Source organism: Accipiter gentilis, chromosome 24, assembly GCF_929443795.1.
Source record: "Accipiter gentilis chromosome 24, bAccGen1.1, whole genome shotgun sequence".
NCBI lineage: Eukaryota > Metazoa > Chordata > Aves > Accipitriformes > Accipitridae > Astur > Astur gentilis.
Genome location: NC_064903.1, coordinates 7,790,379 through 8,034,474, shown reverse-complemented (window position 1 = coordinate 8,034,474; position 244,096 = coordinate 7,790,379). Strand labels below are relative to the sequence as shown.

Genomic DNA, 244,096 nt, shown 5'->3' with positions numbered 1-244,096 from the left:
TTGGCTCTCTAATCAACCTGCTTAGTGAACATGTTTCTCCGCGCCTCAGTTTCCCTCTCTGCACAGCGCAGGTAATACTACTGGGACTTACTTGAGATGTATGAATAAGGAGATGTGACTTGTGAGCGTATTGGGGAGGAATGGATTTCTAAAGAGTGCCCTTACCTTGTCCAAACATACCTGTATGTTTTTTACTAATGTTGTATTTCTAAATAGATTTTAAAGATTGAATGATGGGTGCATATGAATGTCTGATCAGCTCTTCAAACCTGCTAAGACTCAAGTGAGGCAAAAAGTTACCTCTAACTTGTTTCTGATATGCTACTAACACCTTTGTATTGTAATGTACTCCTACGATCCATAAATCACTCACTAACCTTTTATCAGCCGAGCCTCTACTTTGCGTAATCACATCTATGCATGAGAACTCCCCCAAAAGGTAACACCAAAATACTTAAGACGGGACTGAAACGAAGGCGCTTCAGAAGCGGATCGCTGTAAGACGGTGTATGATCACGAAGAACCGGTTAATAGAAAGGCTAAATGGTAGAGACAGCTCTTAGGTAGGTGAACTGTAACTCGGGTGACGTTTGGAGGCCGCCGTGCAGTGGAGGTGGTGGGTGGGTGGTGGGTGGGTGGTGGGTGCCGGGGTACGTGTCTGTCCGAGCATCTCGGCCCCGCTGAGCTCTGCGTGCGACTGATGTCGGGAATCCATACGGTACTTGCGGCTCTGCGACTCCCGGAGCAGGGGGATCATAGGGGGAGACGTCTCGGAGTGGGGGGGCTCCGCTGAGGTTCCGCGAGCTCGGGCCCTCATACTGCGCCCTGTCCCCGGCCTGAAGATGGAGGAGGCTCCGCAGCCCCCCCCCCCCCCCCCCCAAACCTGGCCTAAACCCCCAGCTCCGCTGTCCGCCCGGCCTCCTGCGCTGTTGCCTTCGTGATGGCACCCGGATTGAGGGGCTGGGGCGGGGGAGGGAAACACACACGACACACGACGCGGACACGCGTGTGCCCCCCGCTGCTGCGCCGCGGCTGCCCCCCCCCCCCCCCCCCCCCGTCCCGCCCCGCACTGCCCCTGCGGCGGCCACGCCCTCCCTCCCGCAGCCAATGGGCGAGCGGGACGCGGCGGCGCGGCGCGCCCCCGCCCACGTGCCCGCCGCCGCCCCTATATAAGGGCGGCCATTTCAGGCGCCCGCCCCCCTCCCCTCAGCACCACCACCCCCCGGCTCCGCCGCCTCACGCCTCGCCCGGCCTCGCCTCGCCTCACCCGCCGCCTCCCGCCATGACCGATGCGGCCGTGTCCTTCGCCAAGGATTTCCTCGCCGGGGGGGTGGCGGCCGCCATCTCCAAGACCGCCGTCGCCCCCATCGAGAGGGTCAAGCTGCTGCTGCAGGTGAGCACCGGGGAGGGAAGGAGGGAGGAGGGGGCCCACCGGGGCAAGGTCGCCGCAAGGAGATGGGGCGGGGGGGGGGGGGGGATCGCGGAGCTGACGGCGACGTCTCGGCCCCCGCAGGTGCAGCACGCCAGCAAGCAGATCGCCGCCGACAAGCAGTACAAGGGCATCATCGACTGCGTGGTGCGCATCCCCCGGGAGCAGGGCGTCCTCTCCTTCTGGCGCGGCAACCTGGCCAATGTGATCCGGTACTTCCCCACCCAGGCCCTCAACTTCGCCTTCAAGGACAAGTACAAGCAGATCTTCCTGGGCGGCGTGGACAAACGGACCCAGTTCTGGCGGTACTTCGCCGGTAACCTGGCGTCCGGGGGTGCCGCCGGCGCTACCTCCCTCTGCTTCGTCTACCCCCTTGATTTTGCCCGAACCCGCTTGGCAGCGGATGTGGGTAAAGCCGGGGCCGACCGGGAGTTCAGCGGGCTCGGTGACTGCCTGGTCAAAATCTTCCGGTCCGATGGCCTCAGGGGCCTCTACCAAGGCTTCAGCGTCTCTGTCCAGGGCATCATCATCTACAGAGCCGCCTACTTCGGCATCTACGACACCGCGAAGGGTAGGTTGACCAAAATGGCGCTAGAAGGGAGACGCTGGGCTGTGGCAGGCCTGTGGCGCGTTTGGGCAGGTGCTGGTGGCTCGCCTGCCGTTCTCACCAAAACCTCTCTCCCGCAGGCATGCTTCCAGACCCAAAGAACACCCACATCGTTGTCAGCTGGATGATCGCTCAGACCGTCACCGCTGTTGCCGGCTTGACCTCCTACCCTTTTGATACGGTTCGTCGTCGCATGATGATGCAGTCTGGCCGTAAAGGAGGTAAGTTTCTGTCTCCTTGCGTAGGAAGCATCGGGCATCCCTGAATCAACAGGTGGTGGTGGAGCTGAGGTGAAGGCAGAGTGGCTTGGCTTTCACCAAGCCGTGTGGATATCCTCATCTCTTGTAAGCGGCAGGGCGCGAGAGGGGCTGCAGAAGTGGATGGCAGGCTGGGGGCACGGACGGGTCAGTCTCTGCAGCATGCCCGTAAGGTGGCCTGTACCGGTCAGATATCTGTCAGTAGGTAGCAACAGCAGAACTTGCCCAAGGATGTTGCAAACTAGTGTCTCTGGGCCAAGAAGAGAGACAGCCCTGGTAGCAGGCACGGCCTGGCTGACTGTGCAATAGCTTTTGGGTCTGGAAGTGTTGGTGTCAAAGCAAACAGTAGCTGCCTTCTGCTCGAACCGGTCCTTCCAGTGTCTCCCAGGGGTAATGCAGCAGCAGCAGCGTATCTCCTGGGTGATCTTGTCCTCTGATGCGCTAATACTGGAGAAAGTCAGTCAAGAAATGGGATGCACTTGAGATTATGAAGCTGGCACATACGTTAGGCCATTTCTGACCTGGATGTTGGGGGTCACGGGCATCAGATTCCTAACGCTGTCTGTCTCCCGCAGCTGACATAATGTACAGTGGCACTATTGACTGCTGGCGGAAGATTGCCCGGGACGAGGGCTCCAAGGCATTTTTCAAAGGTGCATGGTCAAATGTACTCCGAGGAATGGGTGGTGCTTTTGTCTTAGTCCTGTATGACGAAATCAAGAAGTACACATAAGTTGTTTCCTGTTGTGAACTGGCATGTTGTTCTATGTAGTCTATGACCGTTCATGGACTGGTTTGAAAACCGTCTAGATACTAAACAGTGACGGCGGATGTTTATACAGGTTGGCGTGGGGCAGGAGCGACTGCCTGCCCTGTCTTTATCAAGTTATTCCTCCCTGAACGGGACTTACCATGGTTTCTATTTCAGTCACTCCTGCTTAAAGAGTACAAAGAAATAAAAATCTGAAACCAGCTTTCCTAGTCTCATGTTTGTTCTTGCAGCAGCTGCAGCATGAGGGGCTGGGGGTCTCTGCAGTGATTGTAGAGAAGGAGGAAGGCAAACCACCTCCATGCTGCACGCCTCGCTGCCTGCTAACTACCTGTGGCCTCCAGCAGGTAAACACGGTGCAGGCTGCCGAGGAAGCTGTGTAGTGTTTCCTCCCCAGTGGAGGCCAGTGGTGTGGGCTGGAATAGGGACTGGCAGCTCGGAAGGAATCACCCAGCTGATCTCCCCTGAGACCCTGGTAACCAGAGATGATGCACTGGCTGTGTGCCACCAGTCCTGCCTCTGGCCCGTCTGCTCCCTGGAGCTGGTGAAACCTTGTTTTGAGAGTGCCAAGTGCCTAAGCCTTCTGCAAAGCACAGTTCTCACCACGGTGCTGAATGCCTGGGAGGCTGGAGAAATGTGTAAAGGGTATTTGCTGCTGTCCAGAGGAGCAGAGCTGGCACTGTGTACTCTGGCTTACAAACTGAGCTACCTACTCGGGCATGTTAAAACCCAGCCAGAGAACATAAGTGCAGGTAATTGCTGCTCTTCTCTAGAGCCCCTGGCTAGCCTTGCCCTCGCACGAGGTGGTGTGCTGTGGGGATGTAGTAGCTGAGCAGAGACAGACAGCTCCTGCGCCAGGGCTGTGCTTGTCAGGCAGGGAGCCGCATCCCCAGGTTCATCCCTTACCCCTGGAAGTTAAGCTTGTCCCAGACCCAAATTCTGGGGGAATGGGGAAATTCCTTCATGCTGCTGGGGCAATTTGGGAAAAACTGCAAGACTGGGCAATGTGTGTGGCTTGGCCTTTACTCAGACATCTCTGTGGGTCTGTGAGCTGCCCCAGCGAAGCTGCCTGGTTTCTGCCTGGGGAGCTGGGGCGGTGAGTGGATGCTCTCCTGGTCCTCTGCCCTTCAGATCAGCGAGTCTTTCCTCACTGCCCCCACGCCTTTGGTCCTTTCTTGCTGCCCAGGCCTGCTGGAAGCAGTTGATCTCAATCACTGAAACCAATCTCAACCACTGTCCGAGGCAGCTAAACAAGCCCTTGTGTAGCAAAGGGTGGTAGTTGTTTTTATTGCTCAAATCTAAGTGGGGCAGCTGGGTGTGAGAGCGCAGCATGGTCCCGCCACAGACAGCATCGGCATGCTTGGGTCCCGGTGAATGGGTGTGTGTGTTCGTGATGGTAGATGGTCTCGTTGCCACGCTGTTGAGCAAAGAGCCTTTGCTGGTGCTTTTCAACTGCCCCGGGCTCCTGTGATGTCAGATCCCCCACTGCAGAAACAAAATGGGCTGAAAGTTTCCCCATGAGAGGTGGAGCAATGCCACAAGCAGTAGGCAGTGTGCTGGGGGAGCAGGCAGCAGCCTTACCAGGGAGCCCTCACCTGCTGCACAAATGCAAGCTAATTAATTAAGGGCTCTTGGCTCTTACAGCCTCCTGCTGCTAAGCTCTCCTGGATTTCAAGGGCTGTTCTGAAATGCTGCTGGTTGCTGAGCATGGGGCATCCTTTCCTTCCCTCCGCAGGGGATGCGTGGCTGGGCCGTTAGCACAGGGAGGTAAGTGCATCGTTTCTTTCTCCGCATGGTGGTGGGTGACCGAGGCGCTGAGCCGGGCTGTTCTGCCAGGCTGCATTGGAGCTGAGCTGGGGGAACCTGTAAGTCCTTAGACCTACAGCATTTCGCATTGGGCTTGGGGTGCAAGGCTGGCACTGAGCGAAATGGGTTGTAGCTACTCATGCTAGTTACTGCCTTTGGGTCTCAGGAAGAAGCACGTGTTTCACAGGTTTCTTTAGCTCTGGTGGACAGGAGACGCAGGGCAGAGCCTGCAACGGGTTTTCCCTGCGCTCTGCTGGGGGAAGTACCCCCCGCTCCTGGCAGCTCTCCTGGGAGCAGCTTTATCTGCAGAAGCAGGTTGGGGGGGGTTCAGCTGCTGCTTTTGCCACCACAGGAGCACGTTGCGGAGGAATTAAGGGCTTTGTTCTTGTGGGGAAATTGAGGCACAGGAAAGGGACTGGGGCCAGCCAGTGGTAAGGCAGAGAGCTGAGTGCAGTCCTTCAACACAAGCATTCTGTCTACCAGGCTGTGCTGCCCCAAGGATGGCAAGGATGGATTTTCCTTTTAAGCACGCTTGTCTTATGGGGAGTACTGAACGTCTCGTACGTTATGATTTCCTCCACGGGAGCTGTGCCCGGCCCAGCGTATCAGCCCTTTTGCTGGCAGGGAGGGGTGGGCGAGCGCCTGTAACGCCAGTTTAATCTCGGCCCCTCGCCCGGTGGCCGTAAATCCGAGGCTGTTGACACAACACGGCTGCGCACGGGATCATAGGAAACACTTGTCAGTGGCTGGGGCAGGTGGGTAGTGGTCCTGGAGGTTTGGAATGGCTCGGTGCACGCCAGCCCCCCCGGGCTGGGCTGGCTGTGGTGCCGGGGGGCTGTGGGATGGGGCTGCCTTTGCCCCCTCGCCGGCTGGGCTGGATGCTGCGGGGACCACCCTTGGCCTGGAGGTTTGGGTGGCAGGCAAGGTGAGGCAGGGGCAGCTGTCCTCTTCCTAGGGCAATTTGGGAGATGCTAATGGTGGCAGAGATGGGAGCAGGGCTCTGGGGCTCGCCCCGGGGTGGCAGGAGGGAGGTGTGATGGCTGAGTTTTCCTGCTGTCTCCTCTGCTGGAGATGGGTGCAGGGCCAAGCAGTGACCAGGGGAGAACAGCAATGTCCCCCAGCCCCCATCTCGCCCCACATCCAGGCTGAGCTGTGGAGACTACAGGGGAGCATCACGGCCAGGGTGTCCCAGGGGTGGCGGGGGATCAGGGGCGAGCAGGCACGCACGGGCAGGAGGGATCTTCATCCAACTGGCGCAAGCAGGGAACAGAAGCTCGGGGTATGCCTCGGCAGGGAGGTGGGCAGCCCCAGGCTCGCTCTGCCTGCGTGAGGCCACGTTTCTACCTCATATTTCCACATTCTCATCTCTGCCTTCAAAGTGTCACTGAAGCCTGACCTCCTCCAAGCCGTGCCCAGCGCTCGGGGCGGTTCAGCGTAGAGTCTGAGCATGGCAAAGCTGAGCCCCAGGGCCCAGACGCCGTGGCTGGAGGAGAAGCAGCAGAAACCAGTTGTGTTGCATGGAGTTAACCTGCTCCTGAGGAAACAGGGGCTTGTCTGAAAGCTTTCTCCAATGCACACCCTGCTGGGGGCAGGGGGCTGGTGCCTGGATCTCACCAGGCCTTGCAATGGAGAGTATCTCACCTCAGGGACCTGACTTGCACAAGGCCAGCACGGTGCCAGCTCATCCCTCCCGTCATCCCCTCCAGCAGTTGTTGAGCTGCCCCAGGCTGTGTCTCTGGGCTCTGGATGGAGCCAGGAGTCCCCCTGCCCCCATGTCCTTGTCACTGTGGGCCGGGCATGGCCACAGCATCCTCCATGTGCTGCCTGCGCCCATCCGGCAGTGGCTGGCACGGAGGGGCAGGGGAAGGTGCGATGCTTTGTGTCGCTCAGGGTAAAATCGGTTGTTCCCATCAGGGCGGATGTGTTGGAACCACCTGTGGGACTGATCCTGCCACTGTCCAGCCACGCGAGGTGTCCGCATCGGCTGCCCAAAGCAGGTGGGTTGGGCTGCAGGGCAGGAGCTAGAGCTCGTGTGCCCGTGGGGACACAGCCCCGTTTCTGCACACCCTGGTGCCATACCGAGCTGCTGGGGGACGGGGGGGGACGGAGACGGGGACGGTTTTGGGCACGCTGAGCTCTCAGGAGCTGCCAAAACCCACACCAAGACCCGCAGCATCAGGGAGGTTCTGGACGGTGTTGTCCTACCAGGGGGTTGCTGGTTGTCACTGTCTGAAATTTTTATTTTAGATTTTAGCCTGTAATTTTTATTTTAGATTTTTAAATGCCTGGATGTGGCAGTGCCCCACGGACCTGTGGGGCTCTTTAGGGTAACACCAGCAAAAGCTGGGTCTAGTTTGATTTAGGCTGATCAGGCAGTGCTGTTCCCAAGAGGATCGCATTGTCATACACCCCAAAAAAGTTAGTATGCATTTATTAATATTCATTGCAATAGTCTAGGGAGTCAGAGTGAGCCATCTATATGCCAGTCTAGCAGGTGAAATAGCAGAAACACAGAGCACAGTGAAAGGAGAGCTGTAATAGTTACCAGAAATATTTGCCTTCAGGTTTCGAGGCTGAGCTCTGCACATGGTCCAGCCACCTGGTCACATACCAGCTTCTGAACAAGCCTTAGTGTTATCCAGCACCCTGGAGCCTCTGTGATGGCACCAACTGCGTGCAGGGAGGCAGGTGGGGAGGACACTGTGTTGCTCCCCAGGTACAGGTGCAATTAACACCGACGAGGTCAGATGCACCATTCTTTTTCTTTTCAGTGTTTGCAAACTGCATGGGTTTGGGTTTTTTACAGGTTATGAGGAACAAGGCAGCATTGCTACACATGGAGCGATTCTGACATGGTAATTAAGGCTAGGTTCTTGCAAACACGCTTGGAAATTGGACTGGTCTAAGCCATGAAACACACTAAGGTAAGTCTGGCCATGTGTGGCAGCATTTCTGGAACAGATCCTCTCCTCCGCTTTTATTTCACATGCTACTTTGCTTTGCAATACCTTTGCATCTGGACAAGTTCTTATGTACAACATAGTGCTCAGTTAAACAAACAAACAAATCTATCACCTACCTATATTTACAGATTTATAAAAACTAATGTTGGCTTTTACGGTTACACAAAATCTGACTTTTCTTTGGTCTGAACACTGCTGCAGGTTACCCAGTCGCTACCAGGGTGTGGGAAACTACAGAACGGCTAGTTTTATCTATTATAATAGGCCATTTAATCAAGCATTTGAACTAGGTGCCTCTGCTTCCTGTTGCTGTAGTCAGCTAACATATTTTAATTCATTTAGATCTAGAAATGAAAAACCCAACTTGATTTAAATTGTTGTGACCTAGATCTAGTTAGGGTAGTAAATACATACTTAGTAATGTATTGGATCAGATTCTCCGTGTTGGAGTTGTTACTGACCGCCTAACTAGAGTGTATTAGAAGTATCTCAGGGACTGCTCGCGTGACAAAATACATACTCCCCTTTCCAACTGGGTCCATGAGCAAGTCCTGAGCCGAACTAGGCAGATCTCTGACAACAAGAATGAAAAACATTGACCGAACATGGGCTGGTCTTCTAAAAGCCAGAAAGGAGGAGTGCTTGTGCTGTGAACGCTGCCTCAGTGCTCGAGGTGCACAGCTGAGGAAGTTGATGGCAGTTGGTAACTGCTGCTTTAGACAACTTGTGCTGAGCTGTGCACTCACTGAATTTTCTTTGTGCCTCGGTGAACTGCAAAGTTGGTCCTAGTCCCACCTGGCAGCCCCACATCAGCTGAAACCCTGCGTTTTGTCACTCCCAACTTTAACCGTAACTGTAACTCACACTGTCCCCGAGTCAGCTTTTGTTCCGGGTGTCGCTTGAAGCACGACCGTACTTCATCCTTTATTACAACTGGAGACGAAGCAGTCCGCATCCCAGCAGACCTCACATGGTTCACAACCTCTTTTCAAATTCCAAAGTCTTTGACTCCGGCTTGGAAAAAACTTACTCATTTTTATAGAGACCAACCTGCCAGGTTCTTTGGGGCCTGGCTCCCTCCCGGAGGCACCCTGGGGCCCTCACCTGGCTGCACTGTGCTACCACACTTGGAAAAGGGGTTTGTGTAACGGAGTTGCAGCCACTCATCCCTCCTGCCCTTCCCAAGTATTACACACCACCTTATAATTGCTTAAGTGAAGAGCCACTGGGCGTAGGCTTCTGGAAATAGGCCTCAGATTAGCAGATGATCAGCAGGGGACAAGATCAGTGCTGCTTGAGTTAACCTGAACACTGCTTACCCAGCCTGGCTTTAAATTGTCACAGGACTTAGGGACACATCCCAGTCTGCCAGCTCTGGGACAGAGTTCACTCCCTCCCTTACACCTTATTTTCCCAAAGAAAGGAAGGATACATCCTTAGGCTAAGCAGACCCGAGGTTTCCCAGCCAGGGTTACAAAGCCAGATAGAAAATCTTTATTGATTATAGAAAGTCTTCCATGATAATCGTGGGAGGTGAAGCATCTTCTTCATTGCTCATGTTATCTTACGATACTTGGTAGAGTAAGAACACCCTAGGAAAAGTATTTTAGTTGAAATCCATAACACGGTATTTAATCCTAGCAGAGCAACAAAGACATGGGCCATAGAGCACTATGACTATGTCACGTAAGAGATACAAAATATTACTTCCCAAACAAGGTACTTTACACACCAATTCTTAATGTTGTCTTTATCCAAGTCAGTGGTCAGTGCATTCAAAACAATTTTTCCCTCTCCTTCATATCTTAGAGCTCCAGATACTGACAACGTTTTGCAGAACAGGTTAGTTCAGACGTGCAGTTGTATTCTACATTAAATGATCACCAATCATATCAGTAGCTTACAACTGTATATTTGTACTTGTTAGTGGTGTAACATGCAGGCAGTTTTTGTTTTCAGTAGTTTAAAACCGGGTTGGATTTCATGTTCTTGTATCAGACAGTATCCGTTGGACAGTGTAATTCTGTACAACTGCGCCTTTCCGATGGTCAACAGGAGCTGAGACTTAGAGCTGCAGCCAAGCCTGTGCATGTTTTGGACACATTTAAAATAACAAAATGAACAACAGGCAGAGCTTACTTTTATAACGATTTCTTTGTTGTACAGTTGACCTACTCTTCTAATACATTTATGGAAATCTTATACATTTGAAAACTACCAAAATAAAAAGACAGGTATCTAAAGGTGCACTGAACTCAGGAAGGCACCCAGCGAAGATTCTCCCAGAAGTAAATATTCTGGCTGGAACAGCTTGCTCATAACACTGGGTCCATAGAGAACTGCAGTTTCAGCAAAGTCTCCAGTACCGCTGGAGTAATTACAATTGGTACCAGATCATCAGTTAGGACAGAGAGGTACTCATCCTCCAAGCCGGCTGCAGCACATTGCCCTTGAACGTTGTCTTACTTCTGCTTTGTTGACAGATCTGCAATAGCTCCTGGTAGCTTTCTCCTGTCTCTGAATACCCAGCAGATGTGCAGCGTTTCATTTGAACTGGTTATCAATCAGAGTTCCTTTCATCTTGGCTTTCTTGGCCTCCAACTCAGCCTGATTAAGAAAATTAAGACAGAATGAAATAATGTCTGGATACGTTTCCCTTCAGTGCTCCAATAAGGTTTGGTCTTGTCTGACCACTGCAAGATTTTCACACCAGGAGCAAGAGTAGCTCAGGTTCTTTGCTGACTCCCTCCTCCCCTGAGGTACAAAATGAGGATCACCTTTAAAATCATAAAAGGTCCAAGACTAACTGCACAGGAGACAATTTCATACTTTCTATCCTCAGGTGGAAGCTACACATTCCCCCCTACCCCCATCTACTCCTCTCCTGTCACAGCAGGTAAGATCAGCTGTGATGTTCTTGCCATTAATTCTTCAAGTGACCCTTCCGGTAGCAGCTGAGCTGGCAGGTCCTCTACAAGGGCCTTAGCTTGCTCTGACACCTCATGGCAAATCCCTGCTCTGCCAAGCAGGCTTGAGAGCACAGCATTAGGGGTGCTCTGGTTGGCAAAGCCATGGCCTGGTTTCCCCTTCCCTCATTCCTCGTCCAACAGGTCACAGAAATTCTCCCTGCAAAAGCTCTGCTGCTGCTCTTCAGTTAGCTCTATAGGTAATTGCAAATGATTTTAAGTTCAGGAGGACTAGAAGAACATCTCTATAAAACCTGTAAAGGAAAAAGTCATCCTCACAGAACTACAAGTTCCCCATGACTGTACCAGGACTCCTCTGTACTTGTAGTCCGATCTGCAAGATAGCTTTTGCGTACAACGCCAACAAATCTCAGGGATTCGCATTCAACACCGATGAAAACACTCACCAACTCCTGTAGCCTTCTTTTGCTCATGCCTTTGCGTTCCAGCTGTTTCTCAATCACTTTTGCATTCTGGGCATAGGAGTCTGCAATCTCCCTCTGAAACACATACAGTGTCATTTGCAACAGCAAACCCCAAAGTAACACCTTATCCAAATGGTGAGACGATCACTGGTTCTGATCAGTGTCTGAGACAGCTGCCCAGTTCAGGTGTGACTGCCACTAAGGGCAGACAAAACTCACCGCTTCAATCTCCTCCTCCTCTTCATCAATTGTGGAGACTGTGACAGAACTGAACTTGCCCATGTCTTTGGTCCGTTTGGTCATCATCACCTGGGTAAGAAGCAGAGTATTTTGTTAAACCTTGGCAACAGTTGTGCTGCTAGCTAGGGATCACTTCCCCCTCCAAAGCTTTTAAGTCTCCTCTTGCAAGTCATTAAGATTACCTGAACTCTGTGGGTGGCAAAGGAGAATTATCCCCAGTGATTTCTGGGCTTAGAGCTGTCAATAATCAGAAGTAAACTCACTGATATACAACAGATGAGCCAGATTTTGAGAATCACTGTGCAGACTACCAACGTGACCTACTTGCAAATGGAAACTTTCTGGTAACTAAGCCTAAGCATCAGGCACAGTCTAGATTTTCAAGTTTATTTTGCTTTCCCTTAGTGCTAGGACTCCAAGGTGCTCTGTAAAGGAAAACTGAAGGCAGCTGGGGAGAAGACACCAAACTGAGTCATTGTTTAGAGGTCCTTTTCTTTCTTTTTTTTTTTTTTTTTTCTCTGCTCTGCCCCTGCCATTAAGTGATTTTACTCACCACACCCTTCTGAAAAGCAGAGACAGCCTTTTTACTTCTCTAAAGCCAATTACCTTTTTGGGAGGTTCTTGTTTCTGAGTATATATGTTTGTTTTCCCAAAACCCTGGCCAAATTTGACCACAGCGCCATCAACAATAAACGTCACGGGAGCATTTTTCTGTTGGTGTTGATAAAAGAGCAGCAGTCCACACCTGGAAACAGAAACACACTGTAACTGTGGGGTGGGGGAAAACCCAGGCTCTGCATCCCTACAGTTACCTCGCAAACGGATTCTAGAAGTCACTCGCGAGCCACGGCGGCCACTCACTTGCCACACTTCTTCCTGAACTGCCGCTCTATGCCTTCGGGCCTGGGGGAGAGAGAGGAAGAGCTTGAGGGGAGCGCGAAGGCGCTGGTGGCTGGTTGATGGGCCCCGGCCGGGTGAGGAGCCAAGGCCAGACCAGGGTAACCTCTTCCCCGGGGCCGCGAAGGGGGTCTCAGAGGGACCGGGGAGGGGGTCGGTGGAGGCCTGAGACCCCCTCCTCGTCCCACCTGCGCAAGAAGACGCTCTCCTCCTCCTCGGCGTTGCAGAACTTGTGGGCGTGCTTGGCAGCGTCCATCACCCGAGCGCGGTCCCGCGGCCTCATCGGCAGCTTCTCCAGCTGACAGTCTGCGGGACAGCGGCGGCCACAGGATGGCGGCGGCACCGGCACCCGCACCCGCCGCGCCGGCGGCCTGTGTCCCCGTCCACCCCCCAAACAGCTCCCTTCACGGCGGCTCACCCAGCACCAGCACCATCTGCCCGCACAGGCAGTAGTAAACGTGAAGCGGCTTCTCCCCGTCGTCGTACTCCTCACGGTCCCGGGTGTCGGAGCAGACGACGGAGCGGGACACCACCTTCGGCATGGCGGCGGCGGGGCCCGGCCTCCTCCCTCTCCTCAGGCCCGGCCTCTCCTCAGGCCCGGCCCCCGCAGCAGCTCGGCTCCGCCCGCGAAGGTTTTTGAAGGCGCTATGCCCCCCGCTGGGGTGTTTTTGGGTTGGTTTGGGGTTTTATTTGGCGGGGGTTTTTTTGGACGTTGTCAAGGGGAAGCGGGCGGGATGTTGGTGCGCAGCGGAGGGGGTACAGGCACCCCGCTTCTGAGCGCGGGATGGCACGGCGTGGTCGCGCGTTAAACGCGAATGACAGCGGCAAAATTCGGGCCTTGGCGTCGTTCCTCTTAACGAAGAAGCGAGGCTGAACTCGGCACGGAGGCGCTCCGAACCGTAGGGAGCGGGGAGCCGGTCACAGCGTTTCCCTTTGCACCCCGTTTCGGACTCTGCCCGCACCTCCACCACCGGCTGGGCGATGGGAACATCTGTCTGTCTGTCTTGTACGGGCAAGGGGCGCATCTGTCTGTCTTGCCTGGGCAATGGACACATCTTTCTGTCTTGTCTGGGCGACAGGCACATCTGTCTTGCCTGGGGAACGGGCATGTCTGTCTGTCTTGTCTGGGTAAGCGGCACGTCTGTCTGTCTTGTCTGGGTAACAGGCACGTCTGTCTGTCTTGTCTGGGCAAGGGGCACATCTGTCTTGCCTGTGTAATGGGCACATCTGTCTGTCTTGCCAACGAACGGGCACCTCTGGCGAACCGAAAGGCAAGGCGCAGAACAGAGTCTCTTCCTGAGAAGCGCCATGAGCTCATCCGTTCCTTATTGCGCAGGCAAGAGCGGGAAGGGTCAAGGACAGGAGCTTTGCAGTGCGGCCACGAAAAGCAGTGTTTTTGTTATTTTCTTTCAGCTTCTGTGAAAGGCGGTGGGTCTTCCTCCCCGTGTCTTTTGCTGAAGCTGGTCTTGGCTGGGGCAGAATTAATTTTCTTCGCAGTCCCGGGTACTGAGCGATGTTTTGGATTTCTGGCCTCCCTCCGTGACGTCACAGGCCACGTTCCACACACCACCATCCCCCCCCCCCTCCACGGCCGTTGGTACAGCCCCCCCCGGCCTTAGGCACCGCCTCCTCGCCCCCGCGCCGCGGTGGTAGAGGCTGCTCCGGGGGCTCAGCGACATCCGGCTCCGCCCCCTCTCCCCGCTCCGTTGGTACGTCCCGGGATCGCCCGGCAGCCGGCGCAGGAGTCGGTGGAGCCCAGGCCCCCCCCTCCCCTCCCGTTCCCCCCCCTCCGCACCAGCCTGAGTGGTAGAGGCCGCGATCGCTCCTGTTCGTCAGCGCTGCCGTTGCCTCAGTCGGAGCTCGCTGCTGCCGCCGCCGCCGTCTCTGGGCGCCCCGTGCTCCCTCTGATAGTGTATGAGTGATCTATAACCCCGAGCCCGCCATGTCCACTCCGGCCCGTAGGCGCCTCATGCGGGACTTCAAGAGGTACCGAGGCCGCCGGCTGAGGGGAAAGGGGAGCGCGGGCGGGAGGAGGGCGACGGGCCCGGCTGCTACCGGGGGAGGAGGGGGAGGAGGTGGGGGGGGGCAGCACAACATGGCGGCGGGGTAGGGCGCGCTCCGCTGATTGCGTAGCGCCGGTCGACGGCGTCCGCCTGCGGGTTACGCTGTTTGCGCAGGGGCGGGTAGCTACCTGCCTGGGTTACGCTGTTTGCGCAGGGGCGGCCGCCGGCCGCGCGGGGGGCGGCGGTGGGCCGGCGCCTCAGCCCTCCCTGTGCCCCGCAGGCTGCAGGAGGATCCCCCGGCCGGGGTGAGCGGGGCCCCCTCCGAGAACAACATCATGGTGTGGAACGCCGTCATCTTCGGGTGAGTCGGGCGGGGGCGGGGGGCCGGGGGCGGCAGGCGGCGGGGGTCCGCCGGCGCCGTTCCGCCTCCCGGGGCGGGTTGGGGGGTGTGAGAGCCGGGCTGCCCGCGGGGTAACGCTGTGCTCTGCTTCTTCCCTCCTCTAGGCCCGAGGGGACCCCTTTCGAGGACGGTAAGTGCGGGGCTGCGTACGGGCCCGGTGTTTGGCTTTCTCGGGGTGAACTGCTGCGGCTTGACACGGCCCTGGTGTGTCCCTGCCGTGGGCTTTGCAACAGGTGTGGGCCTGGGGACGGAGAAGGGGCACGGGTGCATATTCGCCTGACCACGCGTCCGTATGCTGGACTTAAGTAAATTTTTTTTTTTTTTTTTTTTTTTAATCCTACTCCAAGAAGGGCTTGTGGGTTGCTACGTTGATTTACAGAAACATACAAATTGGCTTGGAGGGGCTTGCTTGCAATAGCTAAATCTGACTGTCCTAAGCCTAATTTAATGTACCATTTTAAGGATCTCCAAGCTTTTTTGTTGAACCCTGGATCATGGTTTTAGGGACACTTGTATTTGGAGAACTGTCAAAAAGCTGGTATAGGACCATTGTCGTTTGGTTTGAGTTCTGGGTTTTTTTGATGCTGGAAGTGCTGTGCGAGTTAAGTCCTGACGTGAGTCAGCTGAAGTAGGAAATGGGCTGAATGTCTGAGGAAGTTCAGAATAGATTTTTTGAGTTTTGTGTTTTTTTTTTTTTCTTGGCATCTACTTCACTCTGCTACAGTCGGTATCATTCAGGGTTAAAGATTGAAAGGACTTTCTAACTTCAAAAGCTGACTAAATAGGTCGTTGTAACATACTGGTGTCCTAGTAGTTTCTGTCTGGCCTTACTGTGTTTTATAGCTTTACTGATGCTGTATGAATACTTCAGCATCTTTGTGAAAACTTGTTAGACATGAAATACTGTCTAACTGAAATCAGTGATGCATTTTTTTAAGATACTTTTAGTGCAGGCTATAATTAATCCTAGATCTCCATGACTCATGACAAAAGCATAGGAAAAATTCCTTAACTCTTATGTTGTTCTTGGCTAACTCCTTTGTCTCTGTTTATCCTTGGAGGTAGCACCTGTGGGCATGCCTGTAAATTGCAGATTTTTTTTTTTTTTGGTGAAGATTTTGAGGATTTTAAGTATTTCAGGACGAAGAAAACTCCAGAGACTCCAGTTACTTCTTTTAACGTATTAGATCAGTTAAGAAACTTGCTATAGTGGCTCCTTCAGAAGTCTAATGTTTAGAACTTGAGTATTCCATAACATCGCATAATAGAAGAGATAGACTAAATGTATTCTGTTATCTCATCTTGTAAAGTCTAAGGGGTCCCTTAAACTTCTGTGAGGGTTGCTAGAGCTGCTTAGCTTCTGCCTAAGCACTGCCCCTAATAGAATGATTCTCTGTTTGGAGGAGAAAGCCATCTCCTTGCAGTGTGCTAAAATGGAGATTGTTTCCACGTTCAGGCTCTTTAGCTCAGTGTGGGGTTAACAGATGCTATAAAGGCTTTTTTTCATACATTTTCATTTAGTTGCAGAAGGTTGGAGACTGCTTTTGAGAGCCCCGACATCCTGATTTCCTCTGTGCTTTCCACTGTGGCAGCACTGTGTCTTTATCTCCTATACTTTGGACATGTTGCACTCACAGCAGTTTGAAGTTCAAACAGATGCTTGAGTCTGCTACTGCTGTCCTGCTGCTTTGGTTGATCTAATAATATAATCTTAGTGTGTGATGGATTGCTCTTTTCATAGCAAAGTGTGCGTTTTCACAGTATGCGCTCAGGAAAACAGATATATCTTGTGTGGCAGGATATGCTTATCTCCTTTTCTCTGGGACATATCTTGCATTGTGCTAGATAACAAAATACTAAGTGGTGCCTAGAGATATGGGTGTATTGGTGCCTCGGCTGTGCTTTTCCTTTAAGTGAGTAGAGTAGCACAGTTCAGATGCAGTTTAGCTTAATGTAGGTGAAATTAAGGGAATTCTTATTTAACAGTATTGAGCTGTTAGTTTGGGCTTGCTTTGTAACTGTGCAGGCCCTTATGAGTCAGAGGTACGCTGGAGCTCTGTAATCCTTTTCAGGAAGCCTTTGCAGGGCAGAAGTTGCTTTGTACTTTCGTTTTTAGGCTCTGTCACTTCCTGGTGATACTGTAAGACTTCAGATACCTTGGTTCTTGTGAAAGTAGCCTGTGAATTTTTTTGTGGTTGTTGTTGAACTAGAGGTGTACTAATTTCAATAATTTTGTGAGAATTACTGTTCTTCATCCTCATTCGGGTGAGGCCCCTCTCCAATTGCAGCTTCTGAGGTTTCTTAGCTTTGTCTGAACTGAAAACCTTAAGTTCAAACATGTTTGTTTACTTGCTGTGCAGCATAATGCAGCTAACAACGCTCCCTCCCCTCCACCCCCAGACTTTACAGGGTGTTTTCACAACTCGGCACACAGGCTGACTCGGCCTAGGAGCAACTACTAATTTAGATCAGCAGCATAACTTCCATCTTCTGGTTTAAGAGGATTCGATTGCAGGTGTCTGCAGTAGGACCCCGGGGCTATTTATCCTGCCCTTCACTATATTTCTATGAATCTATATGTGTGTGGCATCTAAAGTGGTAGTGCTGTCACAGTGATGGAAACCCAGGCTCTCCCAGTCCTTCAGACCTGTTTCTCTGAAACTGGATGATATTGGGTTAGTACAGGATTCCTGGCTTGGACGGAGTTAAGTAACAGGGCTATTGTAGTATCCTGCCTTTCTGTGATGGTGGAGGAGGCTTGAACTGAGAAAGCAAGGCATTTACCTTATGTATGGTTGGCTTGTTGCTTATGGAATATGGATTCTGTACTCTCACATGGGAGAGGAAGAAATCATCCATGCTTTATGGACAGCGGAACAGAGGGGGCTGCTCTCCTTCCTTGCTGCGAGAAGGGCCTGGCAAGAACGTGGGTGCTGCTCTGGCGGGGGTTACTCAGGCCAGCGTACAGGTCATGGATAAGACTCCCTGTTAGCCACGTGAGAGTCTCATGTCCCGAGGTAGGAGGAAACAGATCAACAAGGTAAGTAAGTACAAGAGAGAAAAGTGAATGTTCTACTAAGATCAGTGATGATCTTAATATCAATAATGGCAGTGAATATGGTAATTTCTGTTTTAAAATTGGCTGTCTAGGGTAAGTTGCAAGGAGTACCAGTTGAAAGCTTTAAAATTAGTGACAGAAGAGACTGGACGCTGAAGGCAGTGTGTATTGTGATACCTCTTTCACTCGTGTGGACTTTTAAGTGTGAGTGACCCTTGGACTTTGGTTCATTGAATCTCTGGATTTGTCCTTTCATAGAAAGTTCAGCAATGAGGTGCTGTGTACTGTGGAGCTCTTTCAAAGAGCCATTGCCACTTTGGGTCTTGACTTGGAAATTTGAGTAGGTAGATGCTCCAGCTGGAAGCCGTCTAACCACTCGCTCAGATTTGTGTTAAAAGTAATGCTGTCCTGTCCCTGGTGGGACAGATAGCTTCAGTAGTTTTAAATGGATTCTAGGACCAAACTGCCCTTGTTAACGCTTTTTGGCCATCATATCTGTCCCCTCTGCTCCCACTTCAGTCAGTGTTCTAGAATAGCATTCATTTTCTCAAGTATGCTTGTTGAACTCTGCTATTTGATGGTTTGTGCTCAGTTTTCAGCCTACTGCTTGCTTAGTCACTCTTCCACAGCACAAAGCGCCTGCTTTCCTACTTCATAAGAAGGCTACTGAGAACCAGAAATGGGGCAGGGAGAGCTGTGAGAATCTTTATGATTTAGAATCAAATCTCTTAAGTGTTTGATTCTAAAGGGCCAATATTGCTTGGGATCATCACTGTGTAGGGAGGGAAGGGTAGTCCTGAGCTGATGTTCACAGCTGGTAGAAGTTGTTACTAACTTTTCAGTGCTGGCTTTCAAACTCATCTCAGATCTGGCTCTGTGCCTCTGGATTAGCTGGAGTAAAGCTCTGAAGCCCCACTGCAGACTTGGGCTAATTTGAACAATCTTTACTACTCTTGTTCCTTTTGTTTTACAGCAAGATAGCATGCTGTTGGCTCTCTGCTCTTACGTTCTTAGGCTGCTAATAATTAACAAACATGCAAAAACTTATTTTTAGGATGTCGAGACTTCCCATTGCTGTACAGAAAAGCTCTGAAGCATCTGTACTGTATGCAAACTGGAATGTCAAAGCAATGACCTTCACTTCTTGTAACTCAATGTTATAGTTTATCTCCTTATAAAGGAAGGAGTCCCTGGGAAATACTGCAGGTCATTGCTGATCTGAAAAAAAAGAAGGGGTTGAAAAATCTGTTCTCTGGCCACCAGCTGTTGGCACATGTTTGCCAGCCACACAAAGGATTACATTAATTATAGTAGTGCTGGAAAACTCCCTCACAGTAGGAAACAAGGATGAACTTCATATCGGCCACTGAGTTTTAATTTGGGCACTGAGTGTTGGGAGGGGGGGGAAACTTGTCACTGATACGTAAGAATGCCTTTTCAAAAAAGGTAGTATGTCTGCCCTGCCAGCTTGTTACAGCTATTACTGTAAGGTACATTCCTTTTATAGGAAAGCTCTATATTTATAGGAAGGTGCTGCAGATATTTCTCTCTGGGCATACCCAGGAACTTCATGAACTACCTCCCAGACTGGTTGGTCTGAGGTGATAGCATGGTAAAGAGAAGCTTGCATGTTTTGAAGTGGAGTATGTAGAGTTCCTTAGTTACTGATCTGAATCACTAGCAGTGCTTAGTCCCTTGGACCCATATTTATGCAATTTAGTTGACAGACTTCTTACTCTCAGATTGTCATAGCCTGAGGAGAAGGGCTAAAATAACTTATGTTGGTGCAGGCTGTCAAAATGATTGGATTGGGACTTAACTACACAGTTTTCTGTTTCTGCTTAATCAGTCTTTCTCAAAGAAAGACTAGTTAGTGTGAAGTAAATGATCAGATTTTTATTTTAAAGTGTCTGATTTGGATGCTGCTTTCAATATTACAATAAGACCTGATTACCTTACAGTTGCTGATAGAAATGTATTTTCTTGAAATTTAAACAGGAAATAAATAAGAAGGTCCTGGTCATGATAGCATGTTCCAGTCTCTAGGACTTATTAAATCATGGCCTGTTACACAGCTGGTTATACACCCGCTTGGGTTGTTTTTTGCAGTGCCCTGGGATTAGGCTTTGTGGAAGGGCAGATTTATTTCCTTACACAAACCTTTTGACTGGGGTGGTGGTTTTGGCAGTAAAGGTAAAGTCATAGGAGAAACCCTCGCACCAGTACTGTCTAGGACTTCAGAGTTAATGATTAACTCCAAAGAGAGTAGAAGAATCATTGTAGGACTGAGCAATCCGTATTCCATATCTAACATGCATGTATGAGCACAATAGTATCAGTTTGTGCTTGTGGAGGGATGCTACTTACTCATCCCTTGTGTAAATTCATTCTGAATAAAGGTTACTTGTCTCTCTTTTAACTCCAGGAACTTTCAAACTCACAATAGAATTCACAGAAGAATATCCGAATAAGCCACCTACTGTTCGATTTGTCTCTAAAATGTTTCATCCCAATGGTAAGTACTTAGACAATGTTTTTTTTTGTTTGCTTGGGTTGGTTGTAGTGGTGGTGGTGTTTTTATAGCTTGCTACAGTGCTGTAGAAAAAGGTCTATTTATTATAAAAGTTTCACTATCTAATAAGCTAGCAAAATTCCACTGAGGTTGGTAAGGATGAATATGTGAGCAGTGCTCAGGCTTGAAGTGAAAGGGGCAATAAAAGGACCCTCTTACCTTTCAGGTGTTACAGCACAGTATTGATGAGACACTCTTCTCTCTCGTACTGCCTGTTGTTAAACCTTACAGAAGAATATTTTGTACTTAAATAGCAGTGCCTTGCACTTTGGTCTATACATACTACTTACATAGCATAATGACACTGCTGAACGTGGTTGTCTTTTATCACTTCCCAGAGATGCCTGTAAGAATGATATACCTTGAAATGTAGTGCTAGTTTCCAACTATAACCAGTGATAGTAAGATCATTTAATTAAATCCCCTTCCTTGGCAAGTAGAGGTTGGAGACGTATTCCTTGCCTCCAAACAAGTAATAAGCTTTGTGAAGAAATACTGGAAACTTTAAAATGTAGCAAGAAAACATGTGTGGGTAAAGTGCACTGAGGGAAGGTTCTTCTAAAGCTGCCCTGAAAAGGGTGACTAGACACTGTTGTAGATACTTTCTGGCAAAATCTTAACGTGTAAACAGCTTTTTAGTTGTGTTCTTCATTTGGTTCACTTGTGGGTAGTTTAATTTTTTTTTTGCCTTAAAATCTATTCATGGTTTTCCATAGTGGTAGTTACAACGTCACAGAGAAGCTTGATGTTGAAGAATAAGCAGGGGTCCAGTTTAAACACCTCAGGCAGCTGTTGGTGACAAGCTTCACCTCTTCATAGCTCCAGGCTTGTTTGCTGGATTTAAGTATGTCAGACACTACCGATTTTGGTAGTGTTTGTCAGTAGCTCTACAACTTCTGTTTTAAGCCATTCTTCTTGAACCTTTTCTAGTCTATGCAGATGGTAGTATATGTCTGGATATTCTTCAGAATCGTTGGAGTCCTACTTATGATGTCTCCTCCATCTTAACATCCATACAGGTAAAAAGAACTTTGCATGAAAAAGCAGAATGAAATTAGGATGCTTTGACAAAAACAGCTCAGGAAACATGTTTGGGTTTTTTGTTTTGTTTTGTTTTTCTTCCAATAGCCAGTATAGCAGCTATACCTTGATATTTGCTAAAGTATGAATACTTCCCACATGGAAATTGACCGGACAGTGACAGGAGGTGGTCACTGAAAGGACCCATCCAGCCATTGCACTGCTTGGGTGTTGCTGCTTGGCTGTCAATTAAAGAGTCAGCTGCACTGCTAAGATAGCGAAAGCTTCCAGTAACATTATTCCAGTAACACCTGGAATAATGCAGTGTACCTTACCTGTATCTAGATGAACTTCTGCACTCTCACTAGGAGGGATAGTTTAAGGATTATGTTGGAAAACTATGCTTACTTTCAAGTGCCTAAGAATCTTTTTCTCTTCGTGCAGTCTCTATTGGATGAGCCAAATCCTAACAGTCCAGCAAACAGCCAGGCAGCTCAGCTATACCAAGAGAATAAGCGGGAATATGAAAAACGGGTTTCTGCAATAGTAGAACAGAGCTGGCGTGACTGTTGACCCAGGATGATGCAAATGAACACTCTGTTGATGAGGAAAATAAACAAAGTGTCCGAGTCATCTTTTTCCTCCTAGCATTTACTTTGAAAGCAGAATAGCTGTTGTGCTGTTGCCACCCTCCCTTGCTGAAGCTTCTTCTCCTTGGACATCAGAAAGCACCCACTTTGAAGTCAAGTGTTCTGTACTTGGGTTACTTGCAAAAGAGTTACTGATGCTGAATTCATTTTCTGTGGTCCCTCTCCAGTCTTAGGGCAGTATTGTGCATTTCTGTAGTGTACACTAAGCTTTTAATTGTAATTGTGTTATACACAGTGATGCTTATGTGTAGCTTGATAAAAGGGATGTTTATATACATACACATTTTTTAACTGATATTAACTAAAGTGCTGATGTGTCCAGGCTGGTCATTTACCTCTTGGTTTAGACCCCACTGCATTTGTAAGTACTGAGTGAAGAAATAACCTCTCGTTTCCCTTTTGTATTGGTTTATCAACTCCTTACTCATGGAAAAAAACCAACTCTTAAATTGATTCCTATTCAAATATTTAGTAAGACTGTGGAATGCTAGTTACTTCTGCACTTCACATGCAAGATTTATGTACAGATATACATAAATCTCTACAGTTGTGGTATTTTGATCTTGCTGAGGGTGAGAAACAACCCCTCCCCCCCCTTTTTTTTTGTTATTTTAAAGGATGTGCCTACAGCGACTGCTTCAATAAGTTTCTATAGTCCTGTCACTGAGGCATTACTGGACAAAACCAGGTAGAGCTGTGGTACTCTGAGCAAAGGTCCTTCCACAATAAGGAAGAGGTAAAACCTGAAGTGTTCCAGTGGTGGAATTACTCTCCTTCAGCGTCTTTTTCCTGCCCCTTATCTTTAGCTGAGAAAGATAAGTTCTTTGGAATCCAACTTAGCCTTGTGGAAAGTTTGAATAAAGTACGGGGTAGGCACTTGAGTCTCTGCAGTTTCTGCTCTTTGTAGATGACTGTGTGGTTTGTGTGAGCTACTGCTGCATGCTTGGGTTAGTTTCCCTTCAGTTTTATGAAAGTATTTTTTCAACTGAAAAAAAACATTTGTAAGTCCAGACTCACTTTTTTTGTAAGGCTAAGTTTGTACATTTGGATACAGTACCTTAAGCAGCAGTGTGGGATGAAACCTACAATTGTGTTGTCCACTGTTCCAGTGTCTTTTGTGTGCACATTGGTCTGTTAGTTGAGAAGTTTAACTTTGCACAAGTAACCCATGTAAGAAACTGTACATTTTTCAAAAGTTGTAAATAAAGTGTAACCTTAGTGCTTATTGTATAAATAGGCAAGAGGTGTATAACTGTGGTTATTTTAACTGGGAGGGTAGGAGTCTGCTGTGGGATCCAAGCTCCAGGTAGACTCTATTACAGCAGGATGGTGAAATACTTCCTAACCTTCTGGGCAGGAGTTGTTATGCTTGGGCAGAAGCTCTGCCAGGTGTAGTGCAGGGAGAATAAACTCGGCCCTTCTAGCCAGAAGGAGACAGCAAAGGAAGAAAGACAGGCCAGGATCAACTAACTAGCAAAGTGGAGAAACAGACACAAGTCTTGGCAAAAAAAAGCACTTGCAGGAAGCTCAGGGCCACGTCATGCCTATGAGTGAACCATTGACAAAATTGGAGCCTGTGATAACGTGTTAGTTACAGCAACTTAAGAGGTGTAGTAATGAATTGATAGAGGAATCACATTTAGGTTTTCTGTCTTATAAGGAGGAGAACAGGATTTAAAATGACTGACACATAACAAAAGCTGGTACTGCTGCTTAGCAATTTAGAAGCTGCCAGGCTCTTTCAAAAAATTAAATCGGGATTTATACCTGCTGCAGTAACAGCTCATAACCTTGAACGGGCCTTTCATCTTACATGGAGCAGCCTTTTACCCCTGAAGTGTTACACTTGCTCATTTTCTTAAAGGACAGAGTGTCTTATCTGGACCCTGATATGGGCCAGATGTGGCAATCTCTTGCGTGTGCGTGGAGAAGGCAGGACAGAGTGAGTCTGCCTCAAGTAATGGTCTTTTTGTTTCTTAAGCATTCCCTGTGCAAGACTTCCCCAAGTCAGAGCCAGTCGAGCAATGAGCACCTTAGCTGTGCCCACTGTTATAGACCAGTGCAAATAAGCAAAATCTAGCCCCACCACCTGTGTTGATAGGGATGACTGAAGCCAACCAAGAGTATCATCTCAACCATTGCCCCTGTACTAGCCAAGCTATTGCAAGCAGAACCTCCAAGTCACTCTAACGTCACTGAACCTCTCCTCAGTCACTCCATTTTTTTTGTATTTGTCCTGCTAGTCAGTAAAAAGAAAAAGGATGGAGTAGGCTCTTAAGGCAGCCAGAAACAAACTGCAAAAACCCCACCTCACCTTTGCACCCCTCTTAGGTAAGGCCTTCATCCACAAATGTAATTTTAAACCACGTACTGGCTCTCCAGAAACCTTATGGCTACATAACCACAGCGGAGGTGGCGAGGCTGGCAATTCTTTAGCTCAAACAGGTAACGCCCAGTCCTCCAACCCTACAGCCACTCACCAAACAGGAAGGCAACAGACGGGTCCTGCACAGAGGTACTGCCCTCGGCAGAAACGGGCACCCTGGAGAGGAAAAGCAGCGCCCTGCACAGGCTCAAGCCAGACATCTAGCCCTGTTGAGACACCGTTATGTTTAGCCAGCCATCCCCCTGCCACCAAGAGGCATTTTTTTCATCCCAAATACTGCAGTGGTGCTCTCGCTGCTTTTCTCAGCACCACCACACTTTGAAGACTTGCTGCATATCCAAGTTAGGGAGGGGGCAGCTGCAACTCCTTCTTGCAGGAGTATCTGCCTAGAAAGGACCAGGCTTCTTCCACACCTACATCACCATCTGCTAGCGCCCAGCATTCAGAAGTTGAGAGAGGGAATAGCGCACACACAAAAAAAACCAAACAACAAAACCAACATACTTCCAGAATTAACTGCCAGATTATTTTTCTACAGAGACAGCAGCAGCATGCTTTTATTTTGGAAGGCCAGGCTAAGCAGAAGCTGTGCTGCAGCCAGCCAGGCAAAGAGAGGAGGGAATGCTCCTTCTCTTCTTCCTGAGCAAGTCTTACCTGCCAGGCAGCCTCCTCCTTTTCACACTGTGGGGATGGAAATGCCTCTGACTGCACATCACCAGGATATTCTGCTTCATCAGTAGAGGTCAGTCACCCCCTCCTCAGTGCTGAGAGCATTTAGAAAGAGAGCAGGAGGTGGGAAAAAAAGCTAGAGGACAACATAAAAAGATGGAGAGGCACATACAGGCAGCAGAAAACCAAAAGCAATAACCAAGACACAAGGCAACAGAACAGACAAAAAAAAGAAATACTTCATTAGGACCAGCTTTGTGCTAGAGTCATCACCCTACTGGTGACAGAAAAACCCAGCGCCTCTAGGCACATCTCACTCTTGGCTCTTCCAAGGTCAATTCCAAACCTCTATGTTTTCCAAGCACGAAGAGAGCGTTCCTCCAAGGCTCACAAAGCACCGTGTCCTGCGGTACTGCCGGCGGAACAGGGCGGAGGTCGGACTCTGCTTCCCCAGCGAGAAGCGCTCCGGCCTCCCGGCAGCGCGTGCCAGTCCTGGAGAGATGTCGCACTCGCATCACACATTGGAGCAACACCAGGAAGTTTACCTGCGAATCGCCCTCAACGTACACAAGCACAGGTACAGTAATGGAGCAGAGAAATAATTAGGCACAGATTTGACTTTGCTCAGGATTAAAGAGCTTATATTCAAAGTAAAAAAAATAAGTTATATAACAGTCCCCACAAGCTACATGAGCATCTTTGAGCGTGGGCTCCGCGTTTACCTCCAGTTTTTATATTTCACACTTCACCATGGTATCTGCACATGTCAAGCAGTGCTGCAAGGTAAAAACGCACTGAAATTATCTCAGTCGGATACAGTGATGATTAAGGTGCATTCAGGAATTCTCGGTATGGGAGACCCAAGGTAGAAATCTATGAATCAAACTGTACTGTTAAACTGGTCAAGGACATCTCTCTACATACGTACACAGCAGAGACAAGACCTCACTATGCATATTTCTCAAGAATAAACGCATTTTCACACTTAAAAAGTGTGACAAATCCTGTGGGTTTTTTTCCAGAAATAAAACTTTATTTTTATTGTCATTAATACCAACTTTACATACAGGTTTATTTCCCCACACTGCATTTCCTTTGCTTTTTATTATTTTATTTAAAAAAAAAAAAAAAAGGCATTTTTTTTTTCCTTCCTTGGTCAAGAAGAATAAGGGAACTATGATTTTAAATGATGTCAAATTCCTTCTTGTTGGACATGTGTTTTTGCTATTACAAAACTATTAAAATGTGAAGGAACAAGTAATATCAAAGACACATACAGTAACAGCACTACTGCTTTTGGGTTGTGCTAATATACTTGAACAGAACCTGGTCAGTTCTAAACGTCTAACAACATTTTAGAAATTATATTAACGAAGTGAAAGACTTGAACGTTAATATAACCCACAACAAGAAAAATGCAGCATCTCTTTCTTTAATCGAGTATCTAGGAAGCTCAGTCTCTGGTAAAATGGGACGCCTAACCTCAGTTTGCTTGAGGCATAATAAGCTCGTAATGCCCAACCTGGCCTTCCTGCTTCAGCTGGTCTAACAGATCCTCCTTGCGCCGCTTCCTGCTTACCACCAAGTATCTGTTGTGCCCCTGCCCGTGAGATTTACTTTTAAGACCATATTTTTGGGCAATCTGATGTATCTGCTTCCGCTCATCCATGGTCAGTTCTCTAGAGAAAGTCAAGTCAATGTGACTTTCTGAGCGTGCATAGTTTCGAATGATCTCTTCAATATCTCTTTTAGCGATTTTGTTCACCCTTTCTACATCAAGCCCAAGTCCTTCCCTTTTAAACTGCTCCTTCACTGAAATAGGCTCTCTAATTCCTTCACCATCTTTCCCCAGGCCACCACCTGTCCAGCCCATCTTTCTTAAAATTTGATTCCCAATATTGTCTTCTTTGATCTTCTGTTTGAAAGCCTCTTCCGCTGATCGACCCCGAATCTCATTTCTGGAGATGACGTCTTCGACGGTGCCTTTCTTCAGGTTATTAACAACAGTTGGCTGAGTCTTTTTGAGGATTTTCACAGCTTCCTCTGCTGCCTCATGCTTGACAGATTTCTTCACTCCAACTGCTTCTGCGATGAATTCATCTTCAAGCAGCACCTTGCATTTCCATCGCATGCCAGTCATCCTTTCAAAGACATACTCCACCGTCATCTTGTTGAACTGGGCGGTGTCATTCAGCGTGCACACTGGATTATTGGAGTTCTCATAAACCACGAGGTCCTTCAGGTCCTTCTTCCTTCCGGAGCCCCGCGACGAGCAGCCCACTTTCTGAACCTGGGTCACTTTGATGGCTGCTATATTTGACTGCATCTTCTGCAGAATTTTCAATGCCTCCTCAGCTGCTGCGTGCTTGCTGGTCTTTTTAGTGCCAAATCCCTCGGCTAGGCAGTGATCTTGCAGATACACTTGACAACGCCACGAGCGGTTGGGCATTAATTCATATTTGTATTCAACAGACATTTTGTTATATGAGGCAGAATTGTTAAGTATTCCTATTGCGTCACTGGCATTCTCTGTGAGGACGAAACTAGTCCAGTGTTTGTTGGTATTAGTGGAACCTTTTACAGATTCAGTACCAGGCTGCATTGGGACACAGTCCCTGTTGGCAACTACGAACTCCTCATGAGGTTTGAGAGCAGGAGGGAAATCTGGGCGACTCACGCCTGCCTCGCACACCACCAAGTCTTCGTGATAGGTATGTTTGAACTTCCGCTGAACAACTCTAACTTCCACAGACTTCTTCAGCAGCTTGACTGCCAGCTCCGCGGCTCGATCCCTGGATCCGTTTTTGCTGCCGGCGTAACCGGTGGTCAGGTAGACATTCTGACATCGCACCTCACAAGCAAAGCCATCTGTTAAGAGCTTCTTGCTCTTGGGGAGGTCAGCAGGGGCAATTTCTTTCAGAGGAACATAAATATATTCAGGATTTGTCTTGCATGCCTGAATTGAACGTGTCAAAAGATACGTATAGTTAATTTTATCGGTCCCAGTGTTTGCATCTGGGTTTGCAAGATTTTTCCAGATAGCTGCTGACAGTTTCTCGATAAAACTCTGCTTCAGCATTATAGCCGACGGAGGGAAAGTCTCTGATGCAGACTGGACAGCTGCAGGAGAAACTGCCACCTGCAACACGCTGCTTGTGGTAGAGTCCATACTACTGACAGCCTTCTTGGCTGCTGCTGCCTGGCCTGCAAAGCCAAACCCAGCTGAGTTGGAGAGCTGGGGGTCTGCCTCCCGTGCACTCACAAAAGAATTTGTACAATTTTCAGCTGGCTGCGCTATGCTGTTTGTATTTGCCTCCTGGTTCACCTCCTGCATTTGGTTATCCAGAGAATCTTCCTTCTTGTCATCCTTCTCAGCACTGGTGACAAAGTGTATGGGTTCAAAACGTGGTCGCACCCGGAACCTGGGGACCATCTTTTTGGGTGGCTCGGGAATCTCTTCCAGCTCTGGACCTACAGAGTGAAAGAAAATGACAAAATTACCAATATATGCTATGACAGGGAGACAAATGTTTTCACAGAGTAATCTCCAGGAGGAACCTGCAGGCTCTGAACATAAGATTTCCACTTCTTTGCCACAAACCAGAAGGTTTCTTTCCAAAGATACTCAGAATTGATCAAATAAGACCACTCATTCTTGCACAGGTCACTACAATGGTATTTCCAGCTCCACAATTACCACACAAAAATCTCTACGTATTTAGTTATGTGGATTCTAGGTCCAAATTGCTTGCTCTGCCCCCCAACACTGCCCACTGAACCCATCCAGTCATTTCTGAAGTTAATCCATTCAAAGCTACCAACACAAGTAAATACTATGGCCAATAAGACAGAACTCCAGAGCGGGACTAGAGCCTCAGCTCTGACTCTGCCGCAGGCTTGCAGGCTGATCTCAGATAAACTACTTTACCTTCAGGTCTTCTCATTTGATGGAGGAACGCAGTGATACTGAACCCTCCTTTCCAAAACACAAAGGGCTGTTAATGGCAGCATTAATAGAAGCATATTTTCTGTAAATGTAACTATGCTTGGCTAAAGGACACCAAACATGGAGAAATCTGCCCAAACCTCAGGCGACAGCTGCAGTGGCTGGGGGGGCCCATTACACATCACTGGTAGACCTCTTGTTTCCTAGCCAGAAGAAATGCAAATGAGGCAGAATATTCTGATATGCACAGCTGCTGCAGAAATTGAGAATCAAATAGCTGATAAGCAAATATGTTACATCTAAAAGATGGTTATACAAGACTTCTCCTGTGAAAGATGTAGCCCCCTGAAGTAGTACATGTGTGTAATTCCATCAGGGAGCAAAAGGCCACCTCAGTGCCTTGGAATGAGCTGTCTAATCCAATGCCAATATATGCAACCGTAATATAGGTCAGGCAACACATCTGTCTAGACATCACACTACCATACTATATTTATCATAGCCTAGTTCATTGCAGATGAAAAAACCACTTCGCATACAGCATAAACATATTTAAATCAGGTGACAAAGCTCATACGCATGCGTTAAATCCTTTGGCTGTCAGTTTTCATGAATTATGGCAAGGTTTACATTTCTTGCTCCGTTTGGTATTTTGATGATTGCACTGCAGCAGCATCTAAAGGCTCTCACCAGCAAAACAACTCTTTATGCTGTCTGTGTAATGTGCAATAGAGAACGCCACCCCTCAGAGCTGCTGCCTGAGAGACAGACAAAACATGAGAGAAAAGCAGCATTTTCCTCAATTTTGCAGCTGGCCCACGGAAGCACAGAAAAATTGCTGGGTGTCAAAGTAAGGGAAGAAACTTTGGCAGAGCTAGGGATATATCCAAGCCTAGAGGAGTCCTGCGCTGTCTGACTATTTGTGCTTTAAACAGCCAAACTACTGACTGACGCTGCCTCACAAAGCAAGGGCCTGCCTGCTCGCATCCACAACCTGCAGCTGCACACCTCCGGAGAGAGGGCAGGGAGCTCTGAAGGTGCTGGAGGAGAGGAGCCAGCGGATGGAGCCACTGAACTGCCAGCCCTCTCTTCCTGCTGCATTTCCTCCACTGGAAAAAGCTACAGCTGGAACATCAGCCCCTGAGACCATGGGAGTGGGCTGACATATGCGGGACTCTTCCAGGCCCAGTAGGGAGGGGGGGGCAAAAGAAAAAAAAAAGAAAATAAACCTCTCCCCCACAATGCTCCCGGCAGGTCATAACTCAAAGTCAGTAAGCTGAACTCCACATCTCCATGCACATGTAAAATCCCTTCTCAGGTCAGAATATCGCCCCTCACTACAGTGAAGAAGGGCAGACAGATATTTCATTACATAGATTCAATTCCTACCACTATCAGTGTCGAAAATCAATTACTTGGTAATTTCAATGAAAAATGATATTTTCTTAAGCATAAAGGGAACTCTGAATGAATTATGCACACCCCACAACATGGCAGAGGAGGGGAAACAGCTGCAGTCTAGCAGATTACATCACGGTTGCTTCTCTTCAGTTTGCCATGCTGGCTCTCTCGGAGGCAGCTCCGTGGCAAACTGTTGTCCCCATGCTCCCAATAATGCCCACCAAACAGTGACAGGGAAGCATCTCCTTTGACACACAGGCAGGTATACTCACTGTCAGATGGAGAGTGGTATCTTTTTAGCTTCCTGCTAGGGACCAACTCGTATGTCCTCACTTCCCCGATATCGATGCCTTCAGCCATCTTGAGAACCTTCTCCATGACCTGCAAGCCATATCTGTGTAGATTCAACAGCAAACCACTTTAGAGCTGGTCCCACAGGGGCAACACACACACATGCACACACAAGCTTTATGCAAAACAAGAACTAAAGCTGCCCGAGACATAGTACCTGGTGCAAGGGAGATGCTCCCCCTGATTTTTCTGGCGTATTAACACGGGACCTGACCGCCGGCCTCATGCCGTAGCTAGTTCAGTGCTAGCAGACAGCTTGCACACCAGCTAACAAGCTACCTGGCTCTAAGTGAACCCATTTGTGAATAACAAACCATGCAGCCACCAAACTGACAGTGTTTTAAACTTAAATACATTATCTGTCAAAATATAACATTTGGCAGAGCTACTAGGAACACAGAGGCATGGAGAAGGAGGACTCTCCATGGGCATCACAGCTTCAGTGAACTAAGCGCAGGAGAGACTGACTGACACCCAAGTCTTGTCTGGGTCAGCAATCGCAGACTGCACGTCACCAATACTGAAATCGCAGATGTCAGATGACAAAGGCACTGCTCAGCCTTTATCGACCACTCTTTAAAAAGCCATACTAATTTCTAGCTTGATAGCTGTAACTGAAACGTTTTAAATCCCTGATTCAGGACAGAGGTGAGGTGGCTGTAACCAGCTCTGTGCAATCCCTGACCCTGCTGCAGCACACTCGCAGTTCCACAGAGGCAGGACACACACTGTACAACCCCATCCCTCTTGGCCTTACATCCCTAACCATCTAAGTTTTCCATTGCTCTGGGGATCTCTCACACGTTTTCAAGCCATTGGCATGCTGAAGCTGAACAAGAAAAAAAAACCCAAATCTTTCTAACCAAGGAGAAGGTACAAACATGGCCTGAAACTAGCCTCTGACAGCTTTGCACTATGGTTCAGGAAGAAGAAAAAGCAATCTTGTACCTGTTCCATGGTGCGCTCACCTTCAAAAGTCAAAAGCATCAGGTCACTGCCCACAGACAGGAGTCCAGAACCGTCCCAACAGCTAGGGCTGCAATAACTTGCACCAGCTGTTGAATACTACTGTTCCGAGGGCTCTGGAAATCTACTCACTCTCCACTCAAGAAATGCCCTTCTTGTTCCTGATTCAGAGGGCCAGGCAGAAATTAGATCTATTTGAACTACTAGGTGAGAACCCTGAACACACACTACTGCAGTCCCTGCTTCACCTGCAGGTACCGAGCACAGCTCAGCCCCCAGCAGAGAGGCAGTTGAACCCTGCATGGGAAGAAAATGCCAAGAGGGATCAAATGGAGGCGGACAGTGGTGATCCCCTCATCCTCCTGCAGCCAGATGGGAGAAGGGTAGGAATCTCTATTCCTCTCTCTGGCTTACAGGGAGAAGAGTACATTACCTGTGATGGGAACATGAAGGACGATGCCCTTTTCCAGCAGGGTGCAAGAACAGCGTTAGATTTGACATGTGTCACTCTTCTTCACAAAGGATGGAGACGTTTTGGGGCTCAGATTTCTGCCTGGGGGGAAGATCAACCAGTCCCAACATGTGTTTGTCTAACCTGGTCTTAGAAGTCTCAAGGTGTGGAGACTGCACATGGAGGCAGAGGAATCCCATGCCTCCAATGCATAATTAAAGTCTCCCTGGTGTGACTTAAACACGTTACCTCTTATCCCGATCCCAGTAGCTCTGGAGCATAATGCTTTCCCCCCATTTTGCAGCCACCTTTAACACATCTGAGAACACGTGCATCTTCTCTCATCCACCCCTAAACTAAATGAATCCTGTTACTTAACTCCTTCCTCATAGGCCATGCTTTCTAAGCCTTCTGGGCATTCTCCCCAGAAGAACACTCCCTCAGATTACATCAGCAAAGACTCTTGATTTCTATTTACTCTGACAAACAGGTTGTCTTTCGCTAGCAAGTGATCAACATTAAAAAAAAAAAAAACAAAACAAAAAAACCCCCACCAAACCAAAACCCAACCAACTTAAAACAACAAAAATCCCCCCAAATCTGAAGTTATTCACTTGACACAGCAACAACAGCTCTTCCCAAGCAGCAAAAGGCAGTTCCAGAGAAAGCTGTTACTTCCCCAGACAACTCTAAGTAAAGCTGCCGACTGCTCTTTAACAGCACAGCGTGTTCACCATGCCTGTGCAGTGTGTTCACATTTGTGCGCAACACAAGCTTTGGGGAAACATCCTCACTGATAACCGCTCTGCACTGCATCATGCCTAAATCTATTGCTTGTGTCTCCCTTGAGAGTTGGAGGCAGAGATGTTCATCAGGGAAAGTATATGCACTTACAGGCTTAAATTGCATAATTTTTTTAGGATTTGAGATCTTGCCACATAGTTCTTCACTTCTGCTATCAGCACCCTCTAACCATATTATTGCATTGATTCCCAAAAGCACTATCACAAAGAAGATGCTCCATTAAGACAGTGCCTAAACACATTAAGATGAGCTAATGGACCAAAGAGACTATATCTTAAGAAGAAGATATGCTCAATTTCAGTATACTACTCGAGCTTTGGAACTTGAAGCTGTTTTAAAACTACATTCAATTTTGGTGCTTGCAGAGCAGAGTAGTTTAGTACTTGGACCAGAAAGAAATAAGAAAACGTGCAGTTCTACATTTAAAGACGTTGACTTGGCTCTGTACAAATGACACAAAATAGTCCCCAACGAGGCTGTGGGATAGCCACTTTAATAAAGCCGAACTATACCTCTTTCAGTGTTTACAAGCTCCTCTGTCACTGCACAATTTGCTGAAGTTAGTCGTTAAGCAGTTGCTTCTGTCTTTAAAGCCTTATGTCCAGTTAAAAATAATCACAACAGCAAAAGCGTCTGTCAGGCCACGGGTGACGGTTTCTGCAGATCTCCACAACCTTGCCAGTTACGGTACGGCAGTTTCTGCACGTTAGGAGTAATCCTAGTGAAGGGAAACCTCTTCCATTCACCAGGCCTATTTCTCTCAGAAAGACCGAGCTTCGAGGCGATTGTATCGGCTGCTTTACGCTCAGAGGGATACCTTCTTCTCGCTTAAATTACGAAAAGCTTACCACCACGTGCTGAAGGCGTCCTCGGGGGTGGGACATCAAGAACTACTTTCAAAACACACGTACACTACACTTTTTCAGCAGCTCGCTCCCCGCCGCGAACAAATCCACGCGTATCCGAGCAACGAAAACCGCCCAGGAACCCGGACTTCTCCCGCACCGGCCCCTTCCGAAGCCCCAGCTCCCCTGAGCGTTACTTTTTAAAAGGATCCAGCCCAGCACCACCGGGCCACGCCGGGACACCCACGCCTGACAGCCAGCGCCAGGCCCCGGCAGACAGCGGGGCCGAGAGGCCGGGGACCGCCACGGCCACCCCGGGCGGCCGCCTCAGGGCCCGGGGCCTCCCTCAGGGCCGCCCCCCCGGCCCCGGGCCCACCTCACGGCCGGCACCGGGCCCACCTCACGGCCTCCCCCCCCCCCCCCCCGGCCCCGGCAAGCCCACCCCGTCTCGGCCCGGTGCCGGGGGACGCCCCGGCGGGCCTCACCTGCAGCCCATGAAGACGTGGTTGGTCCAGAGGACGGAGAGCGAGAGGAGCTGGTCGATGGCGGCGCCGGGGTAGCCGTGGAGGTGGCGGAGGATGAAGCGGCGGCGCAGCCCCCATTGCCGCTCGGTCTCGTTGTACTGCCGCCACTGCTCCAGCACCGACTCCGGCACCCGCTCCGCCTCCGGCTCCGGCGGCGGCATGGCGGGCGGCTCGGCGGAACTAAGCCGCGGGGCCGTCCCCGCCGGTGTTCGCCGAGCCGCCGGGGCACAGAACGGGCGGCGGCGGTAAGCGGCCCGGGCGTGACCGGAGGGGAGCAGGCCCCACGTGCGGGAACTAGGCCGCGGCTCGGCCGCCGGGGACCGCGGCGCACCGGACTCAGAACCCGCCCAGGCCCCGGGCCCGGGCCCGGGCCCCGGCCCCGTCCGCGCCGCTCCCCGCTGCCGGGAGCGCTGTGAGGGGAGCGCTCCCCTCACCCGCGCGGAGAGGAGAGGAGAGGAGGGAAGCGGAGCGGAGCGGCCCGGCCGGCGCCGCGTCACGTGGCCGCGCGTCACGAGCGCGCGAGACGCCGCGAGACGGCCCGCCCGCCTCAGCTCCGCGCGCCCTCTGGCGGCCGCCGCGGGGCAAAGCCCGCCAAGAGGAGGCGGCGGCGGCGGCACCGGCGGCCCGTAGGACCGGCTCTGGGCGCCGCTCCTGCGGGTCCCCCCCGACCGGCACCGGGTTGGAGGAGCCCGAGGCCTTTCCTCGCCCCTCACCGAAGGCCCGGGGGTGGCGTGGGGGTGTCTCTCGGCGGGGCTCGCCACAGCCCAAGCCCCCCACCCCCCCCCCCGGTCGCGTAACGCTGGGTGCGGAGCTGCCGTTACCGGGACCGCGGGGATGATTCTGCCCGGGAGGTGAGGAAAACCGCCCTCAAAACCGCACACCCGCCCCAAAACGCGCCTTTTTTTGGGTTTTGGGTTTTTTTCTCCTCAGCGACCACCCAACGGTCTTCTGAGAGAGCAGGCCCAGCCGCTGGCTGACCCCCAGCAGGGCTCGCCTTGGGGCGCGAGTTCCCTCAGCCGCGGGCCCGAGCCGCCAACACGACAGCACGCAGGCAGGCTTTCGTATTTTTTTTATTTAAAATTTACATTAAAGTTAGAAAGGTATCAAGCTAAACAGCGCCGGTTCTTCAACGTTCAGTCGCGCAAATACGTAACTCGGTGCAGTTCTCGCGCGCTTCCATGTGTAAAAAGGAAACAAAACCAGGAATGGGGAGAGAAGATCGGAGCTCGGAAAAGCATGCAGTGAGCAGACCAGGGCAGGACGGACGAGCGAGAAGTGCGAGGGCTGGCTCCAGCACGCTCTAAGGACACTGCACCCTACTCACGGAGAATCTGCGTGGATCACTGTTGTTATTGTTACACCAGCTGTCAGCATCACCTCCCCCTCCTGACACCGCTGGCTTTTTTCTAACTTTAAAGAACAAGAGGAGGTTTAGTTGGGAAGAAAAAAAAAAAGTACCACTCGACCCACATCCACCAGCTGATGGAGCTTGTTTAATAAGCTGGGGGGACACAGGAGGACACCAGTGAAAACACACAGTTCTTCTTACTTTATTTCTTTGTTAAATATTTCGTGGCTGCCAACAGAGCAAATTGCACCATGTTTGTATTTCCTTTGACTCTGAATGCACGGTTTCCAAAACCAACCAAACAACAGCATACTGAAAATATTCCTTAGGCTTCACACCTCATGGAAGCCCATGACATTTATATTATTAAAGACAAAATTAGAAAAAAAATATGCCCATAACAATGTTTGAAAATGTATTCGCTACATCGTTAGTCCAAACATCACTTGTCTGTTGCTCTTCAAAATTCCAGGTAAACAATCAGTTCCCCCGTATTACCCTGTCTTGTCACACAAATCACAAGACACTTCAATTTTAGGTACCATGCAAGTCAGTAAAAGAGCTTCTTTCCAAGACACTAACACTGAAGATTTGTCCCCCCCCCCCTCCCCAGACATAAGACCCTTAAACTCTTCTAGAAGTGGCAGTCTTCTCCCTCAGACCCAGTGCAGCTGGCGAAGACAGATTAAAAAAAGCTACAGAGAGAGAAAAGGGAAAAAAAGAGAAAAAAACAGAAGATTAGCAAAAAAGAGAAAGACATTCAAAAAGCAGGAAAAAGAGATGCAACGTGAAAACAGCTGACAGGAGAGATGGAACCTTGGGGTACCTCAAGTACTTCAAGGAAATCACACAAGTAAAAAAAACCCTTTTTTCTTTAGTCTTTAAAAAGACTCTACATAATTTTAAATGACATTCTAATAAGGCAAATGGTCAGGAAGAACAGCCAGTGACCTGCAGTATAGTTAAAAAAAAAAAAAAAAAGCCACATTAAATAAGTTCTTTTAGCAGATAATCTGGAAATCACTGACAGACCGATACTGACTGGTTTGAGGAGCAGGCCGACATTCGACAGTAGAGGAAGAGGTAAATACTCAAATTATTTTAACTTGCTTAAAAAATAACAAACAACAAAACAAACCACAAAACAGTCAAAGACTTTTATGGGAAATAAAATTGTATTTATGGTGAAACAGAATACCTGAGAAAATACATTGCAATCAAGAGTTTTAACTGCTTTGATTGCCGGAAATGGAGGCCAGACTATCGTTTGATCTGAGTTACTGCATAAGGTTTGCTGCTGCTGTGAGCAGCGAGCCAGACCAACACGTTGTATGCAGAAACTGTTCATGAGGCTTTAGCATCATGCAGGCTACCTTTCTATTAAATTCTCAGCAGCAGCTCGCACTAAAACCAGCATTACCTAGCATGGCTAGGTCTGAGGCATGCTTATCTTCCAGAAACCCAGGACTGGAAGGGTTTTTGTTGAAACTATTTGGCAGCATGCATCCTGACCTTTCAGCAGGGTCAGGACGTGTGGATTCACCCACCTACAGAGAACTTAGCCTGCACACAGTGCGACTGAAGGATCAGGGTCACAACAAGCAAGTCTGAAATGGAAATGAGGATTACATGCTAGTCTTCAGGCAGCATGAATTAGCAAAAGAAAAAATAAAAGCAAATAAAAAAAGATAGATGATGCCACAAAAATGACACCAAGAATAAAGAGAAAAGAGTTTTTTATCTCTCAACTATGCGATAATTAAACTAAGGTGGTGTTGTCATTTTAACGTCACCAATAAATACATTTAAACTGCGTTGTTACTTTGCCAGCAAAAATAACTCACAGAACTTATTTCCACATCCCTTATTCATCTGGGTGGAGAGGGACCAGGAGAAAGGGGAATCCATTAATTGTAGAGAAAAAAATTATTGTAGTATTTAAAGTTGCAGCATCCAAAACCTTGTTAGGACTAATTTTACATTGTTTAATAAAAGCAATAACCACCAGTACATAGCAAAGACAGAATCACAGTGAGGATATAGGAGAGAGCAAGGGTAACACCATGGAAAGGTCACAGCTGAAATGCTGTCACGTTTTATTAGACCCTCCGATTTAACAAGTAAATGAAGGTCCATTCCAGCTCATTGTATTCAGGGGTAATTACTCAGTACAGAGCCATGGGTTACTGTAAAAGAAGGGCAAGAGAAAACAAAAAAAACAAAAGTAGTAAATGTTAACCAGAATTCACTGTCTGATGAAGTCTTTATTTAAAAACAAAAGTCATCCAGAAATACACAGAGAAGACACCTGCAGGCAAACCACAGTTGCACCTGGCCAGAGTGAACTCCTGGGCCCAGTGAGCAAAACACCCTCCTTTTTAGTGCAAATCTTGCAGTAAAACAAGCCTTTTGCTGAATAGAAAATATAAGAAGCAACCTGCCAGCACCTGTACACTTCTTAACAGATGCCAAATTAAAAAAAATAAAAGTAATACTTTTTGCATTAAAACCAGAAATTGTTGGAATCACTGAGAAGAAAGTCAAAGAAACATCATCGTCTTTCTTCACAAACACTGATATGTACAGCAAGGTGACCAGCTTTCCCTGAGATTGGATCCAGGATGTGCATCCAGGCCAGCACACTGAGAGGGAGACAAGGCAAGAGATCCTTCGTGACCCCTGCAGCATTCAGAGAACACTTAGTTGCAAACCGTGGATCCAAGTTTGAGAATCCCCCAAGCCTGGGGACTAGAGGTCTGGAGTCAGGCCCATGCCTGTGAGGGTGTCAAGTTTTGCAAAAAGTCCTTTAAAATTATTTGAGTCACACACGGCAGCACAGAAGGGGGTAATGAAGGGTTAGATACAGCCAATTAAAAAGGGGAGAGGGCAGCCGGTCTCTTGAGACAGCACGTCCCACCTCACGGCAGCCTCGGGTTGCATTCACAGCAGTCCCAGGACAGGAGCTAGATGCACACCACCAAGCAGCCGCGCTCTCTTACCATGCAGCCCTCGCACAAAACGGAGGGAGAGGCAAAAAGCCAAGCAACTGAGAAGAGGGGACGCTAGCCCTACGAGCACTCGGCAGCTGCTATTGCCCAGAGGGGAAGAGGTATCAGCAATGAGCATCTCTTGCCAGTTCCACGTAGGCTATTGCCGAGTTCTTCACAAGAACAATCATAACCCAGAACAGCCAAGGGTGCGGACTCTTGCTTAAAACAAAATGGTGAGCGCAGGAAGGGAGCAATGAGTAAAGGTGAGCAAACAGGCACAATGGCATAGCCGCGTGTTAACTGAATGTGGGGGCATTGGCTTCTGGTGTGAAGGGAAAGGTTCTACAGGAAACCCGAACTGAAAATGAAAGAAAAAGGCAGATTAATGGTTTTATGGATTAATAACAAAAAACAAAATAAGAATATAAATGTTTCCTAGCACACACACACACAAAAGAAATGTTGCTAAGTGTTAATAAGGTTTAATTTGATTACAAAACGTGCTTTATGCAGACACACACATGCATACACACGCACGCACACTCAGCAGTGGGATGAATCAAATTTATTTTCTAAAACAATCCTTTCACAGTTTTGCAAGCTACAGGACTCATCAACTGTGACTTGTCTGTGTCCGTGCAAAACAGTGGAGCCGTGCAATACTTTATGGATCAATATGGAGAGTATTTTTTTGAATTCTGGAAAAGTACCATATATACATATTTAATTTAGCAAGGACAAATGCCCATTGAAAAAGGCACTGTCTGCGTTTGTATAGTGGGAATAAAGAGCTTCATTTGATTCAAAGCTCAGCACACAACAGCGTACAGTTATGAGGACTGCCAAAAGCAATCCAAAACCAACAAAAATCAGTAATGTTCACTCAAACTGCACTTTAGCCGTGCCTTCGTGCTCAGCACCAGAATGAACACTGTTATTCTTTGAGCTTATTTTTCCACATTCAGAGCCTGATAAGCAGAGAATTGTTCTTTTTATTGTTTTACAGTTACCGTTGGCAGCAGAGACATTCATTCAACCAGACTGCTCAAGACGACTGCAAGCTCCAGTTCGAGTCAGTGCAAGACCCTTCTGAAGCTCTTCTGTTAAGTGGAATGTCCCATTGAAATTAAATTCAAATGCCTCTCACTGACAGCGTAATGTTTACTTGCTTTTCCATTTCCCTTGGTGGAGCTAAGAGGGAAGGAATCCTGGAATCAGCTTTTCCTCATTTAAGGGCAGACTGTTAAGTTAGTTTGGACTGTATCCTGGAGAGAATGGAAATCCTAGCTTTGTCTGCAGGGAAGTGTGGACTCGAGGCTGAGTTTTTTAGGGTGTTTTATAGTTAAGTGGTGCTGTACCAACAGGTCGCTTCTCTGAGAGACCTGCCCACCTTAGCCTGGGGTGCTGTCACTCTTGCCTTGGGTAATAAGTATCACTGCTCTGTCAAGAAGCAAGACATTCCTGTGTGAGCTTTCTTTTTCCTCTCACCAGAGAATCAACAGCAAATTAAAAAGGCTCAATTAAACACACTCAACCTAGCTATGAGTAGACCATTGTCATGAGCAGTTTAACCAATAACCCTAATGAGGATGCTGCTCTCCTGCCAGGCAGGTGCATTTCTTACACATCTTTGTTTAAATGAGCCTTCATTTTACAATACCTCCTGGCATTTTGCACTGCAGACACTTGCTTATGGCCAGGTTTGTTAACCTTTTCAGGCAACCTTATCTGTTCCACAAGCCTGCCCGTGACTATGTGGCCACCTTACATCCCTGCTCACATGAAGGCAGAGACACTCTGGACAGAGCCACAGCAACTGGAGCAGAGCAGACTCACAGCATAACACCACTGACAGGTCCCTGCCCCAGTGGGAACTCTCCACGCCTTGGCAAAACTCCTCAGAAGCTCGGACGCTGGGCTTATTCAGGGTCAAAGTGCACGGGTTGGCTTTCGGGACACACCTGGAATACAGCTCTCTTCTACCACTAGCCTTACCCTAACCATGGGCGCACTTGGCACGGCTCCCAGGCGTGTGGGTCTGTGTCTGTCTGCTACACCTGAACCTCCAATCCATGGGTGACCCATCTAACTTAAAAATGTCGTAAAGTCTCTCAGTTTATCTTCAGAGCCTTATCTGCTAAATGCTCAGCCCATCACTTCTTGCAGTTTTGGGCAATCAACTATAATCGGTCAGCAGGTGAATATTGGTTTGGTTACTTGCCAGTAGCTTCTTTAATGCCCCCTCATACATACACACACACACACACACACACACGCAGTTTGGTGATTCTCTGGTGCTTTGGGAAAGGGAAAGCTCTAGGTCTGGCAGATTTTACCATCTGTTAGTATGTGAAGAGAGGGATAGAAACTAGTCTTGCATCTACCTTCACCTGCAAGTTAACACTACAACTTGGGGGGACGGTGCGGGGGTGGGAGGGAAGGAGGACAAGGGGAAAAGACATTCTCATGGCTAGCTAGTTCTATCATCAGCGCATCTCCATAGCAATTGTTGCCATAGTATCAACATGGCCTACGTTAATTTATTTCTAAGGGCGACAGAATAAAGAAAATGGAGCCACCAAAGTGCTGGGAAGGTCTAAAAGGCAGAGAACCTAATCCCTATTTCTCTACATTTCATGTCCTAATACTGAGTCTCTCTGCATTTTACTTTGCAGAATCTTTAGACAAACTTCATTGCATCCTTTTTCTACAACTGCATATGTAGGGAGAGACTGGTAGAGCATGTATAGTAAGGGTGAAAGCAGAGAAAGGCAGAGATAACACTTAGAGGCTTCTCGACTTGCACAGGATCTGCTTTTTTAGGAACTGTAACTGATCCCACTGTGAGGTCTGTATTAGTTAATGACGCTTACCAGGACAATGTGCCTCATGCACCATGCAGCCAAACAGCAGCTAACTGTAAAACAGCATACACGTAAGAGCTAATAATGATGATAATGATGTAACAACAACAACAACAAAGAAACCAAGTCAATGATTAGTGCAAATTACAGAGCTTGGGTTTAAAAGAGTGACCTGTGAAAGAAAAAGGCTAGTGTACTACCAGCCACTAGTAAACAAGATACAATTAAGCTACAGCTTGTGAAATTCATGGATTGTTAAGAGATATTTATAATCTAAGTACTGAAATGAATTATTAAGGACAATTGGAGAAGTTACAGAGTAAAAAAAGCAGCACTATTTCTAACACAGCTATTTTCCTGGAGGAGAGAGAAGCCTCCTAATATCTTCCCAAGCCTTACTCAAGCACTGACCTATCTCTTTCATGGAGTTTTCTGTGCCTTTCTGTGTCCTTAACTGACAGAGGTACCAATGCTTTTCCATATGAATGCGCTTGGTGTCAAGGAGCTCTTCTGAGATCAGAACTGCTTCTAGGAACAAGAGTGTGACTTGGGCCACAGTGACTAATTGCTCATACTATAGGCATGTCATCTCCCTTTTCTGCGTTCCTGACCCTGACTGATCTCAGGGCTGAAGTCTGCAGTCCTCAGTGTGCAGGTGTCTGAGGGCTCTAGGCACAAAAGAACTCAGTTGTGTAGTCCTCACACAGTCCAGGCTGGGGAGAGATGTCTGTCCCCAGTCAGTCTCAGGTTCCTCAGTATAAAAAGATATTAAAAGCCCCTGAAGGTAATTCAAAAGAGCAAATCAAAATATACAGTAGAAAAAGGAACGGACAAGCGAGAAAAGGGCAGCACTAATTGCTCATCGCAAAAGAATGTTGACATTGAAGCAGCTCCAGCTCAAAACTAAAAAGACTGAACCAGGATCTCATTCTGGTTATTGGGTTTTTCCTCTCTTGTCTCACTTGATTCCAAGCTTAACAGTCAAGGGCTATTCTCCCTGACAAACAGACCTGTCAGCTCTTCGGGCGTGTGCCATATTGTTTGTATTAACAACATTTCTCCATGTATTTAAGATTGCATAGTGCAGGCAAGATTTACTCTGGATTTGCCCCAGGGATGTGCAAAGAGGAGATTATGGCAGTGGCATAGAAACCGGACCCTTGTTTATCTGTGCACCGCTCTTTGTACACACGCTAAGGTGGCACAGCACTCCATTTCAGGCAACGTACCACAATGAGAAGAAAAGGAACTGCTCATTGCTAGGTTAACCAGGAGAACTGTTTCAGCTGTACAGCTGGTTGCTCCTGAGCAACGGCAGAGCATTAGGAGCCTGGCATGGGCACTGCCAACGGCCCTGCCAACGGCCCAGATCATAGGACCCTGACGAGGGGCTGGATACAGTCACACCAGTCCCTGGCATCAGGAACTCCTGCTAAAGCCATGCAGTATCTCTCACTGTTTCTGTGGAGGGCAAAAAGCTGATTTAGGGCTGGACAAGAGTGCTAGCACTAACAAAGAGCTATGACCTGTCCCCTCATTTTGCAGCCTTACATTTTGCAGACTCCAGAATTCAAGACTATTAGTCTCCCTGAATAATTTCGACACTATAAGCTTTTTCCCAACCTAAACAAATAAGAACCTGAGACAGGACATGCTCCTCTCTGCGGGTAGTGGGACATCCCTGCTACCCACAGCCTAGCCTTGGCAGCCAGTATTTTTCCACTTCATTACAAGCACTGACAGACCAAGGGAGGAACTGGGAATCTCTCCATCCTCTCCCATGCTGTCAGCAAGCAATGAGGGAGGTTAGCACTGCTCCCTGCTCTTCAGGATGACAGCTAAAGGTAAAATGCTTCCAGCTACTGCTCAGCCTTACTAGAGATTAAATCTGGCTGCAAACCTTCCCCTGATAAGAACTGGCTAGGTTGGGAGAGAGAGAAGAACACCCAGAAAAATAGTAAAGAAGAACCATTACCAAAAAGCAAATACCACCGGGTCAGCAACTTACTTTTTTCTTTCCTTATCTCTTTTAAGAGTTTGCGATCCTCCAGCCTGCTGAGCCTGAGATTGGAGCAATTCAGCTGCTGTCTTCCTTTGTTTAAATGCATTTACTTCATCATCCAGAGACTTCTTCTTATCCTCTAGCTTCTTTTTTTCATCCTGATGTAACTTCTTCAGGCGATCAAACTTTTCGTGCAGCTAGAGGGAAAGGAGAGAGGTGAGCAGGACCCAGTGCTACCAGATATTCTGTTCACAGGAAAAAAACGAAGATGGAAGGATCCCATGAGATCTGATCCTGCAAGTCTCCGTTGGTCTCTACATCATTTTTAGCCCCCTGAGCTGACACTGCATAGACAAAGGGCAGGGAACAGTCTCCTTCCACAACAACTTACAAACCAGGCACTGTTCCAGTGAGGCACCACTGCACAGACTAACAGTAGGGGATTGAAAGAGTATAATCATAAAAATATTTTAATCCATTTCCAGGGGTCTCTGCCTTTTTTTTCTCTAAAGGTCAGTAAATAAATGGATTTTTCACAATCCTAAGGAAGTTGTAAGGACATATTTTTTATATAACAAGCTTATATCAGGGGCTGTTTCTCTCCTCGAGTTTTGCTACACTGCAACTCTCCATCAGAATCAAGACTACGGGACTTTCATGATGCAGTAGGTTGTACAGTACAAGCGCTATGATCTAGTTTTGTCCTACAGGATGAACACCTTAATGTCCCCATGACCCCAGGTTAAACTTTAGGCTTCTTGATAAGAAAGTCCTCAACCACACTCTGCAGAAAGTGCTTTGGCAGCAGCTACCTACTTGGAAGTGGATCTATCAAGAGACACAACCATGAAGAGACAAGTACTGCAGTCTTCACCTCTTTTTCAGCCTCCTTCAGCTCCGCTTCTTTCTCCTTGACCCTCTGGACAAACATTTGCCTCATTGCCTCTTCCTTTTTCTGCAATTCCCCCAGAAACTCATTTCTTTTGGCTTCATAAGTTTCTTGTAAGCTAAAAAGAAAGTCCAGTGATATGACTTGGGACAGTCTGCTTCCCCTGAGCCTCTGAAATCAGGCCCTCACCAGGAATATTGCTTTCCCACAGCACATTTGCTACTCACCCACCCATGTGTGCCCAAGATTGTCTTCATCCAACCATTTTTGAGGTCTGTAACCTATTGCACTTTCATGTACATTGAATGCTGGGCAATTCAAAGAGCCCAGCTGGCAACAAAAACTAGTTCAGAGGGACACTGCTGTATCCCTGCAGCACACACATTTCTACTCCTATACTTGCAGTTTCACAGTCAATTCTGCACACGGTCTCTGTGTTTTCACCTTCTCTCACTCAGCCAGCACCTTTGCTGAAGTCTGGATTTATCTGACCTGGCAGGTTTTCTTGCAGCATTGGCTCTTTACATGCTCTCTCAAGGACACACACATACACACACAAGCGCAGCGCATCCAACAATGCCTCTCTTGAGCTCTCCTGTCTCCTCCAGGGTTCCCACCTGAAGGGTTTGCTGTCTGGATCGGTGTCCTTGAAACCCATCTCTTCCAGTTTACATCGCCGGTACAACTCATAGTGGCGCGTGTGGGTCTGTTCGCGAAGGTCTTCCATGTTCACGCGGATCAGCATCTCCCGCAGCTTCACAAAGTCGCAGTGAGCTTCATTCTCCACTGTAAGAAGACATGATAAGGAGTAAGATGGGGGCAGAAACAAAGGTGTCTTCCCACATTCCCTACCTGTCTACTCCTCCAATAGGTTTAACAGCCCTTCCGAGCAGAGAAAACTGTCACTATAAGCCTGACACAAGGATTTAAAAAAGGACAATTCCCAGTGAGATGTAAGTCCAGCAGGCCCTTGCTCCTCTTATGAGAGCCCTCTGCCTGCTGGCAGAAGTGTCACCATTCGTGCCACGAAAATCCCAGGGCTTAACTCACCCTGCACTGTGCCCCAGGGGTACTGACGAGCTTTCATCATTTTGTTTCCTATTTTCAGTTCCTCCGTGCTTCCGATCACTGCAAACGGCAAGTGGGCCTGGAACACATTTAATGATAGCCATGTTAGTCCCTCTCATCTCTGGCTGACTTGTCAGCACACAGATATTAGCACAGCCACTGAGCAAGACAGTCATTATGCACACGCTAATCTCGGGGAGTCTAGTCACTGGCCACTAGCCCAAGACAAGGGGGGAAAAAGGAAAGGTCCTTTTTCAAAACCTTGTTAGTGCTACCACTCTACATCCTCTACCTGGCTGATCCTCCCAGCCACAAGGTCTCAGGTGAGATGAGCCAGTGCAAGACTAGCATCAGAACGACAGCTCGAACAATGCGCTGCGCGGCTGTGACTGCGGTGCTGTCCTGGGGGCTTGCCGTGGCTGAGGAGAGAACATCTGCACAAGCACAGAAGCAATAAAAGAGGTCTTGGAGCCTTCTTGATTTTATCCCCCCACCACTCCCTCAGCTCATACTGGAGCACAAGACAACTCGCCCTATCGGATCATGAGACCGAAGTCCCTCCTTCACAACCAGAGTAACAGCTCTTTCCCCCCTGCTTGCTTCGGCCCTGGTGAGGAAGGGCTGAACAGGTCCCTGCACTGAGTCAGCCTCCGCATCCATGTGTGCCCTGGGGTCTGCCCCAGGCTGAGCTGGGAAGGACTCTGCATTCCCTGGGGCTGTGCCGAGCCTGCCCCCTGCTAACACTCCATAGTGCCTCACGCTTCCTGCGGCTGTGTTGGGGCTCATCCTCAGCTTCCCCCCTTCCCAAATTCCACAGCACGTCTTTATCAAAACTGGTTCTGAGAAACCCAAAGGAGTGCCAATGGCTTTATAAAATCCTCATGATGTTGATGCTACATGCAGCCACTGCTAGATGGCTGCATAGCTAGAGGACAAAGGAGGCCAAATCCAGGGATCACACCCATGAGGAGGGATCCTGGGCACAGCACAGCAGAGCTGTACCGCTAGCTCAGCTGTGCCTTGTTATGCTCTTAAAGCTCAGACACACACTCCACAGAGTACAGTTGTTACAAGTACCTGAAGGCTGACTAAGAACAAGAGGGATTTGCTTTTCAAAAATTCAGAAATAAAAAATAGTCACTTCTTAGTAAAGAAGGTACTTTTTGTCTTCTGCGGAGAGACTAAGAGACTCACCCAGTGCAAGCTCAGCAGAGTTGGAACAGAAACAACTCCCAACACCTCTCTAGGCTCAGAAGACTTCACCTTACACTCCCCTCATTCCTCAGACTCAAGCAGCCAAGCAAACCCCCCCAGACACTGCTATCATACTTTGCTGCATTTATCTGTTGTGCAATAAGCAAGATCCCTCCCCACCTCTGCTTGCTCCTGGTAACTGTACTACATTCTGCCAAGCTGCAAAGAAGTCAAGCACAAGGTTTCAGCACTTAAAAATAAAGTTGCCAGCTCCCTGCACCCACCCCTTCTGCTGAGTTTTGTGCAGTGACGTTTGTTAGCTAGAGCTTCTGAAGTGCACTGAGTTCTGGCCAATTAAAAGGGCCCCACGAAGCCAACTATATGGAAGATCAGCGACCCTGGATTGCTCTCAAGAGCAGGTTGTGAAGTTTTAATACCACAGGTTATCTGAAAACTTGGACAAGTTCATGACAGCTGGTACAAGCGAAGTATTTCAGAGATGATGTTTTCTGCTTTCAGAGTGTGGCTTATACAGTCAAACTGCAAATACAGCAAAACTGCCTGCAAGCACTCACAAAGATGGGCTCTTCAGCCTTTATTCCTTGGCCTCCCAGCTCTCGCATGGGACACGCAGAGTAAGTGGGGCTGGTGGTCAGTCTGATGGGGCCACCCTGGGCCATGCAGAGGCTCTGTGCACTGGGGCCTCCTGGGTCACTCTCCACGCCAAGTTACCTTTGCAATCATACTGACATGCCAGCGCCTGGAAGGACACAGGCCAGCATGGAGCTGTGCCTGCTCTGCGCCCAGTAAGTTCCCTGTGGGAGAGGCCAAGCAGCAGAAAGAGGAAAGGCGTCTCCCAGGTTGAAGGATTCTGATTTTCAGCAGAAGACCGTCTAATCGCAAAGGACAGAGGATACAAAACACTGGAGGGGAAGGAAACAAAGCTGCCTCAGCTGAACAGCCTCCATACCGCAACATGAGGGAAACTCCCCTAGCCAGCTTTCAAGGGAATAATTTGCTGCCTCGTTTCTACAAGCTGTTGTTTTTCTGACTTCAAGACAGGCCACGCACTATCCACAAATGCTTCTGCAAACAGAGCCAAGAAGACTCATCAATGGTCCCTGTGGAGCAGGTCACTGCCTCTCCACTGGCTGCAAACAGGCCTTGCACGTCCCGTGGCATCCCGTTGTGCAGCCACTGTCAGGCAGCCTGACAGGAGAGAGGGCAAGCAGAGACCCCAGGGCTGAGCAAGGGCCACATGCCACCTTCGGCTGCTCTGGGAGGAACCGGAGACATCACACCACAGGGATATGCTGGCTAGTGCCGGGCACTGGGTGGGCTCTTCACCTACTGCAGGTCAGGCTCCTCACTATGGGATGTACTGGAACTGGTCTGTACCTGTGGCCAACTGCTGGAAACTCTGGAACGCCCCAGGTACTAAACCCCACAGAAGCTACAGCCTCCTCTGCAGGTCTACACAGTGCTATTTCCAGAGGAAAAGCCACCACAGTTCTGTGGCACTTGAGGTTTCAGGCCAGCCACTCCCCCTCCAGGACAGAGGATCAAGCGAATGTTCGCTAGTGGCAATGTGCTTCCCACTGGTGACCCTCTCCTCCACAGCCCACCAGAGCTGCTCACTTGTCTCCTCTTCCCATCCTGCCACTTCTGGGTGAGAGCTTCCAGACCTCCCTGTTGGCTTCTTGAGACTGTCCGTGAGGAACATCCCATGGTCAGCTTCTCTGACAGCTGTTAAAGCTTTTTGTTTGCTTCCTATCCAGATCTCCGGGAGAGTGAAGTAAGGGGATTTCCAAGGGACAAAGCAAGCGATGGGAGCTAGAGGAACAACCTGAGACAGTGGGAGAAACACCATGCTATGGCCACACAGGCACAGCCTGAACCTCAGCCGTCCTCAAGCCCAGTTACCCTCAACAGCAGAGTCACTTCCTCCACTGGTACCAACTGTTTGGCTGCTGTCTTTGACAGGGAAAAAGTGCTGGTGATTTCCTTCTTCCATCAGCAAGGAAGTTCCAGCTCCTACCATGTGGGACAGCTCATGTAGCTGCATGTAGTTTCATTTAACTAGCAGGTGCAGGGAGAATATTTTCTTCAGTAATTAGACTAATTCATTCAAATTGGAAAAGCCAATAGGGAGTTGAAAGAATAGGAGAGCTTGTTTTTCTTATTTGATTTAAGAATAAAATCCAGATGGGAAGAGACCTAAAGGATTTTAGACAGTGTCTTCTCTGAAATTGTAAATATATGCTTGGTGGGATTCTCAAAAGACCAAATCAGTTTCAACGAAAATCAAGCATCTTGTTCTGAAGATGTGTTTAATCTGATTATTTTCTAAATACTTCACTTGACGCTTTTGTTCATGGTTAAATACTTTTGTTTCTGATCATGATGGCACAGATTTTAAGTCCTTCAGTTAACCAATTCCCGCCAGATCAGGCAATATTTTCTCTGTTTAGTAAGCCAATTGGGAATGCAAAATACTCTGGAAAAAGATGCCTAATGCATCCAACACAAGTGGATATAATAAAGTAAAATGCATATGAAATAGTGAGTTTGCATATTTTAAAGCCTAATTTTTACTTTTCATGCAAAAGACAACTAATGGAGGTAATAAGCAAAACGCTAAGTAATCAAAAGACCAGTCTCAATTTTCTCTGTAATTAAAAAAGAAAAGTAACCAATCCAGAGAAGCTGCTGGTCAGCAAGAAGCACTACTTAAGCACGAAGACTGCATTTATAACCTTTCAAAGATGTTGATCTGTAACAGGCAAAGACAATGAAGCTTTCTGTAGAGAAGTACAAACACAAAGGTTAAAGCAACTGATTTAAATCAAAGGTTCCCATTCCTCAATTTTAAACATGACTAAAATGGCACTTTAAGTCACAAACCTAAATCAACCCATCCTGGCTCTTTTACTGGTCTCAATCCCTCCACAAGCTCATCTCCTGACCCGAAGCGCAAGATATCTGTCTTACATTGCTAATAAAATCAGTATTTGGATGCAAGTTTTCCAGGTCTGCAAAATTGCCTTGATCAGATTCAGATTCTGGCCTGCTTAGTCCCCATAAAGCTGGTAATTACGATTTATATCAGTTTAATGGAGGATTTAAAGAGTTGATCTCTCTGTGCAGCAGCTGACACAACCTAGAATGTCTATGACCCGAGACAGCAATTCCCTCCCAGGAGACATGTAAATGGCTGAAAGGAAAGATGACCAGAGGTTTACCTCCACCCTCAGAATGGCCAAGGGGGGAGGACTTCTCCCCTTGTCATCACACCTCTGGTTCCTTGAGGACGGAGTGATGTTGTATCTTCATTTCCAGGAGTAACTGTAATCCTACACAGAGCACTAAGAACTGAGAACGATGCCATCACAAAACTACTCTGACCAGGAAACCACCACTGACAGCTCTTACGTTAGGACAAACTTCATGTTTCTTTCAGGCCTCTCCACAACACTCTACAACTGTTAATGTTAGATCAAGAGATGACACAAAAGCATGTCAGCTAGACCTGTACTTCATCAACAGCCGTTAAGCAAGCAGCTTCCCCTAGTTGCTTTCCTGTAAAAAGCCTTCTGGAAAACAGGAGCATGGTCAGGATGCGCTGCCAGAGGGGCCAAGGGGCAGCTTGCTCTGTCTTCAGGGAGCCACAGACAGGCACCCACAATGCTGGAAATGCCAGAGCGCGTGCCTGCAGGCACCTCAAGACATGTTTGGCCCAAGTTGTGTACTGTTTTTCACACGTTGCTGGTTAAGCTGTGTAACTCCTTGCCACAGGATCCTGGAAGTTCGCTGATGGGGGGCGTATCAGGTGATGCGAGGGACAGAAATCTAGAGAAATCCTTGAGCTGAACGGGGTTAAATGCTGAGGAAGTATCTGGGGGAAGTGAAGCATCATATACATTCCCCCTCTTCTTGTATACTCCAAAAGTGACCAAAAGCAGATGTTTAGGGAAGAGAAGGGCTGGATGGGCCTCTGGTCCCACTCTTGTGTTTTATTTCTCACATCAGCACTTGGCTGGATGTAGCTCATGGGAAGTCACTGCTTTAACCAGCCTCGTTGTATCCCCTTGTGCATCCATTCTGGCCAACAGCACCAGAGCCAAAAGGCCAAACCAGACCAAGAACCTAGCTAAGTAACCTGATCAATAATAAAACAGCACCTCAGCGCAGACAGGAGTCCCAGAGCCAGCCAGGTGAAGGGGCAATGCTGCAAGGACAGCCAGAGGCAAGAGGAGACACCCATGGGGGCAGGGCTTTCCAGAAAACATCAGCCCAGGAGAGCAAAACTGTTTGGTGCAAAAAACACAGGGCAAGGAGCAGAGAGGTGCATGTCTGTAGGCAGCCTGCCCGTCACACCAGATGGGTAATACCCATCTGATTAATTCATAACCCAGGACTGTCCTTGCCCTGCACAGACAGGCATCTGTCCAATTTTCCACATGTCCCTCAACAGATACGCATTAGGACAAGGAAGGGGTTAAAAGTCTGTTTTCTGACTAAAAAAGCCCACCAGAGAGGCAGTAGCCTACCACAAGGTTCTGCTAGCCTAGGATGACGCTGCAAGCATGGGATCCATGTGAAATCCTCTGGTTTTAAGACACAAAATAAAAAGGAAAGTGGATTAAGAAGCACCCCAATATGGGCCACCAACCCCTACAGTGACAGCACTGGGAGAGGAGGAACCACTTACATTCATTGTCCCATTTATCTCCGCCACAGATTCATCGTCTGTTGGGAACTGGTAGATCTGAACCCCGTTACTGACCAGTTCACTTGTGATTTTAATTTTAAATTTGGTCAGCTCACTCTTGGAAATGGCATCAGATTTGGCAATTATGGGAATGATGTTCACCTAGAAAGGAACAGAGTGTTAAGAAGCTCTCAGCTTTGCGCCGGGGAGTTTTCCCAAGTCTGCAATACAACTTACAAAAACTTAAAAGTGCTCAATAAATCTACAGGATTTATCTGGCAACCTAGTCATCTGCACTAGCGTAAGGGCTATTCAAGGTGGGGAGATGTGCTCTGGAAAAGCAGCAGCCTTTCCACCATGCACATGGCGAACCTGCCCAGTAAGAGTTAAACACGCCTACCTTGCTGTCAAGCTTCTTCATTGTTACCAAGTCCAGGGATTTCAGCGAGTGGCCTGTTGGAGCAATGAAGTACAAGCAAGCGTGGATCCGGGTGTCATGGTAATTGTGCAAGACCCTTTTTATCTTCAGTTCTTCTTGCAGGTAGGCTTCAAACTGAGCATCAATGAACTCAACGATGGGCTTATAGCTTTGGTGAAAGGAAAAAAAAAAAAGAATTACGCAATAAGAGAGGTAAACAGACAGTGCTCCTTTGCTTGCTTCTAAGAAACAAGCTGCTTGTTAGATTCACTTCCCAAGACCAATCCACCCCTAAGAAATTTTAAAGTTGCACTGCTGTCAAGGAGATGTGGTCCTACATCAGACTGTAGCAGCCTGTTTGACAAACACAGTACTGGAGATTCAGCAGAGGACAGGAGACACACCATCCTCTTGAGGGAAAGCAGACTCTCATACTTTGAAACGTGAAGGTGAGAGACTTTTAAAAGCAATGATAATGTAGGCTCGTTTGCAGCAGTGCATAACTGCTTGCTGCTCTCACAGCCCCGAGTCCTGCAGATGGAAGACACATCTCCATTCAGTGCTACCTTAGCCCAGCGCTCTGGGGCAGGAAATCCCTGCAATTCCCTTGCAAGGCCATCTGAAATACAGAGCCTGTCAGACTCACAATGTAAAGGACATCAGTGCATCTCAAACAAAACTAAAAAGAAAATCTAACAGATTTACAACAAAGCAAAACTCATCAGCAATGACTCTGGGAAGATGCACCTTGGAGATGGTCTGGTGGAATCGCACACCCCTTAACTGCCATGCTTCAGCCACGCTGGGGTGTGAGCTGCCAGAGATGCTTCCCCAGGGTATCTCACTGCACATTTATCGTGCCTCCTTTGGCAACGTGGAAGAGCCCTGCCAGAAGTGGCTGTTAAGCCTAGTGGTCACTAACCCACGCTAGTGGTTTGGTCAGTAGCTTGCGTTCAGCACAGCACAAGGAAACAAGCACAGGTGCCTTGGAGCTCTCCGCTCTCCCCACCAGATGAATTTGGGCAGAAGGCTGCCAGCAGGCCAGATATCGCTCTGACAGCATGAAAAAAGCTGCTTTGATAGCTGGAGCAGTGCTGACGCACCACAGCCTCTGTCCTCTCATCTACCTGTCGCATCCCAAAGAGATGACACAGACAACCAGTAAGAAGGAAGGAGGAAAACTTTACAGCACAGTCTGGCCCAACTAGGGCACAGGGAGAGACCTTGGATGAGAAAAACAGGTCATGATACAGCCTCTCTACCCCTTCACTCACCTGTCCTCTTTGTTGATCTGATCCCCAAAGCCTACTGTGCTCACAATAGTCAGTTTGAGGTTGACGTTGCTCTCCTGCAGGTCGTAGGTATTGGATTTCAGCTGGACCCCAGGCTGTGAGTGAGATGCTGGGTCACCTTCAAACTTGGTGTTGAAAAGTGTGTCCATGAGGGTGGATTTACCAAGGCCAGTTTCCCCTATTGGAGAAAAAGAGAGTTTAAATGTTCTGTTGAATATTAATATGGCTTGGCCTTTCAGCTTCCAAACATTAACAGGGGTGAAATTGTAGCAGATGAAAGCAGATCTCATGCTCCAAAGGGATCGTCTGGCAAGCAGAAAGCCATGTACAATGGGAGGTCTGTATTCCAGGCAAATTACATTTCACAGTCTAATGGCCATTAATATCGTTAGAAAATAGAGATGAAAAGGAAGAGTTGAAAAGGCAAAGCGGAAAGCATCATTCAGATCCTGCGTAAACCCACAAATACACTACAGAAGATGCTGTTTTCATTAAAAAGTGGGAAGGGGAATTGGTCTCATTGCCATTTCCAAAAAAAGATGCTCCAGATCAATACGTGTCTAATAAGCAGCCACTGAAATAGCCTTCTTCCATGCAGAAACACTGTGAGTTGGTTCCAGTCCTACAGCAAGTTGTGTGGCTGGTTTCTTGTACCCACAACAGACTGAGTTGAGACATCAGCCTTCTAGACTGGAAGGGGACATTTTCTGTAATATCTGGTTACCATACCTTAGAGGCTACACAAGCTATACAATAGTCCAAAATCTGCTTCAGAAAGTTCTGCAGCATTGAACTGCTATTTGGATTCCATCTATCAACAGGGAACTATTTCCTTGACTGGAAGGAAGAGACAAATCCCAGAGGCCAGTCTTAAATTTGGTTTAGATACATCCCAGGAAGAACAAAACAAATCCCTCCACACACTCATTCCATAGGGCAGCCTGCCTTACCATGCTCTGACAATGGAGCCAGCTTTCCAAGCTCAAAGACTTTGTGCTACACCCGTAAGCAGTCTGGTTTGTTGCCCTGTGAGGGCTGTTGTGTTTTGGGGAAACAGCGATTTCTGAGCTGCCCAGCTGGCTTTTGCTGAAACTTGAGGAGCTGGCCGAAACCCACCCACTGCGAAGGCTGCTCCTCCAGCCTGCTGTGGGACCACAGGGAGACTGTCTGGTTGAAGCAGCCTTCCCTTCCCTCCCCGAGCCCTCAGCTCCCAAGCAAGACAACTTCATCATTTTCCTACTCTGCTCAGAAGAAAAGAGCTTCTTATTTTTGTAGGTTTAGAGCTCTGCAACAGATCCAAACTTGCATGAAATGCCCAATTCAACAAGGGGAAACTCCTCCCCATCCTCCCCCATCCAAATGTCAGAGCCTCACCCCTGCAAGCAGCCAAATTCCTCTCTTGGCCCTAGAAAGGACTTCTCTCACTCCAGGCTGAAGTACATGGCAGGCAGGGCAAACATCCACTGCTGTGGGAACTGAGCGGTCTCTGATTGCCAGGATCGTGTATCAAGTATCTTTCCAGAGGCAGCAAGATTCATTAACATTTGAAAGTCAATGTACACCTTGAGCTGCAGAGCTGCCTGGGAGCCAGCTAAGAGCTTGCGCTCCATCACTGACTGATGCCAATTATAGCCAGAACAGCCACAAGTCCAGTTGCTCTTTGCTCCAATCTCATTTGCAATCCGAAGGGGAGAAGTCAGCACCAGGAGCTGGCACTGCTGCAGCCCCTTGTGCTACATCATTGCATCAGCTGTATCTACAACGCTGCTGACCAGAGCGCACCGGCAGAAAGGAGGGAGGGGGACCAGCAAAGCACAAGGTTCTCTCTGTGGCTGTAAGAATGAGCTGGACCATCCAGAAGACTCATGGCTGATCACAGCAAGCCCTGCATTGACTTGGAATCAAAACAGTCTGGGCTTTTGGGGTATTGTTTGCCCCAAATGGGGAGCAGGTGCACAAAGCACAGCAGACCAGAGCATTGGCACGGTTTGGACGGGGATTTTTAGAGTTAACAGCAGACAGCCTACACAACCTGCCAGGCCTTTCTCAGGGATTCCAGGAAAACAGCAGTGTAAAAAAAAAAAAACCAAAATCTAAACAGCCTGAGAAGGCTGCAGCATTTCCAGAGCCCCTGCCAAGGGATGGGTGGGACAGAGCAGGGAGTTGGCTGCTTGCCTGCAAATGCCAGGATCCCCAACGGGATGTCTCGGAACAGGGGAGCTTGTCAGCCCTGGGGTGCAAGAGCATCACCCACACACCAGCCTGGCAAAGTCTCCTCCTGTGCCGCTGCCCCACGTTCTCTGTCCCACAGCCTGGCGGGCCCCGGAGCAGGCTTGGATCCAGCACTCTGTCCCTCAAGCTTCCAGCGCTGCAGGACAGGGTGACAGGGGAGCAGCAGCAGTGACCAGGGCAGGGAGCTGTGGATACACAAGGTCGTGTGTAAATCACATTGGCTTTGGGCAGACAGAACACCCTGTAAGCCACCTCTCATTTCTGCCTCCCTGCAAAAGGTGTTCATGTGAGGCCAAGATTACTGTTTAAACACATCCTGAACCTGCTAATCATTGTCTACTTTTAATCAGTCTAATGTGTTGTTTTCAGCAGGAGTGACTTTAACTGTCAGAGGGGCCAGGAGAAGTGCATAATTGACGCAGGCAAATATTTAAGACAGAACATGGTTTTATACTCCATCTCATGCCAGCTACACAGGGCCAGCAAAGGCAACTTCAAATTTACACGCTGAGGTTTTCCTTCTGGAAGGGGAATATTTGAACTGGTACTGCATTTTTCCATAGGTGGGAGTTGCCCATCCAAACACCTACAACTTCATGTTTAAAACACAAAACACCCAGCCACTAACACAGCACATTAAATGTGAAGTCTGCACATCAGAAATGACATTCAGCCAGCAGATACACCCATCCCCACACTGTGTAACCCCACTTACATGGCATGGCATTAAAGCCTGCCAGGGAAAAGGAGGATGGAGGAGAGAGGAATGACCACCTCAGCTAAAAGAAACACGACGTTAACACTGGTGGAGCGACATGAGATGGCAAAAGATTGAAGATGCTAATAATGTGCTTTGCTGTGTTAAATATGAACAGAGCTAGGGAGCAGTGCTACTTTGAAGGGCAAAATGACAGAAGGGAGGATTTCTGAATCTCCTGGGAGTTTCTGCCTCACACAGAGGCAACTTTCTGCTGGCTGGAAGATGTAAATGGTGCCAACTGCTTCTTGTAAGGACAGGAGTCCAGATGGAACAGATGGTCTGATGAAAAGGACAAGTAGTCTGTGCTTGTTCCAGCCGACAGCGCTGGAATCTTCTCCAAAAAGCAGAAACGATGAATGGGGATTAAGGGAGGCAGAATTACTGTGGAAAAAGCAGCGGTGTATGCAAACTAAGAGGAGTCCTTGGCAGGGAGATTATTTCCTGATGTCAGGCTTATAGGCACACATGTGATTTCATCTCCAAAACCGTACTTAAGGATTACGCAACTCGGCAGTGGTCTGCTCTCCTGAAGCAGGACTGACAAAGCGCTGTGGGGAGGACAGGGCAGGGAGGGTGACCTTTACTGTTAGACTTCTGCATCAGAAGCTCTGACAGCTACTGAAAAGGTGTAGCATTGTGCCTTTCATCATGGGATGGATTTTAGCTGTTAAGTCTGTCGATTTTCAGATGTGAAAAAAAAAAAAAATGGCAAGAGACACCACATCGGTCAGGCTCTGGACATGCAGCAACCTTACACCAGCGCCCAGAAGGCAGCATCCACAGTTAACACCCAACAGCCTGCCAGGCTAGAGACGCTGTGCCGGGCTCCCCACACCTCCTTGCCGTCTCCTGAGACACGCTCCCTGCTCCAACTGCACATGCACGCAGCGTCTTCAGCGGTCTACGGAAACGGTTCATCAAATCCATCATTGACAGAGCAGTGGCACCACTTGCAAAAACACAGCTGGGACAAGACCCACTCACCTCCCTTCAGCTACTCCACAGAAATCCTCTGCTCTGGAACCAGACTGCCCTTCCAGTGTTGCCTGGGCAGGACGTTGCTCACACTCTCTGGGGCTCTCCAGCTGGTGACCAGGCAGAGCCCATGCCAAAAGACAGCAAGCACCAGTGCCGCAAGGAGCGAGTGATCCAGACATCGGTACTGCAAATGACATGTCATACTGTGCAGGCAAGCAACACAAGGGCTACCCAACACCAGCTACTCTGGGCAAGATGGAGATGAGGTGAGAGGTGGAGGTGAGGTGCTACCATATCCATTTCTGACACTAGCCAGCAACTAAGGTGGAGGAACAGAAGAAGCTGCGCCCACAGCAAATGCTTCTTCCTTAGGAAGCTCCCAGCTTCCCAAACCAAAATTGGTATCTTTGTGCTGAGTTCATCTTCGTGGCTTCATCCTTGCACAGAAATTTTGGCATCCTAAGCACCTCGCAGCAGTAAGCTGAATTATACACCACAAAAGTTGTACCTCCTTTTTTGTGGCTGACAATTTAATTTGCTTTTCCCTAGTACATGTTAAGTGAAACAACAAACAACTGCTCACTGGCCCCTTTCTCCACATCACTCAGGATTTAAGAGGCCCCAGTCCTATCATCCTCAATCAACTCTGTGGGAGGACAGAGGAGCCCTTGGAATATTTCTCTGTTCAAAGGCATGGAGCAGCTTTCACAAGAGCACCCTTTCATGAGAGAGCAACACCTGTCCTTCATGAGATTAACAACCGTGGCTCCAGATATCAAATAATTCAATCCTAAAGAAAACGTATACACATGCACAGCCCTTTCATGTGAAGAAATGGGAGCTAATCCAATGTAGCAGGTTTGTTGAGACAAGCCCTGAGGCAGATCAGCCTGATAAGGCCATCTCTCATGGAGAGAGGAAAAAATAGTTCTTTTCATCCGACAGAGGTTCAGAGACACCACACAATTCACCCGTCACAAGGCAAAGGCTGGGCTGCAGGAGCAAAAGGAGCAACACGGGCTCACAAAAGATGCTGAAGCACCTCAGAGGACTACCTGGCTCCCGCCACTGCCGTCCGCCCCAGGGTGTCAGTGGTGAGCAGGCAGAAGAGGGCTGAGGAGATCGACGGCTTTTTGGTTGAGGAAACCCTGTTCTCTCCTCAGCTGGTTGCACCAGTGACCACAAAAACAACCACTGGGCATCTTCCAGGCTGTACAGCTCATCACCCCAGAGAAAGCTGCCTGCTGGAAAGCAGACGGCAGCCCTGCACGAGGAAACCTGTGCACAACCCTTCCCTCCCCAGCCAGCGAGAGCTCACACACTCCAAGGGGCTCATTCGTTTGGAGACCTCAAGCAGTTGGGGTACAGCCCCTGGGAAAAGAGAAGGTATTCCTGCCACAATATAGCTGTTTCACATTGCACTGAATAGGCTGGTTAGAACATATCCCCTGCAAATCCTAGGAGAGAGGAAGAGGGAAACTCCTGCTTATAAGGGGATACTAGTCTAATGCAACTATAATCTACCCTGGACAAAACTGAGGAAGTTTACATTAAAAAATATCCGCCTATTCTTCCTCTTTCTTTCCCCCATCTCACTGAGAAATACAGTCAGCACAGAAGGTCTCAGCTGTTAAATACTTCTCCAGCCTTTGCACTGAATTAAGAGGGAACTAACATTTTAACATGGAAGCTTTAGGAAGAAAGTGGTTGTGCTGAGGAACAAAATACCAGAGAAACCATCCGCAACCCCTACCTTCTTATGAGAGGTTTGCTCATTTATTCTATCTTTGGCTCTAGTCTCAAAGGGGAGATAGCTTTCAGCATGAGAAGAGCTAAAAATTGCTCCACTCTGGACGTGCTGCTGAGAGCAATTTCTGAAGCTTTCCTTGGCTCCTCCACCAGGAGCTGGAGGAATCGGTGGCTCAGATCCAGTATGGTGCAGAGCAAAATTGTCATTGGATTTTTCCTCCAACAGACGACACACACAGCTGAAAAATGGAGGCAATGAAGTGCCTTTCCATCACGCTTAGTGGCCTGACTATGGGATCAGTTCATCTATTTGTTGTTTTATTGGCTCCAATCCTCATTTTCTCCCTGTTCTTTCAATTTTTCACCCCAAACTCCTGCTGTACAAGTGAGACCCAACAGAATAAGTTACAGATGGACTCTGGGACTTTTTGTTTTCTTTCTCTGGGATGTTTAAAAGTTTAACTTTGTTACCACAAGTTAACAGAGGCACCAGACAACTCTCAAAAGACATTTTAAAGCCTGACCTCCTCAACTCAAGATTTGTAGATCTTTTTCTAATGAAACTTACTGATTTTTTCTACAAAGTTTCTTTATTTCAAGACTGACTATGTCTGTGTTATTACTATTCATAAAAGACTGACATTAATAATTAATGCATACTGATCTGGGCAAGTCCTTGTTATTCAGATCAACACGCGATTAATGCATTCCATTCCTGTCCTGCAAAGAGGAAAGCAGAAGCATTCAACTCCTCTCCACACATCAAAGTGAACATATAACCACAGGAGGCATCCACTGCTACACCTATAACTCGTAGAAGAAAAACACAGCAGCTCGGTAAGTGCAAAAGGAAATACTTCAAGGCTTCAGTCTTTGGGACAAGAGTTTCACCAGGTCATATCACATTCACGTACTGTGGAATCACCTAGCCACTCAGCCTGACAGTGACCTCCACTTGTCAGCAAAGTTTATCATCTCACACGAATGCCACTGTCAGGGAAAGTTTTCCTCTCAGCTCCATTTAGCAGGGCTCAGCTCCCCTCTCCTTGACCTACTACTCTTGTCTCAGATTTAACCCTGTCCTGGGCAAACACCAGGTCCATACCACAAGCTGGATCTCTCATGGGAGGGGACAGACAACCTTTGTGCAGGTGCAGATCTGGCCACCAGCTGAGTCCCCAGGAGGTATCCACAGCTGCAGCTCTCCCCTCTGTCATGCCAGGCACGGCTGGGAGCATCTGCAGACAGGGCTTATTCCGAGCAGCCATGGCCACACAATAACCTCTTGCTCCCAGCGGCAGGGCACTGGCATCAGTAAAACAAACTAATTGTCCTATCAGACAACTATTAATTCCCTATTATTAATTTTCTTATCCACCTTACCAAACTACTGTACCAAAGCCATACAAGACTTCACTTCTGTTACCTAGGAGCGCCGAGGAGGAGGGACCATTTGGGATCCTAACCCTGGGGAAGACCTGTGAGACGGGCAGACGCTGCAGGGACAGACACCAAGTCCTACTACAGCGCCAGACCCCAGCTGAGATCCTTACCACATGGCAGCTTGGATGATTGTCTGATCAGCTAAGGCTTGGCCAGACACTATTTTAATTCAAGTATGCACAGAAGGGAGGAGAAAAAAAATAGCTTTTAGTGATTTAAGAGGAGCATGACTGGTATTTTGTTAAAATAATTATAATAATTCAATACCTAACCAAACAAGACCTCAGAACAAAGTTTTCTGGCATGAGTACCTATTTTCTTTTAAAAACATTTAATTCAAACATACTAGGAAAATAAAGATCATCATAAAAGCCTGGGATTTTAGGCGTTTTATTTCTATGGTTCACTGCTTGGTAGAAAGCCATACTGCATAACCCCAGCAGGGATTTCCCAGGGCACCAGTAAATCTTGTTCCTGAAAACAGACAGAGCAGTTGGGGAAATTTAAATCAAAGCTACCTTGTTAACGCTGTCACCTACAAGCTACATCCAGCTGCAGAGAAACCCTTTTCAGCAAGAGAACTTCCCAAAATGGAAATACTCACCCACACACAGGATGTTGAAACAAAACCCATGATTAACTGATTTATTAACCAGCTGGTCAGGCAAACTGTCAAATCCTACGTGTCCAGAAAGCGGGACAGTACGACAGCCTTCACCCTGAAATACAATGAAATAGTTGTGTCATTTTCAAGCAAAATACACTTTTCTGTATAAACCCTTAAGACCTCCCAAGCAGAATCAACTGCACAGCCCAAGCAGAGATTTGCACGTATACTGTAAATCATATACTGTAAATCGTGTCAGTGTGCTTCCCTCTTCTCCAAAACAAATCCAGACGGCACAAATAGAACATTTCATATGCTGCACATTAGATGGTAGCCCTGTCAGAAAAATATTAAACTGTGCAAAACACGTACCCAAACACAGCTGCTGAAATAAAGAGGTGGCAAAACATTTGTTTCTTCAGAAATTATGTAGACACTCAAGTCTCACCTTACACTGAACACAAAAATAATCCTCTGTGCAAAGGAATGTATTAATGATGCCTCCTCCTATAAGCCTATTACGATTCACTTACTGTGAATTGTAACTTGCACATAACTCACATTCACAGCTGCAATTATAGAAACTAGCTAGAAACAGTTTGGAAATCTGTACCTACATCTAGTAATTGAACAACCCAAACACACTGCCTCTGCAAAGCTCAAGTGCTGTAGCACAGAAACAGCAGAGAATAGTCTTCAAGCTATCAAACACAGCAGTATCTTCCATATTGTTGCGAAGATGAAAATCTCAGACTGCAAACAGGAGTCTGTCCAAATCTATAAAATGCACATTAGCACCAGAAAATCAGGGATCACTGACGGAAGCTGCAAGGAAGATGCTTGCATGGGCAGGAGGCCAGACCACACAAGGTAGCAGGTCTTCTCCAGCTCTGAGCGTTGCTCTCCGAGCTTCGGAGCATATCTTTCAAAGCTAGGAGCTAAACAGGAAAAAAAAAGCTGAGAAAAAGTGTCCAGAACTGAGCTGCTCATAACCACACAGCCCCATCAGAAGGGAGCCTGCACAGGGGTTTGGGAGTGGAGGTACCCAAACCCGCCTGCTGGGGGGCATGGGCTTCTCCTGCCCAGCCACCCAAACGACTTCAGGAAAAGTTGCTCCCATGCCCTGCTCCCTCCTGTGCCCGACACCACTAACCCAGTCTCCCCAGCCACGTGTCCCCTTTCTGTCCTGGGAAGCAGAACGGCCGAGCTCCAACTCCTGCTCACGCTGTGCTCCACACCCAGCACGGCCGCTTGCTTCTGGAGGTGGGGGGGTCAGAAATTTTCGCCTGGCCATTGCACAAAGGCCTGTGTACGACAAGGCACTCTGGGTTCCAAACCTGCACAGCAGACAGTAATGAACTACATGCAGAGGCTCAACCTCAGAAATGGCATCATGCAAAATGGAGAGTCAGTGCCAACCCCACATATTTGTGCATACTGGAAAGTTCCCCTCCTGCAGCCCCCCAAAAAGGTATTTCCCTCTCTGGAGCAAAGGCTTTTCTTAACAATGTATTTTAGTGTCAAATACAGAAAAGTCCCCTCTGGCCTTTCAGGGACATCATCAGTTCACAAGAAATACTACAGCCAAAAGGCAAGAGTTTATAGGGTGCAATTTTTAACTTACTCTTTCAGAACCGTGTTTTCACATATCTTGAAAGCCTGTTTATAGGGACGGCATACTGGTTTTCCCTCTTCTGTTAATGGCACTGGGATTTTAGGCTAGGAAAAAACCCCCACGGACTGCATTTACTACAGTAGCCTCAGACTACGATTACTTGCCTTGTTACTGTTTTGCTGGTGTGGGTTTTTTTCCAAATATGAGACTCCAAATACACTTCAGCCATTAACCATATTTACCACCCTGTGATGTGTAAATATGTTTCCCCTTAGCCATATTTTGTGTATTAATCTGACTCTTCCTGCCAAGATGTTCACCAAATATGGCGTTTTATTAATTCCCGAGCACCTTGCCTCCAAACAACATGTTCATCAGGAAGGCGCTCGAGTTCCCCGGCAGATTCTGGTTTTGCCTTCTGAGGATGCAGCTCTGAGGCTCAATAATTCACAAACAAACAGCTAAAGCAGAAGAAAGGGAGACCGTCAGGCATGCAGATTTTGTGACAACACACCTAAACTCTCCTAAACTGCTTTCACCAAAACAAAACCCCAGCACTGGGGTATCTCATGATCTGCAGCTAGACAATCGTGGCACCGGTGCAGAACAGATGGGTGGACAGAGTCCACAAAGGCGCGCGAGAGAACCGCAAGCAGACTCCTCCTGGGGAAGGAGAAATATCAAGTGTATTTTTAATACTCAGCCTTAAAACTGCACCGTTGGAAGGCTGTTTGAACACTACCGTCCCCAGGAAACGTGGGAGGGAGTGTAGGCTCTCATTAAGAACAAACCTTCTCCTCATCCCTAAATATAAGTGTGACCCAGATGGAACAAAATAAATGGTAGAAGTTAAGCCGCTCTCGGCTGAGAGGAGGCATTTACCATTGCACAGAATTCAGCCTGCAAGTCATTTCCTGTAGCCTCTTTTTCTAGTCACCTGTGGTTTCATAATGCAGTTAAACCATACTTCACATCTGCTACAGGCCAGGAAACAAGTACTGCAAAATCTGATTTCCAGTCACAGCAGCTGAGCCGTCATGTTAAGTACGCAGCCATGAGGTATACTGTGCTACTCTGGCTAAAAATCCAAAGCCTGCTTGGCCAACGCATCAAGGAATCAGATGCGGTGAAAAAAAAATAAGAAATAATGTTTTAAGGTCAGACTGGTTTTGACACACATCAGAAAGTTGTCAGCAATTACCAGACCTGCAGAGAGAAAAGGAACATTTTCTATCTGATCCACCAAGAAACAGTGCAAGTCAGTAGACTTCACGCACCAAGTGGTGTCTCTGTATCCCAAATACTGCTATATATAAACAGCACCATCATAAACAACATCTGAACACAGCAATTAGTCATCCTGCCCGTACATTAAATGTAGATTTGTATTACCTTGTTCAAAACTGAAGGAAAATATGCTAATCTTATAAGCTTTTTGCTGAAAAACTGTTCAAGAGCTATCTTCCATGATTTATCTTCAAAAACAATCCTTCAGGGCAAATTTAAAACGTATAAAGAGTACCAACAAGGTAAGCAAGGTTTAACTATTGTCCACGTGAAGGCTTTTTCCACCAGCATCAGCGAGCACTGGATGGCAGAGAGTCCTTCCATACTCTCTATTTTAAGTTAGCATCTTCTTGGAACGAAGACAAAGACGGGATCTCTGGGAAGCCAGTGTGAACACTGGCACCACACCAAGACACCAGATGCCTTTTTTTTCCCCCACATACACAGAGTGACCCCTTAGGATAGAATGGGCTGTTGTTGCTCGGGAGGAAGCAAAGCGTGTTTGCCACAAACAAGATTAAAAGAACAAAAAGAGCAACACGCTCTCTTGCTGCATTACCAGGCGGAGCTATTGTGGAGTGAAAGTAAAGAGTAGCCACTTGGAGAGGTTATTTTATTTTTCCCGTCTTTGGAAGAATTACACACCTTTTGTTAGGGCTTTTCCTTGCCACAGAAACCACCCCCACCTACTCTGATTCTTACCAAGAACTATCAGAAATGTATGGAAAATACAAAGATGTTATAATAAATGACCCCAAGCCTGAAAGCACTCCACATTATATATCGGTTTACACAAAATGGGCAAGATTTAGACTCCAGGTGTTTGAATCACTCCAGGGTCCTCAGGATGAAAAAATGATTAGAGGAAAATCTTGCTGAATGTGCGTCTCTGCCTTGATCTGCCTTACACAACTAGGTACAGTGCTGTCACCTCCCAACGTCCTCGGAGCGCCAAGAGGCTATTACTGCTTTGTGGAGATAAAGCAGAGCATCCTCCCCAAGACACGCAACAGTGCTGTTCATTGCAAATGTCAACACTCCATATTCAGGATAATTTCTGGTGGCCTGGACTAAAGGAACAATGAAAAAGGACACCAGGGCAAAGGAAAAGCCTCCACTTGTCAATATTCGGACAGAGCACAGCAAATAAAGAATGCTACAGCTCTGAATCCAAGGGACCCCATGTCCAAACGAGGCCTGTGCAACAAGAAAACGCTCCCAAAGACTGCAGTACAATACTTCTTCTGCATCTAATTGAAAAGAGTGTTTCTGTTTAGGACGCTGACAGCTGACATTTAGTACTTCCGATGCAATTTCCCACCTCTCCCCAGATGAGAATCACTTCGGACGCCGAGGCTGTGGAGACTTTCTTCAGAGGATTTCCAAACGGCTGCAACAAACACAACAGCACCATCCCTCAACAAAAACAAATTAAGCAATGCTCACAGGGTTCCACGACCACTGCCGATGCTCACAGCACCCACTCCACTGCCCCTCTACCACCCCATAAAGCTGAGACCTGGGGGGTTAACCCCTATACCCGAGACAACTCTTGCACAAGAAGTCAAATGACAAATCACAAAGCAAGGCAGAACCTCAATTCAGGTTTCCACACCACAGTTTTTCACATCATCTTTAAGCCAGAACAACATCAGATCCCTTCTCATGACCTCGGTGTTATGGCATCCACTTCCCCAGACTGCATTTGGCTCTGATTAAACAGCAAATTAGAACAACACTTCTACCAATTACTTCTCACTTGTACAAGTGTGCAATTCTCTTATGCAATGAGAGAATTATCCAGCAGACAGTATAAACATCCTTCATGAGACAAATGCAAAGCAGGAATGTAAAGTGTGGATCAAGACCGTGTATTTCTTTTCCTTGCTTGGCTGATAACAAATTGTCAGGACACATATAAAAGAAAAATAACAGGAAAGTGGGAGAGAAAGAATTCTGAATCGGCCACCATGGAAAGCAAGAAACGTCTCACCAAAGCTCCTGACCACTGACCACCCTCTTCAGGCGCATTGCATCATTCAGCCATTCAACATTCACAAACAGTCAAGTGCTTCTGAAATCTCAAATTCTGACAGCTCTTAAGATTGCATTTCTTTATGCCCCTGCCAAAGGGCTGCAGAAATGCCATGCTGTTTGGATACGTTCCCAGAAGTCTCCTCCAGCAATTAAAAAAATACGTATCTATATCAGCAGTCTTAATGATTTTTCTGACCTGTACTACAGAGATTGAGAGTTAGACAGTGCCCGGCAAGCCGGTCCTCTGCACCTGTCTACCACCCACAGGGAGCAGAGTGGACACATCCCCCATGGGTCTCAGCGTTTAAATCCTGCACCTGACCATCTCCACAATAAATGCCAATTTAGATCAAGGGTTTGCTGGGACAGAGGTAGGGTGGTGACCCCAACTCCCCTACATACCCAACCCCATCACGCACGTGTTTAACCCCATCAACACAAACGCGGCAGCCCTCTGCATCACCAGGATGCTACGGCTGACTGTTCCACCAACCCCAGCCGCGACCGGATGCCGAAGACCTGGGCTGACAAGTCGTCTGTCTGGACAAAGACATTTTCAATTTGCAGCACACTAATTTCACATCCGTCTCAGCGCTAGCTTTCCCTTTTGCCTCCAAAGAGAGGCTGTGCTGTATCACAATTCATTCCAGGCCACTAGCAGATGTCTGAAACTCCTATGCATTATCTTAGTAAAGCCTAACGCTCAATTTCCTTAAAAGACAGGGGAGCAAGTGAGTCACTTCACATACCCTGGCAGTCACACACAAGGCAATGGGTATGTCCAGGAGGAAATAACATCACAAACTGGCAAGGAATGGCTACATCTACCCGTTCGACAAGATTTGGTCCATGCTAAAACCTACTGCTTTGAAGACGAAACGGCAAGCATTCATCTCAAGCATTATTTCTGTACTAACGCACGGACACAAAAGTTGGAAGCCCATCAAATCACAGACAAAACGCTTCCGCATGCAAACGCGCTACAGATGCCTCCTTAGCATTTCTCTAACAAACGCAGAGGTGGCTCAACTCCCTCTGCTCCTCTTCTGGATAATTCTCCGCAGGCAGGCAGAGAGCTTTGCGCTGCGCTAGGAAGGCAGGCGAGCACCGGCGGCGGCAAGTGTGCCCACCGGGCACCGGGGGACAACACCGCGGGGGGACCCTCGGGGACAAAGCGTAGCAGGGACGCGGTGCCGATGTTTGGCGAGGGCTCCCACGGTTCCTCCGCGGCACACGGTGCCAGACTGACGACCTTCTCCGCATCACGCCCTAACGAGCACGGGATGACGGTTTCTTTGGGAGAAGAACAGCATCCCTGGAGAGATGGGGATGCCAAGGAGCGCTTCGCCCGCTACCACACCCTGGCCTGGCGAGGGGTCCCCAGCCCAGGCTAAGGGTGCAGGATGAGGCCTCCCCAGCACGGCGGTCCGGCCAGCCCCGGGCTGCGCTGCGGGTCCCTCTGCGGGGCCCAGGGACGGAGGAACCGGCGGGACAGGACCCCCGGGCCCACCCCGGCGCGGGCAGCCCAAGGTCGCCGGGCCGGGCTGCTGCCCCGCAGCCAGCGGGGGGGGGGGGGGGGACGACGGGGGGACGACGGCCCCCAAACCTCCCTTCCCCCAGGTAACCCCGGCTCCCCTCAGAGCGGCCCCCAAATCCCGACCCCCCCTCAGAAGCCGCCGCCGCCCCGGGTCGAACCCCGGAGCCCGCGGGAGGCCCCACACCGGTACCCCCACAGCCCGCGCCCCACCCAGCGCACCCTAACCCGGCCCGGCCCGGCTCGACCCGACCCGCCGCCCCGGCCATGCCAGGCTCTCCCACCGGCCGTCCCGGCCATGCCCGGCCCGCAGGAGGCCGCCGCCGCCCGGCGCCCGCTCCCACCTGCCGCGCCACCTCGGCCGCCGCCATCGCTGCGAGCCCGCCACAGCGCCCGCCCCGGCCCGGCGGGCGGCTCCGGGCGCGCCCACCGCCACACCGCGCGGGGGGGGAGGGGGAGGCGAACCCGCCGCGCCCCCCCCGCCACCGCCCCTTCGCCCCGCCTCTCCCCCTCCCCCAAGCTCCCCCGCGCGGCTCGGTCCCGCCGCTCCTCACCGGGAGGCGCGGGGTTGTCGGTTCCCCCCCCCCTCCCCCCGCGGCCGCCCGCGATGGTGCAGCCCGGGCTGCGGGCGGGGCCGCCGCCACAGTGTGGCGGGGCGCGGGGCCCGGCGGGCTGAGGGGGCCGGAGGCGGCGGCGACGGGGCGGGCGAGAGCCGGGGCTCCGGTCTCCGCGGCCCCCGGAGCCGCTGCCAGTGCTCCGCGGGCTGTCCGGTGGGCCGCTGCCTACAGCCCGGCCTCGCCCTGCCCGCCACCGCGGCCTCCCCCGGCCCCTGCCCGCTCCCGGCAGGGTGATGGGTTCCCCCCGCACTGGCTCCTCAGGGCAGGCCTGGGGGTGGGGGGGGAACCCTGCCCGGTGGCCCCTCCGGTAATCCGGGGCCGCGCACCCGGCCAAGGCTAAGGGCAGAGCCGTGCAGTGCTGAGCTTGGGCTGGGGTTTATGGTTTGGGTCTGAGGTCTCCCAGCCTCAGTAGGTCACTTGCTATTGAAAATAAAACGTTTGTGCGCTTTGCGTGCTTTGCCTGAGGTCCGTCGGGACGGTTCACGCTCGTTTTGGACACCGAGTGATGGCGGCTGTGCCAATTTCTCGTCCGGTGGTGGTACAGCCCCTTCCCCGGCCCCTCTCGGCCCTTGGACGCAGCCTCTGCTCCCCGGCCTGGCGGGCAGGGGCTGGATAAGCCCATCTGCTGCTTTCAGGGTGTAGCTGGTGCCACTCGGGTTTCCCTTCATTTGATGCCAGCACAAGCATCAAACAAAGGCTGAGAGAGAGGAACCTCAGTCCTTACCCAAATTTCCCAGCCCCTGGGGCCCCCTAGTAAAGCCCACAGGTTTGGCACCCCAGTTTTAGCCTGGTCAGAGCTCACCAGTGCGACCAGTCCCTAACACAGGCACAACCAGGATGGTCCTAAAGGGATGCTTTGCTTTGCACCGTCAGTGCCTTCGTTTCCTTCCTTGTTTTCCCCAGCTGCCACCCAACAAGTGTTTTAAACCATTCCCCAGGATCCCACGGCTGCGTGGGTCAAGTTCGCTGCCTCCCTGAGCCCGCAGGAGCCACCAACAGCCAGTGACAAAACCAGGCAGCGCCAGAAAGGGAGCAAGGGGACAATTATGTTTTCACCACCAGTCATTTGGGCTTCATGGGATGACGCCGGCTCCCCACACATCCCAGAAAAACTGGTCCAAGTGGTTGGAGAAAGGCAGAGCTCCCTCCAGGGCAGACAACCAGCCTGGGGCAGGTTAGAGCAGGGCTAAAGCTTAGGGAAGGCAAAGAAAAGGGTTGAAGGGGCTGGCACGGCTCTTAGCTGTCAGATCAGTCGCAAAACCACCTGGTGGCAGTTCAGCCATCCTATGGGTATCTGAGGAGTCATGGGTAAGAAAGGCCTTTGGAGAAACAGGACTGGGGGCTTTTGGGGCAGAGGACTTTGTCCTGATTCCTAACAAAATTAGGGTACAAACTGCTGGTGGCTGCAGCTGCCAACAGTGCGGGGCACGGGGCCTCGCTGGGAATTGAAACACAGCAGGAGAGGAAGGCCAAAATGCTGCTGGGCTGAAACATCGGGTGGCAAGGGACCCAAAACACCACCCTGGGCTGGGTCTCCCTTACAGCATGGAGACCCACTGGTGACTGGGAAAGCGGTCCCATGGGGCAGTACCCTCAGCCTTCCTGAGCACAGCACCAAGGAGAAGCATTGCAACAGTGGGGGGCAATTTTTGGGGGAGCTGTAAGGCAGGTGCCTCAGCAAGGCACCTGGCGCTTTGGGGCGTCCCCAGGACCGGTGTTACAGATTTACACACGCCAGCCACTGTAATGGGGTCTGAACCTACGATTCCACTGAGAATGCCAAGTCCAAGTGAAGGTTTCCAATTAGTCTTGTATTAGCTGTTTGGTTACAGCTTGAGCTGAGTACCTCTGGAGAGGGACCCCCACCCCAATTCACACCTCCCAGTTATACCCCTACCACCCATCACCTGATCCCTAAGTCCAATCACTTAATTCTGGTCAGCGGTCTCTTGATTTCTTACTGGTTTTCACTGTTGCTGGGCTGGCCGCCTTCTGAAGTTACCTCATTCTCCTGGAATGGTCTCCTTGGTCCTCATCTTCTTCATTCCGCTCGTATCCACTGAGTTCTTTGTTAGCAGCATTAGTTTTATCAAAAGTTGACGCTTGATCAGCTCTCACAGCCTAAGGCTTCAGCTACTTCAGCTGCTAATGCTGAGCCACTAGTGCTAAACGAGACTATTCACAGAAAAAAAACCAGTTAATCCAATTTCTTCTCTAGGCCCAGCATCAGGCTGCCCAGGACCACCCCCCCACCACCCCCCCCGCCTCTGCCCACACCAGCGGTGCCACACTCTCCCCGCAGCCCCCGCACGCACACCCGCTCTCCCTCTGGGATACCGCAGGGGAGCGGACGGCCCACGGCCGCGGCCGTGCCCGGCGCCGGCGGCAGCCGCAGACGTAGGATGACCAAAGGTCGCCTGCACCGCCCCGGTAGTGTGGCAGCGCCGCGGATCTGCCGCCATGCCCAACGTACCCTCCTGCCGTGCGGGGTTGGTTCCTCCTTTGCCTAACGAGGCAGGAAGCGTGGGGTGAGAGCTGGGGAGCACGAACCGCGAGCTGCGCCTTGCCGGGGAGCCGGCTGCCGGCCAGCCCCGCAGAAGGTACCGGCCATGGCCCGGCGGGAGCGAGGCCCGGCAGGGCAGAAGGTAGCTGGCATCGTCCGGACGTTCACCTTCCTGGAAGCCGCCCAGCCCCAAGCGGGAAGCTTAGCCCGCAGCTCCCATCTCTGGCCGGCCGCCACGGGGACCAGAGAGCGTTTCCATCCGCTGCAGAAGATGGACACCAACAGGAGCGCCGGCTGGGGCAGCCAAGGCCCGGGGAGCTGGGGTAGGACTGCAGGCAGGCTCTCCGTCAGCCCCAGCAGTACCCGGAGGAAGGAGCTGAAGGAAATCCTCCTGCAGAGCAACAGCCCCGGCAGCACCATGCGGTTTGCCACTGCTCAGAAGACGTCCAACAGCAGCAGTCTCCTTGCAGGGCCAGACCAAGAGCAGAAGCCCGAGCAGAGCCCCGAGGTGCTGCCCCTTGCCCTGGATCCCCTGGAGCACGAGTGGCTGCTGACAGCGGCCCAGGGCGATGCGGATAACATCGTCAGGCTGATGGATCTGGATCCCAGCCTGCTGACCAGGAAAGACTTTGTGACGGGCTTCACCGCTCTCCACTGGCTTGCCAAGCATGGCTGCCATGAGAGCTTCATCCAGGTCATGTCCCACGCCCAGAAGAACAACTATCCCATCAACGTGAACATCCCCACCGCCAGCGGCGGGCTCACCCCCTTGCACTTGGCTGCCCTGCAGGGACACGAGCTGCTCATCAAAGTGCTGGTGGGAGCTTACGGGGCGGACACCAGCCGCAGGGACCACAACGGGCGCAAGGCTTGGCAGTACCTGAGGGCAGACACCTCCAGGGAGCTGAAGGAGCTGGCGGGGGCCTTGGAGGAGGACTTGGTCCAGCTGGGCTCTCACAACACCAACAACAACTGTAAGTCATCCGGAGAGGCCAGGGCAGGGGAGGACAGTGTGGACTCCAGGGCCAAGGGGAAAGCCCAGCGTTCCTGGTGCTTGTCAACGCTCCGGGCCTTTGTCAAACAGGCATCTTCTTTCTTCCAAGAGCGCTGAAGCTCCGCTGGTCCATTCGCCTCCAAACCCCAGGTCTCGCGTGGTCTTTTGGGGCTGTGCCAGCGTGAGTGTGTGTGGAGCAACCACAGCCATCGGGAGCACTGCCTGGGGACAGCCCTTCCAAAAAACCACCTGTCCCCAGAGGGGGTTTTGCCCCCTGCCCCTGCTGATGGGGACTCCTTGCTTGCAGCCCAGCAGAGCCCCGTGGTGGGGGCTCACGGGCCAGCCCTGCTGCAGGGAGCTGTTTCTCCGACCCCCCGTGTGCCCATGGGGGCATGCTGACCCACTATGGGAGGTGGTGTCCCGTGTTGGGGGCCGGGGATGGACGTTTGGGCTGCCTGTCCCGGGCTGCCGGCAGACTTTGCGTGTGACTGAAGGTAGGTCATGCAGCAACTCGGTGACTTGGTTCTCCCACCTGTAAAATGAGGCTGTCGGCACTGCCCTGGCTCCCAGCAATGCTGTGAGGTCGGACTGGTCATGGTGCCTTGGGTGCCTGGATGGAGACACTGGCAGAATATAATTAAATATCTCACAACCATACCCTGAGATGCCAGAGGCCTGGCACTGGGCTGACAATGGAGAAGAAAGTATGGCTTCAGAAACAACCCCCCTCCCAAACACTTTTTTATGTACGCTTCTCTGCCGGCAGGGAGAGCGGGTACAGACAAGGAGACCATGCCACCGAGCTGCAATCGCTTTCCAGCTCCCTGTGAGATCCCCAGATCTCTGCCACATGCGCCTCCTCTGGGTTGCTGTTTGTTTATGACAGGCAAAGCTGTTTCTCAGTAAAGGAAGAGCTGGAGTGCCTGTTTGCCAGAGGAGGCCAGACCCAAAGAAGTCTTTCAAAGTGCAAGACAAGTCCCCCTGGCAGCCCTTCCCTGGAGACCCCCGTCCAGGGGAGCCTGAGATTCTCAGCCCCACTGGGGATGGGGGCCGGAGCGGAGGAGGCAGGAGGGATGCCCAGTGGGGTGGCTTGCAGTGGCTCCCGCAGGGACTGGAGTCCAGGAGCAACTCTGGAAAGATGATTCATTGCTCAAAACTATGGAAAAGGTATGAAGGCTGTGAGATTATCTTTGTTGTTACTGAGGTTATGCTCAAAAATTAAACTCTTGAGAAACATCCCTGTAGCAGCATAACCCCACGTGTATGTACTGGTAACTGCATTAAAAGGGCAAAGCCTCTGCTCGCCTGTTTGTGTTTTGTTCACCAAATGGAACTCTGCCCAGCTGATTTCAACTTGCTTTTCACATTCTTGAAGGCCAGGGCTGCTTCAAAATATCTCCAGAAAAACAACTGCCCCTTCCTCTTTTTCATCACCATGAGACCATTTCTACCCCCTTAAATAACAGTCCCATTTGAGAAGTGACTCTCAGACAGCAACTGGGGAGTTTCTGTTCCCCATCGCAGAGCAGCAGCCCTCATGGAGACACCTCAGATGAGAGTCGTGGTTAAATCTTTCCAGCTGCCTTTCTGGGGGTCTGCAAAGGTGACCGAGGGACTCAAATTCATCTCTCGTCTGGCCGCGCAGGTGAATTTGCACCTTGATGCAAAATGATACATGGGTAACTCGCTCTGGAGAACTTGAGCCCGTGGGTTTCACAGACCCTGAGCAAACCCTGTTTATATTCAGACTGTGCTCTGAAACGCTGCTTGGACACGGGGATAACCCAGTCTGCAGTGGACGATACATGTGTCCTTGTTTCAGCTGAGGGAGTTAATTGTCTTGCTAGTAGCTGGTGTAGTGCTATGTTTTTGAGTTCGGTATGAGAACAATGTTGATAACACACTGATGTTTTCAGTTGTTGCTAAGTAGTATTTGCAAGAAGTTGAGGATTTTTCAGCTTCTCATGCCCAGCCAGCAAGAAGGCTGGAGGGGCACAAGAAGTTGGGAGGGGACACAGCCAGGACAGCTTGACGCCAACTGACCAAAGGGGTATTCCATACCGTGTGACACCATGTCCAGTATATGAACTGGGGGGACTTGGCCTGGGGGTGGATTGCTGCTCAGGAACTAACTGGGCATCGGTTGGCAAGTGGTGAGCAATTGCACTGTGCATCACTTGTTTTATATATTGCAATCCTTTTATTATTATTGTCATTTTATTATTGTTGTTATCATTATTATTTTCTTCCTTTCTCTGCTATTAAACTGTTCTTATTTCAACCCACAAGTTTCACTTTTTTTTTCTGATTCTCTCCCCCATCCCACTGGGTGTGGGGGAAGTGAGTGAGTGGCTGCGTGGTGCTTAGTTGGTGACTGGGGTTAAACCACAACATGGAAGAACAGCCTCCAGATGAGCGGACAGTGATCCAGTGACTGGACAGTGTCCAGTCCAGGTGACTGAGTGGACACATAGATGTGTCTAGACATCTTTTTAATCACTGAGGTCAGCAGCAGAGACATATAAAACACACTGGGTATGGATTTAATGCCTGATCTACACCGGTTTTGTAATGCTTTAATAGATTAAAGGCTATGGCAACATAGCTCCTTCCAGAACTTCTCTGGCCACATCAATGCCACAGGACAGCAGGCTGGCTTCTAACGAGTCTGGTCACACCAGTACAAACTCCATGAAAAGTTCTGATGTCAAAACACCTGTGATCTTTAGTTCTGGTGACCAAAGTGCTCTTGGTAAGATAGGTGGGTGCATGTCTGCTGATATATTTTTTGACCCGTTAGTCCTCTGTCACTCTTTTGCGGCAGCACGCTGCCGGGGAGAGGGCACGGGACTGCTCTTACATCCTCCTCTGAGTAATAAACAGAGTAAACAGTGGAATTAGTGAGAATTCCCTGGAAGGAGCTGTTCCCTTGGCATTTGTACCTGCAGCTTAGTCACACGCTACCAGGAAACTTGGACTTCAATGTTCCATTTGAGAGTAAAGTTTAACTAGCAAATGCTACACTTAAATATGACTAAATGATTTTTAGTGCTTGCCTCCCCTTGATGGCTAACCAAAACCCCCTAAAGGCAGCTTTTCCCCCCATCTTTTGGTTGTGGGTTTGGAGCTGTATTCTGCTCTGAGGCAAATCAGGCAGGCACTTCAGAAGGAGCAAGACCACAGCCCTGCTTCTCTGGGTGGTGGTACAACACACTCACCAACGCCATCCCCTGCCTTAACTGCCCTGCAAGGGTTCCTCTCCACAGAGAAAAAAAAAAGGATCTTCTTCAAATTGCAGTACCCTTTCTGCTGCTGTACCCTGTTTGCCCCAAACACCATGCCACTTCCAGTCACCCACCCCTGTCTCGCACAGTTTATTTTCATAGCTACCGAGGAGCAGTCCGTTTGGAAATACAGACAGGTTTAAAAAATATTCCTCAAGTATACAATCAGCTCTAACTTTGCTTCTCACTCAGAAAACAGAAGCATATACACCCAAATTAACGGACTAGAATATGCAAATTATTTAGATTTTTTTCTTTAACGCTTCTGTTGATGTCTGTTATCGCGTGTTAGCGCAGTTCTGCAGAGATCTCCGATAGCCCTCGCAACTCTCACAGGGAAGGAGAGGGCAAAGGGAGCTGCCACAGAAACAACAGAAATAATTTGAACCCAGAGGTATTTGTGTTGCTTAAGGTTCCGCAGAAGATTGATTTTAACCCAATTTTAATTTGTACCAAATTTGCTTCGTGCTATCCCTTAATGTCCAATTTGAAAAACAGATTCAGTCAAATGGGGAAAAATAATAGAAGGGGTTATTTTCCAAAGCAGCTCCTTGGTAGAAGCTGCTTCCATCTAATAAAAACAGCACAGTAACGATAGTAATAGGGAGACTCTCTACTGAATAGTAATAAATAGTTCAATCTATTGCTCAGGAAAGCTTTCCCAGAAATGCCATGGAGAAAACCATCTCTTTCCATTCTCAAGTCCATAAAATTACTTTTTGCCTCCTCAGCCAGATCCTCATAGACACAATTAAAGAGAAAGTCTGCGAGCAGCTTTGCCTGCCAGCAGTGGTGATGAGGAGGCAGGGGGCGGTTCGTAGGGCTCCAAGGCTGATCTTTGATCCTCAGCAGTGCTGTTATTTCCCAAACACTTGCTTCAAAGAGAAGAGCACAGAAGAGATTTAAAAAACATTGGGGCAAAAGTGTTTGCAGCACACGGGCCTCTGTTGAAACATCTCTGGCAATACTGTTTGCTGCTTTCCTGTTGCAGAGACTTACTTCTTCCCCCTGATAACAAAGCAGAAACTAGTCTCTTACCAGACAGGAAAAGAAGCTAGAAGATACTTCTGAAGTGTCCTGAAGTTGGTAAAAATCCCAGCCTTGCTCTCCTGTGCTCACAGAAACCTCCAGCACACCTGAAGACCGAGAGACTGGCATGAACTCTGAGCAAGGTGTGTATTTGTTATGCATTTATACAAGGCTCGGTACATGCTGCTGCCCAGCATTAATTGCTATGAATTATAATCTGAAGGAGATAAATCTATGTACCTTCAACATGAAAAGCAGCAACACAGAAGGTGTGGTAGCCTGAAGCTTCCTCAGGAAGCTGCCACCCAGGAACTGAGCCACCACGGCAGGCTGAACCCAGAAAACAGCACCATTGCAGCTCTGAGCGTCAGGATGGGCTTTGCCGCAGCCACATGCAGCTGACCGCAGTATTTGTCCCAGGTCTGCACTGCAGGAGGGAAAGGAGCAGCAGCCACGCAGGACTCGGTGCTGAGCCACAGCCGCCTCCTCCTCCTCCTCCACTTCCCTGCGGTGAATATGTGATGTTTCACAGGCCCCAGCAGAGAATGCCGGCATCAGGGAGCTGGAGTGCTCACTACTCTGAGCACTTTAATCCTTTCTTTCCTCTCTCCCCTTTTTAAAATAGCTGCTAACTCTTCCTTTGAGCCACATCTTGAGTTACCACCCTTCTGCTGAGAACATTTTAAATTAAGCTCCACCTATGTCTGGCATCAAGACGAACTTGATCAAGCCAACACAGAGCTCCAAACAAAACTCAGGAGGCTATTACACATTCTAGGGAACATGCAGACATTATATACTACAGCCTGTAGGAGCATTCCATTTTATAGGAGACAAATCTACCCACTGCCCTTGCTATATTCTTCCCTTTCCTCCTCCTTTGTGAAACTTAATCTTTCATTTGATTCTTCCACTGCATCCACTCCCCAGCCAGGATCTTAACCCCAGGCTCCAAGGGCTGCCCTGCCCCACGTCCTGCCCGAGAACAGCTCGCAGTGCTGCAGGCGCAGGGGCCAGACCCATGCGGGCTAAGAAGCTGCCATCCTCGGCCGACCGCAGGTGTGAGGCTCACGAGAAGCCACCCGCAGCTAACACGGGGGGGTGCTCAGGGGCAGCCTTGGCCGTACGCTCCCTGGGCAAGTATTTTTATAGCACTTCTGGGCATGTAAAAATGTTTTCCGACTGACCAACAGGCCTAGCTACACTTTACTATGGGGTCTACCCTGGATGTTCAAAAGGGCCATGCAGGAGCTAATGGCGGAGTCGACAGAAGCCACCCATAGGGAACATACATGCATCCAACGTGTAAGCGTAATGCAAGAGAGGGATGTAACTGGAGAGTGACTTGGTTTAGCAAAAGGTTTTGTTAGTTCAGATCCCCCTCACCTACCACAGCGCACCTGGAACAGGAAGTCACCTTACCCCAGATGAGCATTTTCAGTATGCTTCGCTTTCCGGCCCCATAAAATGCACCCAGCAACTATACAGAGACATCTTTAGCAAGTTCTGACAACACTATTTACTTTTCTTAGTAGCATTTCATAAATCTACCAGAAACGTAATCCAGAGTCTTCCCTGGGGTTAAGTAATAAGAGGCTGACACTCCAAACAGAGTTACTGTAGCCACAGTGGTCTATGGATCATGAAGTGAAGTCTGCCTTTTTCAAAACTGCCTCTAAAATACTTTTTTTAAAAAAACAAACAAAAAACTATCTCAGTTTGTCTAATAAAAGATTTTCTTCAAATCAACTCCTCCAAAATCAGTTCTGATTTCTACCCATCTTCTTTAAAAAATTGGTACGTCTGGCTCTCAAATGTTTACAAAGTGGTACGTTTACAGTAAGTGAAAAGGAAGACACAACCTACTCTATCTGAAAAGAGCTGACAAGGTTTCTCACGCTAAGTGACATTATATTCACAGTAATGTTAGTTACTATCCCACCATATATATATTGAGAAATAATTTCAACCATGTCATTCAGGTCCGTATTTATTAGTAAGCCTGTACACTGTCAATACTCATGATGATGCCTGAAAGGAAGAACACTAATAGAACACAGTCTTCATGTTTCAGATACAAATTACTTCAAGATTTTCCCAGTTAACATCAATAACCCAGACTAGCTCATAAAAAAACCAAACACTGGGGATTGCAGTCCAACACTACAGAAGGAATTGCTTGGGGGTCGCCGAACAGCATACGGGTGTATCAATCTGACGCAGAGAGACACGTGTTTATTAGAGTTCCCAGGAGACAGTCTCTCTTACAAGCCCAGTTTGGTCCTTCTCCAGTGTCTCCTTTTGGAGTTGTACCTAAGACAGAAGCAGTGTAAATTAGCAAAGTGCACACACACACACGTTTGAGGATCCAGGCAGACTGAAACCCTTTGAATTAGCTCAACAGTAAAGGATGGAAATCTTTCTTATGTGCTATAGTGGCAAGCTGCCAACAATAATCAGCTGTGTACTTATTTTTTTAAAATTTCCACCTGTTTACTTTCTTCATTCACTAACCAACTAGCACCTTACTGCAACAGAAACTAAACCTCAAAGAGATAAAGATGCCCGCAGAGATACATCAGCAGTGGCGTGTGAATATCCTACTTCTTTTTTTGGAGACAAGACCAGTGATCTTGTACTGACTGTCCAATGATAATGAAAACTATCCCTTGAACGTAGTTCATAGTCTAACACAAAAAGTATCATTTTTGTTCAAAATAGGACAGCCCAGCAGTGTATGGAAAAGGCCCTCTTCCGGGAAAGTATATTCATTTACGAGTACATACTTGTACATGCTAAGAACAAACAGTTTCACCACCATGTAGGTGAAACTGGAGACAGTGTTTAACAGAGTTACTCTCAGCAGGAAAATGGCAGTACTCCCACGGAATGAAGCACTGTAATTGCAGCCTGCTTTAGCAAACAGTTTGGATAAAACTGATGACTGGGGAGGTAATGAAGTGTCACAAGACAAAAATTCAAGATTTTGCCCTTGCCCCATGACAAAGTATTCCAAAGTACTGCAATTTAGCTAAAACAGAACCCCATTCTGAGTTGGTATCCGGAAGACAAGGATACAGTCTGGGGCACACAACACTGATTTTTCCTAGAAATAAACAAGTTAGGAAAAGTAACAGGAACAGAACCTGGCAGTTCCATGCCGTTTCAATGCCTGAGCCAGCCACTGCTACCGTCACTCTCCTCACTACTTAGGACAAAAAATGATCGGGGAGAAAAAATCCTGTTCCCTTAAAAAGTCTAGACAAGGGAGTATATGAGATAAAAAGGCAGCTGCACAACGTGAGTGACCGAACTATTCTGGCTGAAGCTTTTAACCCAGAGGGTTCAGATACGCACCACCTTCTGCATGCCCCACATTTACCTAGTATTCTGCAGTACTCTCTCATTGCAATTTCCTAACTACAATGCTTGAAAATAAACACTATAGGCAAACAAAAAGGAACTATTGCAAATTAATTCTGCAGTTGTGTGCCAAGGGCCTTATACTATCAATTTTATCTCCCAGACACCCAACAAGGCCTTAGCTCCCTTACGTACAATCTGTATCTTGGAACACCCACGCTCAGTAAGATATTGTTCCTTGAAAACGCAGGAACCCAGAGGGACAGCTATGAGATAGGGGAAAGGTGGTGGGAAGGGGAACAGCAGAAGCACAGAGGCTACCAGGGTACAAATTCTGGAATAAATTATCCACACATACGGTTCACGCTTTCACTTTACACGTGCCGTGACCCAACACCTGTGGATGCTTGCAGAGCACTGGAACGAACTGAACTGCAGCGGAAGGAAATGGCACGGAAGCCCCACACCGCCTCAAGAAAACACAACGGGCCGACAGCATCGGGTGGAGTTACGTATCTGCACTAGCATGCTTGTACGGCATTCACGGCCACAAAATCGCGCTTTTGCTTGCACGAACGCTTTTAGACAATCAGCTTCTGCCTTCAGTCCCCACGGCACAGGCAGCCTGATTGACACTCGTGCGGCTGTCGCCTGCGGCTCCTCACAAGACAACCGCTGATCTCATTACCTGATCTTGTTGCCCGTTTTCATGCGAATCCACTGCGGGATAGGCCGGTTCTGCTTCTGCTTCTTCGCGAGGAAGCGTTTGATCTTGAACGTCTTGTGAGACGACTGGAAGAGAGAGCAGCCGTTACTCCCGCACGGCAGCCCCCGCCTCGCAGCCGGCGGAAGGCAGCTCCGCCGGCCCGGGCCGGCCCCACCGCGGGAGCTCAGCCACGCCAGCGCGGGCGGGAAGCCCCACCGAGCAAAAGCACCGGCGCCCCGCGCGGTGAGGCGGCCGGTGGGCCGCCAGGCCTCGGCGAGGCGGGGACGGGAAGGGGAAGGTTACACCCGGGGCCCTCCCGCTCCGCCGCGGCCGCTCCGCCCCGCCACCCCGCGCGGCCTGCCTGCCGGGAAGCCCAAGCCAGCCGGCGGCGGCGAGAGAGAGCTCGGGAAAACGCGGCGCGGCGGCGGATGGCGGCCGATGGTCTCACCATGGCGCGGAGCTGCCCGGCGTCTCGGCGATGGCGGCGGCGGAAGAGACGGAAGGGGCGGGGAAAGGCGGCCAGAGAGGCGGCGGCGGCGGCGCGGGCTCTGCGGGCACAGCGCCCCCTAGCGGCCCGGCGGGCCCGCCCCGGCGCAGACGGAGCCGAGTGAGGGACGGCGGCGGCACGAGTTTCTGCGAGTTTATTGGTTTTAGTACAAAATCGCTATGGCTAAAATTCGCTAGCTGAGGAGGAGCTGCTACTGGTGAAGTCTCTTTCTGGGCTGTAAAACAATACTTCAAGTTATGATGGAAGATGAAGCGGTGCAGAGAGGGCAGGAGTTGGGAAACGTTTCAGGCGCTCGAGAAGGGAGAATGCTGGAAAAGAACAGGATGCTCAAACCAGCTACATTTGATTACGAGTAAGCGTTTCAACGTAGGTAGACTTTACACGAGAATTTGTCAAGAAGTATTCCAATATTAAGCCAGCTTATTCATACACTCCAACTTAGTTACTTTATCCAGAGAACCGCTAAGGAGGAAGGTCTCTCCCTCCCTAACATTATTACTGCAATGCCAGATGTTCTCCTCTTTACATGCCAGAGGGCTCCTGTTCACCGGTACCTCAACAAGCCCAGCCTGTGTACCCGTCTCAGTGCTAGACTGAGATAATTTAGCTATCGCTGCCTCAGGTCGGAGCACCACACAACACAGCAACGCCTGTGTTGGCTCCGGGCAACTTCAAGCTCGCTCTGCTTAAGTGCATCAAACACACAGTAAAGCCGTAAAGCTCTGGCTTTAGATCCAGGTGTCATCTCCTCCTGACCACATGACTCATTATCATACTTAAGGCCATAAAGTCTTTCTACTTTGCAAAGATTCTCTTCTCTGTTGTAGTTAGATGCTGGGAAAATAAATTCAAATAACTGAAAAGACAATGAGAACACATTTCAAATTCCGAATCTACAACTGAGGTTCTTTAACCAGAAACATCCAACAGCACAATGCCCCCTTTTCTTCCTTTGTTCCTTCTTCGCTTCGAAGGCACTTCTGGATTGCGTAGTACATGCTCTTTGGCTGCACAGACAGTCAGAACACATAAGGCTTGCATGCTAGTCACTCCTCTTCCTTCATATTACTGGTCTCACTCTCTTGTTTCTTATCCGCTCCCTGATCTGTGGGCTTCGCAGCACTGTCTTCATACTGACACAATCTGCTTCGGCTTCGGGCTCCTGGCTGGTACAGCTGCATTGCTGGACGATCCTGAAATAAATCAAAACTATTTAGACTCTTTCATAGCCCCATGCGATCATGGTTATTATGGCATCAGTGATATGATAAATGGCTCAAATTCAAACTTTTCAGGGTGTTCTAAGTTAAATTATTCCACCACGGTGGCAATGTAACTTCAACTGTCTCAAATCAAGGTTGTCTCTGTTGTAAGGCTCCATTCCTGTTCAAGCCTCAAAGAACACTGCACATAGTTGAAGTTATTTGTAAAGAGTTTCCTCTTGAGTACAGCTGACCCTCTCTCAGAATAGAGGCCAACTTCAAAGCTTCTTTAAAACCTTGAGTTTCATTTGTACCCGATAATGCCTTAGGTGACATAGAAAACTTGCATACTGACACTGCAAAGGGATATTTGCAGAATATATAAAACTAAACTCATGACATCATTTCTTGAGTCTACAGGAGATGTTGTCATATTCTGCATGTAGCAGTCTCTTGTCCCTGTTTTGGAGGAACCTGTTCGATCACACTCCCATTTTGAGACGTATTTTCAGGCATGTATAGCATCAGCAGTGATACAGGTAGATTACTGATGCTCTACCGACACCTTAAAGATACAGCCTATGGCATAAGTCAGCAAATGAAAAGGGATCAGTGTCTTTACAATTTGGCCCATGGTATCTTGGCTTAACTCCTATGCAGTGACAAGAAATATCACAAACAGTTTAGCAAAGTTTAGTGGACAAACGGGCAAACTTTCTAACAATGGCAGAGTTTGTTACCAGAACAGGAAGACGTTTCAACAGAGAAACCACACGGTTCTTTCCTTGAAGTGCTTTTATCCTAAAACCCACAAACTGGTCCCTATGAATCAACAGATTAATTTAAAGAAATCCAGCACCTTGTTTCTGATACGATCCCTCTTAATTGTATCCTCTTTTTTATCGTCTTTGGTTACTTTCTCAGATTTGTCCGTGCTGCTGGCAAAGTCTGTAAGATCACTTTTCTTTCCCTTTTCTCTGAGTAAATCTCTCTCCTTTTTCACCTCTTCCTCTTTTCTTCTAAAAACCTTCTCTTTATCAAAGCGCTCTTTCTGCCTCCGACGCTCCTCTTCTTGGCGTCTCAGTTTCTCCCTCTGTGCTCTCTCATATTCTCTGTCTCTTTCAAAATCTCTATCTCGGTCCCTGTAGTCCTTTACACACTCATCTTCTGATCTGTATGAAAACAAAACTGAAAATTAAGCTCAAACGATTCATCAAACAGAGCTGGGAGATCAATGTAATACTGGCGTAAATTTGCAATACGAAGACGAAACATTGGTAGGTTCTAGGGAGCTTTTGGGAAGCTGTAATAACCTGAGTCATGCATGATAACCAGAGATGACATTGACTGCTAGCATTTCCTAGCCTTCTACTTGCATAGCTGGCTGAGTCTCCTCTGGCTTTGGAAAACACCTGAATTTCTCTGTCTCGTCTCATTTCTCACATGGCAGAACTGAATCTTGAACAGATCACAGAGCCGTTGAGAATTATGCTTTCCGCTTTGACCTTTTACAAGGCTTAAAGGGACTAGTCAACTGGAGTACACCTCTCCTCTTGCCATGGTTGTAATTCTCTCATTGCAAGGACAGTGCTCACAATCTGTTGCAGTCACCTACACCTGGGCTTCTTTTGCAGAATTCCTACAGCGAGTTGCAAAAATATTAAAATTTGTCCACTAGTGAAGACTTGCCAGGTAATTCACACAGCTTTCTGTACTCACGGGGATGCGTGTTGCCACAGAGAACACATCCCATGCCTTGTATCAGAAAAATAATTTGAAAGAAATTTCAAAGCATGGTCATGGCAGAGCAGCCTAAGCCTTGGTACGATCAGGAAACAAGTTATATATACATATATATATTTATAGCAAGTACTAGAATACTTTTTTGCCTTCTCTTCTTTTGTCTCCCCATCAGATCGTTTGGCAGATGCACTACTCGCATTTTTTTCCTCCCTCAGAGCCTCTTTTTCCAGTTTCTTGGATTTTTCTTTTCTCTCCAAGTCTTTTTCATCTTTTTCAGGCTTCTTAAGTAGCTACAAAGAAAACAGAAGTCTCAACTAAAAAGCTCACTCTAATACATATTGTCTGGCACAACACCGAAATTGCATCAAAGGAACTGTAGTCCAGTAAGAAACAAGCATTAAAGTAATATTACTGCAAATTGTAGTATTTCTAAAAGCTGGAGTGTATGAGTAAGCATAAGCCATATGGCTGACTAGGATTTTTCTCCTAAAACAGGACATTTTAGAAAGCTTAAAAATAGTCTCCATTCCATAGTGAATTCACAATTCTGTGTAGCACAACATGTACAACAGTCACATGACAAAAGCTTTAAATATTACTATGAAGCATTACAGCATGTAAACCTTTACAATGCCTAATATTGAATATTACAAAAGAGTGGTAATTTACTAACACCAAACTCATGTGATTCTTCACACAATACTCAAAGCACATTTTGAGAGACTGATATACAAATAATAGGGGAAAGGGAGTGTAACAGTTTATAATAAAGAACTGTTCTAGACCTTAATCTTTGGTTCTTCTTTTGATCTGTCTCTTTCTTTTTCTGGGCATCTGTCTACCTTCTTCAGTTTTTCTGCTTCTTTTCTCTTCCTTCTCTCCTCCTCTTTCCATTTTCTTCTTTCTTCTTCTCTTTGTCTTTTTCTTTCCAATTCTCTCCTCCTCCTCTCCTCTCTTTTTTCTTCTCTCAGTCTCTGTGTGTGTAAAAGCAAAGAGAAACAGTGTATTTCTACACTAGAAAACATCCCCTTAAGCCTAACACGATACCCTGCCACAAAGTGACAAAGTATTTCATCACCAAATAACTCACCACAAAACCACCCCTATTATAAAAGTCCTGTCGTCTCTATTGTTCTGTTGTGAACCTGAACATGTTACAGCAGCATTTCTTTTTCTGAAATCTCGCTCATAAGCCTTGATTTGTACTGTCTTAAGAAAACCAAACACAACACTAGCCTCAGCCTTTATCTCTCTAATTTCAATTAAATTTGCCCCATCTGTGATTTTCTCCATCACTAAAAGTTAAAATGAGATTGTGTGCTAGGAAAAAAATCATCTACAAGGACCTCAGCCATAACTGCATTAAAAATGAAAGCATTAAAATGGAATCTGGTTTGGCAGTGCCACAAGAGACTTTTAGCTGTGACCAGAATGCACACAAAGCGCCAACATTCCTACAAAGGCCAGCATTCTAGTAGCTTAAAATATGTGAACCAGATGTTAGCAAGTAAGTTGGGTCAGAAGCTGCTTCTTCAGGAGGGCAGAAACACATCAGTATATGTGTAGCAAAATACACACCCGTGCTTTAAACGAGCAAATTGTACATGCAAGCAACAAGAAGATTCTGGAGATAAGTCTTACCTGTTTATTTTTCAAGAAGTTCAATAAAGGAGTAGTCTTTTTAGCTAGAGAATATATAAAACAAATGTAAACAATTTGCCTTATCCAATACTGCAATACCTACAAGACCCTCTATGAAATGAAGGAGCCTTACGAATGATCCAGGCTATCTCCTCTCGCATACAGCAATACAGCAGTGAAACAAGTATTCCAATCCTATCCCTGAACAGTGGCAACTATTGGGATTCTATAAACTTCTTTAGGACACTAATACGATAATCCAGTACACCTGTCTCTATAAAGAGATATTCGGTCTGCATTAGGCTTTTCCCAGATTCTCTTGCTTTGAAAGAGATACCTGTAACACACTTAAAAGGAGCATTCTGGTCATTTTTGTGGTATTTTACCCGACCACACTATCTCTTAACTCGTGCCTGCATGGAACGTCACTGGTCACAGCATTTAGCATTAAACATCACTGCGTCTCGCTGAAAGGCAGCCACTCCACAGCCTAGTCTGGCTAACAAACATCTGACGAGCAGCTTAAAACAGGAAGGAAGGTTATCACATGAAACTTAAACCTAGAGAAGAATTTAGAGCATGGGAGCAAAATAAAATACACTGAATAATATTAGCCTAAAGGCTTAACAAACACCAAGCAAGCACACAAAAGAATTCAGTCTCCTCAAGGCTGAGAAATCACAGCTTCAAATTACACCACATACATTTCTTTGTGCTCTAGGAAAAGGTAACTATAGTACATAGATTTCCATACCTATTAGCTCTTTGTTTCTTGCCTCTATTTCCTCCAGCAAAGTTTCAGGAGTGGAGGTTAATTTTTCATCATCTGCACTGTAACTTTCCAAAAACTTCTTGTACTCTGGATCTACAGGCGAGGGGAAAGGGGAAGAAAAAAAAAAATACACTGTAGCATGAAAAGAATCTGCATTGCGCACTGCTGGAATTCTGGGTTAGATTTGCATAAGTTGTATTGTTTATATGTCACCTTTTCATAAGCTGGCAGCTCTCAAATGAGCTGCTGCATTATGTTTGTTCAGGACAATCATATTTAGTAGATTTGCAGCTGACAAAGCAGTGCTAACAAGCTTCCCATATAATTAAGCAAACATTCTACTGATAAGCTACAGCGTCACAGCAAAAATATTACATTCAAATTATTGCTAGGACTTTCAAGTCTACACATGCAAAACAAACTAGCTAGCTGCTATACCATCTTCGATAGTTCCAGTTTTGGCATCCTTTTTCTTACTCTTCTTTTTTGCAGCTTTTTGGAAAGGTGCAAACTCAACTATGGCAGCATATTCCTGACCTGTTAAGAGGAGATGGAAAGATACATTAAAATAGAGATGAAACAGATATAAAATAGAGTATATTGACCGTGTCTAAAGCAGGAAAATAAGCCTCAGAAGAAATATGCAATACTAGAAGAGACAGCATTAAAAAAAGCCTCTTGTATTTTGAAAGCCATTTAATTAAAAAAAAATTTTAGAGACAGCAGAATTCATGAACTAAACACTCTCACTATGTTAACAAAACAGCAAATTCACAGACTCACAAGAAGGAAATGCTAGCTTTAAGACTGCCCTTAACTGTCAGTTCAGCCACCTCAACTACACTGCACCATGTAATATCCTCATCCTACAGACTGTGCATTCACTGTGCAAGTAGAAGGGAATATTTTAAGCTAATGCAACCGAGGCAAGTCTCAATTTATGGCAAAATACAACAGAATGCAACACATTACAAGCAAGCTTTAAAGTTTTATCTTCTGATAAGAATGCTACATTTATGGCTGCATAAATCCAATATTGCTGTTGGGTATGGCAAATACAGCATGCTGTTACAGTGCAAGCTAGCTTACTTAAAAGATCTAGGTGTTTCAGAGCCTCATCATGCAACCCTCCTAAATAAGGAAGAATCTTGTGGACAGAGCTGTGCGTCACATAAAACACCTGGCTGGATGAAGTGTAAAACATGTACTTGAAACAAAGTTCAAGGTGAAATCCTTAGCCTACTGAAGTCAACAAGAAGATTCTTGTTAAAGCTTTTGCTAAATATGTAAATTTCAGGTCTATCAATGAGAGACTAACAACTTCCAGTGTCACCCAATGTAAGCAGGTTTGAAATGCAAAATTTAAAAACTTGAGATGTACCGAATACCTAACATGTATTTAGAAAAAAGATAAGCGGCGACTAAATACTTGGATGTTCAACCAATGAATTAAACAAAATATTTGTTTCCTACAGATTAATGTCTCCAGAGAGCAGTCACTTTCACATCTCAGACTGCAAAGAACAAGCTGCTCCTTTTACCAAATCAAGATGACTCACTCAGTTGTACATTGGAACAAGTAATAAACTGAATTGAAAACTGACCAAAAAATAAAGTCCTGCTGTTAGAAGCATACAGAACAGGTGAGGGCAGTAGCAGAGGGCAGCATCGTTGACCTCAGCTTCGTTTAGTTTGGACAGCGACACCACCTACCCACTTTCGCTTTTCAGACTTTATACTCAGGTATGACAATGCAAGTACTAACCTCAGTAACGTGGCAACTGGTTTTATACTGATCCTGCTACTACCTTGACGTACACTTAACTGGGTTTTATGCGTAATATACAAAACCAATTTAGATTAGTTTCCACAAAGCGCAAGACACTTTCTTTGTTCTGTGAAATGCTGCGTGACATTCATTTAAGGCACTAAACCTGAACAAACCTGAAGGGGCACGGTAGGCTGCTGACACCCATCCCTCTCAAATTCAACCAGCCCACTGCACGCACACCGGGCAAGATACAAACGCAGAGCCGAGCACCATTCACTTGCCTTTGTGATCGACAAAAACATAGCCGTCAAAGCGATCCCTGAAGAGGACTATGTCTTCCTGGTTTTTAAAGTTGATGTAGGCTCTTGAGAACATGTGAGGGTACAAGCTGCAGAAAGACAAGACCCAGAGACCAAGGATGACTTCGGTGGCGGCTCTGGGGGCCCGGTGGGTGACACCGGCGGCTCTCGGGAGCCAGCCGGGGCGGTGCCTGGGGGGGGGGGTGGGGGGTGTCCGGCGGCCGTACCTGGAGTCGTTGGCGAAGAACTCGAAGTAGTCGTGCTCGGGCAGGGGCTGGAGGTGCTCCTCCAGCTGCTCCTTCGTCAGGCTGGGCGGCAGCCGGCGGATCACCACCTGCGGCACGACGACGACGACGGCGGCGGCCGTTAGGGCCGGCGCCCCCTCCCCACTGGGATCCCTTCCCTCCCTCCCTCCCTCCCTCCCTCCCCACCCCGCGGCGGCCCCCAGTCTCCCCTCCGCGGTCTCCCCTCCGCGGTCTCCCCTCCGCGGCCCGCCGCCCGAGGCCCGTTACCCCCCGCGCCCAGCAGCGCGCAGGCCCCACCTTGCTGAGCGTCTCCTTCTTGTCCTTGGGCCGCTCCAGGCGGTCAGGCTCGGCACCCCCGGCCCTACCGTCCGTCCCGGTGGCGGTCCCGGTGGCGGTCCCGCTCCCCGTCCCCAGCAGGGCCGCCGGGCCGGCGGCGGGCCCGCGCCGTTCCTTGGGCCTGGCGTTTTCCTTGTCCTCCTTCATCCCGGGCCGCGGGACAGCGCCGCGCGCGCCCCCGCGCGCCCATTGGCCCGCCGCGCCTCTCGCGCGACTGCGCCTTAAAGGGCCACGAGCCCGCGCCCTCGGCCGGGGCCTTCCCCTTCGCCCGGACTACGGCTCCCGGCGTGCACCGGGGCAACCGCCGGACTAGGGCTCCCGGCGTGCACCGGGGCAACCGCCGGACTACGGCTCCCGGCGGGGGACAGCGGCTCCCGGCGGCGTCAGCCTCCGCGCCCGGCCGCGGCCTCATTTTCCGCCGCGGCGCTACCGAGGCGCCCCCCCCAGCTCCCCAGTTCCGGGCCTGCCTCGGTAGTGACGGCGGCGCGGGGCAGGCCGGGAAGGAGCGCGGGGCAGGCCGGGAGTGTCCGCAGCGAGGCCGGGGCAGGCCGTGAGGGTCGGCGCGGTACCGGCGGGATGTGGTACGAGATCCTGCCCGGCATGGCCGTCATGGGCGTCTGCCTCAGCATCCCCGGCCTCTCCACCTTCTACATGCACCGCTGGTGCAACGGCGGCAAGGTCAGCGCGGGGCGGCGCCGACCGGGCCGCCCTCGCCCCCTCCCAGTCCCCCCCTTACCGGCGGCCTTGCCCGCGGGCCGGGATCCCGGGGCCCCCCTTCCCCCTAGATCCCTTCCCACTGGGATCCCCTCCCTCCCGGGCTCCCCCTTCCCCCTAGATCCCTTCCCACTGGGATCCCCTCCCTCGCTGGGTCACTTCCCTTCCCCCAGGGCCCCCTTCCCTCCCGGGACCCCCCTTCCCCGTGGGCCATAACAGGCAGCGGTGTGGGTGCCCACAGGAGAAGAGGATCGCCCGCTATCCCTACCAGTGGACCCTGATGGAAAGAGACAGGCGGGTGTCGGGCGTCAACAAGTACTACGTCTCCAAGGCAGGTGCCGGGGGGCTTCGGGCTGGTACCGCTGGGAGGGAAGCGGGAGCCACGCACTGCTCCCCACATCCCCCCGGCTGGGGGCTCCCACGGCCTCTGAGGCGGGCACTGGTCACTCTTGGGGCTGGTGGAGCTCCCTCTGTAGTTGCAGCTGGCCTGCCTGTGGGGATGCGCATTCTAATTTTATTTTTTTTAATTAGGAGTCAGGTACTTAAGCAGAGTTTGAGAACCTGCATTTTCAGCTATGCCAGTTAGAGTCAAGAGTGATGCAGATACAGCTGTAACTTTTTCTTTTTCAGGGTCTGGAGAACATAGACTAAGGTGGTGGCACTTTGAAGAATCCACATATCTATATAAAATGATTTAACTCTTTAATAAAGATATACATGTATTCAACCCTTTTATCTGTGTTGCTGTGGTGGGTTGACACTGGCTGGACACCAGGTGCCCGCCAAAGCCACTCTATCACTCCCCTCCTCAGCTGGACAGGGGAGAGAAAATATAACAAAAGGCTTGTGGGTCAGGATAAGGACAGGGAGAGATCACTCGCCAATTACCATCACAGGCAAAACTGACTCAACTCGGGAAAACGTGGGTCCTTCCCACAGGCTGCTATTCTTCAAGTGCTGCTGCAGCGTGGGTCCCTTCCACAGGCTGCAGTCCTTCAGGCACAGATGGCTCCAGCGTGGGTGCCCCACGGGGTCACAAGTCCTGCCAGCAAACCTGCTCCAGCGTGGGCTCCTCTCTCCATAGATCCGCAGGTCTTGCCAGGAGCCTGCTCCAGCATGGGCTTCCCATGGGGTCACAGCCTCCTTCGGGCATCCCCCTGGGCATGGGGTCCTCCCTGGGCTGCAGGTGGAGATCTGCTCCACTGTGGCCTGCAGGGGGACAGCCTGCCTCACCATGGTCTTCCCCATGGGCTGCAGGGGAATCTCTGCTCTGGTGCCTGGAGCATCTCCTCCCCCTCCTTCGTCACTGAGCTTGGGGGCTGCAGGGTTGTTTCTCTCACATATTCTCACTCCTCTCTCCACTGCTGTTCCAGTGCTGGGGTTTTTTCCCCTTGTTAAATACGTTATCCCAGAGGCGCTACCACTGTCACTGATGGGCTTGGGCTAGGCCAGCAGCAGGTCCGTCTTGGAGCTGGCTGGCATCGGCTCTGTCGGACATGGGGGAAGGTTCTAGCAGCTTCTCACAGAAGCCACCCCTGTAGCATCTGCCCTGCTACCAAAACCTCGCCACGCAAACCCCATAAGTTGCATATAAGCTTTGGACAGAATGGTTTCCTCACTTTATGCACTCTGATACACACTAGGCAGGTGTCTGCAAGAGAAAGAAAAGGAATGCCAAGAGGACTACCGCAAAACTACCATTATCGATGCATCTGTAATAAGTACTTGCAAAATGCAGAAAGACAGCAGGACTGATCCTGTTTTTGCACCCACTGCTGCGGACCTGCAGTTCCCTGTAGTAACCCTGCTGACTTGTGCGGCAGTCTGCAGGAATAGCCAGTGTCACCTCCTGCAGCTTGCAATTCTTCCCTCCTGGCACATTAATACTCAGCAGTTTCAACTTACAATACAGCCAAAACCTGCTTCTCCTACATCCTCAATCCGCTATAAACAATGACTCTTACTTGTCTGCTTGTTAAAGTATGGCAAAAGGGAGAGTAAAATGCAGATCTTGTGTCACTACCATTAACAATGATTGACTGTGAAGCATGAGGTGTGGAACAACCACAAATAACCACGTAGAGTGAACAAGGTGCAGAGTCACATAAATCAGAGAAATTTCTGAAAGATTTCCAGCCCCGTGACTGGGTAGTTATGCTTATTCAGCTGGACGGAGACTACTGAAAGAGCAGCCAGGCCAGCAGCAAAATATCCTTTTACTGTTCCGCAGCCAGTGAGAGCTGAGGATGCCCAGCAGCACCAGAAGTTGTTTCCTGCTGACTGTAACCAAGTCTGTTTCTCTGCTCTGTGCAAGTGTCTCTAATATAATTCTCTCTATTTGCTTGTAGACATATTGAAAAAGTAGTAATATTGCAGAGAAAGAAAATACACTGACATAAATAGAATTCTTCTGGGTTTACATCAGCATGAATAACAGCAAGTTGACACAGAAATTTGCATCTGAATTCCTCTGCTGATTAGTTGGGTTGGGAAGAAGTGTTTCTGATAGTCTATCAGTAGTCCTGAGCCATAACTTACAGCCTGTGTCACTCTGACACTTCTCCGTGGCACTCACTCTGTGTCCAGGTTCTGAGACGATGTGGTTAAATTAAGCCGTCCAGCTGCTCGTGCTTTCTAGATGTGGTCGGCCTTGGCTCCTGACAAGCTTGTCAAGGTCTCAGTTTTCTGAAGGGCTGAAAAGAGCTTGTGAATCAATGAAATACCAGACCAAAGCACTTACCACCAGCTAGTCAGCTACAGTGCTGGCTGGAGAGACAGAATAACTATCAGGAAGAGAAGAACAGGAGGACAAGAAACGAGAGGGAAAAACATGGAGATCAGGACAGGAAGCAGAGGAGGAGACAGGCTTCCAGGGCTCACACTAGCCTTGAGCTCCTCTCCCAAACTACACAGACAGCTGAAGAGCAAACCAGGGCTGCTTTAGGTAGGGTTTGCTGTAATCCTTGCAGATACCAAGGGACCTTGAACAGCTCTTGTGAAACTCGTCCTGCCTGGGAGAGTGTGCCTCCACGGAGAATTCTGGGGGTCAGAAGAGGCCTTTTCTGTCTGACACCATGCCTCAGGCCATGCTCACCTTACAGCATGTCCTGAGCAGCAGCTGGAAAAGGCTTCCTTTGTTGCATGACATGCAATAAACAAGTGGGCCTCATCTGTCACACACACGGAGCTCTTCAGGGGTCTGCATCCCAAGTCTTGCCTTCCCAGCAGTTCCAACACAAGACCCTCCCATCAGCTGCTAAGCCATCTTCCAACCCGTTGACCAGTTCCTCCTCAGATGCTTCCGCGTACGTTGGCACAAGTCCTGCACCAGGGTCCTCAGGGTCTTTTTCTTCCATCTGTCTTTCAAAGCAGACATCTATGCTGCAGTTGCTCTTCCCTATTTTGTTACTGAGGGGATGAAACAAAATGATGAAAACACCCGTAAGAAACACAGAACAAAGTGTGCCAATGAGCAAAGGGAAGTTTCACAGCGCTCTCGCTCTGTGATGCTATCTGTTGATATTCATTCTCACATCTCGTACAAACCTAAACCAGCTTCCCATTGCCCCCACTACCTCTTTTTCACCTTCAAGCAGTAAGCACCTCTGTCAGACCACAAGGACTAGGACCTACACTTTGCTCGTTTATTCCTCTAGTAGCTGAATCCTTGTAACAGCCCCTTGTCAACCTGGAAGAGCAGCTGCTGGGAATTCAGCACGCTGCATTCTGCTAAAGCATCTCTGGCCTCTCTCATGTTGTCCACAGTCCTTTCCCTCTGAAGGGCTCCGTCACAAGCGCTGGTGTTCAGAGCCTACAGCACCTCTGTGCAACAGGCTGGACAGAGTCTGTGTCTGGCAGAGCACAGAGTGGGAGGCTGGTTTAGTTCCCAAATTGTGGAGACTGGCAGAAACATGACAAACAGAGAATCTGGCAGGATCCCACATCTGCTTTCCTGCTCATACCATTTTCCCCTTCCAAGTAACAGCATTCACTCTGGGCAGCTGTAAGGCTGAGCAGAGGCGAGTTATGGAACAAGGAGTCAGTAAAGGGAGACTGGCCCACTGCTCTTCATGCTGTCTCAGAACCCTTCTCCAGATAGGCCTGAAGTTTGTCACCTGTATAATAACATGTTGCAGCTCAAGAGAAAAAAAGGAAATAAATTGCACTATGTAGACTTCTTACCTCCAGAACCTGTGCTTAGTCATATTGAACCTTAGCTTTTCTACTTACTGGCTATGGATCCACAAGTAGCAGTCTACAGATGTCACAGTTTAACCCCAGCTAGCAACTAAGCACCACACAGCTGCTCGCTCATTCCCCATGTGCCCCCCACACCCCAGCCCCCTGCAAAGTGCCAAAGTGAGAAAACTTGTGGGCTGAGATAAAACCAGTTTAATAATTTTAAAAAAGAAATAGTAACAAATTGTAAGGAAAATAACCAGGACAGAGAAAAATAAAAACTAAAGACAAGTGATGCAAATGAAAGCAATTTCTTACCACAAACCAACTAATGCCCAGCCAGTCCCTGAGCAGCAGCCCCCCCGCCAACCTCCCCCCTAGTTTTACTGCCGAGCATGAGGTCATACAGTCTGGAATATCCCTTTGGTCAGTCGGGGTCAGCTGTCCCAGCTGTGTCCCCTCCCAACTCCTTGTGCCCCCCCCAGCCTCCTCGCTGGTGGGGTGGGGTGAGGAGCAGAAAAGGCCTTGGCTCTGTGTAAGCACTGCTCAGCAATAATGAAAACAACCCCGGGTTATCAGCACAAATCCAAAATGTAGCCTCATGGTAGCTACTGTGAAGAAAATTAACTCTATCCGAGCCAAAACCAGCACAACAGCTCATAGCCACTGGTCAGAAATCTTACATTGTAGCACAAGCTTAAAATTGTAACATACCAGTCTTTGCCTTCACAAGAGAATACTCAGAGGCTTTAAACCAAAACTATTCTAATCCATATCAGAAACGTTGTACAAATACACAGGTTATATTTGAAGCAGATAGCAGCTCTCACCTAATTAAAATGTCTGCTTTTTGAGGTCCTGTATGTAAACTCTGCCCTCTCTCTCCTCTCTTGCAGACCTTGCTTGTCAAGGTATTCTTCACTCCGGAGTCTAGCAGGCTGATTCACAGGTGAATGTTATTACTCTTCCATCACTGACACAACTCAGGAGGTTCTAGCAAGCTTTTCCACACCAAAAACAAACAGCGAGTTTGATGTAAATAAGTTTGCAATAATAGCAGAAAGGTGGAGGAAGCTGTCAAAATCTTGCTATGCAAACCCAAATGACCCTGCTTATCATTAGCTTCACTCCACCACAAGCATGGATAGCCACGCCATGAGCATCTGCCTTCTCCATACTGGGTTGACACTGGTCTAGGTGGTGTTCTTTTTTTTCAGCAGATAGGCTTGCCCTGTGAATGAAGGCCAGCTCTCAGCTGGCCAAACGTGGATTCAATATTATTCTTACCATTCACCCTCTTTATTTCATCCTCCAGGCCAGAACAGTGTCAGTTTAGAGAAAAGTGGCTTAAGGACATAATTGAAAATAAAAGAATCCTCATGGAAAGACTTACTGTCTAATGAACAGTTCCAATTCACCATCACCACCGCTCTGTTGGTATTTTGTGGAGAATCAAATAAACACAATGAAGAAAGAATGGTTCTTCCTTATTAGCATTTCTACTTTGCAGATACATAAAAAGCATTAAATCTGTGCAAAAATCAACTATGGCCTGAAGTGGCAGCTGGCTTTAAATGATGGTCCCTTGCAGGTATGAGTGGGTATGGCTGGACAGAACCAGGTTCCAGACTCTATATGGGAAGAGGCAGCTGGGCTGGACTTGCTGTTTGTGAACACCACGTCTGCAGAACTCAAGGGAAACACATTATAGGACTTTTTATTTTCTTCACACAAACATACAAGACATCTCTGCTGCCAAAATTACCACACAGAGATCTAGGGGAACAAAAAAAAAAAACCTCTAGAAAACACTTTTTTTCAAAAGCATTTGAGGAAAAGAAGGCTAAGGGAGGTGTCTCTGGCAATATGCAGTTGAATCACAGATAACCACCACAGAAGCACTACCCAGAGTAGGCCTCTGAGTACAGACTTTAAAGACAGCCATGTAATATTGCTGAAACAGACCAAATTAAAATACCACAGGAGTTAAAATAAGGTTTTTATCTAGAACACTTCCATAGACAAAAGAATTTCAAATAAATTGAATGATACATCCTTGTTACCACCTATGTACATCCAGGGTTCCAATCACTGCACCCCACTGCTTTGATACCTATGTATAACATAGGAAAAAAAGAAGCAAGCAACTTAGTTCTTCACCACGGGCTTTGGCGGATTGAAGATCAGACCCTCCTATTACTGTTACTTTATACCCCAGTTGCGATCTGCTTGCTTTAAAGTAACTAAAGCCCATCTGTATTAAATTACAAACTCATTTCTATTTACAAGTCTAGTTTGAACCACAAACCAACCTCAACTGTTTTGAGAAAAAAATAAATCTAAAAGACTTATGAAAAAATACCTAAGTGGACAGTCTTAAATCTTAAATGGGAACTTGGGAGTTCCTTCATTTTTGCTACTGTTATTAGTAGCCTGCTTCTAATGGCCAGTCGACTCTGATTAATCAAAATAAAGGGAAAATTGCACTTATCAGCATCAGGTAACAAAGCCCTCCCATGGAATCCTTCTGCTTGTCCGATTCAAAGCGAGCAAACAACATTGTCACCTCTAGTCTTCCCTGCTTGTTCCTGCCTTCCCTGCCTCGTAGCCTTTCACTTTATGGGGATTCCTTGCAGATGGTGAAAAAAATCATCCAAGAAAATCTGACAAAAGTAACTGTTTCCTTGATACAAGTAATCCACTCCTGAGGCTTGGCCCTGTTGGGTGAAAGGCACTGCAGCACTTGCAGCTTTTTTCAAATCATGACCGGAACAGGTTAGCTGCTGCTTGGTAGAATCTACAGCGTACAGTTCAAATAAAGAATTATTTTTCCTCTTTGCCCTTTGTCTTTCTGTAGACCATCTCTCGAAAGCTTGCAAGGATCTTATTCTCTCGTTTCCTCCTCTCCTCCTGGTTGAAGGATGCCAGAGCTCTCTTTTCATCTGCGCTGTAAATCTGGTTCTCTTTACGCAGACGCACAGCTTCCATTCGGCGATGTCTGCAGAGGAGAACATTGTGTACATCAGCAAGGGCCAGGGGATGTAATGCCCCGTCACGGCTTCCACCCATCAACTGGCCTGAATGTTTTGAGGGACTTATAAATAAACCCACACTACAGAATCCAAACTGCACGCAAACCCTCCCAGGAAGGAGCGTGGCAGAGCAAGAAACTGAATTCTGGGGGTGTCTGCTCTCAGGCAGTCAGCTGGAAGCCCCACCTAATCCCAGGACGTCAGCTGCCAGCTCACCAAAATTTAGGTGAAGTTCCTGTTGAACTTGGAGAAAAAAGTGCAGCCAACCTCTCACACTTTGATTTGTCTCCCACTGAAGAGCCAGCACATCACCACTGATGTCCAAACACACCACTTTTGAGCCACCTGACACAAGCATCTCCTCATTTGAAACACAAGATAAGTATATTACATGGAAAGAATTTTTGCTCTTGAGGAGAACGTATCCTTAAAAACCTCACCATCTATAGCAATAGGGGGTTTAGCGTAGATTATTAAAAGCACACAGAGAACCTTCTCTTCCGTGCTTTCGACTAGAGCTTGGAAGCAGTTTTCCAACCGGCCAACAGAGGAAGCAGCTCTTGAAAATTTAATTGAACCTTTACCAACATCAAAGCCATACCTGCTGCCACTCATGACATAACCAGAGCTCTCAAACGATGCGATCTCTTCACTGGTCAAGCCGATTTCACCTCTCCGGGGTATACGTTTTCCTGCTTTTACATACTCTGCCATTGCTGCACCTTCACCGGGCAAGAGGGCATGTCCATAGCTTAAAATAAAATAAATAAAAAAAAAAAAAAAAAAAAAGACACTGTTATTTCAAGCAGTCTCAAATAGAGAGAGCCTGAGCTAAACATCCAGCTTCCCTCCTCACTACTTGCTACAGCTGCATTTTTAAGCACTTTCTTAGTCTTTCCCACACATTGGCCTGTTTCTTCCTTATGGCTAACACTAGCAACAACATCTTAAATTACCAATTGTATCTGTTCTGATTAAACAGTAATGAAAACACTATAAAGTCACAATACTGCAGAGCCTTAGAATAAAGGCATCTTACAATTGATTTTCTAGGAATTGAGGCAAAAAAGCATAAATCAGACTTTTCTGCCTGAATTCAGGCCAGGGTAAAGGCTAGCACTGCTAGCACTTCCGTCTGTGAGTTTCTGGCACAGCATTTCTCTCTGATACATGCCACATTGTTACAACAACCCTTTTGAACAGTAACCTTCACGCTTGATTTACTTGATTTGATCAAAGTACCCTTAGAGCTGGCTACTCACTTCAAAGGCCTATCATCCTGAGATGCATGAGTTTTGGGTGCTTCTGGTCCAATCAAGCTGTCAGCTTCTGTATTTTCTGCAGCAATCAAATAATGAGGAAGATTAATATTGTGCCCATTGTTCTTTGTTATCGGAACAGTTACACAGGTCAGCAACACCTAACAAAGAATTCACGAAAAGGACACCAAGAAGTTTCAATCCAAGTTTAAAGCCAGGTGAACCTACTTGATCTCTCAATCCAAAGATCTTCCCCTTGAAATGTTTCATCATCAGAATCTTCACTACTTGAATCGCTAGATTCCTTCCTGCTCTTCTTATTTTTCTTTTTCTTATACTTCTTCCTGTAATAAAGTCAAGGAAACATGCTATTTGCCAAAATTTAAGATGAAAGAAAGTGCTTGGAATCATACTCAAGTCATTAGTTTCTCAAGGCAACTTCCACCTATGGGAAGACGGGCTGTCTGCATACAGACTGTTGTTTCACAGAAAACGCTTTACAGCAAAGCAAAGACAAAATATGCACTTTTGTGCCTTTCATATAGCGTTAGAAAGTGGCTCCCTACATTTGCAGCAAGTTTGCTACGCTGCGTGGTTCTGCAGATTTACAGAAAATTCATCAAATTAAGATTTCTCGACAGCATTTATAGCCATAATTACAAGAGTGCTCAGCCTTCCTCGCTATCTGCCAAGAAAGCGGTGCTGCCCTCTAGTCAAAAGCAGATAGAATTACACACAACAACCTGGAAACTTACTTTCTGTTCTTTTTCTTCTTCTTGCTTTTCTTTTTATCTTCATCTGAAAAAAGGAAAGTGTACATATTATCAAAACAGAAATGATTAGTTATCATTAAGTAGTTTACTGCATTGTGAATAACTAACTGAATGCCTTAATAAGCACCAGAATGCCTTAGTACACAGCTTCTCAGACGTGATTTGTTTAGGTACCAAATAATACTGACAAAGTCTTAGTAGAAAGCTACCTGCAATATTGTTCAATATGAGAACATGTTGAATGTATCTCTGGCATGAGACACCCAGTGAATGCTAAATTCAGAAATCCTGTTTCTTGAGGCCAGAACACAAGCACTCAAGGAAAACACACTGCAAACCCAGCAAGATGGTGAAAGAAAATACCACCAGATTGATGCTGCAGCTCTGTAATTTCAAAACACTGCAAGCTTTCCTGGTTTCAGCTGGGACACAGTTAATTGTCTTTCTAGTAGCTGGTACAGTCTATGTTTTTGAGTTAGGTATGAGAAGAATGTTGATAACACACTGATGTTTTCAGTTGTTGCTAAGTAATGTTTAGTCTAAAATCAAGGATTTTTCAGCTTCTCATGCCCAACCAGTGAGAAAGCTGGAGGGACACAAGAAGGTGAGAGGGGACACAGCCAGGGCAGCTGACCCAAAGTGGCCAAGGGGGTATTCCATACCATGTGACGTCGTGTCCAGTATATAAACTGGGGGGAGTGGGTGCGGGGGGATAGCTGCTCGAGGACTAACTGGGCATCGGTCGGTGGGTGGTGAGCAGTTGCATTGTGTATCACTTGTATATGCCAATCCATTTATTATTACTACTGCCATTTTATTAGTGTTATCATTACTAGTTTCCTCTTTTCTTTTCTGTTAAACAGTTCTTATCTCAACCCACGAGTTTTACTTATTTTCCCGATTTTCTCCCCCATCCCACTGGGTGGGGGGAGAGTGAGTGAGCGGCTGCATGGTGCTTAGTTGCTGGCTGGGGTTAAACCATGACACAAGCATGCAACAAAAGCCAGAAGCATCACTTTGCCTTCAGAGGAGCAGAAGGAGAGCTCTCATGCCACGCATATTAGCTAAAACTCTCTTTTCTTACCACTGGAGTTCTGCTCAGACTCCGACTCACTGTCGCTGTCCTCAGAATGTTTTCTGCGTTTTCTTTTGGATGCCTTCCGCTTTTTCTTCTTTCTTTTCTTCTTCTTTTTCTTTTTTTCCTCTAGAATGTTTTTAAAATACAACATTAGAGAACAGACAAAGATCATCTAGCTCCATATGTATTTCCCAATCTTCCCAAAGCAACGCTCTCCTTTGAACCGGAGCCCACCACACTCACTTCCACCCGTCAAAGCCAGTGAATCTCCTGCAAGTAACAACAGCAGATTCTAGACTTTGGTAGCTTCCCGTTTTCAAAACAAGCTGTGTAAGGAATGCAAAATACCTTCCGAGCTGGAATCTGAAGAACTGCTCTTGGATTTTGCTTCTTCATCTTCTACCGGTGTATGCTCATCGGAACTGAATAAAAATTAAAGTTTGCTATTTAAAATCTATTCTGTAGCATTCAAGATCAAAGGTACACACATGGCCAGACACACGCTTGCAGGTTCTGAGTCGATGCTGGCAACAGAATAAACTATTAAACAGCTAATTTGCAGCATGGGAACTCCTTTCAGAACCACAACACTAAGGTCACCTGATCTACAATGAATCACATCTTGCATAATTGGGATGTCGGAATTATTTGGGACAAAAAAAAAAAAACCCAAAAAGAACAGAAAAGTAATAACCGCATTGTGTTGATTCAGAAATCAACTGACACAACGTGAATTGCGGCAAAGGGACTAACGTAGGGACAAGACGTTTTTGTAAATTAAACCGACGCACAACCAGTATCATACAAACTGGAAGGAAAGAAGAAAGCCTGTGCCTTACTCGGGGTCAGGAACCTTTGGCGACAGTCCCCAGACTTCAGGTGCGCCCAGTTCCCCAATTCTCTCTCTCTCATTGAGCCTCCTGTAATGGAAAACACCTTCACCAAAGGCCCGTGTGCGATCGCCAAGCCCATAAACATTTCGAGTCCGGCATCTGTCACCGGTTCGAACGGCCTCAAGCAGCCACGCTCGGGAAAAGAAACAACCAGCGGCCTGGGAGGCCGGACGCGAACCTCCGCGCACCGCGGAGCCCCGGCGGCTAACGGCCGGGGCACCCTCCCAGCGGCTAATGGCCGTCAGCACCCTCCCAGCCGAGCCCCGGCGATGCCCGCCGCCAGAACGGGCCGGAGGGGCTGAAAGCGCCGGGCAGCGCCGCCGCACCGGGACGCCAGGCCGGGAGAGGGCCCTGCAGAAGCGGGCCCTGCAGAAGCGGGCCCAGCCGCCCGGCACCCTCCCCTCCCCGGGAGCGCCGGTTCCTCCGAGCGGAGAGGGACCAGGGAACCGGCACGACGGGCCCTACGGAACGCGGCCCGGGGCCGGCGCTCGCCTCTGCCGCAGGATCTCCTCCTTCTCCTTCTCGTAGTACTCGGGCCAGGCCTTGCCGTGGTGGTGGTGGCCGTGGTGCGCGGCGGAGCGCGGCCCGCCGGGGGTCCGCTCGCGGGAGCGGGACCAGCTGCGGCTCCGCCGGTGGCTCGGCCGCTTCAGGCCGTTGCGCTCGCGGGAGCGGGACCGGGAGCGCGACCTGCGGCCGCGGCGTTCGGGGCTGGCGGCCGGCGGGCTGCGGGAACGCGACGCCGGCGCCATGGCGGCGGGGCGGGCGTTGCCGATGAGCCGCTTCCGGGCTGGGCGGGACTTCCGGCGCCCTCCCGTCCGGGGCGGTGGTGGCGGTGGCTGCGGCGGGGCGGAAGCGGAGCGGAAGCGGAGCGGAAGCGGGGCGGCCCCGCCCGCGGGGCGCACCGCCCCACCCGCCCGTGCGGCAACACGGCGCCGCGGCGGCGGCGGCGGCGACGTTCCCGGCGGCGGGTCCCTTTGTGCTGCCGGCGGCGGGACAACGAGCCCCGCGGCGGCCGGGTCGGGTCCCCCGGGAGCCGAGCGGCCGCCCGGCAAGCATGGACGTGCGGGCAGCGGCGGTGCCAGGTAAGGCGGCGGCGGCGGCGGTGGGTGGCGGCGGGGGTGCAGGCCCGGCCCCGCGGCCGGGAGCTGTCCAGGGCGGCCCCGGGAGCAGCACTGCCCGGCGGACAGCTCACGGCCCGCCCCCGCCGGCGGCGAGGGGTTGGGGGGCGGCGGGGGGAGGTGAGGCGGAGAGTCCCCGTTACTCACCCTCCGCCGGAGCCCGCGGGGCGGCGGGGGTCCCCCCTTCCCCGGGCACCGCTTGGTACCTTCACGGCCGATTTTTTGGAAATTAAAAAACCACGGGAGGTCCCGGAGAGGCCTGGCACGGTCTCGGTGGCAGCACGTAAGGAGCAGGCGAAACAGCGGCGATCTGGGGAGAAAATGAGACGCGTTCTGTATGAAGATCAGACGCTCGCTGTCCTTCTCTGAGCGTCCTTCCCCTGCAGGGTGCCAGGTTTGGGCACCTTGCAGCGGTGCTTTCTTAAAAAACAACCCGGAGTTTCTGCTCTGCCCTGGGAAGTGCAGCGTAACATTGCTGGGCTCTGGCGAGGCTCCGCATGAACGGGGCATGTCAGACGGCTGCTCCATCCCGGAAAGCCCATGTTGGTTTATGCTGTCTAGAAAAGATGTCGGAGTATGTCAGTCTCTTTTCCACAAACGAAACGCTATTTCAGTTCCCAAACCTATCACAAGCAGCCTAAAAAATCTGTAAGAAGGAGGAAGCCTATTTAAATTGTGTGTTATCTTGGTGCATGTAACCACATGCAGAATGGGGACGGACAAGATGTTACCGGAGGCTGGCATATGTGTATGGTGTTACTCTACCCGGTGTCTGTCCGAGGTATCTCCCTGCTGTGGAGCTTTCTGAATATTTTGAGTATCGGGGACTACTGCTTGCCTAATTAAACCAGACAAGGCTATCTTGTAAAAGGCTGCTGTTTTGATTGGCGGTATGGTCATTTGAATGAGACAGCTGGAAGTGGCTGTATTTTTGCCAGCTGAATCCATACTGCCTGAATCCAGGCTCAGTGACTTTGTCTCTCTGAGCTTGCAGTCTCAGGAAGAACCTGAAACCTAGAGTGATCCGGAGACTTAGCGGCCCGTATCCACGCTCTCCTCACAGGCTGCCCCAGTTTGTTTACCCCTGTGGTATGTGAGGTCAGATGTCCCCAGGAAGAAGTCCAGGCCACTATGTGCTCCCAGCACTGGTTACAGGAGGTCATGCCACCAAGCCCCGAGAGAGACCGAAGCTGCTGGGCCAGACACGTAACATAGGGACCTGTCCACGTGGCAAGTAGATGTACCCCTGAGGCCTTCGTGAGGGCGCGTGGCCTTCCCTAGCTTCTCCCCTGGGGTTCCCCACAGCCAGGGCTCGGGGCTGCCCCAGAAAAGGGGTGGAAGACCCTGAAATGTGGCCAGCGGCAACGTTCTGTGCGCTGGAGCCGGGGTCTACCGTGTGCTGATGTGGCCTGGCAGGGAGGCGAAGAGCAAGGGGGTTTCAGAGGCACTGAGCACTGCAGCGCTCAGCACAGCTCACAGCTGGCTACCAGCCTTTGGTAGCGCTGAGGCAGCTCTCATGATACAGCCACTCATGTCTGCACCCGAGGGTCTGCCTTGGCCAAATGACGACTAAAACATCTGCCTCTCAGGAGCATGCGGCCCCTCTGTTACTTACTATTGTAAAGTGGTTTGAAGTATTTTTATACACAGGTTATACAATGCACATACATGCAGTACGTAACAGCACCTAAAACAACTACTGTTGTCAATGAAAAGCATCACTGGACTTTAAATTTGGTTATGTGAGGCTTTAAATAATGGGATTGACAGGAAAAATACTCTCTGAAAATTCCTCAAAGCACAAATAGTGGAAATTGGTATTTTAGAGTCCTTCAGAAGCAGTGGTATTTCATCTGAAATTCCACAGTGGAATAATATTTCTGTCCCTAAAAGTAGCCTTAGCTAGGATAACTGTTGCATTTTGATTTTACTGAAGGCCCTAAGGGAAAATTCACTTTCCTGTTTATCAAATTTAAATTATTTAAATGTAAAATACATTTTTTCATGACAGAGAATGCTTCTTTGTCTCTCAGATTTGTCAAGTCTTTAAAAGAATTTTCTGTTCCCACAAACTGTATTTTTAAAAAAGAAGAGAGCTCTTCAAATTGTTTAACCGAAATTTTGTCACTGAATTGCATATTTTTTTGTCTTCTCACAAACGCCTACATATCACTTCTTTAAATTTGTACTTAGTATTTTCAAAGCCTCCATCCCAGAGGTTTTTTGGATCACTCCTATGCATCAAAATAAAAGTTGCTATTGTGTCTCCTATCTATTTTTCAGTTCCAAGAACACCACGTTTAGGTCTATGTTCTAGAAGTTTCTTGTCAATATCTTAGATAAAACACCTCTTTTCATTTGTCACTATGTAACATTTTATGGGAGTCAAATCACCGACTGCTTTCGAGGCTTATAAAAAAATAAAAGAGGAGGAAAAAATCCCCCAAAACTAAGAGGTGCACGCTAGACAAAAAAAATATTCACACTGAAATTCTGGATTTCGGTGCAGGAGGACTGAGTGGCAGCTTCAGTAAAATTTGTTAAGCTGGTCAGAGCATTAGCTCTGCCCTGACCATGGCAAGGTGACAGTGGAGTTCAGATTTTATACCTGATATAATAAGTTGCCATAGGGAGAAGCTTCTGCTAAAAGGTAAAAGTCAAGGAGGTGGTGCAACTCTCACAGCTAGACCAGCATCTTTTAAATTAGCCAGCATTTCTGTGCCGAAGGGTAAGCAGTTCAAACCTGATTTTTAAGAACTGATGATGCTTCAGGAGCAGGGCTCCTTCCAAATCAGTGCTTATCTTTATCTGTAAATTTTCCTGTTATTTAGGAATGAGATAGGCAATGAGGGGAATAAAACTCCTTAAAGCCAAAGGAAGAAAGGCTAAGAAATGGTTTAATTTGGACCATCAGACATTTTTGGAGGAGGAAAAAAGAACACTGGATTATACATTATGAATTAAAACAATTATAGTGTTATTTTCATTTAATATGACCTCCTCTGTGAAAATTACTAAGAACCTAAATCAAAGGAGAAAACTTAATTGAAGGGTTATATGAGGAAGAAAAGCCTACCTTTTCCGCCAATTATTCTTTTCCATTATTCTTCTTCACTCAACTCTCTGGAAAAACCTGTAAATAAACAGAAACCGGCTTTGTAACATTTCAGATCTGAAGGCTCACTTCAAAAAGGCGCTTCTGCTACTAGCTATACAAATACAGGGAGCATGGCAGGTGATTTTCTGGCTAGAAGGGCTCACAAACCTGGGTGGGACCATTTCATTGCCGATACACGCAGTGAGGGATTGCAGTCATTTGTGCCAGTCAGTGACTGTGGCCTGTTAATGTTTTTGGTCGATCTTGATAGAAGGACGTTTGTTCTTGGCAAAGTTTTTGAATCTTACGAAAAATCAAGAACCCCCTTGGTTCAAGTCCACAAAATCCGTAGGAAAAAGAAAAGGAACAGATCAGTAACTGAAGATGAAAAATATCTTTCATGATCTCGGTGTTCTTTGAGCATTCACGGACAGCTAGAGTTTCCAAGAGAGCTCATTGTGGATACGTCACTTTGATGACCACATGCCGAATGTGCCGAAGGCCGCCTTTTATTAAAGGACTTAGGTCTGTACAGCTCCTAGCGGAGTCTAACACATGCCACTGTGGTGCAAAGAATACGAAACACGCGATCCTGCAGCGCGAGCGTGGGTGTTCAGGTTTAGGTTACAGGAGATTTCCTCGCTGTTGGGTGGAGGTGCCAGCTGAGTCAGCCGTTGGCAGAGCAGCGCCAGCCCGGTCCCTGCCCCCAGGAAGGAAATGAGCCGCAGTGGGAAATAACCTGCTGCCATCACATCTCCACAGCCTTATCCAACGGGGTCGGACGTAAGGCAGGCGTTGGGGGGCTTACTGCGAGCTTCGCCTGGGGCGAGGAGAGCGGGACAGGTGGGAGCCTGGCAGGAGCGGCCAAGGCCGAAGCGAGGCCTGTGTGCTCGGCCCTCGGCTGCCCAAGGTCCCCGGTGGAGCAGGGCCAGGGACGGGCGAGGTGCGGAGCCCCCCCCCCCCCGCCATCGCCAGTGGCCAACACACAGGGCCTTGAGGCCTGTAACCGGCCCTCGGTGCACCTGAAGGCGAAGGGGCGGGAGACCGACCCGGGCGTTGCAGCCCCAGGCGGCCTCCGGGAGCTCCTGGGAGCCGCCGACCGCCTCAGCCCGCTACACCGGAACCGCGACCGAGGGAGGGGGCTCCCGGTACCGGGAGAAGGGTGGCCGGGGCGGGGGAAGCCCACGGCGGGCACGGGCAGAACACGCCTCGGCCGGGCCCACCTGAGGCCCCCTCGCCTTGAGGCGGCCGGAGGACCGCCCCGCCCCGCCCCGCCCCGCCCCGCCGTCCGGCCCCGAGCGCGGCCGAAGGTTCCCGAGGCCGTTCGGCTCGGGGAGCCGAAGAGTGACGAGGGCGCTCGGGCGGAGCGCGGCGGCCCGCAGGGGAGGGCAGGGCAGGGCGGTGCAGCGCCCCCTGGCGGCCGCGCAGCGGGGGCGGCGCCCGAGCCCGAGAAGGCGGCGGCGGCGGCGGCCGGTGCCCGTTGTGCGGCGAAGGGCGGTGGGTGCTAGCGGCCGGAGCGCAGGTAACGCGGGCCCTCGCCTTCCTCCTCCGCGCCGCGGGCTGCCTTCTCCCTCCCGCCGCCGGGGAGAGGTGGGGGGGGGCCGGCCGCGCTCGCCTCGCCTCGCCTCGCCTCGAGCAGGAAGCGGCGGCGGCGGGCACGGCCTTGGCCGCGCGGAGGCGGCGGCGGGGCCGCCCGTCACCGCCGCCGGGCCGCTCTCTCCGGTGGTCCCCCGCCGCCGCCGCTCCGTCTGACTGAGGCGGGGGTCGCCCGGCCGCCCTCGCCCCGCCCGGGGAACCGGCGGCGGGGCCCGGCGGCCGCCCGCGAAACACCTCCCGTGACGGTGCCCTCCCCGCGGCGGCGGCGGCGGCGGCGTCTCCGCCTCGAAACGCTCGTTTTCATGGTAAACTTAACACCGGGAGCTGCGGGGAGGGGGGAACGGAGGGGTTGGCCTTGGAGGAGGGAGAGCGAGGAGTCCCCCTTGCACCGCGGCCGCGACCGGAGCGGGGAGGCGGGCGGGGGCGGGCGGGGCGATCGGCCTCGTCGTGTGGTTCTGCCCTTTGCAGGCGCAGGGGAATAAAGTTTTGGGAGTAAAACGAAGGACTTGGAGCCTTTCCGTCGCTGTTCGTGTGGGTCGGTGTTGGTTTTTTTGCATCGGGGTGGGGGGGGGGGGGGGTTGGGTTCGTCGAATGGGATCGATGGATTAGTTTGACTTTACAGATCATTTTTGTTACCGTGCTGACGCGGTGTCTCGGTTGCAAACACAAAGCAACCTTGCAAGTACATGAGGAGGGGTGGGGGGGGGGAAAAAAAAAAAGTTTCTTTTTCTGGGCAAGGAAGTGAAGTATCAATAGCATTTTCATTAACCTCGGTTGACTGGTAGCATACAGATGCACAGATTTTGTTGTCCTGCTCATAAATAATAACCTGGATGTTATCGGGCTTTCTCATAACAATTTACGGAGTATTTTCACAGTTAAAAAGAAATCTCTAATGACGTTTAAGGCCTTTTGAGGCACCCGAATCTCACATCTTCCCGGTTTTCAAATTTACCTTATTCGCTGTTGAATCAGCTAAGCAGTTGTTTCTCTGTTCCTCACCTTGTAAGAATAGAGGATACATTCAGAATTGCACATACCTTGCGTAGAAGGTGAAGGGACAAATAACAATAAGGATCAAGTTTGCAGAGTGCTATAGCATATAAGCTTATGAGTAGTATCTCAGATTTGGTTTTTCGAAAGAAGGAATAAACAGTAAATGTGGGAATATCATGCCGTTAAAACCGTAAATGTGTGCTTTCACTGATTTGATGCCTTTTTCTTTGTAGGAATGGAGGGGAAAAAACTGATTTCTGCAACAGACACACAGTATTCTAGTGTGCTCCTTCAGTCTTTGAATGAACAACGTGGCCACGGACTTTTTTGTGATGTTACTGTCATTGTGGAGGACCGGAAATTTCGAGCTCACAGGAACATCCTTTCGGCCTCAAGCACATATTTTCACCAGCTTTTCTCAGTGGCTGGGCAAGTGGTTGAACTGAGCTTTGTAAGAGCAGAAATTTTTGCAGAAATTCTTAACTATATTTATAGTTCCAAAATAATCAGCATTTCATCCGATTTACTTGATGAACTGATTAAATCAGGGCAACAGCTGGGTGTTAAATTCATAGCTGATCTGGGCATACCTCCGTCTGAAGGAAAAAACATGCCAAGCGAGGGCAAAGATGGTGCTTCAGAAACTTCAACTTCTAGTCCAGGTCAAAAGGACGCTGAAACACAAGTACCTGTAATAAGGCCAGAGTGTCAAGAGGTAACGGATGGGATGCCGGTGATAACACAATCATTCTCTTTACATGGCATAGAATATGAGACTACAAAAATTACAGTGAGTGATTCGGATGATGAAGATGATGATGTAATCTTTTGCTCTGAGATTGTTCCTCCAAAAGAATGTACTAAAGATAAAAATTCTGCAGCCCAGAACCAGCCTTGCCCAAGTCCAGCTGGAGTTGTTTCTGACCAAAAATCAGGTGGTAGTGGTGGCTCTCCCCATTTGACGAGCACCACAGCAGCTCAAAAACTCACTTTGTCTGGCAGTCAGCTAAGCCCAAACCAAACACAATCAAGTGCTGAATCACTTGTCTCTGGAACACCGCAGCATTTGACTCCCAATATCATTGTGCTAAATAAGCCTCTACTTAACTCATCGCTCAGTGCCAGCTCCTTGCATCAAACACATGTGACCCCTACAATTAATTTAGTTGAGGAGAACCAGCAGCCATCTAATAATGGCTCCTTAACTGAAGTGGAAACAACTGCTGTTGATGATGAAGAGACTGTTGAAGATGATGTGGATATCATTAGCTCCTCTAGTCCTGGTTCAGTCAGCAGTAGCTCTTTGGTTCAGCAACCTTCTGTACCCAAAGCAGCAACCACTGAAGGATCAGGTGTACAGAAAAAAAAGGTTGTTACACTTTCACAAGAGCCATTTTCTAAACCTGGAGAATTTAAAATAAAAATCTCAGATGTCCTTACTGGAAACAACAAGGAATTAAGTTCAGGTGTAGCATCAAAGCATGTGGCAGAAGGGCAGAAAATCATAACGTTAGATACAGCAACTGAAATAGAAGGCTTATCCACAGGCTGTAAGGTTTATGCGAATATCGGTGAGGATACATACGACATAGTCATTCCTGTGAAGGGTGATTCCGAGGAAGGCGAAGCCAAGGCTGATGAAACACCTAGAACGTCTGGTGGTGATTCTCCAAACAGGAAACGCATGAAAGTGAAGCACGATGACCATTACGAGCTCATAGTGGATGGAAGAGTCTACTACATTTGTATTGTGTGTAAGAGATCATATGCATGTCTGACCAGTTTACGGAGACATTTTAACGTTCATTCCTGGGAGAAGAAGTATCCATGTCGATATTGTGACAAAGTTTTTCCTCTTGCAGAATACCGTACAAAGCATGAAATTCACCACACGGGTGAGCGAAGGTACCAGTGCTTGACGTGTGGCAAATCTTTCATCAACTACCAAATTACGGCCTCCCACATAAGATCAGTTCATAGCCAAGACCCTTCTGGAGATACCAAGCTTTATCGATTGCATCCTTGCAGGTCTTTGCAGATCAGACAGTATGCGTACATTACTGATCACTCAAGCAGTATACCAGTAATAAACGAGGGTGGAATTGTTTATCGTGTTGGCACAGGGAAGGATGGCACTGAAGGAACAACATCTAACCCTCCAGCCAAACAAATTACCTGGGATGACATTTTCATTCCGCAGGGAAATGAAGCAATTTTTAAACAAAATCCATCAGAGGGAAGTACTGAATTTGAGTTTGTAATACCAGAATCTTACTGAAATGCATTAAACGCAGGAAAAAGGATTCAGCGCAGAAATACTGCAGCTGTTCTAAGTGAACTGTTAAAATCACTGTAAAATCAAATGTTAAAGTGAAAACAAGTTAACTTGTTCTACCAACTCATCAAGTGGTAGCACTTAGATGGATCATTAGTAGCTGCAAGCGATTTGTGGAAGCAATTCATCTGGAAGTTTACTTGAATAAAGAATAGGACATTTCCAAGGAGCTGGCAGTGTTTTCTGGTATGTTAATTTTGATCAAAACGTGGGGATTTGGAGCTTGAAAAGGTACAATTTCTTCTGAAGAGCTAGAAATCTTTCTTCTAAAGTAATTGAGGTAATTCCTGTACCCATACTTACTATGTAAACCCTTTCTTTCATGTTAGCACTTTAATGCTGAATTCTGTTTAGATGTTAACCAAGAAAACAGTAAGATTTTTCATTGTAGTCTCTTGAATATGGAACCATTTAAAAAAAAATAATCTCAGAACTCATACTTATTTTTGTGAACAATGCATTACCAAAATAACTGATCCAATAGTTTGGAGTAGTGTATTTTTGAATTAGCATCTTAGTTCTGCTTTTATAAGCACTATGAATCATCTGTCTTCATGCAAATAGTCTTGCCAACAGGAGATACTCAGTTAGGGCTAACTTGAACAAACTTTATTTATACTTGGCAGTATGGTGAGCAGAGTATTCAGTGTCTGGACCATTGTATTTTGCTCTTTTTACAATGGAGGGGAAAAAACCCCCCACCAAACCCACAAAGCTCAATAGTGAAGAAGATTAGAACACTTAGGAAGGAGAAAATTTTGCCTTTTCAAAGCTTGAGGAATAATGTTAAGTTTTCTTACTACTGGAAAACATGCCAGTAGTTAGTTTGGAATAAAGTGCTGTTGCTTTTTTTGCCCTTCAAGAAGAAAGGCTTCAGTCTGGTATTTCAAAAAAAGGTAATATGATAAAATTAATCTTTTTTTTTAGCTGAAAGCTTTGAAATTTGCTTCTCAAAACTATGAAATAATCTAAGTGCTGTATCAGTTTAGCACCAAGACTGCTGAGGATCTTGTATGCCTATTTGGCTAGATCTTTAAGTGAAACAGGGATTTGGATTTCATACGCACACACGCACTCACACATTCACACACACACACGTGCGCACAGACACACACGCCCCCCTCCCCCGCTTTTATAGGGTGTGGAAGCATGAGGACTAAACCAAGAATCAAAAAATACCCTCCATCCACCGTAATCCAAAGTATCATTTTTCTGCAGTTGACTAGCTGTCATCTATTTTCAGTTTTGGGTTTATTACATTGTCCTTTTTTCTCCTTGCAACTGGCACATATTTAGGCACTTAGAAGATAAATTAGATGTCCAACTTGAACAGGAAACAGTAGATCTGAGAAAAAACAAACAGCTGTTTACAGGAGTCATAGTTTAGCATTTCAGATTTAGCAACTTGTTGAATTTTTGTAAATGATGATATGAAAACTGCTCAAGTTCTAGAGGTGACTGAGAAAGATTGTCGTGCATAGTACTAGTTAGTTATTGTAACCTTTCATTGCTTAAATTAGCGTTAAAGGTTTTTCTTTTCATGTTTTAAGTAAGCATCTTGATCCTATGATCTTCAGGGTTAAGGTTTTAGACATAATAGTACTCTAGACAGAAAGACATTTAAATGGTGAATGGTTCAAATACAACTTGAGCTGTAAAAAAAGGGTACCAGAAATCTGTAGAAGTAATGACGGGAGAAAGAGGAGGATTTGTTTACCTTATGCATGTAACACTCAGCACTTCTGTTTTGTAGGCCAAGAACACAATGTACATGATTATTTCCAGATCATATTGCAGACCCTTTTGAATATAGTGGGGTGTGCTTTCAAATGTTACAGGTTGGATGTTAGTGAGGTGGCATTTCAGCAGTCAAACATAATCCTCACAAGACATAAGTATTGATTGTCTGTATTAGCAGAGGTAGCTCTGACGTAGCTGGCTGCGTGCTATATTGAGACTTCCTGAACTTTTTGACAAGAAAAATACAATGTTATTTTTGTTACTGACATGACACATCTGGAATTAAGAATATGTTGCAAAGTGTACCTTCAGTAATGAACATAATGGCTATCAATATTTGCTGCTGATGTATTTAAAACCTTAAATTAAACTGTGCCTACTAAAGGTCTCTTTTTGGAGGAAAACTGGAATATTAGGGCTTTGTAACTATTTTTGCTAGAAGACTCGTGCTTGCATGTGTCTCAGGGTCTTCAGTTTTCCTTGGAAGTGATTTTTGATATCCAAAGTCCAGAGGTCATGTAAAGCATTTTTTTTTTAATTTCACTTCCAGTATTTATTGGTTTGGAAACATGTTAAATCCATTCTTGTAAAACTTTTTATGGGGCCATGAGCTTTTATATTTAGATTTCTGGCTATTGCACTTATATTTGTTTTTTTGTTTGTTCTTGTAAACACTTAGCTTCCAGTTTAACTTAATGAAAAACCTTATGTAAATATTAAGAAATTGGCTTTGGGGTAATGGAAGAAAAAGATTGAATCTGAAAAAGCATTTATATAAAAACTAAAAATGTCAACAGAGTATGGTAGCAAACCTCTCAGTCATTTATATGGATATAAAAACATTAACGGATCTGCTGCAAAATATGATAATGGTGGCTGCGTCCTCACTGTGTGGTTTCTTTGGGGATTCATACCATAGCATTCCAGTATGTGAATTAAACAAATATTGAGATAACAACTGACTGCTTATTTATTTTGTACTGTTAAGGCATGCAGCTAATAAAAAGATGCAGAAGCTGACGACTATATACATTGAGTTCTACAGCTATTGCCTAGGAGCTGTTCCATGTGAAACATTTATCATTTTTGCCAGATCTGTAATGTATATAGTTGTACAGTCTTTCCTTAACATACTTTTTAAAGTTGTGTTCTACTTTTCATTAATCAATTCTTGATATTAGTTCTTAGAGCTTTCTATGGCAAAAATAAAAAAGTTTAATTCTAAAGATGGATGTAGCATATTTCTTTTTAATGACAACTTCAACTTCTACAGTCTAACATGTTAGATTACCGACAGTTTGTAGCTTCCTTTTCCAGGTCTTTGGGAATAGCAGGGAACCCTGTGGGGTCGGGGAGGTGCTTTTATTTGGGGCTTAGGTTTTTTTGGTGGTTTTTTGTTTGTTTGTTTGTTGGGGGTTTTGTTTTTTGTTTGTTTGGTTTTGGTTTTTTTTTGTTGAGCATTTCCAAGAAAGCAAATTAGCTGAAAAACTCAACTGTGTATTGTGACCTGAATGTTGTGATAGACGCTTACTCTCAGAATAGGCAGAGCTGCTGTGGAACAGTCTGTCCAACTACTACCCTACCATCATTGCAAATGAGCTAGAAATCAAGAAAAACATACGTAGTGACCCGTGCAACGCATTTCAGCTAGCTTACGGCTAGGGCTCCACTTACCAGGTTGCCGACTAGTTATGATTTGGAAGAGTGAGGTTGTTGGTGAACCATGGCTAACGTGGAGAAAATTAGTTACTTTATGTAGACTTCTTATTACAGGTAAGGAATGCAAATTAATAAGTAACATACCAAATGATGTTTTAGATGCCTTTATCTCCTTGGCATAGGGCTTCCACCTACTTCTGCTAACATCAAAGAGCAGCTGACGTCATCAGGACAGAATTAGGCCCAAAGTAATACAGCAAACATGAAAGTAAGTAAAGGAGACATACTGCATTGGCTGGATTATTCGCCTCTGTGTTAAGCAAAAAAATCAGCATTAATGACTTTACAGTGACTGAAGTCAGGACACCCTGTTACGTGGGTGGAACTGCAGAATTATGAAGTGTAGGGGCATCTGGAGCTTTTAAAACAACTTAAAAAAAGGTGTCTCTGGCTAATCCTGGTAGAAACACCAGTTTCCAATACAGCAAATGCAGGTTCTTGGGTTCATTTTTTGGTTTTTGTGTTTGTTTGGTTTTTTTAAATGCATGATGCTATTATACTAGAATTCCTCAACTAACATTAAAGATGCTTGGAAAACAGGAAAGTTGCTAAAATGTAAAATGCAATTTATAAATGTTTACAAAAGTCACACAATTTTATTTAACTTTGGTAAAGTAATAAAAGGGTACATATGAGTCACAATCTTGACATTCTCATAAGAAATGATGAATATACAGTGCAGAATGTTGCATTTACATTAAACGCTTAGTTTTACTCAAGCAGAAGGAAATGGGTAATCAACAGAAAATCCCACCAGTTATTTTTTAAATGTGAAAATGGACTTGTCCTTTTATAGTGAATTTAAAGCAGCAATGTAATTTCTCTTAAATATTCCTTAGGAAAAAAAAAAAAGATAATTTGAATATTTCCTAAGTTTAGTATTTGTCAGCTCAAAATGAATGACATGGTCATTTCCTAATTGTTTCTCTGCCACTAAGTTATGTTCCCCTCATGAGTTTTAGTCCTGTCCTGTAGTGTCCCCTAGTCCTTCTAGCCCTATTTAGTTGACAGGCACAAATGGTTGAGTGTGTGTGTCAGAAGTGGAACAGGACTGTTAGCTTTTATTTCAAAGATGGAGCAGTAAAATGTTTTCTGATACTAAATTCATGTGCCCTTCTGATTCTAGTTTCGTGGGGAGTTTTAGCAGGAGAAGTACTGTCTATTTTGAAATTACCCATAGTCTCTTTATCACGATTTAATTCAGGAAAATGTAATATAAAATGGATGGCGCCCTAGTATAAAAGTTTATTTCCACTTAATTTACATACACTACTGCTTTAAATCCCATGAGTTGTATTCCTTTCTCCAGCCATTTATTTTTCTTTGTTACTGGAGAAAAGTTATGCTTGCTTCTGGATAAACAGTGTCATCCTTCAGTTTATTAATATACTGAGTAGTATTTGACAGTGGAAATGATAAGGTTAACACATAGCCTAGCCTAAAGGCTTTGCAAATGCATAGGACTAAAACCAGCATTATAAAGTGTGAGTGTACTTCAAAACGTGAGATCAGAGACTTCAGTGTTTGTTTTCCATGTTGACAGTATTTCTTTTACTCTAAAACAAAACAAAACAAAAACAAGTAGAGAGATGCCACAGTTTAAAATCCAACTGGAATCCCCACCTCCCCCCCAGCATGTATTCCACTTTTAGATTCCGAAAGCCAGATTTAGCTTTTAGGTACCTTTTCGTCTGTATCACTTGAAAGTAAAGGTAGACAATTGAGGATTAAGGTCAACAATCTGATGCCAAGGAAATTAAATCTTTAGGAAATGAGTGAAATGTCAATACCTTATTTTTATCCCTGAAGTAAGCAGTTGAGAATGCTCAGGGTGAGCAGCTCAGATCTGAACTTTGTCATCTGAAATCACTTCCTGGAGTAGAACCACACTTTGCAGGACAGTGTGTCACGTAACAAAGCTGACCTTCTCTTTTTATGGAGGATGCATGCAAAATCTGTTGGAATCTAGATCAATCAGCACAGTCATTGGCTGAAGACTAAATGAAAGTCACAATAATAATTGCAAATTCCTATCAGTTTCATCCTATATTACAGGGTGTTGAATTTTATCCATGTGAGACTTACATCTTGGAGAACTAGTAGTGGATATTCCTTATGTGCAGCCCATAATACAGTTACTAAAACAGTGCTTATTCAGGGTGCTGATTCAGTCCATTAAAAAAGTTAAAAGTACAAGCTTAAAAAAAAAAAATCCCAACCAAACAGAAAGGAAGAAGAAAAAAAAATGTTTTCACTGCACTGTTTTAGTGACTTGTGGACAGTTTCTGATGCTCTTTATAGGAATACAAAGAAGATTTAGTCAGTGCAATCACCCAAACTGTTTGACTTCAGCATTACTTACACAGAATTCAGAGAGAGACAAGTCCATTTCACCTTCCACCTTAAGAAGCATCCTGAAATAAAAACAGCTTGCCTATTAAAGCTTTTCCCGTCAAAAAAGCAATATTCCGATTGTTTTGCTGGACATACATGAAAAATATCCTATGACGTTTTCATTAACACTAAAGTTTGAGACACTGTTGTGGTTCCCTCCAAGATTTTTCCAGTGCGTAGGCTGTAACCAACCAACAAGTGACAGGAGCTAGGTTCTGCAGCCCCAAAGAATCCCAAGGCCAAACAAAACAAGCATCAAGTCGAGGTGTCTGCAAGCACCCTCACCTTAAAGAGACTGATACTCTCCTGCAACTATCGATCTTGGCTACCCTTACTTCAGCTTGGCACAAGATGGAGTAAGGCAGACCAGAATCTACCATCTGTGCTGTATCGCTTTATTAAAAACCAAGGACTGCATGAACCTCGCAGTAAAACAAGGAGGCTGGAATTTAGGTCACTTGCTACTCACCAACACTGCAAAACATCAGCAGTATGTCCCCTTCCTCATATTCCGTTGTTAAACCTCTGAAATAAGCCTCGCAAGAAAGAACAGTCCAATCTAATATTTGTATTTGCAATTATCTTCTGTATCTATCCTCCTGCTCCCTCCCACAGTAAAATATAAATACAAAATGTTCACAATTATTTCAATGGCAAATATTTTTTTCTTCTTTCCCACATTCTTTACGGTGTATAAGGTGGTGGCTTTTCAAAAGGTGGAAAATACGGTGGCGAGTAACGAGGCGGCGCATTAGACGACCACATATAGCTGGGAGACGGCGACACTGACTGGGGGTCATCGGAGAGGCCAGAAGGAGTGGAGGCTGGAAACATGCTGGAATGCTGCAGGGAGACAGCAAGAAGGCTGTAATGTAACCACTTCTTAATGTAAAGGACCCTGGCAAATTGATACTTCATTACCAAGTGGTGCAAGATTAGCATTTCAAGGTTCACTTCTGCAAAACATATGTGCATACAAATAAGTATTCAAGTAACTTGTTGCATTCAAGGTAAGCACAGCTTGTAACAGTTTTGCATAATGAGACTCCTTAGACCTCAAACTGAAGAAGGCATTAAAAAAAATAAAAATCTCTCTCATCACTTCTGTGTACCTACTGCACAGAGGCCAGACAACTGAAAACTGATGAGTCTCTCTCACATCTTGGGTTTCGCACATCAGCCAGTAGTAACAATTAACAGGCTGCAGATAATTTGTTTTTACACTACTTTTTCTCTTCATCACAAATAAAAAGCATCTAGAAACTAATGATAACAAAATAATTTCTTCCTTCAGTAAGTAAAAAGCTTGAAAAAGCGGAGAAACAAAATTCGTGCATGCCTGAAGATTAATTTCTGCTCTCCAAAATACCTTCCTTATCAAAAATACCTTAGGTCTAAAGCCTGAAGTCATATGGCGCTGGCACTGTCAGAGACCTGCGCACAGGCTGTGTCCTGTCCAGAAACAGGCCAGACAAGTAGGCAATGAAATAACAGTCGCTTGTGTTCGCTCCTCTGGCCGCTAACACACCGTGGTTTTATCCCCGATGGCCATGCTGAGCCCTGCGCTGCCCACCCAGACCCAGCGGTGTTGGAGGGCGCTCGGCCCCACCGCCGGTATCACGCACCCCTGCACCATCCCTGGGCTGCGGGCACGGACTGCAAATCCCAAACGTGCCCGGTTTAAGGCCCCGGCAGAGACGGAAGCGAGAGGAGGATCGGCGCTGTGCTGCAAAAGGGGTGCGGGAGTTTTGGCGAGGGTCCCGTGGCAGGGGCAGCGAGGCCGAGCTGTACGCAGTGAGGACAACGTATGAGGTCAGAGGTGACCACGTAGTTTTACCTTGGTGGGTGGAGGGATGACGGACTCCGCAGTAACGGCCGGTTGTTTTCAAACAGCGCCTTTTCTGTGCTGCTCCCCTAACACCAACCCGTGATGGTTTATTAAGCGGATACACCCACGAAAGCCCAGCCTGCTCCTCGAGGACCTCGCAGAAAGCCTCACAAACCGTTCCCATTTCGAACAACACAACAGCTCTTCCATCACGCCCCAGTTCACCTAAAGCCCAACAGGCAGCAGCCCCCCGGACCGCAAGGACATTTGGAAGGGCACGGCCGTGGCGACACGGCGCCGGCGCTCGTTAGCAAACGCAGCCCTGGGTTTTCACGGTTACAAAGCGCCTGCGCCCGGCTGCCTCGGCCACACGTCCTGGAGGAGAGCTGCTGTGGCTGCAAGCGAGCCTGGCTCATGCCGACTGCAGGCAGCAGCCGGGCTTTGTTAACGAAGCCGGCGGCTGAGAGGATGGCACTAATTCCACTTTCGACGGGATGAAAGGCAGAGAAGGCCAACGCTCGCCTGCCTTCTCTCAACAGAGCCAAACGTGGCTCAGGGCCTGCAGAAGTCAAAACGCTGCAGGACTGAAACTTTCTCACCCGATTGCCCCCAACCAAGCACACGGAGCGAGGAGTAAGATACTGGCACTACTTCTACCAGGGCCCTTTCCTCCTGCCCGGTTCCCGTCATGGCCCCCTGCAAAGGCCTGCTGCCTTCCTCACCCTGACCAGCTGGCTGGAGTGTCATTAGCCATGGCACACGCGGTGGCCGCTGCAACACCCATCGACTTGTGCTCCCCCCAAACCAGAGAGCTGGATCTCCCATTTTGGAGTTGTGTGTGAAAGCCAGGCTCTTGCAGGGGCACAGGCTTCCTTAGAAATTCTGGAATGTTGGGTGGGTTTTTTTTTTTCCTATGAAAGATGTGTGGGATGAGTGGGAGGCACTGACTCGGCAAATTCTTGCACCAGAGGGAGTGCAGCCTTCAAAAGGGATCTGAGAGGCAAGGCTGGGCTTGCTCCATGTGGTGTGGGATGGCAGGGGAGAAGGTGCCAGTGTGGTACAGACACTGCTCGGGTCGGAGTAGGGCTCAAGGAGAGAGAGATCTCCACAGCCAGAGGCCTCAGCTAATGCTTCATGCAGGATCTCAACTTCCCTGGAAGATAAGCAAGGCTCAGACTTGGAATTGCATCTGAGAGCCTTGGCTATTTTAAATTTGGATTACCTCAATTTATTCCCAGCTTTTGTGCCAGCTCCTAAGCCAACACCTGTGCTCACAGCAGTGAGACAGAGAGAGACTTTCATCTGTTCGGCTGAGCTGTAAGCATTAGCAGAGCCCCAGCAGTACTTCTAGTTGAAAAGCGGGGCAAATCCACCCATGCTGAGCTCTCTGCTGGTACTGTGGCTGCAGTACGGACAAACCCCCGAGTCAAACAGCACTTAGCACCAGACAACTGGCTGAGAAGAGGACATCGCAGCAGAGCTTGGTTTAGTATGCGCTGAGGTTGGCATTTTTGTAACCGTAAAGAGTTGCACAACACTAATGACTGTTCCAGGTTGCATTACTCTCAAAAATGAGTCACAAATTTGTATAAATAAGTCCTAGAAATTCTGATGTAAGTGTTCAAAATACTTCTAGGAAGCCCTGACAACAGTGTTGTCTAGTGGCACTAGCAGTAAAACCAGAAAAGTTTAGATTCATGTTATCTCTAATGCATGGCTCTGATGAGGGAGATGGTGGCTATCACAGAGCACACCTCTCTGTTCATGTCCAAGACCTTAAGCTCTTGTTAATAAAAACAAGTCTCCATCCCTGATGGTTACAAAGAAAACGTATCATGTGTTAAGTTAACATCACCACTGTGGCAACATCCCCCTGACAGAAGAGCTGAGGAGGAAATGTGCTCATCCGCTTCAACGAATCGAAGCTGATGTTGACAGCAAGGTTCACATGAAATCACCATTTCCAACAGCACAGCTCCATCACTCAGAAGAGGAAGGGATGCACTGCAGCAGAGGTGATGTTTGCAGGGACCATTCTTAGACCCGCTTAAGTGTGTGGAAAAAACCCACAACAGAATAGCTTTTCAGTTAGTATGTGTCTTCAGGAGCTCAAATAGCGTGTTTCCAAAAGCTCATCTGTTTCTCTCAGACATAGCAGTTGGCCTAATAAAAAGTAGCACCTCAACACCTCGCTTTGCCTCTATGCTCAGTGCATTACAGGTGCCAGAGGCAATGCCTCTTTTTTAATGTAGCCTCTACCAGTGAACAACGGGGGAGGCAGGCAGTAGGTTCTGTTGCCTTTTCTTCAAGGACAGCTTTCAGGAAAACACTGCCTTAAAAAGAGAGAGCACTGCCAAGGACCAATGCCTAGTACGAAAGATTTGGTATTGTCTGCAGGAACAGGAAAATTAAACTGTGTGAATGACGGGAAGACATGCCTCCAGAGTCCTGCAGACCAGCTGGATTTAACCTTGCCGCTAGACAAGAAAACATCCTGTAATGTTCCCTACCTGAAAGTCGTATGCGGAGTAGGGAGGCAGGTGAGGAGTGCTGTGGTAGTAGGTGTTGTAAGATGTCACCTGTGGCCTTGAGTAGTAGGACACCGAAGGGTGTGCATTTTCAACCGTACAGTTCAGCGTAGGGAGGGAAGGAGTCTGTTAAAACAAAAAAACAAAAAAAAAAAAAAAAAGAGAATCTCAGGCTACTAACAAGGTCACAGAAAGCTGACAGTTGAATGAAAGCAGAAGTGATTTAAAGGAGTCCTGTGTGTCTTTAGAGCTCAACTTTGTTGAATTAGCAACTGGCAATCTGGTTCCCTCTTAGGCAGCAGGTAAGTCCAGAGGTCATTTCATTCCTCAGCCACCTATTGTTTCCCCTCAGATTCCAGAGAAGAAGCTGGCAATAGCCCAGTGCATGCCAGTACTCAAACAAAACAACTGTTCAGGTTGCACCTTCACAAGTAGGAGAAAGAATCCTTTACTTTTGATTACTCTATTTTTTAGGGCATTTTGAGATCAGATATTTCAATTCCTCTTGTACTGCTGTTCACAGACACTTCTATACATCTTTATTTGCAGAGGTTTACAGGCTGTCTGGTGTGGATCAAATTTCAAGAGGCCGCGATGCACAGCTGGGAATGTGTCTCCTGTTTTGTTTGCGGAAGACCTTGGTGAGTCTGCAAAGAGTGCAGGGAAGTTCAGAGTTCTGAAATAAGGCACCTTCAGTACAGGGCCCAAGATTTGTTTGTAAGAAAAATGTATTGCCAGGCCAACAAATGCTCTTTTCTGGGTGCCTCAGTTTGAGTTATTCTGAATGAGACACAACAGACTGAAAAAAAACCCCAAATTTATCTGTTGAATGTTCAGTTCTCTCCACTGAATTGTCCTCTGCAGAACAAAACTGTGTGGAAGGCAACAGGCAGCCTGGTTAAGTGAGGGTATTTCAAAGCTCATGTTGTCAGAACAGCATTTTTTTTTTGTTATCTGAAGTTTGCAATCTTTCACCTGGTTTTGGTCCCCAGTTCACCCTCTCAGATTCTGCACCATGAAGAAACTAGATGGAGAGTTTCAGCCTAACACGGCTGCTTAAACAGTCTGTAAATCTCAGAACCCTACTACTGCTATAAAATCATAATTCATGAGCAACCACCACACGTTTCCTTGTAAAAAGTCAATGCTATGAAAAGGAATATCAGTTTTTAAGAAAAAGCTTAATTTTATTCATCCTGGTATTGCTAACACCTCTGAGAAGTTTCCTTTTGAAATTACAATCTCCCAATTCTGTTCATCTTTTCTAATTGTGATCAGGTGGTGATGCTGAATGTACTTAAGAAAAGATGTACTCGAGAAGTGATGTACCTAGGGGGTGATTTACTTAAGAAGACCACAAAGGTCTTGTGAAATAAGATATCCTTTGTATAAACAAGGCATGCCTTGCTAACAACTGGGCCCCTGAAGGAGAACTAGGAGACTGATAAGAAGGGAACATCCTACCCCAGGAGGCGCCAAGAAGTTGAAAAACTGCTAATAGGCATGAAGTCAGCAAAAATCTTTGATAACTGGAGGAAATGTAAAGGTGGCAGGGGGAGATCACAACGACCGACTCAATTCAAGACCAAAAGACTTACACACACACACACACACACCCGCCTCTCCTTGAACATGTGCTGTAGAATAAAAGAACACTGTACCTTTAATTCGAAGTGAGGAAACTTTAGCCCAATAGAAACTGTGCTAGATAAGTGACTACCAGTAATAGTTTTGGGTAAGAACTTTGCAAGTTGAATATGTATAACTGAACTGTATAAAGTGCTTGCCTGTTTAGGCATGAGGTGTGCTAGCTTTGTGGATTACCACCTAGCCCCCATCTTTGCACAAACATGAATTCGAATAAAATACTCTGCTCTGTGTGTATATTGGCATTTCACACACCAGGTAAACCACCCCACTTGTGTGATAGCAACACCAGATCAGAAAAGTGAACCATTTCCACTTTCTCCTTACAGTTATTTCAAACCTTTCTTTCCAGCCTGACTGCAGTGGTGCATAGATCATTTGCATTGAAACGCCAATAGCTGTTTTCATGATTATATTTAAAAGGCAATTTGCCTGATTTGTTTTGTTTAATGCACAGATAAATTGGTACCATCTTACCATGTCTTTGAAGCCTCCAAGTATTGCTGCTGTAATGATCCCTAGGAATAGTCCCACTATGTTCAGAATCGTTGCCGACCAAAGCAAGTGGTAAAGGTGGATGATGTCCTGGCAGCTGCTGACATCAATGTATTCATAGTAGCCTCCAGAAATCTCTACTCTGCTAGATTAGGAAAAAACCCCAACAATAATGATAAAAAAATGCACCACACATCATAAAACCTAAGCACTTCTACTGGACAGTAAAATGCATTCTGCAATTTAATGATAGCTTTAACCTAATTACCAAGGGAGTGGAGATAAAGCCTGCTAGATCCCATGCTTGTGGCAACTGAGATCTCCCTGCACAACAATGGCAGAAGACATCTTGATCTGTTGTGAAACAAACAAGTCCTGCAAGGCCCGCACATACCCAAATGACCTTGAGCCTAAATCTGCCTCTTACTTCTATCACCCGAAATCTCCACAGATCCTGGACGCTTCCCAAGGACAAACTGGTCTTGGAATTACCCGGAGAAGTCAGTCTGTGCCCCTCAGGGCAGCACTGGCTCCTCACCACCACAAGATGGGCACAGGGCAGCACAGCTGGGCTTGTCCAAAAAGCACGTCCAGCTCAGCTGCCCTGCTCCAGCTGCCTGCGCTTCGCGGCTCTACAATGGCACAGGCTGGCAGGACCCCCGGGACCCTGGCAGAGAGAGGTCCTTCTGCTCACATTTTTAAGCTTTTCCACATGCAGAAAAGAGATGGGGAAAACTCGGTTGAATCCACTTAGGTCATTATTTTGGAAAGGGAAAAGCGGCTCCCGCAACACGTGGGCTGGAGTCTCACAGGCAGGATTCTTCAGTAATGACTTCTCTCTGACCATCGTTTGGGGGAACAGGCTGGCCTTCGGCGTAGCCTACCAGGTGTCATGGGCTACAGCAAATTCCCCTTAAGAAAACATATTTATCAGGGACAAACAATACTAAGGGCTTACGAATTACTTACCTCCCAGCTCACACATGGGGTTAGGCTCAAACCGCACAAGGGCTTTGAGAAAATGGGGAAAACCAAGCTCATATTAAAGGCCAAGAAGCAGGAGATCCAGGCTCAGCTCCTCCGCAGACTCTGCAAGGCCTGCAGGAACCTGTCCCCTTTCACAAGAGCCGCCCTCCCTCCCTCATTACTCAGTTTCTTCTTTTCCTTTTTCCCGTATCTTCTTGTAGCAGGCCACAGCAGCAGACATTGCAATGAGGCAGGGATTTCAAGCACAATCAAGGCAGAGCATAACCACAGGTTGTAAAAACCTGTAAGTTAGCCTGCATGACCTCTGTATAACCTGAGCACATACCATGACTGCCTTTAACAATGGGACCTGTATGTACTGTTTGCAAGAGCTCGTTCCTATGGAGATGTGTGAGAATGTAAAGCTCTGAGAGAGCCTTGGTTTACCACCAAGAACATTTAGCATTGTACAGTATGTACTTATCAACAGGAAGGGGATTGTCCGCTGCGGACACAGCCAGGGTTCCCAGCATTCGGAGGAATGCAAGACTACTGTCATTTTTTCTATAATTTCCATCCTTAGTATGTGAGCTAACCAGCCTTGAGCGTCCATGGCTTTCTTACTGAGATCCCAAAGGAACCAGTGCCTCCCTAGTGCAGAACACTTGTGTGGTACTAAGCAAGACTGAGATGATAACAACTGATATCTTATATCGGAGAGGTAAAACGAGTCAGAGGCAAGACCCTGAGCCAGCCTGACTGCTGGGAAAAAAGAAAAAAAAAAAGAAAAAAAAAAGAAAAACCACACAGAAAAGTTACAAATTTTTCTATTCCAATCACTTCTGTGTATCGCTTTCTTCAGCTAGTAAAGAGGGATCGCATTCTGTAAACTGTCACATGAAAGCGTGAGCTTCACTCCATTGCAGTGGCTTCCACAGAAACAAAGTCCTACGGAGACCAGGCATTACCCTTCCCAGCATGTGGAACCACCCTCTCCCAACAGCAGCTTTTGATCTTCCTCCACCACAGTCAATGATTTAAGTGGGGGCCAGCCCAACTAAGTACTGTGAGAAATGCTAAGCCTGAAACAGCCTTAGGCAAGAGCCAGCACTAAAAAAAAAAAAAAAAAAAAAATCCATTTATTAATCACTTGCTGACACACATTAGGCAGTCCAAATGATATAAGCAGCACATGCTGTAAATTAAGTTGGCTTAGGCACAGTAGCCAGATCTAATGATGGTGTGATCACCACGCAGTAGCTCTCGATTGGTAACCACCCCTCTGACTCATCTTTGCACAGTGCTGGTACACCTTCCAACCTGAAGATATTCACTGGGCAGAGAGGAGACTGATTTATGAACACGCAGGTGGCACTGGCCTGTGAACTCTCCTCCCTGTTAGCAGAGTGGGGAATGGAACAGTGACAAGGTGAGGAAGAACAATGTCCCAGTTTTTACATCTTCAGGCTTTGAAAACAAAATAAAACCCAGCGAACAAACAGTGCCAACAGAGAAGAAGGCTGTTAGGACATGCGACACTGAGTAGGGGAAAAACTGGGGAAGGCACCAAACATGGAAGTAATGGAAACTCCCACCTTTTTCATTTTTCCAGCTGGGCTGGCCCAGAGCATGTTCACCGTAGCTGGAATGGCTTGAGTGTATTTCATACACTCCTTTACTTGGTTATCTTTTGCCTGGGATTCCCTGTGGCCAGCAACCACAGCTTAAGATCCCTTCCCACAACAGGTGTCATTAGCTGATATTTTGCTCCTGCCCTATCCTAGCCCTTCAGACACCTGCAAACCAGCATGACCACTGCTCACCCTTCCCATGGCCATGAATGGTGTTTTTAGCTTACTCACTTTCCACAGTTATACAGGTCACAACAGAAGCAGGTGTTGGTTTTTATTTTTGGTGTGCAGGGTGCACGGCGCTGTGGGTGACAGATTGCCTGTGTGAATACAGAAAAAATACATAAAGCACGTAAGGACATAATCACCAAACATGGTTTCTGCTGCTAGTTGGCCTGCTCTACGGGTAGATTTTGTACTGATCTCCAGATTAGCCTCAGGCAGACTTTTCTTTCCTTATCTTGCAGCACAGCTCTTACAAAGTACACAGTTATACTGGAATAAAGACGCACTAGACTAGAACAGACCAGCGTTTCCTTTAACCATGGGGAAGTCATAGATAAGCATGTGCCTGCATAGGAAGGGGGGTTGTGCAACTCTCACAAGCAGCCAAGACCTTGCTGAACTAACACTCCTCACCACACAGCAACTCAGAGCAAAGAGTTGTCAGTAGGGTGATAAAAACTGAGAGCAAGATTCCAGTATTGGTGAATAACTGACTAAAGCGGTTAATTGTCTGCATGTGGGTAGTAACGCCCAAGCTCACACAGACAGTCCTTGGGCTGAAAAGCAAATGGATCCCACTACCCCACTGGGTAATATTTACTTTGCACCTCAAGCAGGCATTTTAATTTGGAATATAGCGGTTATTCAAAAGTACTTGGGAACTTGTGAGGAAACCTCAGAGAGACTCTCAGTTCACAGCAAAGGCAGCAAAGATGTCCACACACACTATCAGTATGTGGCAGGAACATCCATTCCCAACAGGCTTCTCTTTGGAGAAGACAGTAGACTGCAGAGGTGCAGAGGCTGGTATATGTTGCTCATATCCACAGAAATTACTGCTGTCTGAACTCTTAACCCACCACCCTGCTCCTGTAATGAATGCACAGCTGAAGATCTGGAGAAACGTGTCTTTTCCTACCCCCCATCCCCTCCTCTCAACCTGCTCCTTCACTAATGTGGCAGTACCAAGCATGGAGAAATTCACTTCTGAAGTCTTCCCGGCACCCCGCTCCGGCCCCAGGCCCAGCCTCCCACCCCCTCCTCGCTTCGCAGACCTCCGGGACACCAGAGCAGCAGCCTGGCAGCAGGTTCCTTCACCTGCACCGTGAAGCTGATGCCTTCGTGGACACAGCACAGCCAAACCTGCTCTTACCTCCGGTGGGGTCGTACTCTTGGAGTAGTACTGACATCGCCCCGCGTACAGCGGCCTCAGATCCTGCCAACGAAAAAACCACCAGGCTTAGCACTGCAGCAAAATCAAAATCAGCTAGCTGGTCTGGGGAAAGGGGCCAGGCTTTGGAGAGACCCTGCTCTTGCACCAGCACCTCAATACAGTGGCTGTTCTGCAGCATCGCCCCCCATAGCAGCCCCCCCCGAGCCCCCCGTGATGTTTAATCCCAGTCCTTGGAGGCATGTATTTGTTGCAGCTCGCATGGGAGGAGGAGCAGGCTTTTAAGTCGGGCTCGTTTGGGTGAGGGCAACCACCCTGACCTGAATGATTCATTCCTCGTCCTCTCAGACACAACCCAGGGCTGCCTGATGGCGTTTCCAAGGATTCTTCATGCTGAATCATTACACTTTCTCATTTGTTGGCAAATTTGTCTTTCTGGGCTCTTGAGGAGCTTGTGGGAAAGCTCGGGAGGATTACCAGTGGCTCAGCCTAAAAACATGCATTAACATCTCACTTTGGGGCAGCCTGGTCCCCAGGGCAAAACGTCAGGGAAAGCAACGCCGGATGCGTATCCACACCAGCGAGCCCTTCCCAGGAGCAGCTGGACCTGCTCTCTGGGCATCTGGTTCAAAACTCGGGGTGGCAAGGCAGCGGCTGCAGCAGGTGATCGGGGGAACGCTACGTGCTAGCATAGCAGGAGCACGTCTCCAGCAAGACTGTGACGTCTTTGGACTGTTAGGGGGTGAAGCGAGGCCAAAAGCATGTCCGTTTATGAAGAGGCAGAAACCAGAGCCCTTGCTGTCCCAACTGCTCAGCTCTGGCTGCCTCAGACAAGCAGACATGCCCAGGGCCAGACAGGAGGAGGTGCCAGCTCATGCCATCACCCAACCATGAGGTCAGCACCTAAAAATCCCAGAGCGAGTCTGCGGGGCTCAGACCCACATGGCCAAGATCAGGAGTCGAAAGCGCTTCACCTTTTTATCAACGCTAATGCTTTACATGCCCTCGCGAGGGGGGTCAGAGATGGCCAAGACTTGCTGGTTGCATCCAGACAGACAGAGACCTATCACGCAGCTGAGCGGAGCTGCCCTTTGCTCTGTCAGCAAATCCTGCCATCCAGCCGTCTTTCTACCATTGGAACGCTCAGGGGCAGGAAAGGGGAGCCGGCTTTACAAGGAGAATAATGAGCCAGCTGACACGGGGAGTTTCCACTTCATGGGTAATTCTGACCTTCTGAAATTCCTTTCCATTCCGATCACAAATAAGCCCCAAATCGATCTTTTTAATCCCATTTTGCCAAAAATTTCCAAAAAAAGTCATCAAACTGCAGAGTTGCAGGACAAAAATCTGTTTGCAGTTATAAATTTCATTTAGAAAGTTGAAATGGAATTGTGTTTTTTCATTTCTATACTAATAACTGAAGCTTTTGCATGTCCCGCTGTACTAGCAATTGGTCGTGACAGCAGTAGCTCGTATTTTTTATGTCATCTAATGGAAACTGAGAACCTACTGCAAGTGCTTCCTGTTTATACTGTAACGCTTTAACGAGCTTCGTATCAAATTGCTTAATTCTACTACAACATCCAGTGGTTTAATCAGCACTAAGAACTACCTCCACTAACGTTTAAAATACAATAGATGTTACTGCTCATATATTGTCTCTTGGCAATAGCTGTAATTCACATTACATCTTACAGTTTTGAGACTCAGTAAACACATAAAGCATACACAAAAAAACTAAAGCAGAATTTTAAGATCTTAATGCTTGCTGCTAATTTCAAAATATTTTTGAAAAGCTGATACATTTTTCTAACGTTTATGATTTAAAACAGCATTCAGCACATGACATATATTTATAGGGTTTGATGTGGCCTGATATGGGATTACGGACACCATCACTTGTTTTCCTAGAGGAAAAGCATCACAGGACCTGTGTTTTCCTGGAAGCACTTACTATGTGTCTGGCAGCAAAGACACCATCTACTATGGCACAGCAGAACGCAGCAATGACGCCAAAGCTGATGAAGACGATCGATGCAACCAGCTGAGAAAGGAAAACAAAGCAAAGTATCATCTGCCTCTCCACAACCAAGCATTTCGTGTCCTCTCCGCAAGGATACGTAAACCACAGTCAATAAGCCCTCAAGCAATCAATGACCCAAATGTTTGCCCAGGCTGCACAGACTGGTCTCATTGAAGGCAATGGGATGTGCGTCTCAAAGGAGACCGTCCGCTCCTGTGAGGCGGCAGGAGTAGTAGCCTTGTGCCAGACTGGTTCTCTGGGGACTTGATATTGTAATGCAAGTTTTTCCGTGACTCCAAAGCGCTAAACTTAGGCTGAGGATACACTTCCTCTTCTGGCTGCTGCTGTCCTTAACTCTTCCCTGGAGAGAAAGAAGTGGATTTCTTCTCTCCCCATCCTGGAGTGCTGTGGGGAGCCGCTCCTGTGAACGCTTCCCAGGCTGTAAGGACACAGGAGACTGCTGTATGGAAACCTCTCTGGTAGGACTACGCCTTCAGGAGACAACGCTTTCATGCAGGCATAAACACAAAGCCACGAGACCAGAAGACAGGTGACCAGCCCACGCCATCGGTGTTGTACACCCGCACGGCAGCCCGACTGGGCTCCTCAGTGCCGGGTTGTGGGGAACGCAGCCCACAGGTCCTCCTCCCGCCTTGGACCTGCAAGGAGAGAGATCTCCACCTTCAGCTCAAGGAATAAAGTCAGACAGGTCTGGTCCTCTTCCACTGGCCCCATCCTGCCCATTGTTAAAGTCAGGGTGAAAGCATTCAGAAGGTAAACCTGAAATACTCAAACCCCAACCCAGGTATGAGAAACAAAGTCTCTACTCCCGCTACGCCACTTTCAACACCACCTCTGCCAAAGTACCAGTGCTCAGCTGGGGGAACCACGCACGAATGCTGACATGACCCGTCTCCTTGCTCCCAAGCAGCACCTCAGCCACTGCCAGCGGGCTCCAGACCAGTTCATCACACACAGAGCTCCCAGTACCGACCCCAATCCCCCTCGCCAAAGCACATCGGTGATATCAACAGGGCTGCGGAGGAAGGGCAAGCGGGGCATTCAAACAGACGGGTTCACAAAGTCATAGCTTGGGGAGCAGCAGTATTTCCATTTAAAGAACTTAAAGCTTTATTGGGTTTTTCCCTAGTGGTTTTCCACTCCAGCGATCACAACCTTCAAGTGTTGGTTGCTGGCAGCTGTTAAAAACTGCTTCCCCACAAGTACAAAGGTGACTCTGGTCATTGGGAGCTTTGAGCAATAGTAAAAATCGCTAATAGCACAAACACAAATGTAACAGCTTGGCCAACACTGACAGATATCTTGGGTCTCCTGGCATGGGGATGTTTGTTCTAAAGCTCCAGGTGCTAAGTTTGCTTGAAAACCTTGGTTCCTGCCACTGCACCAAGATCCAGTTCTTGGAAAGACAAGCCAAAACCCTTGACAAACACAAGCCGGAGGGATCCTATTTTTAAAGTATGTCAGGATTTTTAGGTTAATCACACTGTTTTTACCTAAACTTCCTTGAGTGAAAACAGACCTTCCTCCAGCAACATCCACATGCAGACCAGGTCAGCTTGAGCAAGGACTGGAGAGGCAGGAGGGCTCACTTGGGACAGCCGAAATGGTCCCTGTACAATTGCTTACTTCAGTTAGCTTCAAAATGAGAGAAAATAAAATGGTTTTCTAGATGAGGCAAGTATTCAAGACGTACACTGTCCTACTGCAAATAAAAACCGCAGCAGTAGACAGAGCAGACTGTGAAATTAACCCAATGACCACAAATACAAACAAGTCACCGTCACTAGTAACAAGCTGTTACTGGAATATTAGATGCTGTGCCACGAAGTACTTGCAGATGGCAGCAGGTGACAAGTTTTCCAGGATCAGGTCCTATGCTGGGATCCTGTTTCTGTCAGCTGTAAACACCAGCATGTCCTCCCCACTCAGACCCACACCATCTCCACATCTGGACCACAACTTGCACTGTCCGCTACAGCAGTCACACTGTTTCACTGCACAACCAGTGAAACCACACAAGGGGAGAAAGCATGGCTTCTTACAGTCTCGGTGGAAGAAATGGGTTTTATGGCTTAGGTTATTTCATAAAGAGTTTAGTTTTTCTCTGTAGTGCCCTTTGTTTCATACATACATGCAGGAGGATATTCTCCCTAAATAGCATGACCCTTGGAGATGGGAAGTGAGCCAAACACTAAATATATACAATTAGGGTATTTGTCGGTCACCCCGCTTGCAGATAGGAGCTGCTAATATAGTTATTTAAAATAATACAAGGTTAATGATGATACTTTCGTAACAGCCCTACTAGGATATAAGGAACTGGTGTTAGAAATTGATTTGTTCACTTTATTTACACACAGTTTCTCTTGCTGGAGAAAGAAAAGCCTGAAAACCAAACACTGAGAATTTATGATAAAGAAAATCAAACAGCAATAAAACCATACAAATTCATTTAAAAAATCCCACGGCTTTCAATAAATCTTATGAATTTCCAATAAGATTTTTGATTTGGTGTTGACAATACTGTTACTGAAGCAAGCAGAAGTCCCTCTCAAGAGCTGTGTGATATCAGTGACTGGTCTTCACTCATCTAACTCCTGCTGAAGTCAGCCACACCGAGTAGCGTTTGGACACAAAAGGACAAACTGGGTTCAGATAGTGCAGGAACCACGAAGCAGAAGTGTCCCGGGCTGACATTCCCTTCAGGCTACGGTCCAGCAACACATGGGCTGTGAATGGTTATTACTTTTCCATGGCACGGACGACTGTCACGAAGGCACGTAAAATGCTGACTCCTCACTTGAAAACTGCTGAGCGGGCAGTTCGGGTGTAAGTCAGAGCTGCCTGCGGCGCTGGCAGGCAGGCGATGCTGGCAGGCCGGCGGGCAGTGCCGCGGGGCAGCTGGCCCTCCCCGGGGGGACGAAAGCTCTCCCTTACTTTGACAAGTGGGAAGCGCAGACCCGCGGCATGAAAGCCAATACGCTCGGGTGGGAAAAACAAGAGAGGTCTATTCCTGTCGGCAGGCTGGAGAGAAGTGAGGAGTGCTGCTTCAGGTTAGCTCTCCCCATCAGCCACCCTGGCGTGATCGACTCCTCGTGCTCCCCAGCCACCTTATGGGCAGAAACACACACAAGAACACGGCAGCAGAAGTTGCTTTTAGCTCTTCCTGCCATCACTGAGGAGCAACTGCATTACAAGCAACACCAAGACTGCCTTTTAGCGAAGTAGGACACTGGGGAAGTTCACAGAAGATAACAAAAAAAAGATCCTGCACTGCCAGTGGTATTATGGAAACATGTAATGGCCAAAGCTGCCACCATAAAGTGCTCCTGGGCAAGGAGGGGATGTGACTAAAGCACGGGGACAATAAATGACCGCTACTGCATGTCCTCTCTGCGGTCAGAGACATGCTAGCTGCCAACCAGTGACGCAATCCCTGCAAAGCTGGGTCATGCATGCTTTTTAGGACACAAAATGATAGACAGATGAAAAGAATGAACACAGGCTACCCAGGGCCCTTCAGAATAAACAAACAAGTCAAGTCAGAGCCACGCTGTCACTCATGAGCACTCCTGTGACGAACACAAGACTGGCATAATATGGCCATTGCTCAACCAGACTCTGACATGCTGCTAATACATGATGAGCAAGAGGCTTGGAAACCCTGCTAGGACAGAAAGAACAGGACATGTCGCTCTTGCAGAGCCAGGGTGAAAACAACAAAAAATATCCACTGGGAAACCCACCTTCCCTGCACCCTGTCTGACTGTGGGAAAGGCAGTTCTCTCCTCTGCCTCACTGTCCCTCCTGCTCTGCAGGGAACGTGCTATTTGAAAAGCAAAGGGCAAGGCAGCCCAGCCTCTGAATTAGGACAAGCAGGAATTTCTCCCAACTCCCTCTGCAGCTTGGCAAACATGCCTTAGCCTTGGTCAGCAGCACACCCTGCTAATCTGACCCCTGAGCCCCCCTGCAGAGGCAGCTCCATCCCTACAAAAACAGGCAGCAGGGCTGGGCCAGCAGCCCAGGCTGCAGGGATGCCACGATCCCCCCTTGGCCCTCTGCAACCTCCTACAAGGAAGGCTGGAGGGATCTCACTGCCAAAGCATGGGGCAACCACGGGGGAGGCGGATTGCAGCCGCTCTCCCAGGAGAGCCAAGCGGAGGCAGGAGGCCGGCATGCTCGCAGGGCACTCCAGGAGCTGGACTACACCACCCCACGTGCTGCCTCTAGCCAGCGTCATACGGCAAACAGAGAAAACAGGCTAGGAAAGATTGAGCTGGACAGCCTGCCAGGACCGCAGCAGATACCAACTTCTTTTGATCTCTCTCTACCCACACCTTTTGCCAAATTCTCCCAAAAGAATTTCCCGCCAACCGAAGCCCTGTTACTGACACCTCCAAGCACTACAGCCCCTACCTTCACGCACAGGCTGAAGTTTGTGAAACAGATCTCCAGGGCATGTTTACAGGCCATGAAAGACCCAGCCAAGACCACACAAGTCTCCTGTGCTTGCCAAAGGGAGTAATCTGGGCCAGCTCTGTCCCCACTGCACAGAGAGACCCTCCTCCTACCCCAACACAAGCTCAGTTGTGATCATGCCGTATCAGCAGCGCTGGTCTCGCCTGGTTTGTGCCATCTGCATGTTTACTGCCCACCTGCTCTCTTCTGAACGTTGCTCCCATGGGATGGGACACCAGAGACCTGCCGACAGCAGCTGCCCAGCCCCAGCACACAGAAGTCTCCTTGCAGCGCAAGAAGGGAACCATAGAGCGCTCTGGTCCGTGCATCTGGTCCAGCCAGCATCTTCTGTGCTTCTCAGATCCCCAGCTGCTGCTTTACAGCATGCAAAGTTTCTTGGTTTTCCTTCCTACTCGAAGAGATGTTTGGAAACGAGGACCAGCAACATGCATGTTAATCGGCAACACTGGAGAAGTTGGTTGGTTTTCAATTACACCAGTCTTCATGCTTTTTGTCATGTTGGTATCTCAAGTGACTTATTCTCTAGACGTATCTAGAGCTGAAAGCTCTGAGCGCTCCTGTCCCCGGGAAGCACTTTCTGCTGGGCCCTCTAAAGGCTTTCACCTCCAGTCTCCAGGCTGGCTGTTACACCACCTGCTTGATCTTCTCTATCCTCTGCTTAGAATAGAAAGTGGCCAACAGCAATTTTTGCAGAGCCCCAAGCCTCTAAGAATTTATTTTAAGAGATTTAAAATAAATGTATTATGTTTATGTTATTTACCATATTATGTACCACATACTGTGACAGCTCAACCGAAAAAGTGCTGGGCATGCGTCTGTGAAGCACTGACTATCCTGAAACTCCAAACGCTCAATTTCAAGCCCTTTAAAAAATTCCCACTGAGTTCAATGAGACTGTGTATAGTCACTTTGTGCTTCCTTGAGCGTGCTTTGTTTTTGTTTTTTTAATTTAAAAATATCAGGGTTAGCAGCCTTGTTCTCCTGGGCTGTCAGAAACCATCTCTAGTTCTCAAGAGGTATGCAACACTACCCTGGAAGAGTTAGGAAAAACACTAATACTCTTTACATACAAAATTTGAGTTACTGTCATTTTTTAAAAATGTTTTTATAATGAACTTACCATTTGCCTTTTGTTTTCTATCAAGTTTGATCCAATTATTCCAAGAAACGACCCAAAACCAAGCTGAAAAACAACATATTGTTAGCATTTAGATCAGGATGATATCCAACATACTTTACATACAGACAGAACACAGTTAAATCCAGAAGCAGCAAAAGAACATACTGCGGATGTGTGAGCACTCTTCCTTCAGCAAGGAATCAGTGGAGTCTCTCACTAGCAGGAGCTAACAAGTGTATCCCTTATATGACAGTAAAAGCGTGTGTAGAAACCAAAAGGATGAGCTCTGAATTCCCTCCCCAGTGATGCTGAGAAATGGCTGGTGGATGAGGATATGCATTGCTGTCTTGGAACAACCCTACAAACACTCAGGAGCCTCCAGATGCAAACCTAGCAGGACCACACCACTAGCATCTGCAGGACCAGGCTTTTGTAACCTCACCAAGGGTGTGAGCAATCACCTAAGTTTTCAACTCAGAGAGTTTCCTGATGTGAAGTATGAAATAAGGGAGAATTATACTCGGGAAGACTTAGCAGTTTTCTGCTGCCTTCTACTCCTCCCTCATTTCCAGGGGTAAGGATGCATCAACAAGGGTCTTCTACCAGAAGAGCTCACGACAGCCCAGCCAACAGAATAAGCTACTCCAGCAAAAGCATCTTTTCTTGCTGCCATAACTGACAACACTGTTCTTATTCCAGCTCAGCGAAGTCAGCCAGGAGTGCCATTACCCACCTCCTTTCTCCATAGCCTTAAGCTATTTCACTACACTAAATAGAAGTTTCTAGGACAGAGCACACCTCAGCCAGGCCAGAAACAGGAACTTCAACCAGGAACCACGGACTACGGAGGAAGATGCAGAAGTACTTCTGTGTCACACCGAGAAAGGCCTTTGATCAGTGTGAAGCATATCCAACTCCACTTCTATGGGTTGGCAAAACGAGAAATGCCAGAAGAGTGCTACAGTTGGACTGGTCCTATTAAGCAGGTACAAATCCAGTCAATAGAGTAGGGGGGCAGTGAAGATCCGGGTGAGAATGCCAAATAACTGGCCAGCTCCTCAGGAAGCAGAATAAGGCATGAGACAAGCTGCAGTGATTCAAGAATGAGTCAACTAACCTGGAATCGATATTTTAAGATCCAGGAATAGAAAACAAAGGCTTAATAAATCCGATACTAACAAGCAGAGGCACGTGCAGAGATTAGCAGACACAAACACGATGAGAAGTTGGGCTTAAATCTTCCCCCGCTCTGCTTAAACCCAGTAACATTTGGTGCAGTGCCGCGGGCAGCGAGGGCTGCTGGCTCAAACGGCAGGGATTAAAGCGGAGCAGCCGATCAGGCTGCTGCTTCCCGGCTACCTGCCTTGCACTCTGAGCTCTCGGAGACCCTTGTCCCCACATCAGGGACAAACTACCATGGTGGGAAGCACAGCAATGAAGCCAGATGCTGCTGAACACTGGGGCAGCAGGCAGGCAGGGCAGAGAGCCAGGGGCACCGCTGAACTGCCCCACGCTGATCTGCCAGTGCTTCTGGGCTTATTATTTTGCTTAGCTTGGGCAACAACCCCTACCTTCCCCAGGTAACAGGAGTTTTACAGCTCAATTCCAAGCCCCAAACCTGGGAGATCCAGCCATTATTTCCACTCTGGTGATGTTTAGCAGCAAGGAAGTTGGGTGGCAACACACACCTAAGGCAAATAAATGCTCAAGAAAAATGTTTTGTGCTCTTTGAGCGTGATCCAGCACGTTTGAGAGGAATGTCCATGTGGTGTTCCAAAGCAGCTTCAAACTAGAAGGTGAAATACTTAAGATAATTAAAAAAGAAGAAATTAGAGCAAGTCTGTACATCTTACAGGTGAAGACCAAATAAATCGGTGGATTCTCATTAATTAATGGGAATTCTCATTGCATTAATGGGAAAACCACTCGTTCTTCTACAGATGGGACAAAGAGATCTTAGTAATCTGCATCAACTGCATCACTTATTTGCTGGTAGATATGATCCCCTGAGATGTCTGTCTGAAAGGAGGACAGGACAAAAAATGAACATGCTTTTCCAGAGTAAAGCTCCAGGACAAAATGCTTGACAAGGAACCATTACAGAAAAGGTTTGCCAGTCAAAGCCTAAGAAAGGTCAGTCCTTTACATAGATGCTGGAAGCTGGTATAACTTGGAGACAACACACATATCTCACAGAGCCTCACTTCCATAAAAGTGCTCGCCCTTTGCACCCGATCGTTACTCTTGTCTGCTGAGCATCACTGTTACGCTCTGGGGTTTCCAGGCTCAGGTCAGCCATCCAGCCACAGGTGAGAATATCTCCTACAGAGGCAGAGCCAGGGTGTTCACAGATGTAGTCATGGAGGTGTCAGTGGTCACAGAAGAGGGTGAAGGCTGCCTGGCTACAGGACATGTCACTGCACCCTCTGCTGCAGCTCCTCCGGTTGTGTCAATGAGGAACTGCACCGTTTGGGGAAAAAACCGAACAAACAACAAGCCCCCCAAAAACCCAACCAAACAAAATCCCACTGATGTGTGGAAGGTCTCCAGCTCCTGGTTCTGTCCTTCCTTAGGAGCAGAGGCCTGGGAAGATAATCCCCCACATCAGACAGCCACTTCTTTGCATGTTTCATCCTTGCACAAGAGGCGTTTGCCCAAGACACACAAGCTAAAGGAGGAAAGAACAGTGCATTAGGCATGGCAGCAATGAGACATCTGATGTCCCATGAGATGATCCCATCCATGGATCTGGTCCACACAGGGAGAAGTCACCCAGCACACAAAGAAGCTTCTGGCTCCGTCTTTTCCTTACCAATGCAGGGTACTCAGGGTATGACTAATGGTGGTGCACCACCAATTGTGCACAGAAACCCCTGATGGAGATGCATGCAGGCCTAACATTCGTGTGAAGTTCTGGATGACAAGACCTGCAAGGAGCTGCTTCTTCAGGGCTGTGGAAGCCACCTGCTCGGGGACAACTCACCGAGCACTCACGCGCCACAGCAAGCCCTTTCTCCACAGTAAAGGGAGAAATCCCAGCTCGTTACGAAACATCAGCTATTTTAAGCACCTGCTGAAGCATCCAGCAGCACACTGAAATGTTTTCCTGTGCAGGGAGACAGGCGAGGTCATCACACATATCTGCACAATGAACTAACTGAGGGGGGGAATTTGGTGACAAACACAAACTGTCAGGGTGCCTTTGCATAACGTAACTCAATGCCCTTCCCAAGTCCAGGAATTCATTAATTCCTTGAGTAGACCGAGTCTTAGAAAAGCGTAAGCGATGCTGACATTCCCGGAGCATAAATAGCATGGGAGATGTCAAGGGGATGTGAACAACAGGCTCTACCCATCTGCATCAGTCTGCAGGACCTGCTCTGAAGCACGAGATTCAACTCAGGCTGACAGAGCGTAGGCTAAGTGCGGAGAGTTTGAAGCCAGCCTGTCACCTCTCTCAACACCTTCCCTTCTATACTTCTCTTTAAAAAAGATCAGGCCTAAATGCAGGAATTACTGGGACAAGCCAGAAAACCAATGCTAAACCGAATAGGCCCAACACGGTCTGTAACGATGTTCCACACTAATGGCTGTAAAGAGGCTTTCTTCAGTGACAGAAGAGCTTGTCCACAGGGAGAAGTATACACATCCCTGACACCAGCAATGTGTGGCAAATAAATCAAACTGCAATAAGACAAGAACAAGTCTCCACCTAGTTATCTGGACTGGCTTTAAGCCTCCAACTCGGAGGCTCCAAACCTAAGCACCCAGCACTCCACAGCTGTTACACCACCAGCAGCCTCTTGCTGGGGGCCTGCAGTTACACTCCACCTGCTAAGACACCTAATTTGGCTGCAGCGCAGTCCTTTTTGGGCTTCTTTTTGAGCATGTCTCAGACATGCACAGGAACAGACCAGGACTTGCCTTCCAGCTCGTGTTAGACCTCTGCTCATGCCAGGAGGGGCATGATGTACTTGCCCCTTATGCTTCTGCAGGAGGTTATGCATCTACTGGCAAGAAGGCTGGACACCAGCAGTCTTCTCTAAATTAAGCCATTTGAAGCTACAAGATTGTCCTTTCCCATTTTCATCTGTTGATAACAAAAAAGAAGAAATGGATGTGCTAACTGCTTTGATGTGCAAGCTTCCCTGGCAAGCTGCCACAGCTATTGCTAATGTGTTTCTCCTCATTCAAGGACTCCGAATCGTTAAAACACTTCTGCAAGTGAACTTTATGACCACAAGTTCATGTGAACAGTATTTCAAGACCTGGTCTCTCGATAGTTCTTGGCACCTATGGTCCTTCTTTGCCTTACTTCTGCCCGGGGTTAATGTAATGTATGCAAACAAAGAAGTTCTAAGGTTGCTTTGACTGACATAAGATCTATTTATCTGTCTCACTGTCAGCTCGAAAGCATGTTATTACCTAAGCTCAGAGGAAGCTGCCACTTGCACGGGATTTTTGCATGGGAATGAGCAGCAGGTGCAAAATAATAATAAAACAAATAAATCAAATGGCAATGAAGTAGCTGAGCATAATATTCAGGACAAGATCACCCTTTATAACATTGCAGCATTACAAGGGACTTTGTAGGCAATAAGTTTTCTAGACCTACCTAGGAGTTCTATACTTACAATAACCCCTGGGTAATAACCTCCAACAGTCACATTTTGGGTTCTTGTTGTAGCAGCTAGGCCCACCGTTAGAATTAATACTGACACAATGAGGAGAGTCACAGTTACGTAGAGGGAATTTCTTTTTCTTCTATTGAACGACCCTAAAAACACACATACACAACAGAATTTGCTGATTCCATACGGGGACAGTCACGGTACCGCAAATTTCTCCTCCCACCGCCAACGACATCGTGGTGAATTTTCTTCTAACTTGAGAATAATTTTGGGTTTGGCTGTCACTTTTCACCTTCACTAACATGCTTTATCAAGCGTTACTAGGGCATCTGAATTCACATTTACTTATCATTGCTCTGACGTAGATGAAAAGAGCCTTAAGAACTGTAACTTTGCAGAGCTCATTTGGATACGTTGGAGGCTCCCAGGCCCTCTGCCCTGGGGCAACTGAGCTAATGAGAAATATTACCATTAGGCATTTATGTATTTTCTGATCTGTCTACTTACATCGAGCTAAATAACCACACTGTATGCCACCTGTTTTGAGGGGGGAAACCTTGGCTGCAATCATACCATAAGGCAGGCACAATCTTCTATGTAAATGAGACATCACCAGTAACAGCCACTTCTCCTCCTCCTGTAGTATCATCCTCTACTTTCAGCAAGGACCAGGTATTTTTAGATGCCTGAATAATGAATTTGTGGATTAGTAAAACTCATCTACAGCTGCCCGATTATGTTTTTTTTTCTTTTATATATTTATAGATCTCCCAAATGAGCATAAATATAAAATAGTGATTCCATCAGCCAAAAGGAAAGCTGGCTGCGACGTTACGCTCAGCAACATCTTTAGGCGTGTTTGTTCAGCCTGTGCTCTGCCATCTTTACATCACTTTGTGGAACAATCCTTTTGATTATATTTCATACATTATGTAGACATAACCCAGCACCTGCGAGAGCGGCTGGTAGGATAATGGACCGTAACGGTCCCCTGCCACGCTCCCTGGGGGCTGCTGGGGCCACCCTGAATCCCATTGCCGCAGCCCAGGGCTCTCCAACGCACCCTGGGAGCAGGCAAAGGTAATTCCCACCCCAGTGGCTCCCGAGTGACGTGCGTGCTGCCTGCACTTCTCAGAGTGCTTCAGAGAAGGGCAGGGACATGTCCCAAGAGCAAGGAGCTGCTTCCACCATTGCTGAGCGTATTCCCTAAAGCAAACGATGTTGGGAACCCCCACCTGAGGTGTTCAGGGGCTCTCTGACAGCCTGTACATGGCAAGATAAAAGACCTGCAGAAAGGCCGGGAGGAAAGACTCAGCCAAGCCAAGCACAACCTCCTTGTCCAAATTTTCCAGAGAGAGGAGCGCACCAGGCCTCACTGGGCAGCTTTCTGTCTTGAAGATGTACACCCCAGGAGCCCACAGGCCCTTCTTGAGGGTCTGCACATACCTGCAGCACAGCTAGAGAGATCTTTTCACCCTAACAGCTATACCGATGCAGCCATACGGACACACACTGGTACAAATTATCTTCCTTCCTCCGCAGGGACAGCTCTCCCCAGGAAAAAGCACAGCAGCTCCCCGCTGCTCCTCCACACCCACTCCCACCGGACCCACCAGCTGTGCTGCCGGCAGGAGCGCTCCTTCTCCGTGCCAGTCCACGCTCTGGGCTGGCTCGGCTGCCATGGGCATGGGGCTGGATCATTTCACCCACAGGGGTGCTCCACCAGGGGAGCTTGAAATCACAGACGAGTCCTGAACTTGGGGCCTAGAAGCCCAACACAAGGAAATGAAAGGCAAGAGAGGTTTATAAAGCAAAGCAGCATCCTTTTTGACGGATCAGTGTCTCTGGAAGGAAAGCGCTCCACCAACAAACCTTCTGCTCATGTCCCGGAGCACAGCTTGTGACCACACCACTGGGGCATCTACCGGGTCTAACAGCAAGGACCTTAACAGTTAGTCCTTAGCTGGAATGAATAGCTGCAGTTACTAATTTCAGACAAAATAAAATTAAATAACTGCTAGAGAACCCCAAGATCCAGGCTGGATCTTTTATCAGTGAGCCTTAGTTTTTCGTGCCATTTTTTACAGGATGGAGATAAAGGTACCCAACTGTTTGCTGCAGGTTGCATTTGGGGTTAATATTTTCATTCTCCTAACTCTGCCAAACAAGTTAATAATATAAAATCTAGACTTTTAAAGCGTTCAAAATTCATCAAGATATCAAGCCATTCTGTATGGATTGCCCCCAAGTACTGGGAGCTTGTGCCATGCTCCAGTTCCAATGTAATCATTTAAATGCAAGTGTCACATCAATGTCTTAAAATTCCAAAGTACTGGGACCAAAGGTTTAGCTGAACAAAAATTTAGAAACGGGAGAAAAAATTGCTACTTCTTACATTGATTAGTTCTGAAAGGAGGGAAAGAACGAACCTGTCTTGCTTACACACATGGTAGATTACCAAACTTCTGATTACTGCTGCAGTCTGGCTGGCAAATGAGCAGAAGATAAGTAAAACCAGCCGTATGTTCCTTACGCAGTTTGAACTCTTTATGGTTAGGCTGTGTGGGTGCGCAGATGTTTGCGTGCCATGCAAAACCACCCTGCAGAGCACATCGGAGGGAGCATCCTGGGTACACGAGCGTGACATTTAGGGTACACGAGCATGACATTTACCCACACAAACCGGTGTTCCCGCATTTCCATCAGAGGTGCTTCAAAAAGTTACAATGAAAAGACCTGCAAAATGTGCTCTTTTGTTCAAAACCAGAGTATTCTGTAATAGCATTTCTGCAGGAAAACAGTCTTAAAGCAGCAGCTTGAGACATTGTTTATGGATTCTGAACTTGTTTCAGAACCACCATGTTTTCTACTCTTACATTTCTACATTGTTTCCCAGCTCACAACTGGCACACATCAACATGCAATACAGAAGTGAAATGAAAGGTTTCCAAGTGGAAAATTTCTGAAAGCGTTTCGATATTCCTCATACGATTAAAACAAACAACAAACCAAAAAAAAAACAAACAAAAAAATGCTTTTATTCCAAGTCCTGACAAAACCAACCATAATCCTTTAACTTGATACTGGAGAGAGAGATGCGAAATTGAAGAGATAATGTGATTACTTCCACTTCAGCTCTGTACTGGGACACTAATTCCATTTTTCTTTCTCTGAAAACACGTTTTGTTACGTGTATATTGAGAAAGTGGTTTTGTACTTCTGTAAGGATGCCTGCAGCGGCTTCAGCATACATGGACGCATACGCAGTACCTCCACTGATAGCTGCTGAAGGGCTGCCCTGGCAAAATCCTCTCTCTCAACATTAATTTTTGCTGAAAGTACTCCCCATTAGATCATTTTCCTTTTTGCTACTGAGCAAGGTACAGCCTTACACACAGAAGTGGAGATATGACAGCTTTGCTATCTCTGCTTTTAAGAGACAGGAATAGCCTTTTCTCTGTGATTTATCCAAATTAGAGACCTCCAAACTTGCAGTGCCTACCTCGATTGAGTATACAAGGTGGTTTGAAACACTGTGCTTAACTCTGTGAGCAAGATGTAAAGAAATTACTGCTACCTATAGTCTGGCTAGTTCGTTTGCTAAAATGGCACTCAGAAGGTGGACAGGCTTTGGAAAGATCATTTTTATTTTAAGCCTCAGAAGCACCTTCTTATTACGGTTGCCATATAAAAGCCCACTATAAAAACAAGGTTGTAGCAGGTTTTTCCAGATCACTTTAGAAGTTTGCAATAATATGTATCTTGGTACCGCCCCTGATTTACTTAAGTTTTTTCCCGATTATGGGAAGAAACCAGACAAGATGGCACAGAAACAGCACCGACTTCTCCATCTTGTTCTCTGGGGGGGGGAAAAGCCCCAAGCAAAGAATAAATGCAAAGTAATCCGAGGAAGCCAGCTTTAACTTCCACCCCAGGAGAAACGGGGGGGGGGGGGGGGGGGGCAAACGGCACCGAGCCACTCTCCCTCCCAGCCCTTCTCCTTTTGTGCCACTTCTCTGCTAAAAAAGCATTCGTGTGCGAGCTGTGACCCAAACCGCACTCGAATTAAGCTCGAATGAAGGGCCCTGCTGGCAGGTCCACGGGACGGGGGGGCCTGCAGGCGTCTGGGTGACTCGCTGGGGAAATTTCAATTAGCGGCCGGTACGAGGGAGTCTCTGACCTAATTAGGGAGAGTGCAGGAGCGGAGCGAGGGGAGCGGGCACGCACTCCCGCCCCCCGGGGCAGAAGGATGCTGCGCGACCCGGGGGCTGCGTGGGGCCGGCGGCTGCCTCCGCCCCACTGGGGGGGGGGGGGGGAGCGGGCTGAGGTGTTTTTTTTTTGGGGGGGGTTCTTCTGCCGCAGCCCCACACCACGGCGGCGCGACCCCCTTGGGGGGGGGGGGGGGGGGCTCCGGGGAGGACAGGACGGACCGCCTGAACCGGGGTGGGCAGGGGAGCGGGACCGGGGTCGGGGAGGGGGGAAGGTCCGTCGCGGGGACCCACCGCCCAAAATGGCCGCGCAGCCCCCGGCCCCCCACACATACAGCCCGTAGCGCATCCTGCCGGCTTTCCCCTCACACCCCCCCCCCCCACCCGCGACACTTACCCACGGAGTCGGGCAGGGGGACGCCGCCCGGGCGCTGCTGAGTCAGGGACTGCCGCATGTTCCCGCCGCCGCTCCCCGCCGCAGCCCGCCGGGCCACGGCGGCGGACAGAGCCCCGGCAGCGGCTCCGCCGCGCCTGCGCGTTGGGGCGGGAGCGGAGGGGCCGGACCGGACCGGACCGGACCGAACCGAACCGAACCGAACCGGCCGGGGGAGGGTGCGCGGCGGTCCCTGTGGGTCTCACCGGGAAAGGGCTCTGGATACGTGCCCGTTCTTTCCCAAAATGACTGGCTCACACCCCCCCCCCTGTGGCGTAACGGGGGCCGGGGTGAGCGTAGCTGGAAACCGGCCGAGTGTTGTGCCCTGGGGGGGTGGGTTTGGGGAGGGGAGGGGGAGAGTTCTGGCCCCATCTCCAGCAGGTTCCCGGAGTTGGGCACCCCCGCCCCACACTCACCAGCAGCCTCGCTGGTTTTGGGTCTCCCCTGCCCTCTCCCCATCTTTCCCCAGCCCCTTTGCACCCCAGCAGCTCCCACCCCACCACCAGCCCCGCTGCTCCAGGCCGTTCTTCCCCAAACATCTCCCTGGCACCTCTCTGGTGTGTGTCCCCCCAACCTCCTCCCTGCGGCGCTGAGCCCCAGAGCGGTGCTGGTGGCACTCACGGGCAGCCACCCCACCGTGGCCACTGGCCCGTTTTTTTACTTCTCGGTGCTCTGGGATTTCTGCTCCGGTGGCAATGCCTGTTGCTGCCCGTGCCCCTTTCCACGGAGGCAGCGCTCCCAGGAGACCCTGCAAGCCCCCCCGCATCTCTGGCCAAGGAGCCGGGGCAGGCCCTCAACCTCAGTTTTCCCTATCGTGTCTGTAAAATGGGGATAAAAGCATCTTCCCACCAGGCTTCATAATTGCTTGTAAATCACTTTAATGCCCTGGGCTGAGAGGTGCTAAGTGCAAATCATGTAGTTATTTCAAGCCAAAGCATATTTCATCAAGTTAAAAGAAACTAATCCTATCTCTGCTTCAAAAAACCCCACACTTTTATTGGATAAGAGCCTAATTACCAGCTTCTCCCGGGAGAAAAGAGAAAGCATACACTGACAGCGGTGCAAGAGGCAAGCTACAAATGCCCAGATCAATTAACGGCAAAGAACCCATCACCTCCAGAGAAAACAGCGGTTATTTACCTTGGATGAACTAGAGGAGCCCAGTGCTCACTGCCTGTGCCCCGCTCCATGCCAGTGATGGAGGGGATGGGTCTCGGCTTCATCCTCCGCTCCGTGCCAGGGCCGGGCTGTGCGGCCACACAACCGCCGTGATGGGGTACGTGTGCCCCCAGGGAGCTGCTGGTGCCCCACGATGGCCCAGGACGTGTCAAATCCCTGCGCCCCATCGCAGGTCCTGCCCGTCGGGCAGGCAGCTCTCCGGCCCCGAGGCCCCGGCCTGGCCAAGAAGAGCCAGCCATGAGCATGGCTGCCTGCATGCCCTAATGCTGGCACGCCTGGCTGCGGGCAGGCACCGGTACCGAGCCAGCCCTGCCTGCGTACCCGGCAGCAGGCGTGCGGCAAGTCCCGGCCAACTCGATGCAGACCGGGGCAGCTGCCAGACCTCTTTCTTTCCTGCTGCGCCCATTTATTAGCACAGCCGGTGAGCGGCTTTCAGCCAGGCTCAGGAGAGGAAAGGGAGAAATGGTGCTTTGCCTGCTTGGACAGGGTGGTGTAGCCCTGTGGGAGCCCGGGACAGATGTCCGGGCAAAGCGTCAGCCTGTGGCAAGGCAGCCTTTCCCCGCTGTTGAACGGGGCCTGGCTCTCCCGCGAAGGGAAGGGTCGCCAGCCCCACTGGAAAAGTGCTGAGAAAATGAGCTGGTGGATGGTGCCGAGTTCCTGCTGAGACAGACGGTGTAAAACAAGTCCCGCTGTTGCTGGAGAGCTGCATGGGGGCACAGCCAGGGACGGGCAGCCCTCGCACGCTGCCATCACGCCGCTGGAGACGTTCCAGGCGCTGCTGCCCGTGCAGCAGCAGGCAAGGTTTTGGGGAAGCTGGCCCGACACCAGTGGCCCGTCCCCCCGCTGCCCTCCAGCACTCCCACCACACCGGCCCCTTGCAGCTGTGGGACTCAAGCACAGCCCCCCCCCCCCCCCCCCCCCCCCGTGCCCCTAATGCACCATCTTGTGCCCATAATTCACTGGGGGGGAGGGAAAATCTGATATTCCCCAGCCCCAGTCTGCAGGGTGTCACAGCAAAGTGTCCCTCTAGATTTTGTCTCGGTGGCTGTGGCCGGCTCTTACAGCTGCGTCAAGGAAGCCAACTCTGCGCTCCTAGCTGCTGTCTCAATTCGAAGGGATAAATATAGACCTGCCCCTCGCTCTACCCCTTCACTGCAAAAGAGGTTTTGCAAGCATTAACCGTGGCCCCGCCGTGACTGACAAGCACATATTGACGGACACATGCGGCCATCGAGAGCCCTAGAGATTTGCTAATGTTTATTAACAGCTCCATGGTCTCGCTGGGGCAGAGAGCTTGGCTTCCCCATTTAGGGCGCTGGCTGGCATTGATGGGGACTTGGGCGCGGGGCAGGATGCTGCGAGGGTGCTGCAAAGGGCACCAGATGCCGGGGGGGCTCGGGATGGGATCCTGTTGCGTTGAGCTCACCCCTCTTAGGAAAGCAAGTTATTTTTTGATCCACTCCCGACCGCTGAAGTCCTGTGGAGTAGGGAGGGAAAGCAGCGTGGTTCACCGCAGACAGGCAAAGGTCTTGGCGCAGCCGCGCTCACTCAGCCTTTCTGGGGGCTGGGGAGCTGTGCTGGGGAGGGGGCTGTGCCTGCGCGTCCCTAAGAGCCGGGGCAAAGTGGCACCCATGATGGGGCTGGTGCCGCTGGGCTCAGCCCCAGGCTCCTGCGGTGCTAACACTCATGTTTCTCTGCATTTCCCACCCAGGGATGGATGGAAACGCCAGCGCTGGGGACATGGAGGGCCAGCACGGGACCCCCCACCAGAAGGCGGTGAGTCTTTTGGGGGCTGCTGCCTAGGACTTGCTTCACGGCTGATAAATATAGCTAGTTCGCTTTAGGAAATGCTTTGTCCCTTAGGCAAAGTGTAAGCACTTTGTACGGAGAGAGGAAGGCGCAGCAAGGGGTCTGGCTGGTGGTCCCGGGCAGCGAAGGGGCTAGAAGGGATGGGGACACCTGGGCATGGGCCACCCTCTGCATACCTGGCTTTCAGCAGGAGGAAACTGCCGTTGAGAGCTGACCTGGTCCGGGCTGAGGATGGGGGAAAGCCCTTGGCCTCCTCCAGGACACCCACAACCATCGGCACAGCGTGATCCCACCAGAGATGAACCTCAGCTTTGCTTCACCACCCAGAGTCAGCCCAGCTTCCATGGCAGGCAGCAGCCTGGGGCTGTCCAGTGTCCCGACAGGTCCCACCGTGGCTGTACACCCTCCCTGCCCCAGCATCCTCCTATCCCAGCTCCTGCCCCTTGTCCAGGTGCAAGAGACTGCCCTGAGACCATCTCTGGTCCTGGCTGCAAAGATAAAACACCTGGGAGTGTTGCAATCCAGACCTAACCTAGCTCCCTAGCTCAGGGACCTCTGCCAGGGACCTGGCAGTGGGGTCATCCCATCTTGTCCAGCTGCCCCACACAGACCTCCCTGCCCATGGGGAGAGCTTGGGGCCTCCTCAGCTTTCCCACGCTGCCACGGAGCCCCCGTGGCCTCACCTACCCGGCAGGATGGGACCCTTCACCGAGTGCTCGATAAGAAGCATGGAGCCAGGAGAGCTGCAAACCTTTCCCTCCTTGCAAAAGCCTTCTGCAGGGCACAGCTGTGGGGTCCCCCAGGTGAGAGCCCATGGGGACCGTCCCCGTGTCCCCCCACAGCTCTAAGCATCAGTAGCAGCTTCTGGGTGAGGGCTCTGCGTAACAGCCCGTGTGCTGCTCTCACTGCCTCTGAGCTGCAGCTGGTGTGATATCCGAAGGGCTTTTCCCAAAGCAGCACTAAGCACCGGTGCAGAGTCCCTCCGAGCAGTCCCCACCACTCTGGCAGTCTGAGAAAATGTTTCCAAAACAGCTGCCGGTAGCTCTTTTATTTAACAGGGAGGAGAGCAGGAGGAAGGAGAATACCTCCTCCTCCTCTTCTTCCATCACTTGCTCCTTTGCGGGTGTCCCGGCAGCGGGCAGTTCCCGCACCTCCTCTCCTGTGTCCCTGCTGGTGACTTGTGCTGGAGCCGCCGCTTCCCTGCTCTGAAATCCTCTGGTTTCATCAGCCTTGCATGGTACAGGGCTGTGGCCATGCAGGAGCTGGCTCAGGAAGGGCCCCAGCCCGCGGTGCAGGACCTGGGCCAAGCATTGCATTGCCTTTGCTGTACGGGCAGCCGTGGGCATTTTGCCGGCAGCAGCGCTCTGACGCAAGCGTGCTCCCAGAAGAACCCCATCGGGGCTTTAACTGGGTCCGATCGGGGCGATCAGTGGGATGGTGATGGTTTACAGCCCCCCTGGGTCTGACTCAGGCTCTCCAAGGCACAAATTTGGGCTTTGGAGTCGGTACTCTCCCCCGATTCTCACTGTTTTGCAGTCTTTGTGTATCTGAGCAGAGTTTAATCCCCCCTGCTATTTGAAAGTGTTTCCAAGCCAGACTGCCAGCCAAGCTCTCGGCTGCTTCCCGGCTCCCCTGGGGCGACCCGCGGGGAGCCGATATCTCGCTTGTCGGCCCCGGCTCCAACAGGTGCCCGTGGCCGGTGGGTTTCCATGACCCTCAGCGCAGACACGGGGTGATCATGCTGGTGCAGCTGCTGCGGGGCCACGCTTGCAGCGGGCACGGTAGCCTCAGGGAGACATGGCCAGGGTGGGCGAGCGTGGCCCTGACGCAGCCAGGAGCGGATCAGCCCTGCAGCAGCGTTTGCGTTAAATCGTGGGGAGGTGATGAACTCATCCAGATCTCAGCATCAGCCCTTGTCCCCAGAGGTACCTGGCCCAGCCTTGCCCCAAGCTCAAAGTGAGGTCTTCACCCTCTCCCACGTCGCTGCCTGGTTTTGGAGATGTAGAGCGTGCCCAGGTTGAAGGGGAGTTAGGGATGGCTGTCATGTCTTGTCTCAAGCAACTCTTGGCCAGGCGCAGGTACAGAGAGATTTGTGTTCCCGAGCTCCAGACAAGTGAGTTTTCACCACCGAGGCAAAAAGCAAACTCTCGCCACCCGGGAGATGCTATTCCCTGGAACTTAGTGTAATTAAAAAATAACAACACAGGGATTTCTCCAAAGACTAAACACTTGCTCACATGCCAAGAAAAACAAACTGGATGACCTCTTAAATAATGCCACCTGCTGTCATCTGTGGTAGCACAGAAAACGTGCACTTGAGCTCAGAGATGTTGCAGAGGCGTGGGAACAACCCCGGCCCTCCCAGCTCACAGGTTTTCTTTGGTCATGTTCATGTAGGTGGTAAAAGATGAGTTTCTGTAAATGCGGGGACAAAGAGACAGTACCCGGTGTGACGGCAGTGACGTACGTGTCATGGAAAAATGGATGCTGGGATCTAAGCTATCTTGAGTCAGAACAGCCAAAACTGCCTCTCTTTAACTCAAGAGTGATGATGGGAAAATGGAAATTTGAAACATTTCCAGCTATTAAGTGCTTTTGCATTTATTTTTGGCCAATGAGATGTTCAGCTTGCATGTGGGGGTTGTGTCCTGTAACTCTTCCAGGAAAATAAGCATGAGGAGAAGGTCCAGGATCCTGACAGAGGGGAGGACGAGACCAAGGCAGAGATGGGGAGCAAAACCTGGGCAGACCTGGCTGGGGAGATGAAGACGTTCCTGTGGAACCCAGAGGAGAGAACATGCCTGGGGAGAACGGCCAAAAGCTGGGGTAGGTCCTTGCTTGAGCCCCGCTTTTGGGGATTGTTGCCTTTTCTGCTTCACAATGGATGCACTTGCCCGCGAACACCCTCGATAGCTTGGACTGACCACCTCCGTCCCATGTTTTCAGGGTAGATGTTTCTAACCAGTGCAATAAAGAACTAGTGAGGAGGACAAGCAGAAAACCTTGGGAAAGTTACCCTTGGTCTGGATGCTAATGTTTACTGAGAATGTGAAAGCAAAGATTGTGGGCTGTCCAAACCAGGTACTGGGAAGAAATTAAGAGCCCGAGGAAGCGCAGGGGCTGCAGGTCAGTCTGCTGCAGCCATGCACCCCTGCTGCCACCAGTGACCCGGCTCCTGCTTGTACCGGTCAGGAGCCTGTGGGGAAGTGGTTTTGGGGTCATCAGTGTTGGTGGGGAAAGAGCACCTGAGCTGTGGGACAGGGGTTTTGGGGAGGGTGCACGCTGCAGGGCTGAGCAGCCCATCCTGCCTGCGTGTGCCCTGGCTCTAGGGTGGGAAGGGCTGGTCATCGCCGTTGTCCCACAGCATCCCGGGGTGTGACGTGGTGCCCACAGCAGAGCCTCTGTGGGCTATCGAGGCTGGTGGGCTGGGATGTGCCAGTGAGGGTTTTGAACGCCCTATTTTATCCGTATCCATGTGGCCTTCAAAGATGATAGCTGAGCATGGAGGTGCCCTGGGTGGTTAAGAGCAGCCCGCGGCTGTGGGGTGAGCAGTGCTGCAGGCTCGCTCCGAGACCAAGGTGCCACAGCACACGCGATGCCGTCCACCTTTGCAGCTCTGCCTTTCTCCTGACAGCACATAGCCCCCACGGCGGAGTGAAAATCCCCAACCTTAGCCCAGCGTCACCTGCACATCCACACCAGTGTGAGGCTGCGAATTATCGGGGGCTGCCGCTCAGCGTTCCCAGCCCCATAGCCTGCCCGTGTCCCTGCCAAACACTCTGGGTCTCCTGCAAAGCCTGTGGTGACAGCTGGGAGAAACAAAGGAAACTGCCCACGAGCACCAGAGGAGTCTGAAAACCCACAAGCATGAGTCTGGGGCAGGCCTCGAAATCCACGTTTGCTCCCCGGTGCGCTTTGCCAGCCACGGACGCAGCCCGGTTTTGCTGCTCCTTTGCTGGATGGGAAGGGTTGTAGACTGAAGTGTGGGAGCAGTACAGGGGTGACAGTCCTTAGGGATGCAGGTTTGGGTTTCTGGAGGCTCTGCCAGGTGCTGAGAAAAGCCCTGTGAGAGGTCTTGCTCAGGCTGGTGTGCATGTGACCCCAGCTGGCTATTGCTGGAAGTTATTTATTTACAGTCTCAGGGAGGGTGCAGCGGCCTCCTGCACCCTGGGAGCATCAGGGTGTGCTATACGGCCCCACTACCCTATGGACACACATACCCCTGGCTGCACACACGTGTGTGCTCACATGCCCGTACGGGGAGGGCAGGAGAGAGGCATTGAAGCTACTGTCAAAATCAAATTTTCTTTTAAAATGAGAGCATTTGGAGGTAAATGGCGCTGAGTTTTCCCGCTCTCATCTCATGGGTGAGGAGGAAAGAGTTTGCCCAGCCTGGGGCTACTCCCCTGCCCTGGTCATGAAGGTGTTCTCCAGGGACTGGGGGCTTCAGGGGACTCGTGCTGCCAAAACGCAGGAAGCCGGCTGGCCACAAGGTCAGCACCGGAGGTCCCAGCCCCTGCAAAAAGCTGCACCCCCGGCTCTGCCGGTGACAACCCTTCCTGCTGCATTGCAGGAAACAAGAACGGGAATGGTATCAGCACCACATCCCAACACGCGTCGGCTCGGCATCCCAGCGGCAGCTCCGGCCTCGCCACGCTGGTGCAGAGGCACCGTCCCAGCATCTTTGTGGCAGGGCTGGATGTTGTCCCTGCTGTGCCACCAGCGATGGTGATGGTCCCATTCTCCCCGGCTAGGACCGCAGCGGGACACAGCCCCGCAGCGGTTCCCAGCACCGCGGCCCCGGCAGAAGCACGGCAGGAGCGCACATCTGCGTTCCCAGGGCTCCCTCCGAGCTGCCGGCACGTTTCTCCTGGGAAATGTTTGGGTTAGGGCTTCACTTTGCTTTCTGAGCCGCTGGGTTTTATTCATAGGCCGTGGCCTCTTGAGACATCCTTAGCCATCAGCCTGGTCCAGAGGAAAAACAAACCTATTCCCTGGACGTCAGGGCTACGAAACAGCCAGCGGTGCCGCAGCCCCCGAGCGACGCCGCTCGCTTCAGTCCCAGCGCTGGGGTCCCTGCCGCGCCGGTGACACGAATCGGGACGGGAGCATCGCCCCGCAGCCCCCATCGGGAGTTTGGATGTGCTGAAGCCGCTGGGTGCCTGTACGTGTTACCATGCCAAGAAGGGGTGGGAAGGGCAAGATCCGAGGTGGGGTCCATCTGCTGGAGAGAGCCGAGGCAGGTGGGGACACGGACCTGGTCCTGACCCAGCTCTGGGAAAGGCCACGCAGCAAAAGGGGTTCAGAGCCAAACGGCAGCTGCCCGGGGAAGAGAGTGTGTCTGGCTGAGAGTCCTGCACCCAAAACCACCAAGGTCCGTGCGTGGAGGGGGTCTGCGAGCTCCCACCTCCACGACAGACTCGGAGCCGCGGAGGACACCGTATGCGGAGCACGGCTGTGCATCCCTGCGGGACACAGCCCGTGGGACGCGCTCTGGTTGCGTTAACAGCAACATGCCCTCTCTCTTTTGCAGGCTTGATCTTATTGTTTTACCTCATTTTCTACACGTGCCTGGCGGGAATGTTTGCCTTTTGCATGTACGTGATGCTGCTCACGCTGAGCCCCTACACACCCACCTACCGGGACCGTGTGTCTCCACCGGGTACGTACCCCCGCCAGCCCGGCCTTGGGCACCTCTACTAGCACCAGCCCAGCAAAGTGCTACCAAAATGGTGTGGCAGGACCCTCGGGTAAAGCCCTGCTGGGGCTGTACGGTCAACCAGCCCTCCATCCCACTGGAGGTGGTGTCACTTACCTCAGGGCACTGATAGAGCTGCAGGTTCTCTGCAGAAGCTCAGGCATCTTAAATAGCCCCGTGTGAAGCATTCATGCTAATTATACTAATTGTTATTCCAATTATGCTAATTATCAGGCTAATTATTCTCAAGATAAATGGGGAAGTTTAGGCATTTTGTAGGTGATGCCCATTCATTTCAGTTGCTGCTCTTTTATACCCCATGAGTTCAAAATAAAATGCAAATCAAGAATAGCTTTTATGCATTATTATTTGGGAGAGTCCTAACAAGATAAGGTTCAAAACATCTTTTCCCTATGACAGAAGCAGCATTTTCCCTGTGTTTTTGTGTTGGTGGGGAACATGAGGCCCGGTCGCCCCGCTCCCTGCACGGGGAACCCCTCAGCCTCTGGGTGCACCCCCAAGCCCATCTCTTCCCTGCAGCACTGCTGAGACCTTCCAGGTCTCCCATGTTTCCTGGGATACTTTGATGTGCATGGTGTTCTCTGGGTGTGAAATAGAGGTGAGGGATCAGCGGGTTGAGGAAAGAGTTTATTTGTGAGCTGGTGCGGCTGCTCTCGTGCCTGTCCCCAGCCCCAAGCCCAGCTGCAATGCAACCAGCCCCTGCAACACGCGCCCCAATCTTGTGGCCAGTCCACCCGTGCCTGCTCTATCAGGGTCCGTCTCCTTCTCCAGGAGTAATGATCAGACCGTACTTGAACGGGTTCACCATTGCCTTCAACGTCTCTCAGCCTAGCACGTGGCAGCCCTACGTGGACAGCATGCACCACTTCCTAGCAGGTAAGCTCTTAGGCACCCCAGGAGTCGTGTCGGCAAGTTGTTTGCATCCACGAGCACACGCACACAGTGCAGGGGTCTCCTCCTGGGGTGCAGATCAGCTCTCGGCATCTCATGAAGCCCATCTAGAAAGGGAGGCTCGTAAGGTGGTCATGGGAGCTTCTGTGGGAGGGAGCTTTGCCTTTCCACGTGGGACTTGCTAACTCCCTTGACATGCTGATGTGAGAGCCTGGGTCTGTGCAGGTCTCAAGAAGCGTTAACGAGTCTCTTGGTTCCCACCAGCTTATGATGACAAAGTTCAAGAGGAGAAGAATATCGAGTGCATTTCAGGACAGTACTTCATCCAAGGGGGCAATGAAAGCGAGGAGAAGAAGGCCTGCCAGTTCAAGCGCTCACTGCTGCAGAACTGCTCTGGCATTGAGGACCCAACGTTTGGCTACTCTAAAGGGCAGCCCTGCATCCTGCTGAAGATGAACCGGGTATGGAGAAAGCTGGCCGTCCTAATTCCTTCCTTCAGTGTAATCCAGTGTGATAGAGTAAAGACCATGCAGGGACTGAAATTCCTCCACTTTGCAGGCCCAGGGAAAATGGGAACTAGAATCCCCAAACCTGCTGGCTCATACCCGCTAGAAAACATAAAAAAGAAACACTAAAAACTTGCCTGATTTGATTTGTTGAAACCTGAGTGCTTGGAGGGTCTTGTGCCAGGCTCCTGTGTGGGACGCACTGAGCGTTAGGGCTACACCTCAGACCCCAGTCTCTTTATAATGGGATCTGCCTCTCGGACGGAGCACATAACTTCTGTCCTGAGCAACGTGACTGGCACGAAGAAGAGCTTAAGCCCTGGCGAAGGGAGGCAGCACGCACTTGGCACTGCATTTCATATAAGCATGGATGTCTTTTGTTTTTGCAGATCATAGGCTACCGCCCTGGTGCTGGGGTTCCCGTGAGCGTGAGCTGCAAAGTGCAGGTACTGCTTTCATTCATGCTCGGCAGCGTGGTGCGTAGAAGGTCAAATGTCTTCCTCTGATGGACCCCACCAATATCAGGGCCCTTACCCTCCGAGCGCTGCCGGCTCCTGCCAGCCTCACCCTGCAGGACTGGGTGCCAGCGGGACCCTGGAGCTGGGGGGAGAAGACGCAGGAGCTGCTCACATCCACCCCCACCTGCTCTGCGGGACCCTCGGTCCTGGGCAGCACCCTGCAAGCCAGCAGCAATAGGGTGAAGGAAAGACTCCTGTTGCCCAGGCAGCAGCTGGATTGTACCTTTAGAGAGCAATAAAGCAGAAGGCAAGCGCGGGGAGGGATCGACAGGCAGCAAATTCTGTAACCCTCACCTGTGCCTTCGTAGCACTGTTATGCTCTGGCTCGCTGCAGCGGCAGCTGGCTCTCACAGCAAACACGCGGCAGGCAGGCAGGCAGGCAGAGCTGAGCCCTGATATGGGTTTACAAGAGATGTCTGTATTAAAGCTCCTTCACCTTACTCTGAAGGGAGCTGTTTTTTGTGTCCCATGTGCTACGCGTGTACCTTTTTTTTTCTTTTCTAATCACAGAAAGGCAATGAGAGCAATCTCAGATCGGTGGACTTCTACCCTGGAAACGGGACGTTTGATCTCATGTATTATCCCTACTACGGCAAGATCACTCACGTAAGGACGGACTCTGGCATCTTTGTTATGTCTCTTTGGGAAGGAGAGGGCAGGAGCTGCTGCACAGAGTACAGATGTGCTTTCTGGCTATTTTGGGCAGATGCAGGCAGGAGGGAGGCCGTGGGCACTGGGATTACAGCACTCTATTTCTGTCTCTGACAAACTGCGGGAAATCCTTGGGGACTCCGGTTCCCCCTTGCCAGCAATGGGAATGATTACATTTATCATCTGGAGACCAAGACTGGCTTTACTAACTGCCAGAGAAGGTCTCAACACCGGCATTTTCCCAGGGCGTTAGGGAAGTCAGGGGTTAGGTGACACAAGACAAAAAGGATGGGGCTTCCATCAAAGCTATGACAAAACCACTTCAGGCTGGGTGGTTCAAAACAGAGCAGTCCAACAGCAGTAGCTATTTCTGAACATGCTGGCCAGCACTGCTTTGGGCTGGGCTGGGCTGTACAGCGTTAGGAGGTGTCGTGGTTTAACCCCAGCCAGCAACTAAGCACCACGCAGCCGCTCACTCACTCCCCCCCCATCCAGTGGGATGGGGGAGAGAATCGGAAAAAAAAGTAAAACTCATGGGTTGAGATAAAGACAGTTTAATAGGACAGAATGGAAGAAAATAATAATAATAGTAATAATAAAAGGATTGGAATATACAAAACAAGTGATGCACAATGCAATTGCCCACCACTCGCTGACCGATGCCCAGTTAGTTCCCGAGCAGTGATCGCCCCAGGCCAACTCCCCCCAGTTCATATACTGGACGTGGTGTCACACGGTAGGGAATACCCCTTTGGTCAGTTGGCATCAACCTGTCCTGGCTGTGTCCCCTCCCAACTTCTTGTGCCCCTCCAGCCTTCTTGCTGCCTGGGCACGAGAAGCTGAAAAATCCTTGACTTTGTGTAAACACTACTTAGCAACAACTGAAAACATCAGTGTGTTATCAACATTGTTCTCATACCAAACCCAAACCATAACATTATACCAGCTACTAGAAGGAAAATTAACTCTATCCCAGCCGAAACCAGGACAGGAGGTAACGCACCTTCACAACAAAAGCTGAAATGGAAGATGAGGCTGGCACTAGACTCCTATTGTCATACTGCTGCTGGCTGAGGACGAGGAACAGCCCCAGGTGCCAGGTCTGCACGTCCTTTGAGCGCACAGATCCGAGGAACAAGTCATAGGTCGCTTTTTAGAACAGCAGAAAGTGTTTGAGAGTCCCATTATCCAGCCTTACTTGTCCTGGCTAATCAACCCAAGTGGCACAGTGCAGTGCAAAACTCTGACGTGATCCCGTCCCCCTGAGGCACAGGCACAGACTCAGCTTCAGCATCCTGAGGCACCAGGATGGACATCAGGCAAACGCACTCAGACGCCTGGGAACCGCGAACCAATTACTAATGGTTTTTACTGAACATGAAAGCACTGCCTGCTTCTTGGCTCCCTCAAAAATTACACTTAAATCTCCCTTCTTTTCAGGTCAACTATACATCCCCACTGGTGGCTATGCACTTTACAGATGTGAAGAAGAATCATTTGGTTCCTATTCAGTGCAGTCTGAATGGGAAAGGTATTGTCAACGATGTTAACAGCGACCGCTTCCTGGGCCGAATCATCTTCACGCTCAGCATTGGAAAGTAGCCACCGCAAACACTGGGCACTTAGGTTAAGTCAATCAGAGGCTTTTTCCTTTTTAAAGCATAAAGCCAGCATTTTTTTCTGCTAGGAAAAACAGGCACATGGAGATTTTTGTTAATTTATTTTTGTTCGTAGTTAGGAAACAAATGAGATGCAATGGAGCACAGAACCACATTTTTCATCATCTGATGTAAATGATTATTAGTAAAAATTAAAAGTTACCTCCTGGGCAGAGAACCTGCAAAGGCATTTCAGTTTTGATTAAAAAAAAAAAATCTCTGGTATCTGAATACTATTTTCATAAGGTCTTTTACGAGTGACCTCTGTGGAATGAATTTTTCCTGGCTTTAAATTTTAATCTTTGCCATAGTTTTATGTGCGTTTCTCAGGCAAAAGCTAACAAGAGGGTAGTTTATTGGCACTATTCTTGTTAAAATAATAAAAAGCAAAAAATCTGGATTATGCCTGCGATGACACAGTTAAAAAGTGAAAATGGCAGATCTCAAAATGCCTCCTAGGGTCTTCAGCACCAAGAGCATCTTGATGCAACATTTTACAGTGCTTGTTCAGCACACCCCAGGTGTTGGAGCAAAGGCCATGTAGAAAATCATTTGCCCTTGAACCTTTCCAACTGTTCCTTTCTGAAGTGGGAAGATTAATGCATTTCTCCCTCCTCCTCCTCACTCCAGTACTTCTCTCTGCCCCAGGAATCCTCATCAAGTCCATTAGGCAGGGACAAGTGAAAGGAGCTCTTCTCCCCCCGTTCAGGTTCGCAGGTTGATGGCTGCTCCTTCCCCTCTTCAGGCACAGAAGTGCCTGTGAAAAAGGTTAGACACCCCACCCCACCCCACCCCCCCAAATATTTCAGGCCTGTTCTTCCCCCTTCCAGAGAGGTCACAGCTATAATGCTGCAGAAAACCACAGGAAAATGCTTAGTCCTTTCATCGCTAAGGGGTCAAGGCTGGTATTGGCGAAGTCGTCAATTTATCACCCTCAAAGCCCTTTGAAGCACACTCGCCCTTGTCAGAGAGGAGTGCCGCTCACCGCAGCAACCTCTGCTGCGCGGCAGCGGGACCCTCCCGGACCCGCCAGCGTACAGCCTTCGTGTTTGACAGAGACGAACTGCGCTCTGCATGTGGTGAGCTACGAGAACACAGCGGGACAGGACACCTTAGGATAATGTACTAGTTGGAGAGCACACTTACTAAAATTACTGACTGAACAAGAGCATTATGGTATGTTTGTCCTACATTCTAGTCCAGGTACTTAATCTGCCATCATTTCCTGATCTATATAAGTCTCTAAGAAGTCATTTTTTTGTATTAAAAATAAAGCAACTACGGTAAACTTAACTCTATGGTACCATTCTTAAAACACTGATGCAAGAGATGCAGTTTGTGACTTTAGCTCCCTGTGCTGGCCAGTTGGGGACTGAATTTCAGAGCAGCGTGTAATGTGATCCTTTAATATTGAGCACTTGATTAATTTTCTAGGGCCAAAGAGTTCAGAAGCCCAGTACAATAAGACTCACTATACCCCAAGTATCACAACCAACCATCGAGCAAAACCTATTTATTAAGAACTGTTAAAAACCTGAACCAGAGGTAGTTTAGGAACTAATTTTGCTCAGATGTGGTTGTTCATAGGACACCGACAGAGCTAGGGCAACACAATCGTTCTGCCTGCACGACTTATCTGAAAGGGCACGTTCTGATCAACAGAAACCAGCTTCTGCCAAGGAAGATGCTGCCGTGCTAGTGGCTCTTCCGTTGACATCAGAAATAAGTTAAGCCCACAAACATTTCCCTGCCTGGCAATTGCTTTAGTTCTTTTAAAAAAATTCTGTTTCTGTAGGATCCTTAAAGGAAACCAAACCCTTCATGCTTCAGGCCATGAAATTAACAGCTCTCCAGCTAGCAACAGGACAAAACTTTGTTTCTATCTGTTCCCTACCTGCCTATTGGAAGGATTCATGAAGCAGTTGGTCCTTTAGCAGATGCTGGACCCATGCTTGGATCTAATCAACAAAGAAAGATCAACTAATTCAGATGTAAATGTGTGAACAGCTTAGAAGCAAAAGTTTGTTTTCCCACCGACATTCAGATCCAGGCATGCCGACAATCCCGTTGGAAAAGTTCTTGGAAGTGGCACGCGTGTCTACTGACAAACAAAGCTTTATAAACACCATAGTCAACTTTATTTTCCATACACATATTCTGCTTTCAGCGTATTTGTACAGTCATTTCAAGATTTAGAGAATTGTATACACCACTCTTCATGCTACCAAAACCTTAAAGTGCTGGCTGAATTTTTGACTTCTGTTGAAGCCCAAAATAATAGCTTATATGTATATATCAAATATATACGTATGTGCATCTAGGAAATTGCCACATTTTACTAAAATAACCTAGCAAAAGTGATGCAAAATACTTGGATCTGCAATCTGAGCATGAAACCATAGATTGAATCCATCTGCTGGCAGCAGAGAAGCAACACACTCTGACAAGCAGGTGTTATTCAGAAATTGCCAGTCTCAAAATAATTCACCGTTTACCACTCTGGCAGGGAAATCAGGTATTGTGAGAGCAAAGGTACAACACAAAAGACCAAGACAACCAAAACCAAAGCCCATGGTCCAACTCAGCAGCATTAAATTACGCTCTTAAAAAAAGACAACTTGGTTCAAGAGCCTATTTGCAATACAAAAATCAGTTTTGTCAGATTCAGGTAAAGCTTATCTTTGGTCACAGTGAGGACAAGAATAATTGAATGTACAGGTATTTCTCAAACATCAAAACTCTATAGAAATCTCCCTTTCCTGAATATATAGCTATTGTGAGTTTCTTAAACATCAGTGTTGACTCCTTTGTGCATGTGAATTATTGAAGGTGCTCTCCCTACAACATAGATACAGGCTCAGTGCACAAAGAGATTAAATGTTAAAGAAGCTTTAGTAAACACTTGCCACATCAGACAGAAACTTTGTGTGCCGTCAGTAGCTCTCTGCAGACCCGGCAGCTCTTGCGCTGTCCCACAGTTGGAAATCAGGGTTTACTAGCTGCAAAAGGTTTTTACCAAGATGGACCAAAGAGGTTGAAAGAGCAAGAGGCTTCTTTCATCCCATCAACATAAACCTGATGGGAATGAAGCAGAATACAACCACAAATGACGAGCTTCTATTTTGGTACAGTTTAGATATGGAACACAGAACTGCAAAAGGTATGGCATTAACAAAGAAAGCATCTTCAAACAAGGCAGACGCTCTTATTCCTTTGGAAGTCCCTTTCTTCACTATATATATTCACTTCAGCTTTGTGATCAGCATTCCTCATACTAGAAATTTTGTGCTCTTACACTATTCAACTGTTGTTTGGGAGAGCAATAATTAGGAGGTTAAAAGCAGCTTAATCCTACCAAAACAGACCAGTTTTATACCTTCAGTTGCATTCCCAGATCACAGCTTTTCAGTGACCCTGTTAACCCACAAAAGCTGTCCAAAGGAACTGCAGGAATCTCTGAACAAGCTGTGTTCTTAGTAACTCTTTGAGAGGTCTCAAAATACTCTTGAGCCTCACATGGACCCGTGCTGAAACATTGTGTAATTTCTTTTACGTGCACAGAATCAAAGCTGAGACAAACTGCAGGCAGTGAAATTCCAGCCTCCTGCCCTCATTTCGTAATTGAGCGCAGAACAAAAGGGAAAAGTCAAACAAAACAGCACAGGATGCATTTCCTTTAGCAGACTGTTGGCTTTTCCGAGTTGTGAAAGTTCTCCAGGACTGAACCTTATCTTAGTGAATAAAAGACATTAAAGACATCACGCTAGCGCAAAGCTATTTAACGTACATTAGTAGTCAAACTTCTCCATACTGATGTTAAACAAATTCATTTACTAGAAGAATCAGATGTTCTTCTCGTATTATGTTAGTTTATTAGTGAGATCAGGTACTACCTTTACATTCAGAAGGAATAGGAAATTCAGACTGATTCACAAGAACAAGCTGCTAATGAAGAAAGACAACAGCCATATGCCAAGTTCCCAGTAGAAATCTGTTAAGAGCTTGGTATTCGTTTTCCCATAGCACATACAGTCCCTTTCGACATAGCATTCACACCTTTAATTATGGTTTTAGGTTTAGCATTATCCGAGATAAGCTGTATGCAACTAGAAATTTTCTTGTATAAAAAGATAAAGAACAGAAATAAAGTTTCATAGATGCCTTCTTTACTCAAAATAATCACATTTCTCATGTGGACACGCATCAGCCCTACTCAATTCTACGGTCCTCAGAACACTTACTTTCTCTAAAATCGTACAATAGCTTCAAGTAATTCTGCAACTCATCTTCAGACTCATGGCACGTTATTCTGTCGTGAATTGTTTTTTAAATTTTTTTTAAAATAAACTATGAATTAATTTGTTTTTCTTCTTTTTAAAGAGGCAGATCAGGGAGGCTGGGAAAAGAAGGGCAGGAAAGGCAGCAACAGAGACGGAATTAAGAGATTATACAGACTGATAGCCAGTACGACTTTTTCTTCTTCCAATGATGTAAGATATAAAGACAAGAATGATAAGGAAGCCAAGCACCATTCCCACTGCGATGGGAATAAGAAAGTTCAGGTCAGAATCAGCAAAGCATTCTTCGGCTGCAGAAAGAAGAAAAACAAAAAAAGCAAGGGAGAATAAATTAGTAAAGGAAATCGAGCATTAGAAACCAAAGCAAACAAGGAGCAAACAGACATTTTTGAGAACTTACACTGTATTAGATACAATAATGCGTCTAAAGTCAAATCAGTATTGAGTAAAGAATTGATAGAAAGACTGATTTCTTTAAACATATATACTACACACATAATTTGTATTGGTAATGTACTTCTGATGTGTACATTTACTGAAAATGACGACAGCTGAGATACATATGCTGAAAGCACTGAATGGAAAACACTGAAAGACTCTCTCTTTGGGTGGTTAACTTTATTTATTTTCAGTCCAAATACAAGATAAGGGTTATCAGTTTCAGCTGAGAACTACGCAGACCTTACTGAAATCAACACAGGAGAAATAAAAAAAATAATAAAAAAAAAAGACACAGCTGTAATGCTACAGTAGTTTTTAACATACAGGTTGTAAGATATGCGACGAACTCCTTGCAGATACAAACACTCATGCAGGGATGAGCAAACACCACTGGGAAGTGAATTCAAATTCAGTGATACACCTTAGACATGGAGGCAGGGCTTGGCATTCCTCCCGTTTGTAAAGAGAGCAGAGCTCCGCCTGCGTGGTGCCGAGATGAGATGTTTAGTAAGATACCATACGATGTCTGTGTACTGCTTCAACACTGCAAGGGTGCTTGACTTACATGCTTTTAATAAAGCAGAGCTCCTTATAAAACTTTTTTGCTTGAGTTTCTATTAGAACAGAGTTAAGTGTCATGCACGCATTCAGTGCTTTATCAAAAGTTAGCTACTGTTTTAAGTGAATATTTAAACCATTTGAACCTCTAACTGCATCAGCCTTAATCATGGGAAATTTACTGTCTTGATTTAGCTCACTACAGTCCAGTAGACGCTTGCCACCACCCCTTCACAAAAGGCTACACAAAGCCTTTGGCTACGAGGAAAGAAAACAACACAGGGAGGTTCAGCACCTGAAAACACTAAACTCGGACAATCTGAATGCACCTACTGCCAAGCAGAGCAACACTTGGGAAGGAAAAAAAAAAAGAAGGAAATATGTACCTTATGCAGTGAGCTATTTCAAAATATTCTGACTACTGACAAGCGTCTTAAAAAGAGAACCACATTTGATGTTTAGTCATCTTTGTTCATTGAACATTAACGTACACAATTTAACTACTACATGCTGGATAATGGGTCATTAATACTAAACATAAATGAATTTGCTAAGGATGGAAGGTGCCCAACAGCTACAGAAATTCCCTTTCTCTCTTCTTTAAAGGAAGGAGATCACTGCAATACACATCACACTATGGCACCTTTACAAGGAATTTCCAGGATAAAAAGAGTTTAAAGTTTCACACCAGGAACATTCCATGCTTTACCTCTCTCCAGTTTGCTACTGTTGTTGGCACACATCTATCTATATATTGTTACTGTACATTGGTTACAAGCTTCAGAGAAGTGTCTTCAAATGCAGAACCTGGTAACTGTACAGCACGACAAGCAGACTCCACATTCAGGCCAGGAAGAATAGCTTTTTCGACATATTTGGTTGAATGCGTCTCCATTCAAAATAATCAGAAATTTTGGCCCCCAACATTTTTAGCCCCAGTATAAAAGGTATCCTCTGTTTTAATTCCGATCATGAGATGCAACCGATAGCCCAAATTTATGTGTTTTTATTGGTATATGCTATACAAGAGAACACCGCAGTAAATTTAAAAATAAAATTTAAAAAAAAAGGCGTTCATTGGAAAAGCTTCTTTTGCATACTTTTAGCATGGCATCTTTTAGCTAGAAGATCAGAAATCTTTGTATCTTTGAGCACAATTGTAATATTTAGTAAAATGTATATAAGGCACAGTCAGTAGTAATCAAAACAAACCGCAGTCTATGACAGATTATACACATTAATATTCAACATCCACAAGCACACACAAGTTAAATGCCGTTTCCACAGACCAGAACACAACTATTTTTAGTCACATACCACTGCATGTCTTCAATATTTTTAAACTAAAAGTGTAGTATTTTGGAAGAACTGAAATTAATTCACTGATTGATTATGAACTAGAACGTATTTTAAGTTGTTAGGGTCAAACATAAACCATGACAATACATCCTGTAACATTTCTTAACCAGGTTTGTTTTTAACAAACTGTTTGCCTGACTTGGCAAGCAAGCCATCTTTTTGAGTTCAGATTTTAATTTTTTTTTTATTAATAAAAAGTTAAGCTTTCCCATTTTAAAACTACTCGTATCCAGCATTACAGTGTTTCTTGTAACCAACAAATTAAGTCAGTAAGTACTAGGACAACTAATCCTCCCAAAGCTGCTCCTACTGCTATAGGTACAATGAAGCTGTCTACCTCTGGGATGCAGTCTTCAGCTGAACAGAAAGAGGGCACGTTTGAAAAATAATTGCATTTAAATAGAAGTATTTAACACTAATCTCCCTGTAATTATTTAAAAGTCTTATGCCTTTCTGCAACAGGACATCAGACAGTTATCCACAAAACCCTGACCTCCCCCTGTCCCCAAAATATGATAGCAATAGTTTTCCTCACCAAACATCGTAACTGACTCGTCAGTCCATCATACACTTCCTTGACAAGCACGTATCTGTGTATTACTGTAGATTTACCATTATTGTACACCACAGAATCCAGTCTTCCAGTGTCTAGATACTGCAAGTCTCCAGGAGAGACAATACTGGAGATAGAATTACAGTAAAACCAGTAACATTTTGACAAAAAAAAAAACCCAAAAAACCAACGTCTTTACACTTACTACAGGACAGCAGTAACTCCTGCTTGTTCCATTTTGTCGCAGACTCTTGCAGACTGACTTGTACTGATAATTTGACAGAAATTTGATGCCTGCAGTCCCGCTGTAGTTTAAATTCACTTTGACTGATTTACATCCTTAGGAACACCCCGTTAAGCTCTTTAACGAGAGCCTATCAAAATACTTCTGTTTTTAGTCACAGTACAAAAAGCTTCAGCTGACTTCAGCTTGCACTTCAGAAAGGTGCTAACATTATTTTGACTTTGTGTAGCAGATAAGAAGGTAGCTTTAATGTAATCATTATGTAAGCAGTGCAGGCTAGAATCAAGAAGAAAGGGTAAAGGATCAGACCACACTTTTTCCTCTTATCTTGTGAGCTCCGTGGTCATATGACAAGGCCAGAAAGAGGTATGATAAAGGGAAGGCTAGCGTCTCTCTTGATGCAGAATAGTATAGAGTAGTAGTGTTACCCAAAGAACTGTCAGCACAGACACAATCAACACAGCTTCTACCATAGAAGATGAAACTACTAACCAATTCCCAGATGGCTCCCTAATGCTTTCCCACTTTTGCTGAATGCAGAGACCGATTTTATTTTCCAGGACTGCAAGAAGAAACCAAACTGTTCACAGCTATACACCAATTTAAGATGGCAAGCAAAATCAATCATAAAGCTATCTTGTCTAGATGAAGCTATAATTGACAAAAAAGTTTACAAGCAAATTTCTAATGGTGACCAGATGTAGTGTCTCAATTGTCTTCTGCTAGTGGACTGTGTACCCAAGCACACATCAGCATGTGCTGCAAAACAAAGCTTTAAGACACAGACAACAGAGGACGCTTCAAGGAGCATCTTCACCAGCCATGTAACAGAATCTGGGATGTAGACTAATTGAAGTTGACCTTACTCATTTAGTTTATTTTCTTTAAATAAAGACAGTACAAGATGTCTGTTTTCAAATCAGTTAAAAAATGTGAACAAGTTTCCTTAAGAAATAGAACAATCTTTATTATTTAGAGCACATGTTGAACAGGTTGACAGTTCCCTACGGAGCAATACATAGAGGAAAACTAGTGGTTTTATAACATCAGGCAGCCAGGTGAAACTTAGATGTTTTTTGAACCAGTTATCTGCACGTCAGTCTGGGAGTACATTAATCTCTGAGCCAACATACTTGCAAATGAAGATTAAGTTGCAGGTTTTTGCAAAGATGGTTCTAGTATTGTTGAATTTTGGGAACAGTTTGCACTCATCTTCTATCCTGTCACTTGGAAACCATGCACAGTCCAAAAAATTTACACAGTCAGATCAATACAGTGTGGTAACTACTCCTTAACAGAAATGCATGTGTAGCTGGTGCCACTGAACATCAGTCACAAAAGTGCTAAAAATCTAGATGAACTTCTGCATTTGAGGATATATTAATATGAAAGTCATTAGATCCACTTTTTTTTTTAATTAAAATGGAAAGTCTTGAAGCCTATTTCAGGATTAAAATTATAGTAGTTCTCCACTTTCATTAAAATGAATTTCAGTAACTGATGCAAGATTCAAGCTGTAGACTACAAGCTCTAGTAAGCATTATCCACCCATACTTGTTTCCTTGGCAAAAGTAAACCGTTTTTACAAAAAAAAATATTACTGAAAGAAGTGTATTTTATGATTTGTATACAAACATGCCACAGACATTTCTACAACCCTAGAAAACACTAATAAAACACTACACCAGCTTTGATGCAGGTTAAACTCATTCTAAAGAGGGAAACAACCTTATGTTCATTAAATAACTAGTTTAGGCAGCTCATGTTATGACATATGCAAAAAAAGCCACACTTACCTAAAAGTCCAAAAGACTTTTTTTTTTTCCCCCATGCAGTAAAAACTATGTATTACAGCACAAGTAGGCCAGAGAAAAGTTGTGCAGCAAGGGTTAGTCTCTACAGAGCCGCAGTTTAAGAACAGTCCAGTTGCACTGCATTTTTTTTAAGCTAGTTAATCCTTTCCATACAGCAAGGAAAAACAGGTGTTGTGGGCCCATCTCAGACTTGTTTGGCTTTTGCATTCTTAACATTAATAAATGCTACATAGCAAACAAACACAAACTACATTAAACATTCAGAATGCCAATGGCGGGCAGTTATAATGTGAATTTTGATTGGCAGAGAACCATTCAAGATGAAGATTTAGACAGCTCAAGCTGCAACAGCAGATACTGGCTCATTAAATGAAAGCATCTTTAAACAATAGTCATTCAAAGCAACAAGACAGACCAGTTCTGTGCAGAGTATGATATAAAGTTAAGTGCACTTTAAAGTTCTGGAATATTTAGAAAGGTTATTCCCTTTAAACTGATGCCAGCAAAATGCTTGCATTAATTTAGCAGAACTCTGCCTCAGTTGAGTATTTTAGATGATTGCCAAGGTATAATAAGTGATGAAGAATTCAGTGCCTAACAGTAATATATTTTTTTCTAATGCATTTGGAAACAGCACTGAAGTCTTCCTATATATCCACCATTTGGCAAGTATAGGTTACTCATTTTGTTTGTACAGCCAGGGTATAGGAATGATTCCTGAAACTACACCAAGGCAGGAGTAAACTACTCAAGTTCTGGTAAAGCTAAGTAAGTTACTGCTGCCATTTCAAAAGATCACTTAATCACCAGCCTAAAGTTCAATTCTATGAAAAACGAAGTTGTTACTGGGCATTGTACAATCCTTGTTAAACACTATACGAGTCAACATAGTGACTAATGCTGCCAGCTTAACCCACAATTATGACAACAACTAAGGAACGCAGAGGAGAAGCAAGTACAAATTCTATGCTATTCTGGGAGTTGCCCAATGCACATCAGTTTAGAATGTGTTCTTGTTTCAGGCTACAATTTGTAAAAAGCAGAAATAAATCGTCAACACTTCAGGGTTTTTGCAAGATAAAATCCTTAGCCTAGCAATTCTTCCAGTATTTGACATCTTCAAAACAGCTATGAAACCCACGTCGTCTTCTTAGAGCAGGAAAACTAAAAACGTAGTTCTGCTTCATCTGAGAGAAACATTCCCTCTTTGTTTCTGAACTCCAATTAGCTGTGGCTAGTAATTACTCTTAAGTTTTGGGTCTTTTTTGGACTTCAGAACTTGCACTTGCTTTGTTTAGAGTGAAATCAGAACAGGAATCACATTTAGATTCACAAAGTTTGATATCCAGCATAGCTTTTTCTTCTGCCAATTATGTAAGCAACCACTATAATGGCAATCAAGCCAGCAAGTGCAGCACCAACTACAATTGGGATTAGAATGCTGTCATCATCCAGCGAACACTCCTGGGCTGTAGATGAGAAAAAGGTTGCAATAAGGAATAAATAAAGACAGAATACTTGCCAAGTGTGGTATAAAAATCTGTGTTCCTTAATATGGTGTTAAAAAAAAGTGAAGTATTATTACAACTTTAAACTAAGAGAGAAAGAACTGAAGAGGTCTCATGGGTATATCTAGCTTATAGTAAGCATTATAATCACTTGGAATGTTTGATAAACTATAGTACATTAACAATGTACAAGTTCTCATGTGCACAGGATCTGTACTAGACAAGCCATTCTTCTACTTTTAAGACAGAACCAGGCTTATTTCATTCTTAAGGCAAGTCTGGTGCTTTTACTCATTAAGAATAAAGTGACCTAGATTTGGTATCAAGAACCTATCCAGAATGGATACGTGTTACAGAGAAATGAAATAACTATAATTAGAAGAAGCTATCTGCAGCTTGAACTAGAGTGAAATGGGACCGTAACACTTTAGAAGGTATTATGATAAATACTGTTTACCCTGCATACATTTGGGGAGTTAACTTACCTCTGCCAAAAAAAAAGTTCAAAAATCCGTACCCAATCTATTTGTCTACAGATTAGTCTAGTCTAATAAGACTGTGCTGCAAGTATTATCATTAAGTACAAAGACCAGGTTACACTAAAGATCGAAGTCATTTAAGCCATTCCAGTTTTCCCCAGACAAGACCAGGATAATGCAGTAAAACATTTTAGGATCTTTCTTTAGGTCTGGATATTCCAAGATTGCTTCTGAAAGAAGTTCTGTCAGTTCATTTTTTCCCCAACACTCCTATACCTTAGACTGACAGGTAAAAAGAAATGAAACACCTAACGGTATCACCGAAGTCCACTTCTACTAAAGTTTTGTCCCATTTTCTTATATATTTGAGCTACAACAAGCTGTATGTCAAGATGATGTCAGATAACTTCTAACCTATTCTGCAAGGCAACACTTAAGTCCGTCTTCAGTGTCTCTAGCTTCTTCAAGTTTTGTGAAGGAGTACCAACATACCCAGCAGACATTTTTTTAAGTGAGAACAAAGCTTTCCTTGAACTTGAATGTCAGTCTCATAACTTCTCTTCACTTCGTGTGAAAAAAACCACAAAACAAAACCAAAAAACCAACACCCCCCCCAACAAAAAACAATGGAACAAGAGCTTCAAAAATAAAGCGCTTGTGCCGAACACTGGTGCTTTTTAGCTGGTAAGAATTTTGCAAGCATTGCAAGAATTAACAAAAAAAACCCCCTCTTACCTGTAGAGAACTTATTTGCCTTCACAAGGAATGGCTGAATCCATAGATTAAAAGTATGTACTTGAAAATCTTCATTAATCTCAAGAGTTTGCTCTTTTCGGCACATATAAGAACTACCAAGGTAAGCATCCCACTTGCTGAAATTGTTGTTATCTGCATTTGAAATGACTAAACAAAGGGGAGGGGGAAAAAAAAAAAAAAAAAAAAAGACAGGAATTTGTATGCCCACTTTAAATGCAAGAGAGTTGCCAATACAGTCATAAGACTAAGGAGCTGAATCTAGATAGGCCAAGTTTTCAACACTGACTACTCCAAAAAACAGGGTAGTCTGAAGCATGATTGACCTGCTTAACCAATAGTCAGGCACTGAAGTTATTTGAGTACTTAGCAGTAACCTATCCTCCATCCAGACATGACGTTAGGCTTTCCTTGTACCTCCACTCATCCCAACATTGCAGAGTTGTGAGCATTTTAGCTTTAATGCCCTTTTAACTGCAGTAGCTGTGACAAGCAACTTCAAAAAAACCCCAACAAACATACTTTTGATTTTGAAAAAAGCATGCTTTTGGTTTTGAAGGACTGATCTCTTTTCCCAGTGAGAATTAAGTAGAAGTGGTTGGAAGATACAGCAACATCTTCAATCAAAGAAGACAACAGCTGGTTTCAGAAAAACAAAAAACTTCAGTTGGTACAACTGTCATTTCACACCTCAAAAAACTGTTACTGAAAACAGTTAAAGAAGCCCTCTTAATTTAAACACATTTATCACAAAGTAAGAGACTCCATTAGCAGAAGTTTCACGAAAAGAGAATGATCCCCCACTGCTGTTTAAAGTACCTCTTATAGCCATTTCTGCTTATTACTTTTGCTCCTACCAACTTAAAGACTTAAAGTAGGAAGTAACAGTAAGCATGACCAGCACTGAAAAAGTCACAATTATTTGATTAATACAGGCATTGAATAAAAGCTTACACTTGCTTTAAAAGCAGATACTATTTCTTACCAGAACCATTCAGACGGTTGAGCAGTGTAACATTCACCTCTTTCAGATAAAATTTTTGTACACTTGCACTTGTATTTTTCTGTTTAAGAAGCAAGAACCAACTGTCAGTGTGCAATTCCGCATTTTTAACTTTAATAACACATGCTTTACAAAGGCTAACACATTTACCACAGTCTTACATTTTCTGTAATTTTAACCCAATTCTCCATTTGTCTTGCGGCAGTCATCTAGCCAGTTCCACTTCCTATGTGGGAACAGCCTACCACCAGCAAGTGACAGAAGGATTTTACTATGAAGGATCATCATGCAATACTGTTAAAGTGGCAACTTAGTTTAAAATGAAAGAAGTTACTTACAACAACAAATGTGAAACTGATCAATGTGCTATTTCCGTCATTCAGTTTCAGAGTAGCTGTTGTGTTACCACATGTACCATCTGCGCTAGTTGTCTTTGGATTGATGTTGATCAGAAGAGGCTGAAATACAGACAGAATCACATCGAAGACATTCAGCTGCCATTCGGAATCCATTGTTTCATTCAGTAGCAGTCTTAGGCTAGAAGAGCTTGTCATGAAGATGACAGCAGGAAGATTGAGCCTGGCTACTACCGAACCAAGGCTACCTGAGTTAAGTTTACATGCTGGTAATACTGACGCAAACAAATTGCCCAGTGAAGCCTTATTTTGTTGACCTAATACAACAGGTTAGCTTTGGCTCCCTCTGTGGGGAAAGACACTATCTGCAGGGACCAACAGCTTTAAAAGCTAGGAAAGTTCCAGGCTTTTAATAATGTTAGAGGTACTCCTAGTAACAAGTTGCCCTGAATCCACGTAAGGTTTTGAAGCTAGATGTTATGCTACAAAACTATTCTGATGTCAGAGAGGTGCTACGTACAATACTTAGAAGCAGTTCTGGACAGCCAACAGAGTACAAAGCAAATAGCCTGCACTCACATTTCCTACCAAATAACTACAGCAACCTTTCTACTCTTCCAAAATAGAAGAGAAGCACCTTGTCGCGGGAAACATTCAGCTGCAGCCCCACAGTAGCCAGAAGACAAGTTTTGTTTCCACTTTTGAGAGAATAGTTTCCTGTGTCTGGATTCTCCACAGGTTTGGGAGCAGTGGTCGGAGCAGGTGATAAAGTGGTGGTAGATGCAGTAGTTACATTGGCAATAGTAGGCGGAACAGTAGGTGCAGAAGTAGGCGTGTCAGCACGACATCTAGACTCTGAAAAGAAATTTTAACCACCATTTCAGTGCTGAAATTTTATTAAAGTCTTATGACTCGGAGGTCAGTTCAATACAGATACCAATTTCTCTGTTGAAATCTAGGCTCACTAGGAGTCTGCTTAGCACCAAGTCAGAAGTCTCACACTCAGCACTATGGCACAGTATTTCAAACAATTTATAGCTACCATTTATTCTCAGAAATTCCGTGAGGCCCACAGTTTTAAATCCATGTAGCATATGCAGTACTACTTACCTCTGACACACAGAAGTGAAACACAGGGACAAAGACAGCTAAGTGGTTACAGAAGTGTGGTATGTATTCGCTGTAGACAAAGTAAGCAACCCTATGTAGCAGGGCGATGTGCTCATCTCATTTTGAGTAGTTGAGATACGAGATGAGACAACAGGCCCTGAACTATTTAAATGAAAAAGCAGAGGCTACTACTGAAAATGGAAGGCAGTCTTTTTAAAAACTTGAAGCTCAAATGATCTCAGCCAGCAACAGTAGTTCTGGAGTGCGTATTTTTAATACGCCAATTACTGGAATACACAATTTATTAGACTACCACCTTGGCACGGGAACAATCTACACGACTATCTACTGCTAAATCTGTTCTACTAATCTATTTTCCAGGAACAAAGAAAGACATACTAAAGGATATTTACATGAGTATTATTCAACACAGCACATCTTAGAACTGGTGGATTTTTTTTATTATGGGACTTTGCTCCCTGCACTGAGGTGCAATACAAAAAAAAGCTCATTCACAAATTGAAATGCTCACCTTTTTTACTGATTGTGCCATTCTGAACAAAAGCCTGCACAGTAACATTCCAGAAAATCTGCGTTACGTTCTCTGCTTCAACAAAGTCAGTATTATGACAGACGAAGACGTTATTCAGTTGAACTGGATGCATAATATCCTTTACAACAATAGTAATTGGTCCTAGAAATAAGCACAAATATTTTTAAGGCCTCATGAACTACAAGAACATTTATAGGTAGCATTATGTTTTATGTAATTCCATAAGACAAAGAGTAAGAAATAATTAAGTTTGACATTCCTAACCTCTCTTGAATGTTTTACCTATGTGTCCTGACCTGAAGTGCTAAGTAATGTGGAGAAATAACCAAGCTTCCAGAACTATACAAGCCATTAGAAAGGTGAACCCTTTTACTTAAGTTTTTATTTAAGGAAAAAAAAAAATCCTATTACTAGTAGGTATTAGTACACAGAATGCCTAACACTGTATTGCTTTGCTAGGTGGAAGGTCAAGTAGGGCACAGTAAAATTAATCTTCTGTATGCCTGCTGTCTACTAGCAGCACCTCACTGATCAAGGCCATTCAAATAGTTAATCTTCCCCTTCTGCTCTGCTTAAAAGAATTATATGCTCTGTGAAGCTAACCAGTCTGTATTCTTATCCAGTAGGCAGGTATGACGAACAATAGTTAGGGAGTATATGGCATAGAACTCATTAGGTACATTACTAGTCCTTCTAACTTTGAAAAAGCCAACAAAGGTCAGGTACAGGAGATCTGACACTGGTGGCAGAGATTGTTTTGCAATTAGGATTCTGCACTGAACTTTACCTTTTCTTTTAGCATCAGGAAATACAGAAGTATCATTGGTGTTGTAGGTAAAAGTGATGAAGTCCCCCTGGTAAGTTTCATTAGTTTTTGTAAAGTTAATGCTCCAAGAGTGACCTTCTCCAAACTGTACTGCCAGAAGCGCAGCTTGTGTGTCATTGCCACAGACGCTTCCATTGTGTGTCACACTGGATGACAAATGCAACGTTGTGTTTTTCTAGAAGAGAATGGTAATTTTAAATGTTTTCACAAATAGCAGTTCTTCCCCATGACAACATTATAAACCTGCTTGAGTTAGACGGAACCTTGCACAAGGTTAGCGAGATTATTTTAGGTTATTCTACAAAATTATGAAAAAGGCTCCCTGACATCTGAATTAGAAAGGAGCCATATCAGATTCAAGTGCAAAAGTACAAATCTAACTTAGCTGTAAATCTTGACTGTGCTGAGCTGCAATTTACATTTACTATTTGGGCTAAGAACATTACTACACCAATACACAAAAACCATCAAGCGTGACCAGTGTGCCATTTAAGTAAGTGCAATGGGGCACTTTCAGTTATTTGTATTATTGAGAACTTCTCCTTTGTTTTAAAATGAATATTTAGGAATAGTCTTAACAACTGACTTAACAACAACAAAAAAAGTAAAAACCCAAACATCCTAGGTAAAAGAGTACACTTAAACTCTTACCCCAGACAAAAACACAGCTCTCAACAAAAGTTACCTCCAAATACTTACGTAATCGCTAGTGTTTGTTTCATATTTTATCAAGAATCTCATCATCCATTTCGCATACAGGCACGTAGCATTAGAGGCATCCTTTACGTCTACTTCCACTGCATAGGACTGGAAAAAGCCTATAACATATGATTATTAGCTATTAAGACATTGCTTTTACTTCATTTTCTAGAGCCACTTAAGAGGACAGCTCATTACAAAGTAGTAAATTATTTCAGGACTGGATTCAATTTGCCAGCCACTGAAAGAGTAGCTAGATTTGCAAAAAGTATTAAAACTAGGAAGAACATTGTGAAGTTATTAAAACTAGATAAAAAATTGGGAGAATTTATAGTCCTTTTACCTGACAAAGGCTAATAATCTAAATGAGCGTTAGCTTTCGGGTGACAAACAGAGTAAACTCAAGTGCACGAACACAGCACTTAAAGAACGTACAGCTTGCAGACCAGGGTCTTCCCCTTATCTGTTTCATCAGTGATATGACTCAAGCTGACCTCTGAGAGATGAGATCGGGGTGCCTGCATCGCATTTCTGCCATTTCTGGCTCACAAGGCAGGGACGTTGAAGTCCCTTTACGTTTTTAGGCAACTTTTTATAGTTGTCGGATTGTTAACCCAGTGAATCTCCGCAGAGGCGTTCCCCACCCCGACCAGTTTGGCTGCCGCCGCTGTGACCGCTGGCCCCCACGGCTCTGCCCGGCCTCTACTGAGGAGGCCTGACGCGATCCACCCCCCCCCCCCCGCCCCAGCTCACCCACCTCCTGGAAGCCCAACTCCGGGAGACCACCCCGACGGCCGGGCCCCTCACTGAAACACACGCACCACCCTCCCGGCTCCCACCCGTCCCTGGGAAAGGCGCCGGACCGGACCGGACCGTCTCTCCACCCCACCCCACACACCCCCCCCCCCGGGCCCGACGCGGCCATCCCGTCAGCACCACCGGTAACGGGGTCCCGCTAGGCCAGCGCGACGCGCCTCACAGCCCCCCCCCCCCCGCTCCCCTCCTGCGGGTGACAGGGCGGCGGCGGCGGGGGGGGGGGGGGAGGGAGGCATCAGCTCGGCGCCGCCTCTGCTTCGGGGGAACCCGCTGCCGCCGCCGCCGGCGGGCTGAGGCGGCCCCGGCCCCGCGCGCGCCCGACCGTTGCCCGACGCCGCGTCACGTGCGCGGGGGAGGGAAGGGGGGAGGGGAGCCCGCGGAGACACCTGCCACCACCGCCTCCTCCTCCCCCCCCCCCCCGCCGCCTCCGCCCGTAGGCCCAGCGCCCACCCGCGGGCGTGGGGACGGCCGCCGCCCCGCTCACCGGAGGTACCGAGGAGGAGGAGAAGGAGGAGGAGGAGGAAGGGGAGGCAGGAGGCGCGCGGCTCCATGCCGCCGGCGGCGGGCGCAGGGGCGCCGAGAAGCAGCGAGTGGCGAGCGGCCGAGGCGAGCGGGCCCGATAAAAACCTCGCCATCGGTCATGTGAGGGGAGGGGCGGCGCCGGCCGCGCGCCGCCAATCGCCGCGCCGGTGCTCGATTCGATGGCTCGCGGACAGGACGCTCGCCGCGTACCGCCTCGGGCGGGCGGTGGTTCGGTGGGGCTCCGCAGGCCCAGCGGGGCCTGGCGGGGGAGCGGCGGCGTCCGCCTGCCCCTGACCTGTGCGGGCACTGCAGGGTTACCGGCGGCTTGCCTTGGCCCTCGGCAGCCTTCGCTGCCTCCACTGGGGCCGCTGTAGGTTGAGAAGAGAAAGCCGAGCAGAGGTATGCGTTAAAAGAAGTGTAATACAGAGCCTTTCACTGCCAAAAATAAAGAATGAAGATATTCTCCGTGCTCACCATAAATAAAAAGGGGGAGAAATGGGCTAAACTGACCTAAGTATTCAAGTGGGTGGTGCAGGAGCGGCAGAGCACTGCAGGGGGTGACGGCGCGGGGTCAGGGGGTGGGCAGGCCTGTCCTGGCAAAATGGCGGCCTGAGGTGTTCTGCCGGTGTCCCTCCCGGCTGACACGACTGTCGTCGTTGTCCGTCGTCCCGCGTCGCCCTGGGCCGACCGGGGATGGTCTCGGCCTCTCGGGGGGGCCTGTGCCTCCGCCGTGACTGGGAAGAAACCTTTCCAGTCATGGCCTCCGTGAAGCAGGGAGGGGGAATGGCACCAGCACCGAGAACCGGGACGCTTTGCTGCGTTTTGGCTGGTGCTGGAATGCAAAACATGGGGCAGAAAGAAGGTGGGAGAAAGGAGCTGCCTGGTGCGAATGAGGGAGGAAAGAGCCAGTGGGCTGGAGCTGGGGAGAAGACAGGAGTGGATGGGAAACCTGGTGGATCTGAGACTGGAAGGACGTATAAAATGTGATGGACGTTGGGTCGCAGCCTGGAGAGTATTGATTGGGGGGGTGGAGGGGGAAAGGCTGGCTTGGCAAAGAAAGGGGAGATGGGGAAAAGAGATTGAGGCTGGGAGACAGCAAGGAAAATGGCAGGCAGATGCTCAGCTGCCTGAGGAGGCAGGAGCTCTAGCCTCAGCAAGGAAGGGCCCTCCTGGAATAACGTATTGCTGTTTCTGATGCTGTGGGAGAACCGCAAATAGTATTTTGAACAATCGGATGCTAAGAGACATGCCCAGTCATGGGGGGGAAGAAAATGAAAGCGCTTGAGGAAGACAATAAAACACATTGACCTGATATAATGAGACAGTGGGATTGAAGATGGTGTCAATAAGAAAGCAGTTATGAAGTCTTGAGGAAGTTGAAATAATGGAATATATGATTAAATGTCAGTTAAATACTCTCAGTTGTATACTTGCAATACCATACTTTTCCAAAGTCAGGACCACCACTGAAACCAGCGCATCGTACAAATGGGGGTTCCACACACAAATGCTTGCGTGGTCAAACGCGTTCACCGCTTCTTTGCATTTCTTTTTGTGCTTAATAACAGCACCTAGAACCAACTTAGAATACATACTACATACCTGCATATGCATCTGTCTAAGCATCGTTGCATGTGAATATCAAAATACATGTCATTCCAAAATACTTAGAAAGGATGATTTTTTTTCTTCAGCCTTTGGGCTTAATTTACTGAAAACTTACCCAAAGAAATAAAATTTATATTTAATAACTGAGCCAGCACTTGCTGTAGGCTGTGGGGCAGCGTCCAGTAACAGCAGCACAGACGAAATAATGAATTCTGGAAGCAGCAAGTCTTTTGTCTTTCTCAGCTCCACTGCAAAGAATGGGGCATTTCAGTGGCTAGGGAGAGTCCTGCTGCTGGGGCTTTTACATTTCTGCAGGCCTCGCTGTTTTAGTACAAAGTCCTGTTTTTAAAAAGTGATCTCCTGGGGAGTTAGGAGCAATTACATTAAGAAGATTTGACTATTAGGAGAGAGACATTGAATTAGGCTTTAATTAATTGGAGGAGAAGAAAATGATGGGTATGTTCCAGGCAGTTTGTGTGGTAGAATGTCACCTTTTGTATCAGCTGGAACATTTACTTCAGGACCTGTGGCTTTATGTATAAACACCAGTATGTTCCAACACCCCCCTTGTTCTGAGTGAAGAGTCCTGAATATTTTGATCTCTTGCTTGCACATAGGATATAGACTGTAAAATGACTAGATGTTCTGCAGACATAAAAGGAAGACTGATTGTGTCCTTTATGCCAATTTAGTGAAGCTTGAAATCAAATGGTAGCTATCATAACCAGCAAATCTGTTTCTGTTTAATAACACAGAATAAAAGTAGCAACTGGTGTGGGATTAAAAGAACCGTATGGTTTATATAATTTAGCATAATGAAAAATATATTGTTTTGCACCAGAAATATCATCATTAATAGCAGAACACAGATTAATCTCTCTCTTTGTTTGCACCTGGTTGCTTTGCCCTCCCTGTATCTCCGTCCCTGCCATATAACTGCCTTCTGTGGGCACTGTGTGGTATTACATCATTTTACCGTGATCTTAGCAGGTGCACTTTTTATTCAGAGGTTTACTTCTTGCTTTGTGTATGTCATGGTTTAACCCCAGTCACGAACTAAGCACCATGCAGCTGCTCATTCACCCCCCCGCCCCACGCAGGGGGATGGAGGAGAGAATTGGGGAAAAAAGTAAAACTTGTGGGTTGAGATAAGAACGGAAAGGAAGAAAATAATAATGATAATAACAATAATAAAATGAGAATAATAATAATAAAAGGATTGGAATATACAAAACAAGTGATGCACAAGGCAATTGCTCACCACTCGCCAACCGATGCCCAGTTAGTGTCTGAGCAGCGATCCACCCCCAGGCCAACTCCCCCCAGTTCATATACTGGACATGGTGTCACACGGTATGGAATACCCCTTTGGTCAGTTGGCGTCAAGCTGTCCTGGCTGTGTCCCCTCCCAACTTCTTGTGCCCCTCCAGCCTTCTTACTGCCTGGGCATGAGAAGCTGATAAATCCCTGACCTAGCATAAACACTACTTAGCAGCAACTGAAAACATCAGTGTGTTATCAACATTCTTCTCATACTGAACCCAAAACATAACACTATACCAGCTGCTAGGAAGAAAATTAAGTCTATCCCAATGAAAACCAAGACACTGTATCAGTCAAGATAAATGAGAGGACAGTTCCTCCCTTGGAGCTGTGGAAACACCATGTATGGACTAATCCTGCTTTCGGTTAAGTCAATGCCAAACTGGCTGTAGGAGTAGCTTAATAGAAGGATGAAGTTGTATGAATTCAGAGACTGTGAACTTGTGGTTTATTTTGATTGTCACTGAATATCACAAGGAGAGACTGATGCGCCTGTGGTGTGTGTACGTCAAGGCTGACCCTACTGACAATGTGGGAAACGATGAGGTGGCCACGAAAGCTGCCCAAAGGGTTTTCTGCCCTTGCGTGGAGTCCTTGGGGAGACCAAAGGATCAAATTCACCTGCAGGGAGTTAGTACGTGCACCTTGCATTCATGTACGGGATGAAGTTTGCCCAGCAAAGCCTACGTGCTCCAGCCATCTGAATGTGTTAAAAGCTTGTTAAAAACAATGTACTTTTGCATTAGCACAGTGATAGTCTCCTCTTGCCCAGGCAACTGACAGAAGCTTGGTTTTGGCACTATTCTCCCTAAATAGAAAATTTTTGGGCAGTTCCCAAAGCCTGTCTCCTGTTTATAGCTCTGGAGGGAGCAAAATGAAACTCCATTCCTCTCTCGTTTAACAAATCCTCCAGCTTTCCTTAGAAAAAAAATTTAGTGGTTAGGGTCAGATGTTGTCCGATTCCTCTTAAATTCCATGGAAAGCTATTATATTCAGCACTCGTAGGATTCAGCCTGTAAGAGACTTCCACTGCATCTTATTTATCATGAGTAATTTCTTTGTTGATTGTGGCAGTCTTAAAGAATGGTAAAATTTATGCAAAAGACCAAATTCATACAATCAGGTGTTTTCCTTTAATGATAGGAGTGTGAATGATTGTTACCATGATGCAGAGAAAACACCTTACCCTTTTGCTTATTAGAGAGAAATGGTTTTGCATTTGGCATGATTTTGGGAGCCACTGATGGATGGCAAGCTGATCCTGGTTTTCTAAGACATTCCTTATGTTTATTGCTGGATGTGAAAATGAGGACTGTAATGCTTCTGCATGGCATTACATTTTTACTGCATGTTATCCTTAGTCTGATGTCAGTAATTTTAAGACGGTATTGACGTGTACTGAGAACAAATATGCAAAACCTTATGATTTCTTTTTAAAGCTTTGGTTCATAAAGGAATATAAATTCATGCCCAATTTCAAATGTATAACCTGTTCTGTGACTTTCATTCACATCATATTCCTGATGTCCAGCGTATGCTTAATCCTTTGCGAATCCTCTAGCAGTTTCAGCTGGTTAGATATTATATCTGTAATCAAACTTTTCTTAACCCTGGGACTTGCAAAAATTGACGGATGTGTGTGGTCAGAAGCTAAGTGTCCAGTGTTTAATGAAGCACTGAGTAGCTTAATGTTTCTGATCTCTGGTGCAGAAGACACAGACTGTGATAAAAGAAGAACGAGATAATACCTAGGACATGCAGTAATCACTACTTTATTCTAATGTCTTTTATTCATTCTTTTAGATGTCTCTTTAAACAACAGGGCATTTTCTGTACCTGGAAACCAGGGACAAGATTATGGCAGAACCGATTACTCCTTTCCAGGAGGCAGAGGAAGGATTTGGTACCATTTCACATGGGAGGGATGGAAAGAGGAAGAGATTAATGCTGGCCAGAGAGGTCACAGATTCACTTAGCAGAGGGGGACGAACCAGAGGGACCCTCTTGGGGCTGTGCCAACAACTGTGAGCGTTACAGCTATTCACCGAAGTTTTCCTTCTCGTGCAGCCCCAGTCTGTAGCCTGGGGAATAAGGATTTGCTGTGATCCGGCCACCACGATGAAGACCGTGCTTTGTCCAGCACAGCGTGCCATCTGCAGCGCTTCAGCTGCGTATGCTGGCCTGCCCACTGGTAGAAAAGGGATGACTCCCGAGAGCTCTGCTGTGCCAGCTCTGAAAAAAATGGCTTATTATCTAAAACGAATTATCTAAGCGAAAGCTGTGGTTCGCTCTTGCTCCGAGCAGATGGCAGTGTTTCTGAGCTGTCGGGTTTCTGGAGGAGGTGGTGGTAGGAAACCAAACCATTAAATGCTGCTGCAGGAAACTGCTGAGTCAAGACCGGGGCAATCACGTGAAATGCCAAAAAAAGAAACCTGGTGGGGAGGTGAAGAGATCAGAGAGCAGGTTGCAGGAGGCCGCTGCAAAACTTCCTGCAAAACCACTCTGCGATTTCGTGTTGTGGCACAGCTGGAAAAACACATTCCCAGCTTCGCAGGAAGAAGCCGAGGCAGAGGCAGCGGTGTTTCGTCACAAGCCTGTTACACAAACATTAACTCATACACATGCAGCTTGGTTTATATACGCTGGCTGCCTGGGGAGGTGAAAGCGTGGCAGGAGCTGGGCTTCGGCATGGTGCTGGCACAGCCGGTGCTCCTTTGCTGTCCCACTGCCAGCATCCCCAGTGCTGCGGGATGCAGGGCGAGGTGGGGGCATTGGTGTGGGGTACCCCCTCTTGTGCTCAGAAGCATTTCCAGCTGCTGCTGGATGTGTACTGGAGCACTCAGCAGCTGGGTTAACATGTGGCAGCAGATGAGATTTATGCATTTTGTGAGTCATGCCAAACTACTTCCAGGCGTCGATCTGTTTAATGTGAAAAAAAATTGTTTGACTGACAACTCAACATATTCTTTCGGCTTGTAACAGCGAAGTAGAAAAATGTCAATACTCTCAATTTTGTGTTTTTATCAACATACATTGCTAACTTGCTAGAGATATATCTGTCAGCTTCAGGGCAGAAATTATTTTGTGAAAATGACTGGCTCTGCACATGAGGCACCTCCCACTTCCAGCTCTTACGAAAGATGTGTTGACTGTAACTTGTTCTGAAAAATTTCAGCAGGAAAGGAAGCTGTATCAAAAATACAAGGCTGGAAGGGAGACTAGTATTATACAGTCATTTTCATATTGGGATATTTGAACTGCGGGACTTCAGTGCTACAGGATCCCTTTGTGACCTAGAATAACATTAGATCCCTTTTACAGAGAGAACATCAGGGCAGGTGATATATGTAATAATGATAAATGTAATTAGTTTACAGTTTCCAGCTCTGACAGAGGTAGGAAACCAGGTCTGGCCAACCCTGAGCTAATGCCTGTTCACTGCATTGACCTGAGCAACAAAACTCTTCTGGGGACCGATCTCTCTCCAGGTTGAGGTTGCATGTCTGCTTCGTGCTTTTGGAACTAGGATTTGAAGCAGCAGCTGCTGCCGTAGGAATAAAAAGGCGGAAACTGAAGGGATATGCAGAGGGTGCCAGTTCTGCAAGCGGCAGATTCGCAGCCCTTTGGTTGCAGAACCAGTTCTCCAGAGGAGCGAGCCCTGGCCGCAGCCAACAAGCAAGCTTTACCTGCACGGTGAGAAGCTCCAGCTCACCTCCGCAGAGGCTGTATTTTGAAATCTTTGTTCCCATCTCATGCCTGAATGCTGTACCACCTTCCCAGCACGCACCTGGCAGAACTTGGTCTGCACGGTGTCTTGCCCAGCCTTTAGTGAAAATTAGTAGGGCAGCCTTGCTTTGAGCCTCCAGCTAGCACCAGTTGAAAGATTTTCTTGATATAGTTAAGGGACTGCTTTTGAAAAAGGTATGTTTTTGACCATGGTAACAAATTGTTCTCAGCTTTACTTCAAGCTTCAGAGACTACACAAGGGTAAACCAGAACATGCATTGTGGTAATTCCATATGAGGTTTGGTCTGGGAGGGGAAAAAAGCTACATACTAAGTGAACATCTTGCTAGTAATCTAGCACTGATATTTCACACTCTATTAAAACTATTTACCACTCCAAATGGTAAAAATAAATCCATTCCATATAACCTTAGATGCAATTTACTTGCATACTAGCCCCTCTTTATTTGCAAAGTCATGGTGATTAAGCTTTGCAAAGGCGTGCTGCAACCCTTGAGCCCTGCAGTGGCCTGGACATTATCAGAGTCTGATGCCTGACCCTCTGCATGCCTTAATTGCATAAAGCATCTAAACATTGGATCTACTGGAAAAGTGGTTACTGCAACTTCCTTATTACTGAAAATATCATTAGATGGAGCAGAACCTCTAGACATACACTTTTTGAAAAGAGAAGATTTTGTAGCAAAAGCAAGTTAAGATTACTTAGGTATTTTAACACAAGTACCTAGCGACATCCCCATTTGCCTCCAGCTCTAAAATACAGGTGTTTCAAGCTGACAACTGATTGTTTTAAGGAGTAAGCTAAAGAACTATCATCAATATTACAGAAGAAATTTGATAAACTATTCTTCTCTGTGAGTAGTCTTGTTTAGCACTAGTGGCTCAGCATTAGCAGCTAAAGTCGTTGAAGCCTTAGGCTGTGAGAGCTGATCAAGCGTCAACTTTTGATAAAACTAATGCTGCTAACAAAGAACTCAGTGGATACGAGCGGAATGAAGAAGATGAGGACCAAGGAGACCATTCCAGGAGAATGAGGTAACTTCAGAAGGCGGCCAGCCCAGCAACAGTGAAAACCAGTAAGAAATCAAGAGACCACCGACCAGAATTAAGTGATTGGACTTAGGGATCAGGTGATGGGTGGTAGGGGTATAACTGGGAGGTGTGAATTGGGGTGGGGGTCCCTCTCCAGAGGTACCCAGCTCAAGCTGTAACCAAAGAGCTAATACAAGACTAATTGGAAACCTTCACTTGGACTTGGCATTCTCAGCAGGATCCTAGGTTCAGACCCTGTTACAGTGGCTGGCGTGCGCAAATCTGTAACAATCAATAAAAATTTAGTATTTGCTGGATGTGAACTACTTTTCCTAAGCTTAAAGAAAGGGGTTTATCGACAGTGCTGCAATATCTTAGTGATTTCAAAAAATTAACTTTCAAAGTTATTTTGTTTATATCCTAATGCTTATGTCCCATAAGCACCAGCAAGGGAAATTGTAAGGGTCATTTTAAAGATGACCTTTTATCAGGAAACAGTTACTTAACCAGAACAGCCTGCTCCATTATAGGTGGTTCAACATCCATTACTCCTCTTTGCAGTTAACTCCGTATTTTACAAGATACCCTCTGCATAAAGTCCAATATCTTTCAACCCCTCAAGTTTTGAGGTGTTGATTTTGTAAATACCACAGTATGTCCACAAGCCCTTGCCTCTTTAAGGGGGTGGAGGGGAGGTAAATCCAAAGCTACCATCTTAAATTTGATTTGGCACCAGTTTCTCTGGAAATCAGGAGAAAGTACAGTAACATATATTGCACTTCATACAGTAACAGAAATTAAAAGTATTTACTGCTCTCTGGTATTTTTCTCTGAGTAGATTGATCTTCTATTTCCAAATACCAGTCTGCTTCTGTAGGATTTTTTTTTTTAAACATCAACATTCTGTAGGATTGTGGAGAACGTAGGAAGTACAAAATATTCTCTTTAAGGAGAAATTCTTAGTGGAAAAACCATCCCATGCATTTAGATGCCTCCAAGCTGTAAGAGAAAGGAAGCACCTGAGCACTATTAGAAAAAGACATTTACCATACCTATTTAAAACCACCATGCACTAGGAATGTTTTGCTATTACAGCAGCACTCTGCAAGGTCAGCCTGCCTGCAGCATATGCAAGCCTTCAACAGAGAGCAGTTTGGAGGATCAGCACTTGCTTTGCTACAGCTATCCGTGTTTCCAAACCACCCCTCCAGAGCTCAGAAAGTAAAATCAAAACACTCTGCCTCCCCACTCCACCAAGTCCTCAGAGCACCGGCACCAGGAAAGGCCAGGCTAAAGATACTCCTGACAAATTCTGCTCAGATTTAGTCCAGCAGTCCAAACAGCTGAAGAAAAATTAAGAAATGGCCCACTCAGCCATCATCAATAACAGGAGCAAGTTCCCTGTCTGGCCCTGTCCTTTGTACTTCAATAATTGTACCAGAGCCATTTAAAAAATTATTAACTGTACTGGGAGACAAGGAATAATCGTACAGCAGGAGAGTAGCCTCCTCTACCAGCAACAAGCCACCACCTTTGGTACCTTGTATCATTTCTGGCACTTCTACACATTCTAATCCCAATTCAGAGTTTGCGAGGATGCTGATTTCCTTCCCCTCCAATAACCTTGTTGAAGACTTAGTAAAAAAAAAAATAATTCAGGAATGGAAGCCACTTAGAAAACTGAAGGGATTTTAATGACTGAATGAAGAAGGAACTACTTATTATTATATTTAAGTAGCAAACAAGTATTTTGCTATCAAAGCACAAGCTAAAGAATTTAAAGCCACAAACATTAGTAAGCCCAACATACAGAACTTTGAGTAAGAAGGCATTTTACACACAAGAGTTTATCAACACAAAACTGTTTAATATTTATTAAATGACACAAAATACCTAGATAACAGACTCACTCTCTGAAAGGACATGTATTTACATTATTTACCAACTTAAGAAAGACTCTCTGTACCCATATCAGACTTATGAAACATAAAAAAGGTTTTGCTGCTTTTTGCATCGAAGGATGCAACGGTGATACATGCCCTGTTTGCAAGTCTGCATAAACTATAACTTTTTGATGCAGTGAAAAAGCACAATTTCATATTCTGGTAGCCAAGGGAAGAGGCTTCTGAAAAGTAACAGGGTTAGGTTTTTTCCCCCCACTCCAGACATACTCTGAAGAACTGTTATACAAAAAGTATATTACATTTTTGAATGCTGCTGTACTCTTACAGTTTTAGTGTAACGTTTCAAAGAAAATATTCTTCCTACTATATGAAATCACTAAAAAAGTGGTATTTGAACATTTCTTTAGATGCACTTTTTTTTTTAAAGAAAGCATTAGGGCAAATGATATGTCTAGGAAAAAATGAAAGGCTGACAAAAAAAAAAAAAAAAAAGACCAGAGACCAAAATATGAAGAACAGCTAAAGCAACTTAACGATTTGCTAGGGTTTGTTTTTTTTTTTTTTATTAACTATTTACTTTGGCACCTTTGTGTAAACTATAGAACAAAACGACGTTTACAACACATTTGCAATTACAGCATTTAAACAAAATGGTCACTTTTTAAACCAGCCAAGACAAAAAAATAGTCCATTTATGGGTATAAAGATTAAAAAACCTAAAATATATATTTCTAAGAATAAACTGCAATTTCTTATGAACAAGGTGCTATAAACTGCATGCAAGAGTCAAGATTAAAAATGTGTGGCCAAACAGACAAGCTGTGTTATAGCCAGATGAGTTGTGGTCCAAGCCCACTTTAATTTTTTTCTTACAGAGATATATATGGCTCAATAGGCAGGCACATGATCCCAGCAAGAAGTTGCAGAGTTGTACGGCTGGACGATAAATCTTGGCTGCAGCTTTGTCATTAACCAGGAATGCGCGAGACCTTAGCAGAAGAGATGGATGAGTTCTTGGGGAAAACCCATGAAGATACAAGGAGATGCCTTCTCCACTCCCCTCTCTCACCCCCTCTCTCAGCCTAGCCAGGGTTCTCAAAGTCAATTCTTTGGGTTGCTTTAACTAGATTGCCGCTTAGGGTCTGCCTCAGATCGTGGTAGTCTGATAAGATTTGAGGACATTTTCTATGTAATATTTTCTGCGTTTAAGTTACTAAAATGGATGGGATAAAAATTAAATAAACCTTCAGACCTTTCCAGTTAGTTTGACTGAATGCAACACACTTGTCTAATGAGGGAGGATTTTACCAGAATAGGCATTTTAAACATGTAGTGGTGTTAGATTTATATGCTACAACAGACTGAATGGAACCAGTTCAATACTGATACTCATCATCTCCTGTCTCCCAACGAGTTAAGTTTTATGCTCCTTCTGCAAAACACCTTTTTAAAAGGAATCTTTTATTGGCTAAAGATACAAAACACATACAAGAAAAAGGAACATTGAATGCAAAATACAGAAGGTTTGGGGGGGGGGGGGGGGGGGGCATTCTTTCCTCCCTGGTGGATGTCTATTTGAACTAATACTTAAAAGATTTGCAGGAGCAGTCTTCAAGTTTCTTACCAGATAACTCTACTGTTAGTATTTTTCTTACAGAGGCAAGGGTGGTCCTGGATGTCTACCAGTGGTTATGCTGCAATAGTGTCAAAGGAAAAGGTAGATTTTCTGCAGATCACAAAGAGCTGTATGACAGTTAGTAGAGGGTGACAGCAAATAATTTTAGTAGGAGAAAAAAACATCTGCTTCATCTGTCAGCTGAGGACTGCATATAAAAGAGCTTGAGAGAAAACACAGCTGGAGAAAATATGGAATTAAACAGTAGATCAAAAAAGCAGTAAGGATGGGACATGTCAGATACAAAATACACGCACTTAAACACACTCTCCCTCTCTCGCACATGCATACCCCTGAATGTGGGATCACAGTGATAAAAGTTATAGATCATAGAGAACTAAGTTACACTGCCATTAAACAAAAGTAACATCTTGCTTTCAAGAAATATCTGGTATTCCCCAGGACTATCAGTGCCTGAATGAGGATGAGGTTTTTCACTGAGCTCTGCAACACAGCTGATGGTAGGTCTAAAGCCTGGCTGGGTAAGGAAGAACTGTTACGTGGAGGAGTTGCCTTCTCTGCTGACACTTTTTTTTCCCATATATTCCTGGCACATGCTGCTAAAGCAATAAAAAAAACGCAATTTGTTGAAACAAAGCTCTACATTCAAGTGACTTATTCTCCCATGTCTTATAAAGATGCAAAGAATGCTCTCTGGCCATCTAAGAAAATATATTTTAGATGCCTTGTAGCAATACTTAACTTTCTATATGAGAGGTAGGCTTCTGGGTTCTTGGAGGCCTGCCACATCTAGGGCTGAGTTCTTAAAGCTTTAAGTTAAAGCAATCCAAAGCAGGGCAGTCTTAGAAGAGCTGCCCTGTCTAAACCTTGAGGTTAGTTCAAGTTTAGAATGTTGCAAAGCAAAACAAGTATTAAAATCCATTTGTAATTTTTGTTCTTACAGCTCTGCCACAAGAACAGTGTGGCTTTTCATAGGTATCTGTAGATAGATTCTCTTTTCTAGAGTATTGCTGCCAAGAGGTGAAGGCCTCCTACCCATGACTAGTAAAAACTGTCACTTTTTCCATTATGGCTGTTTTATGCTTAAAATTCCCAAAGGTGAACACTAAGTCTTATAGGCAAGCCATATAAATCTAATCTGAACTTGTTTTGTTGTAGCAGTTGTTTAAGAATGGTGTTTGTATATACAGTACATATGCCCACACTGCAAACTTTATACATCATTTTATATTGGTACCATTTTGTCTTAATTGCGACCAAGAGTATTTTCCATTAGATCAGCAATAAGCATAGCTTGGCTTATTCCCCATTTTCCCTCCCTCAAGGGAAAAATCCAAGTGTGGGCATCAACCAAACCAATGGTATGTTACTAACTGAAATGCATTCTGTACAGTAAATTAAAAATTTGCATGCAGTTTAAGCATTTTAAAGGCTATTTTCTTATATTAATTAACCTTCTGTTTCCATTTAAAGGTGTGAAAGACATCTGTCATATATCAAGGGACTCTTCTTCAGACCCAGAGACAAATGGAATCACAAAGACCAGGTACTTTCTTTCAGCTTTCTGCACATCTTACTAAATAACATGCAAAGAGTTCAACAGCATTCTTCTTAAAATGTAAATAGTACTCTTTAAATGGGCATGTTAACCACTGAAAGAAGTCCACTCTACTATACTTTTCCATTACACTGCTTTCATTCAATCATCGGTAGTATAAAAAGTCAATTAACAGGATCAACAGGCTAGTTTATCCACTGGCAACTGTGTATGACACCAAGTGTGCAGTAAAACAAAGGCCAATGTATGTTTATGCAATATAGTTGTACTGATTCGGGTTTTCTTTATCTCTTTCCATGTAGTCCCTGTCAATTAAGGATTCTATTCTCTTCTTAAGGTCAGCAGGCTGTAAAATAAAGCAGATGTGAGCAATATTACTTTGCAGTCAGTGTTTCTTGGTGCTTTCTTTCTACTAAAGCCAAATATCCATACTGTTTAAGATGGCTGAGGAAACAGGAATCAGTTTAAAAAAATAAAAAATCCCTTAAAGCATCAAAGCTTCTAAAGTCTGCAACATATAATTGATGGAAGAGAAAGTTACAAAATTAGCTTGTTGCCTGCAGCTAAGCATAGACTTTTTACAGCAGGGAAAGATATTTGCTGCTGTTTAAACTGAACTCTCGTGCATTACATACCAAAGTGTTTCTATTTCTGACTTTTACCTGGTAAAAGATGGCACAAGTTTCATTTTATCTTGATGTGAGTGAGTTTTGCAACAGTTTGGGTGCCCTATGATTTTGTTGGATGAAGGACTTTATAAAAACATCGCATGATAAAGAGTGATAAAAAGCATTTAAATCATCCGTTATAACCCTGCAAAGCCCAACTGCAGTTTTTGCAATACTTACAGGCTGCAGGAACTTAACATGGTAACAAAACAGAATGAGATGGCAGTACCTTTCATTTTACATTTCCATTTATAGAAAGCACTGTATATTTGAACTCGGACAGATGCATGACTGTCTATTTGAAAATCCATTTCCATCTGTATACAATTAGTAAGCTATTCATTTTATATTGCAACTGTGGGCTTCTTTAGCTTTGAGACATTCACCAGTATCTACTTTTCTTTCCATATATATGTGTGCATGTATATATATTAACCAATATAATATGTCTGGAAAAAACACTGTACATTTATTGGTTACTAATTTATTAAAAAGTATCAACCAAATTAAGAATCAAAACCAATCCTGGATTACATATCTGAATCATTTTTCCCTCATCCCCAAGAACGCACTGTCAGAACACTTAAATGCAAGAACAGCATACAAGGAGAACTAGCTTCACAGTTACTGCTTACAGAGTCCAGTTCTGAAAGCCTTTGGTAGTAGGTTTTGTTAATTTACTAAAAGCCTGAGGTAATACTCAGATACATGAATGCAATTGGCACTTTAAAAATTCCTGAAAGTGAGTATTTGTCCTTCCTAATAGTAAAAAGATCCATGTTCTAGACAGAAGCACCGTTTAACTGAGGACAGGCCAGGTAATATAAAAAGAAATAATAAAGTTTTAGAAGAAGAAAAATCAGTACTACACCTTTACTGGGAATTTAAGCTGGTTGTAGACCTCTGACACAAGCAGGTTATGACTCAGTGTCTTGCGCATCTTCATGATTCGTACAATTGCAGCGTCAATCTGGTATTGCCGGTCCTGGAATACTCTCTCTGTAGTGCTTGCCTGTTCCTCTACCTGAAGAATCCATTTAGAAAAGTTTTAAAGAGAACACTACAACTGTCAAAACAATTCTTCTTTGTATCTCTAGGACAGTTCTCAGTGCAAGACAGTAAAATGTCTGTTGTCAAATATTTGACATAAATCCTTTGCAAATATGAAGACCAATTGTCTATTAAAAAAACAATTGTACAAGGAATTAAAATCTTTGCACAGATTCCCCTGGCTGTCAGGGAAAATTCACTGTGAATTTGTTTCTATGTTCACAAACCATTCAGTAAAGCTCCAGGGAATGATCAAGGGTGAAAAGAACATTCACTGATTAGAACTTCCCTTAAATAACCTCACTTAGAGAAATCTAGCATCACTGGTGTCTAAGTTTGTATGGAAGCACACATTTAAATCAGCATTGTTAGGTATGTGCTATCATCCAAATTATACGTATAACTTTTACAAAGATATCAGTATGTGCATAACAACCAAGAGGAAAAAAGCTGGTAGATGGGCAGGCAACAAGATACTTAATCCAAGGATCTAAACCCCAGAGGATCAAGAAGAATATACCGTTTCTTTCATCTGAATTTGGTTGATCTTTATCCTGAAGAGCTTATGTCTGAAATCATCATTACATGTGAATTTATCACCATCTTCCACATCTTTGCCTTTGGGGCTTTTGGTCAGTACTCTGGCTTTGCCACAAGCCAGAGATTGAAGTGTCCTTCTCAGCTCTCCGTCCTCTACAGCAGAAACAAGATGTTGAGGTTTTTTTTTTTTCTTTTTTTTGTAAGAACACTAGGAATTAGTCAGCTGTTTTCAATACCAACCTATCCCAGTGGCTTGCTTTATCTCCTCTAAACTGAACTCCTCTCCTTCATTAAACATGAGCAGCACCAGTGTCTGGAACAAGGAGACCTGAAGTTCTTTTTTGCCCTGTTACAAGGGAAATTAACAGACATCACTAGACTGTTTTTTTTGGGGGGTGGGGTGGTGCAAGGAACAAGTCACTCCTGTATGTCAATTATTTCACTTAAAGGATGTGATTGGTATTTTATTAATTTGGGAATATGAAAGAATAGAAGTTACTGGTCACCTTGTGTTTACTATAAAATGCAGAATAAACTAGAGGTCAGAAGGTTAGACTATTATATCCAGTGACAAAACTCACCCAAGATATGCATCAACTTACTCAAGACAAATCTCAGAGCACTGAGTGCTTAAAATTACAATTTGAAAGACCTTTAAGTCAAAGTGTAACGCAAACATTAGTTTAAGAAACACAGTATTAGGAACCATAGGATCTTTGAAATAATCAAGTTTGATAATCCTTGTTTTACCATTAACATTTTTCTGAAAAATACAACTGGTAAGCATTCCTATTCCAAGAAAAATGTTCTTGAAATATATTTGTTCCCATGAAGAAATGCTGAAGAGGAATAACTGGAAGCCCTTTAAAAACAGTTGTGTTATTGTACAATCCAAAACTTTTCTTTATTTCAGTAGTGAAAAGCTGACTGTAAAGATGCTTAATGCTGTCAGATGAAGTAAGGTCATGTATGGAACATGGCCCCCTTTTTTTTCCCTCCCCACTATAAAAATCAGTGCCATTTTTAATATGGAACTAAACCCACTGGATATTTTCCCCAAGCAGTAACCAACAACTTTTTTTTTCTGACCAATACAGAAATTGGATGCATCTTCTTAGACCTTAATACTTCTATTTCAGAAACTACCACAACTCCAGAAATAGCAAGAGGTCAAAAGTTAAAATTAATTGCAAAAACAGTGCTGTTTTCCATCACAGCACAAAAAACCTTTCCAATATATCCCTAAGGAACAACTCAGAGTTGGAATCAGCAAAGCAACAGGAGTAAGAGAAACAATACACTCACCTCTTTAAATTCTGCTTTTAGTACACAGTGTCCTAGTGTTGACTGCCACTGAAGCTTCCTACCACTGTGTTTTCCTAAATAAAAGGTCTTGAAGATCTCCTGCAGTTTTACCATCTAAAAAAAGAAAAAACACTAAAACACAATTCTACTTTAAAAGCATCCTTCCCTCCTCCACAATCAAATAAGCCTTAAATAAAGGCTTAGAAAGATGAAGGGAATTGCAAGAAAAGAAAACAAACTTATTTAAAAAAACCATATCTGCATTTCTTTCTAGAATTATATGCATATTTAAAACCAAGCTGCAGGTGATATCGAGATGCATTACTGTTACTTGGTATAATACATCTATGTTCATTACCTCTGGGGGCAAATGGACCTCCATAGGCACGTAGGTTGGCCAATAACCCATAGTCAGAATATTCACTGTTAGTTCAATGTTGCCAGGTACATTCTGATTTTGCATATACTGCAGAAGGAAACAAAGTAAATTTAAATAAAGCAATGTTTATTAAACATATTTCAGATAGAACTGAAAAGTTAGCTAGAACAGGCATTATGAGACCACGGAAGACAAGTGACCTTATGATGGTTTTGCTATTGTCGTGGTTTAACCCCAGCCAGCAACTAAGCACCACACAGCTGCTCACTCCCCGCTCCCCCCTTCCCCCCCAGTGGGATGGGGGAGAGAATTGAAGGAAAAAGGTAAAACTTGTGGGTTGAGATAAGAACAGTTTAATAGAACAGAAAGGAAGAAAATAATACCTATAATAATAATAACAATAAAATGACAATATAAGGATTGGAATATACAAAACAAGTGATGCACAAGGCAATTGCTCACCACTCGCCAACTGATGCCCAGTTAGTTCCTGAGCAGTGATCCCCCAGTTTATATACTGGACATGACATCCCATGGTATGGAACACCCCTTTGGCCAGTTGGGGTCAGCTGTCCTGGCTGTGTCCCCTCCCAACTTCTTGTGCCCCTCCAGCCTTCTTGCTGGCTGGGCAGGAGAAGCTGAAAAATCCTAGACTTAAGTCTAAACACTACTTAGCAACAACTGAAAACATCAGTGTGTTATCAACATTCTTCTCATACCAAACCCAAAACATAACACTGTACCAGCTGCTAGGAAGAAAATTAACTCTATCCCAGCCAAAACCAGGACAGCTATATAAACTGCAAGTTACACACAAGGAAATTAAGATAAGAAAAAGCACTTTTCTGAAGTTCTAAAGGTATTTCCATACAGAAAGAAAATGTGTTTTAGCAGGCTGATGTGAAGATGTACCTAAGTATGTGTGAATGGAGGAAAGAACGTTAAAATTTTCTTGTAATCAAGACATTACAGAACCACCAGAACTAATAGGCAAAAACTTACAAGCCAGTCCATCAGAATATAGTGGTGTTAAAAGTGTTTTATACCTGGTGTGAAAATGTCTTATAAGTTTACAATTCTTCTTTTATTACTGTGTTTTGTTTTTTTTTTAAGGAGCTTCTTGTTTCAGGTTTTTTCTTTGTTGTTCAGGAAAACCATTAATAAATTCAGTAAAATTTTCAAAAGCACAGACAGCACAGAATTAAGAAATAGATTCCAACTGATTTTCAGTAGAGACTGTTTTCCCAGTTGGGCTTTTGTCCAATCCTTTTGAAAGCAATTGCCTATAAAGTCCTTTTCTCTGTAGTGGAAGAACATTACAGACAACTGGAATAATTCAAGAGGCGTTTAACACAATTACAATAGAAATGTTCACAACTGAAGACATCATGCACCCTCTTGTTAGGCTTTCTGAGAATAACTCATTCAAAAAGTGAGTAAATGAAGGAGCCATGACAGGCTTTCCTGCAGTACCTGTTTAAATTGTATCATTATGTCTTTTGAAAGCTCCATATCTTTAAACATTCCTTCAAGTTTGCTGGTGAAAGCAGCTCCACATTCTGTAAAAGAGAACATGTAAATCTTAAAAAGTAATCTTGTTTATTTTCAACACCATAGAGTAGTTATTCTAAATATCAGAATGTACTCTGAAGCAAGACAACCTATTTCAGTGTATGTTCTTACACAAAGACCTGGATTCTAATTAAGATACGGAATAAGGTTATAAACAAGAAGGGGGAAAAGGTTTTAATGTGGCAGCTATTTTGCAACCCAATTGTTTTTCCACATGGACATGACTGTTCATCCTAGGACTCCACTGGCAACCTGTCACTCAGACAACAATTCTAATCCCTATTAGCTGCCTGCCAAACTTGTCTCTTGGTGGCAGAACAAGATCAAGTTCTAAACATCTTACTCTTACCACCCAAAGACTCCATCCTATGAAACAATGAAGACCAGACTAGAAGACTGCTAACTGGCAGCTTCATGTTTCAGACATTATACTAGTGAATAACAAGGAGAAGCCAGCCTCAAGTTCTCTGAGCATATCACTGATTTATTCAGCAGGGAACCTTGACTCTATCCCACAGGCCAAGATACACCATGCACTTTAAGCTCCTGTTTTTTTGGCTATTGCTGCTAGAATTACAAAACTATAAGTAAATGAGTCTCAAAACCCACATTCAAGACTTGCACATGAGGTTTTTGCCCTCATGTAAAGGGGAAATACAAATATCACTTCTGGGAAGGCCTGTTAAAACAACTATTTTTAAAAGAAAGCAAGCTGATAGATATTTACCATGTTTGAGTTTGGAAAGCATAGATTTTTCAGCATCTACTGATGCACTCTTCCCAACTAATAGTCTCTTTGCTAGATCTTTTTTATAAAAGGCCTCAAAGACATCTTTTCCTGTAAGAGATAAGATTTGACAGTGATCACAAATCATTGTTTGTTTTAAACAAACATTACCTACAGGAGGCCCAATTCAAAGCTCAGTAAAGCTAACAAGGGCCTTCACATTAAGATTTCCACAGATTCCAAGTCAGGTCTTATTATTGGCATTTTAACACACAAACTAGTTAAAACAGCATTACACCAGCAAACTGCATCTACAGAGAATGAACACTTTAAAACACAGACAGACTGCAAAAATTATTTTGAAGTACCTTTATGTAGTGATTAAATACTGTATCCCCATAAAACCCCCAATACTTACCATATATGAATCTAAATATGATCATAATTTTATCCAGCATTTTTTCAAGTTCTTCATCAGTAGCTTCTTTGTTGCCTGCACGAAGCTTTGAATCTACATATTTAGCTAAAAGAGTGTTGAGGAATAAGAAGTTCAGCATATGCTTAGTATCACAATGAAATAATTTAATTTAAAAAATCCAACATTGTGAAATCTGTTGGAAATGTAAAGGATCCTGAAAGCACCTTCAAATCAGTTTCACCACAGCTAGCTTGATATATTTTCATAGAGGCTATAAAGTTATAAAAACCTTATAACAATCTCTTTTTTCGGATAAGCAATTATTGCATCTTAACTTTATTAGCATACATAATGTTAAAAAAGATTTTTGTTTACGTAAAAAATCCTGGTCCATATTACAATCTTAAAGTAAAAAGTCACTATTGCTATAGATTGACGTGGCTATAATAGAAGCAAAAAGATCAGATAAAAAAATATGTAAACCAGTTATTTAAATGTGTTGACTATACTGCTGAATTTCTCTAGCAGATTACTGTTTAATTTCAAATGGTTTGGTAAGCACATTACAGTTAGTGAATTAATTTAAAAAAAAGGAGGGCAGAAAGCATTACTCCTCAAGCCTAACAGCACAACAGATTGCAAAGCAGGTATTATTCACTGTGTGGGGAAATGATTAAGGTATTCAAAAGTGAAGAGTCAGGCTTGTAATGCACAAATCTGTAAACAACATTCTTTGCAAACTACAGAGGCTCTGTCCCCAGAACATGAGAGGTTAACATCCCTACCTCTCTTCACTTTTAATATATTAAAACACAGATAGCTCCTAATAGCTCTGTGTTCGTGGCACAATTATGTAAGCTTCTGAAGAAGTCAAATTATTAGCAGTATTCTCACATCTGGACACCAGTCAATTGCTGGAATGCCCAAGTTCTAATGTTCTTCACTTTTCTATAGCCTAGCCAGTGAACTGATGAACAGAGCTTATTCTTAATGTTTAATGCTATCCTATCAAATAATTCACTTGCATATGCTGGCACGGTAGATCCCCAGTTTGACAATGCGTTGTACATAATGTCTTTTAACACACAATTCCATCATATTCTATCCGTAAGCTGTATCAGCAACTCTCTTGTCCCCCACCCAAATTCTCACATGGGAATAAACTGAAGAAAAATACCTATGAGTTCAGCTGGCTTATTTGGTCTTTTGTTAATGAATGTTTCAAAGGCTTCTTTCATGGCATTTACAAACTTCTCATTCTTGAGAAAGCAAATATCAATAATGTGGTCAACTTTGTCTTTAAAATCAAGTAGTTCTTGGACCATGGTTTTGTCTTTTTCTGGATTAATTACTATGGTGCTACCAAACGCCTGCAAAATAAAACACACCTTTTAATTAGCCTGAATAATGAATTTAAATGATAAGACTTCTAAAAGCCTAAGTTACCTTTGTAATGTCTTGTTTCTGGTATTCATATTAGTTCCACTAACACAACAGAAGTAATGGCATTATGAAGAATTTACTATATAATAATTTCTAGACCTTGTATATTGATTCAAAATCAATCTATGAATAACTAAACAGATTCAGAACTTTTGTCTGAAGAAATAAACATGACAAGATTAACACACCCTGTTTAAACATCTATATCCTCAGGTTTTACACAGGTAAAGCTTCCACTAAACTCAATTTTATTTACAGTACTCCTATGCCATTACAAAGCCTTCCTTCAAAACAACCATACTTTCTGTGACAACATTTTCACTGAGTAATAAGATTAAACATCTTAAGTGATATTCAAGTGCTGTTTGAACTTCAATTGGTTGGTAACTTAAGCTACCACTCATTTGGACAAGAAATTTTAGCAGGGAGAAGACAGAAACATTCTGCCATGACCAAAATGGCTATTGGAGAAATATAGTTGTCCCCCACAACTAACTATAAGCAAGATAAAAACTCCAAATTTATTTGGAGTTCAGTAACTCAACTGAATGTTCAATATTTTCTTCAATAGGGCTAGAACACTTATGCCACTTTTCCTAGTACAGTTTCAAAAGCTGCATATTAAATATATGTTTATAAGCAAGTAGTCTTTTAATTCTTAGAAAAATGCAGCAGTTTATAGACATGACTCAAATATCTGTGTATAAACCCTATTGATAGAACAGTGGTATCTGTTCCAGAGTTCTAGGAACAGTACCTTTATGTACTCAATCCAGTGTTGCAAGAGAACCTGTACTCCACCTCTCACACGACTGAACAACTGATATAGAAGAGACAGGTCTTGAATTCGGTTTTCATCAAGAAGGTGGTTTAAACCTGCAAATGAGAGAATTTAAATTGAAATTAAAACCGGAATAATCCAAAGAAAGCACAGCTTATTATTACAGTAAGGGACCTCTTCAAAGCTAGTATTTTTTAATCAAGCAATTAGTGACGGTTATTTTGTTTTTTTTAAGCTACCTAATTTAACAGTGAAACACAGCATGGCTGCCTGAACTGGCTCAAACCTTAAAATCCTTGTTATTGTACTGGATATGCTAGGCTACATGTACTTTACATAAAATACTTAGCACAACACCTTTGCTTACTTCTGCTTTACTATTCCCTAAAGATTTGTAAAGTTTACACTCTACTGATCTGTAGGAAAGGTTCCTTGGCAAGACAGAGCTCTGAGTCTCAATTCCAGCTGTAAAATAAATTTTACAGATGTTCAAAGGCAAGCAGCTTCAAGAAATATCGTCACCTTTCACTTTTTACCTTTTTGGCAGAGAAGGCCTGATGCTCCACAGCAAGGTTCTAAGACAGTAGATGGGCAAATACTGCAAACTTGATACTTCTCTCAATAAAGAGTCTGTTACAGATGTGCAGAAAGATGCTCACATACCTGTTTCATCCAGAATCTGGCTAGTAAGGACTTGATGATTTTCTTTTATTATGCAACTCTTGTTGCACCCGTATCTATTTCCAGACTATCCCTCAGAGCAACAGAGGGTCACTGGACTGCACAGAGACTACTGCAGAACTGAAGCAATGTACTTCATTGCTCAAATTGCACTAAATTTTTAAAACAAGCTGCTTTTTGTGAACAGCAAGTAATCACTGTTTCCCCTTTCTGATACAGCCATAATTCAAAGGCTACTCCTTTACCTCTCAGTCTTAAAAATGCTACTTAATACACTGAACTCGAGTCCCCTATTCTAGTTTTCCTTTTGCTTTGCTGTGTATCTTAAGACCTCATTGTGTCTCCTTACCTCTGACAAGGAGAATGGTACTTGCCCTCTTGCAAAATGGTCAATGCTATTTCATGAACTGAGTAGCAAAGGGTGTTAAAGACTGATGTATTTTGTGTCCTCCCCCAGCACCTGAATCTGTCCTTTCTTTTTCAGCACAGGAATTGAAAGCCCCGAAGCAGTAATTAGAAACATTTCTATAAAGAAGAAGGATTACCTTTCTGAAGAATGGCTGTTAAATGTTCACCTAGAAGTTGCTTTTCTACAGTAGCAATTAGTGGCTTCCTATAGAAAAAACGTTTAGAATTACTTTTCCTTTTTCCATTATTGACAGTTTTAAATCCTTTTGTTGAGATTATGTTAACTACACTTGTCATTGGGAGTGCTCTAATTATGTGTGGCCAAGGACCTAAAATAATTATACACATATTTATCCTTTTTCCTCCCCAGTAAGCAATCTTTTTTTTCTGTTTGCTGACTGAGGATTTAATTTGCACAATAAGCCTGTTGTATATGACCTCTAGGCAGGTGGACAGTGATTCCATCAGTGAAGAAATCGGGTAAAAGTTTGTCAAAGAATATACCTTCTCCTGTTTTGTGGGAGGAGATTCACATCTTGGGAGACAAACCAAGAAGAAAAAAAATACCGCATGAGTCAAGAAGTATTAAAACAAAATAGGGAGTTGGCCACTAATAATGGTGTGGAAGAAGGAAGCCACTAAACAGCTAAATGTTTCTAACAGCTGAAGGAGGAAAGAAATAAAAGTGTATGCTGGTAGCAATAAAACACCTTCCTCTCAGAGAGATCCCTCTGTATCTGCTCTTTAAGAAGTTGCTACTACTTGCTTGAAGAGTTTTGTTATATTAGTGACCTACATTTTCTCTCAGACACGACAGCTGTGGCTTTATGTTAGGAGAACGTTTCTCCTGTCCTACCAGTCACAACCTCCCCTTGATTGTATTTGAGGAAATCCTACCTCTAAGTGGAAAAGATTTAAGGGTGTTATTAGTCAATAATTTCCCAGACTCCACAAAGAAAATGCAAATATTTTTATGTAAATATTCAGAGCCTTTAGCCTGAGTATTCTCTATCCCGCTTCCTATCTTTTTCAGGTAGGACGACAGCTGATTAACTGTGTTTCAGCAAGAAAGAGATGTTTGGACTGGGGATGGCAGCCTATTTTTTTCCAACCTAATGCCCAACAATGTTTATGTCAGAATAACTGGTGGCTTAGAAGAAAAGGATATTAGCTGTGTGAGCCAAGACAGTGCCTCATTTTAAACAAGGAATTGTGGGAAGTGAAAAGCATTTGATGGTCAGTCAATAACTGAAATAAGCTGTAGCTATTAAATGACCCTCAACAGAAGAAGAGCCAAACAGTTAACACCACCAAGAAAAGAGAGATTGCACTTACTGTGTGCTCTGATCTAAATAAGTGATTATCCTGTCTGCTTCTTCTTCCAAGCGCTTGTTCACATGGTGAAGATACTCTGGAACCTGAAAATGCCAGAGTAGTTTTGTATGTTTTGTATGTTTGAAAAAAATCAAGGGTGGGGGGGTGGGAGGGAAGACAGTACTGGTCTGACAGCAGCAGCAGCTCCCGTTTTAAGCAGAAACCATTAGCACTGTGACTGAAGGCAACTGCACGTGAATTTCCTTTTCCAGAGTACTATAAAACGTAAACATCACATTATTGCCCTGTACACTGGCTAAGGCAGCAGAATAGTTCCTCTCCCTGATAAAGGCTTTGTCATTAGGCATAACAAACATTGTTAAACATTCAAAATACCTCTCGTTCCTGCATAAGCCTCTGTCCCTCTGCTGCATACAGTCGGTTAGTCTCTTCCAAGAATCTATGTTCGAAAGAGTCTTGATAAATCTAGGGAAACAACACAATAGCAATCCAGGGTAAAGCTTACTGAGCACCAAGTAAGAATCTGAGCTGTTCATTGATTTAAAGGTGAAACAAGTTTACTCACCTGCAAGTCAGAAAGCATGCTTAGCAGACTTCGCAGTAAACTCCTATCGATAGCCTCACCATTTCTTTCCCTCTCAATCAGCAGAAGAATGCCATCAATAGTTTTGTTCTGAACCTTCTGATCACTGATTATATGAGTTCTGAACAATTCTAGCCCCATATCCCTAAAAAGAAAACAAAGACTGTTCAATAAGTTGTGCAAGAATCAACCCCAAATATTCTCTATTAATAAAATTTGATCTAGATCAATAGATGACAATAAATACTAGCATTCTTCAAATTCCTCATCCCTCTGCCCCCAAATCACTCAAGATCAACAAACACATAAACACTAAAATAAACCATGACAAATCATCAACAGTAAGCTACAAATTTTAAAAAGACCAAAGCACATATTTTTTCCTAAATAACCACCTAACTTTTGCAGCTTCTTTATTTTTCACTTGGTTGGCAGGATGATGGAAAGTGAATGAACAGCAGCCTTCACAAGAAAAGGATAATGTCATCCTGGGTCCCACTTCCATGGTTAAGCTGTTGGACAACACTGTTTTTTGTCTACCACTTTCTAATCTCTCATTCTTAGGCAGAGCTAAGAAGAACTCAGTGATGTGAAAGACAGGGATCTCTGCTTTGGGCATCCCAGTTAAACCTTTCCATGAATTTGAAACTGTGGGTCTCACACTTTTAGGAAAAGCCAGGCCCTCAACCTGCCACTCCTTCAATCTCTGGCAAAGTAATTCAGGTAGTGCCAAAGGCACCATAGGGCATTTGCTAACTATTAAAATATTGGAGGGTGGAAGTAGGGGAAGGTTGAAGTCCAAAAGAGAGTAACTTGCTTTTATTTTAGGTAACTTTTCCCATCAAAAATCCTTACGGAACTTTGAATACTATGCATGTTAAAGCCAGTAACTGGGCAACTCAAACCCTTGCACTTCAGTTGTTGAACAAGCCCTTTCCTTTAACAGTGCAAACCGGAGGCTGACACCTACTTAAATGAAATTTGCTATCACAGCTATTCTAGAGGAATCCTGTAATTCATGGCAAATAAATTATACCTGAAATCTCCCTTTGCAACAAGCACATATGCATTCACCATCTAATTTACAGGTCACTACAAAGTTTATATTAAAAAAAAACACTTGAAAATCAGCAAGATATATGTGATAATTTAAATAATAACCCCAAATAATTTTATTCTTTGTGCCCTTACCAAATAGATGGCAGCATTGAATTCTGAAGTACGTAAGTTCGATCCAAGAACAAAAAGATACTTCTAATCATAATCTGTTATGAGAAGGAATAAAAAAGCCACAATCATTTTACTCTTAATTGAAGAGCAATGCAAATTATGCTCAACAACAAAAAAAATCCCACTGACAGTTTCCAGGCAGTGCTTTCTTAGACAGTGTTGCTTTGTTTAAAATATTCTGCCAATCTGAGCAAGATGATCAATGCGACATTTAGCATCTTTCTGTATAAAATAATAGCTCCTTTTATAAAAGGTATAAGAGGAGAAAGGCTTGCATAGAAAAAACAGTTAGGAGTTGGGGGTGTGTGTGTCCAAGATCAGACCAATGTGTCAAGAAACACACTACAGACAAGTATTTTCAAGGCTTGATTTCTAACAAAGTAGATACAGTTGTATTTCACAAAGAAGCCTTATATAAATTTAGGACAACATTTCAGAAGCACAGTACGTTTGTAAAGGAGCAAAGTTAAGCAAAACATAGACTGACTAGGCAACTGGTTTTCTTTAAAAAGATAAAAAAAACTTACCATTTGTCTGCAGTGATCTTGCCAACATTTGTCTATTTTCTTTAGAAAAAGGACACTATCCAATGAATCCATGAAGAAATCATTAAGAAAATTATGATTAATAGGTAGTGTTAACAATGAAATGTACCAACATTATTATTATTTTTTTAGACACTTAACAGAGCACAACAAACTCACCTACTCCCCAAAAGAACCAGTTAACTTCTTGCAACATGTTTGTTTATATTTTAATGAGGGCCCTTGTGTTAATAATGAGAAATCAAAATTATGTGAATAATTTTTTTTTTAAAAAAGTATCTAAATACTTTTTAATGTTTTGTCTAATGCCCCATCCCTGGTGAGTGGAACAAACATACATATCCCCACACCTCAAAAACCAACAATCCATAATACACGTAAGGGCCCACCACTACACAGATACTATAATTTCAGCTCACGTTAAGAGATAACCTCAAAAGATAAATTTTGCCCTTGAAATTTAACCACTGCATAGTTCTGGTACTAACTAATACCCACTTAACAGGATCTTGATCTGATGCCACTCAAAACTTCTGAAAAGAAAACATTTTGATCCTCAGAACCACTATCATTGTATGCTGCCAGACCACTAGCACTTTTCAAAAAGAAAACAAGAGCTACTTCTTGGAAGACTTTTCTATTTACCTGACCAGAGTAAGTTCACCATATAAAAAAGCCTGAAGTGATATCATCAATACAGCCTTTTAAAGCCTTGCTTTAAGTCTAATATGAGCTTTTGTAATATGTCAAACTCTTTCATAAATACAATGAAACTTTCTCACAAACTTTTCAAATGGTCACAGACATAAAGGAGCTAGTAGTGTTCTCTGAGGTCCCATAAAAAAACCCCAAACCACAAAAACCAGACCCAATTATGCAAAACCTAGGAGTTCAGATTACCACGGCCTAGTGTCATGAACTAGTCAAAGAAATCCATCACCACGTACTGGCAGGTAAAAACATTTTGGCTTGTCAACAGCTAAAAAAAGGATATTCTCTGAATTGGTGAATTTGTGCTTTAATGTGGTCTTCACAGATCTGTCTCAATTGTTTGTACAAGTTTGCGGAAATCTTGTAGGAGCAGAGATTTTCAACAGCCTGAAGTAAAGAGAAACAGATACTAAGAAATCTGTTTATGTTCTTATATGTGGTTTTACAAGGAAAGGGGGGAAAACCCCCCAGAACAACCATGGAATTCTTCTGCTTCTCACTCAAAAATCTACCAGCTTAATTGTAACATAGTTAACAGCTGCATGCAAAACATCAGAGAGACATGGCACTATATATGGTACCATAATGGTAATAAGAGAAAATGGAAGGCCATGCCCTGAACAGCTTACGGTTTATTAATTTCAGTTGGAGTACCAGTACCTCATAAGGAACTGCAGGGCTTGCATCTCTTAAGACCAAGGATGTTAGTTTAATATGTTCCAGCAGCTTGCTGGGTTTCATACTTCAGACACTTAAGGTCTTAATTTTATTAACTGCTGTGCTCTGCAAGTCACACTGATATTGCTAAAGCACTGCTAGTGTTATTTCCTTTTGGAGTTCTTTTCTTGATTAAGCTTCCCTCAACCCCAAAAGTACATACATATACATATTTTTATATACATATATATCTCCATCAATCAACCCCTTGCCTGAATTAGTTAAAATCCTGAACAATTTTTAGTAGTGTGACTACATTCCAGTTGTTTACAGTGACAAATCACAGATTTCTGCATCATAACCAAATATTAGAATTGTTGCTGTGCTTCACAGTGAGAAGCGAAAAGAAGTTTAATGGAGACATGTCTTGGAGATCGATCAAGCAAACAAGCATTCTCAAGTCCGTAAACTTTAAGTCAATACTTTACAAAATTTATACCAATTGCCCAGATTTGGAAAGCAACCAAGCACCTTTAACTCTTTGCAGATTGGTGAAAGACAATATGTGATTATTCTGTAAATAAATAAAATATTCTGTAGAAGCTAGACAGAAGAGGTATATATGATTTTCAACTAATGCCTCTTAATTTTATTTATTTTTTAAAGGAAATATTTCGGTTGTCAGTATAACCAAACCATAGGAAAAAAAGGACTGGAAGATCAAGTTTGTACCCCAGCAACCACAGGCAACCATGCAGGGACAGCTAGTTCAGAAGTATACAGATGTCGTGGTTTAACCCTAGCCGGCAACTAAGCCCCAGCCAGCTGCTCACTCGCCTCCCTCACAGCGGGATGAGGGACAGAATCAGAAGGGTAAAGGTGAAAAAACTCATGGGCTGAGATAAGGACAGTTTAACAGGTAAAGCAAAAGCCACGCACGCAAGCAAAGCAAACCAAGGAATTCCTTCACCACTTCCCATGGGCAGGCAGGTGTTCAGTGATCTCCAGGAAAGCAGGGCTCCATCACGCCTAACGGTGACTTGGGAAGACAAAACGCCACCACTCTGAATGTGTTGTCCCCCCCCTCCCCCCTTCATTCTTCTTCCCCCAGCTTTCTACACTGAGCATCATGTCCTATGGTCTGGGATATCCCTTTGGTCAGTCGGAGTCAGCTGTCCCAGTTGTGTCCCCTCCCAACTTCTTGCTCCCCCCCCAGCCTCCTCGCTGGTGGGGTGGGGTGAGGAGCAGAAAGGGCCTTGGCTCTGGGTAAGCGCTGCTCAGCAATAACGAAAACATCCCTGTGTTATCAGCACTGTTTTCAGCACAAATCCAAAACAGCCCCATACCAGCTACTGTGAAGAAGATTAACTCTATCCCAGTCAAAGACAGCACAACAGAGCAGATCTACTGCATTACAGAGTACTTCCCAACAGCCCAAATAGAAGACACCAGCAAACAGTAAGCAGCCACCACTAAAAGCACAGCAACAATCAAAACAGCTAAACAAGGAGTTCCTCAGTTTATCCTAGGATATCAACAGTAATCATTCTCAGTATCAACAGTAAACAACTCTTTAGAGCAAGTTCACTGCAGCTAATACTGGCTCTAGGACACAGATGAGTTAAAACAAACAAAACATCCACAAAAAACCAGAAACCTACAACAAAATCATCCTACGCAACAATAACAACAAAAGAAATCCAAACCTGCATAAGCTTACTGTCAGAAACAAACAGGTGTAACAAGAGAGTCAGTGTGCCACTTAAGACTAAAACAGGTCTGAAAGATAATTATTAGGAAAGCCAGAATTATCGCTGAAGTGTACATATCTTAATACTTGGAAATAGCAACAAATTCAACTCTCAGCCTTAACACTTAAGAAACCGCAAACACATACAATGATGTGATAGGAAAACATATTCTACAGTTCACACAGTAGGTTACGGACACTGCTCAACTCTATTCTGCTATTGTACACACAGCCTCAAGCTCCAAATGAAACGGCAACAAAACAGGAAATAGCTGCTACACTTGATTTCAGAAGAAAAAGGGGATGGAAAACACTAAGCTTGAAGAGCCTGATGAGGCCTTCAGCAAGTACAGTAAATGGGTTTCTTCTTGTCTCCCACTTACTTTGGAGAAGCCAGCTGAGAGCTGGGAAGATGAATGTTTTAGATAGAATTTGCTAGTCACCGGCTTAACTACTGTTAGTCTCGCTTCTACCTACCAGCCTAGGACACCAGTGGCCATTTTGCTGTACTTCTGGTCAGTTCATCCATCTCAACTACCAACATTTTTGTAACTGCTGTCTATTAAAAACAGTACTATTTAACTATGCTGCTCCAAATCCTTAAAAGAATTTAGCCTCTGCACTGTAGATGGACAAACTCATACTATTAACTCTTAGGGAAATAAGTTAAGATATATTAATATGCACTTACTTTTAAGCAGTGTTTGTATAAAGCCATGCTTTTGCATTTGTGTATCAGAAACTCCAAAGTGTTAAACATGTCTGCTAGTATTGAGTATTTCAACATCAAGTGCAAAACTTCTGCATCTTCATTGATAACATCCATAAAAATGTTTTAATTTGTGAATTCTGCTCAAATTATTACTTTTTTTTTTAAGATATTAAACTGTCTAAGCACATGAATACAAAACCTTTTACTAACATTTGCTCTGTGGAGCATAACACTACTGCAATATTATGCTTTGCAAATTTAATTACTGGCATTACACAACAATAATTGTAATCTATCAAAATTTTCCAGCAACTTTAGGGGCTCTAGTTCACAAAATTATCTTGTTCTGAATTAGTGGAATAAAACTTTCTGATCAGGGAATCTGTCCCCTGAAAATGGTCAGAACATCTGAAGGTGAAGCATCATTATTTCCTTTGTGTAACATATATTCTGCTGGTGGTTTTTGTAGTTTGTTTTTTTATTTGCCTTTTTTTTTTTTATTATTTTTATTTTTATTGCAGCATCCATGCCTGGATTTGTGTGCTGGGCAAGAGTAGGAAAAAGAACTGAATGCAGCTCTGATGAGAGAAAAATCAGAACTTTCCAGAAGTACTTAACTCTGCGACTGATTAAAAAAAAATTTAACTAGGGATCTGGTACTAAAGATCTCGATGTCTATTTTCTGATACTGATCTAATGAAATTTATTCTAATAAAGTAGCTTTTCTAATAAAGTGATCAAAGATGTGTATAATTTCTTTCGCTGGGAAGGAACAAAGCAAGTACGAAGCCAGTTTCTCACAAAGAAATAAAGCCTCAAAATGTTTCCTCAGTGGGATTTTCCAACAGAGAAGAGTTAAACCAAACTCAAGAAGTGTAACTCCATTAAAAAAAAGAAGTATCTTATTTTGAGGTGTGCAGAAGAACATTTGCAGACTCTTTTGCAATTCCCCTCTATGCTTGGATAATAGTGTCTGCCAAGGCATATTTGGCATCAGATCCATCTACCCAACAGCTGTTCAGAAATGACATTAGTTTAGTTAGCATTTAAAAACACTAGTGATTCCTATTACTATTTTTAAATCAAGACATTTATTTTTAGATTTATAAAAAAAAGAAAAATTTCATACTTGATTGCACTCCATTTCATTGAAAAGTATGTAAGTTACTACAATGTTAAAATCACGATTTAAAAGAAAAAAAGCTTATTTTTGGTTTTCTGAGCACAAGCAACATTCAATTAAGCCTGTGGTAAAAGTGAGCAGAAATTTAAGTGATAACTGTGAAGCAGAAGCAAGCCTTTCAATAGAACTTTGTATTTTTAAACAATTCTGGATATCCTTCAAGTATTTAATTAACAGTTATTGGCTCTGTTGCTCAGTCCAGAGTAAGTAATTTACAATACCAACCAATACAGCGGGTTGTAATTTATTAGCTTCACCAAGTTTTGCAAAAGTTACAATACTATATATTATCCTGAAAGACTTGAAAAAAGCTCGTTTTAGATTAACTGAACATTATAAAAAAATTACAACGAGCTTAAAAACACAGTGGACTGAGGAACCTGGCCCATGAGGTTCTTGGTTCCACGAGGAATGGCAATTTATCCTTCTCTATATCTGTCCCCAAACCTTGTTCAAACAGTATTTTTCTCCCCAAGTCTTCACAGAAACCATTTACATCCAAATGCAACTTTTATTGAAAAGGGGAGGGCAGGGGAAGAAGAGACACTAAAAACAGATGGAGAGAAGCCTATATACATGCAGAGGAACAAATCAAACAACTAACCAGGTAATGAAGGCTTTAAAAGTACAGAGTAAAAAGTCTAAGTGCTTCTTAATACCTAGCTAAAGCAGTACTGTTGCTAGGCTGCTAAAACCACAAGTACCACGATGTTAGCAGGGAAAAGGTGATGAGGGGGTAGAAGTCTCCGTAACACATACAGCCAAAAAAGCAGAAGTGGAGCTTATAAAAAAAAAAAGTTAGGAAATGCAGTTCAAGTCTGATCACTTCCTAAAACATTTAGGGCAAAACAATCGGAACTGCTGCTGGGAAAAAATTTTGATTCTCAGTTGTTAGAATAGACAGAATCCTGAATGATAAAAAATTTCAATCAAACCAAAATAATACAATTCATGAAGAAAAATGGTATTCTATGTTTTAAGAAGTCAAATAAAAAATTTCAGTTTTTAAATGATTTATGATCCTCAATCATGAACAGACACTGTCTTCAGAAAACAGATTATATTTTAATAAAAATTGTCTTTTTCTTACCTAAACACCCATGTTTTAGGATTTCACATTTCTCCTCTAGCAGCTACACACCATAAACCCCAAAACAGTAAAGGGTATACAGCTCCTTGCCTTATTTAATTCTTGTCAACTGTGGTAAGGGAAACCATACTTTGGATTATGTTGTGGCAGGTAAAAAAATTTCCCGAGTTCAATGTTAGGTCTTGTGAAATTTTTACTGAAGATTTTAAAATTTGAGAAACTATTTGATGAAAAGTTTTTCAATGACAAAAGCAGCTATCAAGCAAAATGTCATTTTCTTACCACTGTATCAGAATTGTTTTAAGAAAAAAAAAAGCCAACAACAAAACAAAAAGCCCTACCCCATCACTTTTACTATAAGCACTTACCTGATAGAGCTCCTCTAAATTGTACTTAATTGAAGTACTGTTCTGGATAGCTTCTACAGCTTCTTTCAGTTTTTGCCAGGTTTCATCTGTGTAGTTTTCAGGCAATTTGGGTTTATCTTTAAAAGAAATTATATAGAGTTTGAGAAAGTATTTAGAAAAAGCAGAACATTTTACCTTTTACAGAAGTGAAAAATGCAGCTTTGAGAGGAAAGAGGTATGGGCTGATGCTCTAGATTTTAATTTATACTTACATGAAAAGAAAGCATTCGTGTAAAAGCAATATCTTATTTACATTTGAAATAGTAACGCTGTAAAAAATCAGCATTCCTCTTCATATACACATCACAGCATCTGTAGCCCAAACAGTAGGTGTGATTTATAAAAATCACAGTACTGTGTCTGAGCAGCTCAAGAAGGGATAAAGGCTAAAACCCAGCAAGACTAATCTACATCTTCATTACACTTTTTCACTACCAGGACAGCACAGCTAAAGAAGTGAACATAAAAGCCAAAAATGATGGATTAAAAGATAGAGTTGTGTGTAGCTATTTTTTTTTTTAATTTAGTGCTCATTAATTCTACTCTGTATTAAAAATTGGAAAGAAACCCTCAAGAAACATGCATGGAAATACTGTAATTTTAATACAGGCTTTATGGTCACAAGGAAAACCTTCCTATTTTAAAGTAATCCAGTTACATCTCTCCTGGGTTTGGCCAGTGGATAGTTGTTAGAGTTAAGCCCTCTCTTAATGTTCAAATAGCTCAAGCTTTGCAAATTTGACTCTTTCCGTTACAGGGTAAGAGAGATTCCCCAACTCACACCCTCAGAATACCAGGACTATTTTACAATTCTGTGTGTTCTCATAACTAGCTAAAATGACCACTTCTGTCCTAGTAAACATGTTCCCAAACGGAGAAGGAAGGAGAATAAAATTTAGGGAGGAAGACACCATGCACATCCATGCCACCAACTGGTGAAACTGGCCCAGAGTTTATATTCTATTAAAATCAACTTTTACATACCTACAGGTAAAAAACAAATTGTAAAGCTTTGTGATTTCTCTAGAAGTGACAAACAGAGAGAAGTAATTTTTTTGTCCTCCCAAGCATTTCCCTACAATACTGGCAATATCCCAACATCAGCTGTATCGTAAGAATCTAGAGAGACAAGCGAGACTTGCCTATTTTCACCAGCGACTAATAACTATGCTACTCAGCAGAAAATACCAAGATTCTGGATTTTAGGAAATTAAGTTGTGTAAGATGTTATTGCTATCACACTAAGATAAAGTATTAATAATACTTTAAAAATAATCTTAGTATTCAGTTTAGCACCTGAGAGTAAAAATAAAAAAGCAAATCTGGCAGAATCCTGAGGCAACCTTTTAAAGCAAGTGATTCAAATACCAGTTCATAAGCAATGATGATCACAGCACCATGCAATCCATGACGTTTAGCAAATATTTTAAACATGAAAAGTTGACTTCCCTTAAAGGTAACAGTGTACAAGCAACTGAAGAGTGGCACTTATTTCTCACTATCATGCAACCTCAGTAGAAATTTTAAAATAATCAGTCAAATTAAATGATGACGATGATGTGATGGGTGGAGAACATTTTTGAGAATTAGGAGAACCTTAAAAGCAAAAAGTTACACTGTGATCATCAATTGCTGTAAAACATTACAGTGGCTGAAATAATCCTAATCCTTACCTTCTGCGGCATCTCTACAGAACATTTGTATCAATTGTGTATTTAGAAACTAATTTTAATTTAAGTAATATCTTTTACCTCCCCAAACACATGGGGAAAAAGAAAAACAAGCCAAGGCAGCAAACTATCAGACTATTTTAGAAGACAGCAAGAGGCAGGAAATGAGAAGGCCACTATTTCTCCATCTTTATAGGGAAAAAATGACAGAATTTTAGCTAAGCTTTCTGCCTACACCTATTTATATTTTCATTTACTAGAAAATGAAGCAGCCACACAGCAGAAAAGTTTCATTTCTCTGCTTCAGTTGGTCTCTAGCAACAATAATCAAGAATCCCAAACAGATCTTTCGAGAGATTTACAAAATAACATAAGCTTGCAAAGTTGAGAGTATGTTAAGACAGAGAAAAGACGTTAAAGAGTGAAATAAAAATTACAGCAAGGATATTGCAAGGAAAACATTCAGCAAAAATCTCAACTACCTACTTCAAAGACAAGTGGGGAAACCAGAAAGGAAATCTGCCATAATAGCCTTATAATCACCTTAGTTTCAAAGTTTAAAACTAAGCACAGGCAGATTAACCTATAAACAGACAACACGGATAGAGGCAAGACAGGCCCAATTTAAGAAGAATGCACTCTGTGCAAAGCCATCATGAACTGGGCTAAAATATATACCAAGCCCTGAATCAGGATCACTAGAAAAGAGGTATCAAACGTTAAAAGTTTGAAGAAAGGCGATTTACACGCTTATGTAGTAAAACCTTTCGTCTAACATGCAAGTTAAGGCCTTCTCAAGAAACAGAGGGAAAAGAGTCTGAAAAACAATTCCAAGCAGCGAGGTGTAGCTCAGGATGTGTACATGACTGGGCAAGTATGCATCATAAAACATTATTCCCTCTTTACATAAGTATAGAAACATTTGCCACAGAAAAGCATTTCCTGTAAAACTTGGAGCTATCTGAAAGCCAACCAGTTTTTACGTTGAAAACAAAACACAACAGTTGAGCGTCAGCTCCCCATAGGTCGTGACAAATTACCGCCTGTTACCTTTAAAGTTCTTGATCACTAATTTCTTAGCAGAGCCAGGTTTACTGTTGGCGAAACTGGAAACAGTAGAGGAGGCAGCTTTGGTCAGGCCATTTGCATGGTGCCCCACAGCCACTGACGAAATTAAAAGGCTTTTATTTTTGAGCTGTTGTTGGTGCTGCTGTTGAGAAGAGGCAGCAGGAGAGGAAGAGGAAGAAGACTCTTCAGCCATCTTCACATCGAGTCCAATAAAATCCACGGAGTCCTCAAAGCGGAGCTTCTTCTGGAGGTGATGGTTAGAGGAGGCGACCCCTGAGGAGGAGCACGAGGAGGTGGTGATGACAGAGGAAGATGATGAAGAGGTGTTTTTGGAAGGAGAAGAGGCGCAGGAAGAAATGGAATCAAATTCTTCTCTTTCAGAATTGCTGTTGCTGCTGTTATTTAACTTTCTCTTCTTGCAGGAGGAGCTGCTGCTGGTATTACCATCAGTGGCAGGTCTGACCTCCTGGGCTGCAGCTGGGGGGTTGGGGGAAGAGAAACCTGTGGGAAACATGAACACACAGAAGTGAACAGGCTGAGGGGCATCAAATCCTTGTGGTGTGACAAAGAGAGAGAGAGAGAGAGTTTTAGAGTCAGTCTCTGTTTGGTGTCTCTCGGGGGGGGGGCGTCTTTCAACTCCTCTCTCTCATCAGTGGAGTCCTTCCGTGTTCCCTCTGCTTCGCCGCCTTCTTTCTCGGAGGAATCACTTTCTCTCCTCTCTTCCCCTTCTCTTTATTACTTTGTTTCTTCTCGCAGTTCGTCTCTGCTTTCCTGCTTTTACTCCTTTCTCAGCGGAGCGTCTCCGTGCCTGCCTCTCGCCACCCACCAGTTTCTTTCAATTCTTCTCTCCAACGCCAGTATTCCCCCACGGCTGCCCGCTCCCCTCCTGCTCCGGCCGCCTCGTCTCCGCCGAGCAGCAGCGGGGAGGGCTGAGCGCGGCTCCCTCACGCCTCGGCTCCAGCCCCCTCGCCCCACACGCCTTCCCGCTCCCTCGCCGCCGCCCGGCCCGCTCTTCCCCCCCCGCGGCCCGCTCTCCTCGGGCTCCCGCCTCCCCCCTCTCTGCCTCCTGCTCGCGTTTCCTGAGGGGGGGGGGAGGGACACGGCCCGGCCCGGGGCTTGTTATTGTCAATACACGGCAGAGAGGGAGCCTAAAGATGGCGGCACATCCGGTCGCCGTGCATGCTGGGGCGCGGCCGCCCGGAAGCGCGGCCGGACAACCCGGGTAGGCGGCGGGCCCCACCTCCGGCCCGGCCCGGCCCGGCCCGGCGGCCCTGCCCGCGCGCCCTGCTCCCGCCACCGGCGGCGGCCTCCCCCCACCCCCTCCTCTCCTTTCCGCTGCCCTCTGACCTACCGGAAGTGATCATGGTTGACCGGCCGCTCCGAACGGCCGCTCTCGTTATTTCCTCCCCCTCCCCCCCCTCCCCTCCTCCCGCGCCGGCGCAAGGCGCGTCGTGCCGGCCAGGGGGCGTGGCCACCGCCTTCCGCGTGGCGGGAGCGCGGGGAGGGCGGGGCTTGTCCCTCGTCGCGCCCCGTAGCGTCCCCTCAGGCCGGCCAGAGCCCGCGGGGGACGCGTGGGAAGCCCGGGTCCGGCTTGTCGGTCACCGCGCGGGCCGCCGGCTGAGGTAAAGGTGGTGTAAATCGGGTTTAAGTGGGACTCGGACGGGGCTGCCCCGCCGGGAGCCTGCCGGCGAGCCGCAGGCCTCGGCCCGTCCGCTTATTTTGGAAGTGTTTTTTTTTTTTTTTCTTTACGTTTATTTACAAACAATTCATTTAGCGTCAGCTTTTTGAGAGGGTTCTAATAGAGACGGGCGTGCGTTGGGCTAAAGCCTAGGGTCGTTGCTTCTTGGCGTTTGTTGTAACGGTGGGAAGCAAAACCAGAAATCGTGGACCTTTGGTGGCTCTTTTTTGATGCTGGCTGGTACCTTTTACCAGCGGAAAGGTGAACTCTCCAAGAGCGTTGTTACGATTCAATCACCGGTGAGAAATAGCTGCAGAAAAAGGAACAAAACAAGGGATGAGGTTTTTGTTCCAGAAGAGACCCTCCGAGGACTTCAGCCAAGAGCTTACACCTGCCTTCCTGACAGCAGAGCTCCTCGGGGGAAGGCTCTTGGCAGTTCTGTGTTTGATAGAAAAAGATACGCTAACCTGTCTTGACAGAAACTGCGGATCCTGGAGATAGGAATGTAACTTTACTGAGGTTTTTCTGGAGTGTATTTTCTGCCTGAGTAACTGGCAGAGGGCTCCTGAGGCCTGAAGTGTAATGCTACTGATGTGTAGAAAAGTACTTTTTCCAGACTAAAAAAACATACAAAGTTTCAGTCTGTTTCTGACTGGCTTGAGAACAGGCTGTATAGTTCCCAGGTACTAATAAGTTACATTCCAAGTCAGACGTAACAGAAATGAACAGCTCTGCTAAGTAAATAAAATTATATGATTACGCTGTCTAGTTTTTCTCTGATCCTAGTAACTGTCATGTTCCCTTAAGCCAAATTAGGCAAGAGGTGTAGAGATGTAAGAGATCTTAAACTTCCACAGATCCTTGGTCTGTGAAAATGACGGGATTTATAGAAGAGGAGACATAAGTAAGCGTCCCTTTTCCTGGAGGAGCGGGAGGGTTGTCCTCTCTGTGCAGTCATTCATGTGGGGAAGAGTCAGTGACTGTGTCCATCAGTCAGAACGTGCAGCTCCTGAGCAGCCATGGTCTGGGATACATGGGAGAGCGGGTGAAGGTAAGGTAAAGCGCTGGGGAGCCAGGAGGAAGCCAGGTGCAATGCATTTTGCCCTTTTCCCACTGAAACGAGTCGGGGGAGAAATTCTAAATCCTTTCTATTTAGCATATGATCCCGAGGGGTGGTTTCTGTCGGGGCTGTAAAGCTATTTGCTGGATGCGCCTCTTGCTTTGTCCATCTTATCCAGGTACCATGCTTTTAAAATTTTGTTACTTAAAAGTGACACTGCAACCAGAGCAAATGTCTCCAGCTTTTTGGTGGTGAGGCTGAACAATAATACTGAGAGCTATATTACGAAATTCCAGTCTAGGTGCTCAAAAATCCTTTGTACAAGCAAATTTAGATTGGGCAAGCAGTTAGCTGGCCTTGCAGTCTTCGTAGCTACACCACCAAAAAGCATTTGGAAGAGAAGATGGAGATGTTGAGACCAGACTCAAGGTTAGCTTGGCCCTGACAGGAGCCAGTGGTCCAAGTGCTTTAAGGTAGCAGAAGAATGGAGATAAGAGCTCCCTCTCGACAGATGCTATTTTTGAAAATCAGGAACTAATCTTGCTGTTTTAGGCTAGCATGAAACCAGTGGTTCAGATGGTTTCAGTGAGATGTGCCATATTTATCAGGGGTTATTGAGGGTAAAAGTTTACCTTATGTTTCTAACATTCGAGGTGGGAGTATAATGAATTTTCTGCTACAGTTTTTAAAAATGTGAGCACACCCGCAAGGATTGTTTACTTGGCAAAGTATTATTTAATAAAAGTTATTCTGAAGAGCACGAAAAAGGTATGGAATAGTTTGTTGGCGTGATAAACTGTTCTCACTTTCTAATCTGGGCATGAGCAATGCCACTGTGTTTCAGTTAAAATGGAATTCTTGATTATAGCTTAGTATTTTTAGTGATGCTACAAAGTAGGTGGAGGTGGCGTTCATGACTTAGATGCCTGAATATTTATATAATGCCATAGTTCATTCCTGTCCTTTTTAAAAGTTATTAGTGCGTTCCTGACTCTGCATTTCACTATTTGAATAAACGATACCATGCATAAAGGCTTGAATTTGCTTTGTATGACTGATGTAACTCTTGGGTATTAGGTTTTGATTAGTTGTTATAGTATCAAAGCCGATTCATTTGTTTCGTATGGAAAAAAGAACTTGGTAGTTAGCATAAATGATGACCTGGCCTTTTATGTCCTCCCCCTTCTCCCCTTTATGCCAGTGGTAGCATTTCCATTACTCTAAAAAGAAACAGGGCGGTCACCTCTATGTGTGCTTATATAGCAGCTACCTGCCTAAAGAACAAAACCATGGATGTCTGCCCTTAAAAAGAGTTAAAAAGCAGTAAGCTGAATTCCCTCTATCTATGTTTTTCTACTAATGCCCACAATTACTGCAGCCACCACCAAGCAAAACCTAATTTGATCCCGATAAACACTTTGGAGCATGATCGTCTTTGCCAGAACCCGTCTCTCTGGCAGTTGAGACCTTTGCTGCAAGCCATGTTTCTCCTGTTCCTTCTCCACCTTCTCCTGAAGGATGTGGCACCGCCGATTCCCTGGCCGGCTGCAGTATCTGCTGTTTGCCAAAAAACGTCTTCCCTGCCCCCCACCCCCCTCCCCAGCCTTTTTTTTTTTCCCCAGAATGCTGTAGACAGGATCTTGTGTCCCGTTCTGAAACTGGCGGGAGGAAAGCTCCTGCTTTGCTGGTGTGAAGGCGGCTGCGTTTTTTTCCCTGTTAAACGTATTTTGTGTTTAAACGATGTTAGTAGTTACTAGCGCTTTTTCTTTTGAAGGATTTATTTTAATGAAAAGTGATATATTACCAGGGAAAACAGAGCCGTGTCTGCAACTAACTAGCACCTAGTTCTTGGGAGAGCGGAACGCAGCCGCTCTTGCGCAGCAGGCCGCGGTTCGGCCGAAGACGGTGAAATGAGGTCACTTCTCACCCCGCACCCCGTCTGCGGGCCCGCTCTGGCAAACCTGGGTTCTACGTACGCCTTGGAAAAAAAACGACTGGCAAAGTGTCTTTCATCCACCTGAATCCTTCGAAGCGGTGGTGCTGGTTTTAAGAGGCGGCTTCGCTTTATGGAGCTGAGGTTCACCCTTCCCGGCCCTTTTGTAGTTCAGAGCGACGTCACGTTGTTCGCAGTCAGCAGCACGAGTCTGGCAGTGCCGCACCAAACCGGAGGGGAGCGATAAGAAGCACCGGAATGCCGCTCGGCAGCCGTCCCGGGGCTCGCTGGCCCTGACCTGACCGGAGCGGCCTGGTCCGGCCCCGCCGCCGCCGCCACCCTAGCCCCCGGGCCCTGCGCGCAGCCCGTGCGCATGCGCCGAGGCCACCGCAGCGCCTTCTGGGAATTGTAGTCCCCGCCCGCCCCGGTGACGCTCGGCGTGTTGCGTTGTTATGGAGCGGTGCGACAGGCCGTAAAGCGCGCGGCGTCTTCCGGCTGGCGCGGAGGGGAGGGCAGGGAGCCTCGTGTGAGGGAGCGCGGAGGCTGTGGGTGCCCGCGCCGCCGCCCCCACGCACTCGTCCGCCCGGCGCCCACCGCCCCCAGGATGTTTAAGAAGTGAGTGGGGCCGGAGGAAAGCGGGGAGGGGTTGGGGGAAAGCGGGGCCGGGGCGGGCCCGGCGTTCGGCCCTGCCGGCCCGGTCTCAGCGCGGTACCGGCACCGCCAGGCCCCGCTCGGGGGATGGGGCCGGGCGTGGGGGGGGGGACGGACTGCAGCCCGAGAGCGGCCGGCCCCGCTCCCTGCCGGCAGCCCCGGCCTCCCCGGGGCGCGCCTTCAGCCCGCGGGGGAGCGCTCGCCCCGCAGCCGTCGGGTTTTGCCTTCGGGCGGGCTGGCCTGGGCCGTTCGGGCGCTTGGTTGTTACAGAGGAAAAAAAAAACCTAAAAAGTAAGCCGGGTCATTAACTCGTTTGAACTTTGGGGTAGTGCAAAGCGCAGTTCGTACGTCTGCGGTAAAGGTAAATACGTCTGAACAGGGCTGTAGGCGTTAGCGTTACCGGCGAAGTCTGCTCTACGAGTTGAGTGAGGTAACGCTGCGTGCCAAGGTGTATCTGTGAGACTAAAAGCATGTTTCGTGCATGTACGCAAAGTTTAGGGGCAAAGACAGCCTACTAGTGGTGACCCCCCGGCCTTCCCGCAGCCCAGTGTTCCCAGGGGACAAACTGAAGCCTCATAAAAGCCTAAGATTTGAAAGTTGGACAGGTGCGGTACCGCTAAGGTTTTACAGCGAGTTCATAAGCATTTCCAAAGAATGCTGCTGAGATACAGCGTCTTTTGGGCAGCAAAGTGTGCATTTCTGAAATACTTTTGCTCACTTGGCAGATTTGATGAAAAGGAGAATGTATCAAACTGCATCCAGCTGAAGACTTCAGTTATTAAAGGTATTAAGAATCAGCTGATAGACCAGTTTCCTGTCATTGAACCATGGCTAAACCAAATTATGCCAAAGAAAGACCCAGTCAAAATAGTCAGATGGTAAGTTTCTTTTCTCTTAAACTTTGCTTCCGAGGTGCTAGGATTGCTTCCTTTATATGTTTGTTTTACGTAGTAGATGAACCTACTGTTTTTGAAAAACATCTATCATTTCTTAATAGGTAATAGTCCATGTTCTGGCCAAACCAGAAAGTTTGCATGTGCTCGTCAGTCTCTTGAAGGCATGCTAGTAGGATGTGTGAGGAAAACAAAAATGCTGCCTAGTAGTGAATGTGCAGTATATTCAGGGACTCTCCAGGGATCAGCCTGTTGTTGAGGGGAAGTATTCAGCTTTATGGATATGGAAGCTGAGACTTGTTTGGATAGTTTTCAGTAGCATTTTTTTTTACTATTTTTGGGCTTCCATATACTATTCGGATTATTGTCTTTTTTTTTTTAAATAGAGGGTAGTGTATTTTTGCTGATTCCTTTTCCTTGTCCACTCTTTGTATTGCGTTTAAAAAAAACAACAATGAAGAAATGCAGTTTGTGACCAGCTGGATATTTGTCTGTAGATTTTTTTCTTTTTCTTCTTTCTTGTTTTTTAAAGGTGCAGGAAGTGTGCAGGAGGCCAGTGATGAAGAACAAGCCATTAAAAAAATAATATTTTTAGTTTTAAGTTTTCTTGCTAATTGGCTTTCTTAATTCTCAGATGCCAAGATAGACCAGACTCTCTGAAGTGAAATACTTAATTTAAACTATGAAAGGGTTAAGTAGCTATTGGCATAATCTTTTTTTGATCTTGCAGTCATGAACACATAGAAATCCTCACTGTGAATGGGGAGTTGCTGTTCTTCAGACAAAGAGAAGGGATTTTTTACCCAACGCTAAGGTTGCTTCACAAATGTAAGTTTCTTGGAGATGGTAGTGGTGGGGAGAGAGGGGTGAGTGCGTGATTCCACAGGACTTCTGTAGAACTGAATTAAAAAGAACTTAATACTTACGTGCTTATATATATATTTTCCACAATAGATCTTAAAGATATAGTATACCTTCTCAACTGTAATTTATTGCTTTGTTATATTAGGTGCCTATATGGGTTGCTTCCCCCATAATTACTGTAATGCTTTATGTTAAGCAATCTGAGCTTTGATTTCTAAGAATTAAATTGTGCAAAGTTCTGCAGAAAATCTTGAGGGAGATTTCCCTAGGACAGAGGTCTAAATTTCCTGTTGTTAGTCCCTATCGTTGTTCTTTCAAGTCTTCCTTTAAACACTTTTTGCTTCTGTCCAAATACTTGTAGGTTCATACTAGAAATATATTCTTTAATCGTGAGTTTAATGCTGTAATGTATTCTTGTTTCTTGTAACAATTTATGCTGCATGCTTTTTACTTCATAAAACTTACTCTCACGTTATTTTTCTTGTTGTTCTTGCTGTTCTGCTTGATTGTGTTACTCTCATTTGGATGAGTGTAGGTGTTCCTAAAAATGTTATTCGGTCAAATTTCAGTGTTCGCAATGCTTCAAGAAGGTGCGTGCACTTGAAGGATGGCTTGGAGAGCTGACGGCCTTCATGAATTTTCTCCATCTTTTCCTTTTTTGTCCTGTTAACGTTGAACTGTTTCTTTTTCATGTAAGAGGTTATACATATAATTTGAGGGATTTAAGGCCCCTTGGTCTTCAGAGCTCTTAGTATATGGGCACTTGCATGATTGTTTTCAGGGGAACTTGTTAAAATTGTTACTCAGTATATGAGTGTGCAGGAGGCATAGGCCTAGTGTTGGATTACCCTTTGGTTTTTGGATAAAAGATGTGGTCTGGGAGAACAGTACTTGTGTCCTTTTGGGACAGTACAGCCCAGCAGGAGCTTTGGTAATTGTTTCTCAAACTTCCTACCCTTGTAGCAGACTATATATCTAATTGCCCCATCTAAACTGACTTGATAATGAGGTATTCGTGTTGTCATCCTATTAATTGTAATGCTCTATCTTTCCCCTCCTAGACCCATTTATTCTACCACATCAGCAGGTTGATAAAGGCGCCATTAAATTTGTACTAAGTGGAGCTAATATAATGTGCCCTGGCCTGACGTCTCCTGGAGCAAAACTTTACCCTGCTGCCGTTGATACTGTTGTTGTATCCTTCTTTAATGATGAATTACTGCTTGCTGTGAGATGAGTTAAATTTCTGTTCTTGTGTTCTCAGATGATCATAATCTGAATTACTTTGGATTTTAATGGTATTTCATGGAATAACTAGTGTTCTGAAAAGAGCTGCAGAGGTTCAGATGTTATTTGGCAAGGTTAAAATTGTTCTTAATTTTCTTTTTGCTTACTGTGATGTTCCAAACCAAATAATGATTCCTGCTGTGCTGTTGGGTGGCATGCTGTTCATTAAGCTAATTGATAAGTGGAGCTCCTTTGTGATTTTATGCAGAACTGTAAAAACAGATGAGGCACAGTGTAATTTGTCCCCTGCCTCCTTAATCAATCTTGTATCTGTTGCAGTTATAGAAGAGTTTGCTCCTGTTCCTAGCGAATTTGGAAAGATATTTAGGATCAGCTTTGCTGTAGTCAGAACTTGCTCTATGTGTCTGATGAAATTAGCATATGTAAAATGAGGAAAGTATGCTAATTCACTCCTGCTCATGATATTACTGAGAAAGGAACCGTGAGCGAATACAGCATAAATAATACCAAGCTGTGGTTGGTTTTGTTGTTAGTTAGATGCTGTACAGAAAGATCAGCTGTTAGCATCATGTGTTGCTAAGCTTTGAAAAGAACACGTCTGGTTTCAGTACTTCTGGTTTTCTTTAGATGTGTCTCAATTCTTCTGTACCTTGGAATCTAAAATGGCCCCGCAAATGTGCAGTTTTGTTCCAGAAAGGGTGAGGCTGTCATCTCTCAGTGTTAGGCACAAAGGAAGAAATGGAGTGTAGTGCTGGGAGATCTTTTTCTGTAATTGCTGTTTGAAGTTCATAAATACATGCTTTGTTCTACACACTGTGATTCAATTGTTAAATGCAGTGCATTGTTTTGCTTATCTTTAAGAGCTAGAGCTCTAGAATTACTAAAAGGGTAAAAGTTCAACATGGGATTTTGAAACTTTTTGGAAAGTTGTTTCCTCATATTGCTTTTACTTTTCTGAAATAGTTTTTTAAAAAAATATCTGTTTTCCTTAGTGGCAATTTGTAGGCAATAATGGCAGAGGGAAAACAACATGCATTATGTGTGGGAGTAATGAAGATGTCAGCTGAGGACATGTAAGTGTTTTAAAAATTGAAATATAACCTGTCCCACGTCATTATTCCTGTGTTAGCTTGGAATATAAGCACTACTGTCAAGGTTACTGCATCACTGTTGCAGCACATGTTGTTCAAGTACAGAATTTTTTAAGACTTCATTTTGTTGATTAATATTCAGGGAAGGTAGAGGAGGCAGGGAGTATCTTCCTGTTGTGGTTTAAGCTTATACTTGAGCTTATATGCCAGGACACTTCCCTACTCAGTTGTTTACCAAGTGGAATCAAAATAGTTCTTTTCATGTGAATGCTGATTTTAAGACGCAGAACATCAGTGCTGCTGCTGAATGTTAGTATTTCTTGCTCTCTGATCATACTTTCTCAAAGATCTTGCTGAACAAAGAATTATTTGTATAGAGTACTTACTACCTGGGCTGGGCAAGAGATGTAATTTGGATTTGAGGGGGTTGAAAATGTTGAAGTGATGATTTTTTTTTTTTTTTTTTTTTTTTTTTTTTTTTGTCTGCAGAGACAGCCGAGACTAAAGTCCTGCTGGTACTTGGCTGACCAGCTGGGCTTTCCTCTGTGGCCTTCTCTTTTTCTTTGTACCCACATGCAGCATTCCTGCTTTATGTGCTTACTAGTTTAGCTGAGCTTCTTCTGAAATGTAGAGGTCTGTTCAGGGGATAAACATCAACTGAAAACTCTTTGGGAAGGAAAAGAGACAGAAAACGGAAATGGATGTTAGTTGTTCTTAGCGTTCAGATAGTGCTAAATTACGAGTAGCTAAACCACTTTGTCATTTTAAGTTCTATAATGTCTTGCAGCAGGATGTAAGATGCACCCAGCAGGTTTGGGCTGTGTTGGTACCAGCCCTGTCTAGCACTCAGGTAGGTAAGGAAGCTGATTTTGATGAAAACAAGTCATTCTTTCTTGTGGGGATAATTTTCAGCAGGATCGTCTTACGAATTTCACTCTGTGATCCTAAGTTGTGATGGTAGCAGAAGGGAGAGAGGTGGGAATGTGTTATGGGAGACAGGGATAGAGTGGGACTGCAGCAGTTTGGATCTGCTGTAGCTTTTGAGGAATTGTATTCCTCAAGATTCTTTGTAGTGCCTTCAAAAGACTCCAAAAGTAAGTAGAAAGAATAGCTACTTTTGTCCCAGTGCTAGATTTGCAGTGATCTGCTGCGATCACTGCAAACCAAGATTATCTGTATTCCTAATCCTAACTTCAAAATCAGCAGCCTTGCGGCTGAGTATCCTGTTCCTGTGAGAAGCAACATGAACTGGGGAGGAAAATGAAATGATACTCATCTATACAGCCCGTTCGCATGTTTTTTTGTGTGATATTGTTTAAAGCAGAAAATTGTGAAACTATGATTTCAGTCACTTAGTGTGATTATGATCCATGATGTGTTAATGGAGTTAACATAGCAGTATTTTCCTTCCTGATTACTTTTGGACAAGTTGTAGAAGTAATGGAACACTTAGTGTAAACACAGTAAATGATATTCTCCAGAGGAATGAAACTTGTTCTGAGTCCTCGAATGATGAAATTTGTCTTGTTTATTGTGACAAAACTAGATTTTTTCCATGGAATAATGTAGTGGGAAAAAGATTTAACACCAATCCAATGCAGATGCAAGCCCCAATCATTTTTAAAAGATGACATGACTCAAAAGATACAGAAGGATAGTATGTAACATGCTGCAAGTCCTTGGATCGTAAATTCAGCATTTAAAATTCTTTATTATGTGGGTAGATGTCCTGCAATTAGCAGTGAAGCAGCTCACCTGCATTTGCTTGTGTCCCTGGCACACTTGGAACCAGAACTTGTCAAATTCCATGTTCCAGCCATGTTACACCACCTCCTGTGCTAGGAGGGGGAGGGTCACTTAAAACTGCTGTGCTACTTTGATAGAGAAATGCTAAAATTAAGAATAGTAGAAGTGTTGTCTGAAGAACTGCCTTCCACAAAGAAGTAGTTAAGAAATACTGTGGAAGGTTGTTGACGAAACGCGGAAGGCAAATATCGTCCTCTTATCATTCACCAATGTGGGTACATGTAATATTGTTTCTTGTCCACCTGCTGTTGAAGATTATGACTTTGTGGATGATAGCTTCTCCCCTTCCAGTTGACAAAGTTTGCATTTTCTACTTTAAATGTTGTATTTTGTACTGCTCTAATATTTAACCTAGCTAATACTTCTGTACCTTTTTCTTCCTCCTACAGTGAGAAGGTCAACAAAGGGATTGGTATCGAAAATATCCACTATTTAAATGATGGCCTTTGGCATATGAAGACATACAAGTGAAACAAAAGGAACTGTGTTACTCCAAAGGAATGCACTTAGATTAAATGTGGACTGCTTTGTAATTCCTTGTTTTTAATGTGACTGAATGTACAAATTACTTTGTTCTGTGGCTATGCTAAATAAATCAAGTGAATGCGAAAGTACTGTTAGGCTACAATAGTTTTCTAGATTTCTTTTGATTGCAGTTCTTTTGTTTTGTCTTAAACCGAAGTCTTCAGTGACTGAAGATATCCGATGGAAAGATCCTGCATGGACTGTGAGTAGACTATTGCAAACAAAAAGGAGGAAAAAGCCAAGAAATGTTTACATTTTTATGCTCTTCTAAAAGACTAATATACAGCGTATGTGAAATATAATTAATACGGTTTAGAAAACCTCTGAAACATTTCAGATTTTTTTCTTCTGATTAACATCTTGTTAGTCTACCTGTGTCTTGAATGTGGAGAAATCAGGTTTTTTGACATTTATTTTTAACTTAATTTATTAACAGCATTAACTTCAATACTTAAGGAGTTTCTCTTTTTAATATGCATTTATCTGTATAGGATTTATGAATTTAAGACTGGTATGTGGACTAGAAATCCTTTTATGCTAGTTCATATCTGAAGAATTATATATATGTTCAAATTTCTACCTGCCAACACTGTTTGATATTGCTTTCCTTATAGTGGAGTTTATAGTAATGGTGGGCATACTCCAGATGGAGTGTGTGCCAACGTGGTGCCTGATGCTCTACTCCCTGTTTGCCGCCTTATTTTAGGAGCAGAAACAAAATCACTGTTTAACAAAGTCATGATAGCAAAACATGGTTATCAGTGTAGCCAGGAGCAACTTCTTCAGGTGGAACTTCGAAAGAGATCTCAGCTTGTGCACACTGCCACATACACGTACATCTACAGAACGGGTTAAAGAGCATTGTGTATTTGTCTGGATAATCCAACTCTTTGTTCAGCAACTGCATACCCAAAGCTATGCCTATGGAAAACAGCCTGTGCCATGGAACCATTTAATAAACCAAGGAAACTTTAAGGTCTACCACTCCTAACTCTGTCTCTGGAAGCATTTATTAATATTTCAAGTCTCTGTTCTAACACTTGTATTTTATAATGGGAGAACCTAATTTTGTATGCAAGTGCCTTGTCTCAGTGCTGTTCTGCAAGTTTGGTTTCCCCACCCTGGGACCTTTACAGAAGATAGTGGCAGAGGTGTTTGTTCTCCTTCTGATTCTAAAGTCAAATTAAGACATGGGAGATGAAATGTGTTACCTAGTATGTGCTACTTATAAGTTTCTCCTGTAAAATGATTTACAAGATCGTATTTCTGAAAATCACAGGGTAAATCTGAAACTACTTATTAATGTAGGAAGACAAAAATGAAGGTGATTATTATTACAGCAGCGTTGCAGAAAAAAGTTTGGTCAAAGCTCAACCTTCCCTTCGGAATGCTAATGGACATTTTTATGTATCTTCAAGACTCTGCTTTAAATGTACTAATTTCTTGGTAGTGCTATCGGGAATCGGTTTGTGCTTCAGTGGTTCTTTTTTGCATAAGATGAGCTAGTCTTGAGTTCTGTGGCTTGCTTTTCCCCCTCCCATCTCATCTCCTGTTGTGTTACAGTACCTCTCAAATCTGTGATAAATTATATTTATTCTGGTTTGAAATGTTAACTCCCAGTCTTTTTCCTTGACTTGCCCTATGACTGCTGTTGTTGCAGTGGGGTCAGAACTGTCTTTAATATCAGAAACACCACTGAAATCAAAATTTTACTTTCTTTGTCTGGCTTTGTCAGAGTATTCCCAATGGTGGATCTAACCTTTCAAAAATGATTCTGTAAGAAGGTACAAGTTAAATCATGCTTCAATTATTTTGTATACCAATTTAGAAAAACATCAAAAATACTAAAGTTTTATCTCTGCTTTGGCAGCAATCGTGTACATGTATGTCTTGCTAGGTCAGCTGAGCTCTGACTGACACGGAGGAGGAGAATGTGCAAAAGGTGAGACAAGGTGCACCTTCTGAAACAGCTGAGCTGTGGTAGCTTGCTTGGGGGTCTGAGCAGTTGTCTTGTCATGCTTGTCAAAAATGAAGGCCTTGATGCTTAAAACAGAAAAGATGTGGATATTCTTATCACCTCTGAAGCAGCTGTTTCACTTCCCCACCTGCCTCCTTGCAGCTGAGAATAGGGTGAGATATCACAAATAGTCTGTTAAAGAAAGGTGAGATAACATCCTATCTTCTCAGGTCTCTTATGGATAGTGTAGTACCAACAAAGCCTGTGATAGTCCTAGAGGTAGCACCTTCTTTAAGTCTTGAAACATCTGGGTCAGGTCAGTGAGTTCTAAATGGAGTAAATACTAAAGTGCTGTTTATTCCCACATGCTGTGACTGTGAGGATAGAACTCATTTCAAGTGCACTCAATTGTAAACCAACAAAAAACCCACAAAACCAAAAACCACCATGCAACACCCCAACCCAGTATTGGGGAGGTCTGCATGTTGCTTTGTTGTGCATGTAACCTGTTTTGTGTAATATTCAAAGAAAGGTTGGGAGTACAAGCAGGTGTTGCTCTTCCTGCATCTTGGTGTTAACAGTATCTATAAACATATCTATGCTACATTTGAATTGACAACCAACTTCTAACTGCTTAGCACCACTAACAGGAGTGAAAATAATACTGAACCTTTATTCTAATACACTTATGCATGAAGTGAAATTTTAAATGAGTAATTACTCTTGTGATGACAGGCTATGTGACCATGTCAATACTTACTCAAGTACAGTTACCTTTTTGTCTGCTTAAAAACAGCAGTCCAAAGGTCACTTAATATTACTCTGCTGCAACTTTCCAACAGATCTCTTGTCAGCTTGCTTCTTGCAAGTTCCTTACTGGGTTAGGAGGCTGTGCATAAAGTGACAGGTGCTGCATAAACAGCATAACTCCAGCTATTGTGTAGCCTAGTGTAAAGGAAATAGTTTAAAGTTAGTCTTTGAGACTGAATGTGTAGTCAGTTTTATTGGTATGTCTTGGAAAGATATAAAGACATTCTAGAAATGCCTGGAAGAATTGAAAGAATCAAAGTCTTGCAAAAATAGATTTGTAATAGTAGACTAAAGTTCATTTGAATTTTCATTAATAAATATTTACATGTACAAACCCCCCATATAAACTTAATTTCCTTTTACCATAAACAACTTCTTTATCATTTCATTGCAGCACTGTCAAAAGCCAGAATCATTTCTGTATAAAAGATTTAGAAAAAAGTTCTCCTTCCACTTTTAAAATTAAGAGCTTTACCAAACCTCAATGTGCAAAAAAAAATTGTACACCAGTACCACCAGATACAAAAATCCAATCTGTCAGTACAAATGTGTGTCATAAGAGCTGACTCCGTGGTTCCAGGTCTTCTCTGGAGAGACATCAGTCATTGTCTGAGCCTGCAGGTGGCAAGAAGACAAGTGCATCATTGTATATGTGGCCGTAGGGTCTCAGCCTGTAAACACCGTACATCATCACGTGCATGTGGTTCGGGGCCAGTCCGCTGAAGGTGATGGCCATGTCGGAGCAGCAGCCGTCCACCACCTGCTGAGGGTGAGTAGACATTGCTTCCTTAATGAGAGCACCAACTGATTTCGTGTTAAAGACGTCTTTTCCTTCTGCGTCTTCTGCGTTCTCAGCAAACACTCCCGTATACTTCAGGCAGATTGCTAGCTGTTTGTCCTCAGCAAGTTTCCAAATCATGCCTCCCTGCTCTGGACACTTGTCAGAGTCTTCAAGAACACGGGAGAGTCGTGTTAGTGATTCGATGCTTAAGACAATTCCTCCCTCGCCATCTACATACTCAAGGTCACCAGATTTCACAGTGTGGCCTATATAAAAAGGCTGCGAGGGGTCTTTTTTTAGTAAGAAATACTTGAGATTTTCAATAATAGCAAATGTTGTTGGATAGGCCAGGAAGAACCAGCTGAATTCATCTTTATAGCGTTCATATGTTATCTTGTAAGCTTTCCTCATCATCATCCATAAGTCATTTGTGTTGAGAGCTACAGAATCAAACACTTTGACGTTTTCAGAGCTGTAGAATTCCACCTTGTCGCAGTGCTTGCTCCACGTCTCTTTCACTGCAGCCCAGTGCCCCAGATCTTTCGGTTTCACAAGGATGATACAATAAACGCGGATACTTTTACTAAGCTCCACGCGTTCACCTTCTGAAAGGTTTAAGACATCTTCTTTGTTGGGAGCCTGGATGTGGTGATGCTCGTGGTGATGTGCTTTAGTCCCGTGGCCTACCTTAATATGTCCGAGGAGCGTAACCAACATGCAGAAGGCTCCTCCAAGCACCACTCCCTTCACGAAGGAATTGCTTTCGGAAATCATTTTCCCTAGAAATGAGACATTCCTGTAAGTTCTTATGGCGTAAGTTTACTACTGCAGATTCTGTATAGTTTCAATACGCTCTTCAATTTCTAAACCCAGCTGCGCTTCCCTTTGCTCACGTACCACGACAGCGTTGGTGAAGGAGCGGTACCGAAAAAAAAAAAAAAGTCCCCCAGCTCGGTTCTCGTTACCGCCGACGGTACGACAGACCCCGGCGGGAGGGGTCTCGGCCACCGGCCCCACTCTACCGCCGTGACCGCCCGGCCCCCGCCCCGCCGCTGCTCTGCTCCGGCCTCGCAGCCTCCCCGCCCGCCCGCCCGCCCGGAGCACCGCGACGCCGCGGTACCGGAGGCCCGGCCGCTGCCGGAGGCCACGTTCCCCCGTAGCCCCGGGACCCTGCCCGCTATCCCGCTAACGGCAACCCCCTCCCTCCTCCCCGAGACACCCGGAGCGCCGGGGGAGCCTTACAACCGCGGGGCTGGGACCGCTCCTGCCTCCCCTTGGCCCGCCCGCCCGCCCGCTTACCGGTGCCGCCGGGCCCTCCCGCGCCCCGGAAGCGCGCCGCCCCGCCTCTTCCTTTTCCCCGCCGGAAGCGCCGCCCGCGGCCCTTCTAGGCACCTCCCGCTCGCTGGTGCGGAGGCTCGGCCGCCATCTCGCGGTGCGCTCCCGGTCCCCGTCCCCGTCCCGCTCCCGGTGCCGCCGCCCTCGGCCGCCGGACGGCGAGCCCCGCTGCCCCCGCCTCGCCCCCGTGGCCGTCTCTCCCCGCTCGTTGCCTTCACGGCGGCGGGGCTGGAGGCTGCCTTCGGGGAAGGCCGGCTTGCCGGGCGGCTGAGGAGAGGAGCCTCGGGGCCCGTGTGGTTCGGAGGAGCGGGGGCCGGGCGCCGCCGGTTCAACTTTAGGCGGAGGCTGGAGGGGCCGGGGCCGGGGCCGAGCCGGCGGAGGAGCGGCCGGTCTGGCGGGGCAGCCCCGCCATCTTGCGGGGAAGGGCCGCTGGGCGCTTCTCCCCGGCCGAGCCCGGGCTGGGGCGGCCTCTGGCATGGAGCACAACACACACACGAGATCAGTTAACGTTTAAAGAGTAAACCCAGAACGTTTTTCTGCTAACATAACTTTTTCTTTCCTTTAGGGGTAATTATTCCTGAGCTCCAGATTGAAAGAGGCATGTCAGAATCACTTTCTACACATCATCTCTCAAGAATTTAGGACTGATGCCTGATTTGAAGGAGCATCACTGAACAATAGTTAGCTCCCTTTTTCCACCAGCCTCTTGGGGGGGGGAGGTTTTACATGTTTTATCTCTTTATTAGCTGATCATAGTGTACTCTTAGGCCAACATAGTGGTTAGGATAAAGTCCTAGGTAGGTTTTCCCTATATTGTAAGGTATGCCCTGGTTGGCTGAACTTGGTGGGTTTTATTTAAGTCAATTTACTACTGAGCTGCTCTGCATTTTCTGGCATCTGGCTGGGTTCCCCAGATGCCTCAGTTATTCAGGTAAGGTGTTTTTTTTTTTTTAGGCTCATGGTTGTACTGTGGACATCAAAGCTTAACAATGTTACCTTGGCAAAAAGATCTATAAGAATATCGATTGCTTGACTCTTCTGGGCTTGGGGAATCATTGCTTGTGGTTCAGGTAAAAATGTTACAAAACAGTGATTTTGGTTGGATCACTATATATCCAGATTGGCTCCATTCAGTGAAGCTAAACCCCAGTTCCACACTGTGATAGGAGAATACTGTCAGTTTGTATGTTCAGGTAGTTCCGTTGCCACACTAAGGGAACGTCATTCATCCTATCTTTTCCCACCTGGCTGCCTTTAAGGTATAAATAGGTGGACACTCGGGTTGTTATCACATACCAGAGATTAGAGGTCAGCTCAAAGTTTGTTTTACGTATCTCCTGTTTGCAGAATCAGTTGTGGCTTTCAGGGCTTCAGCAGTTGCCTGATCATGTACTTCAGACCGATTTGAATGAGTTGCGATTCACTGCTTCAGCTGACGCTTCAGCAAATTGTTTTCCTGCTTGACTTCAGTGAGGTTCTTTCCAAGGCTCTGACAGAATGACTAATGTAGTTACAGATCTTGACTGGCGCTTTAATACATTTTCAACATTGCTTTTATCCAGCAGCAGATCAGTGAAGAGAAAGTTTAAGCAGCATGTAAAACATGTTATAAACCTGAAGAGACTCTTCTGCCTTCTGTGTCGCTTGAAGCTGTTGCTTTGTATTAAAAGGGCTAAAATGGTATAGTAATGCATAAGATCTCACAGCAGCCGGAGATGATAAGTGTTTGAAGCCATTCTGCCATGGGCTGGGAACCAGTCAAATGTCATAAGCAAGGAAGGGCCAGCCCTAAGATGGAGCTTGGATGAGGAAAGCCAAGGGAGATGCTTAGCCACATGGTAGGAATGAACGAGGAGAACTGACTCCTTTAAGATACCGCAAATGGCTGTGCATTAGTTTTGTATTAAAACGTGCAGTTACGTATGCACACAGAGTATCATGGGCCAGATTTCAGCTTTGAGCACTGGCTTGCTGTCCACTGAGATGTTCATTAGCTGCAGCTTCACCCCTTACTTCCTACCGATCCTTTGTAGTAATCTCTACCATGCTCTCAAACAATACCAGCTTTTGAAACTACAGACCTGTGCCAGGATCTAAACTGCTGACAGAGCTGAATTGCTCCCCGGCTTGTTGCTTGTCTCGACAGACAGCTGATCCCCTGCTGTTTTCTGTTTGTCTTTCCTCGCTGCCTGCAGCTGCATTTGCCTTCTGATGCTCTTTCTTGCCTCCAAGGAAAGACATCAAACATAATGTTCTCACTGTGTGGTCCGAAATGTCCATGAGAGATTGGCTATTATCAAAACAGATTTGATAGGAACTTTGTTCCAATTAATGCAAAATGTTTCAGCTGACACATGAATTGTCATCTCTTACAGTGACTGCTTGTTAATGATCACAAATGACTGTCCACTCTCTTGGAAACAGACTCATCTGTCTCTCTGTTAGGTAACTGTGCAGCAGAGAGGCTGGGCTAGAGCAGTGCAGTAACGTTCCGAGCAGGTAACCAAAGTTAGAGGTGAGCTATCGCAGACTTTTCTGGGCAGCTAAAACACCAGTTGACCTATATGCCATATAGAAAGAACCCCTAATCAGAAGATACTGTTGAAATAATGAGAAATGCAGAGGTATGGTTGAACTGGGACAGCTGACTTTGTTGTCTCATCACCCATGTATTTATGATGCTGAAGCTGCTGGAAAACACACAGGTTTTACCTGTCCATCTGACTCCATCAGGAGAGGAGGTTAAGTGTGTTTATGATCTGAAGGTTGCAAACTCTTTCCTTGAATAGCTGAACTCCAATTGATGCCAACAGAGACAGTGCAAGAAAAGGGCTTTTATGGAGAGGTCAACTATTACTGTTCTGTTACACATCTGGCACTTCCATTATTTCATTCAGCTCATAAAGTGTGTAATTGAACAAACTTGTCTGCTGAGGTCTTCAATCCTATTGTTGGAAAAGGTTTGGGAATCCCTGTTCTAAAGTCATAAAATAGCGAGGTGGAGATCTTAGTTCACAGGTAGGTAAAGCCAGAGTTCTTCATTCACTTCACAGGGAGCTGCTCAGCTGAGCATTTCTTTTGGAGAAGGATAGATTTTGGAGCCAAACTTTAGCCCCCTCATTTGAAAATTTTGCCCTGCATCCTCTTCTTCACTTGAGTTTCACACTCAAAATCTGGAATCTGGAAAGACGTGGACTCTTCATAGGTTGTGTGCATCTTGAGCAAGTGTGCACGGCCACATTGGACACCAAAACCTTGTCACAGGGGTAGGCACTGGACAAAGGCAGAAAGTTTTAAAGCCATCAAGGGATACAGTGTTATATATTTAATACTAATTTCAAAACTCGGGTTGAAATATTTCCCTCTGAAAAAGTGTTCTCTCTAGTTGTCGGACAAAATGCTGGAATTACAAGATGAAATTGTATAGCCCACATTTTATAGGATATAGTGCATAATATGCTCGTTTAGCCTTGAAATCTGTTAAATTGATTAACTATGTTAAACAATAGTTTTAAATCACTTTTCGCTCTTCTTTCAGCTATGAGCACTGTCAAGGACGAGCTTGGCATTGAAATAGCCATTATTTAAATGGTGCCCTCAAGCACAGGAAGATATATGAGATGCAAAAGATGTGTGACTCCAAAAGAACTTACCAACTTTGGACTGCTTTATAATTTCTTCAGTTTTTAATGTGTGTAGCTGAATGCAAAACTCATCTTATTCTCTGGGTATGCCAAATCAATCAAATGAATGCTAATGTCCTGCTAGCTCCAGCAATTCAGCTGGAATTGAACTAGCAGAGACAATGCCCTGAGCTGAGCTGACATAATTGTGAATGGCTCCGATGCACAAATACAACAGAAAGAGAATAGGAACTAGACATTTTAATGTCAACTCTCTTAGAAGCACAGGGGAAAAAAAAAAAAAAGTCATCATTGCTCAGACAGAAACAGGGGAAAAAAAAAAGCAGAGAGAGAGAAATCTTATTTTTCAAGCTCCCAAAGGAAAAAAAAATGGAGATCAAAATAGAATTCTATCAGAAAGAATGGGTTCTTAATAGTCCTTTAAACTAAAATGCATGAAACAGTGATGAAGTGATTTTTTGCTGCATCTTTAAGGAGCTTGCTTTTGTCAGTCTGAGGTTATTTGTAAAAGGGACTCTGCAGAAAATTATGGTCTCAAATTATGTTTTCTTCAGGCTCAGATTGCATAGGTAAGAAGCACCATTGCGAGTAGCAGTGACAAAGACGGCCCCGTGGCACACAGAGAAGCCCGAAGGGCAACGCTGCTCTTCAGGCGCTGCCTTGATGTGATTTACGGACAGTTTGTGGAGCCTAAGCACAGGGCTAGGTTTGTGGCTTGGTTTACAGGAGTTCTGCTCCAGTATCTTAGAAAATCTTCTTTAGGCATTGCCTCAGTTTTGTTACCTGCAACCTGGAGATACGCAAAAGCTTCTGGCGTGGTATTTATTGTAAAAGGGGTTATGGTGAGTAAATAGTTATTGTTACTAGATGGGAGGATCTGTGAAGTTCTGTTGATGTTAGCCCAATAAGGGAAGAGGAGGAAGAGGAAGGATGGAAATCGCACAGCATTTGACAGGCCTGAATGTCAGTAGCTTCCATGAGATGCTTTCTTGTACCAAATGTTGGCATCCCTTTATTTTGTCAAGGAAATTGAGGTTTTAAAGTATCAGATTTTCTCCAAGCAGACGTTTGCTTTCCTATACTGATGTTGAAACAGGAGGCTCCCGAGCTGTGTGTGCAGAAGCTGTGATTTAGCAGAGGGGAGATGTACCACGAACGTTGTACTTCGGGGTCCCGGGGTGGGAGAAGAACCGTTTCATCTTTACCTGGGAGCTGAGGACCCATGAGCTTGTTCTGTGTAGGAGGGGATGCTGTCACTCTGGCACCGCGATCAGATGTAGAAGCTTTATGCTTTGTGGTGGAGCAGGGATGTAAGCAGTGCTAATAGCGCGTGCATGTGAGCAGGGAGCAGCGTACAACTGCAGGCAAAAAGAGGAGAGCGCATAGGGTCTGAGATATTGCTGCGTTTGAGGTCAGCGTGTCAGATTTTAGCCTCTTTCTCTTTCAAAGGGATGTCGACAGTGTCGAATTGTCTCGCAGGGCCTCAGCTTGGCCAGTCCTAGCGTACTGTCTGGTTTCTTCCAGTTCAGTTTGTAAATAGCAGGCTGTATTTAGACTCCTGACTTGCCCAGCCTTCTGTTACTGCAGCTACTGTGCTGCAGCCTTTAGCAGAGTCACTGCTGTCAACAACTAAGCCACAGCGCTCCTGCGCTCTGCCTTTTATTGGCCTTAATGGATCCCTTTAACAGATAGAAAAATGCAAAGGTGCCACTGCTCCTTAGCACCGTGGTAGCATCTGCTACCGTGTGCCAGAGGCGTAATCCTATGGGAGGGTGTCCCAGGGGAAAAGCACCTGGGGGATCCCTGACCCTGTGACGCTCAGCGTTGCTCCTGGCTCCCTGCAGTGCTGGCACCGAGGATGGCCGTGGTGTGAAGCGAATATTTGCTCTGTTCACACCAGCTGCACCTCCTATCAGTCCTCTGATGGCAGGAACAAGGCATTGTCACTGTGGCTTGGGGCAGCAGGTACAGATAAGGCGTCACACTTCCTAATTCCCAAGGGAACGAGGTCTCAGGTGGTAAATACAGTGGGGTCTGTTGAGGGGCAAGGGAGGGGATGCTACGTGCTGCAAGTCTTCTCTGTTCCCCCCCTCATTTCTATAGAAAGCTTCCATGTACTTCATACTCTCTATGTGGGACTTTTTTTTTTTTTTTTTAATATGTGCGATATCTAACATGCTCATAATTCTGAGAGTACACTCATAGTTTAAAATGTTGATATGCTGGTACCTGGATAACAGTGCCCTGGTTCCCACTCATATCTAAACGTCTACCTTCAGGTAAGAATAAAGCAGTAGCTGATTGTTACAACTTCTTTCATCTGTGCTTAATTTTGCTAGCTCATTATTCTGAGGAATTTTTCTTGAGAAAAAAATTACACGTGTTTAGGTCAGTTATATCAGTACAAGAGGCTGTGAAGCTGCTCTGAAGGAATAGAAAAATCTCTTTAGGAGCGTGAATTGTCAGTGATGTACAGTATCTATTCATACTCTAAAAGATTGAATTAAAAGTGATAATTATGTGCTGTTTTTGCTGCTTAAGTGGTTTAATGCCATTATGACTGTGCTACTTAATGGAAAAGCTTAGAATCAGACTAGCATGGGAATACTAAAAATTTTAATGGATTTTTGCTCAAGTCATTCTTCCTATTAGGAAACAAACCCACCAAAATATATAACTAGGTCTTTGGATTCAATTATTAATCCTCTCTCCTAATTTGAAGAGCAAAATTATCACTTAACAGCAGTTCTCTGAAATAGAATTTTAATGATACTAGTCATCAAATAGTTGAACATGATTTTTCCCAATCAGAACAAAGTTAGATGATTCTCAGTGCTGAATCAGTTTTAATTATTAATCCTAAGCAGTTAAAATATATACTGTCAACAGCATATCTTGAACATCTGTCAAAGAAGCTGTCAGAAATGTTTTCAATGGCTTCTCGTGTGTTAGCTGGCTTCTCTGCATGGGTGAAGGCTTTGGAACATGGTAATTGGAATGGGATTGTAGAAATAATGTTATAGGAGGAGAACTACGCCATACACTTGGAAAGATTCTTATGGGCTGATCCTGACATTTTATAGTTCTAAACCAAATCTGATGGGCTTCATCATAATGTGATCCTGTCTCCCCAAGGAAATTTGCAGTAGTTTAGGTGAAGTGCTTGTTTTGACCATGAAATGAGAAGAGAAAGCAGGCAGAAAACTGAACAGTTATGGGTCATCCTTTTATAGGTTGATGCTAAAGCAAATGGATTGAGGTACTGAGGTGGTGTAACTTGTGCTACTTGAATGTGGATGGAGATATTCATGGCTTATAGGGACGTGCTATTGGTTACAACTGCTATTTCAAATTCAAAATCAGAAATAATCCCTTGTAGAAGTTCTGCAAAACTTCTCTAGGAGGAATACAGATCAAGGTGGGAAGACCCAGTTCAAAAACCCCTTCTCTTTTCATCATTAGCCACAGGTTTCCAGTTGTTCATGCATCTGATTATTCCCTGGGTCTTTTTAACATCCCCTCTGAAGACTATGTAAACTTAGGGGAGAATTTTCCTCTGTGGTGTTAACTACCAAAGCTGCTTTGTTTCCAGTGTCTCATGGCAACTATTTGTGCTTTTTGATTCGTAGCCTAGAAAACTAAATTAGCAATTATTCTACAGAATGCATGTTATTTGGGGCAACGCTAATTTGCCAGGAGCAACTTCCTGAAACATCTGAAAATCACGTCACCTCTTTAGGCCAGCAAAATGTCAGTCCTTTCTCACTGCTAGTGTTCTGGTGTTTTATACAACATGAATCAAGTTGATACTGACCAAGAGGCTTGTTTGGCCTGTTGGCAGCAGTAAACTTCTGGGCATTCGCGACAGAATACCCAGTGTTACAGCTTGCGGATCTGTTTAAATTATTGCATATTTTTCCTTTTCCATGTATCTGTATTTTGGTTTGCCTCTTTCCAGGCTTTAATGACAAATAAAAAGGTGTAACAGACTCATACTGTATGTTTCCAAGGTCTTTCTGATGGAAGTATTGGGACTTCTTTATAGTTATACTCAGTTTTCCTGGCTTGCAGCAGGACGACAGAGCAGAGTCTTACAACTATGAACAAATACTGTGAAGTTGAATTTCTTTCCCTTTGAAATTGAGAAATCGATACAAGTTGGCAGAAATTCTCATATGCAAATGAACGTCTTGAAAGGCTGACTCCGACGTTCACGAATGCTATTGGGATGCATGGAAATATTGCTGCTTCATTTTCTGCTATGATCCCAAATTGTCTGTCAGCAGTACTAGGCTGATTGTGGGAGTTTTCTTCTCTGGTTATTTTTCTGGTTGGAAGTCCATCAGAAATACCACCATGATCAACATTAATATAGGTCTTAATACCGCTCCCCCTCTTCAATTTGAAGTGAAAGGCAAGTTGGAGTGGAGGATCAAGCCCTTAATTTGTTACTTACATTTGATTTGAAGCTTAGTGTCCAAGGTCGAGCTAAAAGGGTAACGGAATAACTCAGGCCTGTGAGCAACTCATCATGTTAGACAGAAAGCAATTTGGTCCAAGGCGCAGCATGTTGGAAGATTGCCACTTCCTTTCTCTTTCAGTACTGTTCTGTATTCTCACTCCTGTAAACAGTCTCTTCTTCCCTTTCTGTGGGTAGCTGGGCTTCCTTCCTGAAACCTTCCCAAATTCAAACTGCATTTGGCAATAATTTTGTATTTGTGTTTGATACAAAAGTTTTCAAAGGAGCTTCACAGACACTAATCAGGGTAAAAATGCAAATCTAAAATCTGTCTTATTCTCATGTTTCCTTTGGAAACCATTTAATTTCTTACAAGCGCACTTTGGCAGATGATGTGGCCCTTATAGTAATAAATCACAGGAACATAAGACACTTCACTGCAGCTGCAACGTGGCTAGTTAGGATCCTATTCAAGAAAAAGGCTTAGGCAGTGTATTTTCTTTCCTATACTCTGCTGTACCATTTCTCCTCCTTATAGATCAAGTGAAAAGACTCTCAGAATGCTCTTATAATTGTCTCCTTAGAGTTATAATCTGCAAATGCTTTTTTCCTAAAAGATAAAAATACCCAAATCTTAATGGAGCCTTTTTAAATGGCACATCATTAACTCTCCAACCTCCTTCACGGTTTTGTAAATCTCTTTAATAAGGGTGAGAAGAAGCTTAGAGAGGTCTCTTTGATTAAAGGTTTGACCTGGAATTACTTTGAATTTGTATTATGGAGTCAGCAGGTTTACTGTGGTAGTCTTAACAGAGAATCTTTTGAAGTACTTTGCAGGTAGAGCTGTAAAGAGAGTAAGTATTATATAAAACTTGCTAAAAAAGCAGCAGAACCAGTTAAGCATCAGGGCACTATGTTGAAAAGGCGTATCCATGGAGCACAGGGAACAAGCTACCTTGCTACTTTAAAGCCTGAATTTGCAAGTCTTGTGAGTGGGATTATATGGCAGAATTTCAAGAAGAGGAGGCTGGATTCAGTAATCCATGAGGTCCTTTCAGTCCTACGCCCAGCGTTCCTGCAAGATTATAATCACTAAAAAATAAAAGTTTGAAGAAGTGACTCAAATCAGCAAGAAATATAGCCAGGACAGTGAGTTTCATGGAACTTGATGTGCTCAGTGCTTCATCACTATGTGTGCTGTCTTTGACTGGGATAGAGTTAATTTTCTTCACAGTAGCTGGTATGGGGCTACCTTCTGGATTTGTGCTGAAAACAGTGCTGATAACACAGGGATGTTTTCGTTATTGCTGAGCAGCGCTTACCCAGAGCCAAGGCCCTTTCTGCTCCTCACCCCACCCCACCAGCGAGGAGGCTGGGGGGGCACAAGGAGCTGGGGGGGGACACAGCCGGGACAGCTGACCCCGACTGGCCAAAGGGGTATCCCAGACCAGAGGACGTCATGCTCAGCTTCTAAAGCTGGGGGAAGGAGAAGAAAGGGGGACATTCGGAGTGATGGCGTTTGTCTTCCCAAGTCACCATTACTTGTGATGGAGCCCTGCTGGCCTGGAGATGGCTGAACACCTGCCTGCCCATGGGAAGCGGGGAATGAATTCCTTGGTTTGCTTTGCTTGCATGCGTGGCTTTTGCTTTACCTGTTAAACTGTCTTTACCTCAACCCACGCGTTTTCTAATTTTTACTCTTCCGATTCTCTCCCCCACCCCACCGGGTAGGAGGGAGCGAGCGGTGGTGTGGGGCTGAGCTGCCGGCTGGGGTTAAACCACCACACCGTGCATGACTTGGCTCAAAGGAAGCGACCAAGGACACAAAAGCCTGTGAAGCCTTTTAACCCGCTAATTTTGAGCCTTATGGGTACAAGTTTCCTAGAAGGTGAAGTTCCCCTCAAGGTCACGTAAATCTCTGCTAACAGATTTGCTGTATTTGTCAATGATGGCCCCATAATTCTGATTAATGGAGGTGCTTCTCTGTAGGATGGGTGGCCTCACTTCTCCCCACTATAACTTTTTATAGGTTCTCTAAAGCTTAGGCAAAACTTTCAGTATGGGGCAGTGAGTCTACACTGGATTTATTGCACAGTATTTAATGGCTAACTTCAGGAGTATTTAGGAGCAGAACCGTCCAACATCTACAGTACTCATGATATGTCAGAGTCTCAGAAAGGTCAGGTTTTCTTTGGCAATGTCCCCTCCTTTAGTTTTTGCTTTCACGGTTGGACTTCTCGGCATGAATATACTGACAACATTCCTGTATCTGCCAGCTAAGGACAGGAACTTGCAGCTTACAGAAATCGGCATTGCAGTATAGGTAGCCTTTGCTTTGGAGAGTCTGTTTGCTCGGCCCATATGTCAAATGTCAGAATGATGGAGCATGCCTTGTATGTAGCCAATTTTGCAAGACCCATAGGAGAGCCGTAATGTTGACAATCCCATTATGAAGTCAACAGGGGAGGTCGATCTTAATTTCCCTTGCTTGCCTGTTCTTCCTGGTTTTTGTACTCTGCAGAAACGCAGACGGCGTATGCAGAGCAACACGTGTGCCCGTCCGAGCTCCCCATTCACTGCACGGTGACGGGTGATGTCAGCTGAACTTCCCACAAAAGCAACGCCATCTCGCTAGCAGTGATGGTATTTTTCAACCTGTCAGACAGGGTGTCAGGACCTTCCCTCCTCGCCGCACCCAGCCACCGCTGCTCTGCTTTTTGCCAAGGTGTCGGGATGTGTTCTTGGAGACATGCCCTGTGCTGGAGGGAGCGCCGGTGCTCCGGTCGTCTCTCCCACCCGCCCCAGCAGCTCTTCCCCCCGACACACAGGGCAGCTCCACTCTGGCAATTTGTTGGGCTGCGAGGGAAGCGCTGCTGATGGGGAAGGGCAAAAGATAAGAGAGGAGCGTGGTTTTCCTCTCCCAACTGCTAGAACAGAAAGGCTGTTCAAAGGGGACCCGGATCCGGAGAAGGGAAGCAGGGAGGATCCCCAGAAGGAGTGGGCAGAGCAGAGATGGTGAAAAATCGGACATGAAAGTGGCACTGCAGAATGCTCTTTTAGCCTTAAAGGAAAGCGAAAGGTCTCTGTGGCTCCTGAAGGAAAGCCTTTTCAGTGGCTGTGGGCAGGGTTTTTTTGTCCGTTTTCCGGCAATGTTGAAAAAAGAGACTTCTGTTGCTCTGATAAAATGTTCTTTCCCCCCTGCAATGATATCATTAAAGACATTGCAAGTGAATTATTAGACTTTTGTGTACGACACGTGTGCATCCTATCCCGGAACTTGGTGGCCAAAAGTAGACAGATTTCTCTAGAGATGTTCAATGGTTTTAATCCCTCCTGAGGGTGATGACAGCAGGCTTCAGCTCTTACCAGAAGCCCTTAGCTCCTATGAAGACAGGATGAGAGTTGGGGTTGTTCAGCCTGGAGAAGAGAAGTCTCTGGGGAGACCATATAGCGGCCTTCCAGTACTTAATAGGGGCCTACAGGAAAGCTGAAGAGGGACTTTTTGCAAGGGCATGTAGTGATAGGACAAGGGGTAATGGCTTTAAACTGAAAGAGGTTAGATTTAGATTAGATGTAAAGAAAAAGTTCTTCCCTGTGAGGGTGGTGAGGCACTGGCACAGGTTGCTCGGAGAGGTTGTGGCTGCCCCATCCCTGGCAGTGTTCAAGGCCAGGTTGGATGGGGCTTGGAGCAACCTGGTCTGGTGGAAGGTGTCCTTGCCCACGGCAGGGGGGTTAAGAACTAGATGATCTTTAAGGTCCCTTCCAACCCAAACCATCCTTTGATTCTCTTAGAATAACCCTTATTTCTACAGACTCTGGGGAAACTGAGTGCTGATCTGTTTAGTGCGATTAGGTGGCAGCAAGGCTGAAATACTGTTGAGGGAGGCATTGCTGCAGGGTTGCTTGATCAAGAAAAATATCTAAGGTGATTCCAGAAGTAGCTGGTATTCAAAGCACAGCTCAGGTGAGTACACCCAACACATCTGATGGGACGGGGTAGAGGACGCAGTAAAGCACTAGCAGTGCTGCATTCAGAGAGCAGTGCCAGATGCACTGCAGGCTTCCCGAATGCCTCAGAGTTTTTGGATATTTGAAGTTTTGTTACTGTTCCTTTTGAAGAAAGATGGTAGGTATAAATTCCTTAAAGAGCAGTAGTGTAGTACCTGCCTCCGTATGTGGCCCAATAGGATGGTTCAACAGCAAGTTGAACAAAGTAAAACATGTCACTGATTTTGCTGTAGTTCTGGGACGCATTTCATTTATGACTCCCCAGCAATCTGCATACCTCCTCCTGGAGAGAGAGAAGTGATTATTCCTGCCTGTGACAGCCTAGCCTTTTTTGGAAAGAATACTGCAGTATTTTTGTCTACTCAAATGCTGGATGACCTTAGTCTCTGTGCAGTGCTGATGTAACTGGTGGGATGGTCTGATGGTAATGAGATGAAAGGGCTCCAGGTCACTGTTGCCCTTTGTCTCAGTAGGGAATGCTGCCCTTCATCCTGGGTTTGCTCCAGCTCCAATTAATATGATGCAAAACCACCCACAAACTTTTCTATTATAATGTATTTCTATAAAGAAAGATCAGATCCTTAGTGTTTGTCGCTGAAGTATGTGGTGGTACTTGTGCATTGTCTTCACAGACATCAGCAAGAGCAGAAGGTGATCACATTTCGTTAGAAAACATCCAATGTCTGGAGAAATGTGTTCTGTGACTTATGCTCCACAGACATAACATATTTCTTCTGTGGACCACCCAAAGGCTTCTTGAACCATTCTGTAGTCCTCAGCTGCCCGCGAGATCAGGCGTGTGTAAGAAGGAATACGTGGAGCCATGGATGTGACATTGCTGCGGGGCATTACGAGTGTACGATGACAGACTGGGGCTAAGCGCGCACAGCTTTTCCCATGCTGCACATCGGGGAGTTTGCTTGTACTAAGCTTTCTCTCATTTTTTTTTATAGCATTTCAAAACAGTAGCAGAGTATCTAAAGGGCTGGTGCTGAGGCAAGTCCAGCTGCTTTCCAGGTGAGGGGGTTATTCACCCCTGCCCTGTTTTAGGCATGTAATCTTTTGATTCTCTGAATCATCACCTCTGTTGGAAACACCCCCCTCTTTCACCTTGTATTCTCCTGGAGGGAATATAAGCTCCCATCTTTGGATACTGTGTTGAAAACCAAAGCAGGCTCTGTGTGGGCCCCTCCATGCACACAAAGCTGAAATAGGAAAAATAAAAATATTACCTTCTATTCCTTGGAACTCTGACATCTGTCTCCTAGTGTCTGATTTTCATACTATGCCATTTCCTCATCTGTTTTACTGGGTGCATAGGAGCTTTTATTGCTTCCAGTATTTAGATAGAATGAAAACTATTGCTTAAATGAATAGCTCCTGAAATTGTTTCCTTGCTGGGAATCGTTAATATGCCATATGGATTCAACTCGTGCATCTGAGCTAATATTGCACCCAGAATTGCTAAAACTATTCCTTTTGAACTCTTAACCCTTTATTGGATAGGAGAGGACGATTTTTTTTTCCTTTAGTAGCTGAAGTTTCAAATGTACGTATGCTGCAGTCATTTAAGATGTCACACTTGGGCACCTCCTTCTCCCGGAGTGTTATGTATCTTATTCTCTCAGCAAGGCTCTCAGGATGTTTTGCAAAGTTATTCTCAATTCAGATGTGAGGAAAAGGAGGCATAAGAGATGTCAAAATGTCTCTTGCAGAGCTGAGGATAGAGCTGCCCTCTGGCTTCCTAGGACACCCGGCAAGCCTCTTCACTTCCCTGGGCTGGTGGTCCAAAAACCTGAATTGCTCAGGAATACATCTCTCTCCGGCACGCAGAGGCCAGTGGGAAATTCAGCAGGCACTGGCCGGAGCAGTCAGTGTTGGGAGAGTTGGAAAAGGCTGAAAAGAAAATGTGGAATAAGGACAAGAGATTGCAGTTGATGGAGGTTTGAAGGCAGGTGGCTGTAAGTGGTCGACAGTGCTCTCACTCAGCCTACTGCAAATGCAGAATTAAACGTACTGGCTTTAATCACCTTCCTCCAACCTTTCTGATGTTTACCTGCTACATGCAAGGAAATAGTCACTCGGGCTCAGCTGACAAATGGTAGTTCATTAGGATATGGTAATTCGATTGCTTGTGATTGTCTTTCTCTGCTCTTAGTATCTGAGAAAGAAGAGTATTCTAAATTGTAAGGGAAATAATCCGTCCTGATTTATGCCACCAAAAAAAATCCCAGAGGAAGATTAATTCCAAGAAACAAAAGTGTCTATTAACATAAATGACTGTTAGCTATAGTGAGCATTAAACTTAAACGTATCTATTCTCTCCATGTGGCGCCACGGTTTTTAGCGTAGAGGCTTGAGTGCTACATTAAGCTGAATGAGGAATAGTGGAAGCTTTATAGCTCAGCTAGGCATTGAAATGGTACCGGTTCGGAAAGCTTGACAGATGAGACAGGCTTGAGAAAAATAGGTGAATCAAAGCTGTAGTTAGAAAACCAACTCAGCCCCAATACACCCATTTCTCCTATGGTTTAGTAACGATACTTCTGTTGATTTACTTGCCTCACCTTGTCTCAGGAGATGAGATCTATAACAATGATAGAGAGCTCCCTTTTGAACTTGCGTGAACTCGCTCAACAAGGGGATGAAAATTGGATTTCAGCTTAGTAGCTCTCGTGTTGTGTAGCATCAGGAAGCGTGTTGCTAGCAGGATAGATATCTTGCCTGGTGTGTGCCTGGGTGTCCTTGAGTATTAACGCGCTACATCGATGCCTCCCATTTTTAGGGCAGGGTTGCTCGGACCGCAGCTTGAAGGCCTGTTGTGGCTGAGACCGTCCTTCTGTGAGCCGTCCTCAGGTCAAATGGGTCCTGCCGGTACCAGCCCGCTCCTGCTCTCCGCCTTCGCCGTGGAACTCTGCTATGGGCCGTGGGAGGACAGGGCTGTGCGTTTGCAGTCGCCGTTCCGCGTGCTGGCAGGCAGCCACAGAATTTGCGCCAGCCTGCGGTGCTTCATCTCAGCAAGCCCAGCGCGTTCTCCTCAGCTGTAGAAGCTGCTCTTCTGCACTTGCAGAGCAAAACGCATTTGCTTGGGAGGCGCCAGGGCTGTGGGTGCGTGCCCTCAGCCCAGCATGGTGAGAGGAGACATCGCTGTGGTCCCCGGCCCTTCTCAGGCTGAAGCTGGGCAACCGACCCAGCTAACCAAGGATGGGGCAGTTGGGTCCATGCTGCGAGGTGGAGCAGTCTTACAAGGAGGCTTTGCACGTTTGAGTTCTGTTTCCTCCATTTACGTTGCTCCGGCACGTTGTGCTCGCGCTGGGTTGATGAGCGCTCGGAGTCAGTATGAGGGATTATTGCCCAGTTGCGGAACTATCAGTGGTTGTAGAAGAAATGGGAAAAGCAACAAAAATACCCGAGATAAGCAGATGCAATAATGCAACACTAATCTAGACAATGCCAGAAGAAGTGGTGACTTCCACAACTAGCCAACCTCCATTTTTAATGGGGATGGAGTCAAAATGTTTTGCAGATCTGTTCTGAAAAAGGTACTGTAGAGGCAAGGATACGAAGATGTCTGTACTAGGAAGTTAAGGCCTGGTAAAAAAATCTGGAGCCTACTGCAGCTGTTTAACAGGCAGCTGTTGGAGGAAAATGAGAGCTGGGGACTGTTCTGTTCTGATGAAATAGATCCTTCCTTAAGGATTAACTTTATTCAAGCGAGCGGGGCAGTGACTGCTTCTTCCTCTGGCTGCTGCAAAATCTTCAGCTACGTGGTTACCTCAGTTGTCAATCCTGCACCAAATCAGAGGCCTGATTTTTTTTTTTTTGTTTACCTTAAGTGTCCTTTATCTTCATATAAAATACATGTGAGAATAGCCCTTGAAGTATTATACTGGAAGATAACCATTTCTAACAGCCTGTTCAGAAAGGAATAGATTTTTACTCCATCTGCCAAAGATCCTAGCTCCAGCCCTTGCCTCTTTATTACTGTTGGAGCACTGAATAAGAGTAAGTAAAAGTTCAGATCATTTAGTAGTTCTACTTCATCCCGGTAGGGAAAAACTAGATGAGGCTGCAGAACAGCTGCAGAAGAGGTAGCAGTGTTGCTATCAGAAAGCATCTCAAAGCAGAATATATGCTTTCACCACAGCTGGCAGAACTTAAGGAACAGAATTTCCTTGGCTTGAAGGTGGTCACTGTAGTGTTGAGACATAGAAAAGTATAGGGGAAACCAGTCTGGCCAAACAGTGTATTCGTGAGGCTGTTCCATGTATTGTCCTTGGTACCATTCATCCAAAGGCTGGCAGTTCTCTGCATTGGCTGTAGCTGATTCTGAGAGCTGTTTGCTTCTGATTCTCTCCACTGGAGGATAAAGTAGATATGTGGAGGAGTCGCTACTGGATCTGCTTTTAGATAGACTTAGAAACTGAAGAAAATGAAATTTTTCCTTAAATTGAGGTGGGAAGGCTAATGTGCTGGGAGATTGCTCGCCAAAGCTGAGTTGCTTTCCATCTGACAGAGTGGTCAGTAGACTGGTGTCTTGATTGCATTTGGTTTTAAGCACATCTCTTTCTGAAGTGGGAAAGTAAAATAACAGCCAACCAGCTTCACCTCAGTAAAAAGAGTGCTGCTCTTTCCCGAGCTTGCAGTCAACACCACCTCTTGTCTGAGCCAGCCCCAAGAGCTGGATTAGTACACTGTCAAAAGCCTTTACAACATACAGGCAAAGCAGACCCCAGAGGAGCCGACTGTGTTTTGGGAGAGAAAGAACTGCCTGAAAGCTTCATCCTTTTTTAAGGTATAGGTTAGTCTACTGCCTGTCATATTTTAACTCCAGTTGCCCTTTAAGCACACATCTAAACTCTTGCCAGTAAGAGATCTTGTAAGCCATTTCCTTCTGACTCCTTGATACCAGCTCTTGAAAGACTGGTGATAAAATCCCGTGCATTAAATTACACTGGAAAACTAGCAGCATGATACAGAATAAACTGCAGTGTTGTATGCATGTGGCTGTGGGCACAGTATTAGTTTTTGGTCTGTGAGGAGGATTCCCAGAAAGTAAATGAACAAAATGGACAAAATTTCCCTATTCAAAGCATTTATTCTACCTCTGTTAGCCCTGCAGAGCTCGTTTCTAAAAGACCCCAAACCAGATCTGTATATGGCACAGCGGAACAAAAGCAACTGGGGGAAGACATCTTGTTAAAGAAAACACTGGCTGTGTTAAGCCTTTGCTTTAGTGCTTGACTGCAGAATAGATAAAAGGTTTGGGAGTAAAAGGAGAAATGATGTTTTTTCCCATTTCTCTGGGTTTCCCCCCCCCCCCCCCATTTCTCTGTTTTTTTTCCCATTTCACTGCTTTTTCCTGTATGATCACTAGAGGCAGAAGTGCATGCAGGATTGACCCTTCGGCATGGTGAGGCACAAACAGGTTAAGTGCTAACTCCTGGTTTATCCTCCGAAGGAGAAGACGACTACACTGCTGTACTGCAGGAAGGGAAGAACTCCTGCTCTGTAGGACTGGTGCTGCTCCTCCCATTTCCTAATCATGCGATTAGAAAGAGCTAATATTGGACTACGGTCCCTGAGCCTGGCCTCTTCTACATCTTAAAAGGAAGGCTTGGAAGTGGAAAGGATGCGGGCTGGTTTTCTCGCTTTAAGACATTTCTCTTAACTCTAGAGGCTGAGTTGCAAGTTGCGTGGAGAGAGGGGCTGTGAGTGACAAAGGATGACTGTATTGGTGGGGCTGGACAGGAGTCTGGCGAGCAGCCCCTACAGCAATTAACCCAGGGCCCTGCTGGCTCCCACTGGTCTGGTTTGCTCTGGGTGCGTTGGGGAGGCGGTAGAAATGATGTGCACTCACGAGACACAGTGGAACACAGTATCCTATTTTAAGAACAAAAGTCATATTTTTCTAAGTACAGCTTTAATGGACTGAATGTTTGAGGTAGAGCCCACACAGGTCACTCAGTGAAGCTGAAATAACATCATGAGCATTAACACTGAGAAGCTTCCTGGTTCAATAGCAGCCCTGGAAATAAAAATCTG

At 46.1% G+C, this 244,096-nt stretch overlaps 17 protein-coding genes, 1 long non-coding RNA gene and 1 other non-coding gene across 54 annotated transcripts; 7 read left to right on the top strand and 12 right to left on the bottom strand.

The window, feature by feature from the left end:
- Window positions 1–1,178: 1,178 nt before the first annotated feature.
- SLC25A5 (solute carrier family 25 member 5) lies at window positions 1,179–3,259 on the top strand. Its single transcript, XM_049827918.1, has 4 exons — window positions 1,179–1,393; window positions 1,514–2,000; window positions 2,117–2,257; window positions 2,869–3,259. The coding sequence occupies exons 1-4, from the start codon at window positions 1,283–1,285 to the stop codon at window positions 3,024–3,026; spliced, it is 897 nt and encodes a 298-aa protein (XP_049683875.1). The 5' UTR covers window positions 1,179–1,282; the 3' UTR covers window positions 3,027–3,259.
- Window positions 3,260–9,302: 6,043 nt separating this feature from the next.
- STEEP1 (STING1 ER exit protein 1) lies at window positions 9,303–68,087 on the bottom strand. Its single transcript, XM_049828200.1, has 8 exons — window positions 68,082–68,087; window positions 12,778–12,912; window positions 12,548–12,665; window positions 12,324–12,365; window positions 12,069–12,207; window positions 11,442–11,531; window positions 11,205–11,297; window positions 9,303–10,438 (listed from the first exon to the last, which is right to left on the bottom strand). Exons 2-8 carry the CDS (start codon window positions 12,899–12,901, stop codon window positions 10,376–10,378), a joined length of 669 nt encoding a protein of 222 aa, XP_049684157.1. The 5' UTR covers window positions 12,902–12,912; window positions 68,082–68,087; the 3' UTR covers window positions 9,303–10,375.
- Window positions 14,036–23,303, top strand: UBE2A (ubiquitin conjugating enzyme E2 A). Of its 2 annotated transcripts, none has more exons than XM_049828201.1 (6): window positions 14,036–14,345; window positions 14,643–14,723; window positions 14,867–14,892; window positions 20,246–20,335; window positions 21,299–21,411; window positions 21,857–23,303. In XM_049828201.1, the coding sequence occupies exons 1-6, from the start codon at window positions 14,302–14,304 to the stop codon at window positions 21,983–21,985; spliced, it is 483 nt and encodes a 160-aa protein (XP_049684158.1). In that variant the 5' UTR covers window positions 14,036–14,301; the 3' UTR covers window positions 21,986–23,303. The 2 variants fall into 2 exon arrangements, with proteins under 2 accessions (XP_049684158.1, XP_049684159.1); XM_049828202.1 differs by having other exon boundaries at window positions 14,049–14,345; window positions 21,323–21,411.
- Window positions 26,115–34,766, bottom strand: NKRF (NFKB repressing factor). 9 transcript variants are annotated; one of them, XM_049828183.1, is made up of 5 exons: window positions 34,367–34,445; window positions 33,549–33,929; window positions 32,215–32,334; window positions 30,737–30,858; window positions 26,116–28,588 (listed from the first exon to the last, which is right to left on the bottom strand). In XM_049828183.1, the coding sequence occupies exons 3-5, from the start codon at window positions 32,280–32,282 to the stop codon at window positions 26,601–26,603; spliced, it is 2,178 nt and encodes a 725-aa protein (XP_049684140.1). In that variant the 5' UTR covers window positions 32,283–32,334; window positions 33,549–33,929; window positions 34,367–34,445; the 3' UTR covers window positions 26,116–26,600. The 9 variants fall into 9 exon arrangements, with proteins under 9 accessions (XP_049684139.1, XP_049684145.1, XP_049684140.1 ...); XM_049828184.1 differs by lacking the exon at window positions 33,549–33,929 and having other exon boundaries at window positions 34,367–34,455; XM_049828185.1 differs by lacking the exons at window positions 33,549–33,929; window positions 34,367–34,445 and adding an exon at window positions 32,482–33,534.
- Window positions 35,785–67,888, bottom strand: SEPTIN6 (septin 6). Of its 7 annotated transcripts, none has more exons than XM_049828197.1 (11): window positions 67,768–67,888; window positions 60,948–61,062; window positions 53,164–53,359; window positions 51,872–52,058; window positions 51,472–51,633; window positions 45,549–45,645; window positions 45,116–45,284; window positions 44,484–44,616; window positions 43,616–43,806; window positions 41,617–41,660; window positions 35,785–37,939 (listed from the first exon to the last, which is right to left on the bottom strand). In XM_049828197.1, exons 1-10 carry the CDS (start codon window positions 67,792–67,794, stop codon window positions 41,657–41,659), a joined length of 1,281 nt encoding a protein of 426 aa, XP_049684154.1. In that variant the 5' UTR covers window positions 67,795–67,888; the 3' UTR covers window positions 35,785–37,939; window positions 41,617–41,656. The 7 variants fall into 7 exon arrangements, with proteins under 7 accessions (XP_049684154.1, XP_049684147.1, XP_049684148.1 ...); XM_049828196.1 differs by lacking the exon at window positions 35,785–37,939 and adding an exon at window positions 38,295–39,101; XM_049828190.1 differs by lacking the exon at window positions 41,617–41,660 and having other exon boundaries at window positions 35,785–38,432.
- Window positions 68,088–70,522: 2,435 nt separating the features above from the next.
- On the top strand, window positions 70,523–72,835 carry SOWAHD (sosondowah ankyrin repeat domain family member D). 2 transcript variants are annotated; one of them, XM_049828198.1, is made up of 2 exons: window positions 70,536–71,517; window positions 72,304–72,835. In XM_049828198.1, exons 1-2 carry the CDS (start codon window positions 70,650–70,652, stop codon window positions 72,441–72,443), a joined length of 1,008 nt encoding a protein of 335 aa, XP_049684155.1. In that variant the 5' UTR covers window positions 70,536–70,649; the 3' UTR covers window positions 72,444–72,835. The 2 variants fall into 2 exon arrangements, with proteins under 2 accessions (XP_049684156.1, XP_049684155.1); XM_049828199.1 differs by having other exon boundaries at window positions 70,523–72,397.
- Window positions 72,836–77,824: 4,989 nt separating this feature from the next.
- RPL39 (ribosomal protein L39) lies at window positions 77,825–80,491 on the bottom strand. The gene is made up of 3 exons (XM_049827783.1): window positions 80,368–80,491; window positions 79,902–80,005; window positions 77,825–78,163 (listed from the first exon to the last, which is right to left on the bottom strand). Exons 1-3 carry the CDS (start codon window positions 80,368–80,370, stop codon window positions 78,115–78,117), a joined length of 156 nt encoding a protein of 51 aa, XP_049683740.1. The 5' UTR covers window positions 80,371–80,491; the 3' UTR covers window positions 77,825–78,114.
- On the bottom strand, window positions 78,635–78,767 carry LOC126050426 (small nucleolar RNA SNORA69). The gene has a single exon (XR_007509550.1). It is a non-coding gene; the product is annotated as a small nucleolar RNA SNORA69 (small nucleolar RNA).
- Window positions 80,492–80,546: 55 nt separating the features above from the next.
- On the bottom strand, window positions 80,547–88,614 carry UPF3B (UPF3B regulator of nonsense mediated mRNA decay). The gene is made up of 10 exons (XM_049827782.1): window positions 88,398–88,614; window positions 88,083–88,189; window positions 87,838–87,944; window positions 86,224–86,322; window positions 85,768–85,878; window positions 85,014–85,057; window positions 84,158–84,346; window positions 83,511–83,662; window positions 82,489–82,801; window positions 80,547–81,620 (listed from the first exon to the last, which is right to left on the bottom strand). Exons 1-10 carry the CDS (start codon window positions 88,581–88,583, stop codon window positions 81,474–81,476), a joined length of 1,455 nt encoding a protein of 484 aa, XP_049683739.1. The 5' UTR covers window positions 88,584–88,614; the 3' UTR covers window positions 80,547–81,473.
- Window positions 88,615–88,775: 161 nt separating this feature from the next.
- Window positions 88,776–89,877, top strand: NDUFA1 (NADH:ubiquinone oxidoreductase subunit A1). Its single transcript, XM_049827841.1, has 3 exons — window positions 88,776–89,114; window positions 89,392–89,481; window positions 89,781–89,877. The coding sequence occupies exons 1-3, from the start codon at window positions 89,013–89,015 to the stop codon at window positions 89,799–89,801; spliced, it is 213 nt and encodes a 70-aa protein (XP_049683798.1). The 5' UTR covers window positions 88,776–89,012; the 3' UTR covers window positions 89,802–89,877.
- A 3,652-nt stretch (window positions 89,878–93,529) lies between these two features.
- On the bottom strand, window positions 93,530–101,127 carry NKAP (NFKB activating protein). The gene is made up of 9 exons (XM_049827840.1): window positions 100,857–101,127; window positions 100,311–100,391; window positions 99,820–99,893; window positions 99,478–99,597; window positions 98,376–98,418; window positions 97,849–97,964; window positions 97,624–97,699; window positions 96,963–97,112; window positions 93,530–96,327 (listed from the first exon to the last, which is right to left on the bottom strand). Exons 1-9 carry the CDS (start codon window positions 101,111–101,113, stop codon window positions 96,153–96,155), a joined length of 1,092 nt encoding a protein of 363 aa, XP_049683797.1. The 5' UTR covers window positions 101,114–101,127; the 3' UTR covers window positions 93,530–96,152.
- Window positions 101,128–101,295: 168 nt separating this feature from the next.
- ZBTB33 (zinc finger and BTB domain containing 33) lies at window positions 101,296–175,467 on the top strand. 6 transcript variants are annotated; one of them, XR_007509505.1, is made up of 4 exons: window positions 101,296–101,446; window positions 107,405–109,692; window positions 113,088–113,173; window positions 116,058–116,130. XR_007509505.1 is itself a non-coding variant. In XM_049828074.1 (2 exons), exons 1-2 carry the CDS (start codon window positions 101,419–101,421, stop codon window positions 109,447–109,449), a joined length of 2,073 nt encoding a protein of 690 aa, XP_049684031.1. In that variant the 5' UTR covers window positions 101,296–101,418; the 3' UTR covers window positions 109,450–112,472. The 6 variants fall into 6 exon arrangements, 3 of the variants coding, with proteins under 3 accessions (XP_049684031.1, XP_049684033.1, XP_049684032.1); XR_007509504.1 differs by lacking the exons at window positions 113,088–113,173; window positions 116,058–116,130 and adding an exon at window positions 175,453–175,467 and having other exon boundaries at window positions 107,405–111,344; XR_007509506.1 differs by lacking the exon at window positions 113,088–113,173 and having other exon boundaries at window positions 116,058–116,135.
- On the bottom strand, window positions 101,457–105,739 carry LOC126050327 (uncharacterized). Its single transcript, XR_007509507.1, has 3 exons — window positions 104,748–105,739; window positions 104,559–104,615; window positions 101,457–101,792 (listed from the first exon to the last, which is right to left on the bottom strand). It is a non-coding gene; the product is annotated as an uncharacterized LOC126050327 (long non-coding RNA).
- Window positions 115,739–143,923, bottom strand: TMEM255A (transmembrane protein 255A). 5 transcript variants are annotated; one of them, XM_049828080.1, is made up of 10 exons: window positions 142,730–142,824; window positions 138,698–138,810; window positions 138,128–138,270; window positions 133,494–133,556; window positions 127,805–127,894; window positions 125,833–125,895; window positions 124,686–124,774; window positions 121,840–122,002; window positions 119,698–119,841; window positions 115,739–116,202 (listed from the first exon to the last, which is right to left on the bottom strand). In XM_049828080.1, the coding sequence occupies exons 2-10, from the start codon at window positions 138,771–138,773 to the stop codon at window positions 116,044–116,046; spliced, it is 990 nt and encodes a 329-aa protein (XP_049684037.1). In that variant the 5' UTR covers window positions 138,774–138,810; window positions 142,730–142,824; the 3' UTR covers window positions 115,739–116,043. The 5 variants fall into 5 exon arrangements, with proteins under 5 accessions (XP_049684037.1, XP_049684039.1, XP_049684040.1 ...); XM_049828082.1 differs by having other exon boundaries at window positions 121,840–121,999; XM_049828083.1 differs by lacking the exon at window positions 138,698–138,810 and having other exon boundaries at window positions 142,730–142,861.
- ATP1B4 (ATPase Na+/K+ transporting family member beta 4) lies at window positions 145,670–156,862 on the top strand. The gene is made up of 8 exons (XM_049828086.1): window positions 145,670–145,720; window positions 148,417–148,579; window positions 151,287–151,415; window positions 152,244–152,348; window positions 152,628–152,824; window positions 153,259–153,315; window positions 153,898–153,993; window positions 155,479–156,862. Exons 1-8 carry the CDS (start codon window positions 145,685–145,687, stop codon window positions 155,638–155,640), a joined length of 945 nt encoding a protein of 314 aa, XP_049684043.1. The 5' UTR covers window positions 145,670–145,684; the 3' UTR covers window positions 155,641–156,862.
- LAMP2 (lysosomal associated membrane protein 2) lies at window positions 157,828–173,723 on the bottom strand. Of its 3 annotated transcripts, none has more exons than XM_049828077.1 (9): window positions 173,551–173,723; window positions 172,251–172,369; window positions 171,513–171,726; window positions 170,705–170,866; window positions 169,700–169,917; window positions 169,045–169,164; window positions 168,689–168,767; window positions 167,686–167,853; window positions 157,828–160,284 (listed from the first exon to the last, which is right to left on the bottom strand). In XM_049828077.1, exons 1-9 carry the CDS (start codon window positions 173,699–173,701, stop codon window positions 160,142–160,144), a joined length of 1,374 nt encoding a protein of 457 aa, XP_049684034.1. In that variant the 5' UTR covers window positions 173,702–173,723; the 3' UTR covers window positions 157,828–160,141. The 3 variants fall into 3 exon arrangements, with proteins under 3 accessions (XP_049684034.1, XP_049684036.1, XP_049684035.1); XM_049828079.1 differs by lacking the exon at window positions 173,551–173,723 and adding an exon at window positions 173,008–173,059; XM_049828078.1 differs by lacking the exon at window positions 157,828–160,284 and adding an exon at window positions 160,596–166,432 and having other exon boundaries at window positions 173,551–173,722.
- A 7,676-nt stretch (window positions 175,468–183,143) lies between the features above and the next one.
- Window positions 183,144–210,755, bottom strand: CUL4B (cullin 4B). Of its 3 annotated transcripts, XM_049828071.1 has the most exons (21): window positions 210,660–210,755; window positions 209,291–209,809; window positions 206,532–206,647; window positions 201,055–201,158; window positions 200,043–200,112; window positions 199,477–199,550; window positions 198,268–198,430; window positions 198,078–198,167; window positions 197,703–197,785; window positions 196,505–196,572; window positions 195,255–195,373; window positions 194,232–194,424; window positions 193,055–193,159; window positions 192,637–192,747; window positions 191,811–191,896; window positions 190,317–190,424; window positions 189,959–190,072; window positions 188,894–188,999; window positions 188,634–188,806; window positions 187,935–188,087; window positions 183,144–186,741 (listed from the first exon to the last, which is right to left on the bottom strand). In XM_049828071.1, exons 1-21 carry the CDS (start codon window positions 210,670–210,672, stop codon window positions 186,646–186,648), a joined length of 2,664 nt encoding a protein of 887 aa, XP_049684028.1. In that variant the 5' UTR covers window positions 210,673–210,755; the 3' UTR covers window positions 183,144–186,645. The 3 variants fall into 3 exon arrangements, 2 of the variants coding, with proteins under 2 accessions (XP_049684028.1, XP_049684029.1); XM_049828072.1 differs by lacking the exons at window positions 201,055–201,158; window positions 209,291–209,809; window positions 210,660–210,755 and having other exon boundaries at window positions 200,043–200,097; window positions 206,532–206,611; XR_007509503.1 differs by lacking the exons at window positions 183,144–186,741; window positions 187,935–188,087; window positions 210,660–210,755 and having other exon boundaries at window positions 188,675–188,806; window positions 188,894–188,989; window positions 189,948–190,072; window positions 209,291–210,538.
- Window positions 210,756–214,443: 3,688 nt separating this feature from the next.
- Window positions 214,444–221,633, top strand: MCTS1 (MCTS1 re-initiation and release factor). 2 transcript variants are annotated; one of them, XM_049827796.1, is made up of 6 exons: window positions 214,444–214,594; window positions 215,356–215,508; window positions 216,254–216,351; window positions 217,449–217,582; window positions 218,641–218,708; window positions 220,922–221,633. In XM_049827796.1, exons 1-6 carry the CDS (start codon window positions 214,584–214,586, stop codon window positions 221,001–221,003), a joined length of 546 nt encoding a protein of 181 aa, XP_049683753.1. In that variant the 5' UTR covers window positions 214,444–214,583; the 3' UTR covers window positions 221,004–221,633. The 2 variants fall into 2 exon arrangements, with proteins under 2 accessions (XP_049683753.1, XP_049683752.1); XM_049827795.1 differs by lacking the exon at window positions 214,444–214,594 and having other exon boundaries at window positions 215,253–215,508.
- Window positions 221,634–221,906: 273 nt separating this feature from the next.
- C1GALT1C1 (C1GALT1 specific chaperone 1) lies at window positions 221,907–225,960 on the bottom strand. Of its 6 annotated transcripts, none has more exons than XR_007509455.1 (4): window positions 225,905–225,960; window positions 224,188–225,384; window positions 223,789–223,959; window positions 221,907–223,206 (listed from the first exon to the last, which is right to left on the bottom strand). XR_007509455.1 is itself a non-coding variant. In XM_049827793.1 (2 exons), the coding sequence occupies exon 2, from the start codon at window positions 225,377–225,379 to the stop codon at window positions 224,423–224,425; it is 957 nt and encodes a 318-aa protein (XP_049683750.1). In that variant the 5' UTR covers window positions 225,380–225,384; window positions 225,905–225,960; the 3' UTR covers window positions 223,989–224,422. The 6 variants fall into 6 exon arrangements, 1 of the variants encoding a protein (XP_049683750.1); XR_007509456.1 differs by having other exon boundaries at window positions 221,907–223,100; XR_007509453.1 differs by having other exon boundaries at window positions 221,907–223,959.
- Window positions 225,961–244,096: the final 18,136 nt, after the last annotated feature.

Bases quoted from the DNA above. Each gene is read 5' to 3' on its own strand.
- NKAP (XM_049827840.1), bottom strand. From the start codon at position 101,113: ATGGCGCCGGCGTCGCGTTCCCGCAGCCCGCCGGCCGCCAGCCCCGAA. The intron at 97,965-98,375 runs GTAAGTTTCCAG...ACTTTATTACAG, and splicing joins AAGAAGAAAAAGAACAGAAA to GAAGAAGTATAAGAAAAAGA. The intron at 97,700-97,848 runs GTAGGTTCACCT...TGATTGCTGCAG, and splicing joins TCTTTGGATTGAGAGATCAA to AAAATACAGAAGCTGACAGC.
- UBE2A (XM_049828201.1), top strand. From the start codon at position 14,302: ATGTCCACTCCGGCCCGTAGGCGCCTCATGCGGGACTTCAAGAG. The intron at 20,336-21,298 runs GTAAGTACTTAG...TTCTGTTTTAAG, and splicing joins TAAAATGTTTCATCCCAATG to CCATTCTTCTTGAACCTTTT. The intron at 21,412-21,856 runs GTAAAAAGAACT...CTCTTCGTGCAG, and splicing joins CCATCTTAACATCCATACAG to TCTCTATTGGATGAGCCAAA.
- TMEM255A (XM_049828080.1), bottom strand. From the start codon at position 138,773: ATGATACTACAGGAGGAGGAGAAGTGGCTGTTACTGGTGATGTCTCAT. The intron at 127,895-133,493 runs GTAAGTTCATTA...TTCCTTTCTCAG, and splicing joins TAGAAAACAAAAGGCAAATG to CTGGTTGCATCGATCGTCTT. The intron at 125,896-127,804 runs GTAAGTGCTTCC...TTTCGTTGGCAG, and splicing joins TCTTTGCTGCCAGACACATA to GATCTGAGGCCGCTGTACGC.
- UPF3B (XM_049827782.1), bottom strand. From the start codon at position 88,583: ATGAAGGAGGACAAGGAAAACGCCAGGCCCAAGGAACGGCGCGGGCCC. The intron at 88,190-88,397 runs GTGGGGCCTGCG...GTCGTGCCGCAG, and splicing joins AGAAGGAGACGCTCAGCAAG to GTGGTGATCCGCCGGCTGCC. The intron at 87,945-88,082 runs GTACGGCCGCCG...GTCTTTCTGCAG, and splicing joins TTCTTCGCCAACGACTCCAG to CTTGTACCCTCACATGTTCT.
- SOWAHD (XM_049828198.1), top strand. From the start codon at position 70,650: ATGGCCCGGCGGGAGCGAGGCCCGGCAGGGCAGAAGGTAGCTGGCATC. The intron at 71,518-72,303 runs GTAAGTCATCCG...CTCTGCCGGCAG, and splicing joins TCACAACACCAACAACAACT to GGAGAGCGGGTACAGACAAG.
- MCTS1 (XM_049827795.1), top strand. From the start codon at position 215,285: ATGCTGCTGAGATACAGCGTCTTTTGGGCAGCAAAGTGTGCATTTCTG. The intron at 215,509-216,253 runs GTAAGTTTCTTT...TTGATCTTGCAG, and splicing joins CCAGTCAAAATAGTCAGATG to TCATGAACACATAGAAATCC. The intron at 216,352-217,448 runs GTAAGTTTCTTG...TTCCCCTCCTAG, and splicing joins GCTAAGGTTGCTTCACAAAT to ACCCATTTATTCTACCACAT.
- CUL4B (XM_049828071.1), bottom strand. The intron at 189,000-189,958 runs GTGAGTGTATTG...CCCTTGTAACAG, and splicing joins TAAAAGCAGAATTTAAAGAG to GGCAAAAAAGAACTTCAGGT. The intron at 188,807-188,893 runs GTTGGTATTGAA...TTTCTGCTGTAG, and splicing joins AAAGCAAGCCACTGGGATAG to AGGACGGAGAGCTGAGAAGG.
- NKRF (XM_049828181.1), bottom strand. From the start codon at position 34,566: ATGCCGCCGCCGGAGCCGGAGGCGGAGCGGGTGCCGGAGTCGGTGCTG. The intron at 30,859-34,366 runs GTGAGGCCCGCC...GAATCTACACAG, and splicing joins CACGTCTTCATGGGCTGCAG to ATATGGCTTGCAGGTCATGG. The intron at 28,589-30,736 runs GTGAGTATACCT...TTCACTCTGTAG, and splicing joins ATACCACTCTCCATCTGACA to GTCCAGAGCTGGAAGAGATT.
- SLC25A5 (XM_049827918.1), top strand. From the start codon at position 1,283: ATGACCGATGCGGCCGTGTCCTTCGCCAAGGATTTCCTCGCCGGGGGG. The intron at 2,001-2,116 runs GTAGGTTGACCA...TCTCTCCCGCAG, and splicing joins CATCTACGACACCGCGAAGG to GCATGCTTCCAGACCCAAAG. The intron at 2,258-2,868 runs GTAAGTTTCTGT...TGTCTCCCGCAG, and splicing joins GCAGTCTGGCCGTAAAGGAG to CTGACATAATGTACAGTGGC.
- STEEP1 (XM_049828200.1), bottom strand. From the start codon at position 12,901: ATGCCGAAGGTGGTGTCCCGCTCCGTCGTCTGCTCCGACACCCGGGAC. The intron at 12,366-12,547 runs GTGGGACGAGGA...TCTCTCCCCCAG, and splicing joins GAGAGCGTCTTCTTGCGCAG to GCCCGAAGGCATAGAGCGGC. The intron at 12,208-12,323 runs GTGAGTGGCCGC...TTCTGTTTCCAG, and splicing joins TTCAGGAAGAAGTGTGGCAA to GTGTGGACTGCTGCTCTTTT.
- ATP1B4 (XM_049828086.1), top strand. From the start codon at position 145,685: ATGGAGGGCCAGCACGGGACCCCCCACCAGAAGGCG. The intron at 145,721-148,416 runs GTGAGTCTTTTG...TAACTCTTCCAG, and splicing joins GGACCCCCCACCAGAAGGCG to GAAAATAAGCATGAGGAGAA. The intron at 153,994-155,478 runs GTAAGGACGGAC...CCTTCTTTTCAG, and splicing joins ACTACGGCAAGATCACTCAC to GTCAACTATACATCCCCACT.
- SEPTIN6 (XM_049828190.1), bottom strand. From the start codon at position 67,794: ATGGCGGCGGCCGAGGTGGCGCGGCAG. The intron at 53,360-60,947 runs GTGAGTATTTCC...TTTCTCCAATAG, and splicing joins TTTCAACATCCTGTGTGTGG to GGGAAACTGGCCTTGGTAAA. The intron at 45,285-45,548 runs GTGAGTTAAGCC...GTCTTCTTACAG, and splicing joins CCCCTGGGGCACAGTGCAGG to TGGAGAATGAAGCTCACTGC.
- LAMP2 (XM_049828077.1), bottom strand. From the start codon at position 173,701: ATGGCGAGGTTTTTATCGGGCCCGCTCGCCTCGGCCGCTCGCCACTCG. The intron at 171,727-172,250 runs GTAAGTATTTGG...ATTCTCTTCTAG, and splicing joins AAACAAACACTAGCGATTAC to AAAAACACAACGTTGCATTT. The intron at 169,165-169,699 runs GTGCTTCTCTTC...TCTGTATTTCAG, and splicing joins TGAATGTTTCCCGCGACAAG to CCTCTTCTGATCAACATCAA.
- NDUFA1 (XM_049827841.1), top strand. From the start codon at position 89,013: ATGTGGTACGAGATCCTGCCCGGCATGGCCGTCATGGGCGTCTGCCTC. The intron at 89,115-89,391 runs GTCAGCGCGGGG...GGGTGCCCACAG, and splicing joins GCTGGTGCAACGGCGGCAAG to GAGAAGAGGATCGCCCGCTA. The intron at 89,482-89,780 runs GCAGGTGCCGGG...TTTCTTTTTCAG, and splicing joins ACAAGTACTACGTCTCCAAG to GGTCTGGAGAACATAGACTA.
- C1GALT1C1 (XM_049827793.1), bottom strand. From the start codon at position 225,379: ATGATTTCCGAAAGCAATTCCTTCGTGAAGGGAGTGGTGCTTGGAGGA.
- RPL39 (XM_049827783.1), bottom strand. The intron at 78,164-79,901 runs GTAATGAGATCA...CTTCTGTCTTAG, and splicing joins AAAACGGGCAACAAGATCAG to GTACAACTCCAAAAGGAGAC.
- ZBTB33 (XM_049828074.1), top strand. From the start codon at position 101,419: ATGGACGTGCGGGCAGCGGCGGTGCCAG. The intron at 101,447-107,404 runs GTAAGGCGGCGG...TTTTCTTTGTAG, and splicing joins GCGGGCAGCGGCGGTGCCAG to GAATGGAGGGGAAAAAACTG.